Source organism: Rhamphochromis longiceps, linkage group LG5 (assembly GCF_057381845.1).
Source record: "Rhamphochromis longiceps isolate RC_006_pf linkage group LG5, R_longiceps_female_GT1.1, whole genome shotgun sequence".
NCBI classification, from domain to species: Eukaryota; Metazoa; Chordata; class Actinopteri; order Cichliformes; family Cichlidae; genus Rhamphochromis; species Rhamphochromis longiceps.
Window position 1 is genome coordinate 6,739,325 of NC_140561.1, and position 288,358 is coordinate 7,027,682.

Consider the following 288,358-nt stretch of genomic DNA (forward strand, 5'->3'; position numbering starts at 1 on the left):
TTACACATCCTAAAGTTGTGGCTAAGTTACAGACTGTCTCTGTGCTGACACGGGAAGATGTAACCAGTCAGCTAGGCCTCTCAATTCACTGACCTGGACCTCTCTGCCTTTTTTATGCTGTTGGTGCCTTTTGGAGCATTTTTAATGGAATTCTCTGACAGTACGGCTTGCTCTCTGTTACACACTGTCCGAGTACATACTGTGCAGTGCAACCTCATAGTTTATATGGATGCAGCAAGACTCTACCCTCCAACCTAATCACTAATTCTGGCTCCAAAAAAAGAGAAAAAAGTTCACATACTCGATATATACTAAAAGTTCAAAGACTTCAAAAACTCTGTGTGACGTTCCTGTCTCATCTTTTCTTTACAATCAGTATAAAATAGTGCATAAGCCCATTGCAGGGAACATTGCCTGTATAAATTACAATACACTTGCAAATGTGTTTTCTTTTGCATGCTTAAATTGAGTATCCTGAGGACTAAGTTACAACTGATGATGAGACAAGCTTTATTAATCCCAGGGGGAAATTGAGTTAACATAGCAGCAGAAATTTCCTGTCAGGAGTGGGATTTGAACCCACGCCTCCAGAGGAGACTGCAGCCTAAACACAGCGCCTTTGACCACTCAGCCATTCTGACACTTGATGATGACCTGTAGCACCTAGCTCCGAGTCCTAATTCTACACCAGTGTTTTACAGAGATTATTTGCTTTGTCCTCTGATTGCCAAGATTCATCACTGACACTGACTTCACAGTGTTAACCATGCACAGTAAATGCAAAGCACATCATGAATGTTGATGTGCAGAAATCTGCTTGCTCATCAGTGCTCCTTCCATTCATGTAGTCCTGCAGTAGTTCCAGTACATCCATTGTGCAATATAACACAAGTGTTACTGCAGTCTTTAAAGTTCTGATACATATGACTGTTTCAAAGATTGCCAAAATGATCGCTATAACCAGTAATGTCACTGGTTGTAATTGGTGATATAATATACTCACAGTATTTGAACTGAATCATATTAATGATCTGTTCTGTAATGTTATTGTGGACTTCATAAACCAATGATGATCATTTCAGTTTTTGCCTCAAAATCCAGGGAAAGGGTTAGTGACGCACCACTAATCTTTAAGATATGATGTGAAAACTGATATGTGAGCACAGGCGTCTTTGTGATTCCTCAGATTTCATTTTAAAAGCCTGGCTTCAGTACAGCACTTCGCCATACACATTATGTCACCAGGTCTCCTAAATATTTACACACATGGGTCAGAGTTTCTGAATAAAAGACATGACCTAATGCCAAGGTTCAGTTTGCAGAGCCCCTTCATTGCATGAGATGTGGTGCATGGCTCTTTCAGTTGTGTCACATGGGTCCCTGACTTTTCAGTACAAGGAAAATTCAACAGATTCTTTTCTCTTTTCAGTATTAACACTATGACCTGTTCACATATGACACGGAATCCAGGTGACTATGTGGAGTGTTACGTTTACTTACCTGTATTTCATTTCAATTTCTATATGTATGTTTATTTTGTTAGTCTGTGTGTACTTTATGTATAATATATGACCTGTTTACAGAGCTACACAATTAAATCGTGAATATATGCATATTAAATGATGTTTGGGAAAAATGGTGCATAGACAATATATTGTCAAACTCACTGTCTGCACTGACAATCACTGGAAGCTTTTCATGTTACTCAACAGTCGTGACACCAGACGAACTCATATTTACCATTGAGTAAACAATATTATTATTAACTCCATTTTGACACAGTGATTTTTGCTTAGATGTGTTAAGTTATCATTAACGTATCTATCTGCTGTGTTTATTCAGTCCTTTTTAAATTGTAAGGCATAATTCATACACCTTTCTCTTCTTCTTATTATTACAGAAATTATTTGGTGTCACTTATTAATCTGAATGTGCTTGGAACCAAGTAAATATGGAATCAACTTTCCATTCTTTCCACCTAACTGCTATTATCTGCTATGGCAGGTAAAGCAGCTCAGCCCCTTAGTTATCCCTGCATATCAAAACATTTTGGTCAGTTTCTGTTCCAATATAAGAGCATACCAGTGCACAAAATAAGGTCCATGAAAACACGGATGAGTTAGTTTTGGTGTGGGAGAACTCGACTGGCCTGTACAGAGTCCTGACTTCAAGACCTAGATAGAACACCTTTGGATTGAAGTAGAGCAGATACTGCGAGCTAGGTCTTCTTTTCCAATGTCATTGTCTGACCTCACGAATGAGCATTTGGAAGAATGGTCAAAAATTAAAATGAATGGTGAACTTCTTCTTTTCTTTTCTTTTTTTTTGCCTGTCCCGTTTGGCTCTTTTGCATCAGAATTGTTGTCTAAAGGCGAAGAAAGATGCCCAACGGATTTACTTTACCAAATTGACCATCCCAGCCTTGCCGTAATGGTCCATTTGATTCACCTTTTATTGTTTATTTTATTTTCACTTACTGAATACGGGACAGACTTGACTGGGGGAAAGAAGGGGAGAAAGAAAGAGGGAAAGAGAAACAGCTGAGAAGAGTGACGGGGGAGAAGGGCAAAAGACAAAAACCAACAGAATGAGCAGAAAAAAAGAAGAAGAAAAAAAAATGCATATATCAATCACCTGGATCGCCTGCTGAGAAAGAAAAAAGAAAACAAGCAGAAGAGAACAAGAGTAATAGAATAAACAACATCACAATGATATATGGGAATATGACAGTAAATACTAAATATTAAACATTATTGTGCAGCACATAAGATCAACAGAACACAGTGTGCTTTGAGGTAGGAGCCAAAAAGGGTGTAGTTTGTGGGTGTGATCACCCGTGTGTACACCTGTGAGCATGGATGTGCTTGTTTTTTTGTTTTTTTTTTAAAAGGTTCCTTCATGTAATGATCTGCTAGAGGGTGTGGGGGGGCCACAGCCCCGTCCTCCAGGGCATGAAGCAGGTATGGAGGAGATCAAAACTCCAGACATCCAGAGGCCCCCAGAACACAAGAGACCAAGGAAGACCAACAGAGGGGCAGCAGACCAACAGAGGGTGAACTTCTAATGGTTAGTGAAATCTCATTGTGTAGCTTTAAGCTAAACCTTTTCTTGTTGCCATCTTTGTATTTAGAGCTGAAAAATGAAACAAACATTGAAATTGACAAAATTGCTGCTCATCTCATTGCCGCTCATTCCAAAATTGAGTTAATCCCTATAGACCGAATGGCCATATATACAGTAGTCATACATAGAATTGTTTTGGGTAGTTTCCCCCCAACTCATAAAAACTCTGAATGGGGTGTATTTTTTTAATTCATACACCTAGATAGTAATTGAATAAGAGATGTTGCTTTGTTGTTTGACAGGTGTCCCAATACAGGTAGCTGGCATCTGCTAGGCCTCATCCACTATTAGTCATTAATCTGGACCTGCTCACTGTGTGTACTGCTGGATCATTCTACTTTTCATGAGCAGTATTTTCCATGAGCATCTTACTAATACTATGGCTCATGGTGTGGTACAAATATCCCAGAATTAATTTCAATTCAGTTGTATTTATGTTACACCAAATTACAACAACAGCCACCTCAAGGTACAACTAGAACAAATATGTTGATTAGTTTGTCCTTGTGTTGCATCCAGAGTTTTTGAGACTAGTGCACCTGGCCTATGAACCACCTTGAAGTTAACGGGCTGCAAAGCCAGATACCACTTGGTGATCCAGGCGTTGGTACCCTCTGCGCATGGTCTGAGCAGAGGGTGAATGAGTTTCCCAGGAGGTAATACAGGACGGAGTCGACTGCCCACTGGATATCCAGGCACTCCTTTTCGATCATGCAGTATTTTCCTTTTTGGTCTGTCAGCTGATGTTGAGGACCGGGCGGTGGACCCCTTACCTGCTGGGACAAAATGGCCCCCAGCCCTCTGTTCGAGGCATCTGTCTGCAGAGTAAAAGCGAGGGAGAAGTTAGGTGTGTGGAGCAGTGGCTCCCATTTGCACAAATGCCGCCTGGCACTGCTCCATCCACTGGACCAGATCTGGGGGAAACCTTTTGGGTGAGATCAGTCAAGTGGCTAGTCAGCTCCGCAAAGCCAGGAACAAACCGGTGGTAGTACCCAGCCAGCCCCAGGAACTGTCTCACCTCCTTTTTGGTGAACACATCTGTAACGCAACAACATCTACCCTCTGGGCCTGTGTGAGATGGTTATCACAATGGAGGGAGGTGGGAATGGTGGAATTTAGCAACTCCGGCCCCAACTCATCTCTCTCCCCAACCAGGCTCACCAGAGAAGCATTTTCAGTTTCTCTCCATGCTTTAAGAAGTTTGAGGTGATATATCTGTAAGGCTCCTGCCCTGTCCGACCGTACCACCTCATAGTCAATATCACCCATCCGCCGTTTGACCAGGAAGGGTCCTTGCCACTTGGCGAGTAACACTAAGTTGATAGGCGGGAGTAATAAAAGCACTTTGTTTCCTGGCGAAACCTGCCTGAGTCTAGCCCCTCTGTTGTACAGGCGCTGTTGCCGTTCCCGGGCCTGGAGCAAATTTTCCTGTGACAACCTCCCCATTGTGTGCAGCTTTGCTCTCAGATCCAGGACGTATCTCACTTTTAGCTGGGGTTGGACCTTACCCCTAGTTTTCTTTAATCAGTTCCAACACCCCCGTGATTTTCAGTAATTCACTTCAAGCACCTCCCGAGTGATCCGAATTGCGTTCATCCTTTTTAATGAACTTACGAATCATGGGCTTTAAAGTCTTATTCAGCTGCTCCACCAACCGATCAGTCTGAGTGTTGTAGATGCTGGGCCGAACAGATTTAATGCCCAAAGATTTGTACAGCATTTTACTGTGCGAGATATGAATGATGTTCTGTAGTTGGTCAGTATCTCTTTCGGGAATCTGATTTGAGAGATGACCCGAAACAGCACCTGCGCCACACTCTTTGCAAAAATGGTGCGCAGTGAGACTGCTTTGGGATTTGGCTTTATATAATCCACCAGAACTAACACAAAGCCATGTCCATGTGCACTCCAGTCCATGCTAATATGCTTAAATGGGATCTCCATTAACGGTAATGGGCGCAGCTTAACCAGGTAAACCAGCTGACATTCCGGGCACAATGCGCACCATCAGGGAACAACTGGGTGTGTTCCTTCTCTGTGCGAGTGTCACGACTCACTCGGTAAAGCCAGTCATGAATTAATTCAAAATGCGGGTAGGTCAGCGCTGCTTCAGGGCGCATCAAGTCATCATAAATTTTTATCATTCTGTCAAAGGCTGAGCGTAGGCTGTCGTCACGAGATGCCCAAGTGGAAAATCTTCTGAATCACTGAGAGATGGCAACACCACTTTTTCTACTAAACAAAACTAATACTTACACTAAAATATCCTTTAGTTAACCAAATTGAAGATACTGGCAGCCATAACAGATCCATATAATTTATAGTTTCAAAAATACAACATGATAGCCAAAATGCTAATGCTCATGTATGTATGATCTCCAAACCAATGGGTAATATTATGGGGGCTATATCTACCTTTTATCTGGCTAAGGATGTTTGTCCCTGAAGTGTATCCTGCCTTTTTGACTCTAATGGGAACAACATTTACAAAATGAACATCACCATTAACATCATCAGACAAAGTGTTTGCTAAGGTCAGAGAACAAGGGTAATCTTCCTTCTCTGAGACTTCTGCACTCAACTGACACCAGTTCAACTGCTTATTAACGATATCTAAAGAAAGCTCATCTAAATACATGTAAACAAACTTACTAGCATTTTTTGTAGAACCCCGAACCACTGAATATGATCTTTAAAAACAATTGTCAGCACAGAAATGTAATATTTCCATGTTGATGCAAAGACCTGTTTTAGGCTCTTTAACACTGAACTAAGAGCATCTCATTCTTCTTTTCTCTATTAACTAGCGCTGGGCGATATGGCCCAAAATTCATATCTCGATATTCTTTAGCTGGATGGCGATACACGGTATATATCTCGATATTTTGTTAAAGCCATAAAGTAAGAACAAAAAGAGAGTTCTTACTCTCACTGTGTCCCAGATGTCACACAGGCTCTTTTATTAACATACAGCACAGATGTACATGAAAAAATTAGTCAGAAATAAATTATCAGCATTTATTAAATAATAATTATCCATAAATAAAATAAAGCAATGTTGTTTTTGTATATAACAAAACACTCACAATTGTGCAGTCAAAATGTAAACTAAACGCTGAGCATAATAACAAAGGCAGATTTTGCAGCTGCTCTGTTCCCAAGTTCTACTGCGTGACTGACAGCCTGGAGTTTGAAATCCGCTTCCTAACTGTGTCTCTTACAGGTGCCATTTGTTGTCCTTATACGCACACAATACGGTAATATTATGTTGAAGCACAGTATGCATGTCTTGCGAGGCTCCTGTCTACGCCAGTCATAATGCTCCGACAATCCATCAAGTGGTGCGGCTTCGTAGCTTAGCAAAGTCGTACTAAAACATTTTTGACAAATTGCTGAGCGCCGTGGACCACATAAAATCGGTTCGCGGTCAGTAAGCACAACCAGAATTCCTACATAAGGCACATCGTCGATTTTTGAGAAAATGAAAGGATTTTAGTGTACGATTATAATCCGAAAAATACGGTATATTTTTTTTGAGTTTTGTAAGTTGATTTGTTTTGGGGCAGGAAGCTGGGAGACTTCGCGGTCTCGGATACAGCACGCAGTTTCACACACTCTTCATTTTGCACTTCATGCCGCTGTTGTAAACTGTGAAAATACTAGTAGTGCTAGCTGCACGGCGTTAACGAGCTAACAGCAAAGCTAACGCGTTGACGCCGTGCAGTCCCACAAATGGGGCGATCCACGGTAACTCGTTAACGGAGATTTGCCGCGTTAATACAGTTACGACGTTAATGATGTTTTAACGAGAGTAACGCTGCAGCACTAAAATAGTAATCTCAAAATGGTTTCTTTTTATCAACCAGCTCCTCTTTGATAGCTGCTGTGTCCATCTTGTCTTTGCCTGCAGGTGAAGCAATAGGGGAGTTATGTTCAGTGAAGGAGAGAGGCGAGGCAGAGTAACGTTGCGTAGAGACAAAAGTGGATGAAAGAGAGGCAAACTTGCGGTTCCACAAGTGTAATTATAATGTAACTGTCACATCTCATATCTCGTATAAAAATATATCGATATATTTAAAAACTCGATATATTGCCCAGCCCTACTGTATCTCAAGTAGAACAGTGACAAATTAATCCAGCTGGTGATGAAACCTTTCTCCCAGTCAAATAAACTACTGTGTAATAGTGGAGGTGATGTTCTGTTTAGAGCTCACAGTGGGGAATAAAAACTAAACCAGTTATAAAGTGAACTGTTGAGGCAGTCTCCAATGAGAGCTTCTTTCAGTGTTTTCCTGATGAAATATATAGAGGGAATTACAGCAGTGAGTTATGAACATGCATTGTTCCAAGGTTATTCACAAAGACTTCATTACAACTCTGCAGAGATTTACATAGATTTGAGAGTGTGTTAATGAATTTTTATTGTTGTACTTCTTTAACGACAGAAGCAAACTTGACAATAAACGCTTAAATCCGTGTATATTGTTTTCTGCTGGCAACGTGGACCTGCTGTGAGGCGATAAGAAATGGCAAAACCACTTGCTGTCATGATCGGCTTTGCGCTGTGATCGCAACCAACATGACGGGGGGGACGCATGGACACAAGTGCTCTGAGGGTTTGTGACTACAGATACAGAGTGCTATAACTGCCACTCAAGAAAAGTCAGTCAGGGGACAGCAGAGATTGTTGTCAGTGATATGTGGGAATAAGCATCATCACGAAGACAGGGTAGCATCTGATAATTGGGCGTGGGACTCAATGGCAACAAAGCAACATGGCCTTAATAATGAGATTAATGATGTTGTGTTAGGTCTCGTTTCACTAAGGAGAGGATTATCTCGGAGCAGCCCTCCTAAGGTGAAGGAAAGGACAATTACTCTGAAACAGATTCACCAGACCATTCCCTTTCTGGCTGTAAACAAAATAATGTTTCAAAGCTGGGTCAGGGCTCATTCCCACAGACAAAAAAGCTATTTAGTCAAAAGCTCCTCCAATCAGTATAATAGAGAAGACAGTAGCTTTTAGCTTGAGTATTGCAGGGTGATCTTCAGGGCTCTGTCAAGTTGCAAGTTCTCAAAAACCTCGTGGTGATTATAAATATACTCCCTGTATATGACCAAGCAGAGCACATAATGATGGTTTGCTTTAACACGGGTGTTTTCTAAATGAATTTTCCTGAACACTGCCCTCACTGAAATAAGGAAAGTCATCCATTAAAGATAATTTTTGGACAGTATGAGGGTCTTGCTTAAATGATGCAGCACTTCTCCACACAATCTCTCTCTGAAAGCTTACAATGCCAGAAATGTTTGTGAAGATGGAAAGAATGGAAGAAGTTTGATGTAAGCACCAAACTGTTCTTTCCAAATTACAAATATGCCGTTGCCTGGTCCGGCTTCTGCCTGTGCTACGCCTGGTCCGGCCACAACAACTGTCGTGAGGGCGTCAGCTTCTCACACTGCGCACACGCAAACATATAAATGTCGGTGAAAAAGATTGATTGATTGATTGATTGATTGGTAATTTATTTCAACATGTGAACAATATACAAGTACATTTAGAAAAGAAATAAGAGAGAAAAAAAATACTATACAAATTACATACAAAAAAACATTCTGATTAATTTACATGTTGAAAGGGAGTGGGAAGAAGTATACACTTATTTAATCCCACCCCTGTCCCATAAATTATCAGTGAATATTTAGTCAGCTTCCTTACTGATATAATTTGTAATAAAAATAGTGAACAGATTTCTGATATACTATATACTATAATATCACATCATGAATTTTTTGTTTGTTTTTAAATAGAGACATTCACTTAATTTAAATATTTAAATATTTTCCTTTTCTTTATAGATCGAGAAGATCATATTTTTATAACTCTTTTTGAACAGTTTTATGTTTGGACATTGCTTTAATTCCATATTCAGTTTGTTCCATAGTTTCACTCCTTGAACAGAAACACAAAAGCCTTTTCTTGTAGTACGTACCTTCATTGTTTTGAAGTTACAAAAACCCCTTAAATTATAACTTCCTTCTTTCAAAAAAAACATACTCTGAATATTACCTGGCACGGCAGATGGAGAGATGGAGCAGCACGGCAGTGCAGCGTGTGATCTGGACACAAGCGATGGAGGCACAACTTGTAGAACTTTGGAAAGCTCATCCGAGCCTTTTCGATGTGGCCTCACAAAATTATCACGACCACAACAACCGTGAAAATAGTTGGATTTACATTGCTGCTCAATCACAGCTGCTTGATCAATGTTTTTCATAAGCAATTTAGCAAAGTTGATGGTGGTGGTGTGTCTGTGTGAGTGAAAGACAGAGAGAGAGAGTGACAGATTTTCTGTTATAACCTTCATTTTATGGACGCACAGTTTGAGCACTCGGGTCGCATCAGGCCGTATAGTGTGAGACCCTGCATCGTGACCTATGAACTTCTAACCCCTGCGTGTCAATCGTACAGTTTGAGCAGGAGCTGAATTGCGTGACTGAAAAAATCGCACAGTGTAAGCCCAGCATTAGTAGTGATGGGATTTCCGGCTCTTTTTAGAGAACCGGCTGTCCAAAACACATTTCTAGCGTTAACTGAACTTCCAAAACAGAGCTACCTAGAGCACTTAAATTACACAATTGAAAGCATGAAAGCATATGTGTATTGTTTGTGTATTTATACACAAGCACTCACATATATTCAAATAATTCCAAAAAATGTTAATTTACCTGTTACTACCACACACCAAATCCGGTTGGTACTTCCTGGCTTGTGTAGCCACTAGGTAACAAAAGCTCAACACTGCTCCTAGCATTTTGGAGCACTTCTGTTGTCTTTTGTACGTGTTTTGGAGTTTGTACATGCTTGGGGGTTTGTATGTGCTGTAAATATACTTTAAATATACATTAAATGTATTTTTATTTATTCACTCCACATAAAATGTAATAAATAAATCATATAATACAAAAACCAACTATTTACATTTCAACTTTTAACTATTTAAATTTTCAGCTTTTTCCTTTTAAACAAATTTAAAGTGAAACAACACAAAACACTGCAAACCACAACACAATTAAATATAAATTAATATATGAAAACAAAAAGAACATGCATATTCTCTGTCATATGGACCTGCATGAATAAACTTTCTGAATCCTTTATCATCTGCAACTGAAAATAGTTGTGGATGATTACTATACCTTTCTAATGTGACGTTGTTGTCCCTGGCTCTCTTTCTCTCTCTCTCTCCCTCCCGCTCTGTTCCTGTGCTACTGCGAGTGTAACTATCGCCCCTCCCCCCTCTTCCCAGTGCAAAGCACATGTCCCGTGCAGAGTGAAGCAGAAAAAAAGTGCGAGAGAGGGTGAGAGAAAGAAAAAAAAAACCACGGCTCACGTCGCTCACTTCAAAGAGTCGGCTGTAAGAGCCGTTTTGTTCGCGACCGACACATCACTACTGCTTAGAACGCCTTTGTACAAAGGCTAGTCTTGTTTTTCATTAGGATATGTATTATCAACACATGCACCACTGCCAGTGTTGGGGAGTAACGGAATACAAACCCAAACAAAACACACATTAAGAGGCTCTAATGTCTGTGTCTCAATCTCTCGGCCCATGTCACCTCTACTTGCGGCCCGCAATATGACGTGAAGAAATATTTGAAAAAATTATTCACAAAAATTATTTAATATGAAGGCAATAGGCATCAGCCTAAAGAATGCTGCAGGGAGAATGGACTGTCATACCAGTTAAGTGTCTGTGAGCGAGGGAGGGAGAAAAAGGAGAGTGGAAAAGTACGAGTTGTCACCGTGCAGAAACGGGAAATGGAAGCATGCAAATATAATAATAACCTGCAGCCAAGAAGAGTGCCTGATGAGCCCAGTTGTAAGTAAGCTGTTAAGACTCGACTGTACACTGTGTTCGTGTTTTTCTCTGAAACAATAAGTTCCTTTGGAGCAGCCTTTCAACGCCTCTCTCTGTCTCTGCTAGCAAAGTTGACCCAGACAACAAAGTAAAGCTAGTTTTCAGCTACGAGTCCGACACGAACCCGACGTATTAGCCAGAGGTCCCTTTACTACGGTTCGGAGCTGCGGACCTGTTTTATATACGCGCGGAATAGTTTTCTATAGAAGATCGCTGCGAAAAGTGCAGCCTTACCTAATGTCCACCTACTGTTACTCATTTTATATTAAGATCTAGTTGCTATTGGTATGGTATTGAGTAACGTAACGGAATATGTTACAAAATACATTTGGGGCATGTATTCTGTAATCTGTAGTGGAATACATTTTAAAAGTAACCTTCCCAAAACTGACCACTGCAAGGATGCTGTGTCTACAGATAAACCTGAATATTATGCAACACTAATAAGGTCTGGTGAAAGGAATACTTGGACTTTTTTCTCTACTATAAACAATATTGTTTGACAACTTGACAAATTTTTAATAGTAATATGCCAACAGCTGAGTCTTCTAGGTAATATATTGAATGATCCCCCTTCTCTTCTTTCTAGCTTAAACTCCTGATTGTTGAGGAAATATTGGAATTTATTAAGAAATGTAAACTTTCCACTTGTTATTTTAACCCACTTCCCACTCATGTGGTTAAATCCAGTTTGTCCTCTCAGTTTCTTGCCTTTTACTGGCATTAACACAGATTAGGGAAAACCTAATCACTGGCTTTGTTCCTTTACCCCTCAAAACAGCTGTGATAATTCCAGTTCTTTAGAAACCAAGTGCAGACGCTTTCAGTGAAAATAATTATGGTCCTAGTGCTAGTTTACTTTTGCTTTCAAAAATGTATGAAAAAGTGTTGCTATGCAGATTTACCTCACTCACCTTAATAATACTTAATTTCAGTATGGTTTTCAGAGACAGCCCTGGTCAAAATCACACGTGGTCTACTGATGTAAGCAGACTCTGCACTCCTAACTATACTTCCTTTGACATAATCGCTGATGATATTTTCTTGAAGAGACTAGAATCTATTGTTCCATTGGTACTTTACATGCCTGGTTTAAAACATGCCTCTCAGATCACAGTCGTTATGTACAATTAAAATATATCACATGTGTGCTAATTTTCTCACATTAGTAACAAAACATAATAATAATATTATATTTTCAGTTGTGTAGTTTTAGTTGGTAATGCACATCCTTTACAGTTAACAATAATGGTATTCTTGTAAATGCTCAACTCAAAACATATCATATTAAACCTTTTGAATATTATAATTTGGTTCTATCTGCTCTCTGTCTCTTCTCTCTCCGTCTTTAAAGCCATGGTAAATGGACTGGTTCTTATACAGCACTTTTTTACTCTACCTGAGCACTCAAAGCACTCTATACAGCTTACCTCATTCATTTATTCATACAAGCACTTTTTCTATGCTTTTTCTATTGAAGTGCTTTATATCTAACATTTACACACAGTCATAATCCGATGGCTGCATCAAAGAGCAGCTTGGGGTTAGCATCTTACCCAAGGATATCTGACGTGCAGACTGGACAGGGATAGAAACACCAACCTTCTGATTCATAGATGACCTACTCTACCTCCTGAGCTATAACCACCCCATGAGGTTATGATTTGACATGGAATTTGCTGATATTGGATTTCTGGTGTCATTGTGGGCTATTGATGCTCAGTCCATCTCATGATACACTGAGCATTTCTTCTTCACCCACCTCTTTTCAGTCTCTGTGTATAACTCTATTTATACACCACTATTGCATTTAATCATTGGTAATTATTAAACCCAAGCTCTCTGTCACCCACAGTGTCCCTCTGGTCCTGTCTCCCTCCGCTCTCTTCTCTTTCTGCTTACCGGTAAGCGTTCATAATAGATGACTGGCTCTCCCTTCGCCTGGTTCTGCCAGAGTTTTCTTCCTGTCAAAAGGGAGTTTTTTTTTCTTCCCACCGTCACTGCTCATATTCAGTCATCTGATTGTTTGGGTTTTCTCACTGTTAATGTACGGCATTTTCTTTGCAGTTATATAGTGCCTTGATGTGACTGTTAATGTGAATTATAGCAATAAAAAATGTTTCAAATATATATACTCACATACATTTAGTATATTTCACACAAATCTTACGTAAAAAGAGATGCTGTGTTTAACTTAGTCACAGATACATTTAAAAATAACATGTAATTGTTTTCATTTTCATGGTGCAAATTGGCTGCTCTTTAGCCATCTGTTGGATGGGATGCTGTCACATAGATATTTTAGTTTAAGGATATTTTTTATTTCTCAATAGAAATCTACTAAAACCAGTCATGTTTTCAACTGCAGTTACAAAATTATTTTTCAGAGGTCTTTAACCCTTTACAGCCGATCGGAGCGGGCACGCTGTTTTGCTAACTATTTTTAAATCCCGGTAGCTCTGCAACCACGTGAGCTAGCGCAATAATTTTTTTTGCATATGAAACTGGAGGAGTTGTACTTACATCTTATGCCATCAGCTTGTCCTAGGTCACAGTTTCCTTCCACATATAGCTTTGCAAAAACTGCATAAAAATCACTTGCAGCAACAAAAACATAATATTCCAGAAACACGCTTCGCCGATCCATCAGCTGTTTGTAACACTTCCTACATCCATCAGCGCGAACTATCACATGACCGCATGACCTGCCCGAAACCGGAAGTGACGTCGTTTTGCGGAAATGTAGTTTTTTACGATCGGGGCTTTATGAGCTTGTGTTTTACTTGTTATGTGTTTTAAAAAGTTATGTTTGAGTTTATGACTTTCTGTGTCGTTTCTGGGATGCTTAGGACTCATATTGCACTGCTGGAAATAGTTTATTTTGATGCATATGCTGTTATTTTGCAAATTTGCACTATAATATTTATTTTCGTTTTTCCTGCAGTATATAAAAATTGGTGTATTTCAAAAATAAAACCATGAAGACACTCAAAATAAATTTCCTGTGGTGGGAAACTAGTTTGTGTAACTTTTTTGTATTTACAGGTTTGAGGGATAAGCCTCTTAAATTTCTCTAATTAGAAATATATGTTAAAAAAACAAAAACGATTTTCAATTTTTTTGTAGTTTATTGCACTTTTTTGCAATTTATGTAATTACTATGCACCTAATGCAGACATATTATTAAAGTTTGGGCTATAATGGTTGTATTGATGTATAGCAACTTGAAATGCTCCCAAAAATGGCTCCACAGCATGTAAAAATATAATATAAGCTCTGGCGAACTTGGTTCTATGGTAGGTCTTAAAGGGTTAATACTAGCAAAGCAGGTAGAAATTCAACTAGCAGCTTTGCTAATCTAAAAGATCCCAGATCAGCTGCCTGACAGTGATGTAATCAATCACAGTTGCATAACAAAATAATCAGTGCCAGCAGGAAAGTCCCTCAGCTCATGCAGTCAAGCATATAATAACTAGAAAGTGATAACTGCTCATCACACTTCATGTTCTGGACTCATTTGACTAAAACAACAAATGTGAAAAAACACCAACAGCTCTGATGAAGCTTAAGTTGCGCATACATTCATGACTCAAGCTAGTGCAGCAACAATTAAAAACAGTAAAAACCATTGTGTTAAAAACAGTCGCAACATCATTGTTGCAGTCACACACAGACAAACGTTCCTTTATTGTGTATTTATGGACAGTTTGCACATTAATGATTTATCATTAGCAACAAGAATGATTCATTGACTGTAATAAAACCTCTCTGATTTGTATTATTTGGAAAACAAATGAGCATGAATAAATAATGAAAGGTGAATAAATTCGGTTGTTATCATTTTTTTCTTCCTTCCAGTGACTGAACTTGCTGTATACATTATAAATCAAGTCATCTAGCAAAAACATATCCTAACTTTATAAAATATGGGTTTTCAGTCCAGTATCTTCAAAAGCATCCTAAAGGAAAAATAAACCAGTAGTGAAATGCCACTATAATACATATTCATGAAATATCATGAGGTTCTTCTAATAAAAACTGACATCAACCATCTAGAGGAAAAACCTACCAAGGTACACAAGAAAAGACATTCTCCTGATGGCTCGGGGGGAGGGGGGTATAAATTAGGACTGATTATGTACTTTTTCATAGTGTCTCGAAATAAACATTCTACTTACATGTTCTTCTTAACCTTTCCCTCAAACACTGAGGTAAACAGTGTGATCACATTTGATCAGAAGTAACACTTTATTTTACAGTTTGCGTAGCTTATGTGTATTATATCCCATTATTGAAAGACAGAACGCTGGGATACAGATTTATCGCACTGAATAGTGTCAGTGCTCAATCCCAGGAGTAAGTTTCACTGAACTAAACACGCTTTGTAGCATTTTGTTCATGAACTGCCAAAATAGTATGAGGGCTTCCAGTTGTAACACACCCAGTAAAATATTATTCAGAAGATACAGAATTTGCAATTTTCACCCTAATATTTAATTTCAATTGCAAGCTATAGTAACTTATTACTGGAATACTAGTTAAGGGATTATTTAAGTACAAAATATAAAAATGTACAATATGCTTAGTAATTTTCATTGTCATTTATGGGGAACTTTGAGATCGACCTGATCAGGACTACAAACATTTGTTGTGTGTAATGGTGGTAACAACATGGAATAGATTTAGCTAACATTGGGTGCTCAGTATTTGGGACACTGACACCCATATTCAGTAAACAGGTGTTCTCTTATGTGAAAACGGAAATCGGCAAATATATAAATTTGTGCTACATTTATTTCACAAATGCATGTAACTTATTTTGCATTTTGTAGATTTTTTTCTTGCTAACAGATAAATATCTGCTTAGCACTCTCCTTCATTAAACATAGCTTAACAGCTCTGTGAACTGGCAATAAAAAACAAATTTATTTTTTAAAAATGAAAAGGAACAATGTCTCTATAGTGTAGTGGTTTAAATGTTTACCTAAAAAGCAAAAGTTCACTGGTCCCGGGAGGATGCTCTTTGGGTTTTTTTCAGAAAGTGTATCTGGTATAAAACCTCTGCCAAATCAAACATGGAAATCTCCACTATGGTAATCACGCGTGAATAAGGAAGCAGCCTAAAATAGTTTTACCGTGTAAGATTTAATGGTGAGGTAGCACATTGCAGCTGACTCCTTTGCTGTCCTACAGATGAAAGCCTCACTTCAATGCAAAAAGCCAGAGTTAGGTTTATCCATTCATGGCCTTGTAACTTGGCAGGCCATGTGAAAGATAACCCTTCCACCTATATAAATAAGAAGTGGTCTAAAACTGACACGTTTTTTAAAATAACTGCTGTATTATAAAGTTGTAACCTCTGGGAAATTAAATTTGAAGTCACTGTGAAGTCGGAAAAAATTGGATCGCTCTAATATCTCAGGAAGAACGTTGAATTCCCAGCTTTAGGACAGCTAAAAGTAAATTTACAGCCTGGTGCTTTTATGACAGCTTCTCCTGTCATAATGTGTTAATCTGGATACTGATGTTAGAGGCATAGCCACTTTGATTTACAGGTGTACTGTCAGTACACTCGTAAATCCTCACCTCCTCTAATTTTTTTCATTGAACTGGACTTCTTGGCCATGTTTGTGCTGTCGATGCCCTTTGTAGCATTTTATTTTATTTGGTAAATAATATGGCCTGCTGTGGTTTACATCCTGCCTAAGAAATTTGTACTCCAGTTTTGTTGAGGGAACTTCTAGTATTTTATTAGTCTGCTACTAATTAGCAGATACTGTGGGTTGCAAGCATAGACTCTCTGAATGCAACTCGCTAACCAAGCCTAATACCCTTAACCTCTATTTAACCACACAACCCTTTATGTAAATGTTCTAATTTCTGGCTCCAAAAGCAACACAGCAAAATGCTAACTTTGAGGCATCAAAATGTTCAGAAACCAATGAGTGTCATGTATCATTTATATACAACATGTGCTTACAGGCCACTAATGAAATCCTAGGTTTAAAACCTCTATTTCAGTTCCGCCTATAGACTCCAGTAAATTTGACACACTGACCCATTCAAGCAACAATAAAACATAGTTTTGTTTCAGGAAATATTTGCTTTGATATCCTACAACATATGTTGTAGGAAAAGTACAATAAGATGAAAACAGACTTTAAAACCATTGGCATGAAAACAGTTCGACGCTTACTAGCTTGATCTCACATTCTTGCCAAGTGAACTTAAGAAGTAAGGTCAATTCATCAACCTGCTGTTCTCAAGGTCATTACAAACTAAACGGATTCATCTTGCGTCACATTTACACCTGATTTGAAATGAATTTCAGATAACAGTGCACTTGGAATAAATATGCCCAAATATACTTAAAATACATCCGATTTATAGCATTTACCACACCATAAAAATGGCCAGCATTGCTTAATATTATGCACATGGAATAACAGTGCATAATATTTCAACATATTTTCTTTTCTGCTTTCTGACGCAGTGAAGAAAAGACTGAAATAAATCTCATAAGCAATGTATTTACTGTATAACCCCAATAAATGTTAGATTTCTCTTCTACTTCTTGGGTTTATTAATGTTTTACTTCATTATTTCCTTATTATTCTTTAAAACAGCTAACTTTTGAAAGGACTGGAGGAAGATCTAGTTGCAGTTGTGGCTGCAAAGAGATCTGTGACACAACTGCAAGACCTCTACAACACAGAGAGATTGTAGAATAAAGTGCACTGTAACTGAATCACACACATCTTCCGAGTACAATAGTTGTGCGCCGTGCAGCTTCAGACTGGGCAGAGGGCTCTTGGGCTCTCCTGGGGTCATTCATCAAGGTTGGGCGGTGGAGAAATGTGCCTGTTGTTGGTATTAATAGCCCGAGGTGAAATAGGTCCTCTACACTGCGGAGGCGATCTGGCAACTCGGGTGAGCCCTATTTCACTTTGCTCAACTTTTTTTTTGTCCCGGCTCGAGCTTCATTGTGGACCTCATTCTTTTCAAGCTTCTCAAGCGCCATCGAAACATTTAAACCCCCCACCCCCACTTACTACATCACTCCATCCACTCTTGCTATTGCCTGGTTCCGCAAATCATATTTCTCTGGTAAATTCATGATTGATAAATTATTTTCTCTTTGTAGAATACAATAAAATCATTTGTGCTAATTAAGGCAGTCTTTTCATTTACAAACAAGACATTTAAACTCAGAAAATTTAATTGGGTTGGGAAAAAAAACAAAATAAAAGGTTGGACTTTTCCCAAAGAAGTCATTATTTACTTGTTCTGTCAGTAAAACTTTTCACATTTTGTTCTTTCATCTCTTGAAGAAAAGTCTTGGAAAGTTCCCAACATCTCCCAGTTTTCTGATCCTTTTATTTCCAGTGGAGTCCCTCGTGACCTTTTAGAAGCCTGGGTTTCCAGATTTTAGCAGAGAAACCACGGCATTGGAATTATACGTGCACCGACGGCACACTCTTGTTGAGGACTTGCGCCCTCATCAGCTGGACGCTGGTCATGATCTTCTTCTGATGGCCCATTAATGTCACCCCGAGCCTCTGGATATCCCTATATGGCACACACACAAAAACAAATCAGATTTGAAGATTTATGAAAGTTGGACTCTACAGGCCCCAGTTAGTGTGTTAAAGTTTATGACATGTGATCAGGAAAACAACTGAACAACTACAGCTTGTTTAGAAGGTTTTCCAAGACGAAGCCTCTTCTCTCTAAAATGAACATGGCAGCACAGCTTGGTTTGTGGATTCATACCAGCAGTTTACTTTCAACAGAATCCCAATCAACAAAATTTGGATATTAAAATTAAATAAAAAAAGATATGACATGGCAGAGCTCAGTGAGCCTTACATTACCCTAGTGTTACTATATAAGGGACTATCGTAATTGTCGGGCTATAAGCCGCTACTTTTTGCACAAGCTTTGAACCCTGCGGCTTTTAGTCAGGTGCGGCTTTTCTATGGATTGTCCGTGATTTTTGTGATATCATAAGAGGATTTGTTTTGTTTGTTCCGCTGTTGTACGGCACTAGGTTGCCTGGCGGAAGGACATGTGATCAGACACACAGTATCGGGGTTCAAGAGTGGTATGTTGGTCACATGTCCGTCCGCCAAGTAACGTAGTGCCGTACGAAGTAGCGCGAAAAACAAACTTCAAAGTAGTGGCTAATGTATGTACAAAACAGGATGCGCTCAGGTGCGCTTTGTAGTCTGGAAAATACGGTAATTCCATCAGCTGCAAATATTATAACGCCTCATACTTGAGATGGCCTTTTTTTGGATATACACTAATGGACACTCAAGAAATTGGTGTGAGAGAGTCTGAGCGATTTAGTTTCATATTATAGGAAAGCTGTGCTAATGTAGTTTGATGCTAGCTGAAGGACAGGCTTGAAGGCTGGGTGGCATAAGTTCCTGACCCCTGGGTCAGATTTGTGGGAGGTTTTAATATGTGTTCGACTGAGCTCAGAGGCTCATGGGACAGAAGAATGGAGATGATAATCAATAAGTGTTATAATATAACATATTACCTCTTTTCTGTGCACAAGCTATGCCATTCTATGTCCTGTCCAGCAGTTTAAGGTCTGTGTGAGGTGATTTTCTCTCACATTAGCTGGTAGAGATTGTAGAGCACCTACACTACTACTACTACTACTACTACTACTAATAATAATAATACATTTTATTTGAGGGCGCCTTTCAAAAACACAAGGTCATCTTACAAAAGAACAACATTAATAAAAGAAGCAATAGTCATAAAATACATAAAATAAATTAAAATTGCAAAGCAGAACTCTACAACAGGTAAAATCAGCACTAAAGCTGATTTTACTACATCTAACAGCTCACTACTGCCTCTGAGCTGCTGAGACTTCCCCAGGAAGCGCTTACCCTTGGTTCATGCTTATGACGTGACCCAGAGTGTGGTACCCCCCAGCTGCAAAGTGTTCCTTGTAGCGGCTCATCTTTATGGTGTCCAGCCACTCATCTACTGAGTTACAGCTGCTGAAGTCAGGGATAGCTCTCTCCATCAGTGTAGGACTGTTTAAACTGCAGCGAATAAAGACAGATGGCAGTGGATCAGAAGTGGAAGAGACAGGAAGATGTATCGGAAGACAAAAAGGCAGCTTGAAAAGGAGAGGAGTCAAAAAGTGAGCAAGGGGGAGAATCCTGAGGGAAAAGGGGCTTTTGAAATGCACGAGTATGTGAGACAGGAAATCGATAGCAGTTAAAATGATTGAGAAGAGGTGGTTACCGTGGTTGCAGGATGGCTGCTTTGGGTAGATTAACACAGGGAGAAATGTTTAACACTCCTCCTGCTTCTCTGCCTCTTAATATTCCTACTGTTTCTCTCACCTCACAGTGTCATGCACCATTGACTCCATAGGACCTGAGATCTGAACTGAGCAATTTACACAGGTCTAGCTTTAGCCTGGGTGTCCTTTCAAACCTGCTCCCAGATTCACTATGGATCAATGTCAATATCACAGCGAGGCTTTTACTTAATGCACAGCGCGTCTATCAGAGATGAGCTTATTGGAAAACGAACATGACCGCTCACTTCATCTGCCAGACAACTTTGAGGGAAACTTTAGGCTGCAACTTTATCCCACCGCGCCCATGCTTGATAGCAGCGGGATGAGATTGGATTTACTCTGCTTCCCACACCAGGATGGTTACTTAGTAGCTTAACAGTCAGTCACCATATATGGTCCCGGAGATCATCTTCTCAGGCCCTCGCAGGTGGTGTCTTGCTTTGATTTGCAGTTTAATCCGCTAATCACATGAACCAATATTTGATTACATTTTGGCGAGCTGTCTTGCCAAATTAAATCAAAAAGACTCCTCGGCATGTGACATAATGCACTCATGTTGTGCCGCTGCAAATATGGATTTATTCCGTTGCCCACCTACCTGCAGAGTGTGTCCATAGATTTCAGGTTCTCTGGGTTGCGGATTAGCTTGTCAAGAACGGTGACTATCTGGCAAAAACGGGGCCTCTCGTTGCGATCCTTCTGCCAGCAATCCAGCATGAGTGTGTGTAGAGCAGCAGGACAGCCCATAGGAGCAGGCAGCCTGTAGCCCTCCTCAACAGATTTGATCACCTGTACATGTCCAGCAGAATATGCATAAGGCTACAATGTGTAGCATAAAAATAAACATCACATTATCTCTGGTCGCTAAATGGTATTTAAATCAGCAAACACCACTCACATCTCTGTTAGTGAGATTCCAGTAGGGTCGCTCTCCATAGGACATCACCTCCCACATGACCACGCCATAACTCCACACATCACTGGAGGAGGAGAATTTCCTGTATGCGATGGCCTCTGGAGCTGTCCACCGGATTGGGATTTTTCCACCCTGCCAGGAAGACAAAAAAGTTCAAGCAAGGATACAGAGGAGATTTGGAGAAAAAATGTAAGACAGACCACATCCAGAGCTAAACGTTTCACTGCCATTGTGTCCGCAGAGCCTGTGTCCTGTCCCAACCCTAACACATCCTGCTATTGTACACACACACACACACACACACACACACACACACACACACACACACACACACACACACACACACACACACACACAGATGGATATCCTAAATAAGCATCTTTAAGTGGGCTAAATAGATCAGAGTAAACTAACAAATGAAATGCTGAAATAGCTTAAAGTGTTGGGTAAATAGTTAAAATGGTCTAATAATACTAAATTGCTAAATACTATTTTTAATTGGTTGCCTAAAAGTAAAAAATAAAATGCATAAAAAGTTTATATATTAAATTGTTATAGTGGCAGTAAAAAAGTCGCTTAAAGTATTTAATGAGTCGCATTAATGGATAAACATAAATACTAAATCAAGTAGTGGGCGAAAGTGTAGTGCCACCCTTCATCACTTTTTATTTTGCTAGGAAAATGGAAAATAGTTTCAGCAATCTATTTTAAAAATGTGCAAACATAAAAGCACAGCCAGAGTTTCTACATTTCGAACAAACTTGAAATTCGATATTTGGTATGATGCACTTTTCCTCGTCCTCACAGCCTCAATTTGTTTAGGTACCCTTTCAAGCAATTTCTTTAAATACTCTTCAGGAATAGTTTTCCGGGATTCTTGAAGGTGCTTCCAAAAGCTCTTCTTTGGACCTGAGATCTGAACTCTGTCAAGATGATCTCTTGCTGCTTCAGTCATGTTAAGGTTGAGGCTCTGGGGAGGCCAATCCACGACTGATAGTGTTACACTGTATATTTTTCTATTCAGGTATAATTTTACTGCATTGGCAGTACATTTTGTATCGTTGTCATGCTAAAAATAGAAACAGAAAAGCAGTTCTATTCAGATGATACACAGCTTTATTCATTCATCAAGCCAGAATATACAAATCAATTAATGTCATTAAGGACAGGCAGTCCCTAATGACATAAAGGGCTCGATTACCTGTAAGTTCTTATTTCTAGATTCAGGCAAAACTGAGTTTATTGTACTCTTGAAACTATTAGAAAGATGGTGTCTAATCATTTTAGATGACATTGCTCCTGTAACTCTGTCAGGAGTCTTGGAGTTATTTCTGATCAGGATATGTCCTTCAGCATGCACATTAAATAAAAATGTGCATAGCTAAAATGAGAAATTCCTATCTCAGAGTGATGCTGAAAAACTAGGCTGGACTTATGTAATTCATTATTATCATTCACTCTAAAAGCTCCCTGAAAAGTCCTCAGTTAATCCAGAATGCTAGAGTGAGAGTACTAAATCTGCTAAATAATCTGGGGATACAAAACAGGCAAATTTCTCCCATATTAGCTTCTCTTCCTTGGGTAACTGTTAAATTCAGAATTTAATTTAAAATCCTTCTCCTTGCATACAAAACCTTTAATTATTAGACAAAAACATTATAGCACCTTATTATCCTAAAAGAGCTCCACGGTCTCAGACTGTTGGCCTACTTGTGGTCTTAAAGTATTCAGAAGTAGTATGAGAGGCAGAGCTTCAGCTGTCCGGCTCCTCTACTGTGGAACCTGCTTACAATTTAGATTTAGGAGTCAGAGACTCTTACTCAACTACAATAAATTGACTAAATAGCTTAAATGAATGGATAAAAAGCACCAGAATTTAGTTTCAGTTATTAGATAAATGGATAAATAGTTTACTAATCAATAAAGGGTTAAATTGATAAGCTAAAAGTAATTTGAAAAGCTTGCAGTAGTTGTGGCAAGAAGTAGTTAGCCTGAATGTTTTTGATAGTTCTCAGCAATGAATAAATTGTTTAAATATAGTCAATTTAATAGATAAGTAGGTAAACATGTCATTAAAGGATAAATCAGTATCATGGTTAGCTAAAACAATAGATGCATAGTTTCAATCACTTGCAGTAGTAATTTGTATATTTTTGAAAATAGTTATTTAGCAGATCTATTTAAATAACGAGTGGTAAAGTATTATCAGACCTACATAATGATCATTTGAAAACACTTTACAGGAAAAAGTGAAACAAATGGAAGTGGTTAAAATAGACTAGACTTATAGGGTTATATAAGCTGGTGGTTTTTATCCGACAAGGCTTTGGGGGCTTTGTCTGAGAAAGGGATTGAGAACTGCTGCCCTAGAGCACCAATAATGTATATTAAAACACACATGAAATTTAGCTGTCATGTCATGAGTAACAGCTTTTGTGACCATTTTGAAGGAAAAAGTAGTGATGATGTGATTAGGGATTCTGCTAAGGGTTTCAGTATAATATAGGAAGAAAACACACACACACACACACACACACACACACACACACACACACACACACACACACACACACACACACACACACACACACACACACACTTCCTTTAAGTAAAAGTGTCTATCTGTAGCTAAAACTTCAATGGGAGGACAGCATTTAAATACTAAAGCTACTTAAAGCCTGATCTGAAATGATATTTTAAAATCTTCAACTGTATTGTAGGATGTTAGTCAGATATCAAAAGTGAAAAGTAATGACATCGATAAAAGAGATTTAGCAACATAAAAAGAGCAAAACATTTTAACCATGGAAGGAACCTCTAGTTAAATAAAATCACTACTAAAGTAAAACAGATTCATAAATGAGCTACATGCCTGCTCACTGTTTAACAGCAAATGTTAATGAAAGCAGAAAATAACAGCACACACTAAAGGGCAACGATGTGTATGTGTATGTTCTCAGGACAAGAATAGACTTGCAAGTGTTAGCAAGTGAACTACTTGCATTGTACTTGATATTAAACTAGCACTTAATTAAGTTGACAAATGGATACATCACTTCCTAAACAAACAAATCACTCCCTGTGGGTAATTTTAAGCCTCTGAAGGTTACTCACCAAATATAGCCAATTACAGACACTCGGTGTTCTGCTAAACATTTAAAACAGGCCAAAGTTTCCGTACTTTCAATTCCTTCAAAGTTACTTTGCTGCCACCTTTGACTCCATAGAAGAGCTTTATACCTCCATAATTTCCAAGCAGTAATGTTTTAATCTTCAGCTACAATCAAGTGTTATTGTGACGCCATAATGTCTGTATATCACGATCCATAATCAGTTTCTCCTTCACACTGGGTGATGCTGTACATAATCACCTTGGTGTCTATAATCTGATTGCTGTGCTTTTACAGACTAATAGACACATGGGTTGAAGCCGATTTGGATCTGAAAGCACTGGAATCTTTTACTTTTTTTTTTTAGTTAACACTCAATATATTTCTTTCAAACTGGTTTAAAATGAGAGTATTCTTTAAAGTAGCTCTTTCAGTTGACTCAAAATCCATTTGTACCGCCTAATAAAAAGTGTTTTAATTTCCAGCCTTTGTTTGTCGTGCTTCTACTTTCATTCTGGTAATTATCTGATATGTGAATATAATCAAGATATGTTTTTAAAGAACAAAATTCAGTGGCTTGTGCTGACTGAGTACAAATTTAAAGCATCATTTTAAACAATAAAGTTCAAATTGAAGAGCACTTTGTCAAGCACACAGCAATCAGAGGATCCATACATAAATGAAATACTTTATTGCTCAGAACAAAGCAATATTAACATGATATATATATATATATATATATATATATATATATATATATATATATATATATATATATATATATATATATATATATATATATATATATATTTATACAATATTTTTAGCAATGGTTGATTTACAAGAGTGATGAGAAAACCAGTATATATATATATATGTATATATGTGTATATATATATATATATATATATATATATATATATATATATATATATATATATATATATATATATATATTTTTTTTTTTTTTTTTTAGGGGTGCAACGATACACAAAATTCACGGTTCGATTCGATACTTTGGTGTCACGGTTCGATATTTTTTCGATACAAAAAAAATGTTCATGCCTTTTTAATTTGTCATTTATTAAAATTATAAATATATATTTTAACTCAAAAGTACAGTTTTTAAATTTAATGTTGCTGAAACAAAAAAGTAATAAAAAAAATATATATCTCAGGGCTCGCAAAATTTCAAAATCTCTGGTAGCCCAAAATAAATTTAAGTAGCCCGAATAAAAAAGAGAGCATTTTTTTGATTGATGTTTTGTTTCCTTTATAATATTATACATTAAAGTATAATATTGTAAAGGAAACAAAACATCAATCAAAAAATTGTTGAAAAACAAATTACAACATTGTATAAAAATTACAATCATCAACTCAAATACTTGGTTCTAATTGAACAGAAATTTCTATGAACTTGTAAGAACTGTGTAGGACATGAATCAGTCTGTGTCAGATCCTGAATTTGAAATTTCCACTGAAGTCACAAGTAAGAGGCAAGTGGAACCAAGATCGAGGCCATTTGCTTTTTGAAGTTTGCAAAGACTGCTAAATTGTGCCAGTGGTAGTTCACTCTTTGCAACATAGTACGCTGTTCTAAACAGATTTTTCAGGTTTATTTTTTGTATGTTATTTGCAATTGGTGTTTGTTCTGGGAAAGATATTGCAGACTGAGCAATAATGCATTTCTTGCATTTCTCATGGGTTCTAATGGGGGCCTTTCTTAAAATGACTGGTCCCAGTAACAAAGGCGCTTGTCGACTCAGAAATCGAGAGAAAGCCAACAACACACCCGGCAGAACATTATGTTATTTACACGGGTGCACATAAGTGGTCCGCGTGTGCGCATTCGCTGTCAAAATAAAAGACGCGCACCAGATAAGAAGTTGCAGCGCGCGTTTGCGTCCATATAAAAAGAACTGTTTTTGTCCGCTAGAGTGGGATTTTCACAGCACATTCTGCACCACATCTCTGTGCGTTCATCATTTGTTTGAAGCCAGCTCAACTCCTGCAACCACTTTTCCGAGAATACGCGCTTCTTTTGTGGTTCGGACTCCTACTGACATTTCTTTGGAGGTGGAGGAACACCAAAGTAATTGCTTAAAGGAGCTTCTTCGACATCTTTAAGAGTTCTAAACAAATGTCTGTCCTCCTCCAGAAAATCTTATGTACGCAAACACGCGTTGCAACTTCATATCTTGTGCGCGTTTTTTATTTTGACAGCGAATGCGCACCTGCGGACCACTTATGTGCAGCCCTGGTTATTTAGCTCGTCATATTGCAGCCACAGAAATTATTTTGTCCATGAAACCATAAAGCTGCACTTTCTTTTTGCCTTATAGTCTGATTTGTCATAACTTTTCCGTTTTGTGGTAAGCTTTTCTTTGGCTGTCACTTCTTCACCCTGACCTGTCTTATTTGGCTCAGCAGAACTAAAATATATATCCTGCTGCTTTTACACACGCACTCACATAATGCTCAGCGATTCTCTGTGCGATCAACCTCTCACATGTTTAAGCTTGCTGCGGGAGGTTTCACTTGTCATGTTTGCGTAGTAAGCTAACGATTGATAAGACGATGTCAGAGGAATTGGTGCGCAAATTATCATCACTCACAGATCAGTGCTGTCGCTCTCTATACACAGTTCGCACGATTGCAAAGTGAAAGCAAAAAACAAGCGCAAATTCAAACGCCATTTCAATATGTCACATATTGACAGTGGCTCATCGATGCCAATGACATAATTACCCAGCTACATTTCCGAAAGAATGCAAAAGCATTGACTTATATTTTTCCTTCCTACAATAGCCCGACGGGCAGGGCAGAGATAGATTTTGGTAGCCCAACTGGAAAAATCGCTAGCCCCGGGACGTCGGGCTACCGATTTTGCCAGCCCTGTATCTGATTGAGGAATCACTCATCTTTGGAAAAGAGAGTTTATTACAGAGAAATGGCTCTTTCCAAAATAAAAGCTATACTATACGCTTCTTCTGGGTTATATTCTCAGCAGCATATTAAACATATCAGGTCCCCATAAGGAGAATCATGTGCTAACGGCTGTCTAAGTGACTCGAGTAAAGTTTGTAGCATGCTTGTTGTTTTTGTCTGCTTCCACTTGTCTTTGCACTAGGATGATGTCGGCGTAAATGTGCAGTCATATTCGTTGTGTTCCCACTAGTGCTGTCAGCGTTAATCTCGTTGAAATGACGTTAACGCCACAACACGGCAAATCTCCGTTAACGAGCTACCCCTGATCGTCCCGTGCGTGGTGCTGGACGGCCAACACGTTAACGAGCTAACTGCGCTAACACACTAGTTCCCACCCATGTAATTGAGCATTGCGTGGCACATCCAACATACTGTTTTACTTTAGTCCATGACGCGCTTACCTTCAGGGTCATACTTCACATGAAGACCAAAATAGTTCCAAACGCCAGATCTGAATGAGAGTGGGGGAGGTTCAATTTGCCTTGTTGCAAGGAGAGCTTAACTTCTGTCTCGCTAGCTTGCCCTGCGCTCAGTGAATCTGCGGTCAACTACTCCGCCTAGGCTGCACTGTCGAGCACAGATCCACTGAGCGCTCAACACAGACAGCATCGTCAGAAGGAAAGTTGATAAAATAAATTACAAATGTTGTATTGTTCGATACATATGCGTACCGAACCGAAAGCACTGTATCGAACGGTTCAATATCGATACGAATATCGTTGCACCCCTAATATATATATATATATGTATATATATATATATATATATATATATATATATATGTGTGTGTGTGTGTGTGTGTGTGTGTGTGTGTGTGTGTGTGTGTGTGTGTGTGTTGGTTTTAAACACCAATTATAGTTTAAGATGTGTTGGATAATGTATTTTCTACAGTTGTGGAGACAGAACAGACATGCTGTGATAATAATCTCAGAAGCTCGATGTGTTCATAAAAGTGTAGCATAGATATTTATCATTAGATAGTTAAAGGTCAGAATGTGATTATATTTTACTGAAGTTGATGCCTTGAGCAACACAATTAAAGGCGCTCCATCAATTTATTTGGGCATTTACACAAAACTGGGGCCTCAAAGGAATCAGCGGGAATCAAGATATACCAGCTTCTGGTGTGGTGCTAGTGTGGCTATTCTTTAAAAGCTGCAAGATCTTATGGGAGATAAGGCACAACAGAAGCATTTTTAAATAACGGCAGGACAAATTGTATTAATAAGCTGCAGATATAAACAGCTTTATGTTGTTAAACCTTTACATTTAGAATGAGACAACTACAACTGAGTTAAAAAGAAGGAAAAGTGAACCGTGATCTATGATCTCCATTAGCCTATACTCCACTGCTCCAGTTTTCACTGTCACTTATAAGCAAAATAAACATTATTAAGTTAAATGCATATTCTATTGTTAAAAAAAGATCATTCCTAGTGATTAGTAATATTATGTTACATTAAGTGTGTTATTATACAAATATTTTAATTATTATGTCATTCATTCATCTTAAATCATATGTCATTTTGTGTGTTATAGAAAAGTTAATAGGAGACAATATCACACCTGCATGCATGTGTGTGTGTGTGTGAGTGTGTCGCTGCATTAATGCTTGCCTCAATGTGAAAACTCACACTGGTGGTGTATGCAGCGTCTGGGTCATCCTCGAGTACTCTGGATAGCCCAAAGTCAGACACCTTGCACACCAGGTTGCTGTTGACCAGGACGTTGCGCGCGGCCAGGTCGCGGTGGATGTAGCCCAGGTCAGACAGGTAGGTCATGCCGGCTGCGATGCCACGCAGCAAGCCAACCAGCTGGATAATGGTAAACTGGCCATCGTGTCTCTGCAAGAAGGAACAAAAAAAATTTAAAGATCAGGAAGGGAGTGGCAGGGAGGTAGAGTATTAAGGCTAGATCAAAAAAAATAAAATAATGCGATGGCATAGCAGCTGAGGAGATAAGCAGTGATAATAGAAGAGATTTTAATCAAGATAGAGCAAAGAGTAAAGATAAGAGAATAAAACATGACAGGGATTTGCTTTAAGTAATAATCTGCTGTATTATCATATGAGCAAATACAGGAGCTGTTTGACATTGTCAATGTAATACAATGTTAAACCAACCTATACATGATGTTAAAGAAAACTTTCATATTTGCTCCTCTACACTATTCTCAACTCCTTGCAACAGCTCTGCATCACACTGTCAGTAATGTCACTGTACTCTGAAACATGCAAACACCAAACATCAACAGAAAAAATGCCCAACATCACAAGATAGGATTTTTTTTTTCCATTTTAACAACTGAATTGATCTCTGCTGTGGTGTCAGTGCTATTTTTCAAAGATGTTAATGAGGGCACAAGATTCAGTGTTTTTAATGAGAATTAAGGTGAGTTTAAAGTGCTAAAAGTTCACCAGTTACTGGTTATGACTGGTAAAGTTAGTGCTAGGTTCATACCAACGCACTGTATGTAGTGTTTCCCTATATGGCATACTCAAATGGAAATCTTATCACAGAGGTGAGAGGCCAAAATGCGTGAGGGAGATGATCTGAAAGGCCACACGAGCAGTTTTTGAAACTGCTTATCCAACATGTCTAAACACAAATCTATTCCTAACCTACCTGTGGTGGTTCACTAGCCATCTGACGAATGTTAATAGGGGAAACATAGTGAAATTGACAAAACACCAGAAAACTAATGAAAGTTGTGAATCAAAGCTTCATGAATAGGTTGCTTCAAAATTAGATTTGAGTATAAATGAAAAACAAAGCCTTATTTTAATTTTCCATTTCTGTGTGTGTGTGTGTGCCAGGGGCAGTTTACAGCCAGGCACAAACTCATTTGCACAACCACGTTATGTGTTATTGGAGAGATTTTAAAACAGAGTTTTGGCACTCGGTGAGTCCTGAACATAAATATATAGTGAAATTTCACAGCAGAGCAAATGGTGGTTGTCCAGTTTTTGCCCAAAAAAGACCAAGTCAGTAACAGAAACTGGGTAAAATATGAGACAATTATAATGCTGCATTGATATATGCACGTAGTTACGGTTCATGATAAAGATTTATTTTCTTGGTTTACTGCATAGAAAAACTGAAAATGGAATTTGTTTCATGTAGACTGAGCCAGACACATTTATCTTAGAATGAACAGCATTTTAAAAGACAGATCTCATTTTTTATGTGCCAGTGATCACTGAAAGGACAGCTATGGGTCTTTCCCCATCCAAGATAGGAGCTTCACAATAACTGTCCCAGGCATTACCAAGATGGTTGCCAAAAGGCAACACTTTTCTTTAAAGTTTCATGAACATTTCAATAGTTGCTGAACATGATTGCTGTTTTGTGTTTGGTCTATTACCATATTATTTCTGATGCTACAGTGGGTTGAGTTCTTGGACATGCAGCTAGCATTTGAAAGTGAGTAGCACAAACCCCTCCACTAACGCATTAGGAGAAAATCAAAGGAAGGAAGACATTACACAAACTGTTAGCTGAACAACTCATCAACAGTCAGAAGTGCACTAAAACAGTTGAAATGAGATGGCATTAAAGGAAAAAGGAGTATAGAGCTCTTTAACTGAGAGTTTAAATACCAACCCGGAGGAAGGAGTCCAGAGAACCATTCTCCATGTACTCTGTGATGATCATCACTGGTTTGCCTGGAAACACCAACCAAAAACCTTATGAGCTTATTTGGATATCAGCTATTTATTTGTTTGTACACACTGTACAGTAAGTGATGCAGGTGCTGAATAAAAACAGATGCAATGTCTTAATTCTATTATTTAATGTGTTTACCTCTATTTTCTTAAAGGGATTCGATCACTCAAAAACCTGTAATATTCTGTCCTTCTCTCTTACTTGTCAGTGTCTAACTATACAGGTGGTTTCTTGGAAGAGTTTCTTGTCTTTAGCGACACTGCATACTAATTCTAATTAAGTTGTGAGTCTGTAGTGCTTCCACACAAATAGACAACAATTTAATTAGACTCAAGGAAGGTCTGAATGCGACACTTCGCTGGTAGCTGCTTACTGTAGCAATTTGTTCAAATAAATTGTGAAAAGTTGCTGACAGTTATATATACAACTTGGAAAATACGCAAGAGAGAGATGTTGAATCTGTGATCATCTAGGAATGTTCTTCTAGTATTTCAAAGCTGCACATTGTACAACCCACCCACCCCCAAACTGGCTGTCTCCTCTACATTATTATCTACAGTATCATTTATTAAATTACATGCTGTATGGAATTCCAGCACAATGTGAATCTTCTTCAACCAAAATGAGACAGCTAAATTATACATCTAAATCTCAACAAAACCATATAAACCATAAAACCATATAATTAGATTTTTATTTCTCTAATCCATAGATTTCCAACTCAAGCCTTGTATTGAATCATTACTGCTTTGATTAGTATGATTCACATGGCAACAGGTTGTTTTTTAATGCAGTGATGATCGTTTTATGCTAGAAAACATGCCCCATGGTTGTGGAACAGATACTACTCTTTTTCAGAAGGGTACGATTACTGGCCTGCACCAAGCAAGGAAAACAACTAAGGGGATGGAAGGGTAGTGGTGAAACATCATGTATGAGTAAGAAATCAAGAAAAATATCACATGTTCCTGATTGGAAATCAGTGAAACATTTGATGAAATCAAATTGTAAAAAGATAAACCTAAGCTATGTTTCAGTAAGAGCATGTCCACCTGCACATTATGAAGAGAACTCCAGGAACTGGGACTAAGTAACTATTTAGCTTAAACAAAAACACTTAACAAGTAAAGTTACTAAAAAAAAAGGCTTCACTTTGCTCGGGAGCAAAAAGATTGGATTGAGAAAAGGTCATGTGGTCTGATAAGTCCAGTTTTACGCTTTCAGGCAGTATTACCAGATAACTGATCTTTTTCTTCTGCCAAGGTTCAGTGGACTCTGAGCCCACTGAGACAACATGATCACACATGAATTGACCACCACAGACTCTAGACCTTAGCCCCATTTAGAAAACTTGAGATTTGCCGGAGAAGAATTTATACAGTATTCCAATTTTCCCATTATCAATAGAAAATCTTGACACACAGTTAATGCAACTCTGGATGGAAATAACTGCATAAACTTATGCTACAATTAATGTGTCCTGTCATTAAAAGTAAAGGTGATCCAATGAAACAGACTTTTCATTTGGCCTGGCAGTGTATATGCTGTTACAAAAGGGATGCCTACATCATAAATTGTGTGCAAAAGTCTTTAAATGCCCGCATTGCTTTATTTTCTTTAGGGAGTTAGACTTTCTTAGTAGTCTTGATCAATAGTTCTCCAGGCTTTCCAAACAGCTTCACAGTGTGTTCATCTGTTTATTTTGGTGTTTGAATTGATTAAAATATTTAAATATGATGGTAGTATGAGATTTAAGGATATACAATGAAATAGAAACTAGAAGTACAATTTTAGCCTTTAAAGTATACCTACAGTGTATTCACAGCTTTTGGCCAAAACCTTGTTGAAGCATCAATTACAGCCACAACTTTTTGTGAATATTCTTGAGTGTCCCACGCAGAGTCCAGACTTGGACCCAATTGAACATCTCTGGAGGGATCTGAAAAACCTGATGGAGCTTAAGAAATTCTGTAAAGAATAATGGGAGAAACTGGCAAAAATAAGTGTGCCAAGCTTGTAACAGCATACTTAGAGTGGTTTCAAAGCCACTCCTTTGTTATGTTGGCTATGTGGTCAGGGTCATTGTCCTGTTGGAGATGAACCTTCTCCCCAGTCAGAGGTCCAGAGCACTCTGGAATAAGTTATCTTTAAGGATGTCTCTGTACATAGCTCCATTCATCTTTCCTTCAACCTAGTAGTCCCACAGTTCTGGCTGCCCAAAAACATCCTCACATCATGATAGTGCCACCACCATGCTTCACTGTAGGGATGGTATTGGCCGAGTGGTGAATGTCTGGTTTCCTCCAGACATGATGCTTGGCATTCAGGCCAAAGAGTTCAATCTTTGTTTCATCAGACCAGAGAATTTTGTTTCTCATGGTCTGAGTGTCCTTCTGGTGTTTTTTGGTAAACTCCAGGAGGAGTGTCATGTGCTTTTAACTGAGGAGTAGCTTCTGTTCAGCCACTCAACCATACAGACCTGATTGCAGAAATGGTTGTCAGATTGACCACTGGGTTCTTGGTAACCTCCCTGACTAAGGCCCTTCTACTCTGAAAGCTCAGATTGGCCAAGCAACCAGCCTAGGAAGAGTCATCATTCATAAAGGGTTCTTCCATTTATGAATGATGGAGGCCAGTGTGCTCACTGAGTACTTCAATGCTGCAGAATTATTTCTGTACCTTCCCCAGATCCGTACCTCAATACAATCCTGTTTTGGAGGTCTACAGACAATTCCTTGGACTTCATGGCTTGGTTTATGACATACAATGTAAACTACGGGACATTATAAATAAGCAGGTGTGTGGTTCTCCACATCATGGAGGAGATCGTGGAGATGTAACTTAACAAAATGTGGAATAATTATAGCACAGTGAATACTATTTGGATGCACTGTAGTAACACTGGCTTTTCACTGGAAACTTTATTTATTTAATCAATAGACAAAATTGACTTTATGTACATGTGTGATCAGAGAAGCTGCAGTGCCTCGTCAAACCGTTTTTAGAGGTGTGGTAAGGCTGATATTAATACTTAATTTGGAAGACCACAAAAAGTCACGTTCTCATTTTTTGATAAATCTAACGGGACAATTAGAATTCAAACTGGTGCTTGCACTGTTTGAATGTTCCTGACAAAACTACAACTGTGAAGTAATTCTGCATTAAAGATTTTTGCTAGACAAAATATTAGTTGCTAGCTGCAAGCCTGGTTCTGTGAGTATGTGTAGCTCCCAGGCTTTCTTCGTTGGTTATTTGGATTGGTCCGATGCGTGGCCAGAGCCTCAGCAGATAAAAGTCTGGCTCTGCCTCTGTTTCCAATTAGCCAAAAAAGCAAAAAAATAAATAAAATCATTGAATCCCCAGAGACTTGTGTTGTTTGCTTTTACACTTGTCTGCTGATGTGCCAGGACTGCTCCGCTATTAAGATTTAAACAGAGCTGTTAATGTTGGACTTGGAATGTGAGCTATGAAAATGGGAAAAACAAAAATACTGAACTTTGTTTAACTATACACTATCATCATTTAGTAGTAATATGCATGTTGTGGTCTGCATAGCTACAATGAGGAGTTTAAAGAGTACATCAAGCTAGGAAACTGCATAGGGCATCGGGATTTAATGAAGTACTGTAAATCAAGCATTAGAGTGAATAAACACATCCTTTGTAATAGTGTTTGCCCATCTGGAAGGGTACCCCAGCCCAGCTAGCATGCTATAGTTGATAATGTTGACGACACGTGTGCTGCCAAAGCATTTCAGGCAGGCCTCCCTCTCTAGAGTTTCTGTGCCACAATTGCAAGTATAGTGGAATAAGCAGTTCAGAATTAATACAGGTCTTGCCACACCTGTGTCTGAAAGCAAATAGTTTTGAAAATGATCTATATTTTTCACAATGATATATTGTAGTTGATGGAGCGTACTGTGAGTTACTACCCCCTCTAAACGGATGACATTGGGGTGGTCGAACTGGGCCATTATTGAAGCCTCGGCCAGGAAGTCTCTCTTCTGCTTTTCTGTGTATCCTGCCTTCAGGGTCTTTAGAGCCACTGGGATGTCTCGTTTTCCCGGGAGCCTCATACGTCCGTAGCAAACCTCCCCAAACTCCCCTGAAAACATGGCAGAGGAACACAGTAATGCAGCACATCAAACATATTCAGCCTTTAAATCTGTTCCACAATGGTAAATATTCGTCGTGCTTCCCTGCACCCTCCACCCACGCCTAAGCCATTTGTGTGAATGAGAACATGTCATTTAATTTGCCAGGGTAGATAAGAGAAAACAACCCACTTACAAACTATCTGTTCACATATATGTGCAAAAGCTGCCAAGAGCTAATTAGCAATCCATTCTTATCTTTAGCTCAACAGAACTTTAAACTGGTGGTTGCACTGTTTGAATGCGTCTGTGTCATACATTTCTATTTGTCTCTGGCTGCAGCAGTCATATGTAGCACAGTGAATTGTGAGGCTGACACAGTGTTAGTATTCTCTTCCTGTCTGAGGAGCTTTGATTGACAGCCCCACGCAACGCTCTGATTCCACTTTGCTATTCTCCTCTCTGCTGCACACCACAGCCTTTACACCGGCCAATGATTTTAAGTTAGCATAGCCAATGATTCTCACTATGTATGTGTGTGTGTGTGTGTGTGTGTGTGTGTGTGTGTGTGTGTGTGTGTGTGTGTGTGTGTGTGTGTGTGTGTGTGTGTGTGTGTGTGAGCACACACAAGTTCATGGTTTTACCTGAACCAATGATTTTCTCTATTTTGATCCTGGAAGCTTCAATTTCTCTGGCAAACTCGTGGACCGCCTGGCAGGGGTCCTCGTACGTGTGTGGGTCGATATAGAACCTCGCATCGGGGAATGACACTAAGATAAACAACATTAGCATTTGGTCACATATTGGAGAATGAGAGCAACATCGCATCTGAGCCCCGTCACCGGTGTGTGCAGGGAAAACCTGATGAAAGAGGAGAGAAATGACACGGAAAAAAGAGCAGACAGAGGGAGTGGAAGAATACACAGCATGCAGGGGCCAAGGAGTGTATTCTCCTGTAATCACTCAGAGCCTGATGAAAATTGTTTGCTCTGAGGATGAACTTTATTAAACAGGGATGAAAATGCGACTTTGTCAAAGAATGCCATCTAATCTATTATTAGTAATAATTGAGAAATGGGCCAAACATACCGTGACCATTCTGGTAATGCATCTTCTCCTCGTCGGAGTCCTGGAAGGCTTTGCTATAGCCACAGTGTCTATACAAAGCACACACATACACACACACACGCACGGCCACAAAAACACACACACACACACACATGCCCATACATATACAGAGGGATGAATACAGGACAATAGTGGAAAACACTTTCAAACTCTAAGTATAGTTGAAAATTACTAAATCAATATTTGCTCATAATTAATTACTAAGTTTAACAAAGCTATTCATCACTTACTGACACTTAGTCATTTATTAACAACAAGCAGTGAGACTTTACGGTGTTACTGGCAACCAGTCAAGGGGTAGACTGGTTGAGGTGGTCTAGGTGTTTTTTGTTATAGCTGCAGAATAAAATGTAATGTAGAAACAAGGGGACTTTTCTTATAGTTTCATACATTATATATACATCATTTTGGCATGTTTTCTGTTAAAAGCTTCTCCACACAGGGGTTCCAATTACCCTACCCCTAACTCTAGACTGGTTGTTGGTGAATTGGAGGATGGTAAAAGGTTAAAGAGTAAAATTCCTTTCTGTTAGTTTGGCGAGGTGAGGTATCATTTTTATAATAGAAAACCTTTTTCTATGGGCATGTCCACATAATTAAAACTCAACATTATTAGAATCAATATTCATATTGACAAGGCAAAGCAAAGACATCCCAGGAGTACATTTAAGAGCGAAAAGGAAAATGACTTCTTCACTCATACACGTTCAAATGTTGCCACTGTAGCTTTAGGGCATGTGTTTTTTGATGTTAGGTCTACACTGATGCACTGCAGGGTATTTCATTTCCTGCTTACATGTAAAAATATCCTAGTTTACTATTTTGATAAAGATGTATAATAAATCAGTGACTGACAACCTACCCAGAGTGTAACAAAGTGATTATGGTGCTTATTAGCATAGACTGTATATATAAGATGGATTTTACCATTGGTACCCATTTACCAACCTACATGTATACTTTGGTATATGTATACCATGTACCTAATGTTAGTAAAGTTCTGTTTTAGAGCCTTGAGCTGAGAGGTTTCCCTGTCATCACCTTGGTGTTTTAAAACAGGATGATTGATCACACTGTAAAACTGAGGGGCACTGCACCCATGTTATAAGTAAATCTTGGTTTATTCTCATTTCTGACTCTAATTTGGACCATAATTTAAAAGATGTTGTGTTCAATATGCCCTCAAACTAGTGACTGAACCCATAAAGTCATCAGGAAAGTATCACAGAACAAGAAGGAATTTCACCTCAAATTACTCTTAAAAAGTGTTTTTGCAACTGCAGGACTCACCCCCTGCAGGTCATTAGAAAAAAAAAGCAGGTGGTAAATATGTAGGTCTAGAGCTCTAGAGCCTGGTATGTCCACTAAATACTGACCATCAGCTAAAAAAGTGAGATGAGTAACAATTGAGATGCATGCTAGCATTAGCATGACTGCTAGCATTAGCTAGGCTACTTTGTTTTATTTTCTTAGATATATATTGCATTAAAATTTTAATCAGTATAATAGATATATTATATCTATTAATATTTTGCAACGCTGTTTAATGCAGTTTACTTTCTTTGTAAAAACTAAACCTTTCCCTTGTGGTTTATTATTGCCTTGTAGTTAAATATTTTCATGAGTAAAGTGGCCATCCCCCTAAACTCAAATACCAACTCTTCTTTTTTCTTTTTCTTTTGCCTCAGTGGCATATGCTAAAAACTCTCCAGTCACGACAGCAGGATCTTGTCTGGAGTTCTCTAACTCATTATATTTTTTCCCACTTTTTCTATTGGCAATGAAAAACCTAATATGCACTGAAGTGTAAATTAATTAAGGGCAATGAAATTAATTATTTGGTACAGTTCTACAGAGATGTAACTAAAAGACATCAAAAGGGAGGGGTAGGGGGGTGGGATAAGTATGAATATTTGGCTTGCAAGCTACTGGACATGAATCAACATAATTAAAACCACTATGAGGTGGAAATTACAAGTTAGGAAATTAGCTAAATAAGACAGCAAGGGCTAAGGAATATTAGCCTTCAAAATTCTCCTTTATACATTATACTTAAGCTTGAAAATATAGCATGCAGACTTCTTGTGCATCTAGCATTACAAACATTTTAACGTCATAAGGGGTACTAAAAGGTACTAATGGTACTTCTCAAACACAGGCTTAAACAATATCTTCTCCCACATTTTTAGGTGGCAACAGCTGAGAGAAATACAGCGCACACGAGAGATTTGATCAAAAGAAACTACACAAAGAGGCATGGTCGTAAGAGTAGTGTAAGAAATTGTTCCACACACAGCAGAGATGGGTAGTGTGGTAAAGTGTAGCCTTGCCGTTTCCTGCAGATGATGATGGCCAGAAAGGTGACCAGACCAGACACCAGGGCCATGCAGATCCAGATGATGGTCATGGTGTTGTAACGCAAAGGAACTGCAGAGACACACAAACACAGTGTGTTAGCTGAGGGAACGCTGCCACAAATGCTCACAGTTTACACAAACACAGACACTGGTAAACACAGGTGGCAGGTAGAGTGTCATTGGTTAAACAAGATAAACAGAAATTTGGAGCTTTGTTAAATAGCCTCGCCATTTAACAATCACCTCCTGTTTGTCCATCACATTAGGTAGGAAATATCCAGCTAATGTGGTCAAATACCCAGAAAGACCGAATGTTGTCATAAAAGATTACATCTATATCTTTAAGTACACTGTCATACATAGATACATCGATGTCTGAGTTGATCTGCATAATAAAACTAAACATTTTGGTTCAGTGAACACTGAAGTACACAGTAAGTGTTAGAAGTGTGCACCAACTATCAGATGAGCTTAGTAGCAGTGAATGTGGGAACAAGAAAGACAGAGTTTTTATAGAGTGAAAAGAAATATTGATCAAAATTTGAGGCTAGTGAACAATATAGTCTCCAAGCCAACAAATGCAAATATCCGAGGTGTGAAGATCCCTGTGACACAATGTGGTTTTTGTGATCTCTCATAATATAAACAATTGAGCTTGTGGGTCTTGCATAGTATCTTCGCTGTCCCTAGGACTGATCTCCTCTGGACAGAGATCTTGGATGTTTTTCCTGGGATCTGCTGGAGCCCATCGCCTAGCTTCAGAGTCACTGCACCAAGTGCTCCAATCACAACTGGGACCAATGTTATCTTCACCCTCCACATCTTCTTGAGCTCTTCTCTGAGCCCTTGGTACTTCTCCACCTTCCCATGTTCCTTCTTCGTGATGCTGCTGTCGTTTGGTATCGCTACGTCTATCACTCTGCTTCTCCACCACTACTATATCTGGTTGGTTAACCATCACCAGTTTGTCAGTCTATATCTGGAAATCAAACAGGAACAGTCATTCTCAACCACCCTAGGGGGCGGCTCCCATTTTGACCTTCCAAGCCTTCCAGGCCATACTCAGCACAGATTTTTCTGTACACTATGCCGGCCACGTGCTGATGACGTTCCATGTATGCCCTGCCTGCTAGCGTCTTGCACCCTACTGTTATGTGCTGGATTGTCTCTGGGGCATCTTTACATAGCCTGCACCTGGGGTCTTGCCTGGTGTGATAGACCCCAGCCTCTATGGATCTTGTGCTCAGAGCTTGTTCCTGTGCTACCATGATTAGTGCCTCTGTGCTGTCTTTCAGTCCAGCTTTGTCCAGCCACTGGTAGGATTTCTGGATGTTGATCATTTCCTCTATCTGATGGGGCTCATACCATGCTCAAAACACTCATGTTTTGAGCCATGTACCCGTTCATCAGTACAAAAAGAACTGGCAGGAATATCAGGTAGCACAAGATTGATAGAGTCTGGGATTTACCGCACCAGGAAGATCTCAGGTGCAGATGTTTCAAAATGCCCCTGAGGTAAAATGACAAGCAGAGGAAGATGGCTGACAGCTGACCTATACTGAGTGATAGCAAATCAGGAAAAGGAACACGAGAATCTCGAGAAATACCAAGGGCTTAGAGAAGAACCCTAGAAGATGTGGAGGGTGACGTTAACAGTAGTCCCTGTGGTAATCGGAGCACTAGGTGCGGTGACTCCCAAGCTAGGCGAGTGGCTCCAGCAGATCCCAGGAACAACATCAGAGATCTCTGTCCAGAAGAGAGCAGTCCTAGGAACAGCTAAGGTACTGCACAGGACCCTCAAGCTCCCAGGCCTCTGGTAGAGGATCCAAGCTCGAAGGATAAACCGCCCGCAGGGGCGAGAGGGGATTTTTTTTTATGTATGTGCGTGTGTGTGTGTATTGTTTGCTAGTTTGGTCTTATAACCCTTCCAAGACAACTGAGCAGCAATAATTGCTGATGATGCCTTTTCTCCTTGACACTAAGTTAACAAATGCTCCAAAACCAATAAACTGCTAAAATTTCGGCTTTTATAAAGGTGCTCACGCTTGCAGATAATCAGGTTCAGCAAGTGCATTTTATCAGCAGCACTTGGATTCTACTTTCAGTTGGATTTCCTATGGAAGCAGAAATGGTGTACTTTCTTTTACCATTACTATGACTTACCGTGAAAGACGTTATTGCATCATGTACATTTTTTCACATTATTAATTTTTAGTGTGTACAAAGTAATAGCAAAACATGCTCACTCTGTCCATTCTGTATATCTTCAAAGTTAAGTAAGTACAGTGGGGCAAAAAGTATTTAGTCAGCCACCGATTGTGCAAGTTCCCCCACTTAAAATGATGACAGAGGTCAGTAATTTGCACCAGAGGTACACTTCAACTGTAAGAGACAGAATGTGAAAAAAAATCCATGAATTCACATGGTAGGATTTGTAAAGAATTATTCGTAAATTAGGGTGGAAAATAAGTATTTGGTCACCTCAAACAAGGAAAATCTCTGGCTCTCACAGACCTGTAACGTCTTCTGTAAGAAGCTTTTCTGTCCCCCACTCGTTACCTGTATGAATGGCACCTGTTTGAACTCATCATCTGTATAAAAGACACCTGTCCACAGCCTCAAACAGTCAGACTCCAAACTCCGCCATGGCCAAGACCAAAGAGCTTTCGAAGGACACCAGGAAAAGTATTGTAGACCTGCACCAGACTGGGAAGAGTGAATCTACAATAGGCAAGCAGCTTGGTGTGAAAAAATCAACTGTGGGAGCAATCATCAGAAAATGGAAGACATACAAGACCACTGATAATCTCCCTCGATCTGGGGCTCCACGCAAGATCTCATCCCGTGGGGTCAAAATGATCATGAGAACGGTGAGCAAAGATCCCAGAACCACACGGGGGGACCTGGTGAATGACCTGCAGAGAGCTGGGACCAAAGTAACAAAGGTCACCATCAGTAACACACTACAACGGCAGGGAATCAAATCCCGCAGTGCCAGACGTGTTCCGCTGCTGAAGCCAGTGCATGTCCAGGCCCGTCTGAAGTTTGCCAGAGAGCACATGGATGATACAGCAGAGGATTGGGAGAATGTCATGTGGTCAGATGAAACCAAAGTAGAACTTTTTGGTATAAACTCAACTCGTCGTGTTTGGAGGAAGAAGAATACTGAGTTGCATCCCAAGAACACCATACCTACTGTGAAGCATGGGGGTGGAAACATCATGCTATGGGGCTGTTTTTCTGCCAAGGGGACAGGACGACTGATCCGTGTTAAGGACAGAATGAATGGGGCCATGTATCGTGAGATTTTGAGCCAAAACCTCCTTCCATCAGTGAGAACTTTGAAGATGAAACGAGGCTGGGTCTTCCAACATGACAACGATCCAAAACACACCGCCCGGGCAACAAAGGAGTGGCTCCGTAAGAAGCATTTGAAAGTCCTGGAGTGGCCTAGCCAGTCTCCAGACCTCAACCCCATAGAAAATCTGTGGCGGGAGTTGAAAGTCCGTGTTGCTCGGCGACAGCCCCAAAACATCACTGCTCTCGAGAAGATCTGCATGGAGGAATGGGCCAAAATACCAGCTACTGTGTGTGCAAACCTGGTAAAGACCTATAGTAAACGTTTGACCTCTGTTATTGCCAACAAAGGTTATGTTACAAAGTACTGAGTTGTATTTTTGTTATTGACCAAATACTTATTTTCCACCCTGATTTACGAATAAATTCTTTACAAATCCTACCATGTGAATTCATGGATTTTTTTTTCACATTCTGTCTCTCACAGTTGAAGTGTACCTCTGGTGCAAATTACTGACCTCTGTCATCATTTTAGGTGGGGGAACTTGCACAATCGGTGGCTGACTAAATACTTTTTTGCCCCACTGTATATATCATGTAAATTGAAAGTGACAGTAGAAGGTTTCCAGTATGAGTTTGAAACTAATTTCGCCTTTTCTCCAAAAGGTCTGCTTGAAAATGTTGATGATGGTAGAATTAATTACAGCTTTGTGTGAGAAAATTATTGGCAATTTTCTGTAATTATGTGATTTTGACAGCTGACCTAACGTTCACCCACATTTTTGCGTGGCTATTGGTAGTTGCTTTCTCTGTTTCAGAAACAGCTGATGAAATCAGCGTCTTGTACTTGTCAGGATTAAGAATAGAGATGTCATCATCCTGCGCCGGAGTCAGAATTGATTGCAAACGAAATGGCAAGACATGTGGATGAAATGGATGGACTGGGCTGTTGAAAGTCGGTTAACAGAAATAGCAAACCTTAAAAAACACATATAGATTTGACACATAGATGTTAGATTTAACAGTCTGAGCCAATGTCACAGCCTGTATGACTACCCAGCCACTGTCAACTGATTAGGGCAAAATAACCTCCACTACCAAACACTGACATGAACTAGATGTTAAAAAAAGCTGAATCCTGAAAAGACAGGATGGTGCCAAATGGTCCTCAAACTGGTCCCACTGCAAACCTTCACAATATATAGAGAACAATACAGAATTCTGCCAAAGGATAATTTACTAGACAAGTTAAAAATTTGACCTGATGTTGGAACTAAATACGGATCATCAAAGCCTTAATATTTTATTTTAAGTGACCAAATTTAACCAGTCCATTTTATAACTGTCAAAAACAGTTGTCACACATGAACTCGACTGTTGCCTATGCAAGCACGCAAAAGGAAAGCCCAGGGCTGCAGTTCATGTGCAAAAACAGCTAAAGACCTTTGGAAATGAAAGTTGGGTATCAGCAAAATAAAAGTTATTCTATCTTTGTCCTCTGGGAACCGTACACATGCCCATTGTTCATTAGAATCCACCCAGCGTGGACTAAAGTGGTGCACTGACTAAGCCATCTAGTCTTCATGTTAAGCGTCACAGGCTTGCGCACAACTCAGTTCTTAGAATTTGCATAGTTGCAGTTGGCAAAACACACAAAACTTGGGACTTATTGATTACTCAGCATGAAGGCTCATGGAATGTGTACAGCCCTCTTGTTCAGTCAGCGAGAGTTTGGTCCGGTGAACAGCCTCCGAAAGGAGGCTATTAGTCAGTGAAACAGCACTGGGACTCCAACTAGGCAGGTGGTTGAGCTTTGCAGACCTAGCGCCTGCTCAGGACATTATCTGCCAAATCCCTTATTAGGAAAGAAAAATATTCGAATAGAAGTTTTCTGTAACAGTCTGTGTTGTTCTTACTTCAGGTGAAAGACATGAAACTTCTACCCCACAGCAGCACTGTGTTTAGCTGTTTGAAGCCTGGGTAGGCTGCAGCTTTGCTGACAGGGGTGACCCTCTAACAAAGCACAGATCAATGGAACAGAGGGGTGGACTGGGGCAGTTATCACCCAAACCTTTCCAGCCTAGGACCATGCTGTGCTGTTTGGCTTGACTTTGAGGTGATAGTCTTTTAACTGTTGTTACTGGACTTTTTTTTCCCAGTGTATCAAAGGTTTCTAGTGACTCATGGAGAGCAGGAGATTTTACCAAACAATTTAGCGATACAGCGTTTTCTCTTTTCTTTTCTCCTCGCAGACCAGTGTACACGCACATACACACACCTGCTTTCCCAGTCTGGATCTCTATGTTCTGGCTGAAGCGTCCGCAGCCTGCTGAGGTTCTGGCTCGGACCTGGAAGATATACTTGGTACCTGGCTTCAGCCCTGACACTCGGGCGCTGGTGTTTTTGGACTTCAGAGTGGAGTAACTGTGCTCTTCATTATCCTGCAAGAATGACAAATACATCTAAAGATTAGGGTTGTGAAGATTGGTGTGACTTCCAAAAATGTGTTTCAGAAATGAATTAAATCAGTCGGCTGTTATTCTCGAGGTGTGGAGTAATGTTCCTAAACAAATGCTTTGCTAAGCACGTTTTACATTCAAGTTGTTATTTGGCATCAGTGCGCGATGCATTAAACTGTAACAACAGCAAGACCAAATCTAAGCAAGAAACCTTTAGGGTCTACACTAAGCTAGACTGTTTTTGTGACTAAGCCTGTGACTGAATACCACAATGAAAAGTGAATAAAAATTTAAATATTAGCAGACTGGGGGGAAAAAATCAAGTGGAAAACACAAAGCTGCAAATCAAAGTCTCTTTCTTGACAAACCCAGGTCCTCGATATTTATATATATATTACTGCATCCAGGACCACCTGCAAAAAACATAACAATGAGATACAAAAATTGCAATATATAACACTCTGGGTTGACATAAAACTAAAATATTTACTTTAACACACAATTACATGAGTGCCTTTATTTCTTATTAATGAACAAGTGAATTCTAAAGCAGTGATACAAAATCCCACATTTCATTCAAAATGTGTTTTTTTAAAGAATAATGACATAACCCCCAAAAGCTGAGAGACTGTCTAAAATGTAAACAAAAGCACAATGTAATGATTTACATAAACCCGTATTTTGTTTATAATAGAACACAGAAACGTCCCAAATTCTAAATTAGAAAAATTGCAATTTTAAGCTCATTTAAATTAGATGAAGGCAACGCAATTAGGCTGGGATGTTTACCAGTGTCGCTTTTTTTAATAACAGTCTGTACTGGATTTTTGGGAGAGGATGCTGTCCCATTCTTGTCTGATCTAGACAACAGTCCTGGGTCCCAGGTCTTCTTAGTCATAGTTTTCATTTCATGATATGCCATGAGAGTTGCAAGTCAGTGGATTCTGTTCTTATTTACATTTTATATACACCCTTTCTACAAATAATAAATAAAACCACACAGTAAAGACAAATATATATGTCCCAATATAAAAACACACAGTCCAACGTACAGTCTTGCAGGCTGTTCTGCTTACACACTTCATGCACACACTGGATGCAAACAAGCCAAGAATAATGGACACAAAAAATTGAAGGAAATGCTAACTACTGATTCAGCCAAATTAGTGGGCTGATCCATCATCAGTGTTCATCATCATCTCTGATAGATAAATAACCAAAATCAGTTGTAATCCCAGTAGCTCTCCAACAGAAATGCTATTTATTCTTTCTATGCCTCTATAAAACACTTAGCTCAGTGTGAATAGTGCCATACATGTAAACTTACCTTGCTGTACACATACAATTAGTAAATCTCATACAGCACACATTATTTAAGATGCTTTATCTGCCCACAGCTGCTACACATCTGCAAGCTGCTTAGCAACCCGACTTTTTCTCATTCTCTTTCTTTTTATATTGCATCCTCATCTGTGTTTTGTAGGCAATTAAAAACTTTTTACTGTGTATTCCATTTTTAACAAAAACAAACTTAAACAACAGGCAGATGATATTCTTCAAACCAACAATTTAAACTACATTTATCACATGAATGCATGAACACTATAGTTTATTTGGACTCCTTTCCAAATGCGCTATTATTCTTCCATGAAAACCCACCAGAGCGCCAAATGTGTATTGATCCATGGCTGACAATAGACCTCAACAAGATGCAGCATTTCCACCTGTTTGAGTAATATTTATTCAAAGCTACAGTGCCACCATTGTTTTAAAAAAGTAACTGAGCTTTTTTTGGAAATGACACTTTATTATTGAGGCCCATTTCTTATGATGAATCTCTTCAGTATGAAGCAGAGGACCTGGATCTGAGGTTTGCAGACACCGTAGAAAAGATGTAATGAATAATGAGGCAGAATTATAGGATTCGGTGACAATAAGGAAACTGCAGCCCAGATTTATCCTGTAAGTGCCTTTAAAGACGACTGAAAAAAATGGAAGATCACACTGAATCTACCACAGCTATCACAACACTCACTTTATTTCTTACAGTCTTCTTTAACTAGTAGACTCATTAGAGCCAATGCTGAACACAGGAAATGAATATAACCTGCTCTGTCAGTTAGACTTTATTGCCATGTAAATGCCTCAGAAAATCTTTTCATCTGCTTCTGTCAGTCAGAAAAATGAACCCTGAATCGTGTTTGTCCTATTTTCTTGTTTCTTTTTTGATATTAGATTCATTTGTGATGCATCTTTTAGTTAAAAGTGAATTGTCAATATTATTATGCATACCTATCTGTGTTACAAAATTCAGCTGTTTTCATGTACATATTCATCAAAAAGGGGATGTGCAGTTTATCATATTCCTATTTTGAAGTCTTGATCATGTTCATCATTATCATATCATTATCAATAATTTAGACATATTTTAAATGTGTGGTGGAAAAACACTCAACAAAACAATATAAAGAGTTACAAGGTGCATGGAGACAGTAGAGCAGCTGAATCATTTGGGTGTCCCGGGGAAGGATAACAGCCAAATTATAAAGTGTTGGCTCTCTCTTGTTTTCATCATCGTCAGCTGCAGCAGCCACCATCCTCGCCGTGACTCACTGTTGTTCAGTACAGTACTAAAAAACCTTACGAAAGCACATTGCTGACTTGTCCACTTGAAAATCCCCCACAGGCGTCTCACCCCTGAGCGAGGCCAGATTAAGACAGCAGCGCAAGAGACGAGCTAATCCTTCAGAACTCCCCACACCATCCTGCTTGTTTGGCTATGAGACCGCCGGCTCTCAGGCTGCTCCCTCTGCAATTAGCTGATTTCTATCAAACCACACACACACACACACACACACACACACACACACACACACACACACACACACACACACACACACACACACACAGAAAACCACACATACTCACCCAAATGCACACACACACACACACACACACACACACACACACACACACACACACACACACACACACACACACACACACAGAAAACCACACATACTCACCCAAATGCACATACATGCACACACACACACACACACACACACACACACACACACACACACACACACACACACACACACACACACACACACAGAAAACCACACATACTCACCCAAATGCACATACATGCACATTCAGGCAAACACTTGTGGCAATTAGCTTATCGACAGGTCACGCCCGCCAAGCCGCTCGCTGTCACTGTCCCTTTCGCTAAGTTGAAAAACTACACCGTCTCATTCGCTTTCTGGCTCTCATTCTCTCAAAACCCCATTTCCTTTCAAGTAGCTCAGCTGCCAGCAGGGTCTTTTTCTTGTATTAAGTTATCCTGCGTCTGTCCAACCGTCACTCCTCTGTTTTCACAATATTGTGCCTCAGCTTAGTCGAGGCCCTTTGAAGACAATGCGTTTACAGGTACAGTTTTTCCTCTCATGAGATGCCTGAAGAGTTTCACGTAAGTTCTTTTTGGAAAATAAGCACAATAGGTTGGCATCGGCCTCAAACAAGTGACTACAGAACTGTTTTTAAGGCTTGAGTGGTACAGATGTAGCAACTGGCGTACCTTCTCATAATATTTGATGTCGTACTCGAGGATAACTCCGTTGGGCTGATCGGGTTCGTGCCACAGCAGAGTCACGCTGTTCTGACTGGTGTTCTCCTGCCGGATCGCTAACACTTCAGAGGGGGCTGCACAAGAAACAGGGAAGACAAGGTTTTGTCAACTCTAGATGTTTTTCCATGGTTACAGAGCGTAAGGAGATGAGGTTACTATAAAGTAAGTAAAGGCCTACTCTGACAGGCTTTTTGTTTTGTTTGTTTTTTCACCTGCTGTTAGCTTTAAGCTGCAACTCACTCGCTGATGGCGTCCAACTTTATTTCTAGAGTTTCTAGAATTTTAACTGCTAATAAGATCGAGGTTCTAATTGTTGCCCAAGGCAAGGTGTAATTAACAAAGATTAAAAGATTTCTTGATGAAGTCTTACTTTAAACCTAGATTAAATGTAATTCTGTTGCACAAAAATATTGTATTGTTATCAGTGTATTAACTTGGCTTTTTACTTGTGTGCTGTACTCACATTTGGTCTTAAAATTAATTCAAAGTTGTATTACAGATGTATTAAAAAGAACAAACACTGCTTTTCACCTCCTGTCATTTGTACCAGACGTCCTTTTGGAGACATGCATTAGTCAGTGAGTGACACTAACAGTTACTTCCAACTAGTCAACCAGAGACTGATTACAAGTCATTGCTGTCACATTCATCACAACAGAAATGGGCCGAGTTCTGTTCATGACGTCAGCGTGGAGCATAGAAGAAAGTTAGCCATGAGTTCTGTTTGCTGACAGTAGCAACTATTCCAACTAGTCCTTACAGAAACAAAGTGCACATTGCACAACCTGTTTTTCATTATCAGCACAAAATGTCACTGAGACAGCACATTCCTTTTAAATATTGTTATTTTGGCACTTCTGCACATTTGACAGTAAAAGAACTACAAAGTGAGAAAAGTATGTCTGATACAGAGCCAAGGCTCCGAATGATGTGACTGCAAGTGAGTCGCCAATAACTCACAGGTGACTTTTAAACTTGAGATTTAAACATTTTATTTCATTTAATTTTCATGACATTTCTCTTCTTTTGGCTTCGGATTATTATATAGTTTTCACACTGACTTATTTCAGGTTAGATGTGTGCACTTGCATGTATGAACATGCACCACTGATGCAATCATATCTTATGCTACCAATATAAACCAGTCACAATCCTGCTTCAGTGCACCTTTATAGATCTGTAACGCCGTTGTCATCCATTTACTTTATGTGCTACACGTACAGATTTTGTATTTATGATTATTTATTTTATTACTTAACACCACACTCCCTTTAAGCCAACTTATTTCTGAATGGCTCAGAGCATGAGATTTGTAAGGAGGGTGGAGATTCTGTGTCTACTAAAGCCTTGGGCCTGAGATGACCACATCCGTGATGTCATAGATCCAAGAGTAGACATAATTGTCTGACGCCTGTGCTTTTGCCTCACAGGGATCTCTTTAATATTCACTGGCTTTATTTTAATTAGAAACTACACCACTGTAACAGAATATAAATGACAGAAAATAAAGAAAGTCTCCTTAATGTATTTGTGAGAGATTTACAAACTCTTTAAATCTTTACCAAAAGACTTACAAACATTTCTACTTGCGAATTCTCTTGAACTCACAGTTCGTTTTCTGCTGTCATTACTTTTTCAGTTTCTGTTAAGACACTTTCTCTTTTATTTCAAAATCTCTGTCATACAACTCAATTGTTTCTACTTTAAAGTCTCTGAGAAAGTAGCCATTAGCATGGCGATCACTGAGCTACAGGCTTCAAATTGGAATTTACATCCTTGTACTCCATATTAGTTTACATTCCTTGTATTTTTTTCAGTTTTATATTTCCTAATTTTTTCTTTGTTTCTTTTTTGTGTTTCTTGTGAGTTCTTTGTATTACTATCTTCTGTTTTTGAATTTCTACACTTTACAGATCCTTGTGTGGAGGGTGTGGCTTGTTCTCCAGCTCCTCTGGAGAAAAACGTCTATTATATATGTGGGGACCAGGAAGTAATGAAGTCACAAATACACACCTAACCTAATGCTGACTCTTCACCAAGATCATTTCCTCTCATCGCACTTCAGACAGAAAAATTTATTTTGAGGAAAAGTACAAGCCAAATACACTGGATATACATAAGGTTGTGATTAACTGTGCTGCCTACTAAACTCCTCGTAATGATTTCCAGTACGTCATTGTTCTGAACCCTACCTGCCTGGTTCGTTGTGATGTTGACCACGGCGTAAGGTGTTGGCTCATTGGTTAGGTGTGACACTGCATTCATGGCCAGGATGCGGAAGGAGTAGTTGGTGTGGGCCACCAGGTTGAGCACTGTCACCCAAGACTCCTTCAGCCCGGTCTGGCGAGGAACGAATCGGACCGCAGCCGTGCCCGAACGCTCCACCATCCCTCCTCCCCCTGCCCCAACACTTGCCCCTCCACCTGCCTTCCCTCCACCAGTGATGCCTCCAGGGGAGGATGAACAGTCCTCACAGGGCCCTCCTTCTCCTGAGCACTTCATACACAACACGCTGTACTGCAAGTCGCTGCGACCCCCTGTATCCAGAGGACGGTCCCACTCTAAATTCACGGAGGTCCCATTGACTGAGGAGATGACGCTTACTGGAGCAGATGGAGGGCCTGGAGAAAAGAGAGATTTGAGTTCATTCGGAGGTTTGATCATGTCTGAAAAAAAAGTAAATTCGATTTCTCAGGCAAAGATAAGTTCAGCACATCATGTCATGGTTATCGTGTGCTGTTTGAGTGTGTTTATGTGCATGTCTTTTCACTTTTTCAAGGCAATCCCACACCTTGCCTGTGGGACTGGGCTTTCTGGTACATGGTGTTTTTGTACTTACGGGAGCATGGAGCTGCCGGTGTGTCATCTGCTGCCCGATAGTAGTTGGTGTCACAGGGGCAGGAGAGGGCGGCTCTGGTCTCTGAGTGGCTGTGTTGAGGACATTTACCACACAGACCATCGCCTGCCACCGGCTTATAGAAACCCACCTCACAGGCTGCAGAAACGGGGAGATAGAGACAGAGAAAGAGTGAGAGAGGGGCAGGGAGAATAAATAGAGTAAATAGAGACCTTGCAGGGAAGCTGCATTGCCATAATCACTCAGACCGTGATAAAATTCAGAGAGAGTGCATTCAGAGAGGCATGAATCACACTCTTATAGCAAGCTGTGCATATCAACGTGAAGCTTCAACTTTTTCAAAACTGTGTCATCTCCTCTAAAGCATTCATTTTAGGACATAGACCCATCCCAACTCCCCCTTAATCTATGTATAATTACAGGCCTTGTAACCGCAGAGACTGCAGAGCAGGGGAGATGAAAGTCATACTTCTTTCTGTTCAGATTTGGGCTGAAAAGGCGCTGCACTGTTGTTACTCCCAGTGAGCCCATCTGAATCCAGACCGTGTTTCAACCTTATTCAGCTGCTCTGATACATATTCACTTTTAACTCTGCACTGATTAATAATAGAGGGGCTCTGATAAATATATTCTCTTTCCAGGCAGTTAATAGGCTTCTGCTTTGGTAAATGGGGCAGGGGTAAACCTCGCGTACACGCAGCAAAGCATCATATATGAAAACGATGCACCCTGTTTGCGCTTCTTCGCACATGGTAATTTGCGATTCCCCAAAATGCTGTGTTTTAGTTTACAGATGCAGTCTTTGCCTAACCTTTCCTTCTAAAGCAAATAGAAGACCATTTTAGGGCTTTAGACATCAAAGACACTGAAAGAAACATAAAATGGAAAATCAAGAAGAGCAAATTTATAAGAAAATATACAGTTGACATGTATTCCTGATTATTGAAGACATTTTTAGATATGTTTGTAAACGATTAAAACCACTCCCCATGCAAATGTTCAGCAAATCCATTCAATGTAGGGTCAGGCATTTGATGCAGTTATTTTTATGATATTATATTTTGAGAATCCCTCATAAAGCAGCTTTTAGTTATTTAAAACAGACAATATAAGAATCCGTCCTTATCTAAAATCTACCCATCTTCAGTGAATGGGAAGTTGCTACCACAATAATGTAATCCCACTGGCTTCCCCACAGCTGAAATTACAGCTTTTATCTGTCTGAACCTGGTGGCAGTGGGAAGTCATCCGTCCACTACTCAGTAGGTATGCACAGGTAAGCTTTGACTGACATATGAATATGAAATGGAAATGGGGACAAAATACAAACAATGTGGAGGACTTCTTGGCTCCAAAAGTAAACCAAACCAAACAATCATGATGTTCCCTCCATGTGTCAGTAGACCTCTTCATTAGATGCTTTAGGCTTAACAAAGAACGGAAAGAAAACATCTGATCTTTTACCCAAAAGGAAGTCAAACACCAGAGACCAATTAGCAATTGCAACACCAACTATGTCTTACACTACACCCACTTTGGAAAATATACAGTATTTATATACAAGATATGAACTAGAGATTTTGGGAGATACTTACACAGGTAACATGTAAATGACTTTCAGGGGGTAAAGGAGGAAGAGGCCATGGAGCCTCAGCAACAAGTGTTCGGGACACTGCCAGGTTTATATTTCAGAGCCAGAAGTGGCCATATTTACACTGAAATGTGACCAGTTTTATTTGGGTTTACTTATATAACAAGAGCAGTATAAAGCCTCACTTTATATTGTAAGCTAAGGGTGCTACAATTAGATACAAAAACAGTGCTAAATTATAAGCTACAGCTAGGAAGCAAGGTTAGTGAGCTGAATTCATGGCTGCAACACATACTTGCTAATTAATCTTGTGAGTGAATGAGCTGCCTGGACATGAGGACACAGGAGTAATTATGGAGACAGTGAGTTTTATTTAACAAAAAAAAAAGCAAAAATATATTATATATAAGTAAACAAATAAAAAAAAAACAAAAAAAGTAATAAAAGCAACTTAACAAAATACCACCAAATTAATTGCATTAAAAAAAACTGACTTAACAGACAAGACAAAGTGGATTTAAATATTAGCTCATCAGACTAGTCTAACACACAAGGGACAACTGACAAAACACCCCCAAAATAATTAAATAGTTACTTCAGTTAATGGGAATCAAGCAGAAAACCAAATATGTCTCATAAGTTAAAGAAAGGAAACCAACACATTAACTTCCACTGTGTTTTTAATGCTTATTTTTCAGCCTTGAAAGCTTTCCATTTGGTTGGATCATATCCTTCATTGAACCTTTACTTGGATGTCTGTACACTCCAAGTACACACATACTAGATTTCACTCCATATTGGACTGTTATTACATTAGGTCACTGACTAAATCTGCCCAGACAGACACATCCATTCAACTTGTGCCAAAAAGCTTAAAACCTGCAGAAGTACATTTTGCCATGATGACCTACTGTGACAGGCAGAAAAATTCACAACATGAAAATCATATCAGCGAGGCTGGTAAACATTCTGTCAAAAAGGGGACTTTATATCGTAGCTTCAAAATCTGGCACCAAAGTTCTATTTTGAAGTGCAGCGAAAGCTTAAAGATTAATATATGCAAAACTGGCTATCAATTATTACGGAGAACCGCAGGGGACATGGGAGAAAAAAATTAAGACGGACTTTTGCGAGATCCCGAGTTAGTTTTGCGAGATTTCGCAAAACTAACTCGGGATCTCGCAAAAGTTTTGCGAGATTTCTCAAAAGTCCGTCTTAATTTTTTTTCTCCCATGTCCCCTGCGGGGCTCCGTAAATTATAATCAATTATTTGAGGAAATAATCCATTTAAAACCTGTCAAGTATAGTAACAAAACATTCTAAGAAACTGAAAGCAGCAACAGTGTCTGTCCTAGGAGGTGTCAGCAGTGTTTCAATGATAAAGGCATCCATATTAGTGGGTTCACCAAGACATTCTCAAGCCAGCTTAGAAGCATGTCCTAGGCCCAAGAGCCTCGTCCCGGCCTAAAACACCTCCCCTAAGAGGCACACAGAAATCAGATACTTGCCAGATAGAACAGAATAGACTAGACTAGAATAGAATAATCCTTTAATTGTCCCACAGGGGAAAAAACACATATACAAACAGAATAGGACACAGGACACAGAACAGAAACACACAATATTTTTACATATCATGGACAATAGTTACCAAAACAGTACTGTACAGTTATTAAAATTAAAGTACAGATAATTAGCAAACCCAGGTTGTAGTGTGCAAACGGAGCAGGATACTGAAAGATGTTTAAAATACAGATTGTGTATTGTACATGTGCATTAAAAAGTTAGTTAGTTAGTATATATAAACTGAGAAAGTAATGTGCAAGTTATAACAGTAGTAGTTGTTCGGTTGATTAGTGCAAATTTCAGCGCTGATGTAAACATCTGTGTTTGTTGGGAGCCGTTTTGATTGTACAGTCTGACAGCTGCAGGGAGGAAGGACCTGCGGAAACGCATCTGGGATGCAGCAGTCAGATACCTGAGCCACATCATATAGCTCTTATCCAGTGTGGAGGAGTAACAGCTCTACTCACTCCATCTCTACAATAGAGCCCTGACACCCTTCAGAAGAGGTTAATTTCTTTCATTTCTTCACTGCCCACTGATTATAACCATAGATAAGGGAAGGAAAGTAGATCGACTGGTAATTGGACAGTTTTACATTCACACTCAGCAGCTTCCTCACCACAACAGACTGTAATGCAGTAAAGCAGATGCTGCACCAATCAGACAATCTACTCTACCCTCATCTGTGAGCAAATTCACCATACTTCACACTCGCAACTTGTTCCAGATGCACGGTGGGCATTCCACTGGTTTCCGGCTACAGAAAATCAGACTGGTTCCAAATTATGTCTGCAGCATTTTACATTCACATAATATTTACAGAAATCAGCAAAAAATATTGTACGTCAGTTTTTGTTTTTTTTACTTTATTTATTAATTAATTTTTTGAGAATATTTCATTGCACTCTGTATAAAAAGCTACATTACTGGTGTGGTAGCTTCCTCGACCTTTGTAAATGATACAATTCAAACGATATCATGACTGATATTTTCCATGAAGCAAAAGTTCGAACCGCTGATTTTAAATTAATAAACTCTACACAGAGAAGCTGTTTAGAGATCGTCAACCTACATTTTCTAAGACTCTGGGGGAAAAAAGCATTTTAAATTTGTAGTTTTTATCCTCTCCTGACTTTGTGTGATCAAACATCTCTTTTGCCATCTGTTGGGTTTTTGTACTTTTCTGTTCCAAACTGGTCATTTACAGTCTTTTAACTCTACAAATTTCAATGTAAAACAGGACTATTCTAAAGGCACTTAATTTATAAGAAACATTTCCATAATAGTAATACAGCCAGTAACAATATATTCTGGCTTTCGGAAGTTTTGGCATCTAACAATTACTAATTTAAATTTTTGGATGCTTTGGGACTGTAGAGCTAGTTGTTTGTTCAGGTGTTTTTATTATCACTGAGTGGTGTATACATAAGAAGCACCCCTCTGTATAATACCCTGTAATTTAATAGCACCACAAACAGAAGGTTTATCTTCCAAAATAACCATAAAGTTGACTTAACAGCTCTCTAAGACTCTAAGCAAAATGGCAGATTGACGCCGTGTTCATCATCTGTGGGTAACTTACAGTACTGTATAAGGGACTGACTAACAAGTCTAATAACAAAGCTAGCAAAATATGACATCACAAACAGCTGGAGCTGATATTGGTTGCAATACACAACAAGGATTTTAATTAATTACCTTTCATCAGGCTTGATGACTAGGGTTTTAGACAATGGTGCACGCACAGTGTTTTGTTAGTCTTGTCTGTAAGTCAATCTCTATTATTTATAATTCACCATTTAATATACCATGACTTGCTCCTGTCTGCCTGTCCTTTCAGACAAAGATATAGGCGTCCATTAAGAGTGAGAAAGAGATCGAGTGAGGGGCTGCTGTGCTTCTAGATGTGTGTTTGTCATATAAAACCTGTCAGGGCTGATCACATCAAAAGACCTGGACAATCAATGTTATAAAAGAGCAACAGAAGACTTCTATGAGAAACGCATACATTAAAAGCTGGAAAAAAAGAAAAGTTCAGCTGAAAATTCTCTGACGTGCACACATTTTGTTTTCTCCAGAGACTCCAAAGAGTAAATAACAGAAATGCAAGGCTGGCAGCAACCTATGATTACATTTGTTAGCTTTTCAAACGCTACATTTAAACACCACATATTACTTGTGGTGTTACTGTCAAAATCAGAAAGCATAATTTTTCATACATATTGTTTTAATGCTATTCAGAGTTATCTTAAATTGCCTAACTAAATATATAATAATCTTCAGTAATATTGTCACATGTTGAAAATCTTAAATATCTTTAAGATGCCGCAAGGACATAAAGAAAGCCATAAGAAAACAGTTTTAGGGGGCTGACACATTTGGGAACACAAACCAGAATGGGGAGCTGAGGTCGGTCAGCTGGTAAGGAGGCAGAAACAGCTTGCTTTACCAGCTCACATTTATTCTGCTGTTTACGAACAAATCCTGTGCTGAGACAAAAATGACTGGCTTTTATTTACAGACATCAGGCTGACATGCCTGCAAAACCGAGAGGGATCTGCAGTGTTTGCAGCACATACTTCAGCTAAGACGGTTCGGGGGACTTTACTTCGAAGTCCATGGATTCCACCACAAAGCTCATTCTGGGTATTTATCCTTGGTTGTCAGCAGTGAGCGAGTCAGTATGTAAGCAGTATTGTCCCAAGTGAGACGAATATATTTTATTTTGCCACTTGGGGGCAGCAAAACAATCTTTAAATACATAATTCATACACTATTGCATCATAAAGTTGTTTACGGGAAATATGTCACACTTTAAGAACAATGTCAGTATTTATATGAAGCTGTGTTTTGGAGAATTTAAAGAATTAAAGTGTTCTTTAAACTCAGTTTTGGTCTCCATCAACTCATGAAGATGGTTGATCATTTATAATTGCATATTAAATTCTTCTGCATTAGTTGTCAAGTATGAACGATCAGATTTAAGTCTGGACTTTAAGTCTGATTAAGTCACTCCAAAATGGTGGACTTCTTTGAGTGTTTTGGATCATTGTCCTGCTGAAAAAGTGCACTTGACCCGAGCTTCACAGCTGGAAATTCCCCTTTATGATTTTTGGTAGAAATTCTGGTATTCATGGTTCCATTAGTTATGGTAAGTTTTCCAGGCCCACACTGTCACCACCATGTTTGACTGTTGGTATGATGTTCCTTTTATGAAATGATGTGTCAGTTTTACGCCGGTGAAATGGGACTGAAACCTTCCAAAAAGTTCAGATTTTGTCTCGTCAGTCTTTTGTGGCCTTCTGGATGACTCATCGATGCAGAGTAGTGAGGAATAGTTTTGGAAAGCCAGCCACTCCCAGCAAGGTTTACCACTGTTCCAAGTTTTCTCCATTTATAGATAATGTCTCTCACTATGGTTTGTTGGAGTCCCAAAGACTTTTTAGTTATTTTGTAACCGTTTACAGACTGATAAATGTCAGTTACTTTGTTTCTCATCTGTTCTTGAGTTAGATTATGCCATGATGTGTTAACATAATCTTAGGATGTCTAAGGAATGGAGAAGTGTACTGGTACAAGAACAAGAACAAGGCTGATGTGCAGAGCTTTAGTAACTACAGAGGGATAAAACTGATGAGCCACACCATGAAGATATGGGAGAGTTGTGTAGATTGACAAAGTTGTTGAAGCTTTGAGACCCTGGGGAGGTGGAGGTGCAGGTGGAGTTTAACATGCTACGATTTTCACTGGGAGTGAACAGGATGAACAAGGCTGGAAAGAAGTATATCAGAGAGACAAGTTGAGCATTTAGAGACAAAGTTAGAGAACTGAGATAGTTTGCACATGTGCAGATGAGGGAAAGTGAATGAACTGGACAAAGGATGCTTAATATTGAGCTTTTAGGCAAAAGGAAAAGAGAAAGAGTTCTTGGATGTAGTGAAAGAGGACATGCAGAGGTTTGGTGTGATGGAGAAGAATGCCAGGGATCGGGTGAGATGGAGGCAGATATGACCCCCAGAGGGAACATTTCAAAGAAGAAGAATCATGTAAATTAACCCACTGCCAAAAGTGAGAGTTGGGTAAAACTCAAACCTGAGATTTTAGGGAGGTAGAACAGATCAATATTTGGTTCAGAGGTCTTAAAAGTGATGGTGGAAACAAAATCTTGTGCTACACAAGTTTCACAGCCTTGTGTTCAGTCATGCAATTTGGCTGCAGGGCTGAATGCACTAGAAATGGATAAAAACACATCTGTTCATGTGCTTTCCCTTTCAGAATACTATGTCTGTAGTGACCTCTGTGACTGCCAGAAACAGGGCCTGTCAGACAGGACAAAAAAAATCCTGCATTTAAGTACAGTTTCCTGAAGAAAAAGCTGCCCAATAGCACAGAGACCTGCTACAGAGACAGTGGAGCTCAAGCTGCTGGTTAAGGTTAGTTTGTTACCTTGGCATCAACACACTCAGATATAAAAGAAAACCCTCAAAAAACAGCACAAAATTCTCCATTTATCAATAATTAAGATTCTTCCAGTTGGTGCAGAAGCTCATCCCCAACCTGCAGAGGGCACTCGACCCTTTTTTCAGCTGTGAACCGCCTCAGACTGGTGGGAATGAGCTTTCTTCAAAATGTTTCTGGGCTCAGCCTCAGAGATCAGATAAGGAGCTTGGTCATTCAAGAGGGTCCATATCATATCAAGAAGCGCACGTTGAGGTAAATGGGCAATCTAACTAGGATTTCTCCTGAATGTCTCTTAGGTGAGGTGTTTTTGGCACCTCCGAGCAGACCCTGGAAACACTGGAGATATTATGTTTCTTGGCTGGCATAAGGAATGGTAAATGGCCTGTATTTATATAGCACTTTACTAGTCCCTAAGGACCCCAAAGCGCTTTACATATCCAGTCATCCACCCATTCACACACTGGTGATGGCAGCTACATTGTAGCCACAGCCACCCTGGGGCGCACTGACAGAGGCGAGGCTGCCGGACACTGGCGCCACCGGGCCCTCTGACCACCACCAGTAGGCAACGGGTGAAGTGTCTTGCCCAAGGACACAACCACCGAAACTGTCTGAGCCGGGGCGCGAACCGGCAACCTTCCGATTACAAGGCGAACTCCCAACTCTTGAGCCACGATCGCCCCTGTTGTCGAATGTCCCCCTGAAAAGATAAAGGAAGTGGCCAGGGAGAGGCAGGGTCCAGGCATCTCTGCGTAGACTGCTGCCTCTGTGACCTGGGCCCTGTTATCAGTTGTAGAAAATCCATGGAGGGATAATAATTTAGACCCCAAAATATGAAAATCTTACTATGAAAATCTAATTTTCAGTATATTATATAGTTTTAAACTGCTGAAATTTCCTTTAGATCAAAACCTCTAAATAAAAATTGCATTAGCTTCACTGAAATAGCAACCCACCACATAAACAGACCCACACTTATCTGCAAAAAAGAGGAACTGTTTGGATATGTATACACACACACAGACACACACACTCACGTGTATCACTATAGATAAACAGACAGGGGGTGATAGTGTTCTGCTCTTTCACTCCCTAACAGGAGCCAGAAACTATTTGTGTTTACAATATTTATCTCAGACTGTTTTCTCTTCCTCCTTTTTTATCGCATTAATCCCTCCATCCCTTGATGTTTTTTTGTGAAGCCCCTGAGTTGAAAAGCAGGTCACGATAAACATCGGAACAGCTCGTTCATCAATGGGAGAGGCGGCGAGAGCTTTGAAGTCTCTGACAGATTCACCAGGAGTTTCACGCACACACACACACTCGCGCACACACACACAGAAAGGTTATGGTAATGCAAAAAACGCACAAACATACACATTAGGGTGATGTCTGATGCTGCCACAGTAACCACACGCAGCGTGAATCTATCAACCCACAGGTGAATATGCAAAGGCAGAGAGAAGGTGCTTTGTAGCAGGACCAGCTGTGATAACCTTTCATTTCACATCTGACGTGCTGCTCATTTGATGCTCTGGATGGAGGAAAAATTAAGATATAACTGGGAATTACAAAAACTAATGCCGTCATCAAAACACGAGTAACATGATCAACTAGTAAAAAATCTCATCAGTGCCAAGCAAAGACGAGCAGAACCAGCAGCCTATAGCAGGGCCTGCTTGGCTTTTTGTCTGCGTCACAAGGTCTGATGGATTGCTTCACAGCACAAAACAGAAACTGTTTCGGAGTGTTTCTTTCGCAGTCCCAAAGTTTTGATTGACGGCCAGAGATTGTCACTTTTGTTCACTCTCATTTCCAGCTATTTAAATTTCTGAATGTGCATTGCCAAATTCTACTTTAGCTAATCAACAGCAACCAGTAGCTGATGTTTGCTCTCACAATGAGTTTCAGGCATTGTTTCAGTGCATTTTGCAGCTGTAAGCACTTTTCTCTCCAAAGATATAGGAGATTAAACTCCAAATGTGATATTAAAGAAAATGCAAACTAATGAGCGCTCTTGATTTTATGTGCAAATTTCAACACTTATGTCACATTATGATTCCAGCTTCAAATTTCAATATGAAGCCTGTTTTACTGGGCTCTTAGCCCAGAAAGATGTTTGATAGGCACTTTATTGATCCCACAGGGGAAATGACTGTATTACAGCAGTGTGATAAAGAATAAGAACGGTATAATCTGCAGTTGTTAAAAGTACCACAGGCCCACAGTGAAGGCTGAACGTTTAAAAATGTGGGGATTTGCAAAGACTAAGAGAAGAAAATCAAAGATCCCTCTAAGTGTGAAATCCAATACTTCTATAATATTACATTTCAGGGCTACCCCTTTACAAAAAAGTATAATGTGGAGTTGATCTTCATTAAAAAGATCAGCTGCATGTGATACTTATCTCCTTCTGGTGCTATTTTAGTCATAGAAGCACGAGGCAGGCGCTTTAGTGAACGTGCCACACTCAGCAGTCGTCAGAAATGGTGCCAGTTATGTTTTATATAAGATCCACTCTGGTTCGTCTATAAGGAACTCCTGGATGGAGGTGGCTGATGCACTTATGCACAAAATCTGTCAGTAAAGAGAATACACGACAGCATCATAGGATGTTTCCATGAATGAATGAAGCAGGAGTCAAACATTACTCATGAAGAAGAATGGCAGAGCCACAACTATCATGCAGTACTGCTTACTACAAATAAAGGCTGAATAAAGATGAATTATGAGCATTTTACGTAGCACTGTGTTCTTAAAGTTGTTTCCCTTCAAAGTGACATTTGTGTGTTTGTTTTCGTGTTTCAATAAAGCGTGGATGTGAATTATTAGCCCAGTATTCCTGCAGCAGCTCCTCCTCGCCTGCACCTGCGTCTGCTTCTGTTCCTCCAACACAGAGATGATTTTAGCCTCCAGAACATTAATTAACGTCAACAACATTAATTAAAAGGCAGATTCCCCAAACATGTCAAGAGGAGAAATATTTAGGTTTGCTTAGCTAGAAAGTTCTAAATCCAAATACTGCGTTTGTGTGACGACTTGCTCGTCGCGTCAGGGATTGGCAGACATCTTCATAGCAGGAGAAGAAAAAAACCCTCGAGCGATAAAGAACTTGTAACATATTGAATTAAACATGCTACAAGTTTGAAAATAAAGCTGTGAACAAAACGTTGTTCGCAGCTTTGCAGCAGCATGAAATGCTAATTTTGTTGATTTTATAACAAACACTTGTTTTGATGTTTAACAACATGTATGCTCATCCTGGGAGCCAGAAGATTCAGACAGAATCAGTTCAAGCAACGATTTTTGTTCCACATGACACACAACAAGCACTGTTCTCATAAATCACACCTCACTGTCTAGTTTTAAATACAATACATTTTTAGTATTATAGGATAAAAGCTGGTGACTCTGTTTTTCCTGTACATTAAACTTGTGTGTTTTTAGACTGTTTCCGCCTCTGTAGCTGCTGTTTTATTATTAAAATCTTACCCAAGCCTCATAACTGACCCTAAACTTCTGTGATTTGTCACCTCATCTCAGCTTTATTCCAATACTTTACCTTTAAACATTACGAAGTCTAAGCTGACCCCACCTCAGCCCTACCCCCAAGCCTAACCCTAACCTTATTTTTTGGAGAAAAGCAACATGAAAAAAAAAGTATGTGTACATAAAATGTTTAAGACACACATAAAAAACTATTTCCAGTCCCACCAAAAACAAAAAGTTCATTTTTGTTCATTTATTGTCTCCTCATTGCCAAGAGAACTATTTTAACCCTCTGAGGTCTAAACCTAATTTTAACCCTCTTGAGGCAGGCGTTGCCGATTTGCAACAGTTAAAAACTAACAACCTGATTACCCCACATACATATTTTATGAGTTTTTTTTTACTCAGAAGTACCACTGCAGGACTTGGTTGTGCATTAGCAACAAAAAGTTTAATTTGAGCCTGAGAGGGTTAAGGTGGAGTAGAGGGAGTGCTCCACTCCAGGGCCTGCCCAGCTGCTTCCGGGGAGCTCTGTTGTCAGTCTTGTTGTCAGGTATGTAGAAAGTATGCGGTACAACCAGTGTGTGGGCCACTCTTGCTTGTGTTGTTGTTGGTCAGTCAGCCAACCCTGCAGGACAACTGAGTTCTAAAGTACAAAGCGTGACAACAGGAGACCCCGCCCACTTTTTAAATCTTGCGTAAGCTGAAGTTTATATCGTTCAACAGTCGAAAAATATACAAGTAGTATAATTTTCTGCACTCAGGTACTACTGAGCAATTAACCAAACCACTTCTTTGAAAGCTGTTCCAGTGAAACAAGGAGTTCTTAGAAATGCAGTCAAAACTTATCAATAAGGAAAGCCAGTCATAATTAAACAGCTGTGCTTTTATCTGCTTTTATGCAGTTTTCTGGTGAACAGGAAGCTGGCAGAGGTGTGGTGTGAAGTGGCTCAGATCCTTTAGGCCAACTGTTTACAGAGTATGTACTTTGGTAGTATGCATGAGTGTATGCATGTGTGGCTGTTTGCGTATTGCCCACCATGTCAGTACCTGTCAGTGTAGTGCAAACGCTACAGCAGAATTTGCATCACAATGAATCTTAATAGCCATGTGCAGCATTTTGTGCTGACCTTGATTTATTCCTTGTATAAGTGGGTAAATAAGTGGGAGCTGGAGAAAGCACATCACTGTCCCATGCGTGAGGAGACTGTGAGGGAGGAGCACGGATGAGTGGGGGTTTCAAGTACAGCCTGGACGGGCCGGTGAAAGCTCACAGTGTTGGTGCAGCACTGGCTCTGAGCCCTCTCTGCTCCAATAAGGTAATTTTGTAATGCTGGGGAAAATATCTAATAAATCAATAAATAAAATCAATAAATCAATTCTGAAGGAGGAGCAAAATAGAAACATTGTGATGTTGTGTTAAAAGTCCAATGAACGATTAAAGGAAGGAAAAAACAGTCAAAATTTGATGAATCACATTAAAGTATCCTTACAGCACTGAGATGTGCATAGCAAGCAGTTGAAGTTGAAATGCATTAGTACGCTGATGGTCACACACTATGCCCCTCAATTAATTCTCAGCTATGCTGACTCCATTTGTTATTTCTTAATGGTTTTCTAGTAGAGCTTTTTGTTTGGTCCCTTTTTCTCCTGCTTAACTGACTGCTGCGCTGTACAAACGTCAAGTTTTCTTGCAGTGCCCATTGTGAAATATAGGCGCTAATTTTAAGCTCATTGCTACAGTCGTTTTTGTCTGTTTTGCTTTTGTTGCTGTTTGAATTGTTCTCCTTTTGCCTGTGGGTGCTTCAGTTTGCTCGCGTCGTAAAATCTGTTTGTTAGATTAATTGGTGTGGATGCAGGGTGACCAGATGTCCCATTTTATGTGGGACTGCACAGCATTTTTATCTCTTATCCTCCTGTCCCACATATTAAAGATGTTGCCCCACATTTTATAGGCTCCAGTTTACAAAGGTCAAATCGCATCTCAAAAGAAACATGTTGTTCAAAAACAGGTGTCATCCCTGCCATAGCACCCCCACTGAAACCCAAAGATGGCAGCTTTAAAAAACCTAGGGTTACAGCTTCCGTAAGTGTTTCCTTATACACTTACATATCCAGCGCTGATCTCTTAAACCTTGCAAAGCACTGACCTTATAATAAAAGACGCAGTCTCCAAAATCTAGTGATAAACTTTGCCAAAGGCTTCGAAGCTGCTTCCCCAGGGAGCAAATGAAGGCACTAACAAGCTGCTGAAGCTGTCTGAGTGATGGATGAACGTGCTGGTAAGATCAGCTTTGTAAATGGGACACTCACCATCCGCACTGTCCCTCCTGCTACATCAATAGTCCAGATACCAACAGCTGAATAGCTGCACTACTACATCTCACTGCACACTTTAAACGGGGACGTCACCTTCCAATGTGAGGTAAGCTCGATATACTTCTAACCCTGAGCAGAAAATGGATGGGGCTGGTTAAGGATCATTTAAGGACATTTAAGTTATGAATGGGTTCAGCTGAGCTGTGTTGAGGTCAAAAGACAGCACGTTTTTTAGTAAAACAACAGATTTTTGACCAATCCCTGCATTAACAGGTGCTTTAGTATATCTGATAGAGAAAAGATAGTCAGCAGGGTCACAGTAAATGTGAGGAAACATTTATTAGAGCTTGAACAAATGAGACCAAATGCTGTTAAACCTGCCGACTGGTTTTGAAATACTGCTGGCCATTTAACACCACAGCCCAAAATAAAAGGAAAAACATCCACTGGAGAAAAATGGCCGGCTTTACAGCTTCCGAGTTAAGAGCATTTGTTTCTCTGACTGAGTGCTTTGTCTTCCCCTGGCAATATGATCCAAACACACATTTAAAGTCATCTGTCTAGTAATTATCTGACCTGAGAGAGAAACTGTTGCTAGAGGGAAAAAAGGACTCAAAGCAAACTAGTTTCATGATATTGGTTTAGATTATCGGCTGTAACTGCACAAATGAGTTACCAGCATTTTACTGAGCAATAAAGTTTGCCAGGACCCAGTTAACTGCACAGTTTGCTAATCTTTTTGCTTTTAGCTACTAAATTAGATGTCTGATGTCAAATTAGACATCAGTGCTAATTTCATTGACCAATCCTTTTCGTCATAGTCTTCATCAACAACCTTTGTTTTTCCCGATGAGAACAAAAACTAGATAAAAACCTGTGCACAAAGAAAAAAATTATAATGAAGTGAATTATCAGTTTCATCAGCGAATAAAAGTGAGATAAAATATTCTCTGATACTTCCTGTTTCTCATGAAAATGTGACAGAAAACCTGTAGCTTTTGAGGCGTCACACCTACTTCAGTTCTACGATGTTAACACAGAGCTAGCAGCAGGAGATCCCTGAGCCTGACGAAAAAAAGCTTGATTTTACAATGTTAAGAAGTAGAGATCTACAGGAGTTTTCCTTGAATAAATCCACTGCCATCAGCTCTGTGGGCTGTCTTTCACCATCAACACAGTAGTGAATAAGCTTGTTAGTTCTTTTACACAATTTGCTTTTTGTAAATTAAAAAAGAAATATTTTCTTATTATCAACTGGAAACTGGACTAACGTCACAAATGTTCCTTTCTAAAAACAACAAATGAGTAAAGGGATGGATTGCTTTTTAAAAAACTAAGCATCATGTGTGATACATTGCTTTCTGTGAGTAATGACCCCTACACTTTTGTATCATTATGATAAATGATACAACTGATTCCTCTTTTGTTGTCAACATTTCTGTAAGAAGAACTGATTTTAGAAAAACTAAGACAAATAACAAGTATGGCGTCGATGTCTTCAGTCCCTATACGTTCCTGCCTCCCCTCAGCTCGCCGTTGGCCTCCACGCTGAGTTCAAATCAATTCCATCAATGAAGCCATCACGAAGGGAACATTACCACAGTGTTTTCCTGTGGAACAGGCCTGGTAATTACAAATCAAACGAGACAAATACATCCCAGTTAATGAGCGTTAAACGGATGTTAATTATCCGATTGAATGGCTGTCACCATTAAACTGTGTCTAATGGAGGGAGTGGGAGGAGGAGAGGTGGGAGGGGTCGAGAAGAAGGGTAGCTTTTAAAAAAAAAGGGGGAAAAAAACAGGCATTCTGAAAGGCATATTAGCAGCAGATTGAGAAGATCAGACAGTGTGAAGCGCGTGTGTCGGAAACGCAAGCGAGAGGGGAAAGGCGTGGGGAGATGCAGCGGAGGGAGGGAGGAGGGGCGGGGAGGCTAAACTTTCCTCTTTTTCCGACATTAGCGATCGCTGCGACGCATCAGAGGGGAAATTAATCAACTGTTTTTGATTATTTATATATTTGAAAAGGACAAAGCTTGCGGGAGGAGGAGAGCTGAGAGGAGGCAGGAGTCACACTGCGCTAATGTGGTCACAGCCGGTCTACCAGGCAGCTCCAGTCAAAACAAATCCGTCACAGAAGGGTGGAAAAAAAGAAGAAAGTTCACACACTTAACATTCAAAACAGGGTACGACCCCTCTGTGATTCATCAAGAATGTAACAAGACGAGAATCTGGATTTGGATTAGCAAGTATGTACTGAACAACTAACAAACTGCTGTTTCAGGATGAACGTGCGAGTGTTTGAACACAAGTATCGTAAAAATCCTCACGGGATAAACAGAATTCCTGTCAGGAGTGAAGGATGCAGGTCACCAAGTGCTGAGCTCGTCAGAACCATTCAACATCACCGTCACCCTCTAATAAATGCAGTTGTTATAAGCATGTTTGCTAAATTAGAAGTTTTTCACAGCTCCAGGTGTTTCGCTCGTGGAGGTCAAAAGGACAAGTGAGTTTCATGTTCTTGCATCTGCAGAGGATTGCTCCATCATTAAAAGGCTCCCCGTGGGTATTATTCTTAAGCTTTTTGGATAAAACATTACCCTAGTATTAATAGCAGCATTATAGTTATTTTATTATATTAACAAGCGCAGTCAACGTCCTGGAAATATCCAGGCTGAGCTTGTTTCCGGACATCAATTAATGCCGTTTTGTCAAAGCCGCTGATGTGGCTCATTTAGGCACATGGTGGCCTTTGATGGTGGAACTTAACACACCAGGTTACAGCATTAAGGTGACAGGTCTGTCACTCCCAAGTCATCATCGTTCAGTGAACCGGGTTGTTGTTGTGAAGGAGCGTATTTGAACACGCATCACAATCTTTTCCTAAACTTCAGCAAGTGGAGTTTAGTATCTAAAACTAACCAGGGAGTGATTGCAGCACTGAAAAAGTTCAGTCTTCAGTGGGGTCTACCAGAGCAGTGTTGGTATACTGCAGTGTCAAACTGTCACTGCTTTTTCTCTATGGCTTCAGCTCATTCTTAATCATTAAAGACTTAAAAATAGCATGAATAATCTTAATTACTACTGATGACAATTAGAATCTGAAAAAGCTTTTTCTGACACCGCACTGATTACCAGCTGTGCAAACTGGCCCCATAGTGGATTGTAGATATATCGCAATACATGCTTTAAAAAAGCATTAGCGAGTTGCAGTGTTGCACATGCTGTGTAATTTATTTTAACTCAACTACATGTGCATTCACTAAAATGGATTTAAAATGTCATCCACTGCTCAACATAGGCTTAGACTTACTTTGTGTAGTTTTGTGCACTAAAAAATTAAAGTGATCAGCTCTCTGTTTATCATTTTTTTTAACAGCGCCCATATTTCTCACCTGCTTCCGAAGTTTCCCATTGCATTTCAAAATGTTTTAAGGAAAGGCCTAAAAAGAAACAATCATAAACTATATGACGTGATAATTTATGGCATATTATATTTGAGTTTTCAAAAAGAAAGTGAAAAATAGTTTATAAACTGATATAAGAGTGAGGATGACGATGATTGTTTTGGTTTTTTTAACGTGGCTATTTCTTTATTTCTCTTACTGTTGGCACTGAAATGCAGGCTTTTCTTTGAAAAATCATCGTCATTAAGAGAGAAAAAGCAGCTCATTAAAAAACAAACAAAAAACAAACAAACAACAAAATCAAAGCTTCAGAAACTTTGTGGGAAAAGAAATGAAGAATATAAAAGGATGAAAACAAATAAAGCTCAGATTTTCACCTATTTATTGCACCAAAAGAAAGAAAGAAATCAAATAAAGCTTTGACCCAACTTCAATCTCCACACATTTGAGCAAAAGCAGACAAAAAGCGAAAAGTTTGGCTCGGCTCGGGAACGAGAGCCAATTATGTGGTGAAGCAACGGCATTAGAGCCTCTGTGACTTTGAATAAGAAACGACAGATTACACAACATAAACTTTCTGTATTTCTATAGTCTCACTTTTATTTATCCAAGCAATCAACTGACATTGATGGAGGAGTGAAATTATGTCGCAGCTGGTTCCTCTACTTGAAATGCCAACATCATTGCAATTCACGGCACACACACACACACACACATACATTGGAGCACGCACATCCATACAAACTCTCATCCCTCCAGCGGAGGCCATGAAAGAGCGAGAAGTAAATGACAGTGCCCCGTGTGCACATCAGTTTAACTCAACAAGAAGTCAGGGCAGAAAATCATTTGAAGAAGTCCCGCAGTCCCTTCAGATGGAGGCTGCCAGCTTCTCAGTGATCTGCTATCATGTTGCCTGTCTCTTTACTGTCAGCACTAATAGCTCTTAGACACTGGACCGGGACATGGGTGGCTACTGCAGGCCAAGGGTGGCACACACTCAATCAATAATGTAGCCAGCAGCTTCCCGGCCTTTTGTGTGCATATTTTCAGCCCTGAATTAAGCATTCATATGGGCTGCACATAAGAGGATTTGTTCGTGCCAGTGTGCGTCTTTGTGTTGCCGCTAACATGGGTATGCAAGTGTGTGTGTGTCTGCAAAGTTGCTTTGTGTGCTGACGTGCAGCCCTCTGCACCTGCTGTGGAGATAGGGCTTCGGCCAATCGCAACAAAGATTGGAGGGAAGTTTGAGTGACACAACTGTGCTGTGGCTGGCTGAGATACGATTCATTCTGTTATCTCTCTCTCTCTCACGCACACACACAAAGAGTCATGATGGCTTAACAGAATTAGATGTTTAATAATGCCAGTTATTCTCTTCCACTGATTCTCCTCTTTCCCCTTCTTTCCTTCCTCTCATCTCACCCATCTTTTCAGTTCTTTCCTTCTTCAGATCTTCTTTTCTCATCTCTCCTCACTTCTTCTACTCCATCTCCTTCATTACCTCCTTTTCTTCCCTATATTTTTCTATACTTCTCTGCTCTTTTCACCTGTTCTCTCTTCCCTTCTTTCATTTTTCTTCGCCCCACTTTCCTTTCATTGCTTGCTCCTTCCGTCTCCCGCATTTCTTTCCTTCTCCCCATCTGCTCTCTTTCCTTCACGCCCGTCTTTTAAACTCTTGTGTCTTCCTTTCTTAAGTCCTCGATCCTCCGACTCAATTTTCCTCTATCTCATTTCCATCTGTTCATTACTCTTCTGTCTTTCCTCTGCTGTCCTCCTCCTCCTCTCCTTTTTCCCCTTTCAGTTGTTCCAGATCCTCTCCTTTTCTCTTCTCCTTTGTCTCTCCTTCTCTCACCCTTTCATCTACTTTCCCCCTCTTTGCACCTCTCCTTCCCCTCCTTCCTTACTTTGTTGGACATCCACGGGCGAGGACCAACCGGACCAACACAAAAACACTAATTAGTCTTGGCACGGCAACAGCAAATCCCTCTCCACTGATGCTCCCGCCCCTTAACAAACAGATGTAGGCTGCTCACACGTTTGGACTCACACATTTGGACACATTAATGAGACTCACACATTTGGACACACGCACACACATTTGTGCAATAACACACAGGGTCCCAGTGCCTGGTTTCCCAAAGCGCAGCATGCAGCCGCTGCAGCTGTGACGGCTGTTGTTCGGCGCTTTTGTGAAGGGGTTTTTGTTTGGCAACATCAGTGTGGCTGACGTAAATGTGATGAGTATTTAAATGTAGCAGCGTTATTATCAAGTTGAATATCCTAATTTGGCTGATTGAAATGTTTCAGTTTTGCCTCTTGCCATGCCCCACCAATCACAGCTCTGTGCTTGTCTGATTTACTCTGGAATATCAGCAAAACAATGGATACGACTATCATTCCCGAGACATCGTTGCAATGTTAGTCAAGATATTCCACTTTCTGGGTTCTGCTTTTCAAAAGGGACGCTGGTGACATCATCGCCAGGTGTTCCGGATTTCTTTCAGCTGAGAAAAGCCAGGAGGGATATTAGGTTTTCAAAAAACGTTTTTTTTTTTGTTTGTTTTTTTTTTTTTGGATAAGTTTACAGAATATGGAATACAGTGATTTAAATATATGGTAAAAAACAACAACATGTCAATTAAGAAATACACAGATATTTTATTTACTTGAAATTAATCTTATTATTATGTAATACTGTTACATTGTCACTTTGTGGTTAGTTAAATCTTGTATGTATGAGGGGAGGTGCATATACGCTGTTGTTTGTTCGATTCCTAATTTTACTTGTTTATAATCAGACAGAAGTAAAATAAATGAAAATAAATGAAATGGCATTTCACAGGAAACAGGATTTCGTGGAGTTACAGCATGAAAAAATACTTCCATCAGGTAAAGGTTTGATTTTTTTGAGGGGTTTGAGATACAGATATTAGTGTAAAACGTTAACATAAGAAGGTAACATCATCTAGCTCCTGAAAATTTGCCTCTTTAGCATGCGGCTGAAGTAAAAGTGACCTGGTGGATGTAAGGAGGTTAGAAAGGTGCACCACCCGGTGCCAGTGTAGCTCACAGGGTGAGCAGGTGACCATATGCCACAAGGCTGCAAAGGGCCAGCCCGGGCTCCAGTCTGACCTGAGGCCCTTTGCTGCATGTCTTCCCCTCCTCCATTTCCACCATCTAATAAAGACAAAAATAATACTAAAGAGGAAAGTAGTGCCATTAATTCAGCATGTGTTTAAGGTTGTTTTATTTCAGTTTGGCCATATTATTGATATATTAAAAAAAAAAAAAAAAGAGTGGTTGAAAAGCTCATGCAGATGTTTTAGGGATTAAAAAAAATTCCATCCCAAATGAAAGACAGACAGCAGCATGGAAAGGCAGCAAGTTCAAGGTAATTCCAGAAAAAAGTGATGTGCTCCTAAAAGTTCTGTTTATTACTCTAAACCACCACAGACATTAAAACCAAACCAAAACGATGGTCATATTTTGTTTTTTTCCCCTTCCAAAACAAAGTGCAAAGTCCAAGTTTCATAGCCAGCTGATATCTCATCCTTTCAGCAGTTTGCCTTGTGTGTACAATCTTCCTGGAGATGAAAAAGAAATGTTTTTCAGCTGCACAGATACAGATCCCCGGTGGATCGGCTGTGTGTGCGTTAAAGCCATATTTGTGAGTGAGTGAGTGGATGTGCGCTCGCACCGGGCAGCTTTCCCACCCCCAGGCAGCGAGTGTGGGTGTTTTTCTGGAGCCTCTGTGTCATTTGCCTCCAAACAGTAACAATGTTGTTGATCAGCAGTTGTTTACAAACCGCCAGGAGGATGGAACTAATTTGTTCACTGTGTATTCCCCCGTCTCTCCCACTCTGGAGACCATTTCAATTTGAGCTCCTTATATGTTCTCGATAGCGGACTGCCACAAGTTGATTCTGACAGCAATTATGAATATTGTGTTCCACTCAAGTGGTCGTGAGCGGGAGAGTAATGAAGTTCTCACCAAATCATCTGTTCCCCAAATCACTTAACTGCATCTTCATTAAGAACACTGCAGCGTAGAAGAAATCATCAGATCATCAGATTAACAACGTAGCAGCTCAACGTCACGCGGTACGAGCCAAAGAACTGTAGTGTTGCCTAGCTGTCTTTCCATCTTTCCGTACATACATACATAGATAGTCTCAGACTTTCAGCCTTTAAACTTGATCAGGGCTGTCAGCAAACACGTGAAACAAAATGAGACACATCGTTGTGAAATTTTATAATTGGTTGTCGGAGGGGGGGGGCCATCCTAGCAGCAGCCTTTGGACTCCTGAGGGGCACAGAATGCAAAGCTGGCTTTTCACCAGAAAACTTGTTAGACGCTGCACTGCTGGGGTTTAACAAGGCACTATGCATACTGTGTGTGTCTGTCAAGGCTAGACTAGAGAGAGAGAGGGAGTTGCAGTATTAGTGAACCTAAGCAGACAGATATCGGTTTTGCTAAACAGTGTTAGGTTTTTTTTTTATCTGTGTGATTTTTTTTCTTGTTTGTTTCATACGTGTGCACAGATGTAACGAGTCTGTGTGAAAACTTGCCTGAGGGAAGGTGGGAGTCATACCGTATTTGAAAGGTCGGATTCTGTGTGGGGCATTTTGGACAAATAATCAAACTTTATTATTTTCCTGTTTTTTGATTATCACGAAAAGAACAAGACAGCAACTGAAGATTCCCAACAACAACACACACATTAACAGAGGGATGCTCGGGATATAAGAATGAGTGGAGTGTGTATAATGTGAAGAGAACTGCTGTGTAAGTAGTTTTAACCACATTCCCTCAGTGATCGAATAAATAAATGCATCAAACTTGGTTTTGATGGTTTATCCATGTGTGAAAATTTAAAGTGGTACTTTGAGCTCCTTCACCTCAGCTGACACGTCGGGTCTTTTTCATATCAAAACTCAAATCAACACTTAACATAAATGTTAAGAGAACGTCAACAGCTGTGAGTGTTTCCACAGCACATCAGCACATCAGCACATCCTCCAAACACAAACACATTGTTTCAGGACACTGTGAGCCAATAATATGGAAGCACGCGAGCATTAGCAAAGTTACATGTAAGAAGTCTGACACTGCTTCAGTTTGTTGCATTTTTAAAAAATTATTTTTATTCTCTTTCCTTTTAATTCCAGCACTTTTTCTTGTAGCCACGTTTAATTTGCACTGCCTTTCATTTCACAAAAAAGCCGTCTGTTGTCCTTGTAAAGTGTTTTGTGACTCCTGTGTGAAAAGCCCTTTTTAATTTTTTTTCTTTTTGCATTTTCCTGAAAAACAACCAAAAAAACTTTTGTAGTTTTCTGATTTGCTTTTAAATCAGTGAATTGACTTAATTGACAGACATTTTTTAAGATATTCACCAGAGACCAAGTGATTTGTGCAAATTCCTGCAAATTGCTTCTTTTGCTCAGTTTCCAATTATACCGTTCAAAAGTCAAAGTAAAATTTTACTGTAAGTTGTGTGAACAATATATATATATATATATATATATATATATATATATATATATATATATATATATATATATATTGATCTCGATGGAAAAAACATTTTTCACCAATAATTGCATGCTGAAATTATGCCGGCTTTTTATTTGATAGATAAAAATGGTTTGAATTATTATATAATATGATATTTGATATACACAATTATACAACAATTATTCACATGCTGAATGACAGGTAAAAAAAACCTTTGGACCTGTGTGTGTGTGTGTGTGTGTGTGTGTGTGTGTGTGTGTGTGTGTGTGTGTGTGTGTGTGTGTGTGTGTGTGTGTGTATGAGCATCATGTTGTATTTCTGAGGTGGAAAATAAAAGCTGTGAGGAAGAATGACAGCAGAGAGGAAGGAGGTACTCACAGACAGAAGCAAGGACAAAGCTCCTCACCTGCTCTGCGTGTGTGTTTGATGAAATAATAAATATATAAAAGAAGAATATTAAATCCTCCTCGTCGCCCGCTGCTGTCATCCTCTGATATTTCTCTACGGTGCCACACTGACAGATAACGATCACATTACTTCTCCCATTCGACTTTGTTTCATAATCTCTGTGACTCAAACAAACTGTATGTTTGATTATTTTATTTCGCCCCCTTTTATTCTGCTTACCTTTCCCTTTATTCTTTTCTTTCTCTGGTCGAACCTCTGCTTAAGCCCTCACCAGCTAGCCCTCCACCCTCACAGGGAGAACAGTTTGCTGACACAAGAGTCAAAAAAGGCCCTGAACAATCCTACAATCCCTCAGCGAAAGGAGGAGCCAATAATTGTTGTCTGCTTAAGAGGGAGAGGTGAGGAATTTCAAGAGCTGCCAGGGTGGCACACTGTCAAACACACACACACACACACACACACACACACACACACACACACACACACACACACACACACACACACACACAGTTTAATCACATACATCATTTGAAGGCTAAAGCGGGAGAACTGAGTCAGGACGTGCTTTTCTTTTTCAGATCAACACATTTTCCTGATCATCATCACTCACGACTAAGATGCGTCACATTACTAGAAATGTTGGTGGTTTTCAAACAATCTCAGTTTCAGCACGAATGCCTGCATGTTTTTGTGATTAATGTATTTACATAATTCTTTTGATAACATTTTTAATATCTCTTGATATTAATTAATCTCCAGCTCACCACGGAGGTAAAAAGCAGTGTAAGATAATCCTGTCAGATTTAAATGTTATCAGACACTAGAAATAACCCTTCTTTTGCTCTGCTGGCTCTGAGTGACATTGCAATTTCCTAAATCTGATTATTCTTCTGGTCATGATTTTATCTTTACAAAGAGATCAATTTAAGCCGAGTATGGGGGACAAAAAATCATTTAAAGGAACAGTTCACCACAAAAGTACAGTTTAGGTGATATCAGCTTTAGAGACTTTGTCTTCAACGTAATTAAACAAAATTTCCTTTGATTTTCACAAAAGATCATAAAGAAATTCGACACAGCAGTAATGTATTTTCTTACAAAAGAAAGAAAGAAACACAAAGCTTGCTGTGGTTAGACGTAAACAGGAGAGAGCTGTTTTCTCTCTCCTGTTTACGTCTGTCACCCATGCTGCTAGCTAACAGGCCAACTTGGCTGAGGAGAGCTCCACTAATGTTTGCATCCTGCTACTACTGTGACCTTGTTGTCATGAGGAGCTTCACGAGCTCCTCTGCAGAGTGATACAGCTGGCAGCTGTCGTTCAGTAAAAAAATAAAAAGTAGAAAAGACACTTCCACAGTGCAGATCAGCAAAAGTGTGCAACTGACAGCAAACACAATCTAAACAACATTTGATGTTGCTGTGAACGCTCCCTTTAAAATTATAGACATACATTACCGTGGCGAAAAATTTAATTAAATAAAATCCATCAATATTTAAGTCTTTTTTATGTTATTTCTTTATCTTTCATTTTTCTAATATTTCCTTTCATACGGTGTCTGTATGCTACCATAAATAACAGGTTGCAAATCCACATTTCTGGATTTTAAATAATAATCATTTAATAATGACACACAATGATGAAATAAATCCATGAAGGGATTTATAAAGTGTAAAAAATTGAATTATTAATGTTGTTAAACTAAAGTGATCTACAGACAGACAGAAAGATCAATTGATGGATATTATAATTGCTTAGATTATCGAGTGTAATAAGTTGGACGAAGTTTACAAAGCAATATTTCAGGTGTGATTCTGTTTTTACTGTTTCCTCTCTGACAATGAAACTTTGTCTTTTTCACAAATGAAACTAACGTAGGTTATACACTGCTGAGTCTGTAAAGAAGAAAGTGTTTTATTTTTAGTGGCTTTAGCATTTTAAAAAAGAAAACAAATGTGGCTACAATTTGGAGGAAAATTCCGAAAATAATCTCTGTGCAGAGTTTGGTGGTATCGATGCTCCACTGGGGATTTGGAGGTGGGAAACGAAGGCTGGAGCAACATGAAAGATATTAGTTATAAAAACAGCAATTATTCAAATGTGTGTCAGTGAATTCTTAGAGAGCATGTCAGGAAGATCTTTAAAAACTTAATTTAATCTGGAATGACAAATAAAGAACATTATTGTTGTTGCACATTTTAATGATGTTTTGGGGATATGTGAGGAGGACAGATAAGGAAAAAGGCATCATCACAATATCACAAAAAAGTGTTAATGTATGGATATGCATCACATCAATGAAATGTAGAGTAAACCTGTCTTCTCTACACGTTTGACTTTACGTCGTTGCAGCTGGAACAATAAATCACCTGAAAGTATGAGAGGTACAGCGGAGTTCTCAGAGTAGGAGGACGCGTTGTGGTCCACTGACTGAGCAGAGCTAATACACATCTGTGAGTACGAACCCTCCCCTTTGCTCTATCTGTCTTGTTCTCCCACTTTCCCTTTGTATGTGTGTGTGTGTGTGTGTGTGTGTGTGTGTGTGTGTGTGTGTGTGTGTCAGGGTTGGATGGCCCGACTGAGCTGAGTAAATGTGACCAGACTAAGTGTGTGTGTCTCATATCAGTGTGTCCTTGATCGCTCTCACTATATGGGGCACTTTAGCCCATTCTTCACTGGCACCGGGAGGCATGCCTCTCCACACACACGCAGACACACACAGTATCCACCTGCACACATGCATGCATGTACAGCTACACCCACACACACTCAGTGTTTTGATGTAAACGCAAGTAGACGAGGGGTCCAGTCAACCGCTCCGCCTCCGTGTCTCTCCCCCTACCCTCCTCTCTTTTTCCCTTCGTCTTTCATTGCCTCCCTCCCTGTGACATTTTTAACGGCATGTCACGCAACCCTGTGCTCATGCACACGCACACACCATGTCGTGCTCTCTGCCAAAGCTCTGCATCTTTGTCTGGGGACAGCCACTTAAGCACGCTCATATACGCACATATTCAAACACAGTCATGTCTGATTTTTTTTCCCTTCTGCACACACACACACACACACACACACACACACACACACACACACACACACACACACACACACACACACACACACACACACACACACACAAGCAACTTAAGCCATCTTCCTTTCACCATCTCGTGCCCTCCCTCCTCTCTGGGTCTCGTCTGGTCTCGTGTGTGCGTGACTGTGGCTGGCTGTGGTGAGGGCAAATTAGCACAGCGACCCAGTTTGGTACCAGAAGAGTCAAGACATCAGCGGAAGATATACTGAAAACTCTCCCTTTCCACTGCAAAAACTCACTTTGTGCTCTGACACAAAAAAATACAGGGTATAAAGGAGCACCTCCAGCTGAGGATTATCACAAAGTAAAAGAATTCTATTTTCTCTTCCTTTTCATGTTATTTCCTCCCTTTAAAAGATCCTATCTCCACAACCTCAGAAAAAGTACAGCAGTGTGTTACATTAAAAATGTGGATAAAATCTGTTCCATAAACAAAACATGAACTCACCGTGGGTTTTCCCTCCACCCCTTTCCTCTGCTTTCTTTACTGGGCTCTGTTTTGCATTTCTCTGCTGCTGCTAATTGCCTGCAACTAATTATAGAAGGTCTGTATGTGGCCCTCTGAACCGGACACACACTCACTCACACACACGTGCACACACACACACCGTTTCCTATGCTTTTAAACACATTTTGACAAGTAGCTCTCACTGTGTCGAAGTGAGAGGGGGTTTGCCGCTGGCCTCAGACACAACATAGATTTGTGGGTGTGTGGATGAGTAGATGATGGGAGGAGGAAGGCTAAAAGGAGGGGGATGCTAGCAAACCGGTGTTGCGTGTCTCGTTCGGCTCGTTTAGCTGACAAACTGCTTTTAGCGTTTAATTATCCAGCGCTGTATGATTAATAGATTTTAATTACTGTAACCCAATTGCCACCTGAAATATGTACAGGTCTCTGAATGAGGTCAGCCTATCAAATCCCTGGCAAGGGAAAATCAAAAAGGACAAAACAAACTGAGTGTGAGGGCAAACAATAGCAGATCAAAAATCTTTCCATCTTAAACCTCTCACTTGTTTTTTTTCATCAGTGAATGAAAGAAGAAAAGCGAGCTCGGGCAGACAGGCGGCTGTTTTCATCAGTATTTACCTCCTTGAGGAAAATGTTAGACCTTTGAAAGGCTTTTGACCAGACCTTGAACTTTTTCGTTTCATTTAAAATTTTCTTTACATGATCTGCAGCCGGAGCTTCAAAGAGACTTTTTGATTCGTTAGAAAGGTTAGAACCTTTCCACATTCGTGCGTTGCTTCTAAGGCTCTTTGCATTCTGCACACACGCTGCTGCTGATGCTCCGAGGAAATGTTCATATAGCTAATTTACTGTGGAACTGCAATGCGCACAATCATTTTCCTAATCAGAAGACTGAATAGCACTGATAATTTAAAAAGCGATCTGAAATCTATTAGTAGTTACTTTGTAACTGAAGCTGCCTTTTACACAATTACTTTGTCTCCATTGCCAACGTTGAGCCCAAACAGCACTTATGGAGTTTAGTGTTGACGACCTTGAAGTAGGGTTTGTCCCAGCTGACGGGAAACTAGTGACAATTCCAGTTAAATGAGGCAGTGCACGATGAGTTGTTGGTTTATCAGACATGGTGCTGTGAAAAGAACCAAGTGCCAGCTCCAGGTCTGACAAATGAACCTAAAAACTGCAGTGCTTCTGATGACTCCAAAAGAAAGTCCGTTCCCATAGATTCCCAAGTTACTTTTGATCATTACAAGCATATTTACACCCTATAGTTTCCACATTCATACAAACTGTAGATTAAAGTTTTCTAACAGCTCATCCATAAGGATTAAAGTTTTGAAATGAGCTCAGCATAAAAGGTGTCAGACTACCGTGAACATGCAATCAGAGCATGAAAGAAAGTAACAGTAGCGAGTAGAGTGAGATTTTACTCAATTCTTCATTGGCTCATGTATAGTAGATATATTGGATAATAGTTACATTGTATAGTTCTAAAGTTCATATCCCATAGTAACAATGGTTAATATGTAATAAACTGGCAGGTTACTACATTTCAGTTAACTATCATTTACTGTACACAATCACTAGAAAAATTCTTAATGGTAACCATTAACATTTGTGCTTGCTCTAGTGTTTATGAAACATGTAAATAGTTAATAAACTGGAATGAATTTGATAAAATTGTAAAGGATACATATAATACCTTTAATATATGTACAACAATTAAAGAGCACATTCTAAGTAGGCAGGTAGGGTGGAGTGTAGTCGTGGTGGTCTGGGTAGCTCACTGGCATTTTTCTTTCACTTCAACTTTAAGCTGATGAAGTTTAGTTCAAATTACATTCTTTGATAATGAAACCTTGAATAGAAATTGAATAAAAAGTAATGCACTCATGTCCTGTATGCTAATTAATCTTTAGTTTAACAACAAAACTTGAAGCAAAGTCGTTTTCCATTAAAATCACATACCACAAATTCAGACATACAGATTAAATTGGTCAGTTGTGACACCGTGCAATAGGGTGTAACATTTAAGATAACTTTAAAGAAAAAATGTGATGCGTGTTCATAACATGCAATGTGTTTGCCTTTGCACTATCAGAGCATCGATTATTACTCAAGACCAGTGTTGGTCAAGTTACTTGAAAAAAGTAATCAGTAACTAATTACTGATTACTTCCCCAAACAAGTAATCCCATTACTTTACCGATTACTCATTTTCAAAAGTAATTAATTACTTAGTTACTTAGTTACTTTTTAAAAACACGATTTACAACCTGAAGAGGTGATAAAGCGATAGAGCTTTCAGCCCAATTCTACCTTTTCTGCATAATCCATCATACAAAATGTAATCAAATGGAAAATTATCTTTTTTTTTTAACTTGTTTTATCAGTTTTAATCTTTTAACTTTATGCATCAAGCAAAAATTTAATTATATGCAACATTCTCTGACTTGAATAAATGAGTTTAACATTTAAACCTATTTTCTACACATTCCAGCACATAAAATAAAATATTTTTTGTGTTTACACTCAGTCTTTCAAATAGATGCAAGTAAAACACAGCAGAACATAAATAAAGTTCTGTTGCTCTATTTTCACCTGTAAAGCAGGACTGGGGGTAGGCGGAGGTTTACCCTGGTGCAGGTGTGCCGCGGTCAGTTGAAGAATCCGTGAGTTTCTCTGTGAATTTCCCATTACGTCGTTGCGCACTCGGTGCTTGTTTAGAGGTTTTGTTCGCTGTAAAAAGAAGTTTTCTTCCCACGCACAACGGACACTAATGTTTTTGTCACTTTTTATGGAATCAAACTCAAAGTAAGGTCAGTACATCCACGCTTTAAACGCTGCACGCTCATACTCTCTCCCGCACTCGATATATGATGCACTGTTGATCTGCACACAGCTGTTGTCACTAACGGTGCACTCGCTTACGTCACTGTCGTGAGACATTCTCGCAAAAAAATCACGGGTTTAGTAACGCAGTAACGCAGCGTTCCTACGGGAAAGTAACGGTAATCTAATTACCGTTTTTGCAATAGTAATCCCTTACTTTACTCGTTACTTGAAAAAAGTAATCAGATTACAGTAACGCGTTACAAGTAATGCGTTACTGCCCATCTCTGCTCAAGACACCCAAACAGTAGATGTGAACCTGTTCTTCGCCTGTTGACATCACATGTGCAAGCACGAGAAATAAAAGTCGAATAAAAAGCAAAACACCCGGAAACCAGCAGCAAAGTAAAAACCACGAGCTAATGGCAAACTGCCATGTTTTATAACCCACTTCATCAGGTTTAAGTGCACAGCCCCTGCTGAGCAACAGTTCACCTCTCTCTGATTAACTTTGTTCACCTCCAGCTCTCTCTGGAGAGTTAACAGTGTGGGTCACCCTCATCTCGCCGTCCACCATCTCATCCTAACGCAACAATTCCCCTCGAATACTCTCTGTTTTTGCAGCATTTGAGCATTCTGTGGTCTGTTAAATGGATTTCCAGTTTTTGTTCAGGAACAATAGCAAAGGTTTTAAGTTGACAGTTTTTATATGGAAGTACAAAAAATATACTTCTTACCATAGGATACTATGACTGCACAGTTAAATAGATCTCTTTGTAAAGTAATTCCTTAATGGTTCCCACAGTTGGCACATGTCATGAAGGCTGACCTATAACTGAAACCTTGAATGCATGTTAACCTTTCCTAGGTCGCTGTTTAAGATTAGGGTTAGGTTCAAATCTCTCCCTTTATACCCAGAGAGAAACTGTGCAGCCAAAATTCATGTCAGAAATCATATTTCAACTCTAACATCTTCCAGGTTTGAAAACTTGCCGTTTATCACGAGGTAAAATGCAGCATAACAGAACCTTCCAGGTACAGTTATCGGTGTCTCATGAGGCAGGCTGTCTACTAATTGGAAAGTTGGTGGTTTGATCCCTGGGTTCCACATGTTGAAGTATCCTCAGGCCAAATACTGAACCCTAAGTTACCCCGGAGTGGGTTTACTGGAGTTCACTGGAGTGTGAGTCTGTGTGTACATGTATGAATGTGTGTGTGAATGGTTGAATGAGACTTGTGACTTGTGAAAGTGCTTTGAGTCCTCAGATAGAGTAAAGCAGTTCTACATAAGCAGCAATCCATTAACCATTTATCTAAGGTTAGGGTTGAGTTTTTAGCTTTTGCTAAATTGGCTAAGAGTTGGAAACTATCAGATCAATTTGGTGAATAGGCTTTTTTTTATTAAAGAAAATATAAACAGTGTCTGATGCCCTTCACTTAGAATGGTCATTTTCTTTGTTCCCTGATTTTCAAAACATGAAATAAGGAATAAAATATTTTAAAAATGACACACTATGATTGCTCAGAGCAGCAGCTTTGCCTCCACTGCAAAGCTCCAAATATAAATACTACCAAACCAAAAGTGCAAACACACCATGCACCGTAAAGACCTATCGTCAGTGGACTCATTGTAGACTTACCTATGCAGGAGTCCCTGTGCTCCTCAAATCCAGCCGAGCACACGCACCTCCCGATGGGCACCAGCCATTCCCCCTCTGCACTGCAGTACATTTTGGGTGTGTCCCTCTCCTCAGCGTGATCCACACACTGACCTCTGACCTCTACCAGAGATGATGAGTCAGCCCCCGTGACCACGTCAGTGAACACAGCCAGGTTACGGTTCACGCCCACACAGCGTTTGTAGTACACCCTCACCGAGGTGAGGGCAATGCAGGCGCCGATGTCCTGGAAGGCCAGGTAAAAGCCCCGCCTATTGAGAGGGCCCACACCGCGCACCTGTAAGAAGACAGGACAAGCAATTTTTCTTAAAAGGCAGGATGCTCTTAATTTTGCAGGAACTTTCCTGTGCACAATTTAAAGCCCAAAGTGTACATGAGCATGCATGTAGTAACTTTCTAGAGTTTAGAAAGTTGTTTTATTTATTTATTTATTTTTCATAAAACATAAACAGTGGTTGATACAGAGGTTTCTTAACAAAACAGGTGGAACAGTATGAATGCAGCTGTAATTTAATCTCTGGACCCGTGTTTGTTGTTTTGCTTTGGCAGCAGTCATTAATCAACTGCTGTGCTTCCGACCACAATGAGCAAACAGATGATTTTACATTTTTATATGCTTGTTTTTCATAAGATATCACATCACAGTTGACTATTGTTAACACCAAGGAGCTAATTTACAACATTATTTTAAAAGTTTGCAGCAAAAGCATCTAAAAATAGGCAAAAACCTTGTTCTTAATAGTAGACAGATAGAAGACTGGCCACCCCCTCAGTTTGTATACTCTGAAACAAGCTGGGGTGGCACCTTTCCCTTCAAAGCCACTTACACTTTTTTTTTTTTAGATTGGTTGCTTCTCACAAACATAAGGTTTGTACAACATGTGGCTCGTTAACAGTTTGCTCGTTAACGTGTTGACGCCATCTAGCCCCATGCACGGGGCAATCCGTGGTAGCTCGTTAACGGAGATTTGCCGTGTTGTGGCGTTAACATCATTTCAGATTAACGCTGACAGCACTAGTGGGAACAAATTGAACATGACTGCACATTTACGCCGACATCATCCTAGTGCAAAGACAAGTGGAAGCAGACAAAAACAACAAGCACGCATGCTACAAACTTTACCCGAGTCATTTAGACAGCCGTTAGCACATGATTCTCCTTATTGGTACCTGATATGTTTAATATGCTGCTAGAATATAGCCCAGAAGAAGCGTATAGTATAGCTTTTATTTTGGAAAGAGCCATTTCTCTGTAATAAACTCTCTTTTCCAAAGATGAGTGATTTCTCGATCAGAGAGATTTTTTATTACTTTGTTGTTTCAGCAACATTAAATTTAAAAACTGTACTTTTGAGTTAAAATATATATTTATAATTTTAATAAATGACAAATTAAAAAAGCATGTACATTTTTTTCATCGAAAAGATATCGAACCGAATATATATATATATATATATATATATATATATATATATATATATATATATATATATATATATATATATATATATATATATATATATATATATATATATATATATATATTAGGGGTGCAACGATATTCGTATCGATATTGAACCGTTCGATACAGTGCTTTCGGTTCGGTACGCATATGTATCGAACAATACAAAATTTGAAATTTATTTTATCAACTTTCCTTCTGACGATGCTGTCTGTGTTGAGCGCTCAGTGAATCTGCGTTCGACTACTCCGCCTAGGGTCGACAGTGCAGCCTAGGCGGAGTAGTCGAACGCAGATTCACTGAGCGCTCAACACAGACAGCATCGTCAGAAGGAAGAGCGCAGGGCAAGCTAGCGAGACAGAAGTTAAGCTCTCCTTACAACATGGACCTCCCGCACTCTCATTCAGATCTGGCGTTTGGAATTATTTTGGTTTTCATGTGACGTATGACCCTGAAGGTAAGCGAGTCATGGACTAAAGTAAAACAGTATGTTGGATGTGCCATGCAATGCTCAATTACATGGGTGGGAGCTAGTGTGTTAGCGCAGTTAGCTCGTTAACGTGTTGGCCGTCCAGCCCCATGCACGGGGCGATCGGCGGTAGCTCGTTAACGGAGATTTGCCGTGTTGTGGCGTTAAGGTCATTTCAACGAGATTAACCTGAAAGCACTAGTGGGAACACAACGAATATGACTGCACATTTACGCCGACATCATCCTAGTGCAAAGACAAGTGGAAGCAGAAAAAAAACAAGCAAGCATGCTACTAACTTTAGCCGAGTCATTTAGACAGCTGTTTAATATGCTGCTGAGAATATAGCCCAGAAGAAGCGGATAGTATAGCTTTTATTTTGGAAAGAGACATTTCTCTGTAATAAACTCTCTTTTCCAAAGATGAGTGATTCCTCAATCAGATACAGGGCTTGCAATATCGCTAGCCCAACGTCCCGGGGCTAGCGATTTTTTCAGTCGGGGTACCAAAATCTATCTCTGCCCTGCCCGTCGGGCTATTGTACGAAAAATATATGTCAATGCTTTTGCATTCTTTCGGAAATGTAGCTGGGTAATTATGTCATTGGCATCGGTGAGCCACTGTCAATATGTGACATATTGAAATCGCGTTTGAATTTGCGCTTGTTTTCTTGCTTTCACTTTGCAATCGAGCGAACTGTGTATAGAGAGCGACAGCACTGATCTGTGAGTGATGATAATTTGCGCACCAATTCCTCTGACATCGTCTTATTAATCGTTAGCTTACTATGCAAACATGACAAGTGAAATCTCCCGCAGCTTAAACATGTGAGAGGTTGATCGCGCAGAGAATCGCTGAGCTTATGTGAGTGAGTGTGTAAAAGCATTTCAGTTCTGTTGAGCCAAATAAGACAGGTCAGGGTGAAGAAGTGACAGCCAAAGAAAAGCTTACCACAAAACGGAAAAGTTATGACAAATCAGACTATAAGGCAAAAAGAAAGTGCAGCTTTATGGTTTCATGGACAAAAGAATTTCTGTGGCTGCAATATGACGAGCTAAATAACCAGGGCTGCACATAAGTGGTCCGCAGGTGCGCATTCGCTGTCAAAATAAAAAACACGCACAGGGGTTAGGGTTAAATTTAAAAACTGTACTTTTGAGTTAAAATATATATTTATAAGTTTAATAAATGACAAATTAAAAAGGCATGAACATTTTTTTGTATCGAAAAAATATTGAACCGTGACACCAAAGTATCGAACCGAACCGAACCGTGAATTTTGTGTATCGTTGCACCCCTAATAAATATATATATATATATATATATATATATATATATATATATATATATATATATATATATATATAGGGATGAGACAAGGAACATCCAAGAATACATTGGGAAGATGGCCCCAACTGACCGAGTGCTCAGTGAATACCTCAGGCAGCAGAAACCCAAGAAAGAGGAGGGAGACGAGGAACCATCATGGAAGGACAGGCCCCTGCACGGTATGTACCACCGGCAGATAGAGGAGGTGGCTGATATCCAGAAATCCTACCAGTGGCTGGACAAAGCTGGACTGAAAGACAGCACAGAGGCACTAATCATGGCAGCACAAGAACAAGCTCTGAGTACAAGATCCATAGAGGCTGGGGTCTATCACACCAGGCAAGACCCCAGGTGCAGGCTGTGTAAAGATGCCCCAGAGACAATCCAGCACATAACAGCAGGGTGCAAGATGCTAGCAGGCAAGGCATACATGGAACGCCATAACCAAGTGGCCGGCATAGTGTACAGGAACATCTGTGCCGAGTATAACCTAGAAGTCCCGAGGTCAAAATGGGAGATGCCCCCAAGGGTGGTGGAGAATGACCGAGCTAAGATCCTGTGGGACTTCCAGATACAGACGGACAAAATGGTGGTGGCTAACCAACCGGACATAGTGGTGGTAGACAAACAGAAGAAGACGGCCGTAGTGATCGATGTAGCGGTTCCGAATGACAGCAATATCAGGAAGAAGGAACACGAGAAGCTGGAGAAATACCAAGGGCTCAGAGAAGAGCTCGAGAGGATGTGGAGGGTGAAGGTAACGGTGGTCCCCGTGGTAATCGGAGCACTAGGTGCGGTGACTCCCAAGCTAGGCGAGTGGCTCCAGCAGATCCCGGGAACAACATCGGAGATCTCTGTCCAGAAGAGCGCAGTCCTGGGAACAGCTAAGATACTGCGCAGGACCCTCAAGCTCCCAGGCCTCTGGTAGAGGACCCGAGCTTGAAGGATAAACCGCCCGCAGGGGCGTGCTGGGTGTTTATATATATATATATATATGTATATATATCTTAATTAATGTTAATGTTGGTGGCATCAGTTAAACAATGGACCTTGAGCCAGCACAACCGAGCCAGCAGTGCACGGACAGGAATGCATTTCTTACTTGAAAATTCTGACACCACTTCATATTTCACTAGCTGGGCCCACGTCCTCATTTTAGGTTTAACAGCGTTTTAGTAGGTAAAAGTGAACGCTTTGACATGAATTGAGCTACGGTTTGGGGAAGGCCTCGAAGGGGACTGCCGATGGCTCCCGGGCCTGGCAGAGCCCCATGCATGAAATAGAAATGAAGAAGTTAAAGAATTGAGAACAAGGACGGAGGGAAGGTGGGGCATGTAAACGAGAATGAACAGCTTTCAGAACTGGGGGAACCTACATAGATGACAACTGGAAGGTGAGTATTTGGAGGCGTGGTCCTGCTCCTGGTCCTGCTCCTGAAATTCCGATAGATAATCTCCAATTAAAGAAGAAAGGGACGGGCGAAATCTGATTGTACAACCAAGCTGCTCTCAGAGTCAAAAGACTCCACCTCAAACCTAAAGAAACATCTGGAAGTAAGTTCTTGTTTAAAAAGTAACATTAGCCTACTGCAAGTACCTTGTTTTAGTTGTGGTAGCTATCTGGGTTATGTGCCACTTCAGTATCTCCGATGTATTATTGCTGTGTGATTTATTACTATTACTGAAGGGTACTCACCACCGAGCTAACACTGTTAGCTGACGTTAGCTGAGGTTAGTTTTGTAGTGGAATACTGCTGGAAATGGATAGAACATTGGTGTACTCGGACACTTATTCAAATTCTTATACTAATGCAAGAATGTAATCACATTGTTTATCATAGAGAAAGTGAGATTTTTTTATGTCCCAGCTATGCCACCTAATTGGCTGGCATGGTGTTAGCTTATAACCAGCTGTTGTTGTTTAGCTGGCTCACTGTCAGGTGTCCAGAGACAGGAGGTTTGCATGTCTAATAAACTGAAAGAGCTATTGATTATAAGCTATACTACATATGTGGCTGGTCTCTAGCTACAGACATAAAACACGGTGGATGGCGCCATGTTTGGCGATGGCGATGTCCATCTCAGCCACTGTATTCAATATGACGGGGAAACATGGCAGCCTCCACAAACCTGCACTCGCTCTTGATTATTTTTAATGGATTAATTCTACATTCATGAGAACGCATTAGCTCAATTTTCATTTTTTCTATTAAGCAACCTCAAAACTGACTTATTGTGCCTTTAAAAGGGACATGTCTAAATGCTGAAAAACCATCACTGCTGCACAACCAGTAGCTTTGTTTGCACACCTAATTGATGAATTAAATATGCATTTCACCATCAAACAAACTCATCAAGCTTATGATGCATCAACACTGTTTGCTAATTAGTCAGCTAATTATGAGTTTTGCTGCTCTTTCCAGGTTATCTTTCCAGGGCTGCTTCTGTAGCTTTCTTGTAAGAATTAAACATGTGCTGTGCAATCATGGATCAGCATTTGTCATGAGGCAAAAATTATAATTTTCCTGTGTGCTAATCCTCCCCACTTAAACATAGATGCACATTAAGTGATCAAGTGATCGTTTACTCCTCACCTTACACAAGTCTAGGATGGTTCATAGAGGGGATCGGGCGTTTGCGGTTGTGGCGCCGAAAATGTGGAATGATCTACCTCTCCACATTAGAAAGGTCCCAACTGTCACTCTTTTTAAATCCCATCTTAAAACATATTTTTTCACTTTGGCTTTAGATACTGCATGAGAGTTACTAATTATTTTTATCCTAATTTTCTTTGAATTTTCTTACCTGTTGTTGATGTTAATGTTATTATTTAATTATTACTTTGTACAGCACTTTGGTCAACTCTCTGTTGTTATTAAATGTGCTGTATAAATAAATAAAAAAATATATATATATATATAAAATTACTTCTTTGGATTCATTTGTGAAAGTCACAGATTCTCTACAATATATATCATTAAGTATAATTATTATAATGTAATTCATTTATTTTTAATGATCTAGTAACAATATTATTGGCCACAATAATATTTGTAAAAATAAAAATTAATATCTACATGAAAAAAGAAACTGAATTTAAATACTCTAATTAAATATTTCTTTTAATCTTTTTCCTGCTGCAAGGTGATATGGTGAGATGACCTGAAACAAGGCAAAAATTCAGCTTTAAATTTCTAAATCTAAGATATAAAAAGACTACAGTTCCTGTTGTGGAACTTCATACACACTCCACTGTTCTGAATCCTAACCTCAGTCATGAAAATGACATGTTTACACCCAGATAGAAAAAAACATTTGGGCCTGTTATAAGCTTCATATAAAAATTATAGCTAAAGCTCTTTCTGATAGCTAATTTTGAGGCTAAGTCACACCACACTACTGGCTCTCTCAGCTGTGTTAATGTGGTTGTTATATGGCCTTCTAAGATAAGATAAGATAAGATAAGATAAGATAGGACTTTATTAATCCCTCGGGTGGGTTCCTCTGGGAAATTCGACTTCCAAAAAAAGCACAGCAACGACCGAAGTTACAGTTACAGAATTGTTATATATATATACACACACACACACACACACACACACACACACACACACACACACACACACACACATATATAAATACAGAGACACATATAAATAAAATATACAAAGGGGATAAATAGAATAAATAGGAATAAAAAATAAAAATACAAGTGAATTGCACATTTCAAGTATTGAATCTATTGCACTGTTGACTATTTACAAAAAGTATTGCACAAGGTATTGTACAGTGAGGTGAAGAGGCACTACAGCTTAGTTGTTCCCCCCTGCTTTGTCCTCCTGTTTCCCCTCCCTCTCCCCTCCAGAGAGGAGTTAAACAGTCTATGAGACTGTTCTATGAGACTCAGAAAAGGCTTCAGTATTGCTGAGTAACATTCTGTTTGTATTAGTACAATTAGAACACTGTATTGCATTTATACAATGGTTTCATGAAGCTTGCTAACCCAGCTTGCTAGCGTTAGCTGATAACTAAGTAAATGTCCTAATACTGATTGTTCTGCTTCCAACAGAGTTAGGTATCAATAATAGTGTAGTACCACTATCCTATATCAAATTTGAAGCTGTTGTCAATATCACATCACATCTGAAAACACTGAGCCAAGTGCTGCTATTTGTTTTCTCTCACAGCTGTGCAGACGCAAGCTCAAAACAGTTTGAGTGACGTGACTGGAAGAGGCTCTGCTGTGGATGTGGATGCTTCCAACTTGTTTTGAACTTGTGTGGAGGTGTGCATGCTAACTTACAATCCAACGTGAGATTTTGCTTTGAAAGCCTGGACTGACATTCACCTGTAGTATTGCTGAGTTACTCGTACCTCTGTGTTGAGTTTGAGTCGTCTGACTCCCAGGTCCACCCCTGTGAAGCTCTCGTCAGCAGCGATGGTGTCAATCTTAATGAACTGGTTCTCCCGTATGGCTGAGCCCACCGCTCTGTCAGACTCGTAGTAGTACAGGTTGAAAGTTTCCTGCAGAACAAATATGGTGTCATAAGTACTGCACACTTGTTCATCATATTACAATATCAGAGGTATGTTGGAACCATATCTCCATGCTTTGCAAAAGCCAAAATACTGATGTAAGGTTCACATAGTCTGTCATTTTCCCTCCCAAAGGTGGCATTTGGAAACACTTTCTACAAATAATGTAGTCTTTTCAGTTCCTCTAAAATTTGTTATTTTCCCTCCCAATGCAAGATGCTATCACCACCACAGTAATTCAAAAATGTTGTTCTTATCTTGTTCTATTACCAGTCCAAAAGTCAAGTTAAGGACTCATGTACATAAACAAGTTTGTCAAGTCTTGCTAGCATTGGAGCACTTTTGTGTTGAGAACTTCTTGTTGATAAATAACTAAGATTTAATAAGTAAAATTTGACTATCAGTGTTTATTTTATTAGCATCATTTTGAGTAAACTTCACAATAGTCCCATTGTTACTTCTGGTTAGCTTCCTAGCTATGGCAAAGCTTTCATAAGTCTATATTTAGGTCATTCAATGAAGTAACAACACAGCCTCAGAGCTGCAGCTGGTTCTCATTTTCTCAGGTTTCGGATGGTCATAATTAGTGTTGTGATGAAAAATGCTTCAATTTTAGCACATAAGACAGACCACCAGATGGCAAATGTTTGATACCATTACTCTGAGTTGACATAATACTCAGAATAATGAGCATACTCAATACAGTGAACACAAGTTACTCTGTGTGCATTTTCTTTGCCAGCTTTAGTCAACAAATGTTGGACTTCACGCCCCCCCCCCTCCCTTCCAGTCTGTCTGTTACCTTGCAGGTGCCCAGTACTCCAGGCATGCTGTTACAGTCTCTCAGGGTGAACTTGACCTCGATGTAGATCCTCCTGGCTCCTTCCCGAGGGATCCAGCCTGTCACCAGCCAATTGTTCTGGCTCGGGCTCATCACGTTACAGACCTAATTCAGAGGAAGATCTGTTGTCATTTCACAGCTTCTATTTGGAACATGTACATAAAAGTCATTTGCCTTAACATTAGTTTAGAATAAAATAAATAAATAAATAAGAATATTTCCACATAAGAATTTTAAATGGGGAATAAAAAATGATTATTTTTATTGCTAGCTCTGGCAGGCAATTTTCTAATTTAATTTGTTAATGTTAATTAATATTTAAGAGCAAATAATTAGTATTTAAGTAAGCAGATTGTTGAAATTTTTCATTTTAATAAGTAAACTCTAAAGTAAAGTGTTTATAAACTACACAAATGTCGCACATATATTTGCATTTCGTTATTCTTTTCTCAATTTGAATTAATTTCATTAGCTGGGACCACGTCCGTCCGGCCCCATTACACCATTCAGGTAAGACTTTCAGAAAAAAACTGTGATGTGAGTTGAACGATGGAGAAAAACAAACAAAAAAACAAAAAATAGTCCCTATATTATTTAAAATATTATTTAACAACATCTAGAAGTCCAGGACTGGTCACTTAACACCAGACCTTTTGATGTAAAACATCTCGGCATCTACAGTTACAGCTGCAACAGTTTGGCTCAAAGTGGCTGTTCCTGCAGTCATGATGGGATTGCTCAGATTTAGCCAGTATATAGAAGTCAACTCAGAAAAAAATAATTCTATCAATATCTTTGTCGAATAAATGATTGTATAAGCTGATTTCTCTTATTGTTCGAGTATAATAGCTTTATCTATGGGAACTGTTTTATAAACAATAAAGTGTCCAACTATGTCAGGACATGGAATATCAGCCCTACTGATATACTTTCCTAGGATTTCATTGGATGTTTTTGTGAGTTAAAGACGATGAATGAAGACAAATACATGTCAAAGTTCCATCTGTCAAAATCATTCAGGTGCAGACTGAAAACTTACAGATAAGTTAAAATTTTTCAACTTTGGTACATAATGAGGAATTGTAATTTTTGCAGTATTAGTAGTGCACCATCTATATAACCTAATAAAATAAAGAACTGATTTATGATTAATTAATTCACAGTTTGTGTTTTAAAATCAAACTTAATTTAGATGGAAAAATCCCAGTTTCCCCAGGATCAAGGTAAAGGTCTTATAACAGTTAATCCTAACACACTCAGCCCCACAGTACAATACGAACATTACACACCTGGTATGTGTGGATAGGACTGAAGTACTCGTCCATCTCATTAATGGCATCCCACTGTGGAAAGAGAGAGCACGACAGAGAAGCAAACATTCTCAGGTTAGTCAGACGTTCCTGCATTTCTCAGATTCATAGTTTCTATTTCCTATATGATCATGCATTCTTTTGTGATCATTAGTTTTGACATCAAATAAAACATGAGGCGAGTGCCGTCACAGAGGCGGCAGTCAAGCAGCAGATGCGTCATGTGCTGTATATGAATCTCAGAGAATGTGAAGAGCAAGGTCTCAGTTTCCAGATGATTGGTGGTGATTTCAAACCTCATTATCTTGTGCGTGTGTTGGAGTGACAAATGTCACTTTATGGAATTCCGATGGGGAGCATTTCCTTTAATGTAATCCGCCTCATGTACATGCATGTGATCTGATTTACACTGTTTACTGAATACCGTTGGTGGGTAATTATAGCATTACAGGAGGAATAGTAAGTGCAATGCTTTGGTATTTCCAAAAGTGCTTATGTGTGTTACACTTCCTTGCATCTACATTCAGCCTTAGATAGAAAGTCAATCACAGGAAGCCCCTTTCACTCCTTTCCTGTATGGAGGAGGCAGATATACAGTACCTGTCAGCTGAACTCCTAAATTCGTCTATCTACAGATACCCAGAAAATGTTCAGTTTTTATGAAGTACAATAAACAAGAATATTAAGTTCAAAATCATGTATTTAAATGCACCATTGGGCACTGTTCTGCATCTTTCCAAGAAGAGGCCTCTGCCTTACTAAACATACCGCTCAGACTATTTTTGTATTCACAAGCACAACAAATGTAAACGAGGCATTTTAATTAGCATCCATTTGCATTTCATTTCACATGCAGATATGCCTGAAACTGTATAGCTGGTTGACACATAACTGTCAAATCCCACATTTTTAGTCAAATTAGTCAATGTGAGGGTCTAGAATCAGATTTCAGTGTAGGGTGAAAGTCCAATTCACCTGACTTTATGATAATGATGAGTGTACAGGTAAAATACACTTTACAATACTTCATAAGCAGCTAAAGAGAACAGAGACACCCAAAGCACATATATAAGGCATTGGTACACTTTTATTTACAAAGCTATGCTTGGATTGCTGCCTCCTTATATTTGTACTTTGCTCACAAGGACAAATAGTGGTTCTTACTCCTTGCGTTCAAATGATCAGCTGCTGCTGTCTGTTCCCCTTGCCCGCACAGAGCTGGGTAAGAAAGCCTTTGTCCACTCTGCGCCTTTTTCGTGGAATCTGTTACAGAAAGACTGGAAACTGACTGAACTGTTGTCTTTAAATGTTTTTAAAACTAAACTCAAAGGCCTACAGACTGCCTCAATAATGTGTAATTGTTTTGTGTAATTTTAACTTTGTTTGTTCGTATGTATTTGTTTTGAAATGTGCTGCCTCTTGGCCAGGACTCCCTTGAAAAAGAGGTTTTTGATCTCAACGGGACATTCCTGGTTAAATAAAGGCAGTGTTGGGAAGGTTACTTTTAAAATGTATTCCATTACAGAATACAGAATACATGCCCCAAAATGTATCCTGTAACGTATTCCGTTACGTTACTCAATGACAGTAACGTATTCTGAATACTTTGGATTACTTAATATATTATCATGCTTTTTACAACAACGTGAATGTACTATTGTTGTGTGATTTATTACTATTACTGAAGGTCCGCGACTCCGAACTGTAGTAAAGGGACCTCTGACTAATACGGCGGGGTCCCTGTCGGCTCGTAGCCGAAAAATAGCTTTACTTTGTTGTCTGGGTCAACTTTTATTGCGAGAGACAGAGAGAGGCGTTGAAAGGCTGCTCCAACGGAACTTATTGTTTCGGAGGAAAACACGAACACGGTGTACAGTCGAGTCTTAATAGCTTACTTACAACTGGGCTCGTCAGGCACTCTTCTTGGCTGCAGTGGTTATTATTATATTTACATGCTTCCAGCTCCCGTTTTTGCTCGATGACAACTCGTAGTTTTCCACTCCCCTTTTTCTCCCTCCTCGCGCTCACAGACCCATAACGTGTATGGCAGTCCATTCTCCCTGCAGCACGGACTACACTGCCCATGATGCTACATTCTTTAGAGCTATGCTTGTATGGAGTTAAATCAGGGCCATAATGTTTGTGTAGTTAAAAGAAAAATTTGAAATCGAAAACATGTAAACTGAAAGCAAAAGTCACATTTTTAGAGTGAACTTTGAAAAAGAAAGAGTTGTATTTAAAATAAAATCAAACGTTTTGAATATTTGTATTAACTGAAAACCCAATGGTTCTTTTATCTATAATTTCTCTGAGTAAACTTTATTTAAAAATTTTCAGTAATCTTTTTTTCATTATTATTATTTTTAAAAAATCTATTCAGTCTCAGATTACATTTTTTCAGATTCAGATCTTTTAAATTAATGTACAAAAAAAAAATTCTTTGGGTTCGGATTTTACTCTCAGCTTCAATTTTTTTTTTTTCACTTTCAGATCTCTATTTTTCAGTTACAGACTTTTGGCCCTGTTTTGGCCTGGTGGGCGTGGCTACACAGAGAGGGGCGGGGAATCATGAGTGACAGCAGACCGCTACAGGCTCAAGATGGTCCATTTTTCATGTTGCCTTCAGGAAACCTGGGAATGAACATAATTTATCAAACACCTCCTGCACTGTATTATTTGATAATGTTTAGAAAACATGTCATGCATAACTGCTAAAAGTCAGTTACTAAAGCTCTTTCAAGCAGTAATGTGTACAAATTACAAATTACAAATAAAAAAACAGAATAGCCGAAAAATTAACCGTAACAATAGCCACTTCTTAAATTCGTAGTATTCACAGACTGCAGTGTAATTGTTCCAAACTTAAACACTCACCTGATTGTTCGCACCAGCAGTGTTGTTGGAAGACGACGCCATCGTTCACTGAGGGACAAGTTAACAGCAGCCCCCACCCGATACAATGCGCGCTACTTTGAGAGCATGGGAAATGACCACTTCTCACGTAGTGGCTGGGAAAACGTCTCATAATTGATCAGTTACGGCGTAATTTGTACACATTACTGCTTGAAAGAGCTTTAGTAACTGACTTTTAGCAGTTATGCATGACATGTTTTCTAAACATTATCAAATAATACAGTGCAGGAGGTGTTTGATAAATTATGTTCATTCCCAGGTTTCCTGAAGGCAACATGAAAAATGGACCATCTTGAGCCTGTAGCGGTCTGCTGTCACTCATGATTCCCCGCCCCTCTCTGTGTAGCCACGCCCACCAGGCCAAAACAGGGCCAAAAGTCTGTAACTGAAAAGTAGAGATCTGAAAGTGAAAAAAAAAAATTGAAGCTGAGAGAAAAATCCGAACCTGAAGAATTTTTTTTGTACATTAATTTAAAAGATCTGAATCTGAAAAATGTAATCTGAGACTGAATAGATTTTTTTTAAAAATAATAATAATGAAAAAAAGAATAATGAAAATTTTTAAATAAAGTTTACTCAGAGAAATTATAGATAAAAGAACCATTGGGTTTTCAGTTAATACAAATATTCAAAACGTTTGATTTTATTTTAAATCCAACTCTTTCTTTTTCAAAGTTCACTCTAAAAATGTGACTTTTGCTTTCAGTTTACATATTTTCGATTCCAAATTTTTCTTTTAACTACACAAACATTATGGCCCTGATTTAACTCCATATGCTTGTAGCATTCTGCCTGTTAGCTTAGCACAACAACAACGAAATGGCGCTCTCTCACCCAGGAAACACACAGTCGCAGAGAGAGAGAGAGCGTCGCCCTGTAACCATGGCAACCATAACGCTGCCGCCTGGAACAACAGAACGTAGCTGTCAAACAAACCCAAACAGTCCTGACCTGCGACAATATGAAACAGGGAAGTACCGCAGTGCAATCCATTTATTTCAACAAAGTAACTGTATTCTGAATACCACCTTTTTAAACGGTAACTGTAACAGAATACAGTTACTCATATTTTGTATTTTAAATACGTAACGGCGGTACATGTATTCCGTTACTCCCCAACACTGAATAAAGGTTAAATAAAAATTAAATAAAAAATATAGTCACCTCTGGACATCCATCCTGTAGCTAGCGACAAGTTCATAGTTAGGGTTAGATTTACATTTACCCCCAATATGGAGTTTTTAAATTTTGGCTTACCAAAAGGGAACTCTTATAAAAAGTAGGACTGTAAGACCAATTTAACATTTAGTTACATTTTAAAATTTTACAGGTGGCTGTAGCTCAGGAGGTAGCGCAGGTCATCTACTGATTGGAAGGTTGCTGGATCGATCCCTAGCTCCTCCAGTCTGCATGCCAAGTATCCTTAGGCAAGGTACTAACCCCAAATAAGAGTCTAAATGTGTATGAATGAATTAGGAAGCACTAAGAAGCTTAAAAGACAGTGCTTGTGTGATTGGATATATGTGGCATGTTGTATAGTGTACTCCAGGCGAGTAGAAGAGAGCTATACATGGATCAGCCTGTTCACCATTTAGTCTCTGTATTTTACCATGTATCTAAAATGATAAGATAAGATAAGATAAGATAACCTTTATTAGTCCCACACGTGGGAAATTTGTTTTGTCACAGCAGGAAGTGGACAGTGCAAAAGTTATGATGCAAAAATTAGAATACAATAAGAATAAATACAGTACACAGCTGTACAGAATAGAATAAAATAATATACTATATACAGTAGAATAAAATAGAATAAAAATATACAATAAGATAAAAATAGAATACGAATGCTATATACAACTGAGTAAAAATACAACGATGCCAGAAAAGATTATTGCACTTAGTGTTATTGCACATGTGTGGATGTGTGTGTTTGTTCAGTTAAAGTCTTTGTTGTGGAGTCTGACAGCAGTGGGGAGGAAAGACCTGCGAAATCTCTCCGTCCCACACCGTGGGTGCCGCAGTCTCCCACTGAAGGAGCTGCTCAGTGCTGTCACAGTCTGCTGCATGGGGTGGGAGACGTTGTCCAACAGGGATGACAGCTTAGCCGCCGTTCTCCTGTCACTCACCACCTCCACTGGGTCCAGAGGGCATCCTAGAACAGAACTGGCCCTTCGGATCACCCTGTTCAGTCTCTTCCTGTCCCCAGCAGAGATGCTGCCGCCCCAGCAGACCACACCATAAAAGATAGCAGAAGCCACCACAGAGTCATAGAATTTCTTCAGGAGTGGGCCCTCCACCCCAAACGACCTGAGTCTCCGCAGCAGGTACAGCCTGCTCTGCCCTTTCCTGTAGAGGGCGTCTGAGTTATGAGTCCAGTCCAGTCTGTTGTTCAGATGAACATCAAGGTACCTGTAGCTGTCCACAGCCTCAATGTCCATACCTTGGATGTTCAGTGGTTGCAGTGGAGAATGCTTGTGCCTGCGGAAGTCTACCACCAGTTCCTTGGTTTTACTGGCATTGATCTGGAGGTAGTTCAGCTGGCACCAGTCCACAAAGTCTTGAGTCAGTCCTCTGTACTCCTTGTCGTCCCCATCAGTGATGAGGCCGACTATTGCAGAGTCATCAGAGAACTTCTGCAGGAAGCACTGGGTGGAATTGTGGGAGAAGTCTGCAGTGTAGATGGTGAAGAGGAACGGAGCCAGAACCGTTCCCTGTGGGGCCCCCGTACTGCAGACGACCCTGTCCGACACACAGCCCTGAGTCCTCACATACTGTGGTCGGTCGGTGAGGTAGTCCAGGATCCAGGTAGTGAGGTGATGGTCCACTCCAGAGTTCTCCAGCTTGTCCTTCAGAACCGAGGGAAGAATGGTGTTGAAGGCACTGGAGAAATCAAAGAACATGATTCTCACAGTGCTTCCAGCGGTCTCCAGGTGAGCGAGGGAACGATGTAGGAGGTGAATGACGGCATCATCCGCTCCAATGCCAGGCTGGTAGGCAAACTGAAGTGGGTCCAGTGATGAGCTTGTTAGGCGCCGAAGCTGAGCCAGGACCAACCGCTCCAGGGTCTTCATCAGGTGGGATGTCAGAGCCACCGGCCTGTAGCTGTTGAGGTCCTTGGGGCGTGAAGTCTTTGGCACTGGTACAACACAGGAGGTTTTCCAGAGCTGTGGGACTCTTCCCAACCTCAGGCTCAGGTTGAAGAGGTGCTCCATCACCCCACACAGTTGGTCCGCGCAGGACCTGACGACCCTCGAGCTGATGCCATCTGGGCCCGCTGCCTTCTTGCCATTAATCCTCCTCAGTTCCCTCCTAACCTGGGTGGTTGAGAGAGACAGGCTGGAGCCTTGTGTTGAGTGTGTATTGGATGCTGTTGTTGGGGGTGGGGAGGAGTGAGCAGGGTGCAACCCAACTCTCACTCTGTTGGATCTTAAAAGCTGAATATCCAGGTGCAAACCTGTGTTTCCATGGAGGGAACATAGGCTTGCACTTTCACACCTGTTGAGCATCAACTCATTGTGCTGTGTATTTAAGGGCCAACTGTGGCAGTCGTTCTCTGCCAGTTCATTATGTCCACTCAGTATTTTTATCTGTCTTCTATTTCCTTGCCTGAAGTCTGATCCATATTCATTGGAAAATCAGCCTCAAGGAGTCGAGAGTTCACAGCCAATCACAAGCTTTTGTCGGTCTCACAGATACTCTCTGTGGATTCCTGCCATTCACCTGCCCACTGACTCACCATCGACACTCTGCTGCTCACCTTGGATCTTCCCAGAACCCTGTTCCAAGGACTGTTCTCCTGCACTAACAAGTAAGACCGCAACTTGTCCACTCACTTTATTTTGGCAATTCTCTGACTGAGACCAACTTTATCTAATACTCTCTTTCTCCTTTTCTACAGATACTGCCCCAGTACTCCCTACTGCCTGTCACTGAACTCTCTTCATTTGTAAGTAAACATTATAAAACTCTCAGTTGTAGTCACAGTCTGCTCTTTGGGTACAAAAAAAGTTCAAATCATGATAGAAAAACGACTCCGGTGATGGCAGTTTCAGTCTTTCTGTGACACAATGACTGATCCGGACATGACTATCTCACAAATCTAAAATAGCCTCCGACTGACGTTTATGGTTCCAAGATGGTGAATACGATTGGGTTCCACTGATGGCCCAGTTTGTGACATGTCAAAGATTATTGCATTATATGTGAACTGTATTAATTGCATGAAATAAATGTTATCATATCATGGAAAAGTCATTTAAGATAAACACATGTGAAGTTCAATTTACATGTAAGCACCTACTACAATCTAGTCTAGACTGAGTAAACTGCTGTATAGAAGGACTTTATATATTCTTCCTACTTATAGTTTTCTCTGTATGTGCAAATCCACTTGCTCAGAAACATCATACACGAAGATGAGAGAGGGTACATATCATCCTTCTCGGCTCCTCTAATAGAAATAAAAGCATCCCCAGACTTTCATTGAGGAAGTGGGGATATTCTGTCAACTGGTTTATTCATGGTAACATGGAGACTCAATTGTGAGATGTCAAAACTTCATGCAAATAACCAGAACTGTAGGGGAATGTGATTTTGAGAGTAGCTTTCTTCCTTTTTCATGCTTTTGTTGAAAAAATATTTTTGCATGTTACATAAAGCAAATAGAGGTCCTTATAAAGGGTGAATTGTTCACAAGGGTGATTTGTATGGAATGAAATGGGTAATTTTATAAATAAGAAATCAATTTAATTGTAACTTTTATGTGAGATCTGCCATTTACCACTATTCAAACTGATGATTAACTATGTAAACTCCCCATGGCATAGATATCCATAATAACTACCATTGAAAAACACAAACAATATCAAAGACAGAAAACGATCTTCTAAACTAAAGGAACAATTGGTGCCATAAAGCAGTATGTCAGCAGTAGACACTACTGCTGACATACTGCTTTATGGAACATTACTTAACGAATGAACACCACATTTGCAAAAGATATTTTGCAGCTTTTCTCGCCCCAAGACAGCTGGGATTGGCTCCAGCCCCCCCACGACCCTGAAAAGGATAAGCGGCAGAGAATGGATGGATGGATGTTGCAGCTTTGATGAAGATGTTGTACAGCTCTTTCTAACATCTATCTACCCTTGCTATGATGGCAGAATGGAGAAAACTCCCCTCCATGGCCGACTGCAGTGACGATACCCTCTGAAGAGACAAGTGGACCCACTTTATCCCACCAAATGCACAATTACACATTATTACAGAGCCACTGTCATTATAACAGAACCAGGTCACTAGCGTTCAGTGATGGTGTGACTGCTAATGGTATGATACATTTTGAAGTGTACAGGGCTGTGCTCTCTGCTCTTATTCAGATGAATACTGAAAAATGCAACCCTGAATGGACAGCACGTCACAGTACAAATAGATAATAATCGAAAACGTACTGCAAAAGCAACCCAAGAGTTTCTCAAGGCAATGAGAAAGGAGATTCTTCAATGGCCAAGTCGGTCACCTGAACTGAACCCAATGAGGCATGCTTTTTAGTTTACTGAAGAGAAAACAGAAGGGAGAGAGACCCACAAACAAGCTGCAGCCAAAGGTGGCTGCAGTTAAGGCCTGGCAAAGCATCTCAAGGGAGGATACACAGCGTTTGGTGTCCATGGTTCAACACTTCAAGCAGTCATTACTCAAAACAATTCTTTAAGTTGTGATGTCAGTTTTTCCACTTACTTTTGTGTCTCTGAAAATGTGACACTATGTATTTCCAAAACAGTTATTGACATACTATACAGTTTAAAATCCACTCAATCTGTACAGAAGCAATAAAAAACAAAACAACAACAAAATGTGATTGTCCATTTGCTTACGGCCCTGACTATATGTTGACCAACTGGCACCCATATTTCCTACACTACTTCCTGGGTAAAAATCATACCAGTTCACACTGTAATTGCACATGACACTTTGAGACAAATTTTGAGTGTAGCTGTCAAACTCAGCAGCTATTGCAAGCTTCTTTGTTTTGCTAACAAATATATACTTTTTAATCTTTGTGCCACGTCAGCATCAACAGGAAGTATTTACTTGTCATTTGTTATCCTGACCCTAACCTGTGAAACCTTTTGCATACAATGTGACTATCAAAGAATTTTAACTAAACTATGTGAGAAATATTTGTATAATTCCAGGAGAGAAAGATTTTTAAATCTTTATTTTGTTGCGAACTTTGAAAGTGTTTTATTACATGGTGACCACTGACATTAATGTTCACTCAGGTAACGCTTCTAAATAACTACTCAAACAATGACTTCCTCCTTCACCAAGAGAATAGAAACTCTTCCCATGAGCTGTTACATCAGAGGTAAAGTTGATACGTTTGAATCGTCACCACGATGTCACAGAAACTCAGGACTGATCATTCCTGAGTATCACAAGCTTGAGTGAAGCCAATTTGTATGCGTGTTTGAATTAAGTAATGCATGTGTGTTTAACCCCCGGGTTATCCATGATCCTCCTGGGCTGAGAATCCTTGCGCAAGTGGCGAAGTAATTGAAAGGGAAATCGTTGACCCCAGGAAGCTTGGGGCCGACCCCCAGCTGAACTCAACCTCGGATAAGACGTCTGGGTTTTCCGTAGAAGCCCTTCAACTTCTTTCCTCATCCTGAACTCAATCTGTGCCCTCCCTCCTTTCCCCAGATTCCTCAACACATGCCCCCCCCCCCCCCCCCCCCACCACCACCACCACCACCCCACCACCACCACTAGATAATTAAGATGTAGAAAGCCTCAACCAACCTCACCCTTCCCTGCCATCCTCATCCTCTCATCTTTATCAGTTAAATTGAAACTGTCCTTGAACTTGTAAAGACCCCAGCTAATTAGCGGGGTGTATACCTCTCTACCTCCCTCATTATTCCTGTCTTGCCATCACTGTGCTCTCAACCTTTTTTTTGGTTCCACTTTTCTTGGGAAATCTCAGAGTTTAGCTCCTGGTAATTTTCTTCTAGCGTGAAAAATCACAGCAGCTGACGGCAGACTGTCAGGAGGTTGGGAGCGGTTCGGCAAGCAGGGAGGGAACAAGATTGAACCAGATTGCTTGTACTTTAGTTTGGAGAATAATGGAAATCTTTGCAGCTATTCCTCAGCAAACAGACAGGGAAAAGAAGAAGTGAAAGATTCAGCAGGGCATGTTTATCTTTCTGAGAGCACGATAAGGGAGTTTTCTATCACCCCAACAACAGAAATGCAGTGCTTCACAAAGCGGCCAGCTGACAGTGTGGTGTAGGTGCGCGTGGCATTGTGTGTGTCAGACAGAGTGAGAACGAGTGTGAAGTACAACAGAGACACAAAATGCAGCAGAGAACAAAATTAATTGGCTGTAAATCACACATCTGTTTCCTGCCTTTCAGATCATCAGATCTCTCATCAGGACGAAGCAAATGTGACAGACGGAGAGTAAAAAGCCACTCGTATTTTCTGAGGTTTTAGGTCAAAGTACTTCTGGACTGCAGCATGTATCAAAATGACAAATGTGGCAAAATTCCTCTCCAATATAGTTTGCTTAATTTTAGAAATCCAGACAATGTACGCCGGAAATATTTAAAGTGCCATGCCACGGTTTGACTGGATTTTCTTAAAGCACATTTTTTAAACCACATCAAAATAAACATGACCATCCTCCACATCGATAACTGGGGTTAAAAGGCAAAACTGCTCAGGTTTGTTCAAGTGATAAAGATTTTAAAAAACTATTTCTCTCATCTGCGGAAAGACAAATTTCCATTTTCTGAACCAAATTTTCAGTGTCCTGAACCCATTTATTAAATAAGTCACTTTTTAGATAAGCCTTGAACAAGTTTCACCTGTTAAGACACTGAAATATTTAATGTTTTTATAGAACTTTAAACACATTCTCACTCATTCAAAACATTTTTTTCCTTGAGTTTTATTCACTTGAGTTCATAGTGGTAATCACACTTAGTGCCAATGATTCAATGAAAGCTAGGTCAGCACTGGCTGAAGGGGTGGAGATTAATAATTGCAATTGTAAGAGGCTGAAGAAAGAAAGAAAAAACCCAGTGACAGTTCTTTGAGATGAAACTGAGCTACTGCAGTAGAACATGTTTTTATTCATGGTTTGACAGCCCGTTACTTTAAGGTCTGTGAACTTTATCTAATGGGTTAAAGCTTTGCCAAAAGAGTAGCCGATTCAATAAATTAGCTCGGTGGTGGTGACGATTTGATCCAGAGAATATAAGTTGGCACTGCAACAAATCAGAAAGTTAACTGAGGAATGAATCTGCAAATCCATAGAGGTGCAGGGAGGACATGTGTGGGAGGAGGAAAATGGTCTAAAGTTTTTCATGAGTAGAGATTTGGACATTAATCTCATTTTTATGGCGAAAAAAGAACTAAATACAAACAGCGTCCAGGACAGAAAGAACTGTGTTGTCTGCGTGTTGGACTGTAGCCTCAGGTTTATACTGTTAACTGGTAACTATGAGACAATGTGTTTGATATCATTTAATGGAATAACAATAAAGAAATGTAACCGCCAGTGCAAGTAATTACTTTTTCTGGTGAGTAATGTGTTGTATTATTTAGAGAAAAGTAATGAGTAATGTGTAATCCATTACTCTTCTTGAGTAACTATACCAACACTGATAAACAGTTTGATACAACAGTAAACAGAAGCGATAAGGCAGAGTGCTTGATAAACCACCGACTGTCTGTACCTCAGTCCACCGATCTCCAAAACATGCCCTGAAAGGACAGATAACATGACTGATATATCACTTCTTCATTAGGAAAAATAACAAGCAAAGACAAAGTGATAAAAAAAATCCAGGCTGGTGATAACTTCTCCTTATTTATTGCTAATTGTGTTTCCAATCAGGATGTCATGGGGTCACGCAGTCAAACAGCTCAGCCTCTGCTAACTCTGCGGCAATTATTTCTTCCCTGATCCACATTCTTTGATTTATCCAATTCTTTACACTCCCTTTCTCTCTTTAATCTCAATTTCTTTTGTTTGTCTCCGTCCATTTACTGTTTCCAAAGAAGCTGCCATCTGAGTGGCCGGGAGATCAGAGAAGCTGTTGTTAAGCAGAATAAAAGCGTTTGTTAAAGCAGTCGTTTCTAAGCTGCCGTCTACACCTTGCGGGTTTATTCTCACAGAAGTTGGACGTCCTGTACCATGAAATCTATATCAGTCTATTCATAATGTGTGATATGAAAGAGAATGGATGCTGAAAAAGATAACAGAGAGAATCAAAGGCTGACTCACAGATATGTAGAGAGGAAAGGAGTTGAAAGGAGGGGTTAATGTGTGCTCATGACTGTAGCATAAACACACATGCTGTCGCAGGGAGTCTGCTGTGCTGATGAATAATACGTCCTGCTCAGTTTCCACATCTCATACAAGTTTCCAACCAAGTATGCTCCAGGCTTCAGACCACACAAGCAAACAAAGTGTTGTTGAACTGATCGACGTCTTAATGAAAAATAAAAAGAAGACTGAGGCAAAAATGACACAAGTTCTGTTTCTCACTGTAACCTATCAGTATGTCCCCTCTTTTTGTCCTTATTTGTATTTTCCTCCAAGCACCCATGCTTATTTACATAGACCTCCATCCATGTGGTTACAATGAAATAACCTCAGATGCCCTGTTCACCCTTATATTCCATTTGTAGTTTTGACTAATCCTGTAAAATCTGCAAAAACATAATCAAAATAAACAGTAATAGCAAAGCATGAACACCTTGATTGACACTAATGTGGCAGCTGTTACAATGAATTGAATTAATTTTTAATGTAGGTGGGTGGCTGAACTGGATTTTTCCCCATTATATGAAACAGACAATTTAGCTAAAAAGCAGAAAATCTAACGGAACTTTATTAACTAGGAAATTGCTGCAGTTCCCCTTAGTTTGCATGAATGTCTGCAAACTCTCCCGATTCACTCACCAAGCTGTAGTGCAATGTGAACCATGAACACAGAGCATCTGCCTTCAGAGTAAAAGTTGTGGCTTCATCTTTTACACTGGTCTCCATTTCAAATTTGTGTCACACTTTTTGCGGTTGGAAGGGAGAGGAATGAAGGTCTGCAGCAGCAAGACAGAACGTGTGTGAATGAGAGAGAGAGACAGGTATAACAGTGAGGAGCAAGGAGCAGAGCTAATAAAGGCTGATGAGTTCAAATGTGCACAAGAGAAGTGAAGAAGAGAGTGCAGAGAGGTGGAGAGGGAGGAGTTTCAGGGGGGATTTGTGACAGCATGGACAAGTTAAGAAATGAGTACATCAGAGGAACAGCACAGGTTTGGAGACAAAGTTAGAGAAGCAAAGGCAAGATGGTTTGGACATGTGCAGAGACGAGATTGTGGATATTATTGGACAAAGGATGTTGAATGTTGCAGGAAAAGAGAAAGACAAAGGACGTTTTTCTGAAAAATGTCATGACAGACGACATGCAAGCACCCTCCTCTGGTGTGACAGATGAGGGTGTGTAAAGGCAGATGACCTGCTAAGAGAAAGAGTTCAATACGACTTGGAGAGTAGTTGGAAAGTGTTTACAGGCAAGTTGGTGTTTTACATCCAACCTTTTGGCAGTCGCTGTAATCAGCTTTTTTTGGCAGCACCATACAGTTGTGGTCAGAAGGTTACATACAATTTGGGGCTTTAATCATTTCTTGAAACTGTTCTTTTTCCCCGGGGGACTGATTGTACAGCATACATCTTAAATCACTTTAGAAAACAAGAATCAGGGGCACACGTTTTCATTTACTTTGGATTTTCTCTAATCCACACAGGGTCAAAAGTATAGATTCATAAATTATAGATTCATAAATCTGTTTAGTAATGAGGGAACATTTGGGCATTAAGAAGGGAGCCAGCAGCAACAAATATAATGTGTACAATTAGCAGTACGAGCTGTGTAACTAATGAAGATCCTGTGATGCAACTGCTGGAAATAGTGAGCAGCAGTACTCTGGCAGTTGTGCCTGTGAGCCGTGACTGTTCAGAAGTGTCATATATATGTCTGCATGACAGTTATTAACTGTGTTCAATATTTAGACAATGTGTTAGCTTGTTCCATTTTTACTGCAAAAGTTGGATAATGGAACAATGTGTTGCTTTGCTGTACTAAACTGGATTGCACATCTTTACTGGCTACTAAAATCCACAGATTATTGCCATGCCCTGTGTAAAATACTAACACACTATCTGTCAGACTTCTGCACTTAACGGCCAGACTATACTAATAATATTTTACCCCACTCCACAACCTGCATTAAAGCAGACACAAGTTTTTAGAAGAGAAATGAAAAAAAAAGAAAAGACAAAGGAGACACAGCTGATGAATGGTGTCTTCCTTGAGAGATCTAATTTCAGATTAGTATATTTGATGGAGCTGTGGACAGCCAAAGAATGGCAGAGGGAGGGGAAACAAAAAGAGACGCTGAAGACTAAGAATAAGTGGAGTCTGCTGGCTGGCTAATACTGTGTGTGTATGCGTGTGTGTGAGCATGTATGTGTATGTGGAAGCTCATTGGTGGCATTTCCAGGCTTAATGCTGGGCTCTATGTGAAGTAACAGGTCTGAATATTAACTCAGTGGAAATATCAGGTTCTGCCCCGCACCTTTCTGCTTCTCATACTATCAGCCACACAACCATAACAGACTTAATAACTCCTGTGCGCATCTATGTGTGTGCGTGTGTGTGGGTGTGGGTGTCTGTGGGCTCTTTGACAGCGATAACCTATCTGGAATAGGAGTGTTAATTGGTTTGGGATCAGTAGGGGAAATGGTCTAATTGCTATTAATATCTATTCTGAGATGCAATTTTTACCAGATTCTGTGCGCAGCTGTGTGCAAAAATATTCAAACAAACGTGAATTTGTTATACAATCGTTTTTCCAAAGAATGTATGAAAAAAGTATCTACAGTGGCAGCGTCCACGGCAGAGGTCCACGGCAGAGGTCCACAGCAGTGTCAGCTTATGGTCTCAGTTCACTACTGCAGCCAGCAGGAGAACAGTTCCATCTTTGATGATATCCGTTTCACAAAGTGCTTTTGCATATTTGTCACACCTAAATGATTCAGATCAGACAAATTTTAATATTAGACAAAAATACCCCGAGTTCAGTTTTATATGCCACACCCAGGCCTGGCCTAGTTACTGCCAGACCTGTTGTATTAAAAAAATCTCTTAAACGGAACTTGTCTGTGTAATTAGATTGACCCTTCGCCCCACAAGTGCATCAGCCCTCTGGGCAAATGCCGGGAATGCCAGATTGCCAGACCAGCCACGCCCGGAGATGTATCTGGATTTGTCTGTGCATACATTTTCATGTTTCTCATCCTTCCAAACTCATTTATTGTTTGTTCTATACAAACAAGAAATAAATGTTAATAAAGCAAAATTAATTTTCAAGCCAGCTGACCAGGAGCAAAACACTGTGTGAGAATAATGTTTTGGCAAACAGCGCCTGGGTAATAAGGGGAACTTATGAGCTAGACAGGCCTCCAATAAGTGGATAAATACATTAGATTTTAGAATGAGCAACTATTAGTTTTTGTTAGTATTAAAATTATTATCATTTTCTCAAAAAGCCTTTTTTTTAAAGCTAAAGGTAAATCACATTTATTACTAATGAACTTAGAAAAAGAATATCACAGTGAACAAATTCTTAAATAAAACAGAGCAGTTATATTAGCTCCTTTTCATCCTTTCTATGCTAACGAGAGAAGAATCCAACATGTGTTTGTGAGAAGAATGTTTTATATGTTCTGTTTTCCAGGTCAGAGGGTAACGCTAACCCTAACACATTTTAGAGAAAGACTAAATAGAATATTTTTATCTGAATAGTTTTTGTTGTGTATCAGTTAGAATTATTATTTAATGGCAACATGTGAGAGAAAATCAAACAGGGTTAGGGATAGGGTTCTGGTTCTGGTCAGGGTCATCAATGATGACAACTTCGATATCACAGGGTCAATCACAGGCTAAAAGAGCAGCTACTGGTTTACTTTTTCTCAAGTGAAAATTGAGATAATACAGTACAGAAAATTCATATTTGTGTAGCTTGTCAGAGAGTGAGTTTCACTGGAACAGTCAAGATGATTTCTTCCAACAGTTAGCATTTTTAAAGCTATCAAAAATGCCTCATACATGTTCAGAAACTGCTGAAGGACTTGAAAAACCATTGCAACATACATGACCAGTCGAAAGCTTTAGAACACCCCAATTTTTCATTTTTTTCACTGAAAATCATGCAGTTTAATGCCTGATTGCACTCTGAAATTAAAGCATAGTACAAATAAGTAACTGGAGTTAAAAAAGAAATCATGAAATCAATTTATAGACCAAAATGTATTTTAAACATCTGACTCATCAAAGGTAATCTGATGGGCTTGAATCCATATTTGGGTCATTATCTTGCTGTAGGATGAACCCCTGACAAACTAGACGCACATACCAGAGGGTACTGCATGGTGCTGCAAAACGCTGAGGTAGCCGTTTTGGTTCAGAGTGCCTCACTCTGCACAAGTCACCGACCCTGGATCCAGCAAAACAGCCCCAGACAATCACACTTCCTGATGGTGATGATGCCACACACTGTGGAACCATCCTTTCGCCAACTCGACGCCTTATAACGATCCTGTGTGATGAACCGAAGATTTAAAAGTTTGATTCATCTGTCCATGATACCATCTTCCAGTCTTCAGTAGTCCAATCACAGTGTTTCATGGCCCAGGCAAGCCTCTTTGTCTTACTCTGACGTCTGGCCTTCTTGCTGCAACTCATCCTGTCAAACCTGCAGCTCGAAGTCTTCTTTTCACAGTTGAAACTGAGACTTGCTACTACGACCACTATTAAGCTGTGCTTGAAGCTGTTGTCCTGTCGCCTATCACGCAAGCTGTTAACTCTCAGAAACTTGTCCTCTGATTCAGTTGTGGCTTTGGGTCTGCCAGATCTTCCTGTCAGAGTTTGTTTCTGAATGCCTTTTGATGATGAAGGAAACTGTACTCACTGACACCTTTACTTTCTTTGCAATTTCTCTGTAGGAAAGACCTACATTTTTAAGTATTATGATGGTCCGTGTCTCTTCCATTGTTAATTGCCTTTTTCTCGCCATTTTTGTAGCAACACACTACTTTCTGCAGTACAGTACTGTTCAACTGATGCTCACGAGGGTATGGTACCACAGTGTGTTCCAACACTGCTTTTATGCAGACAGAGGAGGTTGTAAGTAATCCAGAAAATTTGGAACACTTGTAGGAATTAGTAGCTTCAAGGCTTGATCAAACGCTATTGCTGCAGAACAGCTTTAAATTTTTACCCATTTTGTGTTTCCTGAAAAAGGTCTTTTTGTATAATTCTGAAATGTACATTATTTTTTGGTAACTTTACCTTCCCCCGTTACATTTGTACCATTTCAAGCTATTCATTGGACTTGAATGACTTGAATTGCAATAAATAACTGGAAAAATTGGGGTCTTATAAAAATTTGGGGGCAGCACTGTTGCCACACAGCAAGAAGGTCCTGAGTTCAATTCCACCATCAGGCCGGGGTCTTTCTGTGGATGCGGGAGTGAGTGTGAGTGCGAGTGGCTGTCTGTCTCTGTGTGTTGGCCCTGCGACAGCCTGGCGACCTGTCCAGGGTGTACCCCACCTCTCGCCCTATGACAGCTGGGATAGGCTCCAGCGCCCCCCACAACCCTGAAAAGGATTAGCGGAAGCAAATGGATGGATAAAAATTTTGACTGTTAGTCGATATGACTCCAAAAGGTATTTCCTGAATACATTGCACAACAAACTCATCTTCCACCAGGTTCATTGGCACTCCATTTAAGGCCAGCCTTAGGGGTATGGGCAGGCTTTGGGTTAGGTTAACATGCATCTAATTTCATAGAAAAGGACACCAAATGGAAAAACCTTTCACTTAGGGTAAGGTTAAATTGAATGTTTGAGACTTCATTAAGAAGGTACCAGCTTCTACGTTCTAAAAACTGTGGCTGAAAGAAAACCCAACCTCTTTTTTTAAGTTATTTTAATGCATTAAATGGGTTTAGGTATGCTAGCAAAGTGTTTTCTGTCTAGAAAACACAAACTAAATGTAGAAGCAAAAAGAAAGAAAAAATTAAGCTTCCACTGGTGCAACAGGAGAATGCTTTGACTCTCAGATCATTTCACTCTGAACAGATGATCCCTGCTGCACCTGTTAAAGCCAGCAACACAATGGTGGCATCCTGGGGAGCCTGAGCTACTCAAACACCTGGGCATTCAAACCACGAGAGGGTCTTTACCAGTGATCCAGCACCTGTGGAACATCATTGCCTTCGCCTGACATCTTTATTAAGAGAAATATTTCCAAAGAGCTGCTGCAGAGGTGAGTAAGCTCCACCACCATCCAGCAGCAGTTTTGCTGAATTGTAGGATGCTACTGTCTCGTGGGAGGTTGTCGAGCCAATTACACTGTAGCGGATGGTCATCGAGAGGGTAGCAGAGATAGTTCAAAGACAAGCTAAAGGTGTCTTAAGGAAGTATGCAATCAGGCCTGGAGAATAGTCCTGCTGATGGCAGCAGAAAAGCACCCAGAGGGTTAGTTTTCTCATTGAGAAAAGCAATTCTAAACTAATTTAACTGTAATATCATCAATTAAGTCATAACACAGTACAGTGAAATATATTTTTTATGAGAAGCCTTTTCCTGTTTCAATATAAATAAGCAGGAGCTTAATAACTTGAATTACCAATTGATTTACTTATTATTATGATTAAAATGTGGTTAAATGAGTTGCAATCATTAAAAGTTTAGCATTAGCATTTTAAGAACAGATTTTCACTTTTAGTCGATTTTTTGATCAAATGAATGGGAATAAAAGATAAAGCTATGTCAGTGACACTGCTGGATATGTATGGTAGTGTTTCTGTTTTAATGCATTGGCACCAGCTCTTATACAACTTTCCTCTTCTGCCCTCAAAACTTTAAATTGCATCTTGTCCTGCTTAAGAAGCTTCAATTACACTCTGGTGAAAAACAGTTAGTGTTATAAGTTAGTGCTCATTTTAACTTTTCTCTCTATTTTAATGTTAATCAATTCAGCTTCAGGAAAACCTCTGAAGCAGCTGTAAACTCACAAGACAAGGCAAGAGCACTAACGGTTGGATTACACGTTTACGCTACACTTTGAGTCTGCTAGCATTCCCTGTTACTGAAACAGAGAAATGCAATGAAAAAGCTAATACTATAGTACATTTGGTGTGTATACAAGAAGATACGTACAGGGTGTGACCTGGCAGAGGGGATGTCCCTGGCTCTTCTAAATTATTTGGTCGCAGCAGATGGCCGCCCCTTCCTGAGCCTGGAGGTTTTTTCCTGTTATAAGGGAGGTTTTCCCTCCCACTGTCGCCAAAGTGCTTACTCATAGGGGGTCATATGACTGTTGGGTTTTTCTCCAAATGTATTATTGTAGGGTCTATCTTACAATATAAAGAGCTTTGAGGTGACTGTTGTAGGGCTTTTCTCAGTTTTTGACCAATAAATCATCTAGCTGACTTTGAAGTACTTGATGGATGTAACCAAATTTTTAATGGATTGTTAACAAATTATTAACAGAATTCATTCAAAACTGAAAGACATGAAAACATTACCAAGAAAAGAATCCCTTTGGCAGAGGTAATTATCCATCCATTCATTGTGCTCATCTATATTTCATATTAAATACTAAAGTTAGGTGTCAGCCCTGGAAAAATGTGAAATCGAGGTAGCATGTTGCATCTGCCATGTTACAAAGCATTTCATCTGTTGCACCGTTGCGTGTCATTGGATCACCACGGTCTGCAAGAGGAAACCATGAGGCTGAGAATACTGTGCATATTCATTTTATTTTATATGTTATAAATATTCTTGAAATGCACTTATAGATTGTTTAAGGGTTTGTAACTTTTTATTTTATACACCTCTGACCCATTTGGGCATCCTTTAAAGACCTCTAGTGGTCTTTCAAGTCACTTGTATGTACTACACCAATGCATGCATGTTTACCGGTTCCTACAGGCTTTCTTCTTGTGCTGGAGAGCACCTACTCTGGTGTAGGAGCTACAGCACCCTCATAAAAGACAGGGTGTTGAACTTTGAACTTTAAACGGCAGGAAGGATTTCCTCCAGAAGTTATAACTATGGAAAGTTCAAAAGTGCCTACTGGGTACTTTTTTCCAACTACCACAACAATTATATAGCCAGCTACAGTGAGACAGTGTATGCTATTCCGCTCTATGCCAGGGTTTGAATATTGAATCCTAGAAACAGAAACTAAAACAGAAATGTATGGTTGGTGTAAACTGCCCAGCTGTTCTACTCAGCCACATGTCACCAAGTGGAAGGTGCTGTGAAAAACAAGTATGTAAATGTCAATGTGCAATGTGTGTGTGTGTGTTCATGTGCATGTGTGGTGCATGCGTGTGAAGAAAACAAACACAAGGAAAAGGAGAAATAATAAGTAATGGCAACAGAGTGTTGGTTTTTGACACTTCAGCTCATCACTTGCTCATACACATCATGGCTTTCCTGGCTGAAGTTAATCACACTCGCTCTCTGCCTCGCTCTCAGACACACACACACCTACACACAGACACTGTACTGTCAGCTGTATCGATTGTGGGGTGGCCGGCGGATGAACCTGTCATGGCCAACATAGACCGGACTGGAGGATAATGAAGTCTTCCTGCCCTATTTGACAAGCTCCAAGAGAGTGTGTTAGAGATTGAACGAATGTCTGTGTGTGTGTGTGTGTGTGTGTGTGTGTGTGTGTGTGTGTGTGTGCGTGTGTGCGTGTGTGTGTGTGTGTGCGTGCGTGCGTGTGTGTGTGTGTGTGTGTTTGAGAGAGAGAGAAGGCAAAACAGAGAAAGATGCTCCTGGGACAGCCCAGAGGCGTCCTAACATTGCCTGAATAAATTGGATGGAAAGAAGCCCCTTGAGTTGAAGACGTGATCTGTCATGATGTCATCTAAACGAGACTTGCAATGGGAGCGGTCAGGGTGCTAATAAAGACATAACCCCTCAACACACACGTGCGTGTGCAAATGCATCCCCACATATGCACGCACACACTCACAGACACATCGATTGAAGAGTAAGTGCGAGCTGACATTCCCCAGCTATTTTGCTGGGAACATTTTAATCCGGCTGTAACAGTGCTAAAATATTCTACTCACCTCTTGCTGTCTCTCTCCATCATTTCCCTCCATCTCTCCGTGTTTCTAGAAGCAAAACTTTAGTCTTGTTAACTAATTTACTGCCTTACTTATATAATAAGGTTATTTAATATTTGTTATGAAAAATCCTATCTCCATTTAATGACTGTAAAGAACTTAGTGTCAGTTAAGCCAATTTGTAAGAACAATCTGTCTTATACACCAACCCTTTGCAACATTAAAACTTCTGACAGATGAAGGAAATTGAAACTATCCAGATCTCCACCTGAGCTAAACAGTGAACAGAGACGCCATGAAATTCACAAGATTCAAGAGATCTCCTGCCAGACAGTGGAGGATACCCCCAGAGGTCGTGTGTCAGTGCCCCAGAAGCTGTTTAGCTCCACAAAGGAAACACAGTCAGGTGGTTTTCATTTTGTGTCTTAATGGTTTGTTTATACAATCTTATTTTTATTTTCGTTTTTAAAGTTGTTCCAGGAGACAAAATTTGATGTTCACGTTCAAACGGATTCCAAGGCAAACCTTAAAGTAACTACTGTTTATTTTTTATTAGTATTTATCTGTAAGTATTAAGAATGTTCACAGAACCACAAGGTCACCCACCATGCAACCACCCGACAGAATTATAACGGTCGCCTTTCAGCCACCAGCTACTGCTGCTTGTTGTGTACACGTACGTGTAGGTTTCTGTTTGAACTTTACCTCCCTTCCTAACATCTGATTTAATTAAACCAAATTCAATCCAATTTGATTTGCACACAGCACCAATCCAGCAGCAGTGAAGCTTACATCTTAAACTGAAGAGCCTACATTAACAGAGAGAAAACTCCAACAATCACGTGACCGCCTGTGAGCAAGCACTTGGCAAAAGTGGGGAGGAAAAGCTCCCTTTAAACAGGAAGAAACCTCTGGCAGAGGTCTTCCTACATTCAGTTTTTTCTTCCAATAAAAAGATGCATCCTCTGTTGGGTTAACATCAGGTGACTTAAAGGAAATGATGAATATCACATTTTCTTGCAGTGAGAAACTCTTGGGTTGCTTTTGCAGCATGCTGTGGGTCGTTATCCATTTGTAATGTAAAACACTGTTTGATCAGTTTTTCCAGCACTTGGCTAAAGCAGAGTGCCAGGAGGAAGGGTTAGAAAGAGAGGACCCAAAGGCCCATTTCAGACAGAGCTTGACATGCCCCCTTTTAAATCTGGAAACAGAGGTTGACGGGCAATTTGAGCTGATGAAGAATTTCAGTGAAGATTGTTCAAAAACACATTTTACAGGAAATTAAAAGAAAAAATATTTCACATGTCAACAGTTATACCATTTAAGCAGATATCATGCATCATTCGTACATAATTTAAGGCACCAAATCAAAGGGAATGAATCTGACTGTTGGCGCTGCATACGGCAAATGTCTGCATCCAATCTCTAGCCCTCTGCCTAAAAATGACTCCACATTCAGGAAACCGCACAACGACAGCTTTAATCCATCTTCCTCTGGCATGGACTTGACACTTATTCCTCCTGTGTTCCCTGTGGGCAACCTCTCTATTTCTCCCTCTCACCTTTGCCTTTTTCACTCACTCTTAGTGACACGTGTGTCCCTTCCTGAACAACACTTCAAGATAAAAATAACATAATTGAGCCAGCAGACTATCAGCAGATCCATGCTTAATGCATTTGTTATGTCACAGTACATTCACACAATACTGCTGAATCCAAACTTCTCACCCACTTTGTGAGTCAAACACAGTGCGACTGTTCATGTAGGAGTCACGCTCTGTGCAGTAACAACAGCTTTTTGTGACACAGTCCTTCTGCTGCACTTGTATTTTCTCTAAACTAAGAAAATCAGAAAGCTGCTGTGCCCAGAACCGGATGCTGCTGGCATGGCACATCCATAACACTGTAAACTGTCAGGATGGCAAAAAACGACCTTATCCTGTATACGTGCTGCATGTGTGTGCGTGAGAATGTGTGTATGGAAGTGTGACAGAGAGACAGGGAGAGTTAGAAAGTGTCAAAATATACTTATCAAAGAACCCACGAGGTCTCACTAATCTTTTCCTCTCTTACACTGTGTCTCAGTTAAAAGTCAAGCCGGACTATGAATACACATATTATTATTACCATAACATTATCATCATCAGATATTAAAGCAGAAGGTTTGGATATCTTAGTTTGTATTAAATTTGAAGGAGTGCAGGCTCTGGTTTAGCTCACTGGGAAAAGGCGGCCACATGCTGCTTGGCGCAGAGCGGCCGGCCCGGGTTCTGCGACCAGCTCTGTCCCGCATGTCTACCCCCTCTCTCTCCCTCTGCTTTCCTGTCACTCTTCACTGCACTATACAACAAAGCTGAGAAGGTCAAAAACAGTTACAGTTACAAACAAATATTAAGAACAAAGTGCTGCACAACACCAGCAACAGTATTGCCAAGAAGCACAGTAATGCACAAATGAAGCACATCTCTTGTCATCGCGATTTTATCGACATATTATATATTAAAAAGTCACAGACAGTTTGCAAAGTTACTACCCCTGTACCTCTACTCTGATGTTAGTAACTCCACAGAGACGTCCTTCTCCTCACACACAAGGTCTTGTGCTTCTCATGATGCACTAAGAATTTCTTCTTCATTCTCCTCTTTTCACTCTGCGTGCTTATTCACCTCTCTGCATTGAATCATTAGTTATTATTAATCTCTGGCTCTCTTCCACAGGATGTCTTTTGTTGTCTCTTCCTCTGCTCACCCCCAACTGCTGCAGCTCCCTGAGCCTGGTTCTGCTGGAGGTTTCTTCCTGTTAAAAGGGAGTTTTTCCTTCCCACTGCTGCCAAATGCTTGCCTCATTGTTGGGGTTTTCCCTCTGTTATTGTAGGGTCTCAACTTTACAACATAAAGCTTCTTGAGTCAAAGAATATAGTCCCTCAACTTTTTCTAGCCACAAACATAGCCCATATTTACCAGCTCATGGTGGCAACAATCAGTTCATAAAACTACAACACGAAGCAAAACATTTATGGTTTATGACACTACAGTGCTCAGTCAGTCAGTTGATGTAAACTGTTGATCTCAATTTTACAATCTAGGCACCACTGGAAGCTCATATGCAAGAACACTGAGCTCTGAGATTGTCTGCCACTTACTAAAATAAGTTTGGTCGGCTTTCCTTTGAAAATCTCATGTCGCAGGCTTGTGCATTCAACTGTTTATCAAAAAATCTGATAATATATATAATGATAGTAATGCAGTCAAAAATTACATGTTAGTATTGATGATTTAATGAAGACAGTTTTGTATCAAAGCAGCCCTTATTCTAGGATTATGAGCGATACATTAGTCACTGCTCATCCAGTCTGACATGAGTACAGTAATCCATTATGATGCATACTCATGCTTGAGGCAGGTCTTCATCTACACCACAGGTGGAGCTGATCAGAAAAAAAAATCACTTCTTTCTGGCAAGAACAAGACAAGAAGAAATTTAAGCAGGGAACAAAATTTTCTGAAGAAGGTGTCTTCTTATTTCACCGTTGCAGCAGTACCCCCACTGTGTGTCCTGACTGCACGAGATGCTAATATATCATAGAAACACCTATAAAGTCGTGGCATGCTTTCACATTATTGCCTACAAAAACTCAGGTGTCCACGTCTACTCAGTTTGTCTAACAAGAATGACATCAAAGTGCACCGTGAGCCAGCAGTCGCTTGTGGCACAGCCCACCGTTTCCAAGAACAACCGTGAGCACCAACCGGTGTCAGGAGTGTGAATCACCTAACATTTTCAGTGCTTCTCCTGCCATAGGGTTAGGGTTAGCCTAACTCTAACATACCATACATATACCATGTGATTCCTGTGCTGAGGTACAATTGATCAAATCGCACCACCACTTGCGCTCATGCTCACAGTTAACCTTAGCCCACCTATTGTAAACAGCTGTGCATCAGGACCTCTAAATTCTTTATCATTTATTGAGCCATACTGTATATTTATTCTGGTGCAGTCCTAGCGAGGAGACTCAAACCATTAAACATAGGTACTTTTCTGGTTTTCACTCACCATGGCTGAAAAAACCTGAAAGCAGAAGCTGACCCGCAGCAGCAGTAAGCACTGCTGCTGCTTCAATAGCTTTGCTGAGGAATCATTTTGAATGCATCATTATCAAGCTCAAAACATACACACTCTACTGTAGCACTTACTGCTCTGAGTATATCAAACCTCCCACACGGAAGACAGCAGCTCCTTACTTACATTAAACAAGCCTAGCTTTTTCTGTGCCCAGACTCACAAATGACAAAATCCAGCTGGAGGCCATCAGTGGTGAAAATACAAACAACCTTAATTCTATGTATGCACAGTAATGTATAGTTGATAGATTTGTGTGGCAATATGAGTCTTGAATATTTAATGCCAGCATGCCAGAAATACCAAGCGCTGGATACGCTCTTGATCTCAGGTAACTTGTCAGCAGCATGATGTGTATTTATCCAGCTACAAACATTAGTTTTGTCTTACACAAACGAGCCGTCAGAGAAATGCAGAGCTTCTCTCAATGTCAAAAAATGAAGAGGAAATGCCAAACTAGAGAAGTTGCATCCTCCAACCTGTGGATCCTCGATACGTTTGAGGTATCACATCCCACCAAATGCCAAATGCAAAACAGTTAGAAAAGTTGAAGAGGGAAAAATGTCAGTGGTATGTAAGACCATCCCAGCTTTTAGGGTTGTCTCATTGTTGTTGTTAATGTCATTAACACCAAAGCAGCTGAAACTGTTAAAGAGCACCCTCTGCTACCAAACTGACCCGATCAATATCCCAGAAGTTTGATTGACTTGGTCAAGTGTTTCCTTCATTTTTTCAAGTTGAGTATTACTGTTATATTATAAGGCTTTTTGTAATTCAAGGCATGATTTTCGGAAACACAAAATTATAATTAAAAGATCAGAAGAATTTTTAATCACACGTGCAAATGGGTCAGTACAGTCAATGGAGTGAGCAGCTGAAATGGGCTGGAACAATCCACAACAAAATCCCAACACTGTCAGTTAACAAGTAATTAAATGTGATAGACAGTTTAATACTTAATGATAGCAAGCAAGTTCATTCTCCGTCAGCTGCAGGCTGGCACGGTTTCCAGCTGATGCCATGAAGTTACTCATCAAGCCTGAAAGTGATGTCACCCTACTGCACAATCTGCACGCACACACCCTTTCCTTCGTCTCATCCCCATCAGGTGGGGAAGGGCAGCGAGCATAAACTGAATTACTTTTTCTTCAGTGGCAAAAAAACCCCCTCAGCAAATATCATCAAACACACAAGATGTTTCTGTGCGACTTGGCCAACTGCCTCACTAGCCTAAAGGTGCAGTAGCAGTATTTAAGGGGAAAAAAATACGTGTGATAACTTCACTCTCAGAGATGGAGAAAGATGTGAGAAACTGCAGACAGTAGAGGAAGGTGAGAGATGACTTTTAAAGGTACAGACTGCTCAGCAAGTGATATTTGATAAACTGGAAACCTAAAGCTTACATGTACTTACTCTTTGTATTTCTTTTAAAGTCGGGCAAAATCGTGATCTGTTCATGATGAGTTGGAGAAACAACAACAAATACAACTATTTCACCTAATTCAAATGGGACATAAAATGAATAATAAGGACACTGGTTTGCTGTGGTGTCCAGTCATCATAATTTGGATTGAATGTAGGAGAGTAACAAGTCGTCACTTTGAACTGTGGATGCTCTTTGGAAAAACTGCAGATTTCCACCTTTAAACTAGCTTGCAAGGTTGGGAAGCTGCTAGGACGGATGCAACATCTGCTTATATATTGTAGACTGGAACCTCAGAGCCAGCAGCCACACGGGTCAGCTGATCCAGCCCGTCCGCGAAAAAAACAAATTAAAATAGTTCATAACACAAAGTACTGTGTGACCTATTTCTAAATGAGTCTTTTCCCTGTGCTACACACCTACCCAATAACTTCAGATTCCCTCATCTTCCAAATCCCATTTTAATCCCTGAATACAGTATATTAAAATAACAGCTAGCCAACAGTACAGCATGTAATGACTATGTTGTGATATTTTAATGTCTGTGAATCTTTGGGGAGGGTTTGTATTTATGTTTTTGCTTTGTTGCAACTTCATTTCCACTGAGGAAACTATTTTTGTTAAAAGGATTTGTCTAGATAAGACTTAAAAATTTATGTGTTACCACAATTATTATTCTAATAATAATAATTATTGTTGTTATTATTTTGTTTTTCCACTGTTTTTTGGAGAAGCTGTCTGCAGGGGAGATACAAACATTACTTTTTATTGCACAAAAGGCAACGAGTGTGATGGTGAAAAGCAAAGTATATCCAGGCTATATGTGCATTATAGTGATAACAGCACAGACAGCATGTTAACACAAAGTTAGCCATGAACCCAGAGAGATGTTAAACCTAACAACCAACAGGTAACACAAAGCAGTAGGCTGCAGCCTCCGTTTCTACCTGTTTAATTTCTAAAGTAGATTCGCCCCAATGATCACTTTAAAGTCTCTTTATGCTGGTTTTCAACTTTGCTCTGTGCTGTCGGCTTTGTATAAAATGGGATTTGTGTTACTGTATGGAACTGTTGGGTAATTATGAGACAATGTGTTTTGTAATGAGAAAGTAATGTAACTAGCAGTGTAACAAATTACTTTCTCCGGCATGTAATCAGTGATTTTGCAAAGTAGTTTCTTTTATTTATGATTCATAACCTTAACCTACAGGTCGTGTTTGCTGTGCATGAATGGATATAAATGGCCTGAGCTCCCCCCAAAAAGTTCAAATGAATTCACACCATCTGTGTTTTCATTGACAATCATGTAATCATAGTGTATGTAGCCTGACTACAGCGCCACAAAGCTGAACTCCTACTCTACATCTACTCTGCCAAGTGTTTGTTCTGCAGGAGCAGCGAGGAAAGAAAATCTCTCTCATCAAATTATGAGTGAATATTTCCTGCATATTGAACCAATTAAATGAAACACTACAGGCTGAGTTTATGTAATCTAGATGTTAGAACATGGACCTGTCAGGATGGAGGAGACTCACTTCTCACGCTGGTATCACGCCGAAGGAGTGATTTCACTCAAAGCTCTAATCCAATTCTTCCAGCTCTTTTCTCAGGACTTGAAAGACAATCCATCTGTTCCTCCTGGCCGCCGTTCAATCACACCGCCTTCTGTTGTGTGGGCCGGAGGTGAGTTAAATGTTTCTAGCACTTCGCTGACAGCCGAGGGAGTCAGGGACACGGTGGCATCTCTCTGCTATAAAGATCGCGGCTGGAGTCCTAATTCATCACCCCAGGCATCATCATGTGGCATTACAATATGCTAATGCGGCGACGCCGTGCCCTCGCTCTCACCTCGTTCTCTCTTTCATCTTTTTCTCTCCTCCCTGTCTCCCTGGGGGCTGAGCCACCTCCACCCCAAATCCCACTCTGCAATACGCACCTTGCTGCCAGTATGTGCAGGGGGCTTAAGCGTGATGTCAAAGCCAATGTTGGAATTAGGTGAGTGCTGTGTGTAGTTGTCTGACTGCAAATGACGAACATGTAATTAGCCTTTCGTGTCAGAGTTACAACTGGATCGCGTTTAATAAGAACAGGCTTCCCCACCAACTGGAAAATCACCTCACATGCTTTCAAATGGGAAAAAATAGAAATAACTTGCAAACAGGTATTTTTGGGGTTTAAATTTATGGACTTGGGATTAAGCGCAGACGCAGTACAAAACGACTGCCCTGCAAACATGCCGGTATCAGATGTCATTCTTACCCCATGTGATGGATATGTTAGCCAGCCCCAGTCTCCTGAGATTGTAGTCGTGTCCAGTAGATTCACTGCAAAAGAGAGAGAAGAGAACAACACACCGGAGGAGGTAAGTGGTGAACTTTAAATGATTGTTTTTCCTCATCCTGCCCCATCCATCCTGTCCTTCATAACTATCCTCTGTGTGCACTGGCACCCGACAGAGCACCCCACATACACACATACACCTGTCTGACAGGTGTGACTGATGAGCCGGGACGGTCGTCACGGCAACTCTAAGCCAGGTGTCACATCCGTGATGTCACCTTGACCTGTTTCACCCATCACGGCACCTCAGAACCTCAGTGGTATGAGTTCAGAATAGAACAGGACACGAAACACTGCTTTTCAGAGTGGAATAGAAACACTGCATTAACTTGTTTGTTTATATGGGTGAAAACCACCAATCAGAATGCTCCATTTTCATATCAGAATCAGAATCAGAATCAGAATACTTTATTGATCCCTGGGGGAAATTATATGTGTTTTAAGTCAGGAAAGAAGTGGCATGTAAAAGGCAAGTACCAAACACCAGCATGTAACACATGGGACGGACATACAGAAGGTTAACAAGAGTGCAAAACAGTTTGACAAAACATTACGGCAAAGTGTCACTCCAAGCAGGCGGCGACCAATCAGACACTGTTTGCCTGTCTCTATTTTTCATGGTACTTTTGTTTATTGCTTGTTGGCTGGAAGTTTCAAGGGCAGCACAGTGGTGCAGTGTGAACATGCCTCACAGCAAGGCTGTGGTTTCAGACCTTTCTGGGGCCTTTCTGTGTGGGTTTCCTCCCACAGTCCAGACATGTACATGCTAGGCTGACTGGTGCTTCAGTATTGGCCGTAGGTAAGGATGTAGGGTGCGTGAATTTGGCTTACAGTGCAAACCACTTTTGTTTGGTCAGTAAAAGTAAAAATACCAGTCCAGTACTGCAGTATTATTTGGGCATTTAAGTGCAGATTTGTTCTGTTTGAAGCCAATTATGTCAGACTGACTAACACTTAACTTATCTTTAGCTTTGTTACAGCAAAAAAACTGAACTGAGAAGTTTTTTTTCTCTTACCTGGTAGTTAAGCATTTGGTGCATGTGTTTTTTCCCTGTTTGTTTGCTTGTTTGTTTAATTGTTTTTGGTTTTTAAATGAGCCCAACCTGAAATAGCTAACACATAGCTGAACTCTTTTTTACCATCATAAGTGTTGTTCAAATGACTGTAACTCCATTATGCTCATTGTTTTAGAAAGTTGAGAAGACGAGCTGTACGGGATATTCGGTGTGTCACAGTAACACAAAGCATTCACAAAGTACTGCTGTCTGAACACGGGCAGCATAATCAGCTCCACCTTGCTTTTGGCAAATGGCAAACCACGTTCCCATAACTCCTCGATCATTTTGGGCTAGAGAGAAAATTCAAATAGGAAGCCCGAGCTAAATGTTAAAATAAAAGTAAAAAAAAAAAAGGTTTTAGAGAAAGTCGTGTCACAGAAATAGCAGCAATTTTATAAATATTTAATATAAACATAATTTAATAACTATAATTATATAATAATTCAATTTGGTAGCACTATATAATACAGCCCAGGACCAACCCAGTAAGCTTGTTTGGTCATCAAGCTTTTAAAAAGTGCAAACAGCTAACTTATGACATTTTAGAATTTGAAAATAAAAACCTCCATTTACTGTGAATGACCTGTAGCAGCATCTTCATGGAGACCCACGCGCTTGAGTCATGTTCACTTCAAATGGAAGTTAAAGTATTTTCAGCTCACACAGACTTGTCCTTCTTCCTATAATTTCTGTATGTTTTGTGTCTTTATCCGATACAGCTGCATCTAAAATTCACTCCACATTCGATCAAAACACATCTGAGTGACAGGACTTTACAAGATGGGATGGACAGCTGAGGAAAAATCGCATCTTGGTGAACTATTAATCAGAGGTGTGGACTCGAGTCACATGACTTGGACTCGAGTCAGACTCGAGTCATTAATTTTATGACTTTAGACTTGACTTGAAAAAATGTTCTAAGACTTGTGACTTGACTTGGACTTTTACACCAATGACTTGGGACTTGAATTGGACTTGAACCGGTTTACTTGAAAAGACTTGATATTTCACCCCAAATATAAAATTTAACACGCATATTATATAGAGATTGAAAATGTGACGTCATTCACGGGTAGAACCGTAAAGGATTCTGGGAACTCGTGGCAAGCGGTACTAGCGCACGCAGGCTTTCAATTAAAATCAGTCACACAGCGATAAAAAGAAACACAAAAATGTCAAGAAGCCGTTGTATTATTAACTGCAATAGCCGGTCGCATGACAGCCACGGGAAGCCGACGGGTAAAGAGATCGGTTGTTATCGGATTACGTCGTTGAAGAGAAATTGTTCAAGCCATGTTTCCGAAGTAACAAAGAGGCGACTGGATTGCAGCCATTCAAAGATCAAATATAACGTCCTAGAACACTCCAGCTCACAGGTTAGTCTGCTCCAAGCATTTACACAAAGGTCAGTCTGCTGTTGTAGTTAATATGTCATTTTTCTTAACATAATTGGTGATATAGGTTACAAGCAAGTCTGGCGCTGAACAGAAATTGTCGCGCTATGCTCCTTTATTTATTGTGCATAAATAGTGAATTGTCCTGACACAATATTGCGTTTCGCTTCTGTTATTATGGTACACTGACAAAAACACATACTTTTATTCACAGGATAAAACAGGTTTTTTGTATCACTAATTGCCCAGTACGATTACAGCATACAATATTATTGTCACTGCTACATTTCTGTGATGCTACCAGAAATTATTTCCACTACTAATTAATTACCGTTGAGCTCAAAGGTCCTATTAATAAACGGTTAAGGAATGTATATTTATGACGACGATTTGTGAGACTGGTAAACTTATGATACGTACGATGGTCTTTCGTTCTACACGGTGCATTTCAAGGTCCTGCACCCATCCGTCGGTAAACTGTACCTGGGCTTGTTGCAGTGACCGGAAGTTACTAAACTTCATGAGTGTATGCACTCACTCCAAGAACCGTATAATTATAAATATGCATATAAATATGCTAAGATGAGATAGCTGACTTCATCTAACTAGCAAATGTTTTCCAGGCTATGTTGGTGATGCAGTTTTTTTTAATGTATATGATATTTTTGTCATGCGATTTTAAAGCTGGTCCTACAACCGCATCCAAGAATAACATGCAGCGTATCTCAGAACTGTCGGTGAAAATTATTCTTGGAGCTAGGTTTAATTGAGCTGCATTTTAAAGAGGTGCAATTTCACAATTTGTGTATATTTTCTAAGTTCACTATTTTGTATGTGTTGAGAAAAACACAGATTTTAAAATTACATGGTCTAATATTTACATTTAGCATATAACTGCAACATTATTTTTTCGTTTGTTTTTTTTAAAGACTCGAAAGGACTTGAAATTCAAAGTTTCAGACTTGTGACTTGACTCGGACTTTTACACCAGTGACTTGAGACTCGACTCTGACTTGCCTGACATTACTTGAGACTTGACTTGAGACTTGAGGATAAAGACTTGAGACTTACTTGAGACTTGCAAAACAATGACTTGGTCCCACCTCTGCTATTAATTCTACACAGCAGCAGTGTCCATACAGTCTGCTCAAGCAGGTATGTGTGTGTGTATGTGCGTGTATCTCACCCCTCCAGCACTTCCAGCTAATATGATCTCTGCCCCAAGGCTGCTTGTCAAGCAGCCAAGTGCTGTTCCCCATATTAGAATGAGTTTAACAAAACACTTCACACTTCTTAGCTTTCGGTCTCTCATCTTCATCTCTCTGCTTGACACTTGCTCTCTTCCTGTCTCTCTTGCTACCGTATGCAACCGTTTTGCCTCAAAGCAGCAAGCGAACTGCCAAGGCCTGGCCTCCTCCCCCTCAGCTGGCTGAGTTCATGCTTTTTACTCATACGGATAATTTTTCAGAAAACAACCGTGAGGTGATCTCTGTGGTTTCCTTGGAAAATGCTGCAAAGTGAAAGTTCAGAAATGATGACACTGACTGTTCAGAAGTTGCGTTTTTGTGCATTTGCATGTTTTGTAGATGGCAGTCTGCCGGCAAAAAGGAAATGATGACATTTACATATCTTCCTCTGTGATAGTTCATGAGTAACTATGATGTCTGAAAACTAGAAAAGCACCACAGAGAGACATTTCATGCACAGGAAGAGATGCGCAGACATTGATTGACGATAAGTGACAGGAAAAAAGCTGATGCGCGTAATGAGCACTTAAAGCGTCTGCACAGCTACGGTACACTTACACAGGTGTTTTCTCTTCTGCCTGATTAGATGTCCTCTCAGAACTGTGCGAGCACTTTGTGCTTGACTGACGTCTGGCTTTCTCCATAACTTTAACAACAAACACTCCTACATATCTTTTCATAATACTGCAATAAATATGCAGTATATATAATATACAGTAAAAAAAAGACTATGGAAATTTCTTTCAAATTCAGCAGACACAAAAGAAAAAAGCCAAGATTAGTCCAGTATCAGCTCTAACACTAACGTCAACACTGTCTGAGGAAAACTGTATCTGAAGCATCCTGCTGCGTTTTTTGTGTTTATCAGAGTTTGTTTACTGAAACAGTTGCTTGTCGCTGCTGGAAACACGGCTGATGAGAGAGCAGAGACTGGTTCACATAGTAAATGTGGCATGGAACAAAAATAAGGGTGAAAACAAAGAGTGAAGTATATATTGTGTCTGCAGAAGTGCCTGTAATCATTAAAGTGCCTCTGTTAGCCTTTATATAGTAATATCCCTTTTTTTGTTTCACCCACCGGTTAGTTTGATATAGCCACAAAGAATATTTGGTTAGGTTAACAAAAAAACACACTCTTTTACAGCGTTGAACATCTTAGAAGGCTCCATCTTCTAGCACGAAAGAAAATCTTTTCCCTCCACATCTAAAGGTGTCAGCACATTTATTACAATAAGAGCTTATGTGGTCTTTTTTTTGAATACAGTCCTATCGGAGGTTGCCCAGTGACTACACTGAGCTTTTCTGGTTAGTGTTAGACAGCAACTGATTTTTAAATATTTACGGCAGTTAGTCACAATATTATCACAGATTACATGTAACTCCTGACTTGACACTACAAAGTACAAATACTTTGTTACCGTACCAGAATGTTCAGGTTTCTGTACTTTTACTTTTACGCCCTACTTTTTTAAACAGATATCTGTACTTTCGACTTCTTATATTTTCAGAACAGGCTCGTTACTTTTGCTTTAACAGATTTTGAGGGGAGTTACTATTTGACGTCCCTGCAAGCCTTCAAACATTAAAACAAATATGAGAGTGAACAGTGACACATGAAAGGCAGTCCTGTTTCAGTATTAATCACCAAGTAAAAAGAGATGAAAGAAGCAAAATTGTTTACCAAATTCAGGGGTTAAAGTGGCTCGGTGTTTTTAATTACCAACTCCAGGTCTCCGTAAGTTATTCTTGCAGTACTTAAGCAACTAGCAAGCCCTACTGGAGAGGAGCGCACATAAAGAGAATTTATTTTATTTAAGTAGGTCATTTCAGTGCAGCATTTCTATCAAACATTAACAAACGCACAACCTGTGTGAAGTTTGTCTCACGGTGTGTTGCAGCTAAAGGTCCAGCTGCTGTATTTCACAGGGAGAGAAAAGAAAGAAAGCTAACTTTACTCAGAGATGGAGAAAGATAAGAAAGACTGGACAGGAGAGGAAGAAGAGAGCTTAGATTTAAAGGTGAGGACTGCTCAGTGGTGTTAAACTGTAAATGTGAAGCTTATATGTAAGTCCTCATGTTTTTAAATCAGATATTGGGTCTGTACATGTGACATTAGGGTTTTTTCTTATATTGTGAAACATGCTGAGGCCGACTAACTGTGTTATTTAAAGGTTGTATGAAAATCCTCTGCAGGTTAGTGCAGGATAAACAGGTTAGTTTGCTGTACCGTGAATGTTTCAAAGGCCTTCCCACCTGCTGGATCCCATTTTAGCCTCTTCTCTACTAATGTTCCTGTTAGAGGCAAAGTCACTCTCTACAGAGTAGGAAACAAAATAGAGATATTTTTTAAATTCCTTCTTTTTCTCTGTTTATGTTCTTTTTTACTTTTACGTGAGTAAAGAAGTTGAATCAGTACTTCGACTCTTACTGAAGTATTTTTTAACACTCTCTGTACTTCTGCTACTCTATAAAAGTACAGAATATCTGTACTTTTGCCCCCTCTGTCAATAGGAGGCTGTTTCTGTTTTAATGCTGTTTTAGTGTCATCTTGATGCGCCAAAATCACTCTGAAGATGGCAACTGACTGCAAAGCAATTATTTTATTTTTATTATTAACTGTAATTTGTGCTGATAATTATGTAATAATTATGAATTAAGAGCAATAAGATGCTTTTCAGAGTGTAGTGACTTTCGAGTCTCCTAGCATAGTTGTTCCTAACTGTAGCCTGAAGAATGTTCTAATTAGGCGGAATCATTGAAAACACCTGTGTGGGTTGACAGCCCTTCAACGCAAATGATGCGTGTGCATACACCCACACACACACACGGACATGCACAAAATCACTTATTTTGCAGCTCACTTTATTAAAATGATTCTGGGCTGTCTGGCTCTTTGGTGGCTCCAAATAGCAGGAGTCAGCCATTCTTAGAAGTAATGAAGAGATCTAATCTGGGTTAGTCCAACTCTGAACAGTGCTTACTGGCTGCTGTTTTGCAGAGGGAGTTGTGTGTTTTGCTCTCAAGTGTCAATTTGTGGCTTGCAGTGGGTCAAGAACACCCACAATTCATAGAGGCAACTAGGATGAGTGCAAAATGAAGTAATGGGGATGGAGCACTCTTCTTCACTGAAGCTCCACTTCATGATTTAGAGTAATAAGACACAAGTATTTTTCCATAAAAATCTTGCCAAGTGGAGTCTCGTCATCTCCTAATTTCTCTGTGCAAAGGCTGTAGCTTTTCTCACGTGTTGCAATTAGCTGGTGTGTCACTCCTTCTAATTTGGGCATTGGGCCGCTGTGGAGGGCAGTGGGTCAGAACACACAGACAGATGGCAGTGCCACCATTCGCTCATCCCTCCATCCATCCCTCCCTCATCTCCCAGCCTTCTCTCTGCCTCTCCCTCGCCAAGGCGCCGACATCCCATTGCATCGTATCGATGATGCGGTAGCCCCTTGCGCTCTAGCCAAGGTCACAAATGGATGTCGCCAATTACACTCCCCTGAGTGCTCTCTGCCGGCCCGCCAAAGTGACATAATGAAAGCAGCGTACCGGTGCAAGTGGATTTAATAATTCTTCGCTGCACCGAGGGAATTTTGCTCCACTATACTGTTATTATTAAAGCACAAAAAAATAAAGACAAATAAATCCACTCCCTGAATCTGAAAATATGTGAGGCGGCATGTTATCACTGCCGCAGACCGTGTGAAGATTCACAAGCCGTTCCCAGTGGTATTAATTTAATTTCCACTCAAATGAGAAATCCCTCTGTCTTTGAAGGTGGTGGGAGTCATTTATCTAATTTGCTCTGGCTGCCTGAATTATGACTCGTATACAAGCGATAGGGTTTAGTGGCATGTCTGCTGCTTTGCTTTAATGTGACGGCAACTGTGTGAATAGAAGAGAGGACAGGCAGTAATTAGCACTTTGTATACACACACACACACACACACACACACACACACACACACACACACACACACACACACACACACACACACACACACACACACACACACACTTTGTCTCATCTTGTATGGAGGAAAGCGGAAAAAAGCTCAATCCTCTTTTTTTAATTCTCCTTTTCTTCATTGCATTCCCACCTCCACCTTCAAGCGCTGTTTTCACAAAGTTCTAAAAGCAGTGCTTTACAAGGCTTTTGAGGGAACAGGCTGACCTCCAGTAAGCTCCAGCAGCAGAGCTCGGTCTCAAAAGCTCTGCAGCAGTGAAGAGGTTAAAAGCCTCTGTTTGGCGTTGGCCGGGCGGAGGGACCGAGAGTGCATCTCCTTGAGGACCCCCGGGCTTGAAATTGAGTTTGTTCCTGTTTCACAGCATTCTCTTAATAACAGGAACACAAACCATCACCCCCACCTACACCTTCACCAATTTCTCTCTGTGCTGCTCTCCTCCACATCTCGGGGAGCGCCAAATGAAAAAGCTGTCCGCCAACTTGGGAGCTTGTTCCCACTCACTCAGAGACACAACACATATTTCCCAGGGCAGCGCTCAACTTTTTCGCAGTGCCATTTCTTTTCCCTCCTCTCTCGCCCCCACGACTCCATCGGACTGGTAGGTTAGCGCCGGGGCTCGTGCCTGAGCGCCTGCGGCCTGGCACTTCATGTCACAGGCATGTGTCAAATCAGCCAGGCCTTCCGATGCCTCTGAAAAGGCAGCAGTGGTCGTGGCCGGCTGAAAGTGGGCGCATGTGTGGCTGGAGTCAACGTGGAAGGATTATGGGCTGTCACAGAACGGCTCGCCTGCAGCGCTGTCGATGGCTCGGTATGGCCAATAGCAACAAAGTTGTCTTTATAAATATATATATATATATATGTATACACACAAACACAAAAAAAGAGGCGAGTATAGATGGAGGAAATGGCAAAACACAGCAGATGCTCAAAACTTCATTTCCACCCCAAAAGACATGGTCATACATTTCAGAAGGGAGAGTGCAGCCATCACTCTACACAAAGTGTATCAGCACACACACATATAGCATGTGTACATGCAGAGAAATAAAAGGCAACATTCGATGGCAATCAAAAATGTGCATAGACCAACGCATAAGTGTACATCCTTTCAAGCAAATATGCACACTCACACATATGTACAGACACACTCATTGATGGCACAGCTCTTGTGTGAGACAGGCACAGTGACAGCTGTGTAATTATCTCATCAACACCTCCCTGCTCTAACAAGCTTCTCCTTCTCTTGTCTCTCTTCGAGCCGCCTGTAACGCTCCTCATAGCTGCTGCGACCACGGACGATAAAAGCCTTCACGGAGATGAGAGGAGCTTCACCAAAACACCGAACGCTGGCGCTCGCTTTTTCTCTTTTATTTCCTCTTAGTCTCTCTCTCACACACAGACGCACACACTGGGACACACAGAGCTATTGTCTGTCCTTTCTAGTTTTGTTTTTAGAATTGCTTCGCAGTCCCAACACCAATTCCATACTCTCCAATTATAAGAACAAGTCCACATAAATTACTGCCTCTCAAGAAAACTCAAACCAATATGAAATAATTTACAAGCATTCTTTTCATCGCCAGCGCTCCCCTCCTCTCCTCTTTACAGATGCAAGTGTATGGTTTTTTTTTTTAATGCTCATGATGAGCAGTAACAGTCACAGGGAGGTGTGCTGGTTCAAGTCAGGCAGATGAAATGAAGAAATGAAAGGTGGAAATGAATTAAGGGAGACTGATATGATTCCCAAATTGTTCATTTGGTGCTCACAAGCAAAGAGAGAGCACATTATTAGTAGATCGTGTTAATGCACCACACCAGGACACTTGAGTATCCAATGATGGTGGGTGATTAAAGTAAAGTAGTTTTCAGGCATTTTTGAGATTGAAAGTGTGAATCCTCGGTCACCAATGAGTTGTACAGCAGTCCAGATGCAGACCCAGATGCCATTCTTTGCTGGTTATTTCAGTCTGGCACAGCTGTTCTGAATGGGTTCATGAATAAGGTAGATGTTAATGGATATATTCAACAGCTCTGGTACACAGGAAACACACAGACCAATCACATGCTTTGTGAGTCATTCCATGTGATGCTGCTCAGCCAATCAAATAATTTATTTAGAGTGCATGTGGGAAAACAGAAAACTCCACGAGGAGATGAGAGAAGCCTGAAGAAGTAAGTCAGGGGAGCAGCAAGAAAAGAGGGGTTAAAGCTGAGATGGGTTACATGTGAAGGAAAAAGAAGAAAAGGGGAAACGCAGAGTACAAGTTTTCCTTTTTTTCAAATTAAGCATTTAATTTTAGGATAGCTTTTTCTAAAAGTTCTTTTTTTTAACTTTTGAATGCAAACCTTGATTAACTTTGAATGAGAAAGAATTAAATATATTGAAATATCTTGCACTGAATTCTGAAGCAGGTGGAACTTTATGACATTCTGGAACTTTGTTATTTTCTTGAACTGGACCTCTTTAATTTTTAACTGACAGCCCTGCTGTATAGAAAAGAAACGTACAATCATGGCTTATCAGGCACAGCTATGCTGCAGAGTGAGAAAAAGTCCAGAAACTAAAGAAAGAAAATGTGATTTTATTTGGGGTAATAAGTTATGAGCTGGAAGAAGTGCAAATAGATTTATCATGATTGTGAATGTGTTTACATTTTATTTTTACCTGTTGAAAGACGTTTCATTCAAATACTGGCTTCCATTTTAGCGATCTACGATGGAGGAGTGCTGGCAGGCTATACACTAAAAATGTTACGCCTGTAACATCTGTTCCCTGAAGGAGGCAAACGGGGTGCAACACAAGGTTGCCTCCCTGTGCAGCTGGGCTCGATGAGCAGTGGTTATCGAAATGAGGGAGAACTGTGTTACAGGGCTGCTCATAAGTCATCACAGTTCATCTCCCTATCATGTTTTGAGTTTTGAGTAGGGCTCATGGTATAGTTTTGGTTTATGAAGTTATTTATGTTCCAGTTATTCAGTATTTCATCCGCTGTATTCACTCTGTTGTTTGTATCCTAGTGTCATGTGTGTGCAATTGTTTGTATAGTCTGTGTCTCAGTGTATGTCCTGTCTTATTGTGATAGTCCTGTGTAGGTGATGTTCTGTTCTGCTTCCCTGTTTCGTCAGTCAGATTATGTCCAGCCGTGTTTCCTCTCTGCCTGGATTCCCTCTTGTGTATATAATGTCTCTGTCTCCTTCTGTCCAGTGTTGTGATCTCCTTCTTGCTGTGTTTCCTGTCTGTATAGTAATTCCATGTATAATTCTGCCTGTTTAGGATCTCCCAGTTAACCTTCCCGTTTAGTTGTTTACCTATAAACTCACAGTCCTGCCTGTGAGTCTGCACTTTGGGGACATAACTCTGCCTAGCACACAGATCCACTAACACTGCCTTAAAGGCATGAATAGACATGTCTTCAGCCAAGACATGCGGGGCTATGACATCCCATAGTATGTGTTGTACCGAGTGCATCAACCGAAAGAGAACATATCCTCCAGTACCAACTTGGGTCATCTTTGCACTCCACAACTCAGTTTTGGAGTTTTCCATTAGGTGGTAGTACCTGGTACCAGGTACTCTCTCTGTAACTGCTTGGGGTTCCAAGCGATCTGAGGTGATCCAATGTGATGTCAACAGTGGGGTCACTCGATGAGTCATGAGAATGTCTCCATCACAAAAATCAAAACCACCATTTTTGAAACCTGACAACAAGGGAAATGGCTACACAAAAGACCATGACCGAGGTTCCCAAGTCTGACACAAAGCCATACACCACATTTGCCTTAAAGACATTGTTGTGGCGTTCATGTTGCATAGGTACTAGGTACTAGTGCAAAATAATAATTGACTTTAGGCCATGAAAACAGATCAGAGGGGAAAATGAGTGTAAAGTGTAAGGGTTAGGGTTAGCACATGTTGGTAAACTTCAAAGGGCTGTTCAACTTTCAGTTGTCATGTCAAGACCCAGATTCACAGAATATAACCTTATCAGAATTAGCTTGAATCACGGCCCTCTTTAAATATTTTCTTCATAGCAAAGCAGCTTTTTCTTTGCTTACTATTCCAAGACTTATCTTAAAGTAAAATGAGTCTGATGAATGTGTCAACATTAGATTCTTCTCCGTCACTCAACTGAAGTTATCTGGGCTGCTTCACTAAATTTCCCCAAGTCTAGTTTTGTTTGACAAGATTTAAAGAGGGCATCAGAAGAAGAAGAAAAACCCTGTAAACTGAGTTCTGTAAAGTTTCTTCAGCCAGTATTGACTTTCATTTTACAGAGAAGGGAACAAAATCATGTGGCTTCCTGGATGACAAATGAGCTGTAAATAAACCACAACACATGGGAGCAGAACTCCAGGCTGGGATCACACCCAATACATAACATGTTTGTGTTGCTGCAAATGCTTACCCACAACATATGTTACTACACATTATGCCAGCATTCTGTGGTCATTTTTCTTCTTTTCCTACCTTCTTGCTTAATACTATTTTGATAATTACTGAGTTAATAGTATTAGTAAATATTGTGTGTAATGCATTTAAAAAACCCTCATATAGTTTTTTGTTGTTGTTTGTTTGTTTGCTTTTTTAAAATAAAACTGTTACAGAAAACCTATTTTTATTTTCAGGCTATAAGAATTTTCAAGCAGGCTCCAAGAAGGTTTGCATGTGTACAGCCTTAATGCTGGCTCTCATCCACTGTGTAATAAACTAAAGACTCGAGAAAGACAGAGAGATGCTCTCTCTCTCTCTCTCACACACACACACACACACACACACACACACACACACACACACACACACACACACACACACACACACACACACACACACACACACACACACAGAGTTCAACACTGAATGCTCATCACTGATAAGAAGGTAGTGATCTGTGACAGAGTGGAGCAGCCATTAAGGGAAGGAACGACAATGCAGTGACTGCATCTTTTCTTGATGAAGTTTGCCTTTAAAATGTGGATTGGATTACAAACCTGAGTACATCAGCTAATTCCTTATTATAATGGTACATTTTTTTTAATTAATCTAAGCACATTTTAATGTATTTATGGTGCATTGTAAAAGCTGATGCCAGTTAACATACTTTCTGGTACCTTTTTGGCCATGAATAATTTCAATAATCACCTCCTCACCTAACAAACTGATTATAATAATTTTGAGTAAAATGTAACTGAAATGTATAAACGCAAAAGTTTATTTATTCACGTAATTAATCATTAAGGAAAATATGCTTAGTATAAATTTAATGCATACCAATCCAATACATTTCATTTAAATTTAATGTTTTCCTTTGTACTTATGCAAAAAAATTACTTGAAGAATTTACATCAAATCACTTAAAGTCAGCATTTTGAGTGTAAATATTTTCTTCAGTGTGGAGTCCAATCACTTGGACCTGTAGATACATGACTATAGACTTTACCTCTATTTTTAAAACTGTAAACAGTAAGAAACCATCAATAGGAGAGAACACTGCCAGCCTACAGAGGAGCCCTGCTTAGTAGAGCCACAATAGAGAAACAATGATGTAACAGAGATATATGGGCTACATTTTTCTTTAAGAGAAAATGAATATTTTACACATTTATGCCTTCATTGTCCTTGTCGTTTCTTAATTTACTCTCAGCATGTTTTTCTACATATCCTCACATCTCCCCATCTGAATAAATACTCACTGTCCTTTGTGGCAGTTTTCCATATGTCTAACTTGCTGTAAAAACGGTGCTTTGTTCAATGGTGTTCAGCTCTTTTTTTCCATTTTCTTTCTGTGTTTCTTGCTGTGTCTTTTTAGCATTTGTTGCAGTGGCCCATTTTCCCCACAGGGATCATTAAAGCTTCATCTCGTTACCTCCACACCTACACTAACCTTCCTCCCTCTTCTTCCTCATCTCATCTTTCTTCAGACTCTCCCTGAAGTTTTTCTCCCCAGAGGCTCTTCTTTCCTCCGAATGTCTCCATTGTGGTGTAAGCCTTTTGTCCTTGGTACCAAGAAAGCAGTACAACCGATGGCGGGAGAAGACGGCTGAGAGACTTATAATGACACGCAGATGCAGATGTTCCCTTTAGAAAAGACTTTGTTTCAACTTTTCACCCTCTGCTTCTGAACTCATATGATAAGTGCCACCAATAGGTTTTAAAGTGGTAGACAGAACAAACAAGTGGAAATGGTATGAAACAGTGTGGACACACGCACACATTCACGCACACGCACGCACACACACACACACACACACACACACACACACACACACACACACACACACACACACCAATTTTTGGATAAAAAAAAATAAATAATAATATACACTTGGTTTTTTTATTCACATTAAATATTTTGAATGGCTCAGATATGTTTGCATAAATTTACATAATTATACAAATTTTTTTTATTTTTGAGTATTTTGTCAAAAATTTAATCCTGAACCCGACTTTTTAATTTTTTGAATCGTTATTTAATTTTTTGGCCTAAAGTTCAGCGTTTAGTCAGGAAACAACTGTTTAATTTCTTGTAAACTTTCCTTGAATTTTGATAGATTTTAGTCTGTTGTTTCTGTGTTACTTGCATTGCAAGTTTTCTTTGGACATATGCTCTGAGTTTACAGAAACAATTACCACATTTAAATGGTATTTAAATCTAGTCCATTCCCCCCTGCTTTTTTTGTGTGGTATACACAAAAATGTGTAATCTCTTTTTTCTTTATTTCTGACATCGTTTACATATTTTAATTGTATTATTATTTGCTTTATTTTGGACATTCATAACATTCAGTTATTAAATACTTATATAGAAACACAGTTATTCAATTCAATTCAATTTTATTTATACAGCACCAAATCAGAACAACAACACCTCAAGGCGCTTTATATTGTAAGGTAGACCCTACAATAATACATTACGAGAAAAACCCAACAATCATATGACCCCCTATGAGCAAGCACTTTGGTGACAGTGGGAAGGAAAAACTCCCTTTTAACAGGAAGAAACCTCCGGCAGAACCAGGCTCAGGGAGGGGCGGCCATCTGCTGCAGTTGGAGTGAGAGAAGGAAGACAGGATGAAAGATATGATGTGGAAGACAGACAGAGATTAATAACAAGTATGATTCAATGCAGAGAGGTCTATTAACACATGTTGAGTGAGAAAAAAATAAAAACGTATTATTATTAGTTCCCAAATGGAGAGCAAAACTAATGAAAGTGGAACGAGCACATTAACAGAAAGTTAACTGGAAAGGAAAAGTGTGGCAGTCATCTCTGTTGTTTTATTTTCCTTCATGGGTCAACAAAAGCAGATTCAAGGATGAGAACTGGACTGAGGCTGATTACCAACTTCCTCATATCAAGCTACTCCTTAAACAGAGAGAACAGCTAAGCATCTTACCTGGGCTGTAACAGTGCCACATGCTGACTAATTGGTAGTGAAGTCAAAAACAGACAAACTGAAGGCCAATATCACACTAACCTGGGCTTCATCAGCAGTGCCAGAAGCTGACTGCCTCCATGCCATGCTGCACTGATGCAGTTTGTTAAAGGAATCCTAACCAAGAAACTGTATTGTCAATATTTTAACAATTTAAAACACTGGATTCCTTTTTAAAATACCAGCAAAATCATCAAAATTATAACAAAAAAGGTTAAATATTTTACTATATTGACTATACAATATATAAAAAATGTACCTTTTGAAGTTCTGTTTTTTAAGATCCACTAATATTTTGAGTCAGTCACAGGATGGTGGGTTGATGGTTTTTACTATAGAAAATGCCCCTGACAATAAGGTACGTAGAAATTTGAATGAAGGGTTTCTGCTTAGAATCTACTATTATAACTTTACTGTGTTAAATACGCAGGTCTGACTAGAGCACCAAAAAATGCTAAATTAAAAATATCAGTTCAGTGCTGCCATATTGAGGACATGACTGACTTTGTTAAGTTTAAAGTAAATGAATAAATAAATAAAAATCTAATTAAAACTGAGCCAGCCATTACTTGGTCAGAAATTGGTGTACAATACAGAGTCCAGCAGCTGTGCAATAATTCTACAGTCAAACAGAAGGTCAATATGCCTAACAAAGCTCATTTTTAACATTTAATATCCATGAAAATAAACAGATCCCTGGCACCATGTACAGCAGCAGGGCCCCCACGGGACTCCAGCAGACAGAGAGTGAGGACTGAAAACTCAATCTGTTAGGTGTACTAAAGTGATTTTTAGCATTATCCCAGAGTAATAGGATTCCCCCGCATGGTTGATACTTTTTTAATGCAATCGTTACCTGGTTCATGCATTTTTGATTTGTTGATTTTTTCCAGCTCAGTGCTATAGGTGTCAAGTTTAACAGCACAAAAATGTGTTTTTTTTTCACTAAGGTCTTACTATCATCCTAACACTGGCAAGAATGAATAAGAAGGCTCTTAAAATAAAAACAAGTAAGGCAGATATTTATTACATGATTGATGAAATCGTAATAGTTGTTGTGAAGGGGAAAACTTCACCTACAGGCAGAAAATAAAAAATAAATACAAAATCCATAAAAAACATTTGACAGTAAATAATGCTTTTTCATCTTTTTAGTTGGGCATTTTTAGTCTATGGGAATGGATTCCAGGTAAAGCCAGCCTCTAGTGGCCACTACAGGAATTGCAGTTTATATTGCTTCCACACTCACCCTAACTTTAAGCCCTGAGTGCTGCTGGTTGCCTTTGAGGCATCTGTTTTCTAAACGGGGAAAAAAGGTGATTGAGGATTCTGTGTTGACTGTTAGAGCTGTAAGTCTTATATTAGCATATTAAAGATATCACCTCTCATTAACATGAAGACATAAGAGTAAAAAAAACTATCTGAAACTGAACGTTTAGAGCTTTTTCATGTCAGAGCTTTTGGCTCACAGGAATTATTACTGCCATGTTTAACTTGAGCATCTGCCGCTTTAACAGTATGTATATAACAGAAGAGGAGACTTTAAACAACTACTAAATATGCTATGTGGGGGGGGGTATTTGAACACTGGAGACACAAGAAAGCTGTCATCGTCATCACTGCCAGAGCTTCCAAGATTGTTATGGAAATGAAGCATAGAAGTGTGCACTGCACAACTTTTTCCATATTATCAGCACAAAATGCACTGGACACAGCGCTTTTTCAACAAGTAAACAGCAGAATACACCGTAAACACGGCCCAGTTTACCGCTATCCACAAGCACAAGATTGGGTCAGAAAGAGCAGGCACAGTACCTGCTCCTCTGCTGGATGCTTGATGAGATGATGCAGTTTACTCAAACCCCACCCAGCACAATCTCTCACATCTTACTTTACCAGGTGCTCCCATGCTTGAGCGTGAGACCCTGCTTTGTATATATATCCCTGCAAGGCATCATGCTTGCTGCATGATGAAGGGTGGAGGATGCTCAGGGCCAGCGAGACTCATCCATTCCCAGAGGAGAGAGGTGTGAATAGCAGGCTATACTGCTGCCTGGGCCTGCCTGGCTTCCCCAGGGAAAACATCCAGAGGGATGTAGACGCAGCAAAGGAGAGACATGGCAAGCTATTTATAGAGCAGGTAAAGAGGAGTGGTGGGGCAAAATGAGAGGAGGGGGCAGTAGACAAGAAGAGAAGAGACATAAAAGTCTGAAAGCAGATGACAGAGTATGATATCTGTGGCTCACGGTGTCCACAGAGATCTGGGCGGATGTTGTCTGCAGCACCTGCTGAACAGAACAGATCTCCTGACTTGTAGCTCATGCTGCTGAAAAAGCTGACCAAGTATGCTCAACTTATTGATTTATGGCAGAGAGAGTTCATGCAGAGGTTAGCTGTGTTGAACTGAAGAGCAGCGAGCCAGAGCAGAGAGAATAGTTAAGTCAAGATGACGGTGATATTTTATCAATACGGACTCGACTTGCAGCCCAGCCCAGAGATCCCTGTGATGTTTCCATACCAGCTCCGTTCTCACCATGCCTTTCTCATTAATAAGTAAAATTACACTTCTTCTTTATTTATTTTCCTGCACGCTGGCTGCTCTATCAACAAGCCCCTGCGCTGTCAGCTCAGTTCAGCCCTAGTGCAGCATGTATGTCTCTATTTCAAACCAATGCCCTTTAATCATTTTCATCATTTCAGCGGGCTGACATTTTACATAAAGAGCTCTTATCATCCCTAGCTTATGCTTAATGATGAATGGTGATAATTACTGTCAGTCAGTGTGTCTAACATGCCATGGTCACCTCACTATGTCTGCTCTGGAGGGCCCATGCTTGAAGAGGGAAAAGAGACTGCAGTATCAGTAGCAAGATAACATTAAAAAAAAAGAAGAAGAAAGGAATTGGGGCACACATGCCCTGTACCGTATGTGTTCATGACTTAGTTTCATGAAAATCTTTATGTATAACCCAAGGTTTTCTCTGGTTTTCTGCCTCCAGGCTGAGAGCCTTAGGAACATTTTGGAGCCAGGCAATAAGAACACAACTAAATACAATGGATGACTTTTTATGCTACACTTTAGGCAACCATTGACCAGGTGTTCCCTCTGGGTGCGGGCTATATTTCCTGCCTAGACCTACAGTAGGTATCTGTAATTGTGGCAACCTGTCCATCAGTGCTGGCTGAGCTGCATTCCTGTTAGTTCCTATTAGTACAGGAAAATTACAAAACACTGTTTCAATAGAACTAAAAGCTTTAGGGAAGACATGGAATGAAATACGGACACCAGGGACATAAGGAAATATGTGGCACTCAAAGAATGTGGAGAGAATTTCATAACAGAAAATGCAGGGAGGGAAAAAACCTTATTATAGGGCAAAGTCCGGAAAATGGCTAAAAACAATTCAAAGATTTGGTTCTTAAATGTATTTTCTACTATACCTAAAATACTCAAAGCACTTTGTACAGCTTGCCTCATTCACACAAGTACATGTTCTATGCTTAAGTGATCTCTCTCTAATGTACACACACATTCAGACTCTTATGGATATATCAGAGAGCTATTTGGGGTTGGTATCTTACCCGAGGATATTAAGCACACAGACTGAAGCAGCCAGGGATCGAATGATCAACCTTTTTTAGCAGATGACCTGCTCTTCCTCCTGAGCTACAGGACCCCACAACATCACAATGTCAGCATTGGACAGCTTGCAGAGCCGTTATTTATTTATTTATTATTATGTATTATTAGTTATTTAAAATTTGTATTTGTGACAGAATTTTGTTCAAGTCACCATTAAATATGGAATAAAGAGACAAACACTGCTCATATGGCAAGGTTTATATAATACTTCAAAGGATCTGCCTAAGTAAAGTATCACGATATATGTGAAATGGTAAAATGTTCAAGGGTATTTTTTATAAATGTAGCTTTTTCTATTCTACTACTCAATATATTGTAGGCAATAATGAGCAGAAAATTTCAAAACTTTGTCAAAAGAATAAAATCAAAATGACAAAACAAAATTTAAAATTAATATTTTGCTGTAAAATGGGCTCCATCTTTTCAGTATAGCACAATAACAAAATAATGATTTATATGTTCTAAGTTATCAGAAGCCTAGAGTAACCTACTAAGCAAGGTCAATTGAAAAGCACCTTTACATTATAAAGTATGTCTTATCTTGATAAAATTACTATTTTGCAGCTGATAAGATATTCAAAACAACATATAAAATGGGAAATAAATTTGCATAATCATTAAAATTATTATTTCTTTGGAAATCTGCAGCAGAATAGTGAAAACTGCTCCAGAGCTGGTGGACCTAACTGTCTGTGCAGCCCAGTGAGAGCTGTAGATTTGAATGAACTACAGAGTAGTGACTCTCTGCATCATTAGCCAGTACCAAAAAAAAGCAGCCTGAGCATGGAAACATCAGCAGCAGGAAGTAAGGTGCGCAAATCAGTATCAAACCATAATTTCTAGTGCACAACACAATGACATGCTGCTGTGTTAATGTGTTTGTTTTCCCCATGGAGCCATGCGTCGAAGTGCAGAGCGTTCCAGTGCAGAGAGCGAACTGGAGCTCGCAAAAGCCTGCAGCACGCCCTCTGCTCAGGGACTCGCAGGGATACACCAGCTTTGTTGTTAATCTAGTTTGAGCACAAGTAGATGAATGAGTTTATGCATTTGAAAAGGGCTGTTTTTGAACAGAAGACGAATGATGTCAGAGAACAGAGAGGGGAATAAAAGAGTGTTTGGACTCCCTGTTTTGAAAGAGTTAGCCACCGCACGTCACCGAGACAGCTGTGCATTTCCTCTCCCCACTTGGCTATTCTTCTTTCTTTCTTATCTTTTTTTTTCTTTTTGCTCGTACATTCACCTTAAAAATCTTTGATCTTCCTACATTTATACATTTATACAAGATATCACTGCACTGATTACACACTCACATCATCACACAGAGGTAGTTGTACTGGAAGAACATGGATCAAGAGGAGAAAAAACATAGTAGGTAACACAGCTCTCTACTGGCCCTTCCTCTTCCAACTCAGAGGTTTCAGATAAACTTCTTTTAGACTTTTCAGTGTAAGAGCTCAGGATCTAAAAATGCTGCTTCTGTGCTACTGATCTGAGTGATGTCATACACAGGCCAGGCTTGTTTGTGGTTTCATTTACTATCTCTATCTCTACTTTTAAGATTAGGCTTAAAAAATTTCCTTTTTGCTAAATATATATATATATATATATATATTAGGGGTGCAACGATATTCGTATCGATATTGAACCGTTCGATACAGTGCTTTCGGTTCGGTACGCATATGTATCGAACAATACAAAATTTGTGATTTATTTTATCAACTTTCCTTCTGATGATGCTGTCTGTGTTGAGCGCTCAGTGGATCTGCGCTCGACAGTGCAGCCTAGGCGGAGTAGTCAACGCAGATTCACTGAGTGCAGGGCAAGCTAGCGAGACAGAAGCTAAGCTCTCCTTGCAACAAGGCAAACTGAACCTCCCCCACCCTCATTCAGATCTGGCGTTTGGAATTATTTTGGTTTTCATGTGACGTATGACCCTGAAGGTAAGCGCGTCATGGACTAAAGTAAAACAGTATGTTGGATGTGCCACGCAATGCTCAATTACATGGGTGGGAACTAGTGTGTTAGCGCAGTTAGCTCATTAACGTGTTGGCCATCCAGCCCCATGCACGGGGCGATCCGCGGTAGCTCGTTAACGGAGATTCGCCGTGTTGTGGCGTTAACGTCATTTCAACGAGATTAACGCTGACAGCACTAGTGGGAACACAACGAATATGACTGCACATTTACGCCGACATCATCCTAGTGCAAAGACAAGTGGAAGCAGACAAAAACAACAAGCACACATGCTACAAACTTTACCCGAGTCATTTAGACAGCCGTTAGCACAGGATTCTCCTTATGGGGACCTGATATGTTTAATATGCTGCTGAGAATATAGCCCAGAAGAAGCGGATAGTATAGCTTTTATTTTGGAAAGAGCCATTTCTCTGTAATAAACTCTCTTTTCCAAAGATGAGTGATTCCTCAATCAGATACAGGGCTCGCAATATCGGTAGCCCGACGTCCCGGGGCTAGCGATTTTTTTCAGTCGGGCTACCAAAATCTATCTCTGCCCTGCCCGTCGGGCTATTGTAGGAAGGAAAAATATATGTCAATGCTTTTGCATTCTTTCAGAAATGTAGCTGGGTAATTATGTCATTGGCATCGGTGAGCCACTGTCAATATGTGACATATTGAAATCGGTTTGAATTTGCGCTTGTTTTTTTGCTTTCACTTTGCAATCGCGCGAACTGTGTATAGAGAGCGACAGCACTGATTGGTGAGTGATGATAATTTGCGCACCAATTCCTCTGACATCGTCTTGTTAATCGTTAGCTTACTACGCAAACATGACAAGTGAAATCTCCCGCAGCTTAAACATGTGAGAGGTTGATCACGCAGAGAATCGCTGAGCTTATGTGAGTGCGCGTGTAAAAGCAGCAGGATATATATTTCAGTTCTGCTGAGCCAAATAAGACAGGTCAGGGTGAAGAAGTGACAGCCAAAGAAAAGCTTACCACAAAACGGAGAAGTTATGACAAATCAGACTATAAGGCAAAAAGAAAGTGCAGCTTTATGGTTTCATGGACAAAATAATTTCTGTGGCTGCAATATGACGAGCTAAATAACCAGGGGTGCACATAAGTGGTCCGCAGGTGCGCATTCGCTGTCAAAATAAAAAACGCGCACAAGATATGAAGTTGCAACGCGTGTTTGCATACATAAGATTTTCAGGAGGAGGACAGACATTTGTTTAGAAGTCTTAAAGATGTCGAAGAAGCTCCTTTAAGCAATTACTGTGATGTTCCTCCACCTCCAAAGAAATGTCAGAAGGAGTCCGAACCACAAAAGAAGTATTCTCGGAAAAGTGGTTGCAGGAGGTGAGCTGGCTTCAAACAAATGATGAACGCACAGAGATGTGGTGCAGAATGTGCCGTGAAAATTTAATAAATGACAAATTAAAAAGGCATGAACATTTTTTTTTGCATCGAAAAAATATCGAACTGTGACACTAAAGTATCGAACCGAACCGAACCGTGAATTTTGTGTATCGTTGCACCCCTAATATATATATATATATATATATATATACATATTTATTTATTTATTTATTTTTACTCTAAATGCTAAGGTTACTTCAGGAGAAGGTAATTCATAGGCTAGATGCTGATGCAAGACATTGAGATAGACTTTTCCAAACCTTTTGCCAAAATACCAAAATACTCTTCATTTAATGTATTCACTTTCTCCTCCTTTTATCTTTCTCCCCTATCTGTGTATAAAAGTAAAATATCTTGAACTGTTTCCTTTAGACTAACGCTTCACATTTTCCAGACATTAATATCATCCCCACTGAGATAACTCAGTTAGATGTGTGTGTGGGAGCATGCACATGTACATATGTGTAGCCCCGCGTGCAGAGTACATGTGTGTCTGGATTTTCATCATTCCCCTTGCCAGGTATTAATTTCATCAGGGCTGTGATATATGAACAGATTACTGGTGTAAAACGCATTATTTCCTTATGGAAACAGGCCCTGGGAGAGATCCATCAGCCTGTTTCATAGTTGCTTTGGGGCTTACTGCATCATACATGAGCACTTGGCTTACCTGCCGTAGTCACCGATGGAATGCACTCTCCCGCACTCAATATGAAATCAAGACTGGATCGTTTTTCAAACTCTTTATAAAAGAAGTCACTTTCATGTCTAAATAGGGAAGTAAATGCAGGTCTTCTATCTTTCTAGTTAAGTCGGTTAGTGATTCTAAATTCTACCTGCAGTCGCAGTCAGAGGTTTGGACTTTTAATGATTTCTTTGAACTATTCTTTTTCCAGGATGGAATGATTGTACAGTATAGAGTTTTGGCTCATTATCTTGCGGTAGGATGAACCCCTGACACACTAGGTGCACATACCAGAGGGTATTGCATGGCGCTGCAGAATGCTGTGGTAGCCAATTTGGTTCAGGCTGCCTCTCACTCTGTACAAGTCACCGACCCTGGATCCAGCAAAACAGCCCCAGACCATCATACTTCCTGATGGTGATGATGCCACACACTGTGGAATCATCCTTTCGCCTACTTGACAGCATACAGAAATCCTGCATCATGAACCAAAGATTTAAGAGTTTGATTCATCCAGCCATAACACCTTCTTCAAGTTGTTAGTAGTCCAATGGTGGTGTTCCATGGTCCAGCAAGCCTCTTACAGCTCGAAGTCTTCTCTTCACAGTTGAAACTGAGACTTGCTTACTACAGGGAGTGCAGAATTATTAGGCAAGTTGTATTTTTGAGGAATAATTTTATTATTGAACAACAACCATGTTCTCAATGAACCCATAAAACTCATTAATATCAAAGCTGAATGTTTTTGGAAGTAGTTTTTAGTTTGTTTTTAGTTTTAGCTATTTTAGGGGGAGATCTGTGTGTGCAGGTGACTATTACTGTGCATAATTATTAGGCAACTTAACAAAAAACAAATATATACCCATTTCAATTATTTATTTTTACCAGTGAAACCAATATAACATCTCCACATTCACAAATATACATTTCTGACATTCAAAAACAAAACAAAAACAAATCAGCGACCAATATAGCCACCTTTCTTTGCAAGGACACTCAAAAGCCTGCCATCCATGGATTCTGTCAGTGTTTTGATCTGTTCACCATCAACATTGCGTGCAGCAGCAACCACAGCCTCCCAGACACTGTTCAGAGAGGTGTACTGTTTTCCCTCCTTGTAAATCTCACATTTGATGATGGACCACAGGTTCTCAATGGGGTTCAGATCAGGTGAACAAGGAGGCCATGTCATTAGTTTTTCTTCTTTTATACCCTTTCTTGCCAGCCGCGCTGTGGAGTACTTGGACGCGTGTGATGGAGCATTGTCCTGCATGAAAATCATGTTTTTCTTGAAGGATGCAGACTTCTTCCTGTACCACTGCTTGAAGAAGGTGTCTTCCAGAAACTGGCAGTAGGACTGGGAGTTGAGCTCGACTCCATCCTCAACCCGAAAAGGCCCCACAAGCTCATCTTTGATGATACCAGCCCAAACCAGTACTCCACCTCCACCTTGCTGGCGTCTGAGTCGGACTGGAGCTCTCTGCCCTTTACCAATCCAGCCACGGGCCCATCCATCTGGCCCATCAAGACTCACTCTCATTTCATCAGTCCATAAAACCTTAGAAAAACCAGTCTTGAGATATTTCTTGGCCCAGTCTTGACGTTTCAGCTTGTGTGTCTTGTTCAGTGGTGGTCGTCTTACAGCCTTTCTTACCTTGGCCATGTCTCTGAGTATTGCACACCTTGTGCTTTTGGGCACTCCAGTGATGTTGCAGCTCTGAAATATGGCCAAACTGGTGGCAAGTGGCATCTTGGCAGCTGCACGCTTGACTTTTCTCAGTTCATGGGCAGTTATTTTGCGCCTTGGTTTTTCCACACGCTTCTTGCGACCCTGTTGACTATTTTGAATGAAACGCTTGATTGTTCGATGATCACGCTTCAGAAGCTTTGCAATTTTGAGACTGCTGCATCCCTCTGCAAGATATCTCACTATTTTTGACTTTTCTGAGCCTGTCAAGTCCTTCTTTTGACCCATTTTGCCAAACGAAAGAACGTTGCCTAATAATTATGCACACCTGATATAGGGTGTTGATGTCATTAGACCACACCCCTTCTCATTACAGAGATGCACATCACCTAATATGCTTAATTGGTAGTAGGCTTTCGAGCCTATACAGCTTGGAGTAAGACAACATGCATGAAGAGGATGATGTGGACAAAATACTCATTTGCCTAATAATTCTGCACTCCCTGTACGACCACTATTAAGCTGTGCTTGAAGCTGTTGTCCTGTGAGCCACCTATCAGTTTGCCCCAGTTTCTGAGTGCTCACTGACACCTTGACTTTCTTTGCAATTTCTCTGTAGGAAAGACCTACATTTTTAAGTGTTATGATGGTCTGTGTCTCTTCCATTGTTAATTGCCTTTTTCTCACCATTTTTGTAGCAACACACTACTTTCTGTGGTACAATACAGTTCAACTAATGCTTACAAGAGTATGGTACCACAGTGTGTTCCAACAATGCTTTTATGCAGACAGAGGGGGTTGGAAGTAATCCGGAAAAGCTGGAACACTTGTAGGAATTAGTAGCACTAGTTTTCAAGACTTGATCAACCTCCATTGCTGCATCCTTTGTTTCACCTCTGGCAGTTCACCACTTACCTTTGTACCATTTCAAGCAATTCATTGGACATGAATGATTTTAATTGCAATAAATAACTGGAAAACTTTTGACCAGTAGTGCACTCAAAAAAATAATTCATTGGATGAACTTAATTTCATCTTGCCACCTATATTCCACCTAAACAAATCATGTTAAATCAATCCATCTTGATTGTGTTGTTTCAACACTAAATATGTTTGTAAGTGTAACATAATTTAAACATTAACATTCAGTTAATTTGATTTTTATTCAGTTAACATGTTTGTACCAAGTTAGTCTAATTAAATTAATTTAAATTCATGTTATATTGTTTAAACACTTTGGCACATCAAAAGTCAGTCTTGTTACATGAACTAGTAAAATGTTTGTTACACCAATGTTAATCTTGTTGAATGAACAAATGTAATTTATGTCTGTAGTACTTACACCAATCATGTTTCAGTTAGTGTTTGTATTGCTTATGTAAACATTACTTTTAATTAAATTAATGAAACATACATAAATGATAACTTGCAAAACCATCTTTTATTTTGCTTGAACATTCTTAAAACAGTTGGCAGGATCCCAGTTCAGCCTAGCTTTCTCCCCTTTAACCATCTCATACCAAGACCACAGAACTTCCAGATCAAGACATGCTGACTGAAAGAAAAAATACAATAAAATAACCCTAACCCTAATAATAAAAATGAAATAAGTCTGTTGAATAGTTTGCAGACAAAAAATATTATCCCCAAAGCAACTTTCGTAAAATGTAGTAAAATATGCATTGCAAACAACAATATGAATTTTAACACAATTTAAAGCTCAGACATAACATTCAACATTACTATGTTGCTTGCATACATTAGTCCTCCATTTAATCAGGCTGTATCCATTAATAGTGACTTTATGCTATTTAACGTGTGGAGAAAACATTCAATTTTGAGCATAACTGCTCCACTCAAACAATTTGTGAAAACCAGTGTGCATTTGCCTTTGTAACAATTGCCATCTGGCAAAAATCAGTGTTTACACTTAAACTGTATAAGACTTTAAGTTATGAACAAACAATCTTTGTATAATAGCCGCAGAGCAAACCACATAGTTTATATGAACATTTTATAACTTACAATTTTAAACTTTAAAACAGTAAACACATATTTGCATTGCAGAAACCTTGAAAAAAAAATATCTGGCTTGCATGAGTCCGTTTCAAGCTCATTCACCCCATTAGCTTGTTTTTTAGGAACTGCGCCTTGGATGACAACCTCTGTCCATCCAGCTTCATGATAATCTTTTGCAAGACTTCAAAAGTGCATTTGAGCTCCGGTGGGTAGCTTAGGTTCAGACAGTATATCAGTCCAAATAACAGAGCACAAGCAATTGCAATGCTCCTCAAACCAGTGAGAACCTCCACGCCTTCAATCAGGACACCGATGTTCTCTGGGTCATCTCCAGGCTCCGCACCCTCCTGATGTATGACATACACTCCCATCACAGTTTGTTCCATGGCTTCAGTGTTGGCCTCAGTGTTCTGTGACGTAAAATATAATAATACATTTGTTTGAGTCTACATATGAAAAAAAAAAAAAAGGAATTCAGCAATCAGCGTGAATATGCTGATATATTTACTAAATTCTATGTCTCTGGTTTCACACCTCAGAAATTTGACATGAAACAAAACAAGGACCAATTGCAATATCTTTTATTCACACGTGGTGTCACATTTTACCATTTCATATATCGAAATTACCCATAACTCCTGGAGCAAATTACATAACACAGAACAACTTGTGAATATAACTGACCGTATATTCCTTCACAAGTTTCTCATGGTCTTCATTCAGGTAGACACACAAGGACTTCAGGATGCATGCTCGTCTTGCATGTATTGTGTCATCCTAAGAAAAAAGGGAATCCATAATGACAATATTTAACTTTTAGGCAGCAGTTTGAAAAAGGAATACTTAGTTTGGAAGAGTCCAAAAGGCCACATGGTAAATAGACTGGTTCTTATATAGCGTTTTTCTACTCAGAGCACTCAAAGCTGCCTTTATACAACAATTCATTCACCCAATCACTTTTTCTAAACTGTTTAAATGGCCTGTATTTATATAGCACTTTACTAGTCCCTAAGGACCCCAAAGCGCTTTACATATCCAGTCATCCACCCATTCACACACACATTCACACACTGGTGATGGCAGCTACATTGTAGCCACAGCCACCCTGGGGCGCACTGACAGAGGCGAGGCTGCCGGACACTGGCGCCACCGGGTTTAGTGCTTACTGTCTAACATTCATACACATTCACACTCCGATGAATGCATCGGTGAGCAACTTGGGGTTAGTATCTTACCCAAGGATATTTGGCATGCACACTGGAGGAGCTTGGGACCAACCCGCCAAGCTTCTGATTAGTAGCTGACCTGCTCTACCACCTGAGCTACAGCCACCTCAAAACATCTGTCTAAACCAAATCAGACACAAAATGAGGCAACACTAATGTTTTTTTGGGGTTTTTTTTCCCCATTTTGATCAAAATTAACCATACGATTTTATCAATTACTTATTAATATAAGACTGATGCTTATATAATTTGTATAAGATATGAAAACCTCTTAGGACTTTTGCCTACCATATGTATAGATATCTTTGCTCATAAAATTGCCAGATTATGGGCATAAAAAGTTCTTAAGCACAGATCTAACCCACCTTAGAGATGGCCACCATGATGTGTCTCATTTTTCTGCCAGCCACCCCACCTTTGCCTCGAAAGAGCTCCATCATGCGTGGAGTGTACAAGTCTAGCTCATAAAAGAATCTAGATAGCAGCGGTACTGTCGATATGCGCAGGAATTCCTTGTCAATCTGAAAAACATGAACAATGCACTTATAATATGCACCAGAGGAAGGACATACCAGGAATTATTAGCTGTTTTATCACTATGTTATGTCAATATTAGTGAAGCAAGAAATAACTGGTCAACCATAAACACACTCTAAAAGTTAGACATATAGGACATGCACCTCTTTCTCGGTGAACAGAGCTGGCCATCTGCTTTTAAAATCTGCAATAAAGGGCTGTCCTTGAATAACTTCTTGCCTTCTGTACGAAAAAGTCTTCTGCATTTTCATTGTCACTATATTGTCATTGTTTCTCTTCTGAACCTCTGAAAGCAGTGCAATTCTCTCTTTTTCCAGGCTGTCAGTGGTTTCTCCTTTTGGATACTGCGGACAGTAATTGACTTCTGCTCTTCTAGGCTTTTTCACATTCAATGCTGCCTTACTTTTGTCTTGGGCCTTGTTCTTTAGTGAATTTACCAACACCTCAGCACAGCCCAGGCCTCTCAGTTTGGTCCGGACATTGGCCATTTTATACTTGAGGCTAATTTTCCAACCATAACAGCCATTAAAGGATCCCTGCTCCCTCAGACAAGGATGCTGTTTGACAAGGGCTTCTGCAACTTCATTCAGGTCATTGTCAGTTGGATAGACTTTAAATTTTATTATTTCTTCAGCCAGCCTTTCTAAAAGGTGGGATTTCAGTTTTGGTGAGGGGGTCAAATGAGTTCCACCAGCAATGAACTCAGCATTGGCCTTTTCAAGTTGCAGTTCAGCCTCATAGCTGAAACGAGGGACTGTGAAGACACTTGGCCACACTGACAGTCTTGTAGACGGTGATGAACCTGACGATGAAACGGGCCTTGTATTGTCTGTGTCTGAAGAGCTTGAAAAGGAATGTGTTGGACTTCGCACTGGTTGACATGTCACTCCATCTTCTGTAAAACTTTGCAACTGCACACTATCCAAGTATACAACCTTTAAAGTTGCTTTATCATTAATTTCAGAGATCGCAGTCAGATTTACAAAATCATTTCCGAAATCAGGATCTTGATATTGAAGACGAAAATCCTGTTGCACTCCAAAATTTGTCTTTATTTCCTGACACAATTCCTCAATGGAGTCTGATATCCCAGCTGGTAAAATTAGTTTCCTGGCATCATCTTCTCCGAGAATGATCCTCAGTCTTATGGGCTGGGGCATCATGCTGACCTGGACAAATATCAAATATTTAAAAAATAAATAAAGATGTACTCATTGACTATTGTGCGAGTGTGTGTAACAAATTCTAATGTCAACGATAATTTGATGATGTCACCTTGGCCTCGAGGAATTTTTTTACTGGAGAAGTGAATAGTGCATTTTCCAGATTTGTCTTGCATTCTTCTAATTAATGACAATTCTTGCATAAGATGCTTAAAAGAAATCTACTCTCAATAAATTAAGTAGCAATTGGTCTGCAAAGTATGATGTATTATTTACTGTGCCAGGTGATATAGGGGGAAAATACTTACAAACATCACTCCTGTTTACCCTGCAAGTTAGTGTGTCTCTTCAGAGTAACCAGACGCAGGCCTCCCACTGAATAGGCAGCTAACGGGTAGTCATCGAGTAGTTCCCCATGCTCAATCAGAGACACCTCTCTCGCATGTGACATGTCAAGCTCAAAAGCTCTGAAGTGCTCTCGATACCAAGCAGAGAACTTTTTTACAAAAAAGTATATTCTGCCATGCAAAATAAAAATCTGCAGAATTTCTGCAAACTCTGGCAAACCAAATATTTGCCCATGAACAACTATCATTCCTGTGCTGTAGTTCATGCCATTGTATGACACGCTTTTTGTAATATGGACATCAGTTTCATCTGGTAATCTTTGCTTTATAGCTACTGCGATATCACTTTTCAGAACATCAATTGGTACTGATGAGCCAACATTTACCATTAAAGGTGTCTTATGGTCAGAAGAGTGCAAGTCAGAGGCAATCACGAGCTGATGTTTTTTGGCAAGTGTAACAGGTATGTTCTTAAAACAGTTTGTATGGCGAGCAATTTGTTTAAAAAAAACTATGTTTCGCCTCAAATCTCATTGTCCATTTGTGGACAAGAGGCCCAAAATGCCGAATCAGAGCAGGGTAGTGCTCCAAATAATGATGTTTAGGGAGAAGACTGTTGTTTGGAAAAAGTTCTTGGTATCTCTGGCGATGTTCACTGATTTTACACTCAAGGTAGGAAATCGACTCATCAGACTGGACAGGGGCTACAACAAGCTCCACAATGTCCTTCAGATCCAAAACAATATGCCATGCAGGTTCATCCTCTGGAACAAGTGGACCAATAATTAGAGGCAACAAACGAAGCAGAGACCAATTTTCATGTGCATTTCCACCAATATTTTTTTTTAATGAGAAAGTCTGGGGAATTGCATGAGGCCGGTTGGTTTTATCTGCCCATTTATACTCAAAATTTTGGATCAAGTTGTTAAGTTTTTCTAAGGTGAAATACTTTTTAGAGATTAAAAAAGAAAAACAATGCGCAAGCTCCACTGGTATTATGCCCTCTAGCAGATCATGTGCTACATCTGGAGGGTAGCCTGCAGTGACATGAAAATGGCTCAGATTCTTACTCAAAATACAATCTCGCTTAACTCCACAACAAGCACTTGCTGTTTCTTGTGCACGCTTCAAATGGAATTCATGAAGTTCCGGTGTTCTATGCTCAAAATCACCAGCAGTCACTGACTTTATTTCAGATTTTTTAGCTGTACAGAATCTGCATATGTATTCAGCAGAAAAACTTTCCACAAAACCTGCCAGCCCATGGGCTCCTAGGTTGTCAGCTATGACGCAGCTCACAGTTCCTTTAATACACTCGTTCAACTGACTGATGAACACACCATGTTGCTCCAAAGTTACCAGATCTCTCAAAAGTGGATCAAAGACTTTTTCAAACCCAAATGTCCTCAAATCTTCACTCTTGCAAAGGATTGCCAAATAAATGGATGAAAGGGCTGAATGAGAACCAGGTGGTAAATTGCCCAAGACCCAATATACACCACAAAGCTTGTGCTTTTTCCGTGAGGTCCCAAGAGGATTACAAACCTCAAAATCATCAATATAAAGGTTAATAGAAATTCTCAACTTCTCACCATCTAGAAAGCTATTTCTTTTATAATGCTCCCCATCTCGAAAAGATCTGTAAACCCTCTGATCACCATTCAGATTCTCTCTATTTTCTTGAGCTATTTGTTCTTCAATCACTCTATCCAGCAATTTATTGTGACTCAATATTTCCTGCAATAACTGTAATAAAGGGATGTACTGAAATGACTTCCTTTGGTCTATCGATAAAAAATACTCAACAGGCTCTACAACCCTAAAATTTTGTATGTAGTATAGTTTTCTTTTATAAGGAGTGGCAAGAGGGCCACACTTTCCCAATATTTTAGCCACAGGGTTAGAAACACATACAGAATTTGCAAGCTCTTCAATAACAGCCTGACTAATATGGAGGTTATGGCTCTTAAAAATTTCTGTAATTGTACGTTTTGTCAGAGGTACACTAGCTGAACTCAACAGAAAAACTAACTCCTCTAAGAACTCATCTAATCCTTTTGCTGGAACATGAAATATGTGTTCCAATTTCAACAATATTACTGCTAATTTCCGTTCAATTAGTTCGGGCTGATTTTCAACATCACTATTATCACATTCTGTCACTGACTCACTTTCAAATTCACCATAGGATACATCTTCAGAACAGCTAGCCCTTACATTATCAGAGGACTCTATCACTTGAACTGGGTCCACACGTGTAACTACACTGGCTTTAAAATCTTTAAGTGTGTGTGGATGATGCTTCCTCTTGTGTGTATAAAATGTATTGTAAATATTTGTCTTGAAAGGGCAACCAAGAAACACACAACTACCTGTCTCGTTACTTCCAATATGGACAAAAAAATCTCTCTCAGAGAAGACGTCACTGCAGTCACATAACTCACATTTAAAAGTTACTGAACTTGAAGCTGTCTGTGTAAACTGAGATGAATGAGCTTTATAGACATGAGTGTTCAGTCCACTCAAAGTCTTAAATGTGCACGGACAATTAACATATATGCACAGATAATGTTGACCTATTCCGTAATGATGATGTAGTTTATAATGTTGAAGTAATTTGTACCTGCTGCTCTCTCTGGTAACACAATGCTTGCACTGCCACATACACGTCACTGATAAAAAATGAAATATGCATTAGAAAACGTCGAGATTAAACTTCTGCATCATCCAAAAAAAAAACAAAACATAATAATAATAATAATAATAAGGCAAACATGAACTTACCATGTATTGTTGAGGAGGTGCATAAGAATCTCAGAGCATGGGAATGTGGCTTTATTTTGTGATGTATTTCTGGGGAGAGAAATTAATTAAAACAAAGTTATTACTCTGACAAATTTGTGTTAATATCTACATACTGTGAAATGTGAAGACTGTTACGGTGCGTACACACCGAACGCGATAGACGCGACCAGAGCTTCAGGTTTACATGTAAAGTCAATGGAGGAGCACGATGAAGCGCGACTGGAGGTCCAGCTAAACTTCGGAAGCAGATTTGCATTGAGAAAACGCTTTTCTGCCTACTTCACACGACTGACGCCTTTGAAGCGCGAAGTAAAATACGCACTGCAGTTTGTGTGGTGCATTTTGTGCATTCGCGCTTATCACGTCTACCGCTCGAGTTGGTAAAATCTGCGGGACAGCAGCTTCTCAAACTCGGCAAGGGACAGAAGGTGGTACAGCTGAAAGCGGCCGTCATCCAGACGGAGCTTCTGGAGCAAGTGGTGAAACTCACCAAACTGCTCATGCTTGTGGAAGACCTGATGGACCCAGGTACGGTGAGGACGTCCTTTAGGCACTGCTCTGCTCTCCACAGCAAATAGAGAAGGGAGACTCTTTCTTCAAACGCTAGATTGACAGCTGCCATTTTAATAACATACCGTCTGGCACTACTTCCTCCCAGATCTCTTCTTCATACGCGTGAAAATTGCATATAAAGCTCGACCAGTTCATGCTGGACGCGCTTCGAGGTGCAAATGTGCACGAGATCAGCTAGGGGCGTCTATCGCGTTCGGTGTGAACGCACCGTTAGTCAGCCTTAATGCAGAGCACCAGAGAAACTATAACCCGAACAATTATCCACCTAAATCATTCTGAATTCGAAAACTAAGTGAATATATTACAAAAAAAGAAAATGCACATGCAATTATTGTGACAGATTTTATCTTACTCCTTGTTATTAACTCCCCTAAACGCTGGTTTAGTTGAATTAAACCTTTCATCAATCCAGTTAATGCGGTTGCCCGCGACTAAACTCCACTGACAAAAACAGGAATTTTAGATAGAGCATCATAAAACACTCATAAAATCACCAAAACCATGTCGGTCAGTCTTACCACTACTACCAACAATCACCAACTCCGGTTAAGCAGAAAGTAACCCTTCATTCATGGAGCTATATGCGAAGACGTAACGGCTCTATGCGGCTTTCCCGCTCTTCAAAGTTAGCTAACTCCAGAGAAGAAAAACAGTCCTACCAACGCAGATAACCATGAAACACACCTCATTCAAAGTCGACAGAAACAAAAAAAAAAAAACGAACTTACCAAAATAACCTCATCAGTTTTTGCTCTGTTGCAACAATTAGCGACTCCGGTTAAGTTTTAAAAAAAAACATTAAATTCACCGACTTACATTTGAAAAATGTTTGGGTCTACAACCTCCCTGCTATATATAAATCTCCACACTACACAGGTAAAAAATTTTAACTAATAGTATTTATCTCTCACTCCACTAACCTAAATAAATATATCAAGAAATATTACTTACCTCACTATCAGGTATGCCAAAGAAGTAACTCCACGTGCGCTCGTTAACTTCTCAACGGACCTTTCCGCATCCGGTGGGCGTGGAGCATGCGCAATACATGACGCTATCAGAGCCTTTGGTTTGATGGACCTCATTCTCATTGGATTGCCATGAACGAATTTAACTCATCAAAGTTTTCTTTGATTTATATTCAACAAAAAAGAATGAATCATTTAATGAGCATAAAAATGATTTCTTCATGTGATGTAAACATATTACTACTTTGTTAATCAAACACATGCCCTAGTTGATTTTTTTGAGTGTGTAAGCTGTACAATCATTCTAAAATTACCATGATATTCATGCCCATGATGACTGAATGTGAACCTCTGACCACAACTGTAAGTGTGAATTTGAAGATGAAGCTAAACAACCACCCATCCATTGATCAGAGACCCCAGTGCAGAGATTGCTGATGAAATTATGGTCTCAGTCTCCAGTTCCAGTTCATATTCTCATGCTGCAATGATAGTTATTTTGTACATTACGGTTCCCGTGAGAGTCAAACAGGATGGTAGGTAAAGCAGGGTGTGCTTTACCGTGCCAACTGATAAGTCACTAGTTTTATTGTGCGTACGGTTCTCATTCACTTCTGTTGAATATTCATTATATCTGGCCAAAAAGCACCAAGATTGTGTGGTGAAGCTCCAGGCTTCTTTACACACTTTATACAATCTGTGGAAACAAAGTTTGAGGATTGTCTAAATGGGACCTATTTTGACTCTCATCCAAAGCCAGTTGTCTCAGGAAGGTGCAACAAAGGAAATTACTTTGACACAGCAGCAGTGGCTGAGCAAACTGTTTCCACTTAGGTGGCTGGCCAGTGACCAGGGCAAATAGTCAGTAGGTTTTGGGTCACCGACTCTTTCATTTAATCACTCACACAACAGCGACTGCTCAATGAGCTCCGTGCCTCGTATTGCAAATACACATTTACGAGTCGTGTGGGCTTTTCTTTCATATAATCATTGCCAGATGAAGGTATTTGTGATACCCTTATCATGGTGAAACAGTGTCACTTTGATGAAATAGTGGCAACAGAAACTAGTACAGGTCATACTGGGGGACTGTCATTTATGTTTTTGTCTTTAACCTCTCTTTAGTGTTGCTTTAAAGTATTCATCTGTTGGTGAATTAACAGTACCGTTTGAATGGGATGAAGAGCAGGAAGACATTTAGATGTACTTCCACCTTAGTATTGCCTTAACTGGTTATTCAACTAGGTAAGCATTTAATATTAATCGAGCATGCATCACTTTAGACAGCAGGAGGAACAGGAGCACACAGGCAAAAGCAGAAAATCCAAAGTTCCCAAAGAATAATCTGCATTTCAGTTTGACTAAAGTCATGCTTTAAAAGTGTTTTACCTTGATTTGGAGCAGCAGTCAAGCAAACAGAATAATATTTAAATGAGCACACCGATATCAGTCTCCAAACGTTAGCATCTTTAAGCTAATGGTTATAGTGAACCAAATAAAGCTCTAACAGCAAAACTGTTGTGAGTAAAACTTTTTTAGTTTTGCACTGTTTTTCTTTAAATTAGTAAAAATATGTCTTTTAACAATCATCAAAAGAGTGCCTCTCTATTTTAAAATCTTAGGCTGATTCCTAATTAGTTTTGACATTAGTTTAGCATTTTAATAGTACTGCTAATGAGCAGATAAGACAAACCGCCTTGGTAGAAGTAAAATATCACTTTGTGATTGATGGTTCAGACCAATGTGACAGTGTGTTGAGGGCTGTAGTGGTAATTTCCTCTTCTTGACTCTCCTTCTTAACAAAGGCAGCAAAGCAGTGACAATGGTACTCCTCTAAGCGTCACATTCAGAGTGCAGTGACAGACAATGTCTTCCCATCTGAAGTGGCATCAGATCTAAAAATTTCAGGGTGGCTGTAGCTCAGGAGGTAGAGCAGGTCACTTACTGATCGGAAGGTTGGTGGTTCGATCCGTGGCTCCTTCAATCCCTGGGCAAGATACTAACCCCAAGTTGTTCTCTGATGCATCTATTGGAGCATGAATGTGTGTAAATGTACTTAGAAAACACTAAGTTCAGAGAATGGGTGTGAATGTGGCGTGTTGTATAGAGTGCTTTGAGTACTCCGGGAGAGTAGAAAAGCGCTATATAAGAATCTGTCCATTTACCATAAAAATTGAAAAGTGTGTGTATTTCATGGGTCATTTGGAACAGCACTGAAAATAATCTATTTTTACTTTCTACTTTAGAGGACATGGATTTACTCTCTCTCAGCTTGTTGCCGTTTGAGCTGCTGTGACTCAGAAAATTCTCTTCACAAAGTGAGCCTAGCACAAACTTTGAGTTTGACCTTATTAGTTGGATGGCTCTTTGTTGCAGCAGCAATTTGAACAGGTTGGCAGGTTTGCCAGCGTTTATCAGAGCATATTAGACCTTCACTGGGCTTCTATTAAACTTAATGAACATTTAAATCCTTTAATGGATTGAAGGGAATTGAGAGCGGCAAATTATCAGCTAGACACTCTCCACTGGTGTTGATAAAGACACTCACCGGTGGAACTTGAAGAGACACATTTTAGACAGCAAGCCTCCCTCTCTTTTCCCCTCTTCGTCTCACTTTGTTCTCTCACTGTGACTCTTTCCATCCCTCCTCCTTTCTCTCCTTTCACATTGTCCCTTCCCCCCTTATTCCTCTATCACACAGTCTCTCTTTTGTCTCTAACACAACCTGTACGCCTCTTCCAGTCTATAACAGAGGAGACAAAGCTGATGCTCCAGAGCCAGATCTTCGTCATTCATCAGTCCCCATGAAGGGAACATCATAGAGGTCTCTCTCCAGGAGGGATGTGCTAACACAGCCACAACAGCAGCCCATTACAGAGCTGTCAAGCATCACCTACAACTGTCTCTCACTCTTTCACTTTATCTTCAGCCATCCCAGTGAGGGATCTTCGAGCACACATGGTAGAAAGCACAGAAATGTGAATTACCCAGCAACACGCCTCCAATCAGAAAGAGCAGCAGAGCCGGCACAGAGGCTGCTGAACTCTGCTCAGCCCAGCTTCAGCTCCTTTTAATGGGTGGAAAGGGCTCTAGAGAGCCCCCTGTTTTGTGAGGCCTAGTCGGCTTCAGCTCCAGGAGGGCTACAAGAGCCAGTTGTATTGATCTGAAAGCTAGCTCCTGTATTTCTGCCGACAGCTGGCTAACAAGTCTGATGTCTCAATAAAGACTGGTGCCTGGGGGAGAACTGATATGTGTGTTGGGGGGGGGGGGGGGGGGGGGGGGGGCTGCTGGGTCAGCCAACAGCAACCTGTTAGAAGACACACCAACAGACAAAGGAATGGAGCAGTTCGTGCCCTCTCTGTTTTTAAATGCACTCTGACAGCACTCCCCTGCTCAGGATGACACTGTAAACTGTACTGAGCTCAAACTCAGAAGAAAAGGAGAAGAACATTTTATGCTCACTTCAAATTCAATACATTAAAGTAAAGTGCAGTCATTTGCTGTTAAAGCACAATTAATAAAACTCTGACTTCAAAGACTGTTTTATTCCTCGTTTTCAAGGTAAAATCGTGACTAACTAAAACAAAGCTGTGTTATATATCTCTTAATGCTCCCCACTCCATTATTGATCGGGACCAGACAGCTTTAAGTGATAGAGCAAAACAAACAAAAGAAGAATGTTGGTGAGAAAGAAACACAACATGACAGACTGATTGATTGGTGAGGCCGGGCTTGTATTTTTTATGCATGAGACTTCAGGATATAGTTTGGCCGCTTTGTGTGGCAAAGGGCTGGAAGGAAATATCAATAAAAAGGCTTGCAAGATAAAATATTGTCTGAAATTCTGTCTGCCTCATCAATCAATCCGTCTGTCATGTTGTGTTCAAGTTTACCTGTTTTATGTATGAGGTTTTGAATAGACTTGCACCATATCCTGGGAATTAATTGATTAATTGAAAAATGGACTGTGTGGTTGGCACAAGGACCACCACTAGAGGGGACTGTGAGGTAGCACAAAAGGGCACTATTTAGACAAACTGTGCTGACAGTAAAGGGAAATAAATGTGGGAATAGGTTACCAGCAGTCCGCGACCCTGAGAAGGATAAGCGTGTTTACACTCACTCTTTCAAAGAGATGCAAGTAAAACACAGCAAAAAATAAATAAAATCAAAGATTCAGCAGTCGCTCTTAAATCTGTTGTCACCTGTTTAGCAGGAGTGGGGCGGGTGGAGGTTTGCCCGGTGCCACAGCGGTTATGTCAGTGGGAGGATCCGGGGGGTTCTCTGTGAATTTCCCATTCCCGTGGGATCGTGCTTGGCGCCAGCTCAGATTTGAAGTTAAATTTTTCGCTGAACAACCAAGTTTTCTTTCCACACAGAATGTACAGCAGACGCTAATGTTTTTGTCACTTTTTATCGAATAAAATTTAAAGTAATGTCAGTACTTCCAAGCTTTAAACGCTGCATGGTTGTACTCTAGCTGAACTCCATATGATCCATTGTTGATCTGCACACGTTGCTGCCACGGACGCACGCACGCTCGTACGTCATTGTCATGAGACACTCTCACAAACAAAATCACGGTTTAGTAACGTAGTAATGCAGCGTGTTTATGGGAAAGTAACTTTTTTGCAATAGTAATCCCTTACATTACTTGAAAAAAGTAATCAGCTTACAGTAACGGGTCACTTGTTACTAAACAAGGTCCATAAAGACATGGATGAGTAAGTTTGCTGTTGAAGAAGTTGACTGGCCAACAAAGAGTCCTGACCTCACCCTGACAGAACACCTTTGGCATGAATTAGAGTGGAGACTGCGAGACAGGTCTTCTTGTCCAATATCAGCGTCTGACCTCACAAGTGTGATTTTGAATAATGGTCAGAAATGACCATAAACGCATTTCTAAACCTTGTGGAAAGTCTTCTTAAAACGTTGACTTTCCCTGGGACACTCTAAGCCTTAGATTTGTTCTTTAACCCATTCAGAGGTGGACTCGTTGGTTCGTTTGTGATCATTGTCCTGCTCTATAACCCAAGTGCCTTTGAGCTTCAGGGTACAAACTGAAGGCAGGACGTGCTCCTTTAGGATTTTCTGGTGGAAAGTAGAACAAAAGCAAAACAGCCTCAGATCATCACACTATCACCATGTTTGACTTTTGGTATGATGTTCTTTTAATGAAATGCAGACCCAAGACATGCTGGAGAGATTACATCTCTTGGCAGGCCTGTGAATGCCTCTGTGCCCCCCAGATAAACTGAAGGAGGGAGGTCTGAGCTTCTCGCCTTAGACTCCTCCCTCTGCGAGTCGACCCAAAATAAGTAGAACAAGATGAATGGATGAATTAGTTTTACGTGAGATGTAGGGGCACTCAAACCTTGCAGAAAATTCATCTCGTCTGTCCACAGAATGTTTTCCCAAAAGTCTTGGTCATCACAGTGGTTTTTTGTTTTTTCTAGCAAATTTGTGTTATTTTTGCTTTCTTATTATTGAATAATGAACACTAATCTAAACTGAGGCAAGTGGTGGCTGCAGTTCTTTGGGTGTTGTTCAGGATTCCTTTGTGACCTCCTGGATGAGTCGTCAGTGCACTCTTGGTCTAATTTTGATCATTTTGGGTCCTGTGAAGATTCACCTCTGTTCCAAAATTTCCAAAAGAGTTTGTGGATAACTCTCAGAGTGATTCAGTGGAATCACAAAGCCTTCGACATATCTTTGTAACCTTTTAAAGTCTAGACTTTCTAGACTCAGTGACATTGTTACTCGTCTGTTACCTTATATCAAGGTGTGTTGAATTTTGAGTTCTTTTAGCTTTAATTTTACTTTGCAGGCGCTATTTAAGTGATTTTTTGATTTAACACTTCTGGAAGTAACAGGCCTGGGTGTGTGAAGTGAAACTGATCTCAATACTGTAGAATTACTTTTTCACATAGTCCCGAATAGGTGCGGGTAGTCCCCCCAATCTTAATTAATTAATCATAATTTAAAACTGCATTTTATATTTTATTAAGTATTATTTTATCTTAATATCAAAATTTGTTTGATGACCTGAAATATTCAAGTGAGATAAATATAATAAAAAATAAATACAAATAAAATAAAAAAAAGAAAAAAGAAAATAGTAAAATAAAATAAATAAATAAATAAAAACAAATTATAAATAAATAAAAATTATGAAATAATAATAAAATTAAATAAAATTAAATTAAATAAACAACTTGGAAATCAGGAAGGGGCAAACACTGGAATACAAAACTAGAGGTAATTTAAATCAAGTCTCCGGAATTTATTTTGACCTTAAAGTTGTTCGAATATGAGATTTATTTTTTGGGTATCCCAAATAATAAAAAGTAAATAAACACATAAATAAATTGATATGAACAAAGCTCAATTCCTAGCACTTTTTCTAAAGCAACAATGTTTTATTGGTTTCTTTTTTTCCTCCCTCTAAATCCAAAAGATCAGAACCCACTTGCGGGTAGCGGTACATTTTAGCCACATGCTAAGAAGCATAGTTTCAGAAACTGTATGCTGCTACCTTAAATTGGGTCCCTTGAACATATTTGGGCCTCTGATAGGAAACATCCACTTGGCTATGTGAAAATAAAGGCACAGACGAGAACTTAACCCTAACCCTGCCTTTAAACTGCTCTCCAGCAACCTGGTAGATGTTGGGAGCTGAAGTAGCTTCAGTGCTTAAATCTAATAGCAACAATGCTTTTTCTTAACTCTGTAATGTGTTATAGAAAGGTTTCCTCTCTAAGCTATTAATTCTGTCAAGTCGTGCTACGTTTTATTTCCGTGTGATGTTGACAAAAAATGAAAAAGCGCTACATTCTCCATTGAGTGAGGAGAGATCAATATAAACAGCAGAGCTGACTCTAGCAGTGATCAAATTCAAAAGCTTTTCTTTTCACACAAGCAAAAATTTGTTTTTGCCTTCTATCGCACAAAGAGAAGCAAAAACGGCAACTCCCAACACTTCAGCTGCTTTCAACTTCTCCTTCTTCATTTCCTTTTTTAAATTATGTGCTCAAATTTTTCAAAAGTAAAGCAAAAATAATCCTGGCTGCGACTCATTGTTTTCTGCCTCTGGGTCTCGTTTCCCTAGCTGGTCTTCCTGCAGCAGAGGTATGTTGTAATAATCATCTACCTACAGTTTGCTCATTAGCAGTGAGTCCTGCTCTCTGCATGGGTCTTTTCATGTTCCTCAGTACTGACAACTACCTGAAGGAACGCTCTGTGTCCTCGATGGGAATGCGACAGTGTGAAACAGTGTGCCGGAGTTGAGTCAGGGACAGTACTCACAGACAGGATAAACTGCGCAGGGAAAACCACCACCCCCGTACAGGCAAAAGTTGCAATAATATGTGGGAGATGCAGCAAAATGTGTTGCTTCCTGTGCGAGTGTGTCTGTTTGGCCTATAATGACTTTTCTGCAGGCAGATACAAATACAGATGATAAGTATTTTGTGCCAGTAACTTTAATGTGGTCATTTTCATCCCTCAAAAACCTGTCAAAAATAGGTCAGTGTTTCCTCTGTGAATGGATTCTTAGAAAGCTTTATTACTGCAGCAAACAGCTCAAAGTTAGAGGAGCGTCTGCTGCTGGTGTTGATGTTTACAGCTCACAGCTTCAAGAGACTTGCAAAAAAATTATATAAAAATAAACACACACTGAACATGAACTGAAAAACTTAGTGTAACCACACAATTGCAAATGAATTCAATTTGAATATTAAAGACGGATATTTTTCCTCGTTTTTTCTGGTTGCTCGTTCCTACAGACCAGTGACCATCACATACCTGACTCCAGCTTGTTTGTCTTGGTCAACAGAAAAAAAGTGATGAACATGATAAGCATGAAGAAGTGTTATTCCGAAACACAATCAGAATCTGGAAATTAAAAAATCACTTTATGGAAAAAAAAGAATGGAATAGAATACAAACGACTTTATGTTTCACAACATTTCATCATGAGAGGAGCTGGTGGGTTTAATAATTCACTGGAACATTTCAAAATCATATAGATTCTCTGTATTTAATGTAATTTAAAAATAATTGTGCTACTTAAAGTGTTTTTTTTTTAACTTTGGCTTCTGTATATTACACAGAAATATTAAAATCTCAAGCATTAAAGATAAAGCACGCAACATTAGAGATAAAGATATAGTGCTATTTTTAATGATTGCTTCATTACAATAATTTGAATAATTTGCTTAAATTTTTTCTTTAATTTTCTTTTTTATAGGTTATATTCAAGATTAAAAGGAAAATCAAAAACAGCGCTCACCTGCAAGACTGCATCTAAATTGTGTCAAAAGAAAATCACGTCTCCAAAGTTGTTTAATATTGAAGATTTGTTTTTATGTTAATTACTTTTTAACCAATTCACTTTAGCGTTGCCTGTGTACCAAAACTATTATCACTGTGCCATAATACCATGTTGTTTTCATAGGCACAAAGTTGTACAAGCTGCACAGCCTTTTCACACTTTACTTCCTTGCTTTATGTGACTCGTGATATTCTAAATTCCATCTCTGTAAATGAAATACGTTGCTAAGCATACAAGCCGTACATCGTGGCAGGTTTGCCTACAGCTCCTCTTTTTTTCTGCCTAGAAAACAGCAGTGATCGGATTCTATAATAATTACTGTAGCTGTCGGGCACACAATAGATTCGGTGCAAGATTCAATATTGCACATCTCCAGCTGAAGAACATCCAGACACATGAGATGTCAAAATATCATTTGCTTTCCCTTTGTCTCTTTGTTCCTCGAGGTCTGACCCCTCCTAAACACAGATCCACGCACACACACAAACAGAGTTGCTCCAAGTAACTAAATGACGATGTTTGAAGGACACTTAAGGTTTGATGAGCTGAATATATACAATTCAAAGTCTCACTGTGTGTGAAAGCGCAGGCAGCCTCACATACACACCTCTGGCCATTTGTATGGATCTGCACACGATGAATACGATGAACAAAAACAAAATGGCTGGCCCTGGCTCGTGCTCTGATATACGTACTCAAGTCAGTCAGAGCTCTGCACGGTTGCAGTGCCCGCTCTTTCAACAATGTAATTCTTAGCGCTTTATCTGCATTTTTAGCTATCTTTTCCATGTACATGTAATATCTAGAATTGCCCTCAGGTCAAACTGCAGAAAAGCAAAGGAGAGAATTAACGTTTCATCGTTTTAATTCTTTTTTTTAATTCAGCGGGATACAGACAAAACTACCGAAATAAAAAAATTGTTATCTTTTTTGCATCAACTTCTGACTTGAGCTTAATTGCATGTCTTTATTTCGATAAATGATGATAAGACCATAGGATTTCGAGGTATGGTTTTATATATAGATAGATAGATAGATAGATAGATAGATAGATAGATAGATAGATAGATAGATAGATAGATAGATAGATAGATAGATAGATAGATAGATAGATAGATAGATAGATAGATAGATAGATAGACAGACAGATATTATCACCACTCAGAGGTCCTCTTTAAATAGAGTGAGAACTTCTTGTTGTGAGCAGGAATCATTTGTCCTCTGACTGAGATCTTGAATCGCTCAGTAGAAGCAGCTTTATTCTGAGCTTTTCAAACTTTGCTGTGACAGAACAAAGACACTAAGTGTACTAAAGGGAGAACCAGAATAAAAACACTTACTGTCTATCATAACATCTGTTTCCGTGTTTTCTAAGCTTCTGCACCATCTGAATGGGACCTTTAAATTGTATTTGTTAGAAGCAGTGGGAATAAGAGGAATAACATTTACTTTAAAGCATTTTTAGGGGGGATTTCCAAACATGATCGTCTTCATTGTTAGGCAAAAAATACCAAAGGGATGCACTTGTATCATTTTTTATTTTTCCCACATTTCCTGTCAAATTAAGCCAAATCTTCTAAGAAAACTAATATTAACTCTTACCTCAGCGAATTGGAATATTAGAATATGAAACCATGTTGATTTAAATGGGTTTGCACTGCGCCAGTATTCTCAACAGTTTTTTATTAAGGTGGATTGAGACACTTTTGGACCTAAAATGATGGACAGTGAAACTTTTGTGAATTTCTACCAATTTGGGGGGAGCGTTGTTTGGGGTTTTTTGTTTGTTTGTTTGTTTGTTTTGCGTTTACATTTAGATTTGGAGTGAGACGGACAAGTTCTTAAATTCAGTTAGCATATATGTCTGAGCAATGGGCTCCAGTCACCGTGGGCTGAATGTCAAGAGCAAAGGCACAGGAAGAATGGGAGTGCTTTACATGGAAGTGGATATGAGCGAACACTGTGGTCCAATCAGCACCAATCAGGACGGGACCGCCGAAGGATGGAGAGGTAAATAAAATGTGACATGCAGATATCGCAGGACTGAACGTGTCTCACCTCACCCTACTTGACTTCATACTGGATACTTCTCCACCACTGAGGCAATCCCGCCCCACACACTCTCACACACACAGTCATCTTTTTTTGCTGCTTTTTTCTTGTCTTCCTGCAGCAGATAAAGCTCAGTGTTGTCACGAGGGGTGAAGAAGAGGCCCTAACAGTTGAGCCGCTGCTGTCACTCAGCCTCCTGAGATCAGACCTATGTCAAGGACCGTGTCACACTCACAAACTAATATAAAGGAAGGTGTCGGGGGACTCTGTGGCGTGTGCGCGCAGCATTAGTTGAACAAGTGATAACAACAGTTTTCCGTCTCATGGTGGAAAGATGAAGGACAAGAGGATGGAAGAAAACAAACCCAGGCTAGGCTTTAGGGAACAAAGTGTGTGGAACAAGAGTATAGGACACACACACACACACACTTTTTCAAGACGCTCACACAAGTGAGGATTCATGAAAATTTTCGGTTCAGATAAAAAAAGAGCGCAGACACACACACTTTCACGTCACCGCCTAAGCCCTCAGCAGACACATGCGCTGTTACTGCAGCTGACACGCAACCCGGCCAAATATGAGCAATGTCAAGACGAGTTCATACGTACACATGCAGACATCAGGCGGATTTCCTTGAGTTGCTCCGCAAAGCAAACTTTGATGTCTTGCCCCTGGGTTGAGACATCCTCTCTGAAGTGTGTGTTTACATTTGTTAATGTGTTTGTGTGCGTGCGTGTCATGCATTGACTCATTGTCGCTGTGTTCTTCACACTGGAGCGCCACATGTATGAAGTTAATCCCCGCTGTCTGACTATATGCATTATTTAATTCTGTCTGTTCAAATTAACACACACACACACACACACACACACACACAAAGACTCTCTCTCTCTTTCTTACCTTCATTGCTGTTACTTCCAGAGGTGCCCACAGCCTGTAGTGATATAGTCCATAGCAGCATCGCAGCCAGCCCCGGATCTGAAGCCATGGTGTTCTCCCTCACACCCCGCCAGTCTCCCTCTGCCTCTCTCTCCCTCTCTCCTCTCTTACTCCCTCACCCTCACTCTCCCTCTCTGCAACTCACTGCCTCTTCCTCTCTCTCTCTGTGCTCTCTCCTCCTTCTTCTTCTTGTGTCCCAGGGTTGAAGAGAGAGTGAGAGCAGAGTGCTGAGGAGAGATTTTGCGTGTGTGTGTGAAGGCTGTGAGCTCATTGGGTTGGAGTTAGAGGCTGCCTCTGTGGCTCTCTTCAATCTGCCAGCTCCCTCATGCACACACACATACATAGATAGAGTTTCGGCAGGAAGAAGGAGGGAGGGAGGGACGGCCGCGTCTGTCAGAACGGTGGCAGCCAATTAGAGCGCGGCATTGGGAGTGAAAGCTCTCTCGGAACGCCACACCCTCCCTGTCCTACCTGCCTGGCCAACTCTCACTTTCTGTTTATCTCTCTGGGTCATGAGCTGGCACAGTGCTACACCCCAACTCCTCCCTCTCTCCCTCTCTCTCTCTACCTCTATTTACCCTCATTTGTCATTGGCTCGCCTCTCCCCAACAAACACACACTCTCACCTACCCAGTGGCAAATATCTGACTGATGGGATAAACTGAAAACAGCAGCATGTCTGCAAGGCCCAAGGACAATGATCGGTTATCGATCATCCATATTGCATTCATAAAGCTATTACCTTCACTATGACCAGGTGCAGCACAGCGCAACTTCACATATGTGTGTCTGTGTGTGTGAGAAGCACTGTTATTCTAGCACTGTGATCAAGCATTGATTCATGCGATGGTGGGAAATGTGCAAGATCACGGCACGTGTCCAGGTCAATGATCTTTTTTTTCCCCGCACTCTCGATATGCTTCGTTGCAGTGACCTGAGCCACAGTAAAGTAAAATTGCTGCACATGCAGAGGCACATGTGCGTGCAAACACTGGTTTAGAAGGCTGACAGAAAAATTGATTTTATTGGTCAGTCTGCCAAATGTCACTTTAACCACATTTACATTCATGAGGTGTGAATGCAGTGAACTGATGTAAAACTAACAATATACAGCTGACAAAATATCCTTAGCAGTTCTGGGTCCGCTCATGTCGCATGTTTTGAAAACTGGAGACAAGCTGCTGAACAGACCTTGAGGTGAGAGTGTTTGCTCAGCTACTGTTTCAATGTTAACACGAAGCACCAACCTCTGGAGCTTAAAAATGAAGCCAACACAGGAAGTGCCAAAAATTGCAGGTCCTCCAACCTTACAGCATTAAAGTGCATGTTTACACCCTGGTGCGTAGTGTTTCCTCCCTACTGAACAACTCTACAATAGGTGAAGTGTGTTAAAAGTTGTATTTTGTTCAGGCTTAAAATTAGAGACCTGCCTGCTCAGAGAGTTAGCTGTAGCCAGTGGCTGACTGTTAGCTCTCACCTCCGCTAACTAGTCCTTACCACCATGTCTGGATTTTTGGTGCCTTGTGAAGGATTTTAATGGACTTACCTCATAAATATTGTAGTTTGCCAACCCACTCAAGGGGTTCCTGTCTGACAGACGCCAAGTGGTCAGACTGGGCAGCATCACCTCATCCCCCGTCACACTGAACACTGGTGCTCCACAGGGGTGTGTACTGAGCCCTCTCCTGTACTCACTCTACACCTACGACTGCACGGCCACTAACAACTCCAACATCATTGTGAAGTTTGCGGACGACACTACAGTGGTGGGTCTTATCACCAACGGTGATGAGACGGCTTACAGGGAGGAGGTCAGCGCCCTGACCCACTGGTGTCAAGACAACCATCTCACCCTCAACGTCGCAAAGACAAAGGAGTTGATAGTGGACTTCCGGAGGTGCAGAGAAGTACACACCCCCATCACCATCAACGGCGCTGCTGTGGAGAGAGTGAGCAGCTTCCGGTTCCTTGGTGTACATCTGGCTGAGGATCTTACGTGGTCAGTACACACAAACAAAACAGTGAAGAAGGCGCAGCAGCGCCTCTTCTTTCTCAGGAGACTGAAAAGATTTGGCATGAGCCCCCGCATCCTCAGGACCTTCTATCACTGTGCCATTGAGAGCATCCTCACTGGATGCATCACCACCTGGTATGGCAACAGCACCGCCTACAACTGCAAAGCTCTCCAGCGAGTAGTGCGGTGCTCTGAACGGATAATTGGAGGTGAGCTTCCCTTCCTCCAAGACATCTACAGGAAGCGGTGCCTGAGGAAAGCGGGGAGGATCATCAAGGACTCCAGTCACCCCAGCCATAAACTGTTCAGACTGCTTCCATCAGGAAGGAGGTTCTGCAGCATCCGGTCCCGTACCAGCAGACTGAGAGACAGCTTCTTCCATCAGGCCATCAGACTGCTGAACACGTCATAGACACGTCAGCTTCACTACTGGAACTTTAACATTATGCACTCCATACTGTACAGTAATGCCACTGTTTTGCACATGTCTCACTCTGTATATTTTATTTTATATATTTTATTTATTGTTTACTCTATTTAATTTGTAAAATATGTGTACACACACACACACACACACACACACACACACACACACACACACACACACACACACACACACACACACACACACACGTAGAAAAATATTTAGTATACACATCCAGAAATGCATATACTATTATATATTGTACATATATTTATTAGTTTCAGATGTAGCCATTCTTGTATTTTGCTTGTTTACATTATTGTATTTTGCACAACTCTGTTGCTTGTGAAGCTCGCACACAAGAATTTCACTCACATGTGCTGTACCAATGTACCTGCACATGTGATGTGACAATAAAAGTGATTTGATTTGATTTGATTTGATTTGAAGTGAAATTCTTGTACTTTATTAGCGTGCTACTTACCACTAATTAACAGCTCGCTAACTAAAATAGCTAATCTTAGCTGCCAAATAAGGTTTGCTCCGACTCCACTAAAAAAGGAAATAAATAAATAATCAGTAGTGAGAATTTTTTTCTATACAGTCTTTGGTGCACTTTCATTCGCTGTGTGTCTACTGGTGACAAATAGCATCAAACCTGTTTTCTATTTATTGTTTTCTATTTATTAATTATGGATAATTAGAGTTTTGTTCTTAGTTTCCATTTCTTCTAATAATATAATAATAACACTGCTTACTCTACTACTTTACTTTTTTCCACATAAAAAATTGCAGCTAATTAAAAAAAAAAAACAGACGAAAAAAAAATTAAATGGACGGGCATAATAACAGACGCCTTGGCTCCAACCTAGCATGCCAATCGTAGCACATGGAATATAAATAGTGCAAAAACTACATTATACTATAAAAGTGAAAAGTTATCTTTTAAATTAAGACGAGAGAAAGTCTACAGCAGTAACTGATGATCCTAAAATGATCATAAAAACCAAACAAGATTGCGGACAAGAAACAGGGTAACTATGTGAGAATGCTGTTTGTTGATTACAGTTCAGCGTTTAACACAACAGTGCCCTGCAGACTGTTCACAAAGCTGAGGGATCTGGGACTCAACAGCCGTCTGTGTGCATGGGTGTTGGACTTCCTCACTGGTAGAACTCAGGTGGTGAGGGTGGGTAGATGCGTCTCTAACAGCATCACCATCACCATCAACACAACACAATCCTCTCACCACTGCTCTACTCCATCTACACTTCAGACTGTGTGGCCACCCACGGCTCCAACACCATTGTTAAGTTTGCTGATGACACAGCGGTGTTGGGCGCCATCTCCAACAAGGATGAGGCGGCCTACATGGACGAAGTGAAGAATCTGGCATCATGGTGCCAGGACAACCATCTCCAGCTGAACGTTGGCAAGACCAAGGAGCTGGTGGTGGACTTCAGAAGGAGTCAGCACAGAGACTACAAGCCCATTATCATCAATGGAGCTCCAGTGGAGAGGGTGCAGTCCTTCAAGTATCTCAGTGTCCACATCTCTTCAGACCTGACATGGGCTGCCCACATTCAGGTCCAGACCAAAAAGGTTAGGCAGCACCTGTACCACCTACGACAACTGAGGAAGTTCAGGATCTCGCCAGAGAGCCTCACGATTTTCTATACAGGCGCTGTGCAAAGCATCCTCACACAGAACATCACATCTACATCAGGAGATGCTGGACTAGAGCAGCGCAGATACTGAAGGACCCGTCCCATCCTGGCAACAAACTGTTCCAACTTCTGCAATCTGGTAGAAGGTTCTGCATCTTCCGGGCAAGGACAGAGAGACTCAAGAGGAGCTTCTATCCCCAAGCCACCCGGGCCCTAACCCCCCCCCGCCTACACACACACGCACACACCCACCCTCTCACATCATCCATGTGACTGAGACAGGACTCTCTTCTAGACACTCTAAACCCACCGGCATAATGTACATTTCAAATTCCTTTAATTTTAAATATGTTCATATTGTCTATCCATCCATCCATCCATTCGCTTCCGCTTCTCCTTTTCAGGGTCGCGGGGGGCGCTGGAGCCTATCCCAGCTGTCATAGGGCGAGAGGCGGGGTACACCCTGGACAGGTCGCCAGTCTGTCGCAGGGCCAACACATATTGGCCATTCATATTGTCTATTCTTATTTAATTCACCTAATGTACAGAATTCACCTGCTTGCTGCTTACTTGCTACTACTGCACATTCACCTCTTTTTTTTCCACACATAGATTTAAAAGAATAATAATAATTATATTATTATATTTACTTGATTACTCATTATACTGTTATTGTTACTATTACATCTGTACTACTTCTTAAAATAATAGTAATATTAGCAATAAATCATAACAAATCATGTTATGTGTCAGCTGTTGTCAGTGTTAAAATTACTTGTACTTGCTTGGTTTTCCTAGCTACTACTCCAGCTTCAATTACTTGTAGTAGAGTATTATAACAATGTACAGTTATTTTTACTAGTACTGCTACTGCCGTCACTAATGATCAATTTCTATTATTTGTATCAGTGAAAATAATGATATATCAAAACTGTCAGTCCTATTAATGGAGATAATACAAATAATAACTAATACTACCATTAAGTAATTCTTCCACTGATAAATCCAAAAGAGATTATAATAGAGATTTTTGTTAGATATAATTTGCACACATTATGATGATGATGATTATAATTATTATCATTATTATTATATTACAGTTGTTAGTAATAATAAAAATAACATGACTTTCATCAATAAATAAAAATATTGTAATTCTAAAAACCTTAAAAATAATTATTGGAATGTTTTTGAAGACATCACTTCAGTTAATAATAGTGCTTCTCAGTCCAAATATGTTTTATTGTTAAATTATGAAATAAATAAATCTAAGTAAAGAATGCATTTCTCTCCACAGTCCCCCTTTGCACAGGGCCAGCCACTCATCCTCCTGCTGTAGCTGTGTTGTGTGTCACAGAGGTCTGCTCAGGGGTCTGCCAGCCCTGCTGCGTGCTGAGTTTCCAAACAGAACTGTACGCCCCGTGAGCCCTGGGACATGGCAGCACAACACTGTCACAGCTTGGCTGCCATCACGACAGGGCTTCTTCTTCTGCTGCTGCTTGATTGGCCTTGCACACACACACACACACACACACACACACACACACACACACACACACACACACACACACACACACACACACACACACACACACACATACAGAAGTAAACTATTACTCATCCTGCAAAATATTTAAGGCTTTAAGTGAGGCCTGTCCGTGAATGTTGAGTGTGAACATACAGACAGCTGGCATACTAAGCAAAGAGGATGGAGGTTAGTTGACATGAGTGTCAAGGCCAAACTGAGGCAGTGCTGCACCTGCCAAACGCCTGCCTCCACCCTCCTCAGGCCTGGAGACACAGGGGTGTCTGTGTGAGTTCATAATGGTTCTTCCACAGCATGTATAGGGGAGCTTTGTGCCTACGTGCAACGTCTGGCTGGAGCGAGACACACATAAACACAAACACACAGATGCGGATGGATGTGCATCATATTTCAGATGCTGTTATGCTCTATAGCTGAGTTGTCCCTCGTCTGCAGCGTTTGTGTGTGTGTGTGTATGTGTTCGTGTGTGAGGCTTCGTTTCTTTACCACTAGGCTGCACTGTCAGTCTGCCTGTCTAATAGGCTTGCACGCTTGCGATGACAACACTGTCATCTTCACCCGGATGCTCCAATCTTCCAAAGCAGAGCAAAGAGTGCTCTCTGAACCTTTAAACACCATCGACATGCCAAAAACACCAAAACAAATCGCTGATTTCTGTCAGATTCTCCAGGGATTTGTAGAATAAGAGGCTGCATTGTAACCAGATAACTGACCAAACGAGTTCAAAGATGAACACATTTCAGTCCACACTTTTTTTATTACCAGTTAAAAAGTACAAAAAATACAGTATTGTAGGATCTTAACCTTACAATATAAAGCACCTTGAGGCAACTGTTGCTGTGATTTGGCGCTATATAAATAATACTGAATAGAATTGACTTGAATTGAATTTACAGCAGAAATTTATGCAAGGCTCTATGGTACTGTTCTGGAACCATGTGCGCATATGCAAATTCAGGTAGAGCACATCTACATGAATTTACATATATACAGGTAGAGCAGCAGAAAAACACTCGTATCCTATATGCTGTCTTACACTCATATACTGTCATATCGACAACAGCTATGACTTAACATGAGCTGAGGTTAAGGTGGACTGCTGAGTGGTTTGCAGATTTGCAGCAACTGTGGGAAGACTAAAGCAGATGAAGTAGTCCTTCCTAAAGGGTCATCTGGTATAACTTTATGATAGCAATTGATAATAAATGATAAAGTAATGATTAGTTATTTTAGCGTCTAATCAATAGTAAAATTATATTTTATGTTTATGTCATTAATTTGTGTACAAAAAAACCCGAAACAATTTTATTTGAACCCAAAACCACTGTCTATCAGACTTCTGTGTCCAAGAGTGAGATGGGTCGCACTCTTGGGTCATTTTTTTAACCCAACCGTACTGCCTAAAAAGAAATAAATAGCTATCAAAATTTAAAAATGGGATCAAAACTAACTAGTGAGAGAAACAGCTCGTAGGTTTATATAAACCAAGAGCAGGTCTGTATAGCAAAAAGAAAACATATTGATTTTTATTTTTCTTGCTAATGGTAAATAACTAAAGGTGTTTAAACTATCAATTTATCATTTGTTACAGATAGTTAATATAAAGTGTTCACAAGATGATTATGTGGGAGGGTGTCAGCTGAGCCATATGCTGACGTGGGCTGGCACTTAGATTGGCTGACCTGCCAGGATTGTGGCATTGAGCTTGACTTGGTGCCTGGGCTAACATTATGTTTGAAAATGTGTAAGCAGAAAACAGATCCAGAAAAATCCCACGAGCTGCTGTCTCGGTCACCTTTTGCATCTTTGGCAGTTAATTTTCAAGCAGTCGTGCACCTGTGTAAAGTGTTCTTTCACTTCTGTCTAAAGGAGGTGGTAGTAACCACCAAAAAAAACCCCCAAAAACAACAATAACAACAACAACAAAAAAAATCCATCCCACAGTGTGTGAAACACAGCACTCTAAGGGGCCAGGTATTACACGTATAAATGTGTGACTCAGAATATGAATATAAATGTGAGCGCAAACAGGAGCAATACAAATGTTGTCGGGTCATTTTGTCCTTTTACCATAATTGAAGGCGTGAGGGAGAGAAATGCATGATAGATGTGTTATATACACACTCACTTCGATGCCCCCCCCCCCGACACACACACGCACACACACACACATGCACAGAATTCCACATCCAAGCTCATTAAAATGGCTCCCCATAGCTCTCTGCTGTCCCAGTAAGTCTTTGAAAAGCCTTGTTGTTATATACAGTATATGTATCCACCATAATGAGCAAATTCACTAACAACTCTATTGCTGGAGTCCCCCTCCCGTGTATGTGTGCGTGTGTGCGTGTGTGTGTGTGTGTGTGTGTGTGTGTGTGTGTGTGTGTGTGTGTGTGTGTGTGTGTGTAACAACACCTCATGACGTGAATCTTAATAAGTCCACCTGGGTTTACCTGGGGGGTCTGTGAGCAGCAGTTGGCGGTAAAACCATAAGGTGTGTGTCTGTATACTTGTGTGTGTGTGTGAAAGAGAGAGAGTGAGCAGATGGTGGGGGTCAGTGCGCGCTTACTGTTTTGGGGCTTGTTGGTGTGTGTTGGCTAAATATAGCGCAATAGTGACAGAGCGGCTCAGAGCACAGTCCCTGACTCGGTGGCTATTCTCACTTTAATTTTTTGATCAGTTCAGCTCCTTTTATTTCATCTCAGTGTAATCAAATGGATTTAAACCAACACGGGTCAGATCAGGTAAAGTCATCTGGAGCATAAACTAACAAGAATGACACTAAAAGCACAACAGATGTTGTTTAAAAACAGAAAAACATCAGTGTCTTACTTTATTTGTGTTACTTTAATAGATGTCACTGTGCTATACTGTGAGCCAAAATACCACAAGAAGCCTTTATTTACTTCAGTTGCAGGAAAACATTACACACGTGAATGTGTCCAATGCAAAACTGTTGTGTCATGACACCAAAAAAATTGTATTTCTGCTCAAAAAACATAACATAACAAACATTCTTCTCATTCTATTGTTATTCTTACATTGTACTCAATTGATGCGCTGTAGTGTAAATGAGCATCATAATTTCCTGCATGGATAAGAGCTCATATGACTTTTTTCTGTTTTTTGTTTATATAATTGAATTTAATTTGTAGATTATCCTCAAATATATTTTCTGCAATTGGTGCATTAGCAGCAAAAAGGCAAAGTTGTCAGTTTACTGGTCTATCTGTGCAGCAATCAAACAATCCAACAGAAAACCTTTGGAATGTGGTGGAATAGTAGATTTGCATCATGGATGGAAACCAGACAAGTCTGCACTGTGTGATGCTATCACATCAATATGGGCCAAATCTTTGAGGAATATTTCAAACACCTTGTTTAGTCCATGTCACAAAGAATTGACATGATAGCAAAATAGGGTCCAATCCAGTAATAACAAGATGTAACAAATGAAGTAGCCAGTGAGTGCATGTCCCCAAGCAAAAATAAATACATCTTTGCAATATCAGAAAAGTCTCTATTTTTTATTCTAGGTTTTTTTGTTGTTGTTGTTCTAGTTCACTTTAATAGAGAGACACTGATTGAAGCTGTAGCATACATTTTTATTGCTATGCCAATGATACCAAGCTTTATTTATCAATTATGCCAGATGACACAGACACACAATTAGTTAAACTGACTGGCCTGGGCTGGAGAAACTGAACTTAGGTTTCCAAAGATGTGATACACCACAGATAATTTATGTGGCTGTAGCTCAGTAGGTAGAGCAGGTCATCTACTGATCGGAAGGTTGGTGATTGGCGGTTCGATCCCTGGCTCCACCTAGTCTGCATGCCAAATATCCTTGGGCTAGATATTAACCCCAAGTTCCTCTCTGATGCATCCATCAGAGTGTGAATGGTAGTTAGAAAGCACTTCAAAGACAGTACTTGTCTGAATGGGTGAATGTGGCATGTTGTATAGAGTCCATGAGTGGGATGCTGGACTCTGTTGTCCTACTGGGAGACTTCAGTGCTCATGTGGGCAACAACAGTGAGACCTGGAGGGACTTGACTGGGAGGAGCGGCCTACCGGATCTGAACCTGGGCGGTGTTTCATTACTGGACTTCTGTGCAAACCACATGTTCGAACAAAAGGGTGTCCATAAGTGCACGTGGCACTAGGTTGCAGGTTGATGATCACCAGACCATATTTTCTGGGCACTCGGGTGAAGATCACCACCTGGTGGTGAGTTGGATCAGGTGGCAGGGGAGGATGCTGGACAGACCTGGTGCACGTAAACGTATAGTGAGGGTGCAATGGGAAAATCTGGCAGATACCCAGGTCCATGACAACTTCAACTCACACCTCCAGTAGAGCTTCAACATTATTCCGAGGGAGACTGGGGACATGTTCAGCGCATCCATTGCTGCTGCACTGAGCTGCGGCTGCAAGGTGGTTCGTGACTGTCGTGGTGGTAGCCCTGGTGAAGGGAGCCATCGGCTGAAGAAGGAGTCCTATCGGGTTTGGTTAGCCTGTGGGACTTTGGAAGTAGCTGATAGGTACTGACAAGCCAGCTGGAAAGCAGCTCGACAGTGGCTGAAGCAAAACAACTATTGCAGAAGCTTGGGCCGCATAGCCGGCAATAAGTTGCACTCGTTTCTGGTGGGTGATGGGCTCTGCCAGGGATGCCCTTTGTCATCCATTCTGTTCATAACTTTTATGGACAGACTTTTTCGTTGTAGCCAAGTGGTGGAAGCCTTTCACTTCTTTTTTCTTTTTTTGCCCGTCCCGTTTGGATCAGCCATCAGAATTGTTGTCTGAAGGCCAAGAAAGATGCCAAGTGGATTTACTTTACCAAGTGGATCACCATGGCCTTGCCACATTGGTCCATTTGATTGACCTTTATTATAATTATGTATTTATTTTATTTTCGTTTTTTAAAGACGGGACAGACATGACTGGGGGATAGGACAGAGAGAAAGAAATGAAAGAAAGAGAGGGAGAGAAAGAAAAATAGACGGGAGAGGAGATGGTGAGAAAGGGGGGAAGAAAAAAAAATAAAAACAAACAAAACACCTGGATCACCTGTATGGAGAAAAAAAACAGAAGAGAAAACAAACAACAAAGAGCAACATAATAAAAACGACACCATCACAATAAACTAGCTAACAATAGATAACAGTAGATACTTTTTTAATTTCCCCTGGTTGAGAATGAAAAAAGAAAACCAGCAGAAGAAAACGAGAGTAATAGAATAAACAACATCACGATGATATATGGGAATATAACTGTAAATACTAAATATTAAACATTATTGTGCAGCACGTAAGATCAACAGAACACAGTGTGCTTTGAGGTAGGAGCCAAAAAGGGTGTAGTTTGTGGGTGTGATCACCCGTGTGTACACCTGTGAGCATGGACGCGCTTGTTTTTAAAAGGTTCCTTCATGTAATGATCTGCTAGAGGGTGTGGGGGGGCCACAGCCCCGTCCTCCAGGGCATGAAGCAGGCATGGAGGAGATCAAAACTCCAGACATCCAGAGGCCCCTAGAACACAAGAGACCAAGGAAGACCAACAGAGGGGCAGCCGCGCCACTGTCCCAGAAAGAGCTGAGGAGAGTCCCAGATGAGGGCTCACTCAGCAGCCGCGGAGCAGAAGCCAGGGGGGGTTGCAGTGACGTGCCCGTGAGCTCCGCCGGCAGCCAGCTGTGCCAGAGTGACCGAGCCCCAGGCCGAGAGGCCGGGGGCACCCCACCTCCGAAGTGGCCCGAGCGAGCCAGGCCAGGCCCCGATACGCAGCCACCAAGGAGTGAGCCGGTGTGTACCTGGACGCCCATCCCCGGACACAAAGAACCACCAACGCACCGATGTCTGAGGGAGTCCGCCACTGGTAGGGGAAGTGGTGGTAGGGGGAGATAGACCTCCATACCTTGGAGGACCTGGGATGTCCCCAGAGAGGTGGCATCTGATACCCGACCTGACATATGGACACAGACAAACAGGCACACACAGATACAAACATCCATTCCCGCCCTCATGCTCTCATATGCAATTACTCAACACTCACCCAACGTGGAGACAAGGTCAAGGTCAAATTTATTTATATAGCACATTTCAAACAGCCGATGCTACACAAAGTGCTTAACAATATAAAAATGGTATAAAAAAGCAACAATGTAATACAATAATAACAGTAAAAAACAATAATAGGACAGTAAAAGAATTAAAACAATAACTAAACTAATTCAAATAAGACCAAAATGCTTGGGTCATAGTGTGTTAAAAGCCAGGGCATAGAAATGTGTCTTTAGTAAAGATTTAAATTGCTCAAGTGTTTGTGCAGATCTAATATTTAAGGGGAGACTATTCCAAAGTCTGGGACCTGCCACAGAGAAGGATCTATCACCACGGGATTTGAGGTTAGTCCATGGGACAAACATAAATAGACACTGTACACACAATCACACTCCCCAAGCGTACTCTAAGCCCCGGGTCTAGGTACCCTTGCTCCTGGAGGGGGAAACTGCACCCAGACCCAGGTGGTGTTACCATTTTCCCTGGGGTGGAGAGAAGCAGACTGCCCCGACTCAAAATGGTCTCAAAATCTCATCTTTGCTTTTTGCAGATGATGTGTTTCTGTTGGTTTCATCGGGTGTAGGCCTCAAGCTCGCACTGGAGGGGTTGACAGCCAAGTGTGAAGTGGTGGGAATGAGAATCAGGAAAAGGGTGAAGTGCCCACTCCAGGTCAGGGCCGAGTTTCTGCCCAAAGTGGAGGAGTTTAAGTATCTTGGGGTCTTGTTCACGAGTGATGAGAACACTCGCAGATACTGTACCAGTCCATTGGGGTGAAGAGAGAGCTGAGTGTAAAGGCGAAGCTCTCAATTTACCGGTCGATCTATGACCTATGATCATGAGCTGTGGGTAGTGACCGAAAGAACAAGATTGCAGATAAAAGCAGCAGAAATGTGTTTCCTCTAAAGGGTGGCTGGAGGAGTTTGGCCACTCGGAGTGGAGCTCAGAGTAGAGTCGCTGTTCCTCCACATCCAAAGGAGCCAGATGAGGTGGTTCGGGCATCTGACAAAGATGCCTCCTGTCAGGTGTCCTGGGCATGTCCCACCGGGAGGAGGCCCCGGGGCAAACCCAGGACACGCTGGAGGGATTATATCTCTCGGCTTGCCTGGGAATGATTGGGTGTTCACCCGGACAAGCTAAAGGAGGCAGCTAGGGAGAGGTAAAGCTGCGCTTCTCTGCGTAGGCTGCTGCCCTCGAGACCTGGCGATTGATAGATCGAGATAGAGAGGCAGGCAGGCAGGCAGATGGTTTGTCGGGTCACAAATTTTAAAGACAACACGATAGCCAATGAGGTTTTGGTGATCCAGCTTTTTAGATCCAATTAAAATTAAATCACTCAAAAAGATCCTCTGGAAAAGAGTGAAATTCTTGAAGCATATATGTCATATGAACAGGAAAACAGTACATCACAATACACAGAACAGCAAGACAACATGGAGCAAAACAAGAAAAGCAAAACCTCAGGGTGTAGAGCCTTTAAGCACATACAGCAGAGACCCACAAAGACACATACAGAAAAAGCAGGTGGGGGCATATCTGCCCCTCCTTTAAGGAGTCCAAAATCTTTCCTTATCGTCCTTTTGACAGTTTTAAGGTTTAAAGTGAGTTCAAAAGTTTAAACTTAATGACTGTTGGTCCAGCTGTAAAGTAAAAATGATGAACCTTCTCGACACTCTTAGAGCAAACAGGGTACATCAGCACGTACTCATTGAGTACGCAGCCTTATGATATAAAGAGTCATTCCACCAGTGGTGCAGACTTATGATATAAAGACTGAACATAAAATAAGTGAAAAAGTAGACAATGTTCATAGTTCAGCCAATCTTCAATTTCCTCCTTCTCCAAATAACTTTTTTGAAATGCCCTGAAAAAGTTAATGGAAATGATGGCCAGTGAACTCAAGTTGATTTTATCAAAACATGCCAATTGGGCAGATGATTTAAATGTAGTTTTATGGTAAACAGGAGAGTGATTCATTATGTGAACAATAATCAGAATCAGAAAGGGGTTATATTGCCAAATGTTGAGCAGGTTTACAACATTAGGAAATTGCTGCGGTGCTTCAGTGCAAACATACTGTCATAAATTGCGCTTAAATAGACATGAAAAAATAGAAGTAAGAATAAGAATTAAAAGTGCTACGTAGAAAGATATATGCATGAGATATACATGAGATATATACATGAGAATAAGAATTAAAAGTGCTACGTAGAAAGATATATACATGAGTGCAGGTGGTGATCAGTGCCAAAACATGGAATGATGCAGTGAACACAGCGTAGGGTCATGTGTTAGTGGTGGGAACAGTCGTACGTTTATTGTTCATGTGTCCAACAGCAGAGGGGAAGAAACTGTTCTTATGGCGAGAGGTTCTGGTGCGAATGGACCGGAGCCTCCTGCCTGAGGGGAGCAGGTCAAACAGACTGTGTCCAGGGTGAGAAGGGTCAGCTGAGATCCGAGCTGCACGCCGCAGTGTCCTGGAGGTGTATAGGTCCTGCAGAGATGGGAGTCTGCAGCCAATCACCTTCTCAGCAGAGCGCACAACACGCTGCAGTCTCTGTTTGTCCCTGATAGTGGCTCCAGCGTACCACACGGTGATGGAGGAGGTGAGGATGGACTCGATGATTGCGGTGTAGAATTGCATCATCGTCCGTGTTGGCAGGTTGAATTTCTTCAGCTGCCTCAGGAAGTACATCCTCTGCTGGGCTTTCTTGATGACGGAGGTGATGGTGGGCTCCCACTTCAGGTCCTGAGTGATGGTGGTACCCAGGAAGCGGAATGAGTCCACAGAGGTGATGGGGGTGTCAGTCAGGATGATGGGGGGGAGTGGGGCTGTGTGCTTCCTGAAGTCCACAATAATCTCCACTGTCTTCTGGGCATTCAGCACCAGGTTGTTGTGGCTGCACCAAGACACCAGACGTTCAACCTCCCTCCTGTAGGCAGACTCATCCCCGTCCGAGATGAGCCCAATAACGGTGGTGTCATCTGCAAACTTGATTAGCTTGACAGACTGGTGGGTGGAGGTGCAGCAGTTGGTGTACAGGGAGAAGAGCAGAGGAGAAAGAACACAGCCCTGAGGGGAGCCGGTGCTGATGGTCCGGGAGTCCGAGACATTCTTTCCCAGCCTCACATGCTGCTTCCTGTCCGTCAGGAAGTCAGTGATCCACCGGCAGATGGGATCAGGCACATTCATCTGGGAAAGCTTGCCTCGGAGATGGTCTGGAAGGATGGTGTTGAAGGCAGAGCTGAAGTCCACAAACAGGATCCTGGCGTAGGTTCCTGGGGAGTCCAGATGCTGTAGGATGAAGTGTAGGGCCATGTTGATGGCGTCGTCTACCGACCTGTTGGCTCTGTATGCAAACTGCAGGGGGTCCAGGAGGGGGGCCGTGAGGGTCTTGAGATAGGAGAGAACCAGGCACTCAAAAGATTTCTTGACCACAGATGTCAGAGCCACGGGTCTGTAGTCATTTAGTCCAGTGATCCTAGGTTTCTTGGGGACAGGGATTATGGTAGAGGACTTGAAGCAGGCAGGCACATGACATGCCTGCAGTGAGGAGTTGAAAATGCCAGAAAACACTGGGGCCAGCTCGTTTGCACAGTGTCTGAGGGTGGCAGGAGACACACCGTCTGGGCCGGGAGCTTTTCGAGCATTCAGACTCTTAAACTGCTTCCTCACACCTGCTTCATGAATATGAAGAGTTGTGGTGGGAGGAGGTGGTGTGAAATCCTCTTTTGTGTGGGGTGAGGAGGGGGTGTTGTAGGTGAAGTGTTTGAAGGTGGTGATGGCTCTATGGAGGGGGGAGAGGTGGGGGAATGAGTGTCCAAAGTGTCTCTATTGTTGGGGCCGTTGGAGGTGTGAAGGCTGCCTGATGGCTCGTCAAAACGGCAGTAGAAGTCGTTGAGGGTGTTGGCCAAGAGCAAGTCATCAGTGGAGTGGGGGGTTTTAGGCTTGTAGTTTGTGATATTCCTAAAACCTTTCCACACAGAGGCCGAGTCATTCTCTGAGATCTGCTGCTGCATCTTCTCAGAGTGCTGATGTTTAGCAATGTCCACTTCTTTAGTGAACCTGTACTTGGCCTCTCTGTAGCAGTCCCTGTCTCCGCTTCTGAACGCCTTTCTCTTTTCCAGCCACAGCTTTTTGAGTTTAGGAGTAAACCAGGGTTTGTCATTGTTATAACTCACCCTGGTGCGTGATGGCACAATGCTGTCCTCACAGAAGTGGATATAGGAGGTGACAGTGTCCGTAAACTCGTCCAAGCTGTTAGAAGCAGCCTTCATTGTGTCCCAGTCTGTAGACTCCAAACACGTGCGAAGCTCCTCCACAGCCTCGTTGCTCCACAGTTTTTTGGTCCTCACGACAGGTTTGGAGAGCTTCAGCCTCTGTCTGTACGCGGGGATTAGGTGGAGTACTTAAGCAGTACTTATTTTAAGTTATATACTTTATAATCATTTCAGTGTCTTAATTAAAGCGTATTCTAGCTGACATATGGCAAACGGTTGCTCCATAACACAGCCAACATAGAAAAACAGACAACTACATACTTATTAATCTAACAAGGATGTCTTTGATGACTTGGATAGGAAACCCACAGAGATACAGAAGAAACATGCACCCTTCCCACAGAAAGGTCACAATCAATCAATCGAAGAACATTTGGCTATGTTAAATATAAGCTATAGTCCTGTCTGCAAACTGCTTCCTCTTGCTAAATTTTAGTGATAAGTGAGAGCAATTTTTATATTTTGTTGCCATGCCATTATGGTATACACAGGTCCTCAACCTAATTTTTCAACCAAGACCAGGTCTGTATTTGTTCATGCTCCTGGCTATTATGTGAACACCAGTTTTTACTTAAGACTTTATGGCACAAGGTTAAAGGCAGCACACACTGTCCCTACAGAAAAGTGTTTCAATTAAGTTGAGATGGATTCGGTCTGCACTATACCCCTAGACAAAAGTAACCACAGTACATGTTTGCAATCATAGAGTCAGCCAGTTGAATCCGCCGAGACCATCATCTCATCTAATCTTCCTCTCATCTGGATAGCTTGTTTGATCAGACTCAGCACTAGTGAGAATCTCCCACCCTACAGTCCACTCCAATGCCCTGACATATTCAGCTTCTTCGAGATAATTGTTTTCAATTCCCCTCTCTGGCAACAGTGGGTATCTGAAACGCCTGACTGTAAAGATACTGCTTACTACTTCTTCTGTTTTTTTGCATCTCCTAGTCTGTTTTGCTTGTCATCTCCCAATTCTCTGCTTCCCACTCCAACACAAAGGTCAGTGAACTCTTATCAGGGTGCTGTGGCTTACACAGCTGAGGGGCAGAGGTGCTGCACTTAACAGGTAGGCTCACAGAGACAAGTTTAGTCATAACGTGCTGAAAAAACCTGAGGCTAAAACATTCTGGATATGACTAAGCTTGATACAAAGATAGTTCTATCAAAAAAAGAAGGGAAATAATAATTAATGATACATATAAATCATTTTTAAAGATACACTCAAGATCATTTTTTAAAGCAGTTTAGTGTAAATCAAAAACTGTAGCTTATTTAAATTTCCCTGAGCTCATGTTCCACGTCCATCACATGCACCTTTGGACCTCTCTCCATATATATTTATTACTGCACAACAAAATAATTCCCATTTCCTTTGCAGTTTTTATTGGAGTTATTCTTTAAAGCAGTGCCCAGTACCATGCAATACAGAATGTACAAAAAGGCAAATAGAGACAATGTACTGCACACACACACACACACACACACACACACACACACACACACACACACACACACACACACACACACACACACACACACACACACACAATGATTAAAAATTAATGAAAACGAAGGTGGTGTATTACCAAAATAACTTTTAAACACGTTTAAACTTTATTCATTTGATCAACCAAGTGATTTCTCAAAGATGCTAATCTGTAAGCGTTGATGGAGCCTGTGCTTGAGTTCCCCTGTCCATCATCAAAGCTTCTTATTGCTATCATGTTAAACAAGCTATTAAATTTTTTCTATATCAGCTTGACGAGTTTCAGTCATTGTTACTAGGACACGGACATGCCCATGAGAACACCTATCAGTACCAATCTGTACTGGTATCAGTTTCAATCGAAGGGCATTAATTAGGGGGTATTAATTCTTCTTCCAGAAACAATAGCCAACTATAGACACAAGATGACAATGATTTAAAGGATGGATGTTGCTGGTTCGATCTAGTCTGCATGCTAAACATCCTTGGCCAAGATGCTATCAAAATGTGAATATGTGTCAATGTTAAATAGAAAGCACTTACGCTTGGAAAAAAATGCTTGTTTGAATAGGTGAAAAAGGCATGCATATAAAGCAATTTGAGTGCCCAGGTAGAGTAGGGAAGCACTATATAACCAGTCCATTTATCTATTTTTAGATTTCACTAGACAAGCACTGGCTTGCTTTGCTTGCCCTGAAGGGATGACATTGCCTCACGAGCTAGTGAATGACCACATTTTCATTCTAAATAAATGTAGGAAGGTCGGTATTATGATTGAGAGTCATAAAACTACTACTTAACTGAACAATTAACATTGCTTGGTTAGCACTGCAATAATATAACAGTGATGTGGTTGTTTAACTTGTTCATGAAAAAGGCTAACATTGAGAATCTAATCACCAAATAGCACATATTAATTACCATATCAATAAATCATGTTCAGTTTCTCTTATATCTCCTCTCTTCTTATTAAACTGTATTTACTCATATTTGTTACAGTAAGCCAGTAGAATTCAACAAAGCAAGTGGACTCTCAGGGCTCATTAATAATGGCATAACTACTTAGTGCAAGTCCTTTTCTATCATTTTGCAGTTGTTACTTAGCGGTGAGTGCTGGATCTCAGTATACCTATTATCATTTTTAGGAAACAAGAGTTCCAGAGAAGGGGTAAGGCAAACGATAATTGCCGATTGTGTTTTCATGGCTAAAACAATTATTTTCAGTGTGCTGTCTGCCAGCACAGGGCAGCAGGCTGGCTTGCACCACACTTTAGGTCATTTTCTCCTTCAGGTGCCTTAGGATGTAGAACTCCACACAGACAGCATCACCCTGAGGGACAAATCCACAGTACACTACATTGTGAATGTTGGAAAAAATAACAAGCAAGCTCCAAGTCTCTCTCCTTACCTGATGCTTCACCCTCGGGCTTGGAAACTGCGGACTCTTCAACTGAAATCTGCTGTAAATTGCTCGAGCTTATGTAGAGACACGCCTCTCATCACAGGTAACGATCCTCACACAAAATTCTAATCATTTTGAAAGAGTACAGTGGACTGTCTAATAATGAAATTACAGAACACACAGTGCAAGTGGGTAGAAAAGAACTTCCAGGGAGTGATCTAAGTATAACAGTTCCAATGCAAGCTGTTGGGACACACCCACGAAGACTATTATGAACTGTGAGATCTGGCAAATTTAATGATTAAAATTTATATGATTTTTAATTTTATTGGCCTGTTCCTGAAACTTTTTGTGTACACCTGATACAGTAGCAGTGAAAAAATGAGTATACCAAATCATTCAAATACAGCTTTTATATAGGCTGTTGTTCCAGACAATATTTTCAGTTTTGTACAATGTAGAATGACACTGGAGTTATGTAAATAGCAAATGGACTGTTTGTCATATATCGCTCTTCTACTCAATTTGAGCCCTAAGCATTTTATACAAAGTGGCTCATTCACACAAGCATTTTTTCTACATCTAAATACTTTCTATCTGCTTTCATGCAGACTGGAGCAGCCAGCGAATAAGGCACCAACTTTCTGCCTTGCTCCACCTCAATCATCAATCTATAGGGACCTATGGATGCTTCGATACCCAACATTCACAATGATGGCGAAACAACTAGTAGCTCAGTGTTCTAACATTCAAAAGAAGGGGCTGCTCTCACAGCTAGAGATTGACGAGGTACAACATAAATGCTACGGCAAGGAGGAGCCAGGATGCCAGGTCAGGGGGGAGATATCATCACCCCCACCCGAGATTGGGTACCAAGCCCCAAGTGCCATAGGAGAAGAATCGTTAAGTGCGAGAGGAACTGACCTGAAAGATAAGATCATGGCCAAGCTTGAAACCTGGACCCCTTGTAACCAGTTACCAAGACTACGTGAAGTACCCTCAGAAGGTCTGCTAGATGACGTTAATGCAGCACTACGGACGATACCTACGGCCACCAAATCAAATCAAATCAAATCACTTTTATTGTCACATCACATGTGCAGGTACATTGGTACAGCACATGTGAGTGAAATTCTTGTGTGCGAGCTTCACAAGCAACAGAGTTGTGCAAAATACAATAATGTAAACAAGCAAAATACAAGAATGGCTACATCTGAAACTAATAAATATATGTACAATATATAATAGTATATGCATTTCTGGATGTGTATACTAAATATTTTTCTACACGTGTGTGTGTGTGTGTGTGTGTGTGTGTGTGTGTGTGTGTGTGTGTGTGTGTGTGTGTGTGTGTGTGTGTGTGTGTGTGTGTTACCGAGACACACATTACCGAGACACACATTACCATTACCGAGACTAACAAGCTGATCTACAATACGGCGGCAGTGATGCTTGGCTACAAGTTGAACAGCCACAAGGGGCAGTACCCTCCATGGAGAAGGAGGTTAGAGGCTAAGATCAAGGTAGCACGGAGGGAGGTTAGCCAACTAACGGAGTTGCAGAAAGGTGCGACAAATAAGGTGCCTAAGAAGTACAGCAAGCTGTCCATACCTGAGGCCTTGGAAACTGCCAAGCAAAGACTCACAGCCTTGGCCAGCCGCTTGAAGAGGTACACCAGAGAGATCGAAGGCAGGAGAAAAAACCAGCTGTTCTCCACAGAACCAGCCAAGGTGTACACTCAGTGGTAGGGGGAAAATATGAGAACAGCACCACCAAGGCTGGAGACGGAACAATACTGGAAGAGCATATGGGAGAAGGACGCAACCCATAATGACAATGCTCAGTGGCTAGTGGATCTGAGGGCAGACCAAAACAACCTCCCTGAACCAGGTCCAGTAACCATGTGGCAGACATCCAAGAAAGGGTCTCCAGTATAAGCAGGGCACAGAAAGGGATTGGCAAGAATACAAGAGGCGCAAAACACCAACTACAGGTAGACTGAGCAGTCAGCTGAGACTGCAAGACTAGGATGACCAACCTGTGCACTGCCTGGATTGATTACAAGAAGGCCTTTGACTCGATGCCTTAAACCTGGATCCTGGAATGCAAAACTATACAAGATCAACAGGACCCTAAGAGTCTTCATCAGGAACTCAATGGGGATGTGGCAGACAACGCTAGAGGCCATCTTCAAGCCCATAGCACAAGTGGCACGGTTGCCCCTCTGTTAGTCTTCCTTGGTCTCTTGTGCTCTGAGGGCCTCTGGATGTCTGGAGCCTGGATCTCCTCCATACCTGCTTCATGCCCTGGAGGACGGGGCTGTGGCTCCCCACACCCTCTAGCAGATCATTACATGAAGGAACCTTTTAAATACAAGCGCGTCCATGCTCACAGGTGTACACACGGGTGCTCACACATACAAACTACACCCTTTTTGGCTCCTACCTCAAAGCACACTGTGTGCTGTCGATCCTACGTGCACAATAATATTCAATATTTAGTATTTACTGTTATATTCACATAGGTCATCGCGATGATGTTGTTTATTATATTGCTCTCTTTTTTTGCTTGTTTTCACTTTTTTCTTTCTCAACAGGTGATCCAGGTGATTGATATATGTATTTTTTGTCTGTTTGTTTGTTTTTTTTTGCCCTTTATCACCATTCCTCTTCCCCGCTGTTTTTTCTTTCCCTACCTCTCTTTCTTTCTCCCTTTTCTTTCCCCCAGTCATGTCTGTCCTGTGTATAGCAAGTGAAAATAAAATAAAATAAACAATAAAAGCAAAGGTGAATCAAATAGACCAATACAGCAAGGCCGGGGTGGTCCATTTGGTAAAGTAAATCCGTTGGGCATCTTTCTTTGCCTTTAGACAATAATCCTGATGGCAAAAGAATCAAACAGGACAGGCGAAAAAATAAATGTAAATAGCCCCCCTCTTTAATGTGCTTCAGAGAAACACAGGACTATAAGTGACCCAGATTTTACATCCAAAAGAAAGTGCTTTATCAATGTCCATGTGGAGATACTGAGCTGGCCAATAAAGGCTTTGACCAACTTTCATTAATTAAAGGTAATTCTAATCACTAAATTCATTGTTGGATTTAAATTGTCTCTACAAATTTATTTCCTCCGACTGAATCTTTTTATGGGCAGCTAATGTAACTACATGTGACCCTGCAACACCTATAAAAGCATTCAGGTCTGCTGGACCTAATGAGCTAACATTGCACTGTTCTGCAGTCTTCTTCTGTTAATCTGCGATGCTTCCTTTGAGCAGCCAAACAGAATCCAGCTGTCAGACGTGTCTGTCAAGCCAAGCTTGATGTGCAGTGAGATTACATTTCTCTGAGGTGATGTAATCTGCTCTGAAATCAGTTTGCTCAGGCAAGACAGAGACAGACGTCTCATTCTAATTAGTATGTTATACTTTGATTAATTCTTCTTTGATTATTTGTTCTAATTTACCAACATATGTTACTGATTGCTACTTTGCTGATTTGAGTCAGTATTTTCTTGTGGAGCATCAAGCACCCCTACAATAAAATAAATAAATAAACATAATCTAAACATATGAAATATTTATTTTATATATACTTCGTAAGTCTCATGATATTCTTTATTTATTTATGTATGAGACAAATGTGAAGAGGGCATCTTTATTGAGTAACTCATATAAGTTTTACAGGTATTGTGAAAAAAAAACCAACCTTTTAGCTGTTTATGTTTTTGTTCTGTTCCTTTTAAATATGAAATGCTTAGAAGTCTGTTGCTGCTGGCTTCATCATATCAGAGGTTTAAAATGTTTTGTTACAATTACCTCGCTAAAAAATTTAGTTTGAATTTTGAGAAGTTCACATGCACTCATCATGGACATGCATGCCATGGTAATTTGGGGGGAATGGAATAATTGCACTGCATACATCTTTAGTGACATTAAAAAACACAACAAATGGAATTACAGGTGTATTGCACTAATACGCAGTTTTTGGCATTTCTTTCAGAGCCTTTTGCCGCAGGCTCATTACATTATACGAACCACAGCTGGTATGCGCAGCTCTCCAAAGAGAATTCCCTTTACATGATTTGATTTTTTTCTTAGTTAAAAGTAATTTTAAGACCTTTATTCATTCCATCTCATTTTCATTTGAAATTTTACTTTTTATCTATTGTGAAGAAGTGTGCATTTACTTGTCTGCCTCCAACTTCCCTTATCTCTAGCATCCTCTTTTGTCCCAACAACCCTCTGCATGTCCTTCTTATAATAATCTTACAAAAAAATACTGAGTGATAATTTTGTAATTTGGTGCTAGCAAGTTATTGAACATTTTTGTAGTTTTCTTTTTAATGAACTATTCAAAGAACACGCAGCAATCATGACATCTCACTTTTTAATGTATCTTATTTAACTGAATGAAACACAACAGACTGTAAGTTGCTTCACTCCTGTTTACCATCCTTATGTAAGTTTTTTTCTTCGTAGTATAATTGTAAGTCATCAGTAATCAGATTACTGTCACAGAGCTGGAATGGTTGCTGAGATTGAGTTCGTGGCTTGCTCGGTTAGTACAGCATCAACAAGATTACAAAAAAAAACAAACCATGAAGGTGATCAAATAATTATAAAACATACCTCATAAGGATGATATACATTTCCTCAGTTCTTTATCCAATAATCATAATACTATCACATTATCATGCCTACTAACCTGCTGATGTTGTGCATTTAGCCGATACATTTTATTTTAACCTACTTATTAAATACTAAACACTTCATTAATTTCATCTTTGCTCAGCCTTTTACATTTGATCCATGTTCTTTCCTTTGAATTACTCTAGCTGTACTAAAGGTGTCATTTGGATGTAGTTTAAATGATTGAGATGTATCTTCTTTATGAATAAAAAAACCCTGGAAGGCTTTTAATGGGAAACATCTTTGCATGAAGTAGTGAAATATATTTACAAACTAATTGTGTTAAAAAAAAAAAGAAACCTGACAGTGGTGGATTATTGGTATTAAAATATATGCTGATTGTATTCTCCAAATTATTAATACTAGTTTCAGTATCTTTTCTGCTTCCTTTATTTTCTGCCGTACATGAAATGAACAAAAGTATTGGACAAACAACACAATACACCGACAGGAGCTGTTCGGCCATGAAAACCAATGCTAATGTCAGAAAGTCAGCAGTGTTGTTGAATCTTATGCATTTCAGCACGTTGCAACACTGCTCTGTAACTTTATGTGAACTGCCACTTCCAGCATACAATAATACTATAGGGTGGGCCATTTATATGGATACACCGTAATAACATGGGAATGGTTGGTGATATTAAAGTCCTGTTTGTGGCACATTAGTATATGTGAGGGGGCAAACTCCTCAAGATGGGTGGTGACCATGGTGGCCATTTAGATGTCGGCCATCTTGGATACAACTTTTGTTTTTTCAATAGGAAGAGGGCCATGTGACACATCAAACTTATTGGTAATGTCACAAGAAAAACAATGGTGTGCTTGGGTTTAACGTAACTTTATTCGTTCATGAGTTATTTACAAGTTTCTGACCACTTGTAAAATGTGTTCAATGTGCTGCCCATTGTGTTGGACTGTCAATGCAACCCTCTTCTCACACTCTTCGCACACTGATAGCAACACCGCAGGAGAAATGCCAGCACAGGCATCCAGTATCCGTAGTTTCAGATGCTGCACATCTCGTATCTTCACACCATAGACAGTTGCCTTCAGATGACCCCAAAGATAAAAGTCTAAGGGGGTCCGATCGGGAGACCTTGGGGGCCATTCAATTGGCCCACGACGACCAATCCACTTTCCAGGAAACTGTTCATCTAGGAATGCTCGGACCTGGCACCCATAATGTGGTGGTGCACCATCTTGCTGGAAGAACTCAGGGAACGTGCCAGCTTCAATGCACAAAGAGGGAAACACATCATCACGTAGCAATTTCAAATATCCAGTGGCCTTGAGGTTTCCATTGATGAAGAATGGACCCACTATCGTTGTACCCCATATACCACACCAAACCATCACTTTTGTTGTTCCAACAGTCTTGGAGGGATCCATCCAAAGTGTGTTAGTGTCAGACCAATAGCAGTGGTTTTGTTTGTTAACTTCACCATTCACATAAAAGTTTGCCTCATCACTGAACAAAATCTTCTGCGTGAACTGAGGGTCCTGTTCCAATTTTTGTTTTGCCCATTCTGCAAATTCTGTGCGCCGATCTGGGTCATCCTCGCTAAGATGCTGCAGTAGCTGGAGTTTGTAAGGGTGCCATTTGTGAGTAGCTAATATCCGCCGAAGTGATGTTTGACTAATGCCACTCTCCAGTGACATGCGGCGAGTGCTACGCTGTGGGCTCTTGCTGAATGAAGCTAGGACAGCCACTGATGTTTCTTCATTAGTGACAGTTTTCTTGCGTCCACATTTTGGCAAATCCAACACTGAACCAGTTTCACGAAACTTAGCAAGCGGTTTGCTAACTGTAGCATGGGAGATGGGTGGTGTCGTAGGGTGTCTTGCATTGAAATCTGCTGCAATGACCCGGTTACTGCGTTCACCAGATAGCAACACAATTTCGATCCGTTCCTCACATGTTAACCTCTTCGACATGCCAATGGCTGTGAACAAAGAGAAACTTGTAAATAACTCATGAAAGAATAAAGTTACGTTGAAACCAAGCACACCATTGTTTTTCTTGTGACATTACCAATAAGTTTGATGTGTCACATGGCCCTCTTCGTATTGAACAAACAAAAGTTGTATCCAAGATGGCCGACTTCTAAATGGCCACCATGGTCACCACCCATCTTGAGGAGTTTGCCCCCTCACATATACTAATGTGCCACAAACAGGACTTTAATATCACCAACCATTCCCATTTTATTACGATGGTTCCATATAAATGGCCCACCCTGTACTTAAAATTGATCATGGAATATATAGGGGGGATATAAATTTCACAAATTGACTTTTGTAAATATAGCATTCTATTTTAGTACCACGAGCTCTTTAGAATGACCAGTTCCTTCACAAATGTTTGTAATGGCAGATTACATGGCTAGGTGCTTGATATTATATTCTCGAGACAAAGCAAGTAAAAACACCTGAAATGAAAGATTGAGTTGTGGTAAAGTATTTTTTTCCATGTACTGTATATTCCCATATTATGTTTACTTATTATTATTGTGTACTGGGAGTAGATTGATGGGTAAAATAATCCGACCTTTACCTATTTTATTTGAAATATACATAAAGTATCTTTTTCAAGTGACTCTATTGGCTAGCTTTATGTTTGAGTTAAATAATTATCATAGACAGTATTTTATCATTTAAGGAACTGACTCCCACAATATGTGGAACTTTGTGTTTGTGATACATTGTTGCAATTCTCAAATACCCATCTTTAGAAAATCTCTATATTTTATCCCATTTAAAACAGCAGTGATTAGTGTCAGGGAAAAAATCAACATCCCTGCCCATGATTACTGAGCCCTTGAAGCAGAAATAACAGGGTGTTGAGTTTTTAACAATAATTGGTCACTATATCTGTGTGGGGTTTTTATTCTGTGAAGTCCAGAGTAGCAGAGACCGTGAGAGTATCTTAACCAAGAAGAGCATCAATAATGAGGTCATATTCTGTGTGTGTGTACATTTAAGAACAAGGCTCAGCAGGGGTCACGGTTCTTGTTGCGTTAATACAGTTTAGTTCTAATTAGCCAGCTGCCTGTAAGCCTCATGTGCAGTCTCACAATACACACCAGTTCCTATCAATCAATTTTCATGAAGACATGAATTAGTCCTAAGACAGCCTGATGACCCACAGTCTTTATTTATTTTTTTTCACCTTTGTGTTCTTTGTGAATGTGACATTTCTGCATAAGACTGGCATCCCAAAAGACCACTAGCCAAAAGTGATGAGTTGTCTTGTATCTTGTCTTCAAGAAAGCTTGTCTTGGCTTGTTTGGAAACCCCGAGAGTTGACAGACTGACAGGGGATGTCTCCACTGAGACCCTGTCAGACACTGTGAGTGTGTTTCTGTTCTGTCCTTCGTATATGTGTGTGCTCGTGAGGGTCAGAGACAGTGCGCATACGACACATTGCTTGTTGTAGCTTAAATCAGGAAGAGAGAAAATATGGACAGAGAAATAGATCGAGCACTATCAGGCCAAAATCCTAGTAAAATGGAAGCTGTCAAATAATATCAATCTAAACTCACATTTTCCAGGTAAGATACTGTAAATGACACAAAGGTCTTTCCATCACCTTTTAATCAAATACATAAATAACTTTTAGGGGTCTGTATCTGAGAGTGAGAGGATCGGTATCAGCCTCACAGAGCTGAAGCGTGAATGAGGCAAGCATAGAAAAGGTCCTTTGACGTGGAGAAACACTTAGTTAGTTTTTAAAGAAACAGTTTCTTTAAATTTGTATGGGTGCCATTACGGCTCACCTAGTTGTGCAGGTGATCGTATCTACTGCTGAAGGGGCCTGAGCTCAAGTCCACTGCTGACCTACAGCTATTGAAAGCTATGACAGCAAAGATGAAAGTTAATTATGAGAGCCGTGAGCTGTGTTGGCACTTGATCGAACCATGAAATAATTGCCAGAAAATTCAGCTTTTTTGAAAGTGGAGTGTTTATTGAATAATCTGACACATTTAAAAAAAGGAATTAAATATAATTTTGCACATGTGAGTACTAATATGTATCATTTTTGCTACATCAATCATTTTTGCACAGTTTATTGCTCCCAACAGCAAATCTGTGTGCAACTGTACATGTCAGGTTTTTCAAAATGCAAAAAATCATACTGACGATGGTATCAAAGTCGTTATGTCAAATATGATACATTTGGCATTACAGGGTTAAATTTTTCTATCCTTTCCTTTCAGCAGTGGCAATCTCTCAGGACAAAATGTGAAAATAGACTGAAATTAAAACATAACACAATAAGGTCATCTCTATCCTTACATCTCAAACAGCGCTGTCATGAACCTCCAGGCCTTTTCCCATCTAGCCTTTACATTACTGCCATCTTTTGGCTGCATTAGCTATTCTGACTGAAAACACTTCTTGTTTAGCAGTCGTAGGAAACTGAATTGTCTCCATTTTAGGGGCGTATCTGTCTCCCATTAACAATGACTTGAGCTGGGTAAACAGCAGTTTTTTTCTGGTGGTTTGCATATTGTGGCTAAATTTTGGTCTTTAAAGTAAACTGATATCAATTTGATGCAGACTCTGCTTTCACAGATCATTTCCAGTCTTCACTTTGTATGGAAGCACTCCTTAGCACTTATCGGCATAATAGTTATTGTTGTAAAGGCTCACCTTCTAGCACATTCACTTCACCAGATGCACCTTGTTTCTTTTCCTCACCTTTGATTGGGTGTGGTGCTTGGCCTTAATTGCACTCACCTGTCACTCGTTATATAAGGACTGCACTCACCTACCCCTCACTCTTTCTTCACTCCCACATGGGGCGGCAGCTGAGGTGAGTTTCTCTTTGAGTCTCCTGAGTTCATGTATCATTTTGAGTTACTTAAATCATACTTTGTCCTTTTTAGAGAGAGCAGTCCATGTGTGTCTTTCTTTCCTTCCTTCTTTGCCTTATTGATTTGAGTTGAGAATAAAAGGAGAACCCTGTGAATAATTCTGAATCAGATGGCTGCTTTTTCTTATTCTAACCGGATGAGCCCATGATGCTGATTGCTTCAGCCCTGAACCTTCCTTCCTTCAAAACATGGTCCTCCGAGCCGGAGTGGTATTAGCGTCATGGATTCAAAGCAGCCATTGACTGAAGGTTTGAGAAGATCCAGTCGTGATAGTCGACCTCCTGCCTACCTGCAGCAGTATGACGTTCAGTATCCTGGAGCTAGAAGAGCTACATGTGAGACAGAGAGTCAAACCGAATGCCAGCACAGTGACAAAGACACACATGGGCTGCAAGATCCTGTCGGAGAGTCAGAAAGGCAACCAGAGACATCCCCTGCTCCTTTACCCACCAATCAAGATGAGGTGATGAGGGAACTCCTGATGACAATGAGGGAGATTAGGCAACTCATGATTCAGTTATCTCCTCCCCATTCTCGCAGTTCCTCCAGATCTTCAATTCACACTGTCTCTGATGAAAGCAAATCCTCTGTTTGCGGTTTACAAGCCATTCCCCAAACACATCAGCAACATGAGCAGTTCCCAGTGATTGATCCAGCAACATGTCAATCACCCTCTCAGCCCCCCCAGGTTAGCCGTCACTCTGGTGCAGTTCTGGCTGCTAGCCCTTCTTTCCCTAATTCAACAATATTAGATGCTGCAGTTCCTTCAAGTGGTTTGCCTAGACCAGTTTTTCCTACACCAGATGAGACTCCTTTTAATTTCCTGGCCACACCACTGCAAGGTCCCCACCAGATTTCATGTGTTCAACCTGCTGTTCCTCTAGATGAAGACCCTGCTCAACCTCTCGTTTGCATTCCAGAACCAAGGCAGCACCCTCCTGTAAAACAGCAACCAGCTACATCTGATGGTTTGCATGCACAAAACCCTTCAGTACCCATTACTGCTAGTTCTAGTCACCCTGTTAGCACTAGAACACATGTGTATAAACTTGAGGGTCCTTCTTTCCCAGACCTTACCAGAGAAGATGAAATCCAGTATAGGCTGTTACGAATGGCCCTTACTAACCTGCTTGACCCTCATGACACAGAGCATTTCAAATATCATGTCCTTCTTGATCATCTGAAAGTAGACCAAGCTAAACAGTTAGCTATTTCCTTTTCCTATGCTCCTGACCCATACACTCAAGCCATCAAAGCTCTTGATGAGCGTTATGGGCAACCAAGACAGCTAGCATTGAAAGAGCTACGGAATATACTGGAGCTTCCTCCTATCAGAGCAGGTGATGGTCGGACTCTGGATAATTTTGCTCTTCGTGTACAAGCTTTAGTTGGTTTGCTTAGCACTATGGGTGATCAAGGACGGACAGAACTAAATTGTGGCTCCCATGTCGATCGCCTACTTGAAAAGTTGCCCGCAGAGCATTCCAGTCGCTTCAAACGGCATATTTACAGGGAACAAGGAGATATAATGTATTTTTTTTTTTCGCCTGTCCCATTTGGTTCTTTAGCCATCAGAATTGTTGTCTGAAGACCAACAAGGATACCCAATGGATTTACTTTGCCAAATGGATCATCGTGGCATTGCCGTATTGGTCCATTTGGTCGATCTTTGTTTTTATTATTTATTATATTTTATTTTCAGATGTTACAGACGGGACAGACATGAGTGAGGGATAGGAAAGGGAGAAAGAAAGAGGGAAGAAAGGAAAAACAGAAGGGGAGAGGGACAGTGAGAAAGGGGGGGAGAAAAAAAATAAAAATCTCCTGGATCACCTGTTGAGAGAAGAATAGAAAACAAGCAAAAAAAAGACAAAAAAACAAAAAAAACAAAGCAACATACTAAACACAACACCATCGCATTAATCTAGCTAAGTGTAAACAGCAGTAAATACTAAATATTCAATGTTGTTGTGCAGCACGCAGGACAGATGTGCTTCGAAGTAGCAGCCAAGAAAGGTGTAATTTGGGTCTACGAGCAGTGAACACCCGTGTGCATACCTGTGTGGATCAGCGCGCTTGTATTCCAAAGGTTTCTCCATGTAACGATCTGCTAGGGAGTGTGGGGGGGCCACAGCCCCGTCCTCCAGGGTGTGAAGCAGGTATGGAGGAGATCAAAACTCCAGACATCCGGAGGCCCCCAGAACACAAGAGACCATGGAAGACCAACAGAGGGGCAGCCGCGCCACTGTTCCAGTAAGAGCTGAGGAGAGTCCCAGATGAGGGTTCACTCAGCAGCCGCGGAGCAGAAGCCAGGGGGAGTTGCAGTGACGCGCCCATGAGCTCCGCCGGCCGCCAGCTGTGCCTGAGTGACCGAGCCCCAGGCTGAGAGGCCAAGGGCACCCCACCCCCGAAGGGGCCCGAGCGAGCCCCAGGCTCCAGGCCCCGATAAGCGGCCACCAAGGAGTGAGCCGGTGTGTACCTGGACGCCCATCCCCAAACACAAAGAACCACCAACGCACCGACACCTGAGGGAGTCCGCCACCGGCAGGGGAAGTGGTGGTAGGTGGAGATAGGCCTCCAAACCTTGGAGGGCCTGAGGTGTCCCCAGAGAGGTGGCATCTGATACCCAGCCTGACATATAGACACAGACATACAGGCACACACAGACACAAACATCCATTCCCACCCTCATGCTCTCATATGCACTCACTCCACACTCAACCAACGTGGAGACAGACATAAAGAGACGTTGTACACACGATCACACTCCCCAAGCGTACTCTACAAACCGGGTCTAGGTACCCTTGCCCCTGGAGGGGGGAACTGCACCCAGACCCAGGTGGTGTTACCCTTTTCCCTGCGGTGGGGAGAGGCAGACCACCCCGACTCCGTAGCAGCAGGGAGGCCCCACACTCCAGACCGCAGTCGGACAGCCAACTCCACCTAGCCCTCCCGCTCCAGCAGGCCGCAGAGAATGGGGGTGGGAGAAGACTCCAAACCTCCCTCCACCCGCTCATTGTAGTGTTGATGCATGTATGTTCTAAGGTGCAATTAAAACCCAGGAGGGCATGGAGCTACCTGCCAAGGAGCAGCAGGTAAGCACATAGTCCCTCCTGATAGCCCTCAATGTCTAAGTGTGTTTAAAATTGAGAGGTGGGCAACGACGTCAGGGGTGAGGTGTACACCCTGATGGTAATTTGGACTCCGTGATTGTGCCCACCCCCAAGATCCTATATGTATGTGTAATGAGAGTGTGAATAATGTGAATGTCTAAGTTGTGGGATAAAATTGAGGCAGAGGCAGCCAGAAGGGGACAGGGGGGGGTAGCCTCCTCTGCACCCTGGTGACATACCCCTACTCCAAGGCCCTGCATGTGTGGGTGGTTGTGGTGGAGCGGGAAGAGGGAGGCAGCTGGAGATGGGGAGGGAAGGAAGGGAGGGGCAGGTAACCCCTCCCTGGGGCCAGCTCCCCCGCTGACCCCAGTAGGCACTCCCACACTCTGCGACCCGCCAGGGAAAGGGGGCCCAGGCCCATCCAGACCGGGGCCCAGTGCAGCAGCGCCTCCCGGCCCCGCAGAGCCCGGGACAGTCCACCCAACCCCACCACAGAGAAAACTGCACCCACCCCACCATCCACTCATCTTCCAGACTACATAAGACAGTAAACGCCCAGGCTGAGATCTTCCTCCACCTCTCCTGTATCTCCCCCTCCTGCAGAGAGAGTTCCTGAAGAGAGGAAAGCTCCTGCAAGATGTGACCATCTCCCCCACCAGTTGAAGAGCCCCCCAGGTGGTTCGACGCACCGGCGGCACCCTGCTCCAGGGCCGGGCCCCCATGCACCCACCCGCCCACAACCCCGGCAACACACCAACCAGAACCCAAGCCCCCGAGGCCCGGCCCGGGCCCCAGCCCAGAGACGGAGTGCCCCCAGAACCTCACGCCCATCCCGGACCCACCCAGGGCCAGCCAGGCTACCAGGTCAGTAACCAGGAGATATGATGTATGACTTACCTTTGTTCTCATCCTGGTTGCAAATTGAATGCAAGTGTCAACCAAGAAAGGACAGTCCTGTTTCATCCTTTAACCAGCCACGACCTGCCCATAAGTACACCTCTCCACTCACAACAATATTACATGGAACAAATGCATCCGATCCTGTACAGGCAGCACAACCCATCATAATGACTAAGGCTAGATGTGCATATTGCTGCTCACCTGAACACCACATTAGCAAGTGCCCTGAGTTCATTAACAAGACAAAGGATGAGAAAATAAACTGGATAAAGAGAAACAAACGGTGTTGGCGTTGTGCTAGAACTCATCAGGTTGCGAAGTGTGATCTGAGGAAAGCATGTGCCACCTGCATGGAAAAACATCTACAGATCCTATGTGAGGTGAATCAGAGACCTAAAACTGAAACTAATCCTGTAGTGAGGACACTACACTTTGATAGACCTAGTGATTGTCCCAGTGTCCTTTTAAAGGTTGTGAAAGTGCTCCTGCGAAATGGCAAAAGAACTCTTGAAACATATGCAGTACTTGATGATGGCTCCCAGCGTACCATTCTTCTAACATCAGCTGCACAGCATCTCAACCTAACTGGGGAAGCAGAGAGATTATCACTTAGAACGGTCCGTCAAGAAGTTGAAACTATTCAAGGTTCTTCCGTAAGTTTCAAAATCTCACCCATCGCACATCCAGAGAAAACATACACAATTAATAATGCCTTCGCTACAAGTCACTTAGCACTTTCAGACCACACCTACCCCGTATCCTCTCTTCAACGGAGATACAAGCATCTTCAAGGTATCCCATTAACCTACTAACAAAGCAGCTCCCCTACTGCTCATAGGCTCTGATAATACCCACCTTATTACGCCTATTGCACCAGTTAGACATGGACCATTTGGATCTCCTGCAGCAGTCAAAACCCGGTTAGGATGGACACTCCAAGGTCCAATCACAGACTTCCAACCCCAGAGCAGTTCCACGCATGCCCAATGTTTATTCACATCTTCCAGTTCAGGTTCAGGAGAACCGCTCCAGCACATCCTTGTGTCCGCTGATGGCTCTGAATTCATTCAGCCACTTCATACTCTACCATCAGCAGTACCTACGTCATCACCGGCAGTGCCACTATCACCAGTTCCACCGCCTGTGGCTGCCATCCCGCCAGTGGTCAGGGCGCTGCCTGCTCCTGCATCACCTGGTCCTGCCTCTGCCAAGCCCCGTACATTGCCCCCAGCACCTGCAAAACTGCCCAACGGTCTGCAGGTCTGGGCCTGCCGCTGCATCCCAGGTGGTTGGCATTTGGACCTGCTTTGCCGCCACCGCTGGCTACATGGTCGGCCCCCTGAACTGTCTAGCCTGCATTGTCGACCTCTAGGTCGACCCCCTGGTAGTAGACCTGTAGCATGTCTGATTCTTCTGCCCCCGCTTTGTGAAAGGAGCATCTCTGATCCTTTGAACATATTTCTCAGTAGAAATATGGGGGCGGCTGTTGTAAAGGCTCACCTTCTAGCACATTCACTTCACCAGATGCACCTTGTTTCTTTTCCTCACCTTTGATTGGGTGTGGTGCTTGGCCTTAATTGCACTCACCTGTCACTCGTTATATAAGGACTGCACTCACCTACCCCTCACTCTTTCTTCACTCCCACATGGGGCAGCAGCTGAGGTGAGTTTCTCTTTGAGTCTCCTGAGTTCATGTATCATTTTGAGTTACTTAAATCATACTTTGTCCTTTTTAGAGAGAGCAGTCCATGTGTGTCTTTCTTTCCTTCCTTCTTTGCCTTATTGATTTGAGTTGAGAATAAAAGGAGAACCCTGTGAATAATTCTGAATCAGATGGCTGCTTTTTCTTATTCTAACCGGATGAGCCCATGATGCTGATTGCTTCAGCCCTGAACCTTCCTTCCTTCAAAACAGTTATGTTTCCTCTTGCTAACCACCTTGGCCAATATGTGTGATGCAGAGAAGATGGTGGTTAGGTTGTTAATAACTCTTTTAGTACAGTAACAAGGAACACTGATGATAATCAAAATCACAATCAGAATACTTTATTAATCCCTAAGGAAATGATGTGATGGAAGGGGATGCCAGCTCGGACCATATCCTAGCTGCCATCCCAATGGCAGGCTCAGCAGTTCATCAAGGTCAAGATCAGAGGTCAAGTTTTCTGAAAATCTTGTGAATGCGACAACTCAAGAAGGATTTTCAAAATGACACCATGGATGCATCTTCTAAAAATCTTTGATAAATTCTAATTTCATTTTCTGAAAACCTTGTGAACGCTATAACTTCAGAAGACAATGAGCTAGGCTTTTGAGATTGTTACCATGGGTCTGTCTACTACAAGCCCAAGGGACAGCAGTGGCAGCCGCTGGTCTTTTTTACGAGTGCTGTTACATTCTGGTATTTTACTCATTTAATCTTCGACTTATAACCACCACAAGCCTGCAACCACCTGGTTTGTGTTGTTCATACAGCAAACCATAAAGGCTTCAGGTCTTGAATGTTAGATAGAAAACACTTAAGTATACAGGAATGCGTGTATGAATGGATGAATTTTCTATATACTATATTATAACATTATAAGAATAATATTGTCACAATCCACAGTTCATGATAGCAGCAAAATCATCCAGTCATAACACTTAATAGTCTTTCCCTCCTGCTTGTGCCGCCTGGTTGTTGAGCAACATGATTTGGGTTTTTATTGACTAAAATGAATTCACGTTTTGTGAGGACTAAATCTGAACAAACATCAGGTGCCAAAATTAACCCCACTTTTCTCTGCTGTTGCTTCCAATCTGTCCCTAACTGACTTAACTTAGTTATCACAGCCAGTTATCTTATCTGCCATTTATTCTTTGAAACATCTGCACCTCGTTGTTCTCACTCACCATCCCCCTTTTTTCCATCACCTCATAAGCCTGCCTCCACAGCTGAAGCACTCTGGTGCCACTGAAGAGTCTCTAAGATAAAAATTAGACTAGATCTTCCACGAGCATAAATTTTATCATTACTCTACCTAGCATTCAGCACTGACCACATTAATTACACAGTTGCCTGCAAAAACTAAAAAATACAAATAATGAAACAACCCTTCTCCAATTAGCCTCAGAGTCGTGTTCTTTCTCTTGCAGCCTTTCTCTAAATCGCACCCACAGCTCCACAGTGAGTTGGTCATGGATGGATTAGAGATCGGAGTAAAGTTCACTTTGCAAAATTACACCAACACCTGCTCTCCAGTTAAAGCATCCTGTTGAAAACTATTATTATTATTTCAAATTAAGCCATCTCATGAGCTATACAGGCGCAGAAAAATGTTCAACGTCTGTCTAAAACCCATTAACCAGCTTCACAGGTAGCTTAAAATAAAGACAACTTATAGCTCTCATTTGTAGCTTGGACAGAAGTAAGAAGCAGTTATATTTTTAAACTTCAGTCAGTATTTTTACTCTTTAATCAATTTGTCTGGATTAAATTTTGTCCTACATATTTTAGATCTAATGGATCATGTACAATGCATCATGAAAGTATTCACAGAGCTTCACTTATTTAACATTTTGTCATATTATTCCAATATGGAATAAATTTAAAAAATGATTTAATCCATTCTTGAAAAGGCTGTAACATGACAAAATGTGGAACAAATGAAGCGCTGTGAATACTTTCCAGATACACTGAAGAAAATAGCTAAAATCCACGTCTTGAATGGATCATGGATTTAAGAAAAATGGTTCATCTCAAAAAGAGGCTGCAGTTGAACTGATGCAAGTGTATGTATACAGGAAGAAATATCTGCCCAGAGATTACCAGTGAAACTACAAAATGACAATGACTTTAACAAAGTTGTCATGGCGAGGTACGCCAGTGTGATGATGAAGTGGCTGTTATATAACATGAATACAAAACTCAAACGCAGGTAAACAGGGGCGAGAGCTAACTGAAAACCTAAACTGGGTAAACTAAAATAACTGTGACAACTGAGACCGATGAACTATGAATCACTTATGGCAACTATGATGACAGCTATGATAACTGTGGCAAGACGTGGAGACAAGGACAGAATGAGAAGACACAGACTAAATACACACAGGAGGTGATCAGGAGAAGTGGAAACACACGGGAAACAGCTGACAAAAATGAATATCATGACGCCACAGGGAAAGGTAACACTAAACATGATGAATATAGAAACAAGACTTTCAAAATAAAACAGGAACATAAACCACGCAGACATGAAACACATGAAGGGCGAGTGGGACTTAAACACAGGGGATGAAGACACAAGGGGAATCTGATAGATAATAAACTAGAACAAGGCAACCTAGGCAAAATAGAAACGAACTTGGAATATTAAATGAGACTTAATGATAAACAATGAATATCAAAATATAAGAAAACTCAGAAACACTGGGTCCTGCGACCCAGGACCATGACAAAAGTTCACTTGGCTTCCATTTTTTGAAACTCCCCTGGGCAGATATTTTTAAGCCCCTTAAAATGAAGTAGAGTAAAAGAGTAGAGACCCTCAACGTTACATCACTATAGTCTCTGCATCCAAGGAAACACTAGTCAGGATTCACTGAGCACCATGTCTGCTGGTTATAATAGATCTGGATTTTAACAAAGCCTTACTTTCTGCTAAAGAACTTGAAAGGGAATTAACGATTTGTCTTACATGCCATCTTGTAGCACTGACTTTTTTAGATCAGAGAAGCATCATTACTTTCTAAACACTGAAGATTAAATTCCCATTTTACCATCTGAGGGGGGCTAACAGAAACTCTCTGGTTTTGAACCGATGTGATGACATACCATATATGCTTCCATATATGACTTATTGTCTAGAGACATGGGGTAATGCATATAAAACAAATACGCTTCCTAATTTCAAGTTACAAAAAAGAGCTATAAGAATTATAAAACACTCAAACTATATAGAACCAACTAACATTTTGTTTATTAATCTGAATACCCTGAAATTTTATGATTTAGTTGAATATAAAATGGCACAGATAATGTATAAAGCACAAAATAACTTGCTTTGCCACAGTACTCAGAAGCTGTTTGAAGTCAGAGAGAGTCAATATGACTTAAGGGGAACAGATTTCTTTAAAAAAAAAAAAAAAAAAAACGAGATGAGGACAAACATAAAGCAGAGATGTGCTTCTGTTAGAGGAGTTAACTTGTGGAATAGTTCTGACAGTGATTTAAAAAGGTGGAGTTCATTTTCTTTGTTTAAAAATATGTTTAAAATAGAGTATTAGAAAAATATATATAAATCGAGAATGAAAGGAGCAAAATAATAATACTGAAACTCTTGGTTGTTTTGCTTTGATTATGTTCATGAAATTTAATTTAATGTGGTTACTTATCTAAGGTGGAAAGTTTGTTTTGTTTTTTGTTTGTTTGTTTGTTTTGTTTTGTTTTACTCTTTGCTTCAAGCCCTGTGTACATGAGCTGCATGCTAAAAGATCTTTTGTTAAAAGGGTTGGCGTAATAAGCAAATACTTCAGCCAATACCTTTTGATTAGTCATGTCTCGTGCTTTCTTGCTTTGTGGTAGATCTTTATTCTGTATTCACTGAGATATTTGAATGCCAATCAATAAATTAAAAAAAAAAACATATCTGCATATATCTCAAGCAAAAAAGTGACAGCTCAGGGAAAAAACTTTACTTTACTTATGTATTTTGTTTTTTCTCCTATTCCCAGATCAGGTGCAACAAAACTGTAAGCTCTCCCCCTGCTACCATGACAGCTACGACCCCCCACAGGACAACTGGCGGTGTCTGTGGGCTCTTTGTACTGTTCCTTACACCATGCTTTTCCTTTCTAGTCATTCACGCTAACACAACACCTGTCACTAGTTGTAATAAAGTTGCTGTTTAAACCCTAAATCAGCACATGGAGTTGTTCCCTCATTCTCAGTGACTCTGCTGTCGGGTCTTTCCCTCACAAAAGAGGCAAGCAGATCACTCGACAGACTGTTTGTACAGACTGTATTTCCCTGTTCCCTGTAGGCCCATATCCACAGATTATCTGTTTGGGTAACAGACTATAAAACTAGTCTGTATAGAGTTAGTATTGCTGTGAATGCCTCTAAAACAAGGTAAACTGATGGCAGTAAATAAATAATAAAAACTAAAAAGCATTAAACAAAAGCACTAATAGCTGACCCTCCATGCAGCCTTAGAAAACCTCCTTCAGCTGTACTGGCTGACCCTAACAACCAAATGTGACAAGGTGACACAAGAATAACTGAAACACTGATATACAATCTCTTGTCTGTATCCTCGAGTCTGCAGAGTAGTTATTCTCCTGCTTTCATTATCTCTGTTCTTGTCCGTTTCTGTGCCCTTTGTTCTCTATAAATCACATTGTGACAAAAACACTAGTTTAAGGAGCACTATAAATAAAATTGACCTACACAGTACAATGATATGGGGACATATAATGCAGAGAAATGGAAAGGGCTATACTTTGACAGGATATTGTGTTCATGCTGCATGAAAAATAAATTATACTTAAATGAAAACGCAGCAGTCCTGGCAGCAGCGCCAGTGTTGGAGATTGCCTTTGTTGTGAGAGAAACAGCAAGAATTTGAAGCTGAAGCTACATGTTCGGTTATTTAGCCCTTTCACCGCCTGATTAGCAGGTTAGTTAGCTGGGATCAAAGCCTGGGTCAGACCTTAGACTGCACGTAATAATGAAGCAAGACATTTGTTTTCTGTTAAACACCACTTACACTGCAGCAGCAGGTGGCAGGGCACCAGATGTGCTCCTGATACAATTGTGTTCTTTTTTTCATTGTTATTTGTTCCTTTTTTACTTTTTGCCTCTTTACATCTTTTTCCCCCTGTGGTGCACATTTTTACATATTTTAAAACGGAAACAGATTACTGCTCTGTATATTTTAAGTATGTATAAAACTTCTTCCACTGAACTTCAAAGATGTTCAAAGGCTTTAGCTAAACCTCTGACCCTCATCATTTACAAAACAGCTCTTGTTCAGCATGCATGTAGCCTTAAGCTGACCCAATCCTAACACATCCAACTTTTACAGCAGATTCTCATGCACTGAGGAACTGTAAAATCTAAATTCAAGGTCTGGCTGTGTTTGGATTTAGACAAAAGCATTTTCTTCTATCTGACATTTAAACACAATCAGCTGAAGCAGCAAGCTTTTCTTCTAAACACTGAGGACTTTCTAAGCAGAACATTTTACTCGAGCACATCTTTAGGCGCACTGATCATCTGTATTATACACAGCTGATGGGGAGTGCACTTAGGCACTGTGCTTTTGTTAAAAGACAAAATCATGTGCGAGTCTGGAGGATCCAGGCTCGCTTCATTACTCTAGTGTTCTAATGGGCAGCACACATGGAGGGATTATGTCTTTCCTTTTGGATAAAACTAACACAAGTGTTACAGGCTGATTCTCCTAGGTGACCCATGATGCACTCTACCCTCTTTCACTCTCTCCATGTTTATTTAGCACTATTAAATAACATTACGTGTGTCTCCTCTCTCTTCCTTGTTTGTACTTGGTCTTCTCTGTCCTCTCGTTCCCTCTCTGCCTCTTTCTGTATCTTTTGTTCCAGATCTCCGAGTTCCTGATCCTCCTCTGACCTTACCAACCTGAAAACTGTTTATTTATTCATTTTGTCTGTCTGTCTACTAGGTTGATGCTGCAAATCAAAATGTATTTTTCTCTAGAGCTCTCTTTTAAAATGTATGTGTATTTTTAAAGATACGAATAATTTTATTCAACAAATTATATTTGGATCAATTACTTAACTGATAATTGGTTTAGTTTACAAGAAGGCTTTGTGTTAGTTTGTTTTGGTTTGTCTGGATCACCTTAATATTCATCTGAATCACCATTTAAATATAGGATCCGAATAGTTTGTCCTTCAAACTTCTGTTTTAAGGTCTTAAGGAAAGTGTTTATTTATTTTTTGTTTCTCAGTGTTTTTCTTTTCACTCACTGATTGAAGCAGACCACCAATGTAAAGCTCCCTGACAAGACATTAGTACTAATGAACTAAAATCAAAGTCCTCCATACTTTGCATGCATTTCATTTAAAGACCTTCATATATATATGACAGCTGGGATAGGCTCCAGCGCCCCCCCGCGACCCTGAAAAGGATAAGCGGAAGTGAATGGATGGATGGATGGACCTTCATATATATATAATCCCATTGCAGTTTTGCCTTACACTTATATTTGGTGTAGTTGGTGAGTTAATCTAGTTGGCTGTCATCAAAGGTCCAAAGCATAATTACATTTAAAGCTAACTTTAAAACATATTATGTCATCGCAATCAAGAATAAAGAGGAAATGAACAAACACTGTTTATATGACAATATCTCCCAAAAATTAAACAGATATTTGTTTATTAAGTGTAATATTGCTGAGGGAATAGTTGTGAGAGCGAGTTGCGAGGGAGCATAATGCTGAGGACAGCCTTTAAAAATCCACTGATCTGACTGGTGGGCACCTCCTCCTGTCATCTCCAAAGACATCTCCTTGCTCATTTCCACTTCTAAAGGAAGCCTGCCTCCCTTACCAGTGCGCTGCTCGCATGTATAGGTAAGTATAGGCATAATTACAGGGAGCCATCCATCTTTGCACCCTTGAGGTTTCTTTTACCAGCTAGAAACAGTGATGTCAATTTCATGATTCTCCTTTCATCAGTTTACATTTGAGGCATTAGAATCAATATGGGACACATGCAGCTGATAAACTGTGACAGCCCTGTTGTGTGTGTGACCCATCAGCTCTGAGGCAGCACAGAAACACGCACACACGCACACACACTTTCTTGAATAAAGGAAGACAGAAATAGATGTTCATGTATTGTGCAGCTTGCAGCAGAAACAACAGGGTCGTCCTCACTCAATCCTAGTCTGTGTCTTAGGAGCGCTTTATCCATGACAGACTCTCTCAGAGGGGTGGTTTATAAAAAAAAAAAGAGCAACAAATAGGGAGAGGAAGAGGAGGAGGAGGAGTGAAGGAAGGTAAACAAGGACTGTCACCAAACAGCCCAAGAGCTCTTTGTCACTTTGAGAAACAGAGCAAACAGCCCAGGCAGAAAAACGACTGAGGTGTGTGTTTGTGTCAGCATCTCTGCACAGAGTGTGCGTGTATGTATATGTGTGTGTATATCTTTGTGTGGGTACTAATTGTGGAAAGTCATGGTAGGTTTCTAGGAGCGCTGCACGATGGGAGGTTGGGGTCAAATAGAGTTCAGAGCTGAGTGTGTTGACCCAGAAGCATTGTCAGGATAAAACATGGGATAATGAATCAGTCCAAAATTTAGCATCTTGGGGGCATAATTCCTGCGGTGCCTTAAAGCACTGGGTAAACCCGCAAACACACACAAACATACAGAGGATGAGCTTATCTTGCCTGAATGTAGGCTATTCATTTGTTTGCCAAGAGTGTAGATAATGCAGAGGGATGAAAAACACCAGATACTCTAAATCCATTTATGTGTGAGGGAAGCGAGAACGTCTGTATGTGTGCAATGCACATATTGAACATGCATATAAGTTCCATCAATTACTCATCAGCTGAATTTGTAGATAGTTTATAAGAGATGAGTATAGCTTCTGAAAAGAACTGTGTAACTTGTGTATCTTAACTCGTCATTCTTCACATTAGCCTGCAGGGGGAGGAAAAGAAAATGATCAACGTACAGAAGGCTGAATTCAAAGACACCAACATCGGGGTAATCTTCTGTCCTGGGGGTTTTCCTCCCAGATCTGGACCAGGGCAGACCTCTCTGGTCTGTAGAGGTCTGTGTGTCCCCTCGACTCCATTCGACTATCACTGAGACACGAGCAAATCAGCCATTCTGATGTTCTGGGCAGCATTCTCTACATCTTCTTAAGTCCCTTTAATGTCTGTCATATGTGCTGTAGCTCAACCTGCTGTCATCTGTGAAAAGAACAAGGTGCCAGTGGTGGACCTACCAATTCTGGTATCCTGCGCCAAATACCAGTTGGGCTCCATGGTACAGGGCGATGAGCAGTGAAGGTTGTCGGGTCCTGTTTTAGAAAGATAAATAATTCATTACTTTGGACTTTTCAATAATAATAAAATAAAGGGCAAGTTTGCTGTACATTCAGCATTCGTTGTCTTGCTTTGTGTATTCTTTATCTTTATTTACCATAATCCTGAAAAACGAGCTTCTCATATTTTATTTTTCTTCGTTTGTTTGTTTGTTTTTTATGACCAATACAATATAAAGGTAGGAAATTGTTGTTGTGATTAGTAAATTCACAAATTGACTGCAAAAACTAAATTTGATCCTAGTTTAGACAAAGCTGCCTTCCTCTCAAGTCAGTAGGAATAATTCATGTACAATGTCGCTAGCATACTGAATTAAATATGAGATGACCTGTTATTCCAACATCTGTTTTATGAGAAATCAATTCTTTTTAAGCTGGGAAGCTGTTGTATACATGTACCACTGCACAGGTTTTCTTGATAATCACTAAATCTTTTTAAACTCTTTAGACTTTTTAGAATCTGAACCTTTAGCATGTGGAAGACCATCAATCCACACAGTGAAGGTTCAAGAGAAGGTATTAGGGATATGCCTGTATACCCAAATTGCTACATGTTTAACATGTTAACACCTACTAGGTTCCCAGGAATTACATGTACTATGGTTAGGATTCAGTTTTGTTTTAGCCACATGCTAAATGCACAATTTTTCAAAAACAAGTCCAAACAGTCAACGTATTATTTATTTTTATTATTATTTTCTGTTAAAAACTGTATTTCTCATATATTATTTGCTGTTTTTAATATTCTGCAATGAGGACATAGTTTCTGTCTTCTGTGCTGAGTCTGGAAATGTGGCCAAAAGCAAATTTCCTCAGAGCACAATGCTATAATATATCTTTATCATTTAGCTCTCATTGAAGTCTGTTCTTCAGTATTAATAACATATCATAGGTATTAAATTAACTTTTACATTAACTTGCTTTGCCTCCCCTAACCTGGGACCACACTATATTTGTTTTCAAGATATCAGCCTCCTATGCAAACTGCGATTAGATCAAAGGCAGATCAAGAGAACATTTTCATAACATGTGCTAATGCAAAACGTGATAGAGATCCAGTATTAAGACCAGCTGTAACATTTACTAGTCTAAAGCATTAATGTCATAAACAACCCATAATACAGATAAACACAAAATTGCCGAGTCCTCAAATATAAGACTATCCTCAGTATTTCAAATCTAATTTCAAGAGATGGTAAAAGGTAAATGGACTGGTTCTTATATAGCGCTTTTCTACTCTGAGCACTCAAAGTGCTTCAGGTGATGCTCCTCATGTCCTGAGCTTTCAGAGATTGCAGCACGTAAGAATCACTGTGGATGAAAATGCTGCACAAAGCTGCAGTGTAGATGAATAAATCTTGTTTGAGGGGCAGTTTTGAGGTCGGGGACATATCATCAATGTCTTGTTTCTGGAAGAAGAAAAAAATATCAGTACAAAATGCATGGTCAAGGGTAGTGTGTTGTCACCCTGTTGGTCTAATTGATCTGTTCTGACAGCAGTGGAATTGTATTACCATCAGTTTTAGGTCCAGTGCTCCCGAGACGAAGAGTCTGATGTAATCATACAAACGTGACAGAAGTTCTACTTGTTCAACATTTGAGTTTGTGACAGGCTGAGTCTAATAGCGTCAGTAGTCCATTTCTCCCTTTGGATACTCATAAAACTCGGACATTGCACCAACTTGGGGTTATTCAGTCTGTATTTGTAACCATTTTATGGCCGTAAGGTATACTGCTGCATAAATGGTAAATGGTAAATGGCCTGTATTTGTATAGCGCTTTTCTAGTCCCTAAGGACCCCAAAGCGCTTTACACAACCAGTCATCCACCCATTCACGCACACATTCACACACACGCATAACTACAGACTAAAATAACAGTCTTGGCCAAATTAATCTTTATTTTACATACCTTGTATTGGCATTAAGGGAAGATATTAATTGAGTTGTTTTTGTTACTTTAATACCCAAAGGGCATTTCCCAGCTAGAAGCACTCAATAAAATAATGAGGCCCTAAGTGACCGACAGGTCCCTGTTGTGTGGGCTACCCTTGATCTTCAAATCTCTAAACACATAACTAATATTCTAATGCTCAGCATTCACATCCTATTCTGTAAACTAGCCTGTTAGTTATGGCTACCAACTGAAGTCTGACATGGCCTAAAATAGCCACTGTACAGTGATTAATAGCTTCTCATTTAGTGACTGTACCCGATCAAATATCAGTTTTTTTCTTAAAAGTGGTAACAGGCAAAAAATATTTTTCTTCTATGCAGCATTCTCTAGTGTGCACCAAGGATTAGAGTTGTTTAGGGCAGAGCATTAAGTGCTTGAGCCACCCAGACGAAGAAAATAATCATTATTTTAACCATATTGCATATCACCATTTGGGATCTGTTGGCATCTCAGAAAACTGAGTGATAAGTTAACTAATTCGTCACATTCACTGTGGGATAAACGGTCATGTGTTAAAACCTGAGTAAATCTCCCATGGGCCAAAGTCTTATAAAGTCTTATGAAAGTGTGTACCAGTTAACACCAGTTCAAGTTGGAAGCAAAAATGAACCAGGTAAACATAGTTCTTCAGTTTGTCCTCAATTAAGAGCGTTGGAGTAAGAAGCCTGTAGAAGTACTAAAAAGATAAAATTTTGTTATCCAGAATATGTATGAAACATAAAACAATATTGTGAATAATTCAGACCCTACACGACATTAATTGGCTGTTTTGCCACTTTTATTTAGGTGCGCGCACACACGCACATTAGGGTTCGGCACCTAAACGTCATTGGTGTGGAGTCAGCTTTTCAGCTGACTCCACACTTCTCTCCTGTCTCTGGTCCCTGGCGACATTAAAAAGGGAAGAGAGCTCATCAGCCTGATTACCTCCACCTGGACCTCAGCCTCCCTGGCACTGCCCCTTGATGCAGCTGCACCACCCCTCAACCGCAGCAGAGAAAAAAGACCACCCCTGCTACAAATCCCCACTGCCTGGCTGAGGCCGGGGGCTTGACCACCCACCAGATTGCCAGACACTCCTACTCCACAGTGCGGTACCACGTTTCTCATTTGGTCAGCTACCGGTTTATGTACACGACTGGTCAACCCCCCTTTACCTGCTAGGACAAAACGGCCCCCAGCCCTCTGATCCTCCTTTTTGGTTTTGGGGAGTGGGCAGGATGCAATGGCGGCTGTGTTCTTCTGGACACACCTGCCAATCTCCCAAGTGGTACCCCAGATACCATATCTCCCACCGTCCAACTGCACGCTTTTTTGGTTTAACCATGAGCCCTGCCCGCCTAAGAGACTCCAGGGCCGTGGCCACCCACTGCACATGCTCTGCCTAGGTGTTACTGTGGATGATCACATCATCCAGGTAGGCGGCAGCATATGCAGTGTGCGGCAGCAACACCCGATCCGTGAGGCGCTCGAAAATGGCAGGGGCTTCCGACCAAGCCAAACGGAAGTTTGACAAATTGGTACCAACTGTACAGAGTGGAGAAGGCTGTCTTTTCCTTGGACCCTACACACAAGGGAATCTACCAGTAGCCCCTCGTTAAATCTAGTGTCATGAAAAATTAAGTGGTGCCTAAATGGTCCAGGAGTTCGTCAGGTACCAAACCTTGACACTTCATTCACCTTGCAGTAAACAACACAGAACCGTACAGACCCATCTTTCTTCACAACCAGAACTATGGGGCTACACCAAGCGCTGCGCAACTCTTCTATTGCCCCCATTCTCAGTATCTTGGCCAATTCCTTCTGAACAATTTACCGTTTATGTTCAGTAACCTGTAGGGTCGTGAATGCCTGTACGCCTGTACTCGTACGTCCAGGCAGGTGGGAGAACACATTCGCAAATCCCTTTTGCAATGCAGCAACATCCACTCTCTCGGCCTGTGTGAGATGGTTGTCACAATGGAGGGAAGCGGGAATTGTGGAATTTGGCACCTGTCAAGGGTTGACAATTTGTTCAAACACAGTAAGAGAGAAATGAGACACTGGCAGACCGACTCAGAGTTTCAAAGACGTGCGCACGGGTGAGAGTCTCTGAGCAGACTAACACACCGAGCACCGTTTACTCGCTTTATTTATAAGGCAAAATGGGTTACATAATACTTCCTCTTTCAACTGAAGAGGGGAGAGCTCAGGCATTGTCTTAGCTATCTAACTTCTGCACACAAACTGAAAAACAACGACACAGCAGTATTCATGCTTATCTGACATCGCAGACACTGAAGTAAAGAATGCATGTATATGTCCTGTCTTTGTCAAACATCTCACACACTTAAGCAAGGAATACATTGTGTTCTTTTCAACAGTAAGCTTTACCGTGTGAAAATATATAAACACTTGATTATAAGGCATACTTGTTTCTACTTGATTATACTTTAATGATTTAACTAAAATAAAAATTCTCTTAACATTCCCTCCTGATGTTAATATATTTCACATGTTTTACTCAATGCATAGTCACTTGTTAGTCACATTTTCAACTTGCACGTCATTCAGTGAAATAATTAAACAACAAGCTTGTCAAGATTGTCATAGAGATTTTCTTCTCTCTCTCCCACACTCAGCATACCATACTGACGATAGGGATCCTCCATAACTGACTGAGCCAAGACATGGTTTCCTAACATACGCTTGAACATGTTTGTCATTATGCTTCTCAGACATGGGATAATACAAGCAATGAAAAGGCAAAATAGTAACATCACACTGAAAAGGGCCAACAGGCCTTTAATCAGTAGAGATTTCCAAGAGCCGCTCAGCAGCCAGTCCCACCAACCTTGAGTATCGGTAACGTAGTCCTGCTGCTGAGCGTCTCTCAGTTGTTTCAAAACATTCAAAGCATTTGTCATGTTTAATGAATGGATGTTATCAGGTATGTAGGTACAACATGTAGTGTTAAACAATACGCAGAGACCACCTTTCTCTGCGAGAATGATGTCTAAAGCCACTCGGTGCTGCATGACAGTGATGCGAATTGCATCAATTTCTTCATTCTGTCCTTGATTAATGCGGGTTGAAGCATTTAAAAATAATCCAAAACGATAGTCCAGGGTTTCTATCCGTAGTGCGTGTTTCCCTACTCCTATCCATGGAAACAAAGCGTGTATTACCTTCTGGCTCTTGGTCCAGAGTTTGAAGTCATCTGGTACATCAGAACCAAGATATGGATCATGGGGCTTGAGGCCTGTGCTACGTTTAGCTCTGGTGTTGATGTTCACTGACATCTTAAAGGTGTGGTCAGATACCAGAACAGGGGCACAGAGTCCGGTGCTGTTTGGTGGCAGCATGAAATAGACTTTCAGGCCACACGCCCAAGCTGCGCCCTGTACCCAGTATGTACCTGTCGATGAGCCGATGCCATCCCAATCTGGTGCCGCCAGGATCATGGAGCAGTTTCGGTTTTGTCCTAATTTCTTCAGACCCTGGGGCGTACCTGTTTGTCCGGTTGCTCCTGTGAAGTTAAAGCACACTGGGTGTTGTATGTCAGGTGGCAAAACAACTGAGAATGATTTCAGTTTTCTATGGCTGACGTTTATATGCACCCAGTAGGCTTCATTGCAGGTGTAGTTTATATTTGGGTACTGGTGGGTGCAGTTTGTTATGTTGTAGATTAAAGACTTTACACTCTGTGGGACTATATATTGTGTAGTGTTGTGGCATGTGTTGCTGTTTTGGCCCTTTATGGATCCACCTATCACCATCACAGGTTTTCCTGGTGTTGAGCAGGTCCCGGTAATGGCTTTGTCATATATGCAGAGTGCTTCAGCCTTGGTTGGGGGTTTTCCATACACTGTGGCATGGAGTGCTGTCGTGGGCATATGTGAGCAGACATAGCAGTTTGCGGCATTGTCTTCTCTGTGCACTCTGTCATGGACATACCGGTACCATGCATTGTTCAGCCACGGGTGGTTGTGTTCTTTGTCTATCTCCTTCAGGTGCGAGTTGTCGTGGGTCCACCTCTTAGGTCGGAGAATAATTGGTACTGTCTTGTGGGTTCCACTGGGCATCAACCAAAAGAGTGTCGTCATCAGGAGGATAGCCATTAGACAGAATATGTAGCACATGAGTAGTTTTCGTTTGATGTCACAAGCGCCCAAGCACAACAGCTTTGGGGCTGGAACTGGTGCTAGCATTGATTCTGAAGCTGGTTCTTCTTCTGGATTTATCAGGTTGTTTTCCTCAGTCATCTTGTTGAGATTTTATTCAGGCGTCCCTGGTGTTATTATTGGTTCTGCTCTTCGGTGGGATAGGTCAGTCTGATCTTCAGGGCGACCAGGCACACCCGAGCTCCCACGTGAGTAGCACTGCCGAGGAAGCACAGGGCGGGAAACCCGTTCAGCCCTGTCCTCCAGCAGGGGTTCACGTAAGAGTCAGGGGAACCGGCGTCTTATTGTGGTGCAAACACTTTCTTCACGTGGGATTGATGAATCCACGAAACTCGTTCGGCTATCTTACACGCTGTGGGTGTGGTAAGTAGCACCTGGAAGGGACCTTCCCACTTTGGAGCACTCCAGTTTTTCCGCTGGAGGACTTTAATCAGAATCCAATCACCGGGGTTCAACCTGCAAGAAACTGAAGAAAAGTCACTCGGCAGTTGATTGCTTAATCTCACTTCTTTATTCTCAAATAGTTTTGTCATCCATTCTGCCATTGTTGTTTCTGCAATAGATTTATTAATTGGCTCACTCATTATGGGGAGTGGAAAATGTCTGCCATGTACGATTTCAAATGGCGTTAGACCACCTGTTCCTTGAGTTATTCTCATCCATAATTTAACCAAGCTTAGACATTCAGGCCAAGGTTTTTTAGTCTCTTCCATACATTTCCTCAACCTTTGTTTAATTGTGCCGTTAGTTCTCTCGACTAATCCTGCACTTTGTGGATGATAAGAACAGTGATGTTTTATGCTGAAGCCTAAAGCTTCAGAAACTTTACTTATTACTTCATTTACAAAATGTGTGCCATTGTCTGATCTTATCAGAGATGGAATACCGTACGTTGGAATAAAATGATTACATAGACATTTTGCTACTGATATTGCATCTGCTTTTTTCACTGGGTATATTTCTGGCCACTTGGAAAATACATCAATTATCACAAGTGCATATTTGGAGGATTGTGATTCATTTAATTCTATGAAATCCATGTGGACAGTGTGAAATGGATGCGGTGGTATAGGGAAATGCCCTCGCTTTGGACGTAGATTTCCCTGTGCGTTGTGTCTTTGGCAAATCATACATGTTCTGATAAACTCTTGTGCTGAACTTTCAAAATTTTTTGTATAGAATTGTTTATTAAGAATATTAATCATCCCTCCTGATGACACATGAGTTTTCCCATGTGTCACTAAAGCAGCAGTTCTATGCAAAGATTTTGGAAGCACTGGTTTGCCATTACACATCATAAGGTTGTCTTTTAATTCTGCTCCATCTTTCACCCAAGATTTTTGTTCACTCAGCGATGCTGTTTTCTGTGCATCTGCTAGTATTTCTAAAGGTATTAGATCTATGGTTTCTGTTGTTAAAACATCAATTTGTTTTTCTGCAGCTGCTTTTGCTGCTTTGTCAGCAAAGTTATTTCCTCTCGTAATTTCTGTGTCATCCTTTTGATGAGCTGCACATTTGCATAGTGCTAATTCTTTTGGCAACGTTATTACTTCTAATAGCTTTTTTAGAAGGTTTGCATGTTGAACTGTGTTGCCTGAGGAAGTTGTCATTCCTCTGTTATGCCATATTTTAGCGAAATGATGAACTGCTGAATAGACATATTGACTGTCTGTGTAAACATTAACACTTTGACCCTTATATAAAGTACATGCTCTGATGACTGCGGTTAGTTCTGCGCTTTGAGCAGAGTTTGAGGAGCTGAGAGCTTTTGCTTCTATCACTTTATCAACAGTTGTGACCGCATAACCCACACAATTTCTACCGTGAATGTCTTTTGACGCTGAGCCGTCCACAAAAACATTACTGAAACTGCTCTGGGGGGAGCTGTATATATCAGTGCGAGGTTTTGTATCTTCCTCTAATTTTTGAATGCAACAGTGTTGTTCTCCGTCCAGAGAAGTCGGCAAAAGTGTACTTGGGTTTAGCTGGCCACACTTCTCTATTTTTATGTGTGATTGTGTAAGTAGAATCCCCACATAAGAAAGTTGTCTTGCATGCGTGAGGAAAGAGAGGTTCGCTTGGAGCAAAATAGAGGTCACTGCATGTGGGACTTTGATGATCAATTTATGTCCTAGAACAATGTCTGCACATTTTTTAACTGCCTCTGCTGCTGCTGCGCATGCCTGAACACAGGTAGGTAATCCAGCAGCTACAGAGTCAAGTTTGCATGAGTAGAAAGCTAATGGACGTTGTTTTTCTCCAAAAGCTTGAGTTAAGACTGCTTTCATATACCCTCCTGCACCATCAACATGGAGAACGAAAGGTTTTCCATAGTCTGGTAATGCTAAGACGGTACATGTCTGCAGTGCTATTTTCAAATCAACGAAAGCTTTTTCTGCTTCTGGAGTCCATTGTACTTTGTCTTTTAATGCTAGATCTTTACCATAAATGAGGTTCTGTAGTGGTTGAGCTAGTAATGCGTATTCTGGAATCCAGCATCTACAGAAATTGCACAGTCCTAAAAAACTCATCATTTGTTGTTTAGTTACTGGTTTTGGGGCATTTTGGACTGCTATCTTTCTGCTCTCTAACAGCTGCCTGCCTTGTCCTGTCAATTTGTGGCCAAGGTATGTTACTTCCTGGCTCCACAATTGCAGTTTATGCTGTGACACTTTATGGCCTTGCTCTGCGAGATGTTGCAAAACTGTTAATGTGTTTTCTTTGCACTCATCTTTTGTATGGCCTGTGATCAATATATCATCTACATACAACAAGAACTGCCCTGGGGCAGGGAGCGTACAAGATGACATTGATTTTCTCAAAGCCTCTGCATACAGAGTTGGGCTATTCTGGAATCCCTGAGGCAACCTTGTATAAGTATACTTTTGATTGTCAAAGGTGAATCCGAATAACTTCTGTGAGTCAGGGTGCAGAGGTACGGAGAAGAAGGCATTGGACAAGTCTATTACAGAGAACCACCGTTCTTTTGGTGTTACTTGATTTAGAATTGTGTGTGGATTTGCAACCACTGGAGGTATTTGCTCTGTTACCTCATTTATTGCTCTTAGATCATGAACTAAGCGATATTTTCCTGTATTAGCCTTTTTTACTGGAAAAATTGGTGTATTACACGTGGCTTCATTAGTTTTCACGAGAATACCTGCTTTTTGCATCTCTGCTATGACTGGTCTGATACCTTCTTTTGCCTCTGCACTCAAGGGATATTGTGGTTTTACAGGCCTATATGAGGTTGTAGTTTTCACCACTACTGGATCTGCTCCTTTTATTAGGCCTACATCCGTGGGTCCTTGAGACCATAATGTTTGTGGCAGCTTCTCTAGTTCTGGATGTGCTTCAATTGTTAATACTTGTCATTCATCTTGCTCTGTTGTGGCTAAATGTGTGGCTGGTGTGGCTGTCACCGGCCAACACAGCGTTAGCCTCATGCACCCAGTTCTACGGCCTTTTTGCCAGTCCTCACACTCTATTTTGTCATATCTGTCCATTTCTACATTTCTCAGCACTGTGCCTAACTCAGACCAAGGCGTTTGGTCGTTGCGTGCAACAGATACATGAGGGTTGCATATCTTATTTAAGCGCTGCACTGCATCTGTCTGTAACACTGAGCATACTGCATTACCACTCTGTGTCACATACAGGTGTTGTAGGACTAGTTTTTGCGGTCCTAGTCTGTGCACTTGTTGATCATAAATTTTGTCTGGACCTGGGACATATTTATACCACAAGGTGTTGTGATATTTTGCTGGGTCCTGTCTATGTGAGTGCTCAGGTAAGTACATATTAGCTTTGGCCTCTAATGGTTCAAGTTTTGGTAAATCTAAGGCCCAGTAATAATTTGGCTCACCTAAACCTTCACAAACAAAAATATCTTCAGTTTGGCTCTGACTTTCAGAGAGTAGGAGTCTGGCTTTCATGCCACTTTCTTCAGGAAAAACTCCTATTTTTAATTTTGTTAAAGCATCTCTTCCTAACAAATTTAGTGGACAAGATGGATCATAGATGCACTGATTTTTGCAGGCACGGCCACTATCTCTATGTGACATAAAAAGGGGGTCGGTTAGATGCTGTTTTGTCACATGTCCTGAGGCTGATTTCACGATTAAGGTATCTTTTGAAGAGGTTAAATTTGGGACTTCTACTGTTAGGACAGTTTTACAAGCACCTGTGTCGCAAAGGAATTTTATTGGGACCCCGTTAACGTGCACTATAACGGTGGGCTTTGCTTCTGAGCCTAGCAGCAGTTGTTCAATGTTGTAAACTTCCCCTTCACTTGTTTCACTTCCCTTTTCTTGTGCTAGTCATTCATCACGGCGTCTGCGCCTGTCATCTCCACCTTCCTGTTCTTGGCTTACATTTCTACAGTTTCGAGCAAAGTGCCCGATTTTACCACAGTTATAACATCTCATATCTCTTCTATCTCTTCTTTGTCCTGCTTTTTGCTTTCCCCTACTTTGCTTAAAACCTGCCGTGTGTTGCTGTCCTGAGAAGGCTATAAAGCCTGTCTCTGGATCAATCATGAAAACTCCTTCTGTTTTTTCTTTTTGTTTTTGAATTTTGACTGCATGCTCAGCATATTGTAGGGCTTCAGGCAAGGTTCCTGTATTTTGAGTGACCCAGTGTTTGTCTACATGTGCTTTTATCTTAGGCAGTAGACCATTTAGGAAGGCATTTTTTAATTGTTGTTGAAAAGCAGACAGTGGATCGGCATCATAATTTAGCCCTGAGTTTTGTCTGAAAACTGGGCGTAGGCGATCCAAATAGTCTGATGCTGTCTCTCCTTCCTTTTGTTTGCACTCTCCTATCTTTCCATAATCTGGCCTTGGGGCTAAAATAACTTCTATTCTGCCATACAAGTTATTAAGCTCCTGTATTAATTGGGGAGTGTCTGGCCCCAACACGTCACCGTTTAAATCATTTCCTGTAAATTGACCTCTAGCTCTAGGAAGACTTAAACCTAATAAATCTTGAAAAACTTGATGCATCTCATGACCATTTAAACCCCACCCCTGACGGATCAATTCCACTGCATCTCGCCACGGCCGGAAGCCTTCTTTAAGGGGTGGCACATCTTTTAGTACATTCTCTCTGTCTTTATGAGACCAGGGTCGGAATGCATAAATTAAAGGCTCACCGTCTACTGGTATGACTCCTTGGGCGTCTGGGGGACCAGTGGGTTGACCGTACCTGGGGTTAGATAAGGCTACCATTGGAAACTGACCTACAATTTCTGTTTTTTTGGAATGACCATGCTTAGTCATAAGATCAAGTTGTTGTCTGGCCTCCATATAGGGATTTGAAACAAAAGGTTTGTGAGGAGAGCTTACAGGAAGTGCTGACGTAAGGTTAGGTGCAGCTGCTGCAGGCTGTGCAGGCTGAAGAGCATAAGGAGGGGGGTACGGTTTTTCTTCTCCTGCAGTTTTCTGTTTATCTTTAGTTTCCTGCTTTTGGGCACGTTTAGCAATGCGTTTATCGTTTTCTACCATCCACGCCTTGAAAAGGTGCCATTCTGCTAAGCGTTTTGCTTTTTTCTTTTGGCTCTTTTCCTCAAATAATTCTTTTTGTAAAGCAGCCTTTAAAGCAGTTATTGATTCTTGATTGCATTTGCCTTGCCAGGCTGGGCAATAAATTTTATGTGGATTTCTCCACCTATTTGCACTGACTCTTCCTGCATTTGGACAGTTTTTTTCCAACCATCCTTCATCTGCTGTTAATTTTACTTTAGTTTTAGAGTTACCCATTTTGAACTAATTACGTCAGAACTGTGACACCTTCTTTGGCATGAAAAAGTGAGAATGGGTTTTCGATAACAGCCTTCTACTCTCCCACTAATTGAGAGAGCGGTTATCAATTTTACGTGATGAAGCACAACCCTTTTTTCCACCTTTACCAATACGTGAGTGTACACAGGAAAACAGTTTGAGAAGTGGTTCGACCGCGTATTGGGTCGTAAAAACAACTCACTCCTCACAAACAAAGCGCGTTTCTATGATTTTTATTGAGATTTTCCGTAGGCCTATTTATTTGTGTAACACCTTCACCTTCAGCCACTCTTCTTGAGTGACCGGAAACCTGTTCCGTTGCAGCCACTCCCAGAGCGACCGGAACTTTTAATAGCGATTTTTCTAGAATTTCGCTCTTGCCTGTCGTCTTCTTAGTCCCGCATGGACACTGAGATCTGTCGGCGTACCTAGGTTTACACACTACTTAAAGGAAAATCTCAATATCAACGTATTTTAGCGCTTGGTGGAATGCGTGTCATATTCACCTCTACTGTGGCGCTGCGTTTTAAGATCCGGTGCTCATCGGGTCCTGGAGCCGTGAAGGCCGAACGCTGACCGGAGATCGAATTCACGTTCCCGGGTTTTTCGTTTTACTGATCAGATTTCTTCCAGCGCAGGCGTCACGACGTCAGGATCCGATGGAGACCGTCTGTGGAAAACTAGACGTTAAAATAACAGTCAGTTCTCCGGCTACGAAGGACCAATTAAATGTCAAGGGTTGACAATTTGTTCAAACACAGTAAGAGAGAAATGAGACACTGGCAGACCGACTCAGAGTTTCAAAGACGTGCGCACGGGTGAGAGTCTCTGAGCAGACTAACACACCGAGCACCGTTTACTCGCTTTATTTATAAGGCAAAATGGGTTACATAATACTTCCTCTTTCAACTGAAGAGGGGAGAGCTCAGGCATTGTCTTAGCTATCTAACTTCTGCACACAAACTGAAAAACAACGACACAGCAGTATTCATGCTTATCTGACATCGCAGACACTGAAGTAAAGAATGCATGTATATGTCCTGTCTTTGTCAAACATCTCACACACTTAAGCAAGGAATACATTGTGTTCTTTTCAACAGTAAGCTTTACCGTGTGAAAATATATAAACACTTGATTATAAGGCATACTTGTTTCTACTTGATTATACTTTAATGATTTAACTAAAATAAAAATTCTCTTAACAGCACCTCTGGCCCCAACTCATCTCTCTCCTCCACCAAGCTCACCATAGAAGTGGTTTCAGGATCTCTCCATGCTTTAAAGAGGTTTAGGTGATATACCTGTGTGACTCCTCCCCTGTCCGACTGTACCACCTGATAGTCAACATCACCTACCTGCCATGTGACCACGAAGGGCCCTTGCCACTTGCAGAGTGCCTTTGAGCTGGAAGTAGGGAGTAACACAAGCACTTGGTCTCCCGGTGAAAATTGCCTGTGTCTAGCCCCTCTATTGTACAGGCACTGTTGACATTCCTGGGCCTGGAGCAAATCCTCTCGTAATAACCTACCCAGCAGGTGCAGCTTTGCTCTCAGGTCCAGGACATACTGAATCTAATTTTTCACCAGACTTGGACCTTCTTCCCAGTTTTCCTTAATTAGTTGTAACAACAGTTCAAAGGGAGAAAATCCCGTGGAGACTTGGGATACCTCCTGCACTGAGATCAACAGAGGGTCTAAACAGCAATCCCACTGCATTCATCCTCAGGAATGAACTTATGAATCATGGACTTTAAAGTTTTATTCAGATGGTCCACCAACCCATCAGTCTGAGGGAGGAAGAAACCGATCTGAATATATTTAATAATTGATTGAGCGTGTGAGACATGAACAACATGCCCTGGGGAGTGAGCACCTCTTTTGAGATGCCGATTGAGGAGATCACCTGAAACAGCGCCTGCACCCCACTCTTTGCAGAAATGGTGGTCAGAATATTGCATAATCCACTGGAACTAATACAAAGCAATATCCCCGTGCACTCAGGTGAAATGGCCTGATAATGCGCTCAAATGCTTTTGGGCGCATTGGCATGGACGGCTGGTTAACCAGCTGAAACTCCGGGCAGGACACGTACCATCAGTGCACATCCGCTCAGATGCCTGGCCAATAAAATCAGGCCTTTATTAGCTACAGAGTTTTATCATATCCCATATGCCCTGCCATGGGGCTATAATGAGCTGCGTGGAAAATCATTTCCCAGTGGCTCTTAGGCATCAACAACTGTGTGTGTCCCTCCTCTGTGCGAGTGTCACGACTCACTCAATAAGGCCTATCACTCAACAATACAACGCTCAAGTAGGTGCACATGGTTTCAGGGCACCATGACCAGCAATTTTTATCACAAGCATAGAGTGTCATCACGAGACTGCTGCATTGGTAAATCTTCAATCGGCCAGACCTCACTAGAAGGCCCTCCCGTTCATCCCCCGCCTGTCTTGGTGCTGATACCACAAGTCATTTTCAGAGGTTTTGTGTAGTCCAAGCAGATAAGAGCAGTTGATTTTAAGCGCCAGCAAAAGAAACATGGGTAGCATCTTGATGCATGCTCAATCAGGTAAGGAAATCCCAAAAAGTGGATTCTGTTCACTTGAACAGAATCCACTTTTTGAGAAACATGGGTAATGTTTTTGATCGTCTTTTTTTTTTATGTCCCTTAAAAAATTTAACCATTTTCTCAACCACTTATCTAATTTAGGATCATTGGTGGTAGGAGCTTATACCAGTTTTCATAGGGCAAGGAATGGCGTACACCCTGGATACATCAGCATGCCATCACAGATTCATCACAGAATGACCAAAGAACATTACTTGCAAGTCTAGGGACTATGGCCATGCATAAATGAGAGGGCAACATGTGTACCTGTCAACAAAATGTGTTTTATCTTCTACTGTTCTTCAGTTAAATAGATGTGATGCTGAATAGACAGTGCACCCAAAATTTTGTTTCATGATCTATATATATTCTGGATAACAACATTTTATCTTTCTACTAATTTATTTTGCTAGTCTTCATCAATACTGTTCCAGGCTTCTTATAGGATAGTCCAAAAATCTTTGCAACTTGGTTTTGTTCTGTTTTTGGTCAAGATGATTTCCACACTGCTTCAATAAAGCAAATATGGAAGCAAAATATACAGAAATAGGGACTGTTCAAGACTTTTTCACAGTACTTTATGTCTATGACAGTCAAGTCAATAAATGCCAGTCAAAGGCAGAATTCGGGCCATAACATACCACTGAATGACACTCATGAGAGAAGATTTAAAAGTACAGTAGGAGCATACAAAAACATGTCTAAGACCATGTTTCAGCACATACTCCTTTACAATACCACTTTTTTCTTTTGCCAACTGAAGGAATCTGTCCCTGTTGGAGATCAGAGTTTAACTAGGCTTAAGGCACTTCCATACCAGCTTTGCCTTTCAGACTCAGAAGCTAAATTCATCTTTTATATAAAAATATTGATGCATTCGGACTATCACAGTGCAAATAGAGAAAGGTATAACACATCTGAAATACTTGTTACAGACCTGCAGCCATCAGTTATCAGTTAAAATGCATTTTGTTTTTTAACTCTGGGATGAAACAGGACCACAGAGAGACACAGAAAGAACTTGCAAACTCCATACAGAACGCCAACCCAAAGGTTCCAACCAAGAAATTATTTTCTATGGCAACTGTTTTTTAACCACCATACTGCCCTCTGTTGTTACCATCTCATGACAAAAAATCAAGTTTTGATCGGTTTATTTTTTCTAAAGTGTCTGGTATGATTGCCTCTGCAGGACTCTTCAAGTTTTCAGGGACTGAAAGAGAATAAAACCATAAATGTATGTGCCCGCGAGCGGCTTGAATTAAACACACTGCGTGGAGAATTGACTTGTTAAAATAGGCTTTACCGTTATTAGGCTTCAACAGACAAACCACAAACAAGCGTGGTATGGGGCATGAGGTTGCATCCACAATCACCCAAAAAAGTGCATGTGGCTTTGAGAGATAGTTTAGAGTAGCAAGAGAGAAATTTCAAATTGCATATTGTCTAACACTTCAAAGGTCAATTAATGCGTAACCATCATAATGTGTATTCAAAAGTAATGGCCATTACATGGTCATTATCCACAGTTTTTCTCCAGTTGTTTTGGTGAGTGAATGTCTCAAATGGTAATGAGGCTGACAACATCCACATGTAATTCAAATTATTATTACAGGCTGCTGTGTACTTCAGAATTGCATAAGAAATGTTAGGGAAAAAATGGATCTCTTGTATTGTATTCAGACTGACACTAGGTCTTTGCTTTTCTTTGAGTCTCAACTTTGTGACAGCCCCTGACAGTATATCCCCTGGGATCACAGGGACACAAAACCCCTCCAACATGATAAGATGGTTATTCATGCTTAATATCACAAAATTTTCTGCAAGTGCTCTTGATACCAGCGCACACCTGATTGGTCCCAGTTGGACTAACTCTGATTTTGAGGTCTATGAAATAAGAAAAATCAAGTTTACGCTGTCTGGGACAGGGTTACTAGGACCCAGACTGGGCCAAAGCCTGGTTAGATAGCTAGAGCGCTTAGTGGTCAGAGCTTTGCCCATGGAGCTTGGCCGGTCCCCCAAAGAGTAGCCTGAAGATCTGATATGGACCAGCTCATAAAAATGCCCCTCTTCACCAGATTGTTTGCCTATCTATGGTGGTAAAACCGGCTCAGTCAAACTCCCTTTTTTCCAACTGTGAAGGACCAGCTCACAATGAACCCCCTTCATTCAAGGAATTAGTCTCTTTAGCTCTTTGCATAGACAGAGAGTAAGAAACACGCGGCCACTTACCAGACTTCTGCGCCCTCTCACGCTACCACCCGCGGTGCCGCTCAGCGGTCCCTTTTCCCCTCGACCAAAGGACCCAACCGAACCCATGCAAATTGACCAGTCGAGGCTCACTCTGGTGGAAAGAGAGACAGGTATTTTTGCACTCAGGAGTGCTTATATTGCGGCCGTGCTGGTCATTTTATTGCCTCCTGTCCAGTTCAGCCAAATAGTCGCCCAGTAATTTTGGGGGTACTGGTGGGCGATTCTTCCCTGCCCAAGTCCCGCCTCTTACTCCCAGTGAAACTCTGTCACCAACACACCTTTCACCCTCTCTGTGCTTTTGAGGATTCTAGCTATGCACTGAATCTTATTGACGCTGAAATAGTCCATCATCTGGACCTTCCCCTGATCCCTCTCCAACATACTCTCCAACTTACCTGCCACTGTTCCAAATATCAAGGTTTTTGACAAGATCACTCACTAGACTGAGCCTGTGCAGTTGGTCACTTCTGGGAAACAATAGCATTCTACACAATCACATCTCTAGATATTCCACTCATCCTCGGATTTCCCTGGCTGGAGAATCATAAACCCCATCTGGAGTGAACACACTAGAGTTTATTCTGTCACACCTGATGCCTTAGATCTGCTCTCCCTTCAGGCCCCGCCAGCACTGATCACCTGTGCACCACTCCTTCTGGCCTCATTGGTACCCAAGAAATATGCCATCTTTAGAGGGTTCAGTAAAGAGAAGGCTCTGTTGCTGCCCCATCGCCACTATGATTGCTCCATTTATCTCCTTCCTGCCACCACACTCCCCTCAAGCTGCTTGTACAACTTGCTGCGGCCTGAGAGGGAGTCCATGGAGAAATACATTCAGGAGTCTGGTAGCAGGCCTCCCCGGTAGGTGCAGGTATTTTCTTTGTCACCAAAGAGGCCCTGTATAGCTTAGCAGGGACTTAATGACATCACTGTAAAAAACAAGTAACCCCTGCCTCTGTGTTTGACTAATTCCAGGGGGCAGATGTTAATGTTAAGACAGAGAAGTGTGAATTTAAGACCTCTACAGTCTCTTTTCTGGGCTTTGTTATTTCAGGAGGGCAAATGAAGAGAGAGCTTCAACATTTCTTGGGATTTAGCAACTTTTACCCTTTGCTGTAAGGTAGCTTCCCCACTTTCCAGTTTCAAACCCCACACGGTTTCGTTTGTCTCACATGGCATTAGACTTCCCTCACTGTCCTCCCTCCGCCCAATGGTAAGACTATCATCCTTGTAAATTATGTTTTCAAACTCCGTGGTATCCCCAATGAAATATTCTCAGACAGGGGACCTTAATTCATCTCACAAACCTGGAAAACCTTCTGTTCTTCCTTAGGAGCCAAGGTGTGCCTCAGCTCTGGTTACCATCCACAGACCAATGGGCAAACTGAGCAGCTGAACCAGGAGCTCGAGGCTGCATCACCTCTCAAAATACTGCCACTTGGTCCCAACAGTTACTCTGGATTGAATACACACACAACTCCCTTATACACACACAACTCCCTTACCTCCTCAGCTACAGGTCAGTCCCCTTTTGAAGTATCTCTTGGATATGAACCCCCCTTATGCCAGTGAGGCCTTGCTCAGGCTCAAAATAAAAGGTACGTCACGCACCAGCACCAGATTACTCGCGAGGACAAAAGGTAAGGCTGCCAGAAACATCCCGTGTAAGGTTCTCAATCGGAAACTTTTCCTTGTAGCAAGACTGGACTCTTCTTTGGTTGAATTCTTGCATGTGGGACCATAAATTCTTGATCTATGTAACTCCAAGGCGATGTCTATTGCTATTTGGCTTGGTTTAGTTTTGTGTTTCTTTGCTTCATACACGACTCAACATTTTTTATTTATTATCACACATTACTCACTGACACTACTGATTTGAATACTCAAAAATTATGAATAAGTAAATCTTTGAATAAAAGTCATCTTTGGCTGTCTAGAACTTACCTTTGAGATAGACTTTGACAAAAAAAAGGAATTTAATATATATATCTATATAGATATATAAATATATATATATATAGTCCTTTTTTTCTTTCTGCATTGACTTGATTCTAGCTAAATTGCAATAGATGGCATTTTGACCAGACAAGGAAGAATTTGTAGCAAGATAACAATTATCTTTGTGGGTTCAAGCAAGGTCAAAACCAACTCATACATGGTCCCACAAGTACATGCGACTGTGGTGTGTAGAGCTTGTAATCAGGAACAGTAATGTTCCCCAGCAAACAGCTGCTAAGTGACAACAAAAGGCCTGTCACTGTGATTAATGACAAGGGAAGTGTCCCAGTGTGCTTCCTCTGTGCCGCACTGTAGCCGCGGCTCTGAATGGAGAATGAATGGTGCATGTGCACCTCTGTTGCTCTCTTTCTGTTTCATTCCACAAGTTAATGCCTCCACTTATCTCCGACCTTGCAAGCTCTTTTCCCCTCTCTCTTGCAAGGTTTTCCCACCCCAATGCCTTATATAATTTGTTTTAGGGAAGTTAAAAAAAGGAAAAGTGTCAAATCTGATGAAAAGACAAAGAATGGGGCAAAATCCATTGTGACAACATGACATATTAACCAAGGTGCAACAGGTTTTCTTGCCATAAAGTTGTTTTTCCATGTCAGTGAGGGTGGACTGCTGTTTAGTTCACTTGTTTTGAGGAGAAAGAAAAGGGGGAAGTCAAGAAGGGGGAGAGTCTATTGATTAACGTTTCTGATTCTCCTATTGTGACACAAGATCCAAAACCAGCTGGGGTAAAATCACACCAGCCATTGGTGCTAAATTGACGGCTCAACTCTATGGAAAAATCTATACTTTAAGGTTTATTTCAGCAATCTGGATGCACCGCACAGCAGTGCATGAAAAGAAGAATCCAAAAGAAAAGAAAGAAATGCTGTAGTGTTTTTGACCCTGAAATATCTCTTTTTAACTTTCTGTAAATGTTTTTTTTCCTTTTACGCATATTCGTTTATGTCACAGTTCTGGGCCAGTTTTGACCCAGTATTTTGAGTTTTCATGTTTTAGTTTGATTTTTTATTTTTGGTTATTTTCTTCATCTATTTGATGATGATGTTCTATGTTCTATGCTTATTCTGGTTTATGTTTAGTTCTGCCCGTGTTAAGTCTGTGTTTCTTAGTCTGCGTCCTTGTGTATTGTTTCCTGTTTTATTTTGAAGGATTGTGTCTTATGTCAGTATGTCCAGCTTTGCTCCTCCTGTCTTGTTAGCCCCAGTTTCTCCCAGCTGTGTCTCCCTCCTGTTTCACATTCCCTAATCACCTCAGTATGTATTTTAGCTCTGTGTTTTTTCCCTGCTAGTTGTTGCGTCATCCACGTTTGTTGTGTGCGTATTCTTCGTCGGCTGCCTTCAGGTTAGAGTCATTTGCATCTCCAGTCTAGTTAGTTTAAGTTGTCGTTTATGTATCGCCAAGTGTGTCTCACCAGCAAATAAAGCTGCCATTTAAGTTAATGTTTTGTCTCCGAGTCCTGCACGTGGGTCCAGCCACTAACAGTCACACAACTCATCGTGACAGTTTATAGATTTTTATTTAATCTCTTAACTTCCACTAGGTTGCAGCTAACTGTTATGTAATTTGGTATTTAGTATATGGAAATAGAGCATCTTGTCTAACATGTATCTCCAATTCAATATTAGTCCAAAGTAGTTCACCAGAAACCTGGTGGACATTAAGAAGTTATAGAATAATTTAGGTGCATTTTCACATTGTCTTCTGTTTGAATGGCACCAACAACATGATACAATATCATCTATTATTTCTGGTTCTCAAGTCTTCCAGGACGGAGATGCCTATCCCAATTGTCACAGGGAAAAAAGCAAAGTACGGCCTTCACAGGTCACATATAGACAGAAAAACATTCACACTCATTTTCAAATCTATGGCCAATTTAGAATCACTAATTCTCCTAACAAGCATGACTTTGGACTGTTGGAAGAAGTCAAAGTACCTGGAGAGAGACCACAGAGCCAGCCAGTTGACTGAACCTTCATACTGTGAGGTGACAGTGCTAACCACTGCAGCACTGTCCTGCCCATATTGTGTCTAATAGCATTTTTGAAAAGAGCCCATCATGTAGACATAGCCTTTAAATCAGAGTTTTTGATCTTTGGATGCCTGATACGTACCTAATACGGAATGATCTTACTTTATCCAGGTGAAATAAATCACTGTATTCATTTACATATCTAGAAAAAGGCGCTACATGTTACAAACAGTATACAATATAAGGTTGCAAGGGATTTACTAAATTCTAGTCCGGGGATCAACTTCATTTTACATTCTGGGCTACAAACAGCTCACTTTGATCTTAAATAGACCAGTCCAGTAAATCTCCCTTTCTGTTGGTGAAAAGAAGTTTAAACAGACATTTAATCCCTGATATATAAGGGGGGAAAAGTGCAATGTCAACATTATGCCTTCAATTTTCCCACGTGATAAAGAAATACTGCTGCAGTTAATGAAATTAACTTAGCATGACTGTTTGGGCTGAAATTCCAAGTAATACATGCGTAAAATGTGTAGTTTATTGCCTAGACTGTCCTGTACTTTTGGTAAATTCACAGAAAATGTGATTTTAAAAAAATTCATAACAGACATTTTGATAGTCAAGAGTGAAAAACAGGAAATGTAATTTAATTGTTTATTATTATTGTTATTATTGTTATTATTTTGTTACAGGATAACTTAAATGAAGGATATAGAGGAGATCATATTTTCCTTTTTTTTTTCTTTCTTCTTTTTCTTTCAGCTGCTCTCTTTAGGGCTCACTACAGTGGATCATCTGCCTCCATCTAAACTTCTCCCTACCATCTGCTTCTCCCTGACAGTTTCATCATCCAGATACTTTGTCAGATATATCCACTATCCCTCATCCAATGTCCAAACCATCTCATCTTTTAATCACTAACTTTGTCTCAAAACTGCTCAACCTGAGCACTATTGGTAATTCCAATAGTGCTCACTCTCAGTGAAAATCATAACATCTTCAGCAATGCCACCTCCAGCTCCACCTCCTGTCTTTTTGTCAGTGCCCCCATCTCCAAACCACGCATCATAGCAGGTCTCAATACCATCTTGTAAACCTGCCCTTTCACTCTTGTTCCTCTCCTCCTGTCAACATCTATATTCTGCTTGATGATTGCTGCTGTTGGGTGCAGCAATCATCAAGGACAGAGAGAGAATATTTATTTTTTATTGTTTTCCTGCTGCTTTGCAGAGAAGAAGCTGAAAAAACCCCAAAACAATTAACTGAAACAGTGGAATCAGATCAAAAAGTATCAGTTATAACTTATTTGAATTTTTAAGATCACCAGTATGTTTCAAACAAGATTCAAATTTTTGCATTAAGATTTTTATATTATTATTTTCTAGACGTTTCCTTTCTCATCTCCCTCATCTGCCAAAAAAATCTGGTAAATACCTGAGCAGTTACTGCGGTCCACTAAATCCAATGACTACAGTTCCAGGCAGAGTCCAGTGACTGAGGTTTGTTACCCATTCTGACACAAAATACTGATAAGCATGGAAGCTTTTGTAGGCCTTCATATCTCATCTGTATAACATGATAATGTAATGATAAGTCTTGCAGCATGAAGTCAGAGAGAGTGCCAGGCTTTAAAACACTCGGATAGAGTAACTGAACATCCATCTTCAGCCCTCCGTTGCCCAATTTCTCCACATAACGAGCACGATGCTTGCCGTGAAAATGTTTTTCTTCTTCTGAGAGTGAATATAGACTTGTTTGTTTACTTATAGTTGCCATAGTTCTCATCTACATAATGTTTAGCAGGTTTTTCACTCACTTGACATGTCAGGATAGCCCACTTCCAAAATGGCCAACAAGTTGTGGTGCACATGTGCACATGGTGAGCGGTCGCTTGTCTGCAAACCTCTATACAAGGAGGGGATGAGCGGGAAGGAAGCTGAGATCCTAGTGTGTGCAGAAAAAGAATGGAGATTTTCTATCATTCGATAGAGTGATACATTCTCGAGTGCATTGTACTTTGCAGCATCTGAGCTGGTGACACCAACAGACTGAGTAAAATGATCAGGAAGGCTAGCTCTGTGATTGGTTGCAAAACGAACGAGTGCCAAGTAAATGTTGAATGTGGAATTTTGGTAAAATGTAAAAAAAGATAAGGAAATGTACACCTTTGTACATGTATGATCTATGCATCAATGTAAACGAGGTAAAAATACAAAAGCATAGTCAAGAACTCAGGTCAGATTATAGAAAAGAATTAATGCAAACTGATTTTCCACAAAACGTTTTTGTGAAGCTGAGATATGTAGTTTTCAATCAAAGGCAGGATTTGTCACCTCTTCTTTTTCTATGGAGGGAAGAAAACTGCCATTGGCAGAGCTCTTTAACAGAACTCTGCATGGCAGCAGCAATGGCAACCGTCGGCAGGGTGGCACAATAACGAGGCCGTGGCAATGCTGGCTGTCCTCTTGCTCCGAACTGGAAAAGTGTCCTCTCCTAGAATGCTGGAGACAATCACAGGGGGAGTGAACTGTCTTATATTGTCCCACACGGACTCATTATCTCAATAATGAATCTTTTCCTCATGCATGCACATGTTCTCTATCTCTCTGTCAGTATTGTCTCTCTCGTGAGCACATCAAATGAAAGACGAGTGAGGAAAAGAGTGCAGGGAGAACAGACGACAGGAAAGTTTTTCCTTGACACACTTCCCTCCACTTGATTTAAGATGGTGGGGATTTTTCTCGAGCAGGTTGATCGCACTCTGCTCCTTTTGAACGCAAAACCTTGGTCAACTTCACAGGCGCAATCAGATAAAGACTACCTCCGACTGAAGTTCAACAAAGGGCCAGTTTCTCTTTCTTTATGCAAATTAGCTAAATTAAAGTTTTTGCTGAATGCTTTGCTGCCGCTCTGCTGTGAGTGCTTGGCCTGCGTCGCCTCTGGACACTGACTTTCTCTTGGCAGAGGTGCCGTTGGACAGCGTGTTCTGAAGATTCAAAGAATGCACGCTCCCAAACATCCTGTGCGCACACACTGCTGGAAGGAGCCGCACAGAGGGCAGCAGTACGCCTGAACATAATGGCCACCATTGTCGGGACTGTTGACAGCTTGGCTGCTGTAGAAAATGCTGTGTGTGCGTCAGTCATTGTGGCTCACTGTTTATGTGTATTATTGTGCAGAGCAGAAAAGAGCATGCTGATCAACACAACACAGCTTCAGTCCCTCTGTTGGCCCCTGCAATCACCAGGGATTCTGGGCACAATTAAAACAAGCCAGCTGCAATTATTAGCTGCCTTCCCTCCTCCTCCTCATCCTTCTCCGCTTTGCTGTTTCTCTCCCCTCCCTCTTCTTTCCCTTTTAAAGCAGAGATAAAGCCAGGCCTCCTATGACTGTAATCTTGGGCCTTGCTATACTTCCCTGATTGGAAACACTGCAGACAGTAAGAAGGGAGGGAGGGACTGACAATGTTAAATATCAAATTTAGAGCGAACCAAAATTAGCCTCTGTGTGTTTCTTAAGCTTGTGTAGTAGATACAATTGCACCATGTGTATCTGTTGGAAACAAAAATATTTCTGAATAAAATTACTGAAATTTAAAATGCTCAAAAAATGGGCAAAATAATGACCCGTGAATTTACAACAGCCGCAGTTATCAGTGTCATGTGTCTTACAGAAAAGGAAATCTATACAGGAATAGAAGGAAAGTGGTGAAGGGTTAGACTGATCCATCTATCCATCTATTCTATTCAATTCATTTTTACTTCTTTGGTTATTAGTTTTTTTAAATGTATTATTTATTTATTTATTTACATAGCCCAGATCACAAAAGCAGTCCCCTCAGTGTGCTTTATATCTGATGACCCTCCATGAGAAAGCATTTGGTGACAGTGCGAAAAAAATCCCTTTTAAGAAAGCTCCATCAGAACCAGGCAGCCATCTGCTGTGACTGGTTGGGGGTGAGGGGAAGGAGACAGGACAAAGACGCACTGTGGAAGAGAATCAGAGATGAATAATTACTAATTATTAAATGCAAAAGGGTGTATAAAAACACAGAGTGAAAAGGGGTGAGTGAAGTAGAAATACTCATCATGGGAAGCCCCCACCATCCTAGGCCTATTGCAGCATAACTAAGGGAGGATAGGGTATGATTCATCAAAAAGGAAAGTTTTAAGCCTGATCTTAAAAGTAGAGAGAGCGTATGTTTCCCAAACAAACTAAGAGCTGGTTTACTTGTGGTTCCTTGGGTATTTAAAATTAGAATGGGAGGCAGTCTGAGAGCAAAGTGCTCTACTGGGGTGCTACGGTACTGTGAGGTCTTTAAGATAAAATGAGACCTGATTATTCAAGACCTTGTATGTGAAGCAAATGATTTTATTCTGGATTTAACAAGGACACAAAGAAGAGAGGCCATTATGGGAGAAGTATGGTCTCTCTTCCATCATTGTATCTTCCATCCATCCATCCATCTTCTTTCTTCTACTAAATCAATTCAGGGTGAAAGAAGGGCCAGAGCCTGTTGCATGGCACAGTTCACAATACAACCTGCTGGGTTGCCAGTGCAACCTTAACAAGATTAACAAAGATGGAATAGATAACCATTCATGCTCACCTTCATAAATACGAACAATTTAGATTTACATTATCCTAACCCATTTGAGTTTTTGAACTAGGGAGGAAGTCGGAGAACTCACGAAAGCACAGAGAAAACAAAACCTCTAGATCAAGAGATTCTTTTTTTTCTTCCGCATACTATCAGTTTTTCAACTTGTCAAATACTAAGTGGAGTAGAAAGTGAAATCAAATAGCGCTCAAGTCCAACTACCTTAGAATAGTTTTAAAATGTATTTTATAAAGTAATAATGTGTGTGTGTGTGTGTGTGTGTGTGTGTGTGTGTGTGTGTGTGTGTGTGTGTGTGTGTGCGTGCGTGCGTGCGTGTGTGTGTGTGTGTGTGTGTGCGTGTGTGTGTGTGTGCGTGTGTGTGTACTCTTCCTAAACTAAGCTGGAGGCCTGCAGCTCTGTCGATCTCAAACTGTTTTGGAGAAGCTTATCAAGTACTCCACCCAGCCACTTCAAATACACACCTACACCCTGACTTCCTACCATTCCTCCATGAAGACAGCAGACAAAGCAGACAATGGAATGAGGGCAGAGCACCGATGCATGGACATCACCGGGCTATGATGTCATGAGGGAAATGAAGTGAGATTTCAGACACGAGGCTTTGAAGAATGCAGCAAAAGGAACAGCACGGTTGAAGTCATCCCCCCATGGAGGAACCCCAACTCCCTGCTCTCCCTTCCTGACTTCTCTGCTCCCCTCCTTTTTCTGCCTTTTGCTTATTTCTCCTTTCCTCTTTTTGACATGTTGTGTCTTTGTCCCAACCTCACCCAGCTTAACCCTGTCTCCTTCTTCTCTAGTCCCCTCAGCCTCCTCGATCCTCCTCCATCATGCGCTCCTTGACCCGTCCCTCACCCTCTACAGTTTAGCTTTTTTACTACCCGTCTCAAACTGTCACCCTAGAAAGCATTCAGGATGGCTTATGCTATGCTGCCTCGATATCTTTGCACCCTAATGCAAGTATTCAGAGGATTAAAGGAAGAATGTGTTGACTGCGCCATAAGCCATTTCCATGGCTCTTGATCACAAAGTCAAGCTGACTTCTGATAAAAAAGGCTGACAAAAAAACAAAACGAAAATGAAAACATCACAACCTCGTCACTAATTCAGCTGGTATTGATGAAATACTCATGCACATATGCATGCTTTAAATATGCCGTGAATCTTGTCCTGGCTCAGGAATTGAGCCCAGTTCATTAGTTCAGCTTACGCAAGTATGCTAATGAGGTACTGATTTTATTGGCCTCATTACACCACAGGGAACTGGCCCGATAACACAGGAGTTATGCAAGAGAGGAAAAAGACCACTGTTTAACATCTGCCCCTTTAATGGTAGAGAGCTCACCAGGCACCAGTCTGACAATAAACTGATAGAGACGTAGAGAGAGGGACACATCCCAGGCCAAATCCGAATTTGTCAAGCCTACACGTAGGAGGGTGCATGAGCGTCTAGGAGTGAGCGCATAGCCGATGTGCTTTTGTCTTCATCTTTTTTTTGTGCCTACTGCTTTTGCCAAAGCTGAAATTTCATGGCTGAGACTATCAGAGGTGATTCTCAGTGCAAGGCTGAATGATTTCTTTTTGTGTCTGATATAAGCGCCTTGGGATATACGAGTGTGTCTGCATGTGTGTGCGTGTGTGCGTTTGCACTTCCTCCTGAAACATTTTGTCAGCCGTTTGTTCTCATTCCAGTGCATCAGCAAACACAAACAAGCACATGCTATGAAAAAGAGCCATCCAACTATTTGGCGTCTGCACTGATTCCACGCTGCATCCAGGCAAGTTGATACAGCAGCTAGCTGAGAGCTGCCACCCATTTGTGCTGTGATGATGATTACTACTAGATATTATCCTAGACCTTTTGAAAAACTTTGGATAATGCCGAGATGGCGTAAATAACGGTAAACGACTCTGACGCCAGCATTGCAGTGAGCTGGATTTCATCAGAAACTTACCCTGCAGCTGAGAATGTAATTACCAGATATGATGAAGCTGCGCCACGTTTGTCTCTACATGTGATAAGCAATAAACCTCTGCACAAATTCTCAGTCAGGTATCAAGAGAAATCTATCTATCTATCTGTCTGTCTGTCTGTCTCTCTGTCTGTCTGTCTGTCTGGATATGGGTACCAGTATCGGCACCAGTTCTGACATAAACGGTAGTAACCAGACCGAAAAGCAGCGCACATTTCGGTGCTTTATTTCGGTGCTTTTTTTTTCCTGAGATGTCACACACTTTGGATTCTAGCCAATCATTTTACCTTTGGAAGCGTAGTAGGCGGGTATGTACGTTCTTTTAGAGCAGAGCTACAGATTAAAAATGCCCAAAGCGAAGCGGTCAAAGTCTGGCTGTACTTCACAGCAAAAGATGCAAACTCGGGGGTGTGGTGCCTGTTATCGGTCCCGGAGTTAGCAACATCCCCCAAAAACCCGAAGAGGACAGTGCTGGCCCCTAGCCCTGCCAGTGTAGCAGAAATGATGACGGATGATGATGCAGCAGCAGCCGTTCTTCTCTGCGTGAGTAGCTTAATGTTGTTCGTGTGTAATTTACGCTGAGTAGACTAACCACGTTATTACATTAATGCATGTAAGGTGAACTAGCAAACATCATCATAGCTACATGCGGCTGTCTTCTTGTTTGATGGCAGATACTCCCTTCACCCTGGCCAAAAAGGCTAAAATGACCAAAGAAAAAGTGGGAAACAGTTAAACATGAGAGGTTTTTGGACAAAGTTTGTGTTTTTTTTCCCAATTGATTAAGCACTGCTTCCAGCCAAGAGTGATGCCATAAATCCCCTATAGCTGTGTAAAAGGCTAACATTGTTATCTTTTTACAAAAAAACAGCTAAACATGAGAGGTTTTTGGACAAAGTTTGTGTTCTCCATTCTTTAAGCACCGGTTCGAGCACCGTTTAAGCACCGGCACCGTTTCAAAAGTATCGGTTTGGTACTGGTATCGGATAAAACCTAAACGATGCCCATCCATATATATATATATATATATATATATATATATATATATATATATATATATATATATATATATATATATATATATATATATATATATGCTCAGTGGCTAGAGGATCTGAGGGCAGACCACAGCGACCTCCCTGAACAGGGTCCAGTAACCATCACAGTGGCAGATATCCAAGAAAGGGTCTCCAGTATGAAGAGTTGGACAGCACCAGGGCCCGACATGGTTCACGCCTACTGGCTGAAGAAGCTGACTGCACTCCACGAGCGTCTGGCAGCACAAATGAACCAGCTGCTAGTTAACGAGAGACACCCGGAATGGCTAACTCAAGGCCGGACGGTCCTGATCCCCAAGGACCCCAAGAAGGGACCGGTCCCCTCCAACTACCGACCAATAACCTGCCTCAGTACTACATGGAAGCTCCTGTCAGGCATCATATTGGCTAAGATGAACAGGCACATGGGTCAATACATGAGCGGGACACAGAAAGGAATTGGCAAGAATACCAGAGGCGCAAAACACCAGCTACTGGTAGACAGAACAATCAGCCGAGACTGCAAGACCAGACTGACCAACCTGTGCACTGCCTGGATTGATTACAAGAAGGCCTATGACTCAATGCCCCACAGCTGGATACTGGAATGCCTAGAATTGTACAAGATCAATGGGACCCTAAGAGCCTTCATCAGGAACTCAATGGGGATGTGACGTACAACACTAGAGGCCAACTCCAAGCCCATAGCACAAGTCACCATCAAGTGCGGGATCTACCAAGGAGATGCTCTGTCCCCACTGCTGTTCTGCATAGGCCTGAACCCCCTCAGTGAGATCATTAACAAGACTGGCTACGGATACCGACTACGGAACGGAGCAGTTGTCAGCCACCTCCTGTACATGGATGACATCAAGCTGTATGCCAAGAGTGAACGAGACATCGATTCACTGATCCACACTACCAGGCTATACAGCAATGACATTGGAATGTCGTTCGGACTGGAGAAGTGTAGTCGGATGGTATCAAAGAGAGGGAAGGTAGTCAGAACTGAGGGGATTGAACTACCAGAAGGCAACATTGCAGACATAGAGGACAGTTACAAGTACCTGGGGATCCCGCAGGCAAATGGGAACCATGAAGAGGCCGCTAGAAAGGCTGCAACCACCAAGTACCTGCAGAGGGTCAGGCAAGTCCTGAGGAGTCAGCTGAATGGTAAGAACAAGATCCGGGCCATCAACACGTACGCCCTGCCCGTGATCAGGTACCCTGCTGGGGTAATAGGCTGGCCAAAGGAGGAGATAGAAGCCACTGACATAAAGACAAGAAAGCTCCTTACCATGCATGGAGGGTTTCACCCCAAGTCCAGCACCCTGAGGCTGTACGCTAAGCGGAAGGAGGGGGGCCGGGGACTGGTGAGTGTCAGCACCACAGTCCAGGATGAGACAGGGAACATCCAAGAATACATTGGGAAGATGGCCCCAACTGACCGAGTGCTCAGTGAATACCTCAGGCAGCAGAAACCCAAGAAAGAGGAGGGAGACGAGGAACCATCATGGAAGGACAGGCCCCTGCACGGTATGTACCACCGGCAGATAGAGGAGGTGGCTGATATCCAGAAATCCTACCAGTGGCTGGACAAAGCTGGACTGAAAGACAGCACAGAGGCACTAATCATGGCAGCACAAGAACAAGCTCTGAGTACAAGATCCATAGAGGCTGGGGTCTATCACACCAGGCAAGACCCCAGGTGCAGGCTGTGTAAAGATGCCCCAGAGACAATCCAGCACATAACAGCAGGGTGCAAGATGCTAGCAGGCAAGGCATACATGGAACGCCATAATCAAGTGGCCGGCATAGTGTACAGGAACATCTGTGCCGAGTATAACCTGGAAGTCCCGAGGTCAAAATGGGAGATGCCCCCAAGGGTGGTGGAGAATGACCGAGCTAAGATCCTGTGGGACTTCCAGATACAGACGGACAAAATGGTGGTGGCTAACCAACCGGACATAGTGGTGGTAGACAAACAGAAGAAGACGGCCGTAGTGATCGATGTAGCGGTTCCGAATGACAGCAATATCAGGAAGAAGGAACACGAGAAGCTGGAGAAATACCAAGGGCTCAGAGAAGAGCTCGAGAGGATGTGGAGGGTGAAGGTAACGGTGGTCCCCGTGGTAATCGGAGCACTAGGTGCGGTGACTCCCAAGCTAGGCGAGTGGCTCCAGCAGATCCCGGGAATAACATCGGAGATCTCTGTCCAGAAGAGCGCAGTCCTGGGAACAGCTAAGATACTGCGCAGGACCCTCAAGCTCCCAGGCCTCTGGTAGAGGACCCGAGCTTGAAGGATAAACCGCCCGCAGGGGCGTGCTGGGTGTTTTTTAGATATAGATATATATAGATATATATAGATAGATAGATAGATAGATAGATAGATAGATAGATAGATAGATAGATAGATAGATAGATAGATAGATAGATAGATAGATAGATAGATAGATAGATAGATATTTATACATGTGTGTGTGTGTGTGTAGAGAAAGAGAGGAGCTGGTTGCAGCTACCCAGCCGCTGCGTCCCGGCACCTGTGGGGACGTGGCGGTCACATATGCTCGGCCTGTGTTTAAGCCTAAACTGCGTGGCAACCCTCTGCCATGCAGTTTAGGCATAAACAGTATTTTTACACCCAAAGTGTTATTAGCTTAAAACTTGGCATATCTTGGCACGATGTACAGTGTGTCTTTAAAAAGATCATTTGCAATGGCATAATTTATTTAGCATGACAATCCCAAACACACTGCCAGTGTAGAAAAAGCATCCAGAAAATGGAACGCAATCATTCATGTGCTCCCCTGCACAGAGCCCTGACCACAACATCACTGAAGAAGAGCATTGGAACCTCCTGTAAGAAGCCTGCAGAACAATTCATGAAGACTGCTCAAAGAAACAAGAAAGCTTCCCTTCTGCAAACCCACATTTGCTCCTGTATCTGAGATAAGCTGTGAAGTCTGAGTACTTTTTTAAACCTTTCTAATTACTTAACTGATGTGATTATTGTTGCAGTCGCTTGATCAGGTCCGAAAGAGTGGAAGGTAAAACTGGGCAAAACAGCTGTTACTTTCTTGGCTGGAGGAAATTTAAAAAAATAGCACAGTGCAATAAAATGGAGTAGAAACAGACAGAAATGCTAAATTTCCATCGTGAATTTTTTTTTTAGATTTTTTGCGTTTACTGGAACTGTTTACATTTTGTCGTGTTGTGTCCTCTCACTGACTGCAAAATTACTCACGTCAGCTCTGTATCAACAATAGACAGAAATGTGGACATCATTTAAATTCTTCTTTAACTGATTGTACAATGTTATAAAACGTTGACTATATTTGCATGCAAACCTGGCTTTTTTTTTTTTTATTTACTCAGTGCTGAAACTTTATGGTAGGTTTATTGTAGGACTGTAATGGAGTCATGGGATTAGATCAAACTGCAGCATACACTAGTCTGACAGTGAATGATATTAGAGTCAATGTGAGCAGGGATATGGTTTTTGCTCCCCTCTTAGAGCTTTTAGTCAAAATTCCTCTCTCAGCTGTTCCACATTCAGTCACAATCCCCCTCTTGTTTGCTGTTCTGCAAATGTGGTAAAAGCTGCCTGTCAGATGCATTATATGATGTGAGGTAAAGTTCTGGGGCAGAATGATGACAGGAAGACCAGAACATACATCATTTACTGTATACATTGGAAAGTAAAAAATGTACCGCATATAAAAGTGTTTGAACTCATAATTATATTTTAAATAAAAGATCAACTTAGTTAAATTCAAACAAGTAGAAAAGAAAGACCACATACAGCAACCTGGTTTGTGTGGTGTGTCATGCTGAAATCTGTGCTACCAGTGAGATAATCTGTTCATTAACTGGAGCTGGAACATACAGAGTGGGTTCGAGTTACTGTAGGATTCTCAGGAAGCCACCTCACACACCCCAGGAAGTCATGTCCCTCTGTGCCATTTAGTCTGTAACAGTTACAAGCAAATATCTGTAGGCCTAACACATGTTAAAAAAAAAAGAAGTCAAAACATGTTATTCTTTTGTTTTGAAAAGCTTTTAAATTACAGCTGTGCAGAAAATGTGCTGTCGGCCTTATTAATTTTTTTATTTTGCACAGACTTTTGCATTTTCCCATTTCTAATTCAATATGTCTCATTCTTTTGTTTTTGGAAGTAAACAACTCAATGTTAGCATGGCTCATAGTTAGCAAAGTCATCCTTGTTAGCTATAGCTTCACAGCCCAAAATATACAGCAATATTAACAGCTTTAACAGTGCTAATGCTGCTAATGTTAGCAACTAAATTGGCTAAACAGCTAGTATAAAGTATGAATAACTGTCATTACCAATATCTTAGATAATTTATCTTTTGCAAAATCCCAATGCATTTATTAGGTTTTATATTAAATTTTATTTATGTAAATTCGATTTGGGACCATAGCTTTGGTAGCGACAAATCTAGCTCATTTACTAGCTCAATTAATCCTACTTCAACCAGTACACTCACAGGTAATTTCATTATATTTCGTGAGGTTGAAAAGCTGGGCTTGCTTGTGATTGACGTTCAGACTAAGCATCAAGGTCAAAAGCAGCAATTAGTAGTATTACCCATGTTGTGTTGGCTTGAGTGAAAATAAAACGGAAAATAAAATGCTGCTGTCCTTTAAGAGAGGTTGAAGGTTTAAAATTAGCTGAAAGGTGACAGCGCTGTGACAACTCCACAGTGAAATGAAATGACATTTTGAAACAAACATGATGTTAATATATATATATATACAGGGTGGGCCATTTATATGGATACACCGTAATAACATGGGAATGGTTGGTGACATTAAAGTCCTGTTTGTGGCACATTAGCATATGTGAGGGGGCAAACTCCTCAAGATGGGTGGTGACCATGGTGGCCATTTAGAAGTCGGCCATCTTGGATGCAACTTTTGTTTTTTCATTAGGAAGAGGGCCATGTGACACATCAAACTTATTGGTAATGTCACAAGAAAAACAATGGTGTGCTTGGTTTCAATGTAACTTTATTCTTTCATGAGTTATTTACAAGTTTCTCTTTGTTCACAGCCATTGACATGTCAAAGAGGTTAACACATGAGGAGCGGATCGAAATTGTGTTGATATCTGGTGAACGCAGTAACCGAGTCATTGCAGCAGATTTCAATGCAAGACACCCTATGAGACCACCCATCTCCCATGCTACAGTCAGCAAACTGCTTGCTAAGTTTCGTGAAACTGGTTCAGTGTTGGATTTGCCAAAAAGTGGATGTAAGAAAACTGTCACTAATGAAGAAACATCAGTGGCTGTCCTAGCTTCATTCAGCAAGAGCCCACAGCGTAGCACTCGCCGCATGTCACTGGAGCCACCATAGTCACCACCTATCTTGAGGAGTTTGCCCCCTCACATATACTAATGTGCCACAAACAGGACTTTAATGTCACCAACCATTCCCATGTTATTACGGTGTATCTATATAAATGGCCCACCCTGTATATGCATATGATAGAAAAAGGCACATGAACATAAAAAAGCCCAATATGAAATAACAACATACTTGAGTATTTTTTTTCTTCTCTTTCTCTTTCTTTTCCTTCACTGGACAATTTAATATTTTTATTTAATATCTAGAACCGACTTCTCGATAACAAAATCACTACCTGTAACATTTAATGACAAGTATAGTTTGTAATACATGATACTGTTAAATGCCCACAGTCTTTTTTAAGCTGTTTTGAATGCAGGAGCACCTTCTATTTATTTGGTGAAAGGTAGTTGCAGCTAAACACTCGAGGCCTGGTATTTGCTGACAGATACAGTATGGCAGAGCTCCGGGGAACTGCCTCTTATTACAGAATAACACTGACCTTTAAAACATCCCATCAGGCATCCTAGGTGTTTTTAGCAAAACATCTGTTACTGTAGCTCAAAGCCACACACTGCCACCAACACCACAACTTGGTGTCCTGTTCTGCTCTAAAAATCTCACACAACTTTTTCAGGAACCTAGAAAGACTATTGCAGAGGCCTTACTCCTTTTAATGTCTGCTGTGGACTATTCAGAATTTATGCCTTTTCTTCAGTATCAGAGCTCCATCTAAACAGAGGCAGTTTGTTTACAGTGTAAAATCAGGATTATGGACCATGAGTCTTTCAGCCCACTGGCCTCGCTTTGACTCTGTCCACATTTAGGGCTGAACAAAAACAGGCTTTGTCCCAGAAACACAATTTGCAACGGTACTATCAGGCACCCTTCATCCCGGCCCCCACCCCTAGCCACTGTGGGAAACAACTGCACCGAGGCTTAACATCCAATACTGTGAGAGGTTTCCTGTCCAAATTTACAAGAGGGCTGTACCGGGGGAGTTCTGAAATGTCTGGGTCACATATACTTGCCCCGATCCATTATTTCAAAGGAAAGGGCTTTAAAAGTGTAACATTTAGATAGAGTTTCTCTTTGAATTGAATTCTTGTTAATTATGCTTAGGTGATATTATTGTAGTCCCATTGGCAATAGCTCGCATCCTTACTTCTTTCCGATTGTTAAATTAACAGCACAATTATGAATGTGACTTGAATGGATGAATTTAGGTTGAAATAATAATAACATTTTCTAAAAGGCATTTTTTAGTTAATAACTGACCGTTGTGTGTACATCAGATTAACAGCATGTGAGAGCCATGTCCTTAAGAAATAGAAAATAAATCCAGTAAGGACCTCGCACAGGACCTGAGATCATCTGGCCCTTGACCGGAAACATCTACATCTACTTATCACTGACTCCCCTTCAAATGGACTCTAGTAACAGATCTTATGAACTTGTGAATCCAAATCAGGGGAGAGGTACAGTGAGTGCCTACAGCCATTTTTAAAACACAGTGGAGGATCTGTCATCCCACGTCATCAACCAGAGGCTACAGCATAGTGGAAACAGTTAAGCATGAACATAATAATCCCAACCTGGTAGAAGACAGCAGTGTAACTCAGCTAGATGATGCCCAGCAACCTGCAGTGACAATTTTAAGTGTAGCCACTCAAATGAGGTCACGACTCCCACAGCTCACTGACAAGATCCCATTAGAGGAGATGCTTGCAGATGTGAACACTTTTCTGTGCACCATACCCACAACCAGTATCACTGAAAAACTGAGCTCATATATGCTGTTCCAACAGTAATCAAAATGCTCACTGCTCTGGTCACGACTCTGAAAACATATATTAGAGAAGCAGAGGCCTGAGAAAGTAAAGGTGTACAGCTACAACAATCCTATGAGGGCAGACTAAGCAATACTGGAAGAACATCTAAAAAAAAGAGGTGTCACACAACGGCAATTTCAAGCAACTGGTGGAATTAAAAGCAGACCTTCCAGAACAAGAACCAGTCAACATCACCAAGGGAGACATCCAACAATGAGTCTCCAGAATAACAAGCTGGAAAGCATCACTGCCGAATATGATCCACACCGACTGGCTGAAGAGACTAACAGCATGCCATGGACACCTGGAAGCACAAATAAGGGGGGTGCTAGCGCCAGGTTTTCATCCAGACTGGTTAACACAGGGCAGAACAAAGATCCATAGAGGCAGGAGTCTACCACAGCTGACAGGACTCAAGAGTCAGACTGAGCAACAGTGCCACAGAGACTGTTGCGACTTTCATCCGTAAATAAAGCCGCGGCCGGCTGAGTTGGTTGTGTCCCTGTGACGCGCCTCCAATAATCCATAATGAGTCGAACTTGTACTTTGCGCATTTATTTTAAGAACAAAACAAAAACAAACTCAAAATCGTGCCATAGTCTCTATTCAGACCAGTGCTCTTACTGGGGCCGGTAAAGATGAATTCAAACTTTCAATCGTGCCTGTGAAAGTTAAGGTCAAGAAATGCATAGGTGTACAATGTTACATTTCCTTTCTTGGCCTTAACTTTCACAGGCACGATTGAAAGTTTGAATTCATCTTTACCGGCCCCAGTAAGAGCACTGGTCTGAATAGAGACTATGGCACGATTTTGAGTTTGTTCCTTTGATTCTTGTTCTTTACTCATTGTCTTTTGATAGATGTGTAACATTTGAGGATGCTTTAAACCACACGTCTTGCACCTGAGGCGCTTTTTGCAGTCTCTACTAATGTGACCTTTAGAAAGACATCCAAAACAGACTCCATTCTCTTTTAGAAAAGCGATTTTGTCTTTTTGCGTTTTTCTTTCCAGCTCTTGACAATTTTCTAAGGTATGTTCACCTTTGCAAAACAAGCAACTCCTCATTTGTGTTATTCTTTCCTTTTCCTTAACTTTGTTATTTTCTTTTTCAGATGCCATCACAGAGGTAGCAAAAGAACTTTCTTTGAATCTTGTGTGAGTTTGAGACTTAAGTTTTCTTGTGTCTCTATTTGTCGTGCAGATATCCTTGATGTCCCCAAACACTGGGTCAGATGCGATCTTCACTTGTTTTTCTAAAAACTCCACAAGATCCTTAAATGTAGCTTGTCGATTACACTTCACAGACTGCAGTTCTCCACTTATCTCTTTGCCTGTAGGGAAGTTTCTTTGTTATAGCTAACATGTTGGCAGGCATGTCAAGCTCCTGCATATAACTGAGATCTTCCATAGCATTGCAACAGCCTCTTAGGAATATTGTGTAAGCTTGAAGAGCTTTCGTGTCCTCTGCTTTTATTGAAGACCAAGCAAGTGCTTTGCTCATGTAAGCCGTGGCAAGTTTATGTTCATTACCAAAATGCTGCCGTAATAAAGAGTAAGTAAATCTGATAAGCAGTTTAATACATAAAATAATAAAGCTGGTTAATTTTTCATGTGCTGCACTCTGATGTTATATCCAGCTGAGGCCACTGAGGCTCTTCAAGAAATCCTTTTGTTCTTTCACACCTTTGTCACCCGTTTCTGCATGCAGGTGTCAATAAAGTTGTGATCATAGTTTTTCAACATTTAGAAAGAAAGGGAGAAAACATACTGTGGCGTGAATAAGGCACGGCGGGACCACAGAGCAACGTTCAGAGCCAACTTTATTTAATTCACGTCACACCACACACACACACACACACACCAACCCCTGAGTCCCCGTGTTTTAACACGGCGGGCGTGATTGCGGATGCCGTGCAGGTGCGTCCGCACGGCACCGTAAACCACGCCCCACCACATACCCCCATCGCCCGATTGAGGCCGGGGAGCAATCTGGCCGAACCTACTCCCCCCCCCCCCCCCCCCCCCCGCGAACTGGGGCGAGACTCGGCCCAAAACATCGGCGCCCCAGCCCAAGCGACGGGGAAGCGTCCATTCTGGTGGCCGCCCGCGCATCCAGCGGCAACGGCGAAGTTGGTCCGGAGGTCGGCCGCGTAGCAAGCGGACACGGCCCCACAGGCATGGCCGTGAGCTCCTGTACCCAGGCGGCTGGGCAGACGTCAGGCGCGCAGAATCGACTGGTGGCAGCGAGGCTGGACTAGCCAGCCCGCCGACCCCCGGCTTAGCGGGGCTGTCCCGCTCCTCTGCCTCCAACTCCGGCTGCGCAGGCTGCCCTGGAGCAGGGACCTCCGTCTCCTCGCACAGCTGCTCCGCCACCGCCTCCGCCACTCCCGTTTGGAGCGGCTCCCCGCACTGCGCCTCCGCCCCCAGCAGGCACAGTCCCTCGTCCACCTCTGGGTGGAGCGACTCCTCTTCCTCCGGCAGGTGTAGACCCTCGCCCGCCTCGTCCTCCGCCTCCGATTGGAGCGGCTCCTCCACCGCTCCCGGCAGGAGCAGCCCTTCACCCGGCTGCTCCTCCTCCTCCGGCAGGCTCGGACCCCCGCGTGACTCGTCCACCACCTCCGGCTGCCGAGGTGCCCCACACGGCTCCTCCACCGCTTCACTGTCCTCGGGACACACTTGTAGGGGTGGCGCCCAGGCCCAGAGCAGCGCCACCAGCTCCCCAATCCTTTCCAGGTGGCGCTCGGACCGGTCCTGTAGCTCTTCCTGCTGGCGACGCTCTTCCTGCTGGCGACGCACCTCCGCCGCCTGCTCCCGCTGGGCGGCCGCCATTTTGGCCACCCTCCGGGCCAGCTCCTCCATTCCCTGGCTCCGATACGGACCCGCCGTGCCGCCTCCTGGGTTTCGGCACCAATGTGGCGTGAATAAGGCACGGCGGGACCACGGAGCAACGTTCAGAGCCAACTTTATTTAATTCACGTCACACCACACACACACCAACCCCTGAGTCCCCGTGTTTTAACACGGCGGGCGTGATTGCGGATGCCGTGCAGGTGCGTCCGCACGGCACCGCAAACCACGCCCCACCACACATAAATTTAGCATGTCTTTCTAAGTGTTAGATTGCTATTTATTTACTCAGTTGGTGTATTTTCCAGGGAGAAAAACTCACTCTCAACAATCAAAATGTAAGTTACAAAGGACAGGTTTTGCATTGGGTAAGAGTGACAAGAGTTTAGTGCATGCTGCATTGGCTGATTTCAGTGGCACTATTTACACAACTACTACAGAACAAGATTAGGTGTCATGGTCAATGTTGGGTTGGATCAAAGGTCGGAGTCTTTAATTTGCACTAATGATTCTGTTTAGTTTCACTTGCAAAATTTTAACTTTATTACTACTACCACTACTACACAATGGCACATATAAATACTTATATACATATATATACTATATTATTATTATACTGTATTATATTATTATACTATATTAATAAAGTTAACTAAATGACCTTAAAACCAGTAGGAGCATAGATCAGCTGAAAAAAAACTACTGGAACAGACAATTCAAAAATAATGTTATGGCTTATTTTAAAATGGGTTTTAATAGGATTCCTCACATTCGGTGTTTAATAGGTGACTCATTATGAAGGCCTATGTGTTTGAAGTAGCAGCATCACCAGGCAAGATGTGACAAAAATAGCCAATCATCACCTGGTTAGACAGCTGTTAGAAATGGGCATAAAAATAAAAGACATATTTGATTGTGTTTCAGTGAACATTTCCATCCTGTTTATCCAACTTCCTGAGGAGTCCTGATGCATTGCTCCACTTGAACAATCCCTCCACCCTCTCTTTCTCTTGCCTGAAAATTCTGACATGCTGACCAGTTTTGTGTTTGTTTGTTTAAGTTGACCCTGTGTTCTCACAATTATTGATGTAAAAAATAAATAAATAAATAATGCCAGTAGGGAGTACACATGCCAGCAGAGACATTTATCAAAGGTTGGCTGTTAATGAAGTCACATCATTGCAGCAGAATACAAAAACTGTCAGAGACATGCAGGGACTTCAACCGAATTACTTGAAATCTGGTAAATTAACTGATGCCCTCGTCATTTGCTTTGATAATTATTTCCATTTTGACACAATCCCACTTAGAGATCATTTCCATCACATCTTTGTACTCACATTTTACGATAGGGAAAAAAATATTAGCAAACATTAATATAGTGTTGGTGATTCAATAAGTTTGATGAAAGGACCAAAAGACCTTGTGAGAGCAGGATAGCCTCTGGCAGCACTTCCTGACTTGCGCTGGTAGTCTGGTGAAAGTGTTTTCAACCTCTCAGTCACGGAATTTGGATGACTTTTACATTCGACTTGGATCCTGTGATGGAATAACACACCAGTCAGCAAGTGTGCTTTACTAGTGTATTGTGAGTTTGTGCATTCCGTGTTTTGCTGTGGGCTTGCATGTATGCATATACTGCATCTGTGTGTGTGTGCTTACAGTGGTAGCGTGAGCAGGAGTGTATGTTTTCAAAGCTTCCGTGACTTGCTAGAAAGCCCCCCTGCTGTGGTGCTGAGTGCCTCCCCTTCAGACGCATTAAAATAAGATGAGTGTGTGTGTGTGTGTGTGTGTGTGTGTGTGTGTGTGTGTGTGTGTGTGTGTCAACAGTTAGGAAGAGTTAGGAAGGAGATAGCAAAGAACAGAGAGAGTTAAAGGAAAGATTAAAGGATTGGAAACACACATCATGAGGAAAATTTTGTGTGCAGTCACACTGCACACATGCAAACACGCCTGTATGTGCGTGTGTAAAGGAACGCGTGTGCTGGATTCCCTGCGGGCCATTAAACTAAGATGAGTACCATGTTGGATAGCAGAGAAGGAGAGATAGCAGGAGAAAGAGGGAGGAGGAGTAGGAGATGTGTACATGGTTGGTAATTGGCTCTTAAGTGCAGCACGCGTCTTTACTCAAGAGCCTCTCCTCTGCGCTCCTCTCATGGCTGCTGTTTGTTGGGCTGAAAACTCCATCCACTTATCTCCACAGCCAGCAATCGCTACAACCTTAAACACACACACACTTTATCACTGACTTACATGATTTCTTTTGCTTCTCCATCCTCTTTACCTCTTACTTCCTGCTCTTTCTCTTTCTCAACTACAAAGAGCTATAGCAGGGCTAGCAGCAGATCGCTTTGTTTTCATGTACCACATCAGTGCTCAGTGATTAGCTAACTCTACCAAGCTTGGTTAGCGAGCTGCATTTATAGACACTTTAATCTGATTGAATACTAGAGTTTCAGTCACCACAACTGAAGCACAAATTATTTGTCAGAAGTTTCCATTAAAAATGCTCCTAAGGGCAAAAGTAGACGGTTATGAGGTCAGTTCAATGATATGGATTAGCTGAGAAAATGTCTATTTGACAGCTGTGTTGGCTGTTTTGACTATGTGTCAGTCAAATCAGACTTCTCTCTAATAATGCAAAGTTTCTGAATTGATTTTAATATACTTTGTATGGGCATTTCCCAATAGAGCAGTAATATAAAAGAAGTCTAATTGGATGACAGGACATTTTCAATTGTAATTAAGGCTCTTTTATTTACTTAATTTTTATGAACTGTTATTCCATGAAAGTTTCACAGTTGTAAAACTTTTTAATTCACTGGTCTTTGCTTTCATTGGAATATCAAAGGCCTGTTATTTACATAAGCAATCACCTGCCACCTGCACTATGGGAAGACAGCAAGTCAGCAAAGATGCTATTTCCAGTATAAATGTATAACAGTCCCAATTGTGTGGTGTCTCTTTAGGACAACCTCAGTTAATGTTTAATGTTAATGTTTAGTGATGTCACAAGTATGCGCCACTGCCCTCTGTAGAGTGTGGGAGAAACGTGTTTGCACACGGACACATGGACTAAGATGGACTTCATATCTTACCTCCCTAACTCAAAGTAACGTTACAGGTTGTATGAACACTGCTCGCTGCATGTCTGATAAGACAGCAGCCGTTCAACCGAGCCTTGTGAGGTTGGTGAAGAGTGTGTTTATTAAACGACAAGCACTGTGGAATTGCCACTACCAGTGTGGTTGTGAGTTTTTGATTGTCCTGCTGAGTGTTTCTGCCGCCTCCTCTCAACCACTGAAAACAACCCACGTTACAAACACCTTTTCAGTGTTTCGGGGTCAGCTTCAGGTCAGCTTCTCCACTAGACCCTAATGGAGTCCATGCCAGACCCTCTCTGTAGGCTGGTAATCCCACAACATACCAGAATATTTAGATCAATCATGAGAAACACATCTCTAAATCATTTTTTCAACAAGACCATGTGCACCCCCTTTCATGGCAAGGGTATTCCCTGGTGCTTGGATGGGCTTTTTCAGCAAGATAATAATGCTCCCTACCACAAAGCATAAACGGTTAAAAAGTTATTTGAGGACTTGACTTGACCTCCAAATTCCCCAGATGTCAATCTAATTGAGCATCTGTGAGATGTGCTGGACAAATGAGTCATGAAAGCTCCACCTCACTCGTCTGATAGGTGAGTTACAGCCCTGTTTAGCCTCCCTGTACTCTAAACAGGTACAATGGATGGCTTTATCAATTCTTAAAAATGGTTGCCAAATGCTATCGTTTTTCTTTAAAGCAAATTTACCTAGGGGTCTAAATAAAGTAACCTTAACCTTAACCAACTTACAGGACTTAAAGAATATATTACTAACATCCTGGTGCAGCTACCACAGCACACCTTTGTGGGTCTAGTGGAGTCCCTGCCTTGATGAGTGAGGGCTGTTTTGGCCCTCACTCATCAAACACAAGTAGGTAGGTGTTTTGCCTGCTCAGTCTGTCTTCCCTTTAATTGTAACTTCTATTAGATCTAACTTCATTGCTGAAGGTGTGAGATCCACTTGTTGGCTTGGGCCAAACATGCTTGGCTCCATCTGTACACCTGGCTGTGAGGAATTATGGATCAGAATCGAGTGCATAATGTGTCACATGTTTTTCCCCTCTTTGTTTCCGTGTTTTCCGTCTGTCTATGCTGCTGTTTAGAGAAACATTAAAATGATAATCTAATGCCCCTCTTCTCAGAAATAAACACATCAGATGCAGATGCACACATACAGAAACACACTAAAAACTGTACCACATCATTTCTATTCCTGGATCTGTGGCACACCTGAGTACAGTATATTACAAAGTTTGCTCGGAGCCCTGAACTTTACTTTTTCTTTCGCAGACACAGGGTGGTGACAAACACTTTAAAGTTTGTCCCCTTGGTGCCCTTAAATAACATCTGGTTAGGGCTGTTAGCATTTGTTCCAAAAACCAGGGGACCTAGCAAGCACAAAAGCATTTTGTCCATGTGCTGTGGAGAGCATCTGGTGAACAAAATTAACCAATTAAAATCTAAAATATCAGCCTATCTCTCGTAGTAATTTCACACCGACGTATCATCCTTCCAAACCCGTGGCGCTGGCTTTTGTGTCTCAAGGTTCGCAGGCATTTACATTGTCATGACACATCAGAGACATGAGTGACTGAAAAGAAAAAAACAATGGTACATGCAAGGCCAATCGAACCCATCTGAAAGTCCCACTATCCCTCCGTCTCTTCCCGTTTCCCGTTTAAAGTATTCACAGCAGAGAGATAAGCTCCTCTGCTCGGGGAGAAAGAAAGAGAGAAAGGAAAAAAAAAACCTCCTGCAATGATAAACAGCTGCTGGAGTAAAAAAAATAATATTCCTCCACAGAGTGAGAGAAAAGGCTTATGTTTATGATTTCTCAAAACAACTTTATTTCTGACCTCTCCATAATCCCCAGAAAGTCTTTCAATTAGAGAATAGCTGAGATTCCCCCTATTTTTGAGCGCCCCGCTCCAAGACAGACTGGGGAGAGAGGGAGATAATTGGCCAATAAAAATGTAAATAGGGTGGTGGAGCACACCAGCATGTGATGTGGAAAAGCTTGTGTGTGTGTGTGAGCGTGTGTGTGTGTGTGTGTGTGTGTGTGTGTGTGTGTATGCTCGTGTGAGGGTGGGGGTGTTAGAGAGAGGAGGTTTTAGGATAATCCACTGTGACAGGTTGTGTTGGTTTTTGTTGGTTGCTAATTGGAGTTTCTTTTCTACGCAAATACCATAATACAACAGAGCCGTGATTACTGATGGGAGCTGAAGTAAATGAGATGAGGGAGGTCCAACGACAGACCCCCTCCCCTCGTGCTTCAGCTTCCCACTTGACCTGTGCGGGTGACAGATAACAGGTGAAAGCCTGAGGAGTGACTTGGGCTCATGTGTTTGGTTAAAAGTTCAAATTGGGGTTACACCTCCAATTGGATTTGACAGCAAGCGATATGAGACTTTAATTAGCACTCAGATATGATCATGTTAAGTCTGGCTCCAATAAGATGATAATGTTGTACAATTACATATTTATTGTAATTTATAAAAGTAGGGAGCTTTAGAACTATTTAACCTTGGTTTAATTAAACTACAGTTTTATAAAGCTGCCACAGAAAAATATATTCTCGAGAGAAGGAAGTGGCACAGTCTGTCCCATCTTCAGAAGGACGTTCTTGACATTTTCAACCTTCTAAACATGAACTCAGTGGAATGCAAGTTCTTGTTACATTCAGCTTATTCACCCATTTACTTTCTTTTTGCTGTTTAATTGTTGCCATGTTGAGGCAAAATTATTATTTATTTATTATTTAACAATTACTCTATAAACTTTATCAACAACGGGATGGAAGAAAGTCCACCTCTTGAGTTCTTTGGCTGGTAACACCACTTGGTATACTATAAGCTCTCGAGACTCACATTAAAACTTGGCCTATCACGTGAGGTAGTAGAGACAAGATCACAATTCTTCTTCTCCTATCAGTTGTTCCCTTTAAGAGTCACTGTTAGATTTGTATTGTTGATTGTCATTTATGCTTAGAAATATTTACTTATATATGCTTAGAGTTTTGTAATTAGTTGTAGATTGGTAGAGGTTTTGATCCTTGATAGTCTGCAAACTTTGTGTGTATTAGACAGGACTTTGGGAGCATGAGAGGTCATACCGTGTCTTATTGTTTTATGGTAGGATTAACGTAGTTGCGTCTGTTCTAGTCTAAGTGCTCTTTGTTTAGATGAACTGCAGGACTTCCTCACCGTGTTATCTAGGATGAACCATCTAGGGGGAGGGGGAGCCTACCCTCTTCCTGACCAAGGATGTTTGACCCTTTGATCAGCAGTCCACACACACACACACACACACACACACACACACACACACACACACAGGCAAGGTACTCTTTGTGTGTATGTAGACGTCATATGTTAATGAACTTATGCATATTCATGTAACCTCAATAAAAGAACAGTGGTACGGGAGAACGGACGAGAGCAACTGGGGTCAAGCGAAGGAACGGTGCCTGTCCGGTTCTCTCCCGTGCACGAGAAACATGAAGAAGCTTGCCTACTTGTGTCTTGCTTTGCAGTGTAATTATATTGCCTTCAACGTTCCAGCGGATGGGTTCAAGCTACAAACCTATCATTAATTGGTCCTTCGAGAGCCGGAGCCCTGGAATCGCATTCACCGAGGGGAGGAGGGACACGCTGAAAGACTGACGTCAGCCAGGAAGTTCCTGTGGATTCGCTGTCTGTCTTTTCTCCTCGATGAATGGCGATCGGCGGGATTCGATGCTGATATTACACGCTAAGCAACACCAAGTAAGTTTACAGAGGCCGACTCTATAACCGTGTCGTTGTGCAGTCTCCGCCACTTTGTGAGGCGTTGAGAAGTTCGCTGCTTTGTGGAGCGAAACCCGGGTTCCTTGCTACTGTGTGCAGCAAGAGGTTCCTTACCGCTTTGTGGGGTAAGAGGTTCCTTACCGCTTTGTGGGGTAAGAGGTTCCTCGCTACTTTGTGCAGCGAGAGGTGAGTTCTCCGCCACTTTGTGAGGCGTTGAGAGGTTCCGCGGGGTCCAGATTGTGCTGGACAGTAGGCCTATTTTGTGTTGTTGTCATTGTCGTCGTCGTTGTTGTTGTTGTTGTTGTGTGAGTGTGTGCGGAGCAGAACATGTGGTCTGTGACACCGACTGTTGTTGTTATCATGGGTTTCTAAGCAACCAAGAGTGAGTCGGAGGGAGACAGACGTTTGTGCTGGACTTTGCTCCTGGCAGCACAAAGTATTTATGTAAAAAAGAGAGAGAGCGATGGCTCCTTAGCTGCGCGGGTTCACGCGAGCGCGGTCACGTGGACCTGAGCCGTGCGGTTAATCGCAGGCTTATAAATGGAAGAGATTTAAATGTTAGAAGTTTTCAGAAAACACACCAGCCTTGAAGAGCGTGTGGAGAAGGCCAGTCCACAGCACTTAAGATATGCTCTGGTGAATGGCTTTCCCCCCACCCCTTGCTGACACAATGTTTATTCTTTAGCTTGCCCTGATCGACAACAGCCTGTGTGCCAGACCATAGATTTAATTTAGGTGGATAGTTGTTAAAATTAATCTACATTAAGCTTGTGGTTGCTCAAATTCAGTACAATGACATATGAGGTGAAGTGTTATAGATAAATATTTAAGCTAATGAAGTGCATAGAGGCACTTGACCTGTGTGAAAGACTGTCGTCTTATTATGAGCCATTGTTGAGATATACAGCACACCTGTGAAAACAACTAATATGCTGAACCCTATATGAAACATCTAAAAGTACGTGATGGAGAAGCTGTATTGAATATGAAAGTGTAAGACTTTGCCGCTGTGGGAAGAGCATGCAACTACTGTGTGATGTTGCGTTGCGTTTTTTTCTTTTTCTTCTGAGCTGATGAGCAAGCTACACATTATCAGATCAAGAGCTGTCTGAGAACTACTCAAAGAGAGGGAAACAGAGCTAGGATAACTGTGATAACTGGAGTGTGCAGCGTTTCCATGAGCAGTTTTCCTGCATCTTGACTTGTGTGTAGAGTGTTCATAACATCAGCATCATGTTTTTGTTTATTTGTTTGTTGGGTTGAAAAATAGTTAAATAAACTGGTGATCATATTTACGGATCACCATGGCACATATCATCAGCCATGTGATTTATTTTTGCAGATGACAAAGTGAGTGTGAATGTGTCTGACGTCACAGTGTTTTTGTGCGCTGTGTAAAAGTAATTGCCTTTGATTGTGAGTGAGAGCGGTGATTCTGCAGGTCACCAGCTATTGTAACGAAAAAAAAGAAAAAAAAAGAGTGAAAAAGAGAAAGAATTTATATTGTAGATGAAAAAAAAAATCATAGGAAAAAGGTTTTGTGTTGATCAGCCAAAAACAACAACAATTTCATTTTCTGCTTTTAAGAAAAGACTGTTCACAAAAACACACACAGAGAGAGAGATGTGTGTTGATTAAGCAGTGATGATAATAATGAAATGTCTTAGTTTGTCACTTTCAGGTGAAAAGCAGACCTGAATCAATTTTCCACATGCAGCAGTCGGAAGAAAGTTATAGTTTAACATCATTGGAAACATGCAGGCCAAGTTTCTGGCTGACTTATTTACAGCGCCATGTGTCTCTCAACCTCACAAGCAAGCAAGCTCTCACCCCTCCCTGAAGACAAGGAATGCAGCTCCAAAGCAATAACATGATAAAGAGACAGCAGCAAGTCCTGAGCAAAGAGTCCCAGCAAAGCAGCAGCAATGTGGACAAACAGTATCAGAGAAGAAGAGCAAACCCATCATCCTGACTGATCGGATGGATGGCACTGTGTTTACAACAGGCTGTGACTTCACTGTGCATGTGAAGAAAACGTTTGAGGAGAACTGAACAGTTGGAGTTTGACATTTGCCACCTGTGGAGTAAAATGGCAAGAAGAGACAGTGGAACACAGGACAAAGCTGAAGGAGAACTGCCGGCTGTTTGGACTGTTGAAGTGGGAGAGAACAAAAGAGTGAGAGGACAACAGAGTGAGAAGACTAGGTGAGAACACAGAGGAATGCTGTTATTTAATGTGGGAAATCAAAATTTGGGTTAGCAAACCTGGGGAAAAGAAAAACTGACTGCTTAAGTTGGAAAATTGAGAAGGAGTCTGGATATATGCAAATATAAAAAACATATACATCATATACAAAATCACACACACAAGCAGAACATGCATTAACCCTACTAACACAAACACAAGAGAGCTCATGAAGATTAGACAACATCTTCAGCATGTGAGTCTGTTTATCATCTTGTCCAAGTCACTTAGTGTGATGCAAAGACCAGTGGACTCATAGCACATTAGTTAAGAAATGATTAAATAATAGCAGAGAAATGTGTAGGAAAGGCACAAACACCCATGCAATGAAAATTAGCTTGTTATCTTTCATCAGTGTTAAAATAGTGTCAATTTAGCAGACACTTGTTATTAAATACTGAATTTATCCAATGCAAAAAATTGACTCTCCAGGTTGCAGGACAACAGTTTAACTTTTGTGGGAAAAAAGATCCTGGTTTGACCAACCAGTGATCAGACAATAAATTTAGTTGTTAAAATGGTAAATTGGGAGAAGCTTCCTGCTTGATTGAGGCAGCACATGTAATTTACTGTATGAGGGAAATTGTCTTTTGTGATACTATTTTGAACATGCTTTTCTGTCGTCCTGTCAACTTAGTGGGTTAATAGCTGATATGCAAATTAGTTGATCGGTTTTAGATTAATGAAAGGTGATTGAATTCTAGCACGAGTGAATGAGATGTGTTGGAGTTTGTTGTGTGTTGAGTGGAGACTCTAAAACACTGAGTTTCCTGTTTTGATGTGCGAGTGAATCCTGTATTTAGATACACAACTCTGAATACGTCAGAACAAACTTCTTTTGTGAAGTGCATGACAGCATGTCACATGTTTTATGATGAAGGGAAAAAGGAAAATTGAATAAAATAGATCTGTGGTTTAAATGAGTGAAGAGCACAGACCTGGTGTTTAAACTCATAGCTAATAAGACATTAGGCTTATGTTGTGAGTTGTGCAGCTGATGGTTGGTTTGGAGTGAATCTAGCTGATGATTCTTCTCCTGTTGTGAAGTTGATGAGGAGTTTGTGTCATGACTTAGCAAGGCCTTTTTATTTTGATACTTTCACAGTGCACTGAAAGTTTGGTTTGATAATCTCTGTTATTTTTCATTTTTATTTTTTGAACAGGCACTGATTTTGTTTGTCTATTTCTTTTCTTTAAGCAGATCTGCACGTCGGGAATTAAAAGTGCTATACGACCTGTCGAGAAAGCTGTTACAAGTGAGTTTTCTCCATATTGAAATGGGCTCAGGAGAAAGCTACTTATTGGGACAATATTAAATGAGAGTCCCTGTCCTAAAAAGGATTCAGCGATGTAATCCTATCTAAACTTCTTTTTCTTTTTGAAATGACGTCATTTTGCTGAGAGTGGAAACTAAATGCGACGATAGGTTCCACTATCAGCAAAGAAAGAAAGAATGAATGAATGAATGAATGGAAATAGAATAAAAACAAACTGACTGACTGGTAAAAGCTGACAGGACTTGACCACGACTCAAGTTTAACCTCCACCTAGACAGGACAAAAGGGTGGATGATTTTATGTGTTTTTGTTACAGGAGCAGAAAGATGACAGCAACATTCGAGGTTGCATGATGATTTAATCTTTTAAATGCCATTTTCTCTGTCTGTGAATTTACTATGTGTGTGTTATTCACTACCTTGTGTTGCTTACAGAGGTAATGGTGACAAAGTATGCAATACGCCTGCGCAAGCGCTAACATTTGCATTTTCTTTTCTACAGCATTGCAGTTTTTCATGTGTTTGATCATGTGATTTATAAGAGGATTAGTTAATGTTTTTTTTACTATTGTCACGGCTGGCGGAGTGAGCCGTGTGGTGTGGAGGAAAGGGAGGACCCAAAATGCAGCAGTGTCTGATGATACGAGTGATGTTTATTTACAAAGTGACAATGGCAGAAACAGGCAGTGAGGCATGACAAAACAACTGAAGAAACCTAAACTGGGAGAACTAAATGACAAACCTGAGACCATACAAAAGGGGTGCGGGGCAGAGAGACGCAGAGACAGGAACACCATAGAACGCAGACGAGCCGACAATGAACACAGACCGACACCCACTAAATATACACACACAAGGTAATCAGGTAATCACACACAGGAGGGAAGAACAGCTGAACCTAATACACATGAGGACCGGAGGACACAAGCTGAACACAATGACAACAGACACAGACCTTCAAAATAGAATAGGAAATCCAGAACATGAGCCTTCAAAGTAAAGCAGGAACACACAGACTGATTTACAACACAACACGGGGACATGAACAGAGCACCAAGGACAGACACAGGTAGGGCTGAATACACACACCAAACTACAGGTTCAACCCTAAACCAATACAAAATCAGAATAAACACAAAGCACAAAAATGAACTTCAAGGAAACACAAAACGCTGGGCCAAAATGACCCAGGACCATGACAACTATAGGATTTCTGGGTTTATATGTGTATGACATTCTTTCTACAGCTAGGGATGGCTAACTTTATGGTGTTTTTATGGCACCTCTGGAATGTGGATGGCCGACGCCTGCCCACCAGGATAATCAATGTGTGTTGCTAATGTTTGTTTTTTGAGACTGCATGTACAAGATTCAGCAGAAGCGGACAAGTGACATGAGACAAACAAATAAGAGATGCGGTGTTATGGAATAGTTAATATGGGCTCATTTGCTGGCCACTCTTGAGCCCATAAATAATATATGAGTGGAGTGACTTTGCTTACGAGAAGTCACTGATTACATTACTGTTGACTGAGTACATGGGATGATCCATGTCTGAGGCAAATTATGGTAATAATTGTAGTTTACTGATTTGAGAAAACCTGCACATGACACTTGTCTTGCTAGTGCTGAATGCTTATTACTTTTATGATATAATTGTTTACAGGTATGACGTTTGATTTCACTTCCAGATTTTGCTTTCCAGGCCATGATGGTGTGTATGCAGGCTCCTGGCAGAGCCAGGTGTTATGCAAAACACACTAACATTTTTATTGCAGGATTATAGGTCCAGGGTGGTGCTGCTCCAGGGGAGGAGATGCCCTGATGTTGCCTGGGATATGATCTAGCTAATCTTTTTCTTTAAGACAGGAATCCAGGTTTGGTGAGTTGACGCATGGGTGTGTCCATGCGTCAAGAGGAGGGGTCCAAGGATTAACATTAAACAATGTTTTTTATTATTGTTGCAGTGATTTGTGTGATTAGCCGTTTTATTTACAAATATTAAACCTATGCAAGTGGTGCACCCATGTTCAGATGAGGCTTTGATGGCCTATAAGTGAAGTTCACTGAACTAAAGAATGTGGTTTGATGATTGTTGACATACTCTCCAAATAGTTTGTCTTCCTAGCAAGGAAATACAGGTGCAGCAGTAATCTCCTGAGAAATCTTCAGAGGCCCAATGAGAAGCGCATAGCTGACAGGACCAGGCAGTGGTTGAGGTCAAAGGTCAAGCTGGTTGGGGCCCATCATGAGATCAGACCTTGGAGCCACAGCAAGGACCATTTTAACTGCCTGCAAAATAGCGAGAGACCCTCCTGGATTTATCAGAGCCACTGCAAGAGGTCGAGGGCCCAGGAAACCCCGGCACCCTCAAGACAGCACAATAGAGAAATCTCACACTTGGTTGTTTCAGTGGTGAGGGGGGAGTGCTGATTGAGCCCCCGTAGGGTAAGCTCGCACTTCAACCTCCAGCCTCTGATCAACTCTAGGGCAACCAAGTGCGAGGCGTGACGGACCTGTGTGCGACCAGGACCCTCTTGGTTACCTTGACTACGACGCTCATCCTTATAGGACCCCAGCTGGTGCCGGAAACAGCTGAACCAGGAGGAAGGCAGAGGAGATGGACACATGACAACTCTCACCTAAGAGAGACAGATCCAGCAGGCCCAAAATCAGGACTATGCATTACGAGAAGGAGTGCCTGAGAGGATCGTCCACAGGATGGGAGCTGAGGCCAGGAGAGAGACTTCAGGAGGATCAGAGATCATCTTCAGCACAGCAGACATCACACAGAGAGCTGTGCTACTGAGCTTCCAGGAGATCAAGAGGAGACTTCCCACAGCAAGATTTTAAATAAAATGAAAGATTCAATATTGACGCTGAGAAAGACAATTAAGGTGTACGACGTGCTCTGCCTTAAATCTTCAGCAGCGTTGGGATATGAAAACTCGAGGGATGAGGGCTCCATCGACAGCGCAGAAGGAGTTCGAGGATGACATCATGATTCTGTGAAAAGCACAGGAACCAGAAGCTATGGTGGTGATGACAGCAATTTCCTATGAACATCATCTAATGCTGTGCCACTGTACTGTGCATACGATGACACTCTGAAGGCTGCTGGGATCATAACAGCAGTAAGATGACGGAACCCAGCACCCTTTCCACAGAGAGCTTTTTCTGCAGAGCGTGGACAATGGCAGAGTCATAAATATCCCCCTCACAAGACGAAGGTCTGAAGTCAGGTGATGGGCGCTGGTAAGAGGCCATATAACTGGAGTGCTGAGAGGTCTGCAGCTTGGAAATAGCTGAGACCCATGTTGACGAACAACAAAACCAACTGGTATGTTTGAATGTTTATTCTACATACATTTGGACTCTGGTCCTATGGACAGTGATGGAAACAACTGGAAGAGACATTCATGACGCCCTGCAGAGCTTAAACCACTCTGCAGAGAGACATGTGATGTGCACACCCGGAGGAAGCATCACCAAGCTGGGATGTTTTTGAAAATGTTATCTTCTTATTTTCACTATTAAATTAACAATTTCTTTGTTTGCTCATAGGATGCAGTTTGCCATGAGATGAGATCAATGAGGAATGGGATAACTGCTAATACATTTGTTGAACTGTGTACCTTTTCAGTAATTTAGGGTGATTTGACGTATGCTGAGTATAAAAATGTTTGCATTGAAACTGTCAGACATGAGGTATTCATACCTGGGAACTTTTCAAGCATAAAGGTCAAAAAGGGGGGAAATGTTAGATTTGTATTGTTGATTGTCATTTATGCTTAGAAATATTTACTTATATATGCTTAGAGTTTTGTAATTAGTTGTAGATTGGTAGAGGTTTTGATCCTTGATAGTCTGCAAACTTTGTGTGTATTAGACAGCACTTTGGGAGCATGAGAGGTCATACCGTGTCTTATTGTTTTATGGTAGGATTAATGTAGTTGCGTCTGTTCTAGTCTAAGTGCTCTTTGTTTAGATGAACTGCAGGACTTCCTCACCGTGTTATCTAGGATGAACCATCTAGGGGGAGGGGGAGGCTACCCTCTTCCTGACCAAGGATGTTTGACCCTTTGATCAGCAGTCCACACACACACACACACACACACACACACACACACACACACACACACACACACAGGCAAGGTACTCTTTGTGTGTATGTAGACGTCATAGGTTAATGAACTTATGCATATTCATGTAACCTCAATAAAAGAACAGTGGTACGGGAGAACGGACGAGAGCAACTGGGGTCAAGCGAAGGAACGGTGCCTGTCCGGTTCTCTCCCGTGCACGAGAAACATGAAGAAGCTTGCCTACTTGTGTCTTGCTTTGCAGTGTAATTATATTGCCTTCAACGTTCCAGCGGATGGGTTCAAGCTACAAACCTATCAGTCACCACAGTGGATCATCTGCTTCAACCTAATCCCAACCCGACAATTCTTCACTACATCCATGAATCTCTTCTGAGGTCTTCCTCTTTTCCTTCTGCCTGGTAGTTCCATCTTCAACATCATGTGTCCATTGTATCCACTACCTCTTCTCTGTCCAGGCTATCTCAACCTTGCCTCTCTAACTTTGTCTCCAAGGGACTTAACCTCAGCTGTATCTCTGTAATCCTTTCCATTCTGGTCACTCTCAATGAAAAATGAGCACTTGACACCTCCAGCTTGGCCATCTTTCTTTTTGTCAATGCCACTGTCTCCAGACCACACATCGTAACAGGTATCACTAACATCTTGTAAATCTTCTTTTTCACACTTGCTGCTATGCTACTGTCACAAATCACCCCTGATACGGAGCCTGGAGAGCCTGGAGAAGTGTGAGCATCATTTGACCTTTTTTGGAAGAGTGATCATCCAAAATAAATTCAAACTTGTGCACTCAATTCTTGTTTTTTAAAATCATTAAAGATAAATGCTGCGCGATCATTCAAACAGTTCAGAAAATTTGTTAAAAGCCATAAATTACTATGGCATTCATAGCCGTGATGAGTCTATAAAGCCACAATTGTACAGGAGACACAGGTGCTGAGACTTCAAATCGAATATTCCTCAATATTTGCTGTGTTTAGGCACCAGTTTCCCTACATTTATTATGTACTTTTCTGTCTTCAAATTGGTGTAAAGAAGAGTTATTATTGCAGCTTTCAAGAAAACATTTAAAATGCAAATGAATCCATTTGTTTTCTCACATAAGGTTTGAGAAGAAAAAAAGCTGTTACCAGCAAGCCTGTTTTAAGTATAGAGCGAGAGCTGTGTGGCAATTAGGGTAGCGACTGGAAGCAGGGAGCACAGCTATCCTTAACAGATCTAAAGTTAAACTAAACCTAACAGCACTAATGACATTTATAAATGGCAGTTTTAAATTATGGGTTGTGTAGATGTAAATTGGTAACCTTTAAAGGAAGGTGGATTTCTTTTTTAACCTTTGGACAGATCAGTTGGGCCCGCTACGCTAACCTAAGCTAACTTATTCCTGGCTGTCTGGAATACAGTGAATAACTGTGTTCCCAGTGAGATGAATATAATGAAAGAAATGTGACTTCAAGGATGCAGTTATTAGGAATGGGTACTGATAAGATTTTCACAATTCCGATTCCATTTTCGATTCTGTTTAACGATTCGATTCTTTATCGAATTTAAAAAAGGAGAACACTAAGGTCGATTAGCTTAGAACTTTGTTTTATATCTTCTCTTTGAACAAGATAGAAATTTAGGAGTAACATGGCCTTACAAACCCAACAGTGAGATCTTAAGAGATCCAGCCTACGGCTCTTCAGTGGGGTGTCACAGGGTCCACGGGGGAAAAAAATTGTAAATGTAAAATAATAAAATAAATATTCTTCTGTAGCAATAACAAAGTATAACATAAATTATTCTTTAGCAACTACACAAGAATATCCAGTAATGTCCCTGCCTACAATTAAACACATTCACTTACCGAAAATCGGGGGCACCTGCTGTGGCAAATGGGTGCAAGCCTTTTACCACAAACTTAGTCACTGCTTGGTGACATTCGTCTATCCTGGCCTGAAAGGAGACGCTACCGGTAGACTGCAGCGAGAACTGCCAGCATCTGAGCCAGACTCTGTCTGTCTCTCTCATCATGGTCACCTAAATGCACAGTAATGGCAGGTTTTGTAATAAGGCAGATCGCGCTAACATAATATGCACTGTTAGTTGATTATTTACCTGCCGCATTAACGGGAGAGGACGTGCAAACGTTACCGCTGCTGCTGGGTTGAGATTCACGAGTCCGGAGCGGAATTAAAAACACGACATTCATTTAAGGTCATCGCGTGTTTTGTGAGCAAATGCTTTTGCATATTCGTAGTGTTTCCTCCCTTAAATGAAATATCCACTTTGCAAGTATTGGAAGTTGCCCTGTTTTCATCCGTTCTCGTAAAGTATAATCAAACTTTTGAGCGTTTGAGCCACTTAGGCGCCGTGTTTCCTGCCAGGTAAATGACGCTCCGCAACGTGGTGACGTCATTCGGGGCGACTGGAATCGATAAGGGAATCGTTTGCAAAAATGGCAAACGATTCCAACGAATTGAAACAGTCGGAACCGGTTCTCAACAAGAACCGGTTTTCGATACCCATCCCTAGCAGTTATCTATGCAGGTCTCATGTCTGTGTAGGTTCTCTGTCGTCTAGGTCATGGTAGTCTAAGGAGCTTGGAAAGAAAGCAACTAGACTTTACTTTATTTTACCTCTCATCAGAGAAGCTTCTTCAGTTCTACAACTAAGTGGTGGAGAGTCCCAGGTATTTAAACCCGGGTGGGGATTGTCCCTTAAGAGGTTCATTACCCACTATTAATCATGTAAGTCTTCACATGAGTCAAGGTGTAATATAAGGCGTGGGTTATCAGAGGTTTTGGGTGAAACCACATGAGACCTTGCCTCACCCTATCCCACTGAGGTCATCTGATGCAAAATATGAGTGTGGGATGAGAACCCTGGAAAGGGATCTAAAAACAACATTGTAGGTGGAAGACAGTTGGTGTCGTAAACCACCACCTCTGGCCAATGATGGTCGTTCATGGTGGACATGGTAGGCTTCTTTCACTCCTATTTCAAACCATCTGTCTTCTCCATCCAAAATGTGAACATTGGGGTCCTTGAAAGAGGATGCCCATGTACCCTTTAGATGCAGATGTACAATTTAGCCCTGTCCTGTTGAGGTGGCTTTTCTATGTTGTGCCATGCATTTTACGAAGTGGATGTTTGGTTTCTCCAATGTAGAGGTCGAAGCACTCTTTGCTGCTCTGCACAGCATACATTATGTTGCTTAACTTATGCTTGGGAGTTTTGTCATTGGGATGAACCAGTTTTTCTCTGAGGGTGTGGCTGCTTTTAAAGTGTACTGGGATGTTGTTCTTGAAGAAAATTCTCCAGAGTTTCTCTGACAAACCTGTTACATAAGAGATGACAGTGTTGTTATATTTGTCAGTTTGTTTCTCCCTAGTTAGTGTCTTCTTTACCATGTATCTTCACTGATATGATGAAGGCCCACTTGGGATAACCACATTCTTTACATGTGTGTGTTCTTTTTCTTTTCTTTCTGCCTTAGAAAGAACATTTTCTAGCTGATGATAGGGTCTTGATCACCTCAAGTTTGTGTTCCAGAGGGTGGTGGGAGTCACAGAGTAGGTACTGGTCTATGGGTCTGGATTTCTGCTAAACTTCATTGCTGAGGTTTCCATCCTCCTCGATGTGCACAGCACACTGCAGACACGGCAAACTATTATAATTCATATCTTTCTTGGTGAACTTTACATTTCTACCTACTGCGTTGAACTACGGTGGCTTGCAAAAGTATTCGGTCCCCTTGAACTTTCGCACATTTTGTCTCATTACAGCCACAAACATGAATCAATTTTATTGGAATTCCACGTGAAAGACCAAAACAAAGTGGTGCACACGTGAGAAGTGGAACGAGAATCATACATCATTCCAAAACATGTTTTACAAATAAATAACTGAAATTATTATTCAGTAATTATTCAGCCCCCTGAGTCAATACTTTGTAGAACCACCTTTTGCTGCAATTACAGCTGCCAGTCTTTTAGGGTCTGTCTCTACCAGCTTTGCACATCTAGAGACTGAAATCCTTGCCCATTCTTCTTTGCAAAACAGCTCCAGCTCAGTCAGATTAGATGGACAGCCTTTGTGAACAGCAGTTTTCAGATCTTGCCACAGATTCTTGATTGGATTTAGATCTGGACTTTGACTGGACCGTTCTAACACATGGATATGTTTTGTTTTAAACCATTCCATTGTTGCCCTGGCTTTATGTTTAGGGTCATTGTCCTGCTGGAAGGTGAACCTCCGCCCCAGTCTCAAGTCTTTTGCAGACTCCAAGAGGTTTTCTTCCAAGATTGCTCTATATTTGGCTCCATCCATCTTCCCATCAACTCTGACCAGCTTCCCTGTCCCTGCTGAAGAGAAGCGTGATGCTGCCACCACCATATTTGACAGTGGGGATGGTGTGTTCAGAGTGATGTGCAGTGTTAGTTTTCTGCCACACATAGCGTTTTGCATTTTAGCCAAAAAGTTCCATTTTGGTCTCATCTGACCAGAGCACCTTCTTCCACATGTTTGCTGTGTCCCCCACATGGCTTGTGGCAAACTGCAAACGGGACTTCTTATGGTTTTCTGTTAACAATGGCTTTCTTCTTGCCGCTGTTCCATAAAGTCCAACTTTGTGCAGTGCACGACTAATAGTTGTTCTGTGGACAGATTCCCCCACCTGAGCTGTAGATCTCTGCAGCTCATCCAGAGTCACTATGGGCCTCTTGGCTGCATTTCTGATCAGCGCTCTCCTTGTTCGGCCTGTGAGTTCAGGTGGACGGCCTTGTCTTGGTAGGTTTACAGTTGTGCCATACTCCTTCCATTTCTGAATGATCGCTTGAACAGTGCTCCGTAGGATGTTCAAGGCTTGGGAAATCTTTTTGTAGCCTAAGCCTGCTTTAAATTTCTCAATAACTTTATCCCTGACCTGTCTGGTGTGTTCTTTGGACTTCATGGTGTTGTTGCTCCCAATATTCTCTTAGACAACCTCTGAGGCCGTCACAGAGCAGCTGTATTTGTACTGACATTAGATTACACACAGGTGCACTGTGTTTAGTCATTAGCACTCATCAGGCAATGTCTATGGGCAACTGACTGCATTCAGACCAAAGGGGGCTGAATAATTACACACACCCCACTTTGCAGTTATTTATTTGTAAAAAATGTTTGGAATCATGTATGATTTTCGTTCCTCTTCTCATGTGTGCACCACTTTGTGTTGGTCTTTCACGTGGCATTCCAATAAAATTGATTCATGTTTGTGGCTGTAATGTGACAAAATGTGGAAAAGTTCAAGGGGGCCGAATACTTTTGCAAGCCACTGTATTTCTTGGGTTTTGATTATGACCTAGCGCCAGTGGCTAGTTGCTGTCCCTCTGAAAGAGCCAAGACCCAACAGCTGCCTCAGTCCTGTCTCAACCTGAACTCTCTCTCCAGTTTATTGTTGAAGTCACCTAATATTCATGGTGTGCATGTATCTTACAAACTTACGTAGCTTAGAGAGGGATGTCTGGGAGTACAATGGAGCCTGCACTATCTGCACTCAAAACAAGATGGCCCACACAGTACCTGCAGGACTCTTAAACCCTTTAGCTGTTCCTTGTCGACCGTGGTTCCAAACAGGGTGATGTTGGACATCCCTTGACGAACAGTGATGTGCTATCATAGGATATTCCTAACTCTTCAGGTAACAGAGTCATTCTAACTACTGTCAATCGTTTCTCCAAGGCAGTTCACCTGATTGCCCTGCCCTGGTATCCACCAACCAATCAAACTGGAGCTCCAACCTACCTAGGTTGAGTATGCTCACAACTCCCTCACATCCTCTGCCGGCACATTTCCTTTCAAGGCCAGCCTTGGTTATCAGCTGACATTATTTCCACTCCAAGAATCAAGAATGAACTCAAGAATGAACTCAGGGTGCCTTCCATCCAGCTCCATCTCTGTCATTGCCGCCACCTGTGAAGGTCCACCAAATCCATTCTCTGTCTCCCGGAAAAATCTAAAAAAAACCTTTCTCTTTCTTTTTAATCAAAGTAATAGAGTTTGGAAATACTATATTGCACAGAATTAAATGCATAATCCTGCCTTAAAGTAGTCAAATTATTAACAGGTTTTTGGATTAGTTTTGTAAACACAAACACTCAAAACCCATTTAATAGCAGAAAGAAACCAAACTAAAGACAGTGTCATAAAAAGTAGCTAGATTGAAATGGACAAATACAAAAAATGGGAAGACCCTCCAGTTTTGAAAAACACAATAAAGTGTTTGTTTTTTTCCTCTTTGCGTTTGAATTGACCTCCTTTTGCCGCCCACTTGTTAGGGAATCACACGTTGGGCATTTTGTTTTGTGTGTTTGTCTTGAATCTGTTCCTACATACAAATGTGCTATTGTGTGTGTGTTGAGGTCTTTGTCAGCTGGGAAGAGCTCGTCATTAAGGTGCCTCGCTGAAGGAGAGCCATTCCTTGTATTCTGTCCTGATGAGAATTTGCTCCCAAACTCACTCACACATGGCAGGAAGTGACTTTAATCACTGATTGTGCCATTGTATTTACTCACAGCTCAGAGTCTTGCAGATCGTACAGCATGCCACTTTGATGCGTTTCATTACTCGGGAGAAACTGGAAAGTGTGTACTTCATAATAAAAGGAAAAGGCAGTGTATTAATTTGAAAAATCTGAGAAACATGTTTGGGAATAAAGAAGCAAAGTAACTTCTTACACACATTTCTTTACAAAAGCATTGTAATCCTTTTCACAGTAAATGCCCTCACAGAATCAAAGGCTCTTTTAAAAATTATAAAATAAAGTAAAAATGAGACTTACTCCTCATTCTTGTTATATTCTAATGCCTTTATGGTCTCTTGCACAAACGTGCTGGTTTTACAGTTACAATCACACCAGCAACAGCTCCGACTTAATGAGAAAATATGGTGGTCTAGAGACCAACTTCAGCTTGAGAAAAGACGTGCTTTTTCACCAATCTGACAACACAAAGCATTTACTAAATAATGTTGCCAAAACAGAAAAACCAGCCAAATACTAGAACTCTAAGCAAGATGTAAATGTCAGTTGAAGAACTTAAATGGAGATCATAAAAGAAAAATGCATTTGTCGTCTGACTAATGCCATTCTTTCAGTGAAAGGATACAGCCAGCGTTAAAAAAAGACATCTACAACCATATTCAGAGTGGTTCTTGAAGAAAGCCTGCTCTAGAAGTGCAGTGGCCTTGTACTCAAGGAACTGGTTCCCTTTCAACATAACAATGTCCTCGAGCTTAGAGTCAGAAAGTCAGAGAGTTGGCAGTGGAAAAATGAGGCACGGTTAGTTATTCATGTAGCTGAAGGAGACTTTTCACTACAAACCAGTCATATATCTGCTAACAAGGAAGCTTGTGCGACTTCAAAGTGGTCATTTCATTTATAAATGTAACCAAAATTACCAAACAACTAAGACTTTTATCAGACAACTTATTTTTGCTAAAACAATTTAGACGTGATAAACTTTTAACAACATTACTGATGTGTTCAAAGTCTTTGTCTCTAATTTCAGATCATTAATCTCATTTCCAGCCAGCAAAGTAAACTGTGCATTCTTGCTGTATGTCACTCTTACTCTGATTTCTTGACAGCATCTCATGTATGGATGTTCAGTGACTGCAATATCTTTCTAATTCTAAGTTGACAGAACACATACTCATTTATACTTTTTTCTTCTGGACATGCGAGTTGAGTTGTGAGTGCACAGTATGGGCCTGTGATGGAACTAAAACAACTAAAACTTAGGTGTGATGACTGAATTTGATAAGTTTGAGAATATTTTGATAATCGTGACTTCTTTTCACAATGATGATCTCAAATTGTGGCCAGGAGAGTTGAAGCACGCTGGGAGGATGGGGCTTTTGAGTGAGAGCAGAGATCACTTGGTTTACCATTTGAAGCCATAAACTGTCCGATCTCTTCTGAACACAGCAGTAAGAGTACATTTCATTACAGCTGACGTCTTTCTGAAAGCGCTGTAACCATGGTTGAGGATATAATTCCTCCAATGTTATCTTCTTCATTGCCATGTACAAATACAGTGAAGAGCAGCTTACCTGAACTGTCCTCCCACAGAGGTCATTTATTTTATTAATAGTATTACATCTTCACAAGAAATTACTTTGAATACTGTGACTCCTCTCAAAACAAAAGCCTCAGATCAGAAGACCTTGACTGCCTTCCTCAAATACTCACCTTACAGAATAAAACCCATAAGTTGAAGAGGAAATGCCATCTGATTAATTTAGAAGAGCTTTATCTAGCTTAAATAGTTTGGATGCGCTATATCTTTAAAAAGCCATCACTGAAACTGATTATTCATCACCGATTGATGAAAATAAAAACAACCCTTAACCCTTAGATGCACACGTGGGGTCAAAAATGACCCCATGGGTTGTTTTTCTTCAAGTTGTAATACATTCATATTCCAGGTATTCCTCATAAAATATGTTTGTAACATGAGGGCAATTGCGTTTTTATTTATTTTTTCATTAATTTATAAAAAATGCAGTTTTTGTATCTACGCCCTTGGAGCCTGCAAAATAAAAGTATTCCCGGAAATTCAGAGAATACGTGCCTCTTTTGTGGTGGAGGAACACCAAAGTAATTGCTTAGGGAGCTTGCTTTTTCAAAATCTTTAAGAGTTCTGAACAAATGTCTGTCCTCCTCCAGAACATCTAATGTACACAAACGAGCGTCCCAACTTCTTATTTGGTATGCGTCTTTTATTTTGACAGCAAATGTGCACCTGCGGACCATTTATGTGCAGCCCTGTGTATAGTTTCCTGTGCATTTCAAACATTGTCCTTTCTGATGTTTTTTTTTTTTTAAATATTTAAAGTAACATGCTATGAGGCCAGCTGTGGACCTTGCCCTACAAATGATCCAGGACGGCTGGGATGAAGAGCCCATCGGAGGCACTGAGTCAGAATCTGACATCTCAGATATAGAGGACCCAGACTATTGTCCCCCCCACTGAACAAGGCCAGTCAGATACAGAGGAGTCCTCTGAAGAGGAAATGGATATTGAGTCTAACAGAATGAGCCCATCTTACTGCTCTAGCCACAATATTCTGAATTAATCGGCCAGGGCTTGCACCTGGGTTTAGTACTGTCTCCCCAATAGATGCATGGAAGATGTTCATGTCTGATAATATAATAGCAGAGGTGCTGACATGCACAAACATGGAGGCGTGAAGAGTAGCCACAGACAGAGGAAAAGAGTAGAAAAATGTAATCAAATAAAAGCTCCTGGCCTTCATTTGATTGACCATTCTTGCAGGAAGTGAGAAGAACTGGGATGTACCAGTCAGTGTGTTTTTTGGGAGTCCTCTGCATAACCCATTGTACAAGGACACTATGTCAATTCAAAGATTTAAAGATATTTGCCGTTTCTTGCACTTTGATGACAAGAGGACCAGAGCCTATGGACTGAAAACAAACCACATGGCAGCTTTCTGCGACATATGGGGCCTGTTCCTGGTCAACTGCAGGCAGAAATTCATCCTCGGTGATTGTGTTACAGTGGATGAACAACTTGTGCCTTTCAGAAGGAAGGCCCAGCTTCTGCAGTATATGCAGAGCAAGCATACAAAAGTGATACAAGTGATACAAAAACTGCAATTTCTTAAAATTAATAAAAAATAAATAAATAAAAATGCAAAGGGCCTCATGTCACAATCATGTTTTATGAGGAATACCTCAAATATGAAAATATTACAACTCTTCGTTTTAAAGATTTTGAAGAATAACAACCGAGTTTATAGCAAAATGCATTGTTTCTATTTGGGGTCATTTTTGACCCCACTCGTGGAAGAGTGGAGGTACTGGTAGGTTGTGCATCCAAGGGTTAAGCCAGGCTGACAAAAAAGCCAGAGTTCTGTTGAGGTCATCAAGCCATGACTTAACGAATTTGTTCACAAATGAAATTTTAACCATTAGAGATTATTATTCATAGTTAACCATTATTCATACAGAGATGTATAATTATGTACAGCTACATTCAGTGTCATCCATTCTCTTCTGCTTATCCTTATCAGGGATAATCAGGGATAAGCGGTCTAGTGCTTGGAGGCTAAGCAGAATAGGTCCTGGAAGTACTTGGCTGAGAAACCACCTTCGAACAGCATTTCCTTTGAGTTTTTCCTTCTTCTTTTTTTGTGAAAGTCATATATCTATTGTTCCCAGTGTTTAGGGCTGGCTTTAGGGTTAATTATTTAGTCAGAGCTAAGAAATGCCCATTGGTTTAGATTTGGGGCTAGGATTAGAGTTACAGCTAGGGTTAGGGTTGCAGTCTGGGACAGGGGGTTAGGCTTAAGGCCTAAACTCAACACAGTGGTCACTTCACTTGCCGCCTCATCTCACAGTCACTCATATTTACATCAGTAAAGGTGCAGGAAGCCGCTGTAGTATTCTCCTGAACAATAGCTGTCGCCACTCAGACAATATCACTGCATAAGCGCAATAGAGGAGATGAAGTCGAAACCCAAACCCTTGACTTTGTCCAGTGTTTTTTTGCTAAGTTTTTTTGTACAATTTCTCAAGTTTTCAAACTGTTTTGATATCTTCCTCTGTATATCTGTATGTCTCTGAGCTTCTGTACAGTAATATCATTAAAATCGCAGTGGAAACTTGCACAATCACATACTCTGTCTTTAACTCAGCTGTGTCGGCCCTGGCTCTGTCGTGCGACACATGATGTGATGTCAGAATTCGCTCACGATATCCACAACGCAGGCAACTCTGCGAGCATGGTGGACCCATTAGGGCTTGAGCCCAGTGGTACGGTTGGGTTAGGGGTAGAGCTGGGGTTAGAGTTACAAGAACAATTAGGGTTACAGTCAGGAACAGGGGTTAGCATTAGGATTGGAGCGCCATTGGAGGGTTGAGCTTTTGAACAAGAGCAGACAGTTCAAGGTTCACAATTTGAATCCATAAATTGGTAATCTCTGCTCCAGTGACCAAGTTAAGGTCATAACAATCAAAGCAAACTTAATCCCATCTAAAACTGTAGAAGTTAAGTAGAGAAGGGCCTGGGAAGCACTTGGATTGGAGACCTCCTCAGAATACCAGGTGCATTTAGGTTTTCTTTTTCTCAGAAAACCACGTGTATCTTGTTCTTGTACAGCCTGATCCGGTGGGGAGGTGTGGGAAGCCAGGTCGGGCACCCCCCCCCCTTCCAGCTCTCCTCTCTGCTCTCTCCTATCTTGTCCCTTTTGTTTCACTTCTCTCTATCACCTTTTCTATCCCTTTGAAGAAGTGAGGCTCCATAAAGGTTAAAGAGGTTATTATTATTTCTCAGTTGCAGTGAATAGATAGGAGAAAATAAACTGTAGAAAAACTAAACAGAAGAAAGAAGAAGAGAAATAACAAGTTAACACAAACCAGTGGCACACTTCAGGGCCTGATCAACCCTGGCAGGGCCTCCTTGGATGAGGGTGTCTAGTGATAATGGCCGAAACACCAGATGAATCCAAGGTCCACTACTGACGATGTGTCCCAAAATTTAATATGATAATCTAGATCAGATCTCTAATCCCAAAAAAATGGCAGATTACCAGCACAACAATGTGTGCTGCTGGTAAAGTTTCTGGGCTGCCTTTCCTCATAACAGCCATTCCTCAAGACTTTCTCCATTTAAAGCAATACAACATCAGGGACTGTAACATCTAGTAGTCCTTTTACTGAATCTTAAAGTTTAGAGCTGGCCTTGGGTTTAATTCATCAGAACAGAAAAACCTCGGACCCATGGGGTTGGGATTATTCCCAGAATTTGGGGCACAGCTAGAACACAGAGTTTTCTTTTTCAGTTTAATTTTGTCATCTTTCAATGTCAATCTTTTTTTTTTATTATGATTATTTTCAGCACCAAAATCAAGTATCACTGTTCTGGCTATTCTCACATCGCTAGAGAGTTCATTCACTAAATGTCCAAATCCAACGATGTTAGCTCCACTTCAAGGCGTTTCTTCAAATTTCAGCATGCCCTCATAAATTGACCTCAGTATCACCGTCAATGAACAGGACTGATCTTCACTTCCTCACTGACCCATATCATCCTCCTTTCACAAAGTTTTACAGCCTACTCCACAATAAAGAGTTGTAAGTGTACCACACCCAGCATTTTGAGGTAAATGATGATAGGACAGCTTACTTGTCACAAATCTGTTTTAATTCCCAATTTATTGCAAAGTGTTTATATTATTAAAACATGCTAAATTATAATCGGTGCAAAAATGTTTTTATGCAGAAACAATAGTAGAGACACACCAGCCAGCTGCAGCCGTTATAGGGAAACACTAGGATGGCCACTGTGGGGTACAGAGAGTTAAACAAATGAATCTTTATAAAGGACAGAAGCATTTGTCATTTTGTAAAACATTCAGGAACAAATTTCTACAAGCTAGATTAGAATGAAATCAAATAAAAATGCATTTACCAACCGGAAGATTTTACAGGTTGTGGCTTTCATGCCTTTGCTAGGTCGTGGATACCCTTCATGAATTAAGCTTTGATTGTGAGAACATACAAACACAGATGAATGAAGCCATACACAGAACCTACAGGGAGGGTTAGTTGGTAGGTTGCCAGCATGTGGACAGTGTTAATCTCTCCATCTCCTCCTATCTTTACAATTTTTAGATCTCTCATTCAGCTGGTTCACCAGACCCCTGAGAAGAGTCTAACCTCACAATGAACCCGCATCTCACCTCAAATATGACAGCTTACACTTCCCTCTCATCTCCCTGTTCCCCTTTCACTCTGACACACACACACACAGACTCATCTCAGTTTCCCTCTCATCTCACCACGCACATGGCACTGGAAAGTTTGCAACTTCTTCCTTCCTTTCCCTCTCTGTCACACACACACACACACACACACACACACACACACACACACACACACACACACACACACACACACACACACACACACACAGGGGAACGAACTCAGCTTTGAGACAAGACGGTGAGAGGGAAGAAGAAGTGGTACAGGGAAGAAAGAGCCAGAGAAATGTAAGATGTGTCACTGTGACCTTTGATGGTGACAAGTGTGAGAGCGCTGCCATACAACTGCTGTCTTTCCTCATGTCTCTGCCGCTCTTCTTGCCTCTCTAAAATATTCGAATGAAGAGCAAGTCATGTTTGTTTCAAGATATGAGACGAGTCATGTTTTAAAGTCTTGCCAACTAAAGCGATTCAAAATTTAATCCAGCTTGTTAGGTAGCTGGTTTAGGTAGGTACCTAAGTACCTGGGAAAGGCTAACCACAAACCTACCACTAAACTGTCAGAACAAGACATGTTTGCCTTTTTGGACAAAATTAGCTGTACTCAGGGTGGCATGGCATGAAGCTGCTCAAGAGCCCAAACTTCCCCATATGGTACAACCTTAACCCTAGCCGTAGTCTTGAACTTTGCCTTAACCGTGAGCCCAATCCTATCGGTTTGTGTGTGGTCTGACTAAAAACCTAACCCTGAACCTGGCAACAAACTGTCAGAGCATGTATGGCTTTTTGAAGTATCTCAAAGTGAATGCAGTAATTGCATATCCTTCAGTTGGCCAGTATCATATTTTTTTCAGTGGTCTTTCTCTACACCATACAGTGCAAACTGAGAAATCGTGGATTCAAATGGTAAACCTGACTGTATCTGCTCTCATTCAAAAGCCCAACCCTCCCAGTGTTCTGCAACTCTAACCCTAAAAAGGAGAAAGGGTTAGGAGTTAAAACAGTTATATTATAGGCATAAATTTGCGAGTACACTGTCTACACTTGACAGGCTAACATGACAAAATTGAAATAAATTGGAATGCTATCAGCTCTCACTGGCTGTACGTAGGCAAATTGCTAGTTAAATGCTAGTTTATCATGACAAAAAACTCTTGATGCCAGGATTAGGGTTAACCTTGACCTGCTTTTGTCGGGTGGACTTTTAGTTCTGCTTTCAATGCTGACCATTTGCCCTAGTAGTGTCTGCAATCATTTTCTAACCATCACAACAGAAAGTCTTCAGCGTTCTTTATTGGAACAGTTGTTGAAAGGTTGAGCAGCTTCAAAAACTGCTTTCCATCTAACACAATTTCTGGTTATTCACACTGATGTGCATGGCTCCCGACTCCCAACCCTCTCTGTGACAGTCAGATTGTATGCTTCCTTTAGAACCATTAGAACCAACCTTTGCCCTTTGAAGTGATCGGACCACATGTCACATGTTTCCAGCGTGCATATTTTTCTGGTCTAATCTGCTGTGATGTCTTCCTCTATTTTAGGAATAAAGCCTTACTAATAGACACACCACACATTCACAGACACTGATGTTTAGTAATTGATGCCGAACTTTGTCACCAATTAGTGTTTCTCCCACGTATTTCTAATTCTGAACTGTGCAGTCTATGTGTGTCTCTTCTTTAGTAATTCCCAGTGATGTTTTGCCTTCCTTCAGTGGATTCCAATAACTGTAAGTGAGTCATACATACATTTCAGGTAAGCACAGTAGCTCACTTATTTATTTATTACTTTGACGGATATACAGAGACCATGCTCACCAGAAAAAAAGCAGCAATCTTATTGTTTTATTTTAAATATTTACAAGAATGGACAGCAGCTACACAGCTGATGGTTGTGACTGACCCAACCCCTGCTGAGCAACTATTTGGCTGGAACCATCCACCCGTCCATCCATCCATCCATCCACCCGTCCATCCATCCATCCATCTATCCATCCATCCATCCATCCATCCATCCATCCTCCACTTATCTGCTTCAGGTTCGCGGGCAAGCTAGAGCCTATCCCAGCTGTCACTGTCCAAATGAGTGTGGTACATCCTGGACAGATCTCCGCTTTCAATCTTGCCTTCAGTAACTGAAATGCAGGCTCTGTTGAACTGAGGTCAGACGAATGACTTGGTCAGTCCCATTTCTCACCTTGAGAAACTCTGGGTGGGTTTGGGGTTTTTGCATTAAGCTTTGGTCATCATTAGTTCCGATTGTGAAGTGCCACCTGATCAGTTTTCAGCATGTGGCTGAATTTGAGTTCCCCTTTACACTTCAGAATTTATTTTGCTACTTCTATCAGCAGACACATTACATTAGTAACCCAGGTCCACTATGCCATAGCACTGCCTCCATCATGTTTGACATGGTATGCTTCAGATCATGGGCTTTTTCTCTCCTCCTGCTTTTCTCTTCCCCTCATTCTGATATAAGTATTTCTTGATTTCATCCATCCAGAGAATGAATTTACAGCACTGTGCAGGCAGTTTTCTTGCAAAGTCCTTAAAGGCCTTTATATTCTTGAGTGTAACCAGTGGTTTGCACCTCGTTCTTATCTCTTTATATTTGTGATGGTGGCTCTTGATTGTAAATTCTGTACTATCCTAGCTAGATGTTGGCTAGATGTTGTGAAGGGTTTTTTCTTAACTAAGGAAAGAGTTCTGTTGTTGCTGTTTTTAAGAATGTTTGTTGATTTGGTCATGCCTGACATTTTTCCATCTCTTATTTTGGTTTATTTTGGTTTTTCAACTTAGTCATGCCAACTTTGACTTTTGTCTCTTTGGACCCTTAAATTAAGAGTTCCAGTGAAAAGCTACGAAATCGAAGTTCAACAGTTGGGATCTTTAATCTTCTTAAATTGTCAGGGAATAATGAACTGACCTCGCCTGATGGCCAGTTTTCCAGTTACGTTTGAACTCCTGATTGTGTATAAAAATATCTGTTATTCTTAAACACTAAATGCAATACTTTGGGAAATCCCTTGAAATAGAGAGGTTTAACAAGTCTAGACTTCAGTCACAGCTTGGTTGCTTGAGTTAAAATAATCTATGGAGGTGTACAGGGGCAAAATTACAGGAAAATAATGTTTAATTGTCTAAAAACTAAAGGATGTAATTCTACATACAAGATCTACTCTGTCCTTTTAATATTTCCTCCTGTTGTTTCTTCATTCTGAGAAATTTGTATCCAATTTCTGAAATTTTATACATACTTCCATGATCCTTTTCACTCTTCTCCTCCGCTTTATATACACATCTTCGTCTCTACCTTCACCTCCAAACAAACATGCACATTCTTCCCTCTACCTCCAAACCGGACCCTGTGGCACAGCTCTGTGAAGCTGGGGTCTGACCATAATGCCCCTGTTGTTGCTGGCCTGCAGGCTTCAGAGCCTGGGAATAGATTAGATGCCTCCATTCCCACTCTGTGACACCCATCCAGGCATACCTGCATGCAAGACAATCTTCTAAGAATGTCCAGACTTGTTTAAGGGGCTGTTGTTGCTGCTTTGTCTCATGCCATTCCCAGATTCCTGCAAGGCCCAAGGCCAGACCTAAGGGAGTATTGGTTTGTGGTAAAGAAAAGCAGAAATACATTTTTCTTTGTCTGTAAGGGAATTCACCTACTCAGCTTACTCCTCTACCTCTCTCTTCTTCTTTTTTTAAATAGCATAGAAGTGCGTGAGAGTGATCCATCAAGTAGAGTTGACAGAGAGGCAAAGAAGAAAATACGACGGGCGCTGAAATCTTGTGAGAGCAAGAAGAAGCAGAAAAAAAACACAACACGAGGTGATAGAGGGGCAAAGATGTGGAAAAGGTGCACAGAGGTGGAAAAGAATGGTGGAAGGTGGAGAGAAAAGGAAGAGCCGAGAGAAAGACAGAGCAGCTAGTTTTTGTCTCCTCATCAGGGTGCTGTCAGGTTTATAAATAACCGTAATCAATGGCTCAGCTGGCTCCATCCTCTGCACTAATTGCTTTAAGTGCTTAAAAACCAGCTCATGTACTTTTTTCCCCAGGACAGCATGGTTATAGAACTGCCACGGTGCTTTTGTCTCGCCCGCCCCTGTTTTATTTGGACCCGTGTGTTTTTGAACCCAGTGGTCATATGATTGTTTTTGTGTGTGCACGGTTGAGGTCTTGAAAAAAAAAAGTGATTAGCACATGACATTGTTCCTGTAAACATAGGATGATAATAGCCCAGCAGAGGTTGATTTTATATTTTTAATTACAAGTTGGTGGAGTTAAGGTATTTATCTTAAACTCTAAAAAATAACCTGTAATATAACCTATAATATTGGGGGATGGGGGGGGCAGACAGCAGAACATGGAAACTCAACTTCAGTACGCATGTATGTTACACCATTTTCAACCAGGGTATTGTAAGACTAACAGTACTCCAATGTCATATCAAAAATAGTTCTTTTTTTTTTTTATTGTTTTCTTAAATAAGTTGAGGTAAAGATGTAATACTTTACTGGATTATATTCAGAGCGTGGATATTTATGTAGCTAGTGAATTAGCTATTTTGTTTATTAGCCACATAATTAGTTAATTAGTCACATGGTTATTGAGACATACTTGTCAGGGCATCTCTGTATTGTGTTTTCTGTCATTGATTAGTCTTACATCTTTCTTTTTGTATAAGCAGGGTTTCCTTTTCCTAACTGTAGTTATGTACAGTATCAGGATTCTGACCCCTTCTTTCTCAGGTTTGTTGAGCTTTCCCAGTTAATGCAGGACAAATGCCTAAAGTGTAATGACACAAGTGTTTGCGAATTAGTTGAAATCTAGCTCTGCCACTATCTGGACAACTCCACAACAAAGTTTTTAGTGAAACACTTTCCCAGTGAACCTACTTTAAAGGAAACTGAATGTGAACTCAGATTCAGTACATTTTCACACCTACCTTCCAAAACCATTTGGACCAGGGACATTGTTCCAGCTCTTCCTGGCAGATATTTACTGTCTTTGGACTTGCAGGCACAACTCTGCCCATGAACAGGATGAAGGAGCCAAGGCTCCTACTGCCATGAAACCCATGGATTTACTATCCTTTCTATATCACACTGAAAAATGCTCATAAACCTGTTTTCATTACTCTCAAAATGTTTTAGAATATAAGAAGTGGTGAAATAAAAGTTATAGCTTAGATCCAGTAGAATAAATAGGCTAATAGTGGCAGAAACGAGCATTGAAAGATATTGTTGGTAGTCCCAGTAAATTTGAGTATAAGAACAGCTACAGACTATTGTTCAGTGGAACCAGAATATTTATTAATAATAATCCCAGAAAGTATTATGATTTTGTTATGTAATGCACTTAATATATTTATTATTATTTGCTGTAGCGAAGGTAAGTATGTCAGAATTGAGAGAGATTTTGCGACCTGACCAAACCTCAACATCTGACTTTATCTGCCCATTAGTAGTGTAGACATCTGATTCAGGGTCAGTGATTGGCTGTTTTCTTACTGCAGTGCTCTTTAAGATTTGTGGATGACCTCTCTGCAGTACTTAAGATCTTTCATAAATATTTTACAACCCAGTTGTTCATTGTTTCAGGAGAGTTTATCCAAGCCTGGCAACCTCCAGCTACCACTCACCTCACAAAATACAGAGGCCTAATACTCTGTACCTTCAAAAGTTACATTTATATAGCACCAACTTCTTTATATTTGCTAGTACAGCAAAGTAAAAAAAATGTACATACCCTTTGAACAGAGTTTATGATACTATAGTGATAAACATTATTTTAGTAAAATTTGATTTGCATACTTTTTCTTTCTTGTTAATCATTTATAAGATATTGTGGGATGTGCGGTATGAACTTGTTTTGGCTTTTGAAGTGCTGTGTGCTAGAAAAGGTCTGAGAAACAAAAACAACCAAAAGTGAGATGCAAAATAACATTAAACGTTTTTGACTATGTGCTGATGAAAACCTGCTGAGATACTTCTGGAAAATAGAGTTCAGGAGACTAACCAGAGGTAAAGCCCACTGAATGAGACTGCTAATATTTACTGTGGATAAATCTTTGACAGTGCCTGATAAGATCTCTTGTTATGGTCCCTTACTTATATGAGTTATTGTAATAAACAATGTAAACTGGTGGATTCAAAAAGTTGTTAGGTTAAGTTCAGTGTTGGGGAGTAACGGAATACATGTACCGCCGTTACGTATTTAAAATACAAAACATGAGTAACTGTATTCCGTTACAGTTACCGTTTAAAAAGGTGGTATTCAGAATACAGTTACTTTGTTGAAATAAATGGATTACACTGCGGTACTTTCCTGTTTCATATTGTCGCGGGTCAGGACTGTTTGGGTTTTGTTTGACAGCTACGTTCTGTTGTTCCAGGCGGCAGCGTTACGGTTGCCATGGTTACAGGGCGACGCTCTCTCTCTCTCTCTCTCTCTGCGACTGTGTGTTTCCTGGGTGAGAGAGCACCTTTTCGTTGTTGTTGTTGTTGTGCTAAGCTAACAGGCAGAATGCTACAAGCATAGCTCTAAAGAATGTAGCATCATGGGCAGTGTAGTCCGTGCTGCAGGGAGAATGGACTGCCATACACGTTATGGGTCTGTGAGCGCGAGGAGGGAGAAAAAGGGGAGTGGAAAGGTACGAGTTGTCATCGAGGAAAAACCGGAGCTGGAAGCATGTAAATATAATAATAACCACTGCAGCCAAGAAGAGTGCCTGACGAGCCCAGTTGTAAGTAAGCTATTAAGACTCGACTGTACACCATGTTCGTGTTTTCCTCCGAAAACAATGTTCAATGTTTCCTTGCTATCTGGGTAAGTTCCGTTGGAGCAGCCTTTCAACGCCTCTCTCTGTCTCTCGCAGGAAAAGTTGACCCACACAACAAAGTAAAGCTATTTTTCGGCTACGAGCTGACAGGGACCCCGCCGTATTAGTCAGAGGTCCCTTTACTACAGTTCGGAGTCGCGGACCTTCAGTAATAGTAATAAATCACACAGCAATAGTACATTCACGTTGTTGTAAAAAGCATGATAATATATTAAGTAATCCAAAGTATTCAGAATACGTTACTGTCATTGAGTAACGTAACGGAATACGTTACAGGATACATTTTGGGGCATGTATTCTGTATTCTGTAATGGAATACATTTTAAAAGTAACCTTCCCAACACTGGTTAAGTTCAAGTGGTTTTATTAACACTGAATCTTCAACAGGTAATAGCATCTGAGGGATAAGCAGTCAGAGGGTGTTACAAGATGTAGAGCAGAGAGAGGTGTGGATCCAAAAGCAGATGCGAGGAAGGCAAAACTAATTCTTAACAAAAAGCGAGCCAGTTTATTTGAGGCTGATGGAAAAAAAAGGTCCAAAAGGGAACTAAGATGCAGCTAATGATGAACTAAACCAGCTAATGATAAACTAAAGTAAACACTAAACACTTGAGCACAGGAAACGTGGTGCATGAAACATGAACCCTAGACATGGATACCTGGAACATGGCATGATACAAATAGACAAACTGACAAAGGACAAGAGAAAAAATGGCACAACAAAAATGGCGGAGAACACTGACTGTATCCCGCTTTAAAATCAGGCGTCCAACTTCAATTCAATTCAGTTTTTATTCAATTTTATTTATATTTATATTATAAAGTAAGGGATTACTATTGCAAAAAAGTAATTAGATTACTGTTACTTTCCCATAAGCACGCTGCGTTACTGCGTTACTAAACCGTGATTCTGTTTGTGAGAGTGTCTCATAACAATGACGCACGAGCATTCGACGCCCGTGGCAGCAACAGACGTGTGCAGATCAACAAAGGATAATACACTCAACAAAAATATAAACGCAACACCTTTGTTACTGCTCCCATTCCCCATGGGATGGACGTAGAGACCTAAAATTCATTCCAGATACACAATATAACCATCCCTCCCAAACAGTGGTCACAAATCAGTCCAAATGTGTGGTAGTGGGCACATCTGCTATATTGAGATAATCCATCCCACCTCACAGGTGTGCCACATCAGGATGCTGATCTGACATCATGAGTAGTGCACAGGTGTACCTCAGACTGCCCACAACAAAAGGCCACCCTGGAATGTGCAGTTTTGTCTCACAGCAAAATGCCACAGATGCCACAAGCAATGAGGGAGCGTGCAATTGGCATGCTGACAGCAGGAATGTCAACCAGATCTGTCGCCCGTGCATTGAACGTTCATTTCTCAACCATAAGCCGTCTCCACAGGCGTTTCAGAGAATATGGCAGCACATCCAACCGGCCTCACAACCGCAGACCTCGTGTAACCACACCAGCCCAGGACTTCCACATCCAGCAGGTTCACCTCCAAGATCGTCTCTGACCAGCCACCCAGACAGCTGCTGGAACAATTGGTTTGCACAACCAAACAATTTCTGCACAAACTGTCAGAAACCGTCTCAGGGACGCTCAACTGCATGCCCGTCGTCCTCATCGGGGTCTTGACCTGACTCCAGCTCGTCGCCGTAACAGACTTGTGTGGGCAAATGCTCACATTCGATGGCGTCTGGCACGTTGGAGAGGTGTGCGCTTCACGGATGAATCATGGTTCACATTGTTCAGGGCAGATGGCAGCTGAGAATGTCCCAGTTCTTGCATGGCCAGCATAGTCACCGGACATGTCACCCATTGAGCATGTTCGGGATGTGCTTGACCGGCGTATACGACAGCGTGTACCAGTTCCCACGAATATCCAACAACCTCGCACAGCCATTGAAGTGGAGTGGACCAACATTCCACAGGCCACAATTGACAATCTGATAGACTCCATGCGACGATGTGTTGCACTGCATGAGGCAAATGGTGGTCACACCAGATACTGACCGGTTCTGGGTCCCCAGACCCCCAATAGCACAAAAAACTGCACATTCCAGGGTGGCCTTTTGTTGTGGGCAGTCTGAGGTACACCTGTGCACTACTCATGATGTCAGATCAGCATCCTGATGTGGCACACCTGTGAGGTGGGATGGATTATCTCAATATAGCAGATGTGCCCACTACCACACATTTGGACTGATTTGTGACCACTGTTTGGGAGGGATGGTTATATTGTGTATCTGGAATGAATTTTAGGTCTCTACGTCCATCCCATGGGAAATGGGAGCAAAAACAAAAGTGTTGCATTTATATTTTTGTTGAGTGTATGAAGTGCAGCGAGAGTACGACCGTGCAGCGTTTAAAGCAAGTACTGGAAGTACTGACATTACCTCGAGTTTGACTCTGTGAAAAGTGACAAAAACATCAGCGTCCACTGTACACTTCTTTGTACAGCGAAAAAAAAACTAAACTTCTGAGCGAGCATCGAGCACGCTGCCACGGGAATGTGACATTCACAGAGAAACCCCCGGATCCTCCCACTGACATGACCGCTGCGGCACCGGGCAAACCTCCACCCGCCCCACTCCTGCTAAACAGGTGACAACAGATTTAAGAGACAGGACTTAGTGCTGCTCAATCTTTGATTTTATTTATTTTTTGCTGTGTTTTACTTGCATCTATTTGAAAAAGTGTAAACACAAAACTTTATTTTATTTTATAAGATGGAATCTGCAGAAAATAGGTTTAAATGTTAAACACATTTCTTCAAGTCAAAGACAGTTGCATATAATTAAATTTTTTTGCTTAATGCAATGTGCATAAAGTTAAAAGATTAAAACTAAGAAAACATTTTTTAAAAGAGATTTCTTCATTTGATTCAGTTTTATATGATGGATTATGCAGAAAAAAATAAAATTGGGCTAAAAGCTCTATTGCTTTATTACGTATTCAAGTTGTGTATCATGTTTTTTTAAAAATAATTACCGTATTTCCCGGACTACAAAGCGCACCTGAATATTAGCCGCACAAGCTAAAATCAGGGGAAAATCCTGTTTTGTACATACATTAGCCGCACCTGACCAAAAGCCGCAGGTGTTTCAATGTTGACTTATCATATGTAAGAGAATATGCACAAAGCGAATTGTCAGGAAAGAGATGGCTGTTTGGAGACACACCCCTTTTATTAATATTTTGAAAAACAAGTTATGGGTACATATTTGCACATGTGCTGTGCTTCATAAATGAGTAACAAATGTAGTACATAACAGTAACCTACAGCACACCAGAAAAATAGATTCAGACTACCTTTTAGGCTCAGGTGCAGTGACACAGCTTTAACAAGAAGAAAAGTCAGTCATTCACCATCTTTCTCTTCTTCCTGCGCACTAAAACCACCAAAGTCCTCTTCTCCAGTGTCGGAAACGAACAGGCTCAGGATGGCTACGTCATCCACTCTCCGCTTCTTTCCTTCGTTGTCACTTTCAAAACAAAAGAAATCCTCGTTGTCAGTGTCAGAGTCGAACACCCTCAGAAGGGCCGTGGCGGTGTCCTCCTCTCCATCATGCAGCAGTCCAGCCCTTCGAAATCCGCTGGTGATCATGGATGTTTTCACACTTTTCCACGCTGTCAGATTCCACCGGTGGAGTTGAGCATAACTTGCTTTTCGCAAGTTTATCGCTGCTCATCATCCACGCCTCCCTCTGAACGCATAGCGCTACTTTGAAGTTTGTTTTTCGCGCTACTTGTACGGCACTATGTTGCCTGGCGGATGGACATGTGACCAACATACCACTCTTGAACCCCGATCCTTCCGCCAAGCAACGTAGTGCCGTACAACAGCGGAACAAACAAAACAAATCGTCTTACGATATGACAAAAATCACGGACAATCCATAGAAAAGCCGCACCTGACTAAAAGCCGCAGGGTTCAAAGCTTGTGCAAAAAGTAGCGGCTTATAGCCCGACAATAACGGTAATTAATTAATTAATTACTTTAATTAATTAAATTAAAAAGTTACTAACTACTCTTGAAATCAGTAATTAGTTAGTAATTACTTTTGTCAAGTAACTTGACCAACACTAGTTAAGACTGTACAACAATACTTCAATAATAATTGAATTGCATTATTTTAATTTCATTTAATTTTAAATTGAATTACAAATTTTTGAGCTTATTCTTGATGGAAATTGTCAGGCTGTCCATAATAATAATAATAATAATAATAATAATAATGGATTGGACATCCATTATTACTCCCAGACAGGGAGGGAAGGAACTCAGATATTAAACAGCATGGAACATCTGGTTAATTTTCAAAACAGAAGACTTGCTTGAGACTGAATTTTCCATTTAGGTGATCGTGGCTCAAGAGTTGGGAGTTCGCCTTGTAATCGGAAGGTTGCCGGTTCGAGCCCCGGCTCAGACAGTCTCGGTCGTTGTGTCCTTGGGCAAGACACTTCACCTACCGCCTACTGGTGATGGCCAGAAGGGCCGATGGCGCGATATGGCAGCCTCGCCTCTGTCAGTCTGTCCCAGGGCAGCTGTGGCTACAACTGTAGCTTGCCTCCACCAGTGTGTGAATGGGTGGGTAAAGCGCTTTGGGGTCCCTAGGGGGGACTAGTAAAAGCGCTATACAAATACAGGCCATTTTCCATTTATGATACTTTCTGCTGTGCTGTGACTCGATGCCAAGGTATTGTCCATTTTAGTCACAGAAAGTCACTGATGCTGGCAGATAGTTGCTACCTGAACAGAGATGAAGCACAGCCTGACATGTGGAGAGCAAACAGTTTTTCCCTCTCATTGATTCCCCTGGATGGTACTGCTTGTAAGTAACAACATAGCATGTCTGTTAGAATGTATCTTTTACAGAAACACCGACCTGTGTTTTACTTGAAATCTATACCCTAAACACAACAGCAGTCCTGATATTTCTCTGAGCTGAAGAGTTATCACACAAATGAGCGCTTGGCAATGTTGGAGTGTAGATTGATTTTTCAGGCATGTGAAGGTAAGCGCTTAGTTCCACAGCAAGCGCCCGGCAGTGCAGTGGCTGCTTTTATACTGATCTGTCCTGCTGTCATGGATCAAATCAAAATGAAAAGAACTAAATCTGTGGGACATCCCAGAGGCTTAGCGCGCTAGACAACATCTCTTGTCTTCTTTGTCCTTTGGTTCTTCTTTTTTATTTTATTTTCCTTGCATTTTTTTTTTGCCCTTCTTTTTGTTCCTCTTATTTCCCCACTCTGTCGACCTTTCCTAACCCTCTTTCCTTCTCATCCTTGATCTCTCTAAGGGAAGCTCAACCGAAGAGTTTCTTTTTCAGTGCCCCTGGCAAAAGTTTGTCACTTTCAAGACTGAACTATAAAGTCATCTGTGTAAAGACATTAGCAGAGTTGCACTGAATTACAGCGAGGCCTCCAAAAAATTCCCAATTGTACTTTGACGTAATACTTTGCTGTGTCACATGAAGTGCTATCTCCAAATAAGCATGCCACTTTGGCGTGTGTGTGTGTGTGTGTGTGTGTGTGTGTGTGTGTGTGTGTGTGTGTGTGTGTGTGTCTCTGTTTTGTTTGGTTTTGGTTTGTGTGTGCAACAAATTGGTTCTTGATGCCAGTTCACTACTAAGAACTTTACATGGAAGCAATAACTGCAGCCTTCTTAGTCTCTTAACTGTTTAGAGAGTTGAGAGTTGATTCTAAAGTTAGCTCCTCTAGTTCTTAAACTATGCTTAACTAAACTTGAGCCTTTCTTTAACTTTCAGATTACAGTAAAATTACATATGTGGCATAAACTTCTCATTGTACATGGTTCTGACTATAAAGTGAGAATCAGCAAAGTGACCTAGGAAAAGGAAAACGAACACAAAGACACACAAAAAGCCCTGTAATAGATATAAACAAGGCAAAACTTTAGAGGAAGAAAGTGTCTTCTGCTTATCGTTATCAGGGTCACAGAGGCCTGGAACCTACTCCAGCCACAATAGGGTGAGAGACAGAGTACACCCTCGACAGGTCACCAGTCTGAAGCAGTGCTAACACAGAGAGAAAGACAACCGTTCAAACATATGGGTAATTTAGAATCACCAATTAACCTAATCCCACTAACTGCATATCTTTGGTCTGCGGGAGGAAGCCAGAATACCCGGAGACTCAGGCAAACATGCAAACTCCACACAGAAAGGCCCGAGCCAGATGGTGGGGTCAAACTTAGGACCGACGGTGGTAAACATCGTGCCACCATGTCGCCCTGGGACACTACTTATAGACTGATTTTTAGAAAGAAAAACCTTTGAAGAAAGATAAAATCAAAAGCAAAGAGCAGCTTCCCTCAGAATGCAGTTGCATTTGTGGTAGTAGCGGGTGCACATGTGAATTATATTGAGCTTTTCTGTGTAGCTGAAATAAATGGCATTCAAATTATTCTTGGATAATCCATGGATTTCAGGTGTGCATGTTAGATAGTCACAGTTGTTGCATGCTATATAAATTAAAGAGCTTCAGGTAACAATGGTCTCTATTTATTTATAATGGCTCTAGTCCTCCGTGGAGGGAGGAGGTGGGTTATAACATAAACAATATACAGTACAAAAATGTAAACGCTACTGTCTTGCTAGGAATTACCTGTTATTTACTGAGCAGGGCCCAAATACTTTAATTCTATTTATTATTTTGCAAAAAATTTAATAATTAAATAATATACACTGGATACTAATAATTTATTATTAAAGATACATCTACCAACTGCATTATTTCAAGCTACAACTTTAAAGTGATGACTTAATGAAGCAATATTAGTAATAATCAAGTAGTATTATATCATTCAAAATTGATAAATACTGATAAATATACTAATAAGTATAGTACAGTATAAGTACAATGTGATGCTAAAATGTCTGTTCAATTAGACGGCGTATGGATAAGCCTTTTATGAAGTTTGATTTTTTTTTCATTATTCTGATTTCTTATGCTGCCCGGTTACAAGCAGGTTGTCAATAACAAATACACACCTTACATTATAAATTTCTATTTCCAGATTACATATCCAGCCAGCTGTATATTGATAAATAGGAGAACTTATAAGTCATTTTTTACAGCACACTTGCACATTTT

The 288,358-nt window shown here is 40.9% G+C and overlaps 3 protein-coding genes, 1 long non-coding RNA gene and 1 other non-coding gene across 10 annotated transcripts; all 5 read right to left on the reverse strand.

Moving 5' to 3' along the window:
• Positions 1-558: 558 nt before the first annotated feature.
• trnal-uag (transfer RNA leucine (anticodon UAG)) lies at positions 559-641 on the reverse strand. The gene has a single exon. It is a non-coding gene; the product is annotated as a tRNA-Leu (tRNA).
• Positions 642-14,730: 14,089 nt separating this feature from the next.
• epha8 (eph receptor A8) lies at positions 14,731-166,425 on the reverse strand. Of its 2 annotated transcripts, XM_085405568.1 has the most exons (20): positions 166,101-166,425; positions 120,601-120,665; positions 91,640-91,693; positions 90,312-90,455; positions 89,348-89,497; positions 81,676-81,991; positions 50,870-51,025; positions 50,223-50,651; positions 47,980-48,104; positions 44,216-44,378; positions 38,578-38,710; positions 36,245-36,312; positions 35,800-35,925; positions 34,981-35,166; positions 31,000-31,061; positions 29,013-29,240; positions 21,278-21,427; positions 20,978-21,168; positions 19,955-20,113; positions 14,731-18,614 (listed from the first exon to the last, which is right to left on the reverse strand). In XM_085405568.1, the coding sequence occupies exons 1-20, from the start codon at positions 166,186-166,188 to the stop codon at positions 18,500-18,502; spliced, it is 3,108 nt and encodes a 1,035-aa protein (XP_085261694.1). In that variant the 5' UTR covers positions 166,189-166,425; the 3' UTR covers positions 14,731-18,499. The 2 variants fall into 2 exon arrangements, with proteins under 2 accessions (XP_085261694.1, XP_085261695.1); XM_085405569.1 differs by lacking the exons at positions 120,601-120,665; positions 166,101-166,425 and adding an exon at positions 93,560-93,745.
• LOC146669116 (uncharacterized) lies at positions 146,645-154,935 on the reverse strand. 3 transcript variants are annotated; one of them, XM_085405565.1, is made up of 7 exons: positions 154,799-154,935; positions 153,254-153,322; positions 153,093-153,141; positions 149,103-150,128; positions 148,788-148,943; positions 147,881-147,973; positions 146,645-147,606 (listed from the first exon to the last, which is right to left on the reverse strand). In XM_085405565.1, the coding sequence occupies exons 1-7, from the start codon at positions 154,930-154,932 to the stop codon at positions 147,295-147,297; spliced, it is 1,839 nt and encodes a 612-aa protein (XP_085261691.1). In that variant the 5' UTR covers positions 154,933-154,935; the 3' UTR covers positions 146,645-147,294. The 3 variants fall into 3 exon arrangements, with proteins under 3 accessions (XP_085261691.1, XP_085261693.1, XP_085261692.1); XM_085405567.1 differs by lacking the exon at positions 153,093-153,141 and having other exon boundaries at positions 154,799-154,858; XM_085405566.1 differs by lacking the exons at positions 153,093-153,141; positions 153,254-153,322; positions 154,799-154,935 and adding an exon at positions 150,431-152,765.
• A 46,261-nt stretch (positions 166,426-212,686) lies between the features above and the next one.
• Positions 212,687-221,425, reverse strand: LOC146669117 (uncharacterized). Of its 3 annotated transcripts, none has more exons than XM_085405572.1 (2): positions 221,081-221,425; positions 212,687-215,250 (listed from the first exon to the last, which is right to left on the reverse strand). In XM_085405572.1, the coding sequence occupies exon 2, from the start codon at positions 214,873-214,875 to the stop codon at positions 213,193-213,195; it is 1,683 nt and encodes a 560-aa protein (XP_085261698.1). In that variant the 5' UTR covers positions 214,876-215,250; positions 221,081-221,425; the 3' UTR covers positions 212,687-213,192. The 3 variants fall into 3 exon arrangements, with proteins under 3 accessions (XP_085261698.1, XP_085261697.1, XP_085261696.1); XM_085405571.1 differs by having other exon boundaries at positions 212,687-215,260; XM_085405570.1 differs by having other exon boundaries at positions 212,687-216,166; positions 217,522-221,425.
• Positions 221,426-256,475: 35,050 nt separating this feature from the next.
• On the reverse strand, positions 256,476-260,688 carry LOC146669118 (uncharacterized). Its single transcript, XR_014911676.1, has 2 exons — positions 258,717-260,688; positions 256,476-258,081 (listed from the first exon to the last, which is right to left on the reverse strand). It is a non-coding gene; the product is annotated as an uncharacterized LOC146669118 (long non-coding RNA).
• Between the last annotated feature and the right edge of the window lie 27,670 nt (positions 260,689-288,358).

Coding starts and splice junctions, on each gene's coding strand:
- LOC146669116 (XM_085405565.1), bottom strand. CDS start 154,932: ATGAGGTCCATCAAACCAAAGGCTCTGATAGCGTCATGTATTGCGCAT. Junction 150,129..153,092: donor GTTACCAGAGAGAGCAGCAG/GTACAAATTACT, acceptor ATATTTGTCCAG/GTCAGCATGATGCCCCAGCC. Junction 147,607..147,880: donor AACTTGTGAAGGAATATACG/GTCAGTTATATT, acceptor TTTACGTCACAG/AACACTGAGGCCAACACTGA.
- epha8 (XM_085405569.1), bottom strand. CDS start 93,745: ATGGGCAGTGTAGTCCGTGCTGCAGGGAGAATGGACTGCCATACACGT. Junction 89,498..90,311: donor GAGTACTGGGCACCTGCAAG/GTAACAGACAGA, acceptor TTTGTTCTGCAG/GAAACTTTCAACCTGTACTA. Junction 36,313..38,577: donor CCACACTACCCATCTCTGCT/GTGTGTGGAACA, acceptor TGCTTTGTATAG/ACACTGTGGCTATAGCAAAG.
- LOC146669117 (XM_085405572.1), bottom strand. CDS start 214,875: ATGACTGAGGAAAACAACCTGATAAATCCAGAAGAAGAACCAGCTTCA.